The 288,358-nt window shown below is 47.1% G+C and overlaps 4 protein-coding genes across 4 annotated transcripts; 2 read left to right on the forward strand and 2 right to left on the reverse strand.

Moving 5' to 3' along the window:
• Positions 1-16,584: 16,584 nt before the first annotated feature.
• Positions 16,585-54,258, forward strand: WDR48 (WD repeat domain 48). Its single transcript, XM_056857290.1, has 19 exons — positions 16,585-16,691; positions 26,234-26,374; positions 27,590-27,668; positions 30,432-30,514; positions 30,658-30,787; positions 32,174-32,262; positions 33,546-33,647; positions 40,277-40,501; positions 41,660-41,734; positions 43,216-43,318; positions 43,955-44,052; positions 45,225-45,332; positions 46,473-46,569; positions 47,193-47,288; positions 48,174-48,279; positions 50,925-51,012; positions 52,481-52,557; positions 52,700-52,892; positions 54,132-54,258. Exons 1-19 carry the CDS (start codon positions 16,644-16,646, stop codon positions 54,225-54,227), a joined length of 2,034 nt encoding a protein of 677 aa, XP_056713268.1. The 5' UTR covers positions 16,585-16,643; the 3' UTR covers positions 54,228-54,258.
• Positions 54,259-59,331: 5,073 nt separating this feature from the next.
• On the reverse strand, positions 59,332-73,831 carry GORASP1 (golgi reassembly stacking protein 1). The gene is made up of 9 exons (XM_056857772.1): positions 73,769-73,831; positions 70,266-70,346; positions 67,195-67,398; positions 66,346-66,432; positions 65,187-65,317; positions 63,009-63,153; positions 61,086-61,221; positions 60,442-60,594; positions 59,332-59,570 (listed from the first exon to the last, which is right to left on the reverse strand). Exons 1-9 carry the CDS (start codon positions 73,829-73,831, stop codon positions 59,332-59,334), a joined length of 1,239 nt encoding a protein of 412 aa, XP_056713750.1.
• A 460-nt stretch (positions 73,832-74,291) lies between these two features.
• Positions 74,292-121,304, forward strand: TTC21A (tetratricopeptide repeat domain 21A). Its single transcript, XM_056857581.1, has 29 exons — positions 74,292-74,318; positions 82,989-83,118; positions 85,839-85,952; positions 87,781-87,947; positions 89,994-90,116; positions 90,975-91,132; positions 93,518-93,602; positions 94,448-94,546; positions 94,845-95,040; positions 97,153-97,250; positions 99,051-99,251; positions 100,282-100,411; positions 102,412-102,569; positions 103,802-104,014; positions 104,818-105,056; positions 105,451-105,523; positions 105,869-105,979; positions 106,391-106,529; positions 107,737-107,843; positions 111,392-111,580; positions 112,961-113,071; positions 113,509-113,590; positions 113,748-113,898; positions 115,553-115,714; positions 117,967-118,162; positions 118,607-118,831; positions 119,901-120,021; positions 120,724-120,791; positions 121,220-121,304. Exons 1-29 carry the CDS (start codon positions 74,292-74,294, stop codon positions 121,295-121,297), a joined length of 3,951 nt encoding a protein of 1,316 aa, XP_056713559.1. The 3' UTR covers positions 121,298-121,304.
• Positions 121,305-139,842: 18,538 nt separating this feature from the next.
• On the reverse strand, positions 139,843-151,554 carry CSRNP1 (cysteine and serine rich nuclear protein 1). Its single transcript, XM_056857619.1, has 4 exons — positions 151,380-151,554; positions 142,920-143,179; positions 141,655-141,951; positions 139,843-140,866 (listed from the first exon to the last, which is right to left on the reverse strand). Exons 1-4 carry the CDS (start codon positions 151,552-151,554, stop codon positions 139,850-139,852), a joined length of 1,749 nt encoding a protein of 582 aa, XP_056713597.1. The 3' UTR covers positions 139,843-139,849.
• Positions 151,555-288,358: the final 136,804 nt, after the last annotated feature.

The following is a 288,358-nucleotide window of genomic DNA, read 5'->3' on the forward strand; positions in this document are numbered from 1 at the left end:
TACCCTACCAGAAAATATTTGTGTTAGTCTTTAAGGTGCTACTGGACTCTTGCCCTTTTTGACTACTGCAAACAGACTAACACGGCTACCCACTGTGAACCCTTAGTCAGAACGGCTGGACACACAGACAGTATTCTGGTTCTGCAGATGTTCTTTGCCAACAGAAGCAAACCCACTGTCGCGGTTCGGGCCGTTAAGTGCCTACACTCTTAGAATGTACCATTTACTGAGAAATGGAGTTATCTTATACAGCGAGACACCACTAGACCGGAATCAACGGTTCCTAGAAACTTGTTATTGCTTCTAGGACATCTCTTGAACACGCCAATAAATTTATAATAATGGACAAGAGTAGAAGTATATATAAAAAACACATTTATTTACATTATACAATATATGCTTTTTGGTTGCAAAGCCTTAAAATATCATATAAGGATAGACATCATTAGTCTTAAACATGTTTATGTAGCAAGTAATCATTCACATTCTCTATGCCTCCATAAAGGAGTATCTTAGTCAGAATATACTCATAAAGTATCCTTAGTGCAATGCACCTTCATTCAGAATATAAGGTTACAGAAATCCTGTCAAAATATGGTTAATTCTTTGGAGAAAGATTTGGTTAGAAGCATCCTAACTTAAATCATTCAAAACATCATAATATTTCTGTACAGAAGACACACTATACCTTGCTGTGTCATCTGTGTCACCTGGAGTCCTTTAAAGACTTCTATTAATATTCTTAACTGATCATCATTAAGATCAGGCATTGTGTATGTACATGCTATGCATGCTCTTTCTAGTTTTAGACAGCAATGCTGAATATATAAATACTATGTGTTAGCTTAAAGCTGTTTACAGTCTCTTTGACTGTGCTAATCTGTGTATGTGCATTGTGCATATCCCACAGAGTCCAGAGAATCTCCTTTCCCTTCTCTGGTCTCTTGCTCTGAGGAGGTTCAGAAGTCCCTCTGTTAAGTAGAGGACGTTCTGACACAATCTCAGAGGTCTAGCTATTATCCCTGTATTCAGGATGCTTCTTAGCATTGGTAAGCCAAATAGGCTTAGTTTGTAAGAATCCATAAATCTGATGGACTCTCAGTGTTCCAATACATGGAAAGATCACTGCACTTAGATTCCTATTCAAAGAATAGGAATTCTAAGGGTCTCTATCCTCTTCTAGGAATAGAGCAGTCTCACAAGAAGACTGTAAGTAAGATATGTTGAAATATCCAGATCTTGATATTTCAAGATATCTGAGAACTTCTGTCCACGCAAGGATCAGAGTTTCAATGTTTTACATCTCAAGCCTTTTGAGATGGAGGTGCTATGCCAGACAGCTGCAGTCTGCCAGCCATAGAACTCTAAAATGCAAGCTGGACTGTGGCTGGTATTTATACTATTTCTAGACCCATTAAGAGTGAAGAATGTTCCTTTTCCTTCAGGAACGTCTCTTCCTTAGCCCTTGAAAGGATAATTTTATTTCCCTTTCGTATCCAGAATCAGGAGCTTTGGTGGTTTCTTTTCCTGTCTTCTGATATCTTATTGTCCAAATATGGACATCCTTCCCTTTCAGTCCTCTGTGCCTAAAGTATAAATCCTTATTTCTGAGTTACATGATCAAGTTACATATTTAATTTCTATACCATCCTCTTCGTTAGGACTATACGCATTAAATGAGACTACTTAGAAACCTGTAGCACAACGTTTAACTATATAACTCATGAAACATAATTATAGCTGACATTGTCACTTTACAAAGTGTTGTTTACATTTGTTTAGCAGGTTTGCATTCTGCTGCATTCTCTGCTGCATTTACAGTAGAGCAAGGAAGCATATTATTCTTATGTTGAGAGAACTACTTTTTAAGCACACTGCCAACTATTAATGCACTCTTAGTAGATTAAGATGACTTTTACGCTGCCCCTTCAAGGGCAAGCCAGAGTAACTTTAGTAGTTAGCTTAACTGATTAGAGCTAACCTTGAGTTGCCTCTCAGCATGACACAGAGTTGCCTGTCAGCATGACACAGACTTTCAGTATACATTACACAAACCTCTGTATGTGTATGTGTGTTTAAGCTCTATATGGAATTAATTCTGCACATGTTCATAAGATACTATGATCATGTCAGAGACTGCTACACCCTCTCCTATGAACATTTGCAGCATTCATTCCCGCAAAATATTCAACATGTCACAGAAATACAAAAACACAACTTAGAGTCTTTCAATTTTCTTGGAACTGTCACCCAAATTTTTTTTTTTTGAATCCTCCATTTTTATCCATTTGTTCATTAGGAAATAGTCCATAAGCAAATCTTCTTATCTGTTCTCACTCCGAGGCTTAAGGGAGAGAGAGACCCTTAGTTAAAGGGTCCAAGACAGTAAAAGAACTTAATTTTGTATAAAGCTTCTCTGCACATTTCAGAGAAGTACTGAAACCAAGTATTGAATACAGCAGTATTCTACCTCATTTTATACATTTAAGAATATGATATGGGAATCCATGAGCATAGCATGCCTCATGAATCCCCCCCATGCTTATGGAATACCATATAATCAATCACCAAAATTAAGTAGCAGTGAGAAACAGTATCACTATCATATAACAATACAAATCAAACTGTTATACAGCAGAGCCATTACATGTAGGCTATTACAAAATAACAATGAAGTACAATGAAGTACAATGAAGGAGATGCCTTTACATAAGTCTTCATGCCATAATATAATGTCTTCCTCAATCAGTTGTCTTCAAACATTTGCATCTGTAAATCCATAGGTCTTCCTACCTCAGTGGAGGAAAGTATTTAAAAACAATGTGTTAATCATAATTCCAAAGCATTTAACAGTAGCTTTACTTTTCAAACCAGTGTTAAAGCTTAACTAAGCTCATAATTGCAACTGCAATCATACAGTGTTATGTCTCTGAAAACACCAAGACCAGGGTCATATAGCCCATATAATTTTCAAGAACTTTGACCATGAAAATCCTTGACAATATATAGCAATAGTTATAATTGCATTGGAAACCTCAGTTTCATAAAAGCTCATCCAGTGAACGAGAGAGAGTAGAGAGTTACACATATCTTATCTGAAGCTGTTGGCTCTGAGCCCAGACACAGCTCACTTCATTTTTTCTAAAGTCAAGCCTCGGCACAGGAAAAAAGTGGTCGTTTTAAAATGTACTGTAAATGATAGAACGCTCGTTCGTTGTAAAAAAAAAAATAATCTCATGTAGATTGAGATGAGCCCTCAAATTATGTATGATTTCGTAGGGTTGCATTAAACCCATTCCAGAATTGGTCTTTTTGGCTTTTGGTTTAAAAGCATGGCCAAACGTTTGTCTCAAACAAATTGGAGTTGCGAGGTTAACATTGCAACATCTACAAAAATATGTTCTGGGTTCTTCCCTTCAGATTGACATCCAAAGTGCCAGAAACTATGTTTTCTGGTCATCTCAATGTGAGAACCCACAATTAAATTGGAGCAGAATGTTGGACTGCTATGTGGGCCCATATCTTTCAACATGAGTTTTAATGCAGAATTAGCTAATTCTAAGAGATCATTAAAATCATTTAACACAAACCCTTACATGTCACTGTCACTGTCACTGTGTGTCAGTGTCAGGCTGCTATCTCGGTTTCGTTATTGCCTCTGTCTCTGTGCTGTATTGTCTGCCCCCCAAGGTCGCATGCCTAAGCCTAAGCCTGGGAACTCAGCTCCTGGGAAACTGTATTCCTGCGTGTAATCTCCCGCCTTTCCTGCCTTATAATATCTCCCAGCTAGTGAGCCTTTCATAGCTGTCATTTTATTCGTTTGCACTGTATGCCTATTTGATCAGTAAAATCCACCTGTTTGGACTCTATACGACTTTGTGGTGATTTCTGGTTCTGTGGGCCAAGGGCTGACATTATGACAGCTATCTCACATCTTCACCGTTCTCCTAGCCAGGCTGGAGCCCAGGGGGGTTCGCCTGCCACTTGGATGGGAGCTGTGCAGCTCTCCAGGTGATCTACTACCCTGGAGCCCTTCTCAGAGGACCCTACTCTGTTACAGGACTTAATTGCTGAACTTTTCCGGACGAACCGAGAGGTTTGCCGCTTGAGGGGACTGGTACACGCGCAGTGGCAATCTCTTACAGGACGTCTCTGGATGTTAACATCGGAGGATACTGATGCTCGTTTAGATCTTCAGGACTTGGATCAATTACTGGACGATGCCCGATTGGCGACTGAGGATTTACAAATATTAACTGGACTTCTGGATAATCTTATTTCTCGACAAACTCTTTCTACCATGGCGGGAGCCCCACCGGAGGGTTTTTCCCTGATCCCGGATGCGGCCAGCTGCCAGGCTGAGGCCAAGCGAGTCGCTATTAGCACCGCTCTTCTCCTTGTGGAATGTACAAAGGACACCCCGGTAGCCACCTTGGCTCAAGTTTTGACCCCGACGTTTGGAGCCGAGGCATCCGCACTGGCGGTTCGAGTACAACCTCTGCTGGGCGGGGAACCTGACCCCATACTCTTGCTCCTCGAGACAGAACTTTTGCCGCGCATTACGGCAGAGGCTGCCCTAAGACTTGAGAACGCCAAAGTTCTTGCGGATCAGCAAGCCGCCGAAGCGGCTAGGGTCGCAAGAGAGAGAGAGGCGGCGGAAGCAGCCAGGGCGGCTGCAGCAAGGAATCAGGCGAACGTGGACACGCGCCCCAAGGACTATGTACTGGGACTATCAGGTCTCACCTTTTCCCCGGCGTTTGTCCCGTCGCGTACGACCCAACGCGCACGCCGTTTGGCTGACCGACGTCGAGACTCAGATGAGTCTGAAGACGAGGATTTATATGGGGATAGCTCTCAATGGGCCACGAGCTTCCGAACCAGTAAGCCTCATCTTACTGGGGGCCCAAGTGAGGAAGTTCATCTTTTACGAGCCCAGAATCGGGAGCTCTCCGACCGTGTGGATCAACTCCAAGAAGTAATGGAACTTATGCTTCACGAGAACAGGCAATTACAACAAACCCTGATAGCTCAGAGACAGCCCGTTCCGATACCGGGTCAGGCGGTACCCGTACAACCACCCGCTAATGTGCCTGCTCCACCCTTACCTCCTGGAGCTCCTGTTGCTCCTCCGCTCCGACCACCCGTGCAACCACCTGCTAATGTGCCTGCTCCACCCTTGCCTCCTGGAGCTCCTGTTGCTCCTCCGCCCGGACCACCCGTGCAACCGGGTCAGCCCGCGCCCGGCCCTTGGAAGCAACTCAAATTGAGGACTACGTATGACGGATCTCTTGAGACTTTGCCTTGTTTCTTGCATCAAGTGGACAGTTATATGCGAGAACAAGGTCAACTTTTCCCCACGGAAGATAGCCGGGTGCGGTACGTAGCTTCCCTCCTGACAGGCAAAGCGGCTGACTGGATGGTCCTCCAGTTTGACACCCGCTCTCGTGCGATTCGTTCCCTCAACAACTTCACGACTGCCCTGAGAAGGAGGTTTGAGGACCCCTTCCTGGGAGAAAGAGCCAAAACGGAACTTTTACAATTAAAACAAGGCTCTGCTACAGTTCGGGAATTTGCCGATGAATTTCAGCGACTGGCAAGTAAAATTGTAGGTTGGCCCGAGACCACCCTAATCCATCATTTCAGGGAAGCCTTGCATCCTGACATTCTGAACTGGTCTTACATGCGGGGCGATCCCGATACCCTCGAAGGCTGGATCCTATTAGCCGAGGAAGTGGAAAGCCGCCGCCGCTTTATTTCTCTCGTCCGTCAAAAGCACAAGGAGAAGGGCACCCAAAAGCCTCAACCCAAGGCACCACTGCTCGTCCCACGAAATCCCCCACGTCCGCTCCAGGAACGTGAAGTCCGATTTCAGAGGGGTGCCTGTCTTACATGCGGAGAAATGGGCCACTTTGCAGCCGTTTGCCCACGCCGCCAGGAATTATTTCGTCCCAGCACGACAACCCGCGCCCGAGGTCGTCCACCACGCAGAGGCACCGCGGCCACCCGCAGCGCAGCTCCGGGAAGGCCCACACCCTCTGCACTCCATGCCGGGGACCCAGCCTCCCTGCCTGCTTCCAACGACCCCGCCGGGTCTCGGATTACAAGTGCCCCATTGGGGGACAGCTTTCCCTCTTCGGATGAGGAAAACCCTTGGATTTCTCCAGCCTTAAACCTGGAATCTCCCCTCGACTTGTCAAAAAACGGCTCCGGTCTGTGGTGAATGGAGCATCTCCACAGACCTCTCAGGATCTTCCTATCAAACCGAATGCTCCTACCAAAATCAAAGAAGTGGACTCCACCGTCTACGTAGATGCAGTTTTACAACAACTTAACGGAGGTCCACAAATCCCCGTCAAAGCACTAATTGACTCCGGTTGCTGTCGCACTCTCATAAGCGAAGCCACGTTTGCTGCCCTCAGAGCCGACTCAGAGGCTTTACCCGCCCCCGTCCAATTTGCTCAAATGGACGGGAGCCAATTCCAGGGGGGTCCAGTTGATCATCGCACCATAGGGGTGGCAATGGGAATTGGTTCCCACTGGGAACAAATAGACTTCACTATAGCCCCTATCCGATTTGAAGTGGTCTTGGGAATTAACTGGATTAAAGGACATAGTCCCAGTATTGATTGGGAAACAGACACTATTTCTTTCGCTAGTCCCACCTGCGACCAGCATCGGCAAAACTTTGCTCTGCCATTTCCGCCCGTTCCAGCGTTAACCTCTACTGCCCCAGTACCACCGGCTCTACCCGCTGTATACCGGGACTTTGAAGATGTCTTCGACCTTAAGGAATGTGATGCCTTACCCCCCCACCGGGCCTCAGACTGTGCGATTGAAGTAGTAAAGGACTGCACATTAACCAAAAGTAAGATTTACCCTATGAGCGCTTCCGAGCGCACTGTCCTCCGGGACTTTTTGGACAAAAACCTCGCCAGAGGGTTCATTCGCCCTTCGAATGCCCCAAACTCGGCCCCCGCGTTTTTCGTCCGGAAAAAAGAGGGCGACCTTCGCCTGTGCATTGACTTCAGAAAGCTCAATGCGGTTACCCAGACCAACGCCTATCCTATCCCATTAATATCGGATATTTTGGGACAATTACAGGAAGGCCGTGTGTTCTCTAAATTAGACTTGGTGGAAGCCTACTACCGAGTCCGTATCCGCGAAGGAGATGAACACCTCACTGCCTTCTCTAGCTGTTTCGGAATGTATGAATTCCTTGTAATGCCGTTCGGATTAAAAGGGGCCCCGGGGGTCTTCATGCAACTCATCAATGAAATCCTACATGACCTTCTATATCGTGGGGTGGTGGTCTACTTAGATGACATTCTCATTTATTCGAAAACTATGGACGAGCATGTGACTCTGGTCAGAGAAGTTCTACAACGCCTGCGTAACCATCAACTGTTCGCTAAACTAGCTAAGTGTGAATTTCACCAAAGCAAACTCACGTTTTTGGGATACATCATCTCCCACCAAGGTCTTCGCATGGACCCCGCCAAAGTCCAAGCCGTCCTCGATTGGACTCCCCCCACCAACCGTAAGCAAGTACAGCAATTTCTGGGATTTGCAAACTTCTATCGGGGATTCATCCCTAACTTCGCCCAAGTGGCTCTACCCATTACGGACCTGCTGAAAACTAAAGGAAAAGTAAGCTCGGCTGCCTTGCCCTCCGCAAAGATCCTATGGACTGAGCAATGCCAAGCCGCCTTTCTGGCCCTCAAACGCCTCTTCACTTCGGAGCCGGTGCTACGGCACCCAGACCCAAATCAAATGTTCATTGTGCAAGTCGATGCTTCCGATGTAGCCATGGGAGGGGCTCTCCTCCAGCAAGGACCGGACGGTCTTCTTCACCCTTGCGCTTACTTTTCAAAAAAATTTGCGCATGCTCAATTAAACTGGCCCATCTGGGAGAAAGAGGCCTCTGCAGTTCATCATGCACTGACTTTATGGCGGCAATTCTTGGAAGGGTCTAAAATACCCTTTGAAGTTTGGACCGATCACAAAAATCTAGCTGCCCTCACGGGGTCCCATAAGCTATCGGCGAAACAACAACGGTGGGCGGAGTTCTTTGCTCAGTTCCGTTTCACCCTGAAGCACGTCCCTGGGAAGCAGAACGTTCTCGCGGATGCCCTCTCCCGTTTACCACAATATCCGGTAAAACTCGAAAGACCCACCAACTCTCTGTTCACCCCTATGCAACGTGGGGCCCTACCTATGCTGGCTGTGCAAACCCGATCCCAGCATCAACACACCTCGCAAGCTCCGCCAGCCCAACCGGCTGCCCAGCCGCCACCGCAACAGACCGGAGTTCCCGCCCCTCCTACCCCTCCGACCGCTCAGCCGCCTGCAGTCTGCGCGCCGCCACACGTAAGCACTAGCCCTATAACTATTTCTCAGATCTCCAGAACCGACGGGGGGGCTCCCTCCAAACTCCCCATCTCCGAATCCTTTTTAACTGTCCTTCGGGACCAGTGCCTTTTAGAACGTTCCGCTCATACCCTACCTCCTGGTGTTTTGGAACAAGGGGGGTCCTGGTACAAAGACTCAAAATTGTATGTACCCAAAGCTCTCCGGAAGGACGTTTTACATTTAGCTCATGGAGCCAAAACAGCTGGGCACTTTGGGTTTCTGAAGACCCTTCACTTATTGCGCAGACAGTTCTGGTGGGGGGGAATGCGTTCCGACATTGACTCCTTCATCCGCAGCTGTCCCGTTTGTGCCGCTGTGAAACGATCGCAGGGCAAACCCCCGGGACTGCTACAACCTCTTGAAACGCCCAGCAAACCTTGGGAAGTGATCGCTATGGACTTCATGACTGATCTCCCTCTCAGTGGGGGTAAAACTGTGTTGTGGGTTGTTACTGATTTGTTTTCTAAGCAAATACATTTGATTCCATGTGCAGGGATCCCCTCTGCTCAGAAACTAGCCCGCCTCTTCGTGACGCATATATTTCGTTTACATTCGTTTCCGCGTAAAATAATTTGTGACCGCGGAAGTGGTTTCGTTTCTAAGTTTTGGAAAGCTTTCCTCAAGTTGGTGGGGGTGGAACAGGGATTGTCTAGTGCATACCATCCTCAAACTGATGGTCAAACTGAACGTGTCAATGCTGTACTCGAATGTTATTTGCGTTGTTATGTTAACTACCACCAGGATAACTGGGTGGAACTGCTACCTTTAGCAGAATATGCCTACAATAATGCCATGCATCAATCCACAGGTTTTAGCCCGTTTTTTGCTGTGTATGGACAAGATTTCAGTCCCATCGTTCCTACAGATGATGTAGAGGGGGAGGGGAACCCCGACATTGCCTCCTGGGCACACGCCCTCCGTACCACTTGGCCCTGGCTCGTTAGCAACCTCGACCGGGCCAAACGTAAATACAAAGCGCAAGCTGACAAACATCGCTCCCCCGGGGGTGATCTGCAAGTGGGTGCTTTGGTTTACCTTTCCACCAAAAACCTCCGGTCCACCCAACCGTGCCATAAACTCAGCGCCAAATTCATTGGCCCTTTCCCCATTACTCGGGTCATAAACCCTGTCACAGTGGAACTGGCTCTCCCCAAATCTTTGAGGCGTGTGCATCCTGTTTTCCACATAAGCCTCCTCAAACCCCATGTTGCTTCTCCACGGTGGCATCCGGACCCACCGCCTGCGCAACCCATCATGGTGGGGGGGGAAGAACACTTCGAAGTCTCCAAGATCCTTGACTCCCGTATTCACCATGGTACTCTCCAGTATCTAGTTCGTTGGAAACATTTCCCCCCTGCCTATGACGAATGGGTGCGCGCACGGGATGTCTCCGCCCCCGACCTCATTGACGCCTTTCACATTGCTTACCCGAACAGGCCAGCCCCCTTGCGAACTGGGAGGGGGCCTTGAGGGGAGCAGAATGTCAGGCTGCTATCTCGGTTTCGTTATTGCCTCTGTCTCTGTGCTGTATTGTCTGCCCCCCAAGGTCGCATGCCTAAGCCTAAGCCTGGGAACTCAGCTCCTGGGAAACTGTATTCCTGCGTGTAATCTCCCGCCTTTCCTGCCTTATAATATCTCCCAGCTAGTGAGCCTTTCATAGCTGTCATTTTATTCGTTTGCACTGTATGCCTATTTGATCAGTAAAATCCACCTGTTTGGACTCTATACGACTTTGTGGTGATTTCTGGTTCTGTGGGCCAAGGGCTGACAGTCAGTTGTGTCATTATGTAATCTTGTATCCTATGACACAAGTAAACATGACATCCTTACAGTTATAGTTCAATTCTGTATAATACTAATACATTCTGAATTGTAACAAACATGAATAGTATATTTATAATATACTCACACACCCATAAATCTTAAGACCTGCTTACTGCAGAGACCAGGAACTTGTGTCTCCCTTAGTGGGCAGCACTCATTATGGGTGAACAATTTATGTTTGTAAAATGTAAGTGTGAGAAGCTTTCACATTCTTAATATACAAGTATAGGCAATACCTCACATTACATTGTATATTTATCACATCCAATTAGGCATATAATCAATTATGCCATACATTCCCTGTGGGAAACATATCATTTTTACCTCCAATTACCTGGTGCCATGAAATACTCTAGGAAATATCCTTGTTTACACCCTTGGCGTAATCTTTTTGTATTCAGCTTTCAAAACTCTAGACCATATTATTTCCATCTCTGGATACATATCTTCTTTGAAGCTCTTTACTTGCTTGTAGTCATATTTTGCTGAACTGTAAGCTTTTCTCAGCTATGTTAGCCAGCATATGAACATCAGTATATAGAAATCTATACAGTCTTGTTTGACTATTTCTTCTTATCACCAAAGCTTCTTTGGAGCATAAACCTACAACTTTGTTGTGGTTTTCTATGATCTTCCACTTTAAGTTTATCTTCAGGAAGAATAAGATTACAGTTTCTTTCTTTCTGTTTAATTTTGTAAAAAATATTATTTCTCATTCTGGTAATCACAATACAATTCTTCTTGTTGTGCCGTTTAGTCCTGGATAATCATCCGCAATGAACTCTTTTGTGGGCCATTCACGAAGTTTTTTCCAAGAGGAACAACACAAAAAAGAGTCTCAATGTCCCGATTACGTAGCTACATATCTTGGACTTCCTAAACTGAAGTCCCTCTCCTTAGGATAGAATGAGGTTAAAGCTTCCAGCTTCTCTTGTATATGGAGCTTCCATAATACAGACTCACTGATCTTTAATTCTTTTTCCAATGGCATTGGAATATACTGTAATATACTGAAGCATAATTATTTCTTGCTTCCTGATTTATGCTAGTCTTGCATTTTCTTCTTGGATGCAAAGTATATAAAAAAGTTCACTGTACCTTTATCGAGGCTGTCTTCAATCCTTTGTTGAATGACGAATATGGTTGATATGGTTGTTTCTTCCATATTTCTTCTGACATGAATATTGATTCATCACATTTATAGTATCATCAGTTCCTCCAGCCCATATAAGTTTGTATTTTAGACAGTCTCTGAGGAGTTTGCCTCAAACTCATAAAGGTCTATCATGAGAGTCCTTATCTCAAAAGGTCCTCTATGCAAAGGTTTTGGCTTGCTGCAATCCGATGTACACATACTGGGTGGTATCCCAAAACATCAATTGCTCACAAGCTTAGTAGTATACTTGCTTCTGAGTATATGAATGGGTTGGATGGATAAACAGTTGTTTTCACGAATAACATATATCACATCATTTTTCAGACATCAATACCTGCTTCTGATGGTTAGTATGGATAACCATTGTCGAGTCACCAAGCAGGGGTAGGTTCCAGATCAGAGTTAGTCACTTATTCTGGGGGGTGACTTTTTCTGCCAACTCAATCAGAGACTCATCAGGTTAGTCCCTGTATACTCTCTTCTTTAGCTGCACATCTTATGTAGCAGATGGATTCCAATACAGTTCAGATACAGTAGGCCTTAGACATCTGTCTGTTGTTTATAGCTGTGGAGTAAATACAGTTTTACTTACTTCTTTAACAATGATCCCTTTGGGCTGTGTTCCACCATATTATGTTCCACTATGTGGTTTTCATAACTCTTCAAAATATTCTCTTCAGATCATTGTTCAATTATTTTCTTCATACATATATGGTCTATTATTCTCAGATGACCTCAGTCTGGTGATGGCATTTTACCAAATTCTTCTTTCACATCTGCTGGAAAGTAAGATCTAGAACACTTGTACTTTCTGAAAAGTATAACATATACTTATATAAAATATCTTCATGTTTCTGAACATTATCATTGGTCTGAGTAACATCAGCTGAACCTTATCCAAATTCCTAGACACCAAGATTCCTTTTACTCTATTTGGAGATAAGAACGAAATATTTTTACAATGAATCATTGTATATTTTCTTTCAATCATATTTATAATGCATGATATTTACTTAGTAATTACACATTGGGGAACAAATAGGAGTTCAATCATACTACATGTCATTCTGTCCTTTTTTCGCTCCACTTACCCACTACTTAGGGTGTGACAAACGCTCCTGTATTTATGATCATAATTGCCCAGGTTTCAGTTTGTCTATCCAGCAGACAACTGTTTGTCCTTAGTACAATAATCTCATAATAGCATAATGAGGAACAGAAAAGTGAGTAGCAGACATCCCTTCAACCACCTGAACACTCGTGGGTTAAGAACCAAGTAAAGAAACATACATTCCATTTCATTAATATTCATTTGTATTCATCATGTTTTACATTCTCTTATATAAAGACATGTTTCAGAAATTCCAGATATTTTCTAATCTGGCATATAGCATTGTATGTGTACCTTAGTACTTCAATTCAACATATCAATACATTCAAAACCTTAAGTACTTTAGTACAATCATCAATACATCTTAATGTATCTTTATATATCTGACTGCATATCATACAGTTATCACATAGAGTTGCTTACTTGCTCAGCCACTTGTAGGCTGTTATTGAAAAGGCCAGTACAGTATAGTAGCCTTCATTTCTCTATAAGTACTTAGAGAAATGCCCATTGGTTTAGTTGTGCCCTGGCTCAATGTACAGTATACAAAGGGCAGTAGATTGCAAAGTAATGTTACCTTTACCTTCACCTTATGAAGTCAGTCAATTTCTGACTGTGGTATTGTCATTGTAGTCACTTCTACAAGCTTTGCAAATATATAGAGCCAAAATCTCCTAAGCCGTGCTTTAGGATCCTGCAGGAATAAATACCAATGGTTTAAATTGTGTGTTTGCAAAACACTCTGAATTCGAACCCACTTCTGGATTCAAACCCTTCGCTCTGTCCTGCCGCGGTCGCCAACTGTCGCGGTTCGGGCCGTTAAGTGCCTACACTCTTAGAATGTACCATTTACTGAGAAATGGAGTTATCTTATACAGCGAGACACCACTAGACCGGAATCAACGGTTCCTAGAAACTTGTTATTGCTTCTAGGACATCTCTTGAACACGCCAATAAATTTATAATAATGGACAAGAGTAGAAGTATATATAAAAAACACATTTATTTACATTATACAATATATGCTTTTTGGTTGCAAAGCCTTAAAATATCATATAAGGATAGACATCATTAGTCTTAAACATGTTTATGTAGCAAGTAATCATTCACATTCTCTATGCCTCCATAAAGGAGTATCTTAGTCAGAATATACTCATAAAGTATCCTTAGTGCAATGCACCTTCATTCAGAATATAAGGTTACAGAAATCCTGTCAAAATATGGTTAATTCTTTGGAGAAAGATTTGGTTAGAAGCATCCTAACTTAAATCATTCAAAACATCATAATATTTCTGTACAGAAGACACACTATACCTTGCTGTGTCATCTGTGTCACCTGGAGTCCTTTAAAGACTTCTATTAATATTCTTAACTGATCATCATTAAGATCAGGCATTGTGTATGTACATGCTATGCATGCTCTTTCTAGTTTTAGACAGCAATGCTGAATATATAAATACTATGTGTTAGCTTAAAGCTGTTTACAGTCTCTTTGACTGTGCTAATCTGTGTATGTGCATTGTGCATATCCCACAGAGTCCAGAGAATCTCCTTTCCCTTCTCTGGTCTCTTGCTCTGAGGAGGTTCAGAAGTCCCTCTGTTAAGTAGAGGACGTTCTGACACAATCTCAGAGGTCTAGCTATTATCCCTGTATTCAGGATGCTTCTTAGCATTGGTAAGCCAAATAGGCTTAGTTTGTAAGAATCCATAAATCTGATGGACTCTCAGTGTTCCAATACATGGAAAGATCACTGCACTTAGATTCCTATTCAAAGAATAGGAATTCTAAGGGTCTCTATCCTCTTCTAGGAATAGAGCAGTCTCACAAGAAGACTGTAAGTAAGATATGTTGAAATATCCAGATCTTGATATTTCAAGATATCTGAGAACTTCTGTCCACGCAAGGATCAGAGTTTCAATGTTTTACATCTCAAGCCTTTTGAGATGGAGGTGCTATGCCAGACAGCTGCAGTCTGCCAGCCACAGAACTCTAAAATGCAAGCTGGACTGTGGCTGGTATTTATACTATTTCTAGACCCATTAAGAGTGAAGAATGTTCCTTTTCCTTCAGGAACGTCTCTTCCTTAGCCCTTGAAAGGATAATTTTATTTCCCTTTCGTATCCAGAATCAGGAGCTTTGGTGGTTTCTTTTCCTGTCTTCTGATATCTTATTGTCCAAATATGGACATCCTTCCCTTTCAGTCCTCTGTGCCTAAAGTATAAATCCTTATTTCTGAGTTACATGATCAAGTTACATATTTAATTTCTATACCATCCTCTTCGTTAGGACTATACGCATTAAATGAGACTACTTAGAAACCTGTAGCACAACGTTTAACTATATAACTCATGAAACATAATTATAGCTGACATTGTCACTTTACAAAGTGTTGTTTACATTTGTTTAGCAGGTTTGCATTCTGCTGCATTCTCTGCTGCATTTACAGTAGAGCAAGGAAGCATATTATTCTTATGTTGAGAGAACTACTTTTTAAGCACACTGCCAACTATTAATGCACTCTTAGTAGATTAAGATGACTTTTACGCTGCCCCTTCAAGGGCAAGCCAGAGTAACTTTAGTAGTTAGCTTAACTGATTAGAGCTAACCTTGAGTTGCCTCTCAGCATGACACAGAGTTGCCTGTCAGCATGACACAGACTTTCAGTATACATTACACAAACCTCTGTATGTGTATGTGTGTTTAAGCTCTATATGGAATTAATTCTGCACATGTTCATAAGATACTATGATCATGTCAGAGACTGCTGTCAGAAACTGATGAGGCAGAATATTTGCTGTTCACAGAATGACAGAATCCCTAGCTCTGAAATCACTGTCGCCCCATTGATTTTACTATTACACTTATATCCCGCCCTTCCCCAACTGAAGTCAGGCTCGGGTTGGCTTACAACCAACATAAACAATCCCCTGCCTAGACAGTCAATAAAAATCATATTAATACATATGATTTACCATTAGTTTCCAATAAAAATCCGTAAATTACACAAATTATACCATGATAAAGGTATATAAACCTATCTACAAGTTCACAAGGTGTTTGATACACAGAGGAATTAACACAGAAAAAAATCCTGATAAATGCTTGGAGTGTAGGAGCTTTCGTTGGAAAGGAGACCTTTCTAGCCATCAACGTATCCATACAGGAGAGAAACCATATAAATGCTTGGAGTGTGGGAAAAGCTTTATTCTTTAAAAATAAATGAAGGAAACTCATAAAGCAGCACGTCAAGAACTAGAACGTGCTGGAGTGAGTCCCCAGGCTATCAGGCAGGGAAACACGGGCCATTTATGCTTGGTAATTAGCAGCACACTCCAGGCTGAAGTGCCCCACGCATATATATTTTTAGTTCTTCCCACTGAACTGTCATTCAGGAAGTGGCTGTGAAGCCAGCGCAGACCTGCTTTTCATTTCTTAAGAGCCTTTAATGAGACCTTTTGTATTTGCTCCGCCCCCGCCTCGAAGCATCCACTCAAGGAAGCATGCAAAATCACGGCCGCTGGGTCAGCTATGCAAACGGAGATGGCTAATAGCTATGCAAACGAAGGAAAAGGAGAGCGGGGGGTGGAATTCGTCCTTTTGGATCGGGACCGTGAATAGGCACTTTAAAGGTCGCATTTAAAAATAAGAGCTTTGAGCGAGCATCTAAATTGACCCTGCATCAATGGCCACGGAGTCTCCTCACACAGGCGAGCACCATCGCTTCAGTCCACTGACAAAGCGCCCCAAAGGCGGGAAAAATAACGAAGGTGATAAATCTTGGACGCGGCGCGCATGCGCGAGCCCCCCTTGTGTCGGTTGGAGAAGGGGTTACAGCTGTGCGCGCGCAGCGAACGCTCCAACCGTCGAAACGGTCACCTTCCCACTCTCGCTCCCTTCCCGCGCGCGAGCTCTCGCGAGGAAAACCGCCCCCCCCTTTTTCTCGCCTAACCGCCTCCGCCTCTCAGCAGCGCTGCCTCGCGCCATAGCCGTCGCCACGGCAACCGCGCCAAGCCACGCCCCCGCCTGGTATCACAACCCGCTTTCTGCCCTACAGCGCGTTTGGAAAGGGGGGCGGGAGGCGGGACTTCCGGGCCGGTCGAAGCCCTTTCCTCGGACATGACGACAGAGTGTCAACATGCAAGATGGCGGCGCATCACCGACAGAACACGGCGGGGCGGCGGAAAGTGCAGGTGAGGGGCGCGGGAGGGGGCCGTTGGGGGAGGACTGAGGAAAGGAGAGGGCGGGGAGGCGCCGACGCCGGGGTGGGCGCGGGAGGGAGAGGAAGGCCGAGGGTGGAGAGGAGAAGGTAGACGAGCGAATGGAGGCGGGGGCGCCGTGAGGAAGGAGGCGGGCTGGTCTCCGGTTCAGAGTGTTTCTCCCCCCAGACGATTCCTGGGATCCTGAAAACCCCTGTTTCAAGATCAAGAACGTTACAGTTGTCGGGCTTGATCAGCGCAGCAGTGCATCTAGTCCAGGAGCCTGTTTCACGCGTTGGGCAATGTTGAGGGAATGGCCTTTTGGGGGTTCGCTTAGCTGGAGGCCTTAAAACAAATGCAGAGATTAACCTTGAATGACCGAAAAGTTAAGTTTATTTTACCGGTAAAAGGAGTGATCAAGCCCCTAGCCATGGGGCTAGAAGATGACGTCTGGAAGGTACAATTGAAGGCCAATAGCTTATATAGTACAGAGAATGAAACGTGTCACTTAAGCATACGTGGACTGATAGTCATATGATGTTATTACGGTCATTTTTTGCATAAGATCCTTTTTGATGAGTTGGTGTGTTCTCAGTGTCCAAAGTTCTACTCTCTGTCTCTCGCTTCTATCTATTGATTAACTATGAATAAATATACAACAAGCAAGAGTAAGCTTTCTGTCATGCCAATTTAATCCTGTCATGTCATTTTGCTACTGTGATTTCTATTATGTAACCCCTAATTAGATCATTTCCACTTCAGCAAGCCAAATGGTTTTGCATGAGCAGGGCACAGAGGGTGAGCCCCCCCCTACACACATGTAGGGGCCGTGGCTCAGCTTGGCATGCAGAAGGTCCCAGGTTAATCTCCGGCATCTCCAGTTAAAGGGACTAGGCAAGTAGGTGATGTGAAAGACCTCAGTCCCTGGAGAGCCGCTGCCAGTCTGAGTAGACAATACTGAATTTGATGGACCCAGGGTCTGATTCAGTATAAGGCAGTGCCATGTGATCATATATTCATTGACCTTGTGGTTTTAGGGGAAGGCAGCTTCATGTGTTCGTGTGTTAAAATGGATTGGGGGGTTGTCATGGCTGCATTTGTGACATACTTGTGGTTGCAGTCGCTTTTGCTCTTTGCCTCAGGGTGGAGCAGGTGGGGTGACATCCTGGACAGCTTAAACTAAATAGTGGTGTTGGAGTAAGAGTGTCTGTCTAGGAATGGGCAAGACCTGTGTTCACATCCCCAACATTCCTTGAAGCTCATAAGATGACCTTGAGCCAGCCATATGTTAGCATGTGCTCATTTTTCTCTCTCACTTAGTCTGTCCTACTTCACAGGGTTGCTGTGAGGGCAAAAGGATACATATACAACCTAGAGCTCCTTGGAGGAAGGATGTGATAGTTGGGAAGGGTTGGTAGCAGTTCTTGAATGTTTCTCTTTTTTGTGGTAAATTTTAAAAAAAAGAAACTTGAGAATCTCTCCCTGGACAGTAAAATACTGTGGCTCATCACATAGAGAGAGTCGTTTATGTGGGGAAGTGTTGAAAAAATGTGGCTCTCTTCTCTCCCTTCCACTATGGAGCAGTACTGTCCAGCATTCGAGCCCTCCATACCTCCTCATTTTGTGAAATATATACATAGGTTTCAAGAACCCAGATATGTTTTACATTTACCATGTGAGAGTTTTTCCTGTAGGGACCCCCACCAACAGGTACGAAAAGCTTTCAGGAGAATAGAAATCCCATACAACTGTGAAAGAGGAGCCACTGTTGTCTTTCTGTATGTGTCTTGGCTCTCTATTAAGCGGTTACTTATAGAGAAACCAGCTATAAAGTGAAGAAGTAAAATAAGAGACAGATCAACTTTATTCTGTTCATTTAGCCAACATATTAAAGAGGCAAAATAGCCTAGGCAAAGTAGGTTGGAAACTTCAGTTTGACTTGATCAGGTGGGTGAAGGATTATCCAGTGTTTTAGCGCCCCTTATGCTATTTTCTTATCGTGCTGAGTGAGAGAGACTTTAGGATTAAGTGGGAAATGGGGAGCCCAATAACTCCTCAATTGCATGCATCTTTCTTTCCTTGTATCTACTATGCCTTGGGAAGAGCAGGGGAGAAGGGGTGATTTTGATAAGATTGGACCAGAACCAACAGGTTGAAATTAAATCAAAAGAGTTTCCGTCTAGACATTAGGAAGAAATTTCTAACAGTTAGAGTGGTTCCTCGGTGGAACAGGCTTCCTCGGAAGGTGATAAGTGCTCCTTCCCTGGAGGTTTTTAAGCAGAGGCCTGATGGCCATCTGTCAGCAATGCTGATTCTATGAACTTAGGCAGTTCATGAGAGGGAGGGCATCTTGGCCATCTTCTGGGCATTTAGGGGTCACTGGGTGTGTGTGGGGCAGATAGTTGTGAAATTCCTGCATTGGGCAGGGGGTTGGACTAGATGACCCTGGTGATCCCTTTCAATTCTATGATGAGAGGGAGGGCATCTTGGGCATCTTCTGGGCATGGAGTAGGGGACACTGGGGGTGGTGGGGAGGTAGTTGTGAATTTCCTGCATTGTGCAGGGGGTTGAATCCTGGTGGTCCCTTCCAACTCTATGGTTCTATATGGCAACCAAGGAAAGAGTTAAACAGCCTCCAGTTATCTCCTTGCCTTAGCCACCGCAATAATTTTTCATGATCGAGAGAAGGGGAGCTGCACAATAACAAAAAAGGTATACATAGTTCCCCTATAACATATAACTTATTCTCAGACATTCACATCACGAAAATTTCCAGTAATCATGAGTACCTTGTCGTAGAGTAAATGAGGACACAATATACATTGTGCGTCCCAATGAATTGTTGTGACTGTTGGGATTGTTAGTCATACAGCACAATGGGATATCTGGTGATGATAAAATATTTGTACCTAGAGCTTTTGTCACCAATCTTCAAGTGGCTTTTTGTACCTGCTCTCATCCAGTCTTTTCCATAGAGGAGGAGCTGTGGCTCAGTGGCAGAGCATCGGCTTTGCATGCAGAAGGTCCTGGGTTCAGTCCCTGGCAGCATTTCCAGTTATAAGGACTAGGTAGTGATGTAAATCATCTCTGCCTGAGACCTTAGAGAACAGCTGTCATTCTGATTCAGTACAAGGCACCTTGTTCATATCTTGCTTCCAGAAATGCAATTCCATTGCAGCCAATTCTTAGTCCTCCATTGTATCCACATTATATAACCCTATACTGTACGAGCAGCTTAATATGATGACTGTCTGGGTTTTTTTTAGCATTCTGTTCAAAGGCAACACTGTCCATTGATACAGGACTTCTGTTCATTTCATAATGCAGATGTGTTTTTTTTTAAATGTTCAGGTATACATAAGAAAAACCATGCTGGATCAGACCAAGGCCCATCAAGTCCAGCAGTCTGTTCACACAGTGGCCAGCCAGGTGCCTCTAGGGAGACCACAAACAAGATGACTGCAGCAGCATCCTGTCTGTGTCCCACAGCACCTAATATAATAGACATGCTCCTCTGATACTGGAGAGAATAGTTGTGCACAATGACTTTGACTAGTAGCCATGGATAGCTCTATCCATGAATGTGTCCACTCTCCTCTTAAAGCCTTCAAAGTTGGCAGCCATCACCACCTCCTGGGGCAGGGAGTCCCACAAATTACACACAGTTAGTAAATGCTGTACTTCTGTAGCCAACACACAGAACATTTGTAGATACTTTATACATAACAAAATGTGAGTCAGCAAGACAGTAGTTTGGTGTTGCAGGTTGTGAGTTCATCAGTTTGTTGTACGAATATTTCTTATCTGTATCTTTATTTTGCTTTCAGATGCAATTTTTTATGGTTATACAATACTAGTAGGATAGACACTGGTGATAACATTGTGCATGAGAAGCATTTTCTTGAACAGATAACCTAACTGGTTCTAATCAATGGCCAGGAGCAATTAATTTTGTGCTTACCCAGAGAGTGGAAGATTTCACCCCCCAGTTTTCATGGAATGCTGTTGGAAAGTGGAAAGAATTCCAATTCTCAAATTAACAAAACAACTGGAGAATCTCCAAAAGGTGCCAGAAGACTTTCATTTATTTGCAGTAGTGCTGCAAAGGAAGCGTTCTCTCAAAAGTGAAAGAAGCCCCTTATTTGCTGGACAACCAGTGGCCATTGATTGTGAATATGCGTAATCACAATCTGTTGGGCATAAAATAGTATGGAATTGCTATACTTGCACAAATAAATCTCTTTCTTTTCTACCTCCTTTTTTACCTCTGCCACTTTGGGAGGTGAAAAGTTACTGTGGATGTTTTCAGAACATCATGCGTAGTGTAGCACTTAGGATCCTGGCCAAAGATAATAAACGTTTTGTTTTTACAACGATGTTGGATATGTTTGGAATATAACTTCCTCTTTTTTCCACGGACATCTCAAGGGAGTCCGTTCTTGCACTTCTGCTTCATCCATGAAACATCCTGAAGGGAAAATGAACAGGGCGGTGCATAGCTTGTCTAAATATTACGAGTTCTAGCCAACACTGCTTATAATATTAGAGTTGTAAATGTAGGCAGCTTTGCTGTATCCTAATAGAATGGTTTCTGATGAATACTTATTTCACGTGACACATAGAATCTTTAGATCAATGATTTATGCTTTTTTCAGACCCAGATGTCTGACCCAGAAAGCCAGCATGGTGTAATGGTTAAGAGTGGTGGACTCTAATCTGGAGAACTGGGTTGGTTTCCCCACTCCTGCACATGAAACCTGCTGGGTGACCTTGGGCTAGTCACAGTTCCCACCGAACTCTCTCAGCCCCACCTACCTCACAAGGTGTTTGTTGAGGGGAAAGGAAAGGAGGGAGGTTGTAAGCCAGTTTGATTATCCTTTTTAAGAAAAGGTAGAGAAAATTGGCATATAAAAACCAACTCTTCTTATTTACCTATGCTCCAACAAAAGCCCTCCCCTTAAGAAAAATACACTATGCAGTTTTTTCTGCATCTCACATGCTACTCCTATTAACCCCTATTAACATCTTGCATGCATCTTTTCCTTCCTCTCCTATGTAAATGGAAATAATGATGTTTCACTGGACTCCACCTGAGCCAACAGTTAAGCCCAGTGGTTTAGTTCAAATCAAAAACCCTTTATTAGGCATTTCAGTGGTTTAACATAAAGATCAGCAGCGAGAGATCCCTGCGGCAAACCCCCTTTTGTGCAGTCCTTTTGTGCAATGCCTGGCCCTCATGTTGCTTATCCAGAGGTCAAAGAAGGGGAATGATAGCTGCAACAGGGGAACACTAGCCGCCCCGCCCCGCATTCTGAAATCAGGCCTTTCTAGCAGAAATAGTTGCTGACTAGTACTTAAAGCTAATGCAGGAATGCATTTCAAGCATTTGGTCAATGGCATTTATATAGTGGTTTGAGTCTTTACACGCACTATCTTGTAATCTTTCCGGGCAGGCCAGTATTGTTAAGCCAGTAACGCAGGTGGCAAAGTGAGGCTGAGAGAGAAACTTGCCTGACACTTACCTAGTGATTTTGTAGCATAGAGGAGATGTGCACCAGGGTCCTCCTGAATCATAGCTGATTCTCTTAGCCAGTGTGCCATACCCGCTATACTAATAATGCTTAAATGAGCATGTGACTTCGGGTCTCTTGGGTGTCCTTGGTAATAGCAAAATTGCAAATTGTGGTCATTAGCTGGCAATTTATTGCAATTCTCAGACATTTATGGTGGGGTAAATGGAACTAATGGCCTCTCTGCATATTATACAATGCCCTGTTCCATTTGGAATTTTATCTGTATAGTAAAATGACCAAACCCATCAGCATATTTAACAGGGTTTAGGAAATTATGTGAAGAGTCATTATCTGCACCAGCAATCTCCGACCTCTGGGTGCCCTGGTGCCTGCTCACTACTCTGCTGCCTGTCCCCTTCCATATCACCCATTCTTTGATCTTGTTTGCACTCTTTCCTTTGTCACTTTCCACGCCCCTCTCTTCCCCCTTCTCTGATCCTTTCTTGAATTTCTTTATCCTAAATCGTTAGCCAGCGAGGTGTAGTGCTTAGAGTGTTGGACTAGAATCACGCTGGGTGACCTTGGGCCAGTCACACACTCTTCGTGTAACCTACCTCAAAAGAGCTAAATTCTAGTCCAGTGGCACCTTGTCCAACAAGATTGTCAGAGTATAAGCTTTTGATCATCAAAGCTCCCCTCGTCAGATACAAGTAGGAATGGAGATCCCTGAGCCCTTAAATTCCCAGGAAGAAAGTGGGAGGGGTGTTGCAAAGAAGGGAATCAGGATGCAAAGGTACAATGCAAAATGTGATCAGCTTGATTAGAGCAGGGGCAGAAAATCAGCATCTGTAATGACATAATAATTATTATAAATGTTATTTGTATCCCGCCCTCCCCTGGCAGAACTGGGCTCAGGGCAGCTAACATCATGAAAATACATACAACTAATAATACAGTCAATAAAATACAATTAAAATAACGCTAAATTATACCTTTTTTGTGATGGCCCCATAACCCTACAACACTATAGGGAGAGATCGTTCTGCTGGTTTCCATGGCCTAGTTGCCTACAATTCAAGAGTTTAAGAGCTCGGGGGAGGGGGGAAGGAGGAGGGAGGCCAGTATAAGGCAGCTTCATGTGTTCAGGCTGGAGCCAGGGCCGAGGAGGCCCTGGCTCTGTTTGAGGGCAGCCGGACGATCCTAGGGCCAGGGATCACCAATAAGTTATTTCCCGCTGATCTTAACGCTCTCTGGGAGGTATATAAGGAGAGGCGGTCCCGAAGAGACAGTGGTCCCAGACTGTTTAGGGCTTTGAAGGTGAACACCAAAACCTTGAACCTGAGCCAGCATTCATTCTGGAGCCAGTGTTGCCAGCACAGCACAGGTTGGATGTGGGCTCTCCATGGGGTCCCTGTCAGGACCCACGCTGCTGCATTCTGGGCCAGTTGCAGTTTCGAGAACCATTTCAAGGGTAGCCCTGTGTAGAGCGAGTTACAAGAATCCTGTGTCCCTATTCAGCCCTGGTGGGGACCTTCGTTCTGAATTTGCGAATGAACTCACCTTCAGCTGTCTCACAGGGTTGTTGTGAGGGTAAAATGGAGAAGGGGAAATTCTGTAGCTCACTTTGTGTCCCTATTGGAGAGAAATGTAGGGTGTAAATGAAATAATTCTGTAATAGTAAAAGGATCTCTTTGTCTGTCCACCCATCTGTCTGCGGTAAGCTTTATTCAACAGAAAATAAAGCTAGGTATATCAAAGATGGCCACCAGCTTCGGGAAGATCATGAGAGTTGCAGATCATGAGAGTTACCAAACCTGAAGGGAATTGGACCATCTTGGGCTAATCAGAACTGGCTCTTTAAAGAAACCTCAGCTCAGAAGAAGCTGGTGGGGGAAAGGAGGGTTGGGGAGGCTGGTCAAAAGGCAGGGCTGCTAAAAAGTAGAATGCTATAGGCAGTAGCTTGAAAAGCAGGCTACTTGGCGAACAATGGATGGTGAAGAAATGGAGCTCGGAAGGCAAGGGGGAAAGGAGGGCTGGTGAGTTTAAAATTACATTCAGGCTATGTATATAAAGTATATATAAAACGTAAATGAATTTCATGTTTAGACTTGGGTGCCATCCCCAAGATATCTCATTATGTATATGCAAATATTCCGAAATATTCCAAAATACGGAAAGATCTAAAATATGGAACACTTCTGGTCCTGAACATTCGGTTTGGAGTGTAGTGGTTAAGAGCAGTGTTTTGGAGTGGTGGACTCTTATCTGGAGAACCGGGTTTGATTCTCCAATCCTCCACAAGAGCGGCGGAGGCTAATCTGGTGAACCAGGCTGATTTTCCCACTCCTCCACATGAAGCCAGCTGGGTGACCATGGGCCAGTCATGGTTTTCTCCGAGTTCTCTCAGCCCCACCTACCTCACAGGGTGTCTGTTGTGGGAAGGGGAAGGTGATTGTAAGTCGGTTTGATTCTTCCTTAAGTGGTAGAGAAAGTCGGCATATAAAAACCAACTCTTCTTCTAAGGGATACTCTACCTGTACTTTTATGCTTAGAAACATTTTATGCTTAGAAACATTGTTGATTGGTTGAGCTGAACGTATGTTCGAGATTTCCCCCCTCCCTTTATAATAGTTATCCAAAGAATAGAAGTTTAACTACTTAGTTCTGGGGGTCTGGAATATCACTAGCAAAGCCATGCTGATCCTGAGAATGCTTATATAGGTGTTCATGCTGTACCTTTATCAGAAGTAAAAGGAAGAACATACTGCCCCATGCTCTTACCCCAAGCATCTTTGCTTGGGTTTTATGTTGGTTTGCAGAGTCAAGCAGTAAATTAGGAAATGAGGGAGAATTGGATGTCCTCCCCACTTACACAGTCCTGCTTGTATATGTCCTTGCCTGTGATCCATACTATATTTCTCATAAAGGGAGAATTGGGTGGAGTTCACAGTTTGTAACCATCCAAGAGTAGCTTGAGACCAAACCAAAGGTCTTGATTTAATTCTCTTTAACAGTTCAATTCTGTGCAAAGTTACTGCAGACTACGCCCAGTGGAGTAACTATCGAGGATTACACTGTGAATCTGCTCATCCGCATAAATTGATCTGAAGTGAAATGGTTTAATCTGTAGATCAGCTATTGTAAGCAACCCCATACGCTCCCCTTGCATAAAGGGTAGTGGGTCATGCAGTAGCACACAATGCTTGTTCTCTCAAAGCAACATGCTGAGTTCACAAGTCAGTAGATACCAAAATGAGCACAGTTTTTGCTCCATTTTTGTCGTAAATAATAGGAATTCCTATATGTATTTAAAAAAAATCTGTCTGCATTTTATAGCACCTTTTTTTAATTTTTATTGAATTTTTACTGTACAGAGTTAAAAAAGGAGCAGGGAAGGGAAAAGCAGGGGGAAAGTTAAGTTTCTGTGTCCAAGTCTGGTCAATACATTCATTACATATCTTGGAACAATTTGTCATACTGTACTATTCCCCCTATCAATCTTCTAGTGTTAAAGTGTAGCATTAAAATATATAACAATTTGTCTGATAGTCATTACCTATACCAGTAGTAATGTTAACTCTCGCAATATAGGATATAAAATTTTCTAACATTAAAACTGCTCTCTAATATTTCCAGTACTTAGTTTATGATCTAGTTAGCCTATTAATAGAATTAGCTGTGTACAGTCATTGTGCATATTTATCATAAAAAGGTTGCCATTTGCATCCCTCCTTTTTTTGGAAAAAAATTAGACAGTATTCTGTTTGTATATGTTACAAATTAGGAAGTGAAAGACGCCGCTTCCTCTGCTAGAGGTATTTTTGTGATTTGATGCTGAGGTTTTACTCTCTTCTCAATTATTGTATTAATTGAATGTGACGCATATGTCTCTTACAAGTACTCATGACTCTTTTTTTAAAAGGACATGAAATGGAAGCATTGTTGATAACGAGCGGCTAGAGTGAAATGCTCTCATCTGTGGATTCTTAATGCTTTAACTGGAAATGTGTCAACACATTTTAGGTCTCCTATGTAATTAGAGATGAAGTGGAGAAGTACAATCGGAACGGCGTAAATGCACTGCAGCTTGATCCAGCACTAAACAGACTCTTCACAGCGGGCCGCGACTCCATCATCAGGATATGGAGTGTCAACCAGCACAAGGTAAAGCGGACGTGCAAGTTAATGTTCGTAAAGATGCACTTGGAAGGTTGGCGGCCACCCAACTAGCCGATGTAACTGCTGTGAATTTTGAAGATGATGTTCTTACTGCGTTTGTGGCCGCTGTAAAGGTTTCTGTCACTTCTGGCTACAGATCCACTAGCTGGGTACCCAAGGTTGGGGGGGGAATAAATAAAATATAAAAATAATAAAAATATAATTTATTTGGAGCGCTGTGTCTAGATAAAAATTATTTTAAAAAGGAAAAAAAGCACAGTGGCATTCCTTAAGGCTGACATCTATAACCACGTGTCAGATGCATTTCAGCCTATACAGACAGTTTAAATCCAACCAGGCATGTATATAGGTTGTCTAAAAAATAGAATAATAATAGGTTAGTCTCTATCTATTAAGAAGCCAACAAATATTTTCAAACATCTGTTTTAAGATTTATACAGTTGGCTTCTTAATAGATAGAGACTAACCTATTATTATTCTATTTTTTAGACAACCTATATACATGCCTGGTTGGATTTAAACTGTCTGTATATGTATCTGTAAATGTGTGTATGTTTTACATGGGTTTCAATTGACCACTGAGGAAGGCCAATTAGGCCCAAACGCATCTGGCACGTGGTTATAGATATCAACTTTAAGGAATGCCATTGTGCTGTTTTAACGTTTTTAAATAATTTTTATCTAGACATAGAGCTTCAAATAAATTATATTTTCATTATTTTTTATATTTTAATTAACCCCATCCAACCTTGGGTACTCAGTTTCTGTTTTCTAGGTTGGGTTTCATTCCCCCAACGCCGGTGTCCATACCAGTCTTGGTGGCGCAAGTGTAATGGGCGCTGGCGCGGCCCCTTCCACACCTAAGCGCTTTCGGCCACAAAGCTCAGGAATGGGCTGTGAGTCGTAAGCTGATGAAAATAAGCGGTAGGCTTACAGTAATAAACACTCTGTCATTTATATAACTGGGAGTGAAACTAAATGCAGCTTGTTCGTATAGCTTTTTAGTAATTATAATGGTGTAATAAGAGGTGGATTCTGGCTTTTTCTTTAAACTTGCTGAGGGTGATTAATTTAATCATTTTGGCTTTAAGAGTATATTTGCACTGAACCATGGCCGAGATTGTCAGAAATCACAAATGTCCTTAAGAGATTTCTCAATGAATCAGATGCAAGATCTCATAATACAATTTATAATTTCAGCAAGATCCTTATATAGCATCTATGGAACATCATACAGACTGGGTGAATGATATTGTACTCTGCTGCAATGGCAAAACTTGTAAGTACCTCTTTTTTCCTTTTTCCTCCTTTTTTTAATGGTATAAGGCTTACTAGGGTTGACAGTAGTCAAAAAGGGCAAGAGTCCAGTAGCACCTTAAAGACTAACAAAAATATTTTCTGGTAGGGTATGAGCTTTCGTGAGCCACAGCTCACTTCTTCAGATACAGCTAGAATGTGAATCCATCGGTCTTTAAGTAGAGGAACAGTATGTAAATGTGAATAGCAGGCTTGATTGGATTAGGTGTGATATGCAGAAGAGTCTGTGATGTCCAGGGGAGAGATGGGTGTGGAGAAATCAGCATTGGTAATGGGCCATGAATCCAAGGTCTTTATTCAGCCCAGGTAAATGCATTGACTTTAGTTTGAATATCAACTGTAATTCAGCAGTTTCTCTTTCCAATCTCCCTTTAAAATTCCTTTGTAAGAGAACTGCTACTCTTAAATCTGCAACAGAATGTCCTGGAAGGTTGAAATGTTCACCCACTGGTTTTTGAATATTGTGGTTTCTGATGTCAGACTTATGTCCATTTAATCTTTGTCTAAGAGACTGACCTGTTTGTCCAATGTAGATTGTGGAAGGGCATTGCGGGCGTGTGATGGCATAAATCACATTAGAAGATGAGCAGGAATATGAACCTGAGATAGTATGGCTGACATTGGTGGGTCCAGAGATGGTGTTCCTAGAATCTATATGAGGGCAAAGTTGGCACCTTGGTTTGTTGCAGGCCTTGGTGCCAGAGTCCATGTTCTTGTTAAGTAGTTTATCATCATGGGTGAGAATGCATTTACCTGGGCTGAATAAAGACCTTGGATTCATGGCCCATTACCAATGCTGATTTCTCCACACCCGTCTCTCCCCTGGACATCACAGACTCTTCTGCATATCACACCTAATCCAATCAAGCCTGCTATTCACATTTACATACTGTTCCTCTACTTAAAGACTGATGGATTCACATTCTAGCTGTATCTGAAGAAGTGAGCTGTGGCTCACGAAAGCTCATACCCTACCAGAAAATATTTTTGTTAGTCTTTAAGGTGCTACTGGACTCTTGCCCTTTTTGACTACTGCAAACAGACTAACACGGCTACCCATTAGGGTTGACAGTGTGCCAGTAATAAGTATGTAGTGACTTTCTTAGGTTCTTAAAGCACTTTACAAATCCTACAGTAATGCCATAAAGCAGGCTGCTGTCTTTCTCTGGAGACACGTAGACAGCTATTTCACATAAATGTGGGGAGCAGTTTGCAAAATAGTGTGGGTTGGATCCTACAAGTCCTTTCCACTAAGCTTGATCCGGTAACTTCTTTCCGTGAAGGTGACCTGGCGCGCTTCCATGGCACAAGTGGGAGTTCAGACCTGGGTCTTTCAGAAACTAGTCCGACACTCTTAACCACCGTGCCACACTGGCAACCTCTTCAAGGGGTTTTCTAAGCAAGAGACGTTCAGTGGTGGTTTGCCATGGCTTGCCTCTACGTAGCAATTTTGGCCTTGCTTAGCGGTCTCCCATTCAAGGCTGACTCTGATTAAAGGTAAAGGTAGTCCCTTGTGCAAGCACCGGGTCATTACTGACCCATGGGGTGATGTCACATCCCGACGTTTAATGGTTTGCCTTTGCCTTCCCCAGTCATCTACACTTTACCCCCAGCAAGCTGGGTACTCATTTTACTTACCTTGGAAGGATGGAAAGCTGAGTCAACCTTGAGCCGGCTACCTGAAACTGACTTCTGTCGGGATCGAACTCAGGTCGTGAGCAGAGCTTTTGACTGCAGTACTGTAGCTTACCACTCTGCGCCATGGGGCATTAGCTCCTGCGATTACTCAAGATTGGGCTAGCCTGGGTCATCCAGGTCAGGGCCGGACCCTTTAGATGTAGCTGAAGCCCTCTTTGCCTTTCCTAGACTGAACTTAATCCTGTCCCAGGAATGTGAGCAGGAATTGATCCCCGTACCCAAGATAACCATCGTCAGCTGCTTTGATGGAACTTAGTTCTTGTTATTGCTCATCCAGGCCATGAAAGCCAAGCAAGCTTAGAGCAGCTTGGCCTTTGACCAACTGAAGTGTGAATTTCCCACCTTCAGCCACATGCTGGTCACCACTACACCGCACTAGCTCAGTGAGCCTGAGTGTTGCCATTCACTGTTCAGAGGCAAGTTGGTTTGGGGGATGAATAAAGTTCTGGGATCTCAAAATTGAACAATGGGACTGGGATAGTTAAAGTGTGGAACTCCCTGCCCCAGGATGTGGTGATGACTGCCAACTCAGAAAGCTTTAAGAGGAGAGTGGACATGTTCATGGAGGAGAGGGATATCCATTGCCATTAGTAAAAATGGATACTAGTCATGATGCATACCTATTCTCTTCAGTGTCAGAAGAGCATGCCTATTATATTAGGTGCTTTGGAACATGGGAAGGATAATGCTGCTGCAGTGGTCTTGTTTGTGGGCTTCCTAGAGGCACCCGGTTGGCCACTGTGTGAACAGACTGCTGGACTTACTGGGACTTGGTCTGATCCAGCATGGCCTTTATGTTCTTATAACAACCACAGGAGGAACAGGCAATGGTAGAGTAGCTTAGGTGGCTAGCAGTCTCATTCCTCTAGCTCTTACATCTTTTTTGGCATGCTTTCCAGAGTAATACTTATCAGAAACCAATTATTTCCGATTAAACAGAATGCATAAAGATTTCTAATTTTGAAAAGAAACATTAACCATCTCTTGTACTATAGAGAAGTAACCTATTGCAACCTTTTCCTTATAGTAATATCTGCTTCTTCCGATACTACTGTTAAAGTATGGAATGCACACAAGGGATTTTGCATGTCCACACTAAGGACGCACAAGGTAACAACAAGAAATATTTAAAAAATGCTATTGTAAGTAAAAGCTGCAGTTGTTAAATCAGTTGTGCCAAGTGCCTGGCAAATCTGTAAGTTTCCTGCTCCTTAGTTCCCTGTTGTCACATTGGTTTGTGTGCTTTACTTTAGGATTATGTAAAAGCCTTGGCGTATGCAAAAGATAAAGAATTGGTTGCGTCTGCTGGGCTGGACAGACAGATATTCCTCTGGGATGTAAATACGCTAACAGCACTGACTGCCTCAAATAACACTGTCACAAGTAAGTATCTGAGGAGAGTGAAGTGCTTGACAATCTGTGCAAGGTATTTTTTTTTTTTGGCTGGGGCGGAAAGGCTTTTCAGCAGCGTCTTATCAGTTTTCCCGCCCTCCTTTCTGTCTGCTAATCAGCTGGGCGGCAGGCTGAGCAGCTGAGATAATGTGACCTCCACTCTTTGCTTAGCAGTTGTAGAGCACCCTGATAAAACAAAAGATATGACCGTAACAAGATTAATAAAGAGAGTGCAAGGGCAGTCCTGAAGTTGACAGCCAACGAAGTGCACTGTGGTACAATCTTCTGAGACTAGCAAAATGCCTGCTATGAAAGGGTTGCAGGTGAGGGTGGGTGGGGTACCTTTACTCAGAATTCGATCAGAGATGGGATGGGAGTTTCTGTATGCAAAGACGTGGTCCTCATGGGGCTCAGTAAGTGCTAAACCATTGGTTTTCTTCTTGTGTGAAGTCTTTCACTTAGGTAGGAAATAATGGTGAAAACCTTTTGGATTGTAGTGTAAGAACGCCACCCGACAGAAGCTGCACGTTTCCAGCCTTAACTTCCATTCATTACTGTAGTGCTACCTGAAGTTTTAATTTATTTAAACAGTTTATTCAACCTGGTAAATAAATGCTAGTGTTAGTGGATTGGATTTTCATTTAAAATTTAGCTGCGTTTACTGGACATCGCACACTAGGCTTCTGCAGTGTTCATTACGATGTCTAGTAATGGTATAGCCCAGGCTAGCCCAATCTCGTCATAGACTCATAGAGTTGGAAGGGACCTCCAGGGTCATCTAGTTCAACCCCCTGCACAATGCAGAAAATTCACAACTATCTCCCCCCCCCCACGCCCCCAGTAACCCCCTACATTGTTGCCCTCCTCTGGACACGTTCCAGCTTGTCTCTCTGTGTGTGTGTGTGTGTGTGTGTGTGTGTGTGTGTGTGTGTAAAGTGCCGTCAAGTCGCAGCCGACTTATGGCGACCCCTTTTGGGGTTTTCATGGCAAGAGACTAACAGAGGTGGTTTGCCAGTGCCTTCCTCTGCACAGCAACCCTGGTATTCCTTGGTGGTCTTCCATCCAAATACTAACCAGGGCTGACCCTGCTTAGCTTCTGAGATCTGACGAGATCAGGCTAGCCTGGGCCATCCAGGTCAGGGCTCCAGCTTGTCTACATCCTTCTTAAATTGCGGTTGAAACATACCATGATAACGAGAATGTAAACTCTCATGGCTTGAAGAGTCTTTTCTTTCTGCGTTCCCTGAACTCCCAGTTTACTGAAATCTCATTGAAGGCAGTTGATGTATGCTCTGTGTTCATCACAGAGTCCATCAAGCCCTTTGTTTCAAGCTGTTTGAAGTACTTGATGCAAAAATGTTGCATTTTTTTCAACAGCTTCTTCTCTCAGTGGGAACAAAGATTCTATCTACAGCCTTGCCATGAATCAGATGGGAACAGTAATTGTATCAGGGTCCACTGAAAAGGTAAGCAAGTGAGGCCCTTTTCCTCCACCTCAAGCCTTGCCAAAACAATTGCCAGTGTGAATTCATTTGGAAGATATTTACAGTGCATGTTTGTACAAATTGAAATATCGGCCTGAAAAATTCTCATCCAAGTTCTAACCATGGCAGAATCTGCTTAACTGCTGAACTCTGTTCAGGCTAGTCTGGGCTAAGCATTCCTATCATTTGGAGAGCTTTCATTTGTTCTGATCCAGAGAGGTTCTTACTGGAAATGCATTTGACTCCATATCTAGAACCTGACTATGGACTAAACTGCAGTCCACCACAATTGATGGGAGATTGTGGGTGGCTAATTAAAAAACGTTATACTGATTCTACAGCCTAAGTGCTGTGTAATAGGGAAGGTCATTTAACTGCTTCTTTTACCATTTTCTGGGGGTTAGACTGGGGTTCCTTTTAGTGCCATCCCTTTTTAATTTGTATCTGTCTGATTTGCCAGCCTTCTTTGTTGACCCTTCTTCCCATGCGCCTAAATTACTGAATACTTCAGTCCCTCTTTTACTTAATGCAGACGACTCAGTTTTACTTTCCCGAACCCTGGTTGGTCTTCTTTGGGCTCTGAAAAGGTTCCACACTTATTGTTTGCATGAGGAATTATCTATAAATTTTAATACAAACTAAAATTATTAAGTTGGCTCCTCGCTCTTCCACCAAAGAGAGACTGGAATTGCAGAGGTTCTGTAATGTAGTTACATCCTTCTGAGCTGCTGGAATGGGGTATCCCATATACCAATGCTGCTCTATCTGTAGTTGGTTCCCTTCTGTTGGAAAATTTACCACCAAGGTAGAAGCTGCTGAGGGACAGGAGTTTTCCTCCATTCATGTTCTTGCCTCACGTTGGCACCCTCAGTTTACAACCCCAGAAAAGTTCCTCCAGTGGTGAGTGGGGGGAGAGGGGGAACTACTTGTATATTATGTGGGTTGGCATTGCTTGGAAACAATTCATTGGCTCCTTTTGCTGGTATCTCTGCTGCATCTGAAGCAGGAGGTGTTCAGGAAGGACCTGAATTGTCTTAACCCTGAGTAAACCTTCTTTAGTGTGTTTGGGAGTGGGGAGAATGTTTTTTCAAAGATATATCCAGTCCTGCTTCTACATAAACAAATAGTGTGTTGTGTCAGCAAGGAGGTCTTAAATAAGAACAATTGTAGCATGAAGGGCTTCCGAACAGGTTTCTTCAAGGAAATAATCCTTGTTTCAAAGAGATTGATTTCAGGGTGTGTGTTTTTTTTTTTTGCCTCTACAGGTTTTAAGGGTTTGGGATCCCAGAACCTGTGCAAAGCTTATGAAACTTAAAGGGCACACAGACAACGTTAAAGCTTTGCTGTTGAACAGAGATGGCACACAGGTATTTATTGATTTTATTTATTTATATTGAATATGAATAGCCCGCCCCCCCCCCCCCTGCATAGCAGGGCTCAGGGTGGGTAACAACATACACTAAATGAAGCCCAACTAGTTGTACATCCTCTCTGGCCTGAGGAAATATTGTCCTCTGCATTTTTAAATCCAAAACATTTATTTCTTTAAAAAAAAACAAAAAACGACACACAGATCCTAAATTGGTGAAATTAGACTTCCAGTGTTAAAATAGAATCACAGAGTTGGAAGGGATCACCTGGGTCATCAATTCCAACCCCCTGCACAATGCAGGAAATTCACAACTGCCTCCCCCCCAGGGCCCCAGTGACCCCCTACTCCATGCCCAAAGGATGGCCAAGATGCCCTCCCTCTCATGATCTGCAACAAAGGTCACAGAATCAGCATTGCTGACAGATAGCCATCCAGCCTCTTCTTAAAAACCTCCAGGGAAGGCATGCTCACCACCTTCCGAGGAAGCCTGTTCCACTGAGGAACCGCTTTAACTGTTAGAAAATTCTTCCTCATGTCTAGACGGAAACTGTTTTCATTTAATTTCAACCCATTGGTTCTGGTCTGACCTTCTGGGGCAACAGAAAACAACTCGGCACCCTAATTACAGCTCTAGCTGCAAGTATTTTCTCCCCTGAGGCAAGGGCATCCTGAGCTGCGGGTTGTTTTCCCTCTCCATCCGGGTAGGCAGGACTAAAAGATTCTGACTTCCTGTGATACTTGGCGGGAAAACAGCCTGAGGAAGCCAGTTTCCGTCCTGCCTATCCGGGTGGAGCAGGCAACTCCGCATAGCTCTGTGCCTTTAGGCTTCATTTCTTTAGCTAGGAGTAGTTTCTTTCCCTTTCGTGTTACAGCTTACCTCTCAGTGTTCCGTGAGTCCTTAATCTTCGCCTTGATCCTTGTTTTTTTAGTGTTGGTCTGTCTTCTACCCCCCCCCTCCGTTTTTTCTTCCCTCCTTATTTCTTTAGCCAAGATGGCCGACGCCATTTTAGTTAGGGAAGACGACCTTCTCTCTGAGAAGGACTATCAAAGGGGGTTGGTGCAGAGCAACCCCAAGGGCTCCGGTTCTCCCAACGGCCGCCCAGGCGGACCATTAGGGAGCAAAGAGGAACCGGGAGAGACCCAGACGCCTGATCCGGAGGCGCCTTTAGAAAAGCCTAAAAAGGCGCGCAAAATAGCGCCGCAGCTACCGGGCGCCCGGAGAAAAAGGCGCGGCGTTAAAGTTGGAGCAGGGGCGAAAGCCGGGCGCAAGTCACCCGCCTCTTCCCCAAAACCGGCTAAACCGCTCAACAAGCATCAGGGACGTTCGGATCCGATGGCAGCTGCATCCTCTGGTAACCCTGCGCAAACGGGAACGTTCCCGCCGGGAGTTGGCAGCCCCCCCCCTCCCAGGAGGTGGCAGGCGCACAATTTATTTCATGGCAAAATGCTGATGACCTTATTAATTATGCCCTCCAGCGTCAGTGGATGGCCTTTCAATCCTTTCAAACTCGCCTCCCTCCCCCTATGGGATTGGACCCCTCCCTTCCCCCTCCCAATCTCCCGCCTAATCCTTCCTTTTCCAACTGCACTTCTGCTGTAAATGAGGCAAAATCAAAGGTCGATGCTCCCTCTGCTGGCAGGAGTGGGTCATGGCCTACAAAAGCAGCAATGAAGGCTAAGCCATGTGAAACCAGGGAGAATCAAATGGATCTCTCTAAGTCTCCCATTTCTTCTGTAGATTATGAGGAGGAGGAGGAGTTAGAGGAGGGGGAATTCGATTCCGACGAAGACCCACCTCAACAAGTAGAACAGCATAACAGACTTTTTTCTGGGGAGGATTATCAGGCCCTTTTGGCAAAGGCTATCCTCGCCCTTGATCTCAATGAGGAATCAGATCAATCTGAAGAGCCAAAGTCTAAGTTAAAAAAAGGGGTCAAGGAATGCTTTCCAAGACCTAAGACAACAACCAATTCAGTACCCTTCCCAGAATTTTTCATTAACGCGGTCAGAGACGAATGGGAGCACCCAACTCCCAATAAACAACTCCCCACTAGTATTAAAAAATTATACAATCTGGCTCCACATGCCATGGAAATGCTTAAGGTTCCCTTAGTAGACGCCCCTGTGTTGGACCTCCAATCACCAGGTTTGATCCCAGAAGACGGGGTGGGCTCCCTGAGGGACCAGTTAGACAGAAAGTCAGACTACCTGGCGAGGAAGGCGCACGAGGCCTCAGCCATGGCCATTCAGACCAGCGCTACCACTTCCATCTTTGCTAGGGCCGCTTATTTATGGGTCAAGAAAATTATACAACTTGTACCAGATGATAGCCTCAGAGTTCTTGGTGGTCTTGACAGAGTACAAACTGCGTTGACCGTGATGGCGGATGCCTCACTAGATACCATGTCCTCAGTAGCGAGGTCAATGGCATCAGTCACCTCCATTAGAAGGGGTCTATGGCTCAGGTCCTGGCCAGCTGATTTTAAGGCCAAAGCTACACTGATGGCCTACCCAGTCAAAGAGGGGAGGCTTTTCGGAGAAAAGCTGGACAGTATCCTTGTTGAAACAAAGGATAAAAAACAGGTCCTTCCCATGCAGATCAAAAAAGACCAACGTTCTCCTCTGTATCATTCCTTTCGTTCCCCCAAATTCACTCCCAGATTCAGAACAGACTTCAGGAGAGGCTCTTGGGTGTCAAACCGGGGATCATGGAACAATACCAGATCCTTTCGCAGAGGGGGGAGATTCTCTAGGCCCCAAAACTTCCAGGCCAGGTCAGATAAGGGCGACCGATTACCCAAACACCCCCCTCAGTGACGCCGATCACACCTACGTGGGGGGGAGGTTACAAATGTTCACAGCAAGGTGGGCCTTGTCCAACCCGGACAAATGGGTCTCTCAGATCCTATCAAATGGATACCTACTGGAATTCACCTCCCGACCCCGGGATCTCTTCCTAAATTCCCCTATATCACTCAAAACAGAGAAACATTCAAGGACAATAACAGCAATTCAACACCTGCTATTCATCAAAGCCATAGAGCCAGTCCCCAGCTCTCAGAAGGGCCAGGGAGTATATTCCATATTTTTTACGGTGCCAAAGAAAAACGGCGACTGGAGGGCCATCCTCGACTTGAAGTACATCAACAAGAGGATGGCTCGAAGACACTTCCGCATGGAAACAGTCAAGTCAATAGTGGAATCTCTACTCCCTGGCACCTTTATGACGGCTGTGGATCTGACGGAGGCCTACCTCCATATTCCTATACATCCACTACACAGACCATTCCTCAGGTTCGCCTATGGACCCAACCATTACCAATTCAGAGCCCTCCCCTTCGGGTTGACATCCGCCCCGAGGGTCTTCACGAAGGTACTGGTAACAGTCATTGCTACACTCAGACAGGAAGGAGTCCAGGTACACCCGTACCTGGACGATATTCTGATCTGTGCTCCAACACCAAATCTCTCCCGCACCCATACAGATCACGTTATCCAGGTCCTCCAGGAACATGGATATCTCATAAATTTCGGCAAGAGTTCCTTACAACCTTCCCAAGTTATGACACACCTGGGAACCAGAATCAACTCAAAGACCAACTCTTTATCTCTATCCCAGGAGAGAATAAGCAAACTGAAAACCTTTGCTACCAAACTGACCAAATCAAAGTCCGCTATGCTAATGTCCCTTGCGGCTCTACTGGGCCTGATGGTGTCGTGCATAGCGATTGTCCCATGGGCACGCTTTCACTCACGCCCCCTTCAGTGGCTTCTACGTCCCCACCAATTAGATATAGCAAGAAAAAAGGTCAAGTCAGTGACAATCCCACACAGCGTCAGACACAGTCTTCTGTGGTGGACTGTTCCGTCGAACCTGCACAAAGCCACACAGTACATTCACGAAGACCCTGTTCAAGTCTTCACAGACGCCAGCCTTTTCGGATGGGGGGCCATATTGGGAGATCAGGTAGCCCAGGGTCGCTGGACCCACCAGGAATCACTGCTCCATATCAACCTGTTGGAGCTGAGAGCTGTCAAATTAGCTCTCTGGAAGTTCGCAGACATAATCAGGAACCATCATGTACTTATCAGAACGGACAATGTCGCTACAAAAGCGCACATCAACAAACAGGGGGGGTCCAGGTCCTCTTCCCTTCACAGAGAAGCAGTAGCAATTCTCACTTGGGCTCAAGCCAATCTTCCCTCGATCAGAGCGGAACATATCAAGGGAGACCTCAATTGCCAGGCCGACTGGTTAAGCCGGCAAAATTTAGACGAAGGAGAATGGGAGTTAGATCCAGGAACATTTCTTCAGATCACAGAAATATTTGGCACCCCCTTAGTAGATCTGTTTGCCTCCGAATCAAACCGCAAGGTACTCAGATTCTACTCCAGGTATTTTCACCCAAAGGCAGAAGGCACAGACGCCCTTCTCAGCCCGTGGCCCAGGGGACTGCTGTATGCTTTCCCCCCAATACCCATTCTACCAAAAGTCCTCCGCAAGATCCATCAATACAAAGCCAATGTGATATTAATAGCCCCTTACTGGCCTCGGAGGCCATGGTTTGTAACTCTGAAGAGCATGTCCTGCCAAGATCCATGGCAAATTCCAACGGAATCCAACACTCTCAGACAGGGACCTATCCTTCACCCAGACCCTCATTGGTTCTGTTTGACCGCCTGGCACTTGAAAGGCGGTCACTGCTAGAGCTAGGCTATTCCGTCGAAGTGGTTAACACAATTTTGGAGGCCAGAAAGCCCTCCACTAGGCGCATTTACAACGCGTCGTGGAAGGCTTTCGTTCGCTGGGCCAGGAGAAAGCAAATGGACCCACTTCACCCTGACATTCCCGGCATCCTGGAATTTTTACAGGAAGGGGTTAGACAGAACCTGAAGGCTTCCACTTTAAGAAGACAATTGGCCGCCATTTCTACTGTTGTTCCTTTCACGGACGGACATCCCACGACACAGCATAGACACATCTCTGCCTTTCTAAAAGGGGTATCCCAAATTCAACCTCCTGCCTCTCACAGGTTCCCTACATGGAATCTTAATCTGGTTCTTAAGATTCTCATGGGTCCACCATTCGAACCTCTCAAAACGGTTCCGATGAGGTACCTTCGCATGAAGGTCCTCTTCCTTACAGCTATTACCTCAGCTAGGAGGGTATCGGAACTCAGAGCCCTTTCCATCAGAAAAGGCCTGTGTGTCTTCCATAAAGACAAGGTTGTCCTAACTCCAGACCCCACCTTCCGGCCTAAAATAAACTCCCATTTCCATAGATCTCAGGAAATAAACCTCCCATCGTTCTGCCCCAATCCATCAGGCACAACCGAAGCATTATGGCATACCTTAGACCTCAGGAGAGCCATCCGCACATTCATTAAGCGTACTGCAGAATTTAGAAAGTCAGACTTCCTATTTATAGGAATATCTAACCCCAGTAAAGGAAAAAAGATGTCAGCCGCTGCCATCAGTAACACAATCAAGGCATGCATAGCTGAAGCTTACAAGGTAGCTGGCAAGCCAGTGCCCGAGGGCATCACAGCTCATTCCCTTAGGAGTATGGCAACTACTGCCGCCTTTGACAAACAGGCCCCGCTGGAAGAAATTTGCCGGGCCGCAACCTGGTCCTCTGTTTCAACATTTATCAAGCATTATAAAATTCACACATGGTCCTCAGCGCAGGCGGCCTTCGGCCGCAGGGTCCTGCAGAATGTAGTCGAGTAAGTGTAGCTTATCCCACCCTTTTTTGGGGAGCTCTTATAAGTCCCGCAGCTCAGGATGCCCTTGCCTCAGGGGAGAATATAGCCTTGGATACTCACCGTGAGGGCTTATTCTCCTCTGAGGCGAAGGGCATCCTGCCCCTCCCTTATAACTTGTCTTACAATAAAAATTTTAACTGTTCAGTACTTGTCTCCTGCTTAGCACAGGAATGGCTCTATCTGTCTATCTGTTCATGTTGGGTTATATGCAATTGCAATTTACAGTTAGTTTATATAGCGAGTTCTTCCTACTGCTGTTAATGTAGCTAGTCTAGACGGTAACTGGCTTCCTCAGGCTGTTTTCCCGCCAAGTATCACAGGAAGTCAGAATCTTTTAGTCCTGCCTACCCGGATGGAGAGGGAAAACAACCCGCAGCTCAGGATGCCCTTCGCCTCAGAGGAGAATAAGCCCTCACGGTGAGTATCCAAGGCTATATTCTCAGCTTCCATACTGGGGCCATAAAACGTGCTAGTATCTTCGATGAATTGTCGTACAGTGTGAAAAGTGAATGCGTGGAGCTGCTTTATACTAAATCAGACCGTTGGTGCATCAGAGTCAGTACTGCCTGCTCAGTCTGGCATCTGCTTTCCGAGGTCTCCAATAAAAGGTCTTTCTCATCACCTACAACCTTATCCTTTTAACTGGAGATGCTGGAGATGGAATCCAGGATCTTCGCATGCCAAGCAGAAGCTCTCCCACTGAGCCTATGCCCCTCCCCAGTGACGTAAATTGAATAACTGAGAGAATATTGGTGAAAAGGAAACTGAACTTATACAATCACTTTGGCGCGGTGCAGTCACCGAGTTCTGATGTGTATGTTTGTCATGAGGTTAAGCAGATCTGTCGCTTCTGTTACAGTGTCTTTCCGGCAGTTCTGACGGGACCATCAGACTCTGGTCTCTCGGTCAGCAGAGGTGCATAGCTACCTACAGAGTCCACGACGAAGGAGTCTGGGCCCTGCAGGTCAACGAAGCCTTCACTCACGTTTATTCGGGCGGAAGAGACCGAAAGATATATTGTACGGATTTACGGAATCCTGATATCCGGGTGTTGATCTGTGAAGAAAAGGCGCCAGTTCTTAAGGTACCGTGGCTTGCTTTTGCTATATATCTTGATCAGATTTTCTTTTACTCTCCCTTGCTTCTGTCTGCTGTCCTGGATGACCATTCTAGAAGTACCATATACAGTTAGAGGCGTTGCTTTACTGCACATACTCTGCAAACGTGTCTGCCTCACTATTTGTTGAATTATTTCTATAAGGAAGTTAGTCTTACACACTTCAGGAATTGCATCTCTTTCTTGGTCAGTCCAGTAGACGGGGGACCAAGATGTCGACGGAGTAACAACTTCTGACTGAACATCTGCGGTTTTGTCTGTTTATGCCGTTTCTCAATATTTCTTCTCCCTTTATTTAAATTGGTTTAGAGGCTTAAGAGTGAAATTGCTTTGAAGCTGTCCAGAAGAGAGACTGTTATATGCGGGAGGTTTTCTATTTTGAGATAAGACATGTTTGCTAAACTGTTACGACCTGGCAACTGAGAGGAGTTGATAACTGAGTGGTTACAGCTGGAATGCTGCTTAAAGACACTGTCAAAACATCTAAATCAGGACTGCAAGTTAGTGCTTATAACCAGCTATTTGATAAGATCTGCTTTTTAGCACGGATAAGACTTTTATAGAGTGGTCAGTCCAATACTTTTGCTCGCTAACGCAGATAGAAACTTTATTGAAAAGTTGCCTTTCTCTTGACAGTCACCACACCACAAAAGCAAGGTTTTGTATCATATCACCTGGGGTATTCTTTTTCTGACAAATAGTTTTTAATTGTTGACTCTTGCAGCAGAGTAATACGGAATAATGGTAATTGGAATAGGTAGGACAATCCTTGTATCTGTTCCACAAGACTTTATGTATTTTTTTAAATAATCAAAATATTGTAAAAGGGACCAAAGATGTACATCAAAACCAGAAATACTTTATTCAAAGCCAATGAAATTCTCACTGAATATTGGTGGGGTGTCAGGTCTGAACAAGTGTGATTGGAAAGCTATACAATGGCGCAGTGTGCTCTGATAGTCCAGCATACAGTTTCACTTCAAGCACTTCTAATATTTACGACTTAGTCCTTTCTGAGTGGAGAACAAACTTTATGGGAATAGTCAGTTTTGCTGTAACCAGCACTCTCCACTGGTGTGTAACATAGTTCTGTGCCAGATAAACATTGTTCAATCTCTTAATCAGATGGAACTCGATCGCTCAGCAGATCCTCCTCCAGCTCTTTGGGTTGCCACGACTAAATCATCTGTGAACAAATGGGTAAGAGTGGCTTTAAACTTGAGTATCGCGTGGCCGTTGCGCCTTACAGCTGTTGGGCCAGACGCCAAAGGCCCCGCACTGTCCTGACGCGGGCCCTGATGCGTGCTTTCCTTTGCTTCCCCACAATGGAACTTAGTTGCCTGCATTCACCGGTGCAGGGTCCTAAGCCCTAGCAAGCCCCATCCTCTGCTTCCCTGGAAGCTTTGTCATGATTATGGTTCTGGCTGCCTGTACTGGCGTGCCTTGGGAAGGGAGGGAGCGGCCGTTGTGCATGGCTGCCTTGGAGGGAGAGGCGTGTGATGGACAGCTAACTGCAGATGCCTTATGCCGGTCTGAGAACTCTGATTGACAAGAGTGCTTTAAAAAAAAAGGAATTCTACTGTTGCCCTGGGAGAGTGGCAGTTGCAAGGTTGGCAGCCAGAGGGGAAGAAGGAGAGAAGCGAAGGATCGAGGAGGACCCTGAAAGAGGGAAGTGAGGCCAGGAAACCTTCCCTTAGGGAAGGAGCTCGAAGAAAAAGGGGGAGACCCCTATCCAAGTGTTAAAGAAGGAAAATTGGAACCTGTGTGTATGCTCCTGCCTCCATAGACTTTAGAAATTTTGTGTCAAGCTTATGCCTGTTTAACTGAGAAGTTAATTCACAGTGGGTAGCCGTGTTAGTCTGTTTGCAGTAGTCAAAAAGGGCAAGAGTCCAGTAGCACCTTAAAGACTAACAAAAATATTTTCTGGTAGGGTATGAGCTTTCGTGAGCTGTGGCTCACGAAAGCTCATACCCTACCAGAAAATATTTTTGTTAGTCTTTAAGGTGCTACTGGACTCTTGCCCTTTTTGATATCTGAGAAGTGACAGCCAAGTGATTTCTCTCAACAGTCACAAACTTGTCGGTAGAACAAAACTGATATATTCTTGTGACAAACTATCTGCAGTATATAGTTAACCCAGTTCACTCCGCCCCTACAGATGCCATGACCTCAAATACCCACTGGGGAGCCTGATCACGGATCCCCTACATTGTGGGCTTAGTTTGGCCCTGATCTATTAGGGATATTTGGTGAAAAGAAAGTCCTGTCTCCCTGGGGTCAGCTCACGGAGTGCGCACATGAAGTTGCCTTATCCTGAATCAGACCCTTGGTCCGTCAAAGTCAGTATTGTCTACTCAGACCAGCAGTAGCTCTCCAGGGTCTCAGGCAGAGGACTTTCACATCACCTACTTGCCTGGTCCCTTTAACTAGAGATGCTGGGAATTGAACCTTTGACCTTCTGCATGCCAAGCAGATGCTCTACCACTGAGCCACGGCCCCTCCCCAGCCAAACAACTCCTCTTGAACTGATGGCATTTTCTTGGATGGCCCTTTATAAGAAACTAAGATGCAATGTACTTTGCTCTGAGTTCTCAAGCACAAGGGGGAGGAAGAGACAAAAGAGAATTCGGTGGGTCCCTGTGGCCTCTAACCATGTTCACGTCACTTTTCTTTCCTCCCAGACTTTGAAGGGAATTCACAACTTCAGGGCTTCGGGGGACTACGACAACGATTGCACTAATCCTATTACACCTCTCTGCACACAGCCTGACCAAGTTATTAAAGGTAAAGAGTAATATTGGCGCATATTCCTTCAATACTGGCAGAGAGGTGGGGGGACAGAGAACTCCCCCCCCCATCTCCTCCGCTGTTATTATTTTTCCCTTTATCTGACCTATGGGATCCTATCCATTTACTCACCTGGCTGTAGCTATATGTTACACCAGTGGTTCCCAAAGTGGGCAATACCGCCCCCTGGGGGGTGGGATTACATAGAGGGCCATTAAGAGGCAAGGGGGCAGCAGGGGGGTACTAGAGATGGGCACCTTCAACTGTGTTGTTGGATAAGGTAGGGGGCGCTGGGGTTGAGTTTGTGGAATCAAGGGGGCCGTGGCCTGAGAAGTTTGGGAACCACTGTGTTACATCTTAGGGGCACCTTTAGATAATTTTGTTTGAATTATTGATTTTATAGGGCTTTTAAAAATGCTGTTAAGCGTTTGATTTTATTCAGTGTTATGTTACAATTTTTTGTAAGCCGCTCTGAGCCCGGCCTTGGGTAGGGAGAGCGGGGTAGAAATTTGAAGAACAAATAAATAATGCAAGAGCTCAGTTTAGTCTCTGTGTAGTCTTTGCTGGACGAGCGGTCTGTTACCTAAAACAGAGTCTCTAACTCTTTCTTTTTTCCTCCTCCCCTTTTACCAGGGGGTGCTAGTATTATTCAGTGCCACATTCTCAACGACAAGAGACACATATTAACCAAAGATACAAATAACAACGTGGCGTACTGGGATGTGTTAAAGGTGAGTGGGGTGATTGATGCACCGTTGGATCACTTCTATTCAGGCTGACTCCCTTCCACAGTAGCTGAATGTTGTGGCGGAAAGGGCCATCCCGCTGCAGCCAACTTGTGGTGACCCCGTAGGGCAGGAGCATTGAACTCATTTGTTAGAAGAGCCGGATATGACATAAATGTTGGTCAGGCCGGGCCATGCCTCGTCAGCCCAGATCGAGACTAAACATAAAAAGGCCATTCTGGATCAGATCAAGGTCCATCAAGTCCAGCAGTCTGTTCACACAGTGGCCAACCAGGTGCCTCTTGGATGCCCATGAAACAAGACAGCTGCAGCAGCATTGTCCAGGGGTGGATTTTAATACTGCATTGGCAGTTGCCAAGTTTTTATCTCGGACAATCAAGATAAACAATAAGAGAATTAGTATTTTTTATCTAGGTATCTGCTTATATATATATATAGTTCCTTTTTAATTTTGATCTTAATGTGACATTGTTCAGGGCGGAATTAGCCATATGAACAGAATCATTAAAGTAAAGCACCTTGAGAGAGATTAACAAGTAAAACAGGGTGCTTAAAACACATGCTGGCATCCTTCACTGGCATCTACCCTTTGTACTATTCATTAGCTACTTAACTACGAGAAAATGAAGCTCCTTTTTAGACGCCTTGTCCTGTGTTGGCAGTTTTTAAAGAAGGGCGCTTTCAGACTGAATAAGTTGCCTTGAAATGGTTAATCCTTGCTAAAAATGATGTTGCTGTATACTTGTTCATAGGCAGTTTTTTTTAAAAAAAAGGCATGTGCACTATCAAGTAGCTAATGAATAGTACAAAGGGTAGATGCCAGTGAAGGATGGAAGCGTGTGTTTTAAGCACCCTGTTTTACTTGTTAATCTCTCTCGGGGAGCTTTACTTTAATGATAGCTGTTCATATGGCCAATTGCGCCCTGAACAATGTCACATTAAGATCAAAATTAAAAAGGACCACCCATGATGGAATGGCATTTAGTCTAGCCAACATAAGTAATCGTCTGTATCGTGGGATTGTCTCTCTCGAGCTGCATCGGGGTATTCAGCTTGAGTGACAGCGAGCACAGGAGCATCCAGAACTAAGTGTGACCTGTGTTTGTGGCATTTTCTGTGCGGGGTAACAGCTGTATATTTGCGGTTCTCACATACAGGCGTGTAAAGTAGAAGACCTTGGGAAAATGGACCTTGAAGAAGAGATTAAAAAAAGGTTTAAAATGGTGTACGTGCCAAACTGGTTTTCCGTAGACCTAAAAACCGGGGTAAGGCACTCCTTTTAATTGTTTTCCGTAATGGACAGTTATGGGTAGTTAACTCTCTTGCAGTTGGGGAGAAGCACTTCACCAATTTAATACCAGTGATCAATTAAAATACAACCGCCGACAAAATCCGGCTCCTATGACAATGGTTCCAATGCCATATCTACAGAATTGAAAAGGATGTTATGGACGATCCCTAGCAGAGAAGTAAAATTTATTTCAGTGCATTTTATCCCTTCCTTCTTTCCAGGAGCTCAGGGCAGGGTCTGTGGTTCCTCCCATTATATCCTTGCCACAATCCTGTGAGGTAGGATGGGTTAGACTGAGAGAGGAATTGGCCCAAGATCATGGTTAAGAGCGGTGGTTTGGAGCGGTGGACTCTGATCTGGAGAACCAGGTTTGATTCCCCACTCCTCCACATGAGCAGTGGAGGCTAATCTGGTGAAATGGACTTGTTTCCCCACTCCTCCGCATGAAGCCAGCTGGGTGACCCTGGCCCAGTCACAGCTCTCTTAGAGCTCTTTCAGCCCCACCTACCTCTCATGGTGTCTGTTGTAGGGAGGGGAAGGGAAGGTGATTGTAAGCCGGTTTGATTCTCCCTTAAGTGGGAGAAAAAGTTGGCATATAAAAACTGACTCTTCTTAAGTTCCATGGCAAGTGGGGATTTGCATGTGAGTCTCCCCAGTCCTAGTTTCAGAGGGTAACCGTGTCAGTCTGCATAGAACAGCTAGATTCAAGTCCAGTAGCCCCTTTGAAACCAAGAAGAGTTTTGGGGGTATAACCCCCCCCAAAAAAAACGTTGCCGGTCTCAAAGGTGCTACTAAGATGTAGCAGTTCCCCAGGTTCTGGTGGTAACATAAGGCTTAAACTTAGGCACTTTTTCTTGTGGTTGAGAATCTTCTGAAGCAGTGAGCTGACAAATGCTTAAGTGTTCTGGAAATGGAACCAAGCTGTATGGTGATCCTACTGTACACCCATGAAAACTAATGCACAAATACTGAATTCAGGGACAAGATAATGGGCGATCTTCTAAGCCTTGTGCGCTTTGTCATAGCTTTGTGACACTGGATGCAGAGGGAAGTGTTGAGTTTCTGCTCTTAACATCTTCACGCTGCCTTCCTCCCAATGGTCTTCTTTTGACAGATGTTGACGATTACTTTAGATGAGAGTGACTGCTTTGCAGCTTGGGTCTCAGCAAAAGATGCCGGGTTCAGCAGTCCAGATGGATCAGATCCTAAATGTGAGTGTTAATTTACTTCATTAAACTGTAGAAATCCTCTTGCTTACATTAATATACTTCTGGAAGATGGAATCATAGATTTGGAAGGGACCACCAGGGTCATCTAGTCTAACCCCCTGCACAATGCAGGAAATTCCAAACTACATCCCCCCCCCACACCCCCAGTGACCTCTACTGCATACCCAGAAGATGGCCAAGATGCCCTCCCACTCATGATCTGCCTGAGGTCATAGAATCAGCATTGCTGACAGATGGCCATCTAGCCTCTGCTTAAAAACCTCCAGGCAAGGAGAGCTGACCATCTCCCGAGGAAGCCTATTCCACCAAGACACCGCTCTAACTGTTAGAAAATTCTTCTTAATGTCTAGCTGGAAACTCTTTTGATTTAATTTCAACCCGCTGGTTCTATTCTGACCTGGGGCAACAGAAAACAACTCTGCACCATCCTCACTGGGGGTGTTGGGGGGGGGGAGGTGTGAATGTCCTGCATTGTGCAGTGGGTTAAGCTAGATGACCCCGGTGGTCTCTTCCAACTCTATGATTCTATAATTATTTTAACGTGCTACATGAATGCAAGTATCATTTTTCCCCCACTATTTCCTTCTCTCTGTTACAAACTCCAGTGAACCTTGGCGGACTTTTGCTGCAGGCGCTCTTAGAATATTGGCCCAGAACACACATCAATCCGATGGATGAAGAAGAAAATGAAATGAACCATGGTGAGCTTTGTTCTGTACAGCACGGGAATGTTAGACCTCTGATATAGTTTTGGCCAATCCAGCACTGTGGCAAAATTTTCCCATGTATACATTAAGCTTTGGTATGTACCCACAGAGCATAATCTGCATCGATCAGTTCCTCCTCCTCCAAAGCATCAATGATTAGACGCTTGATAGGGAGATGGCTGGTTTTTATATGCCAACTTTCTTTACCACTTAAGAGCCAGAGTGGTGTAGTGGTTAAGAGCGGCAGACTCTGATCTGGAGAACCGGGATTGATTCCCCACTCCTCCACATGAGCGGTGGAGGCTAATCTGGTGAACTGGATTTCCTTCCCGACTCCTACACACAAAGCCAGCTGGGTGACCTTGGGCAAGTCACACTCTCAGCCCCACCTACCTCACAGAGTGTCTGTTGCTGGGAAGGGAAGGCGATTGTAAGCCGGTTTGATTCTGCATTATGTGATAAAGAAAATCGGCATATAAAAACCAACTTTTCTTCTTAAGGAAGTATCAAACTGGCTTACAACCACCTTCTCTTCCCCTCCCCACAACAGACACCCTGTGAGGAAGATTGGGCTGAAAGAGCTCTAAGAGAGCTGTGACTATTCCAAGGTCACCTGACAGGCTTCATGTGTCAGAGTGGGGAAACCAGATTAGCCTCCGCCGCTCATGTGGAGGAGTGGGGAATCAAACTCGGTTCTCCAGATCAGAGTCCACCGCTCCAAACCACTGCCCTTAACCACTACACCACGCTGGAATTAAAGTCACTTGCTGTGCTGAAAACAGGACAGACTTGTTAGACTACTTGATCCTCATAAGGCCTTAATATTGTGTTTTATTTCCCTCTTATCTTTTCCCCCCTCCAAAAAACAACCACCACCAGTGAATGGCGAGCAGGAGAATCGAGTGCAGAAAGGGAATGGCTACTTCCAGGTGCCACCACACACCCCTGTTATCTTTGGCGAAGCTGGAGGGCGCACTTTGTTCAGGTACAGCAGTCCCTAAAAGGGATTCCCGAGGGGGGCTTAGGGGTAAGCTGAGACCTTGTTAAGGAAGACAACTGCATTTGTAGATATTAAGCATCAGGTCATTTGTGCCTTTTGTAGCAGCTGCAAGACTGAATTGTCAATGGGGAGATTCTCGGTGCCAACCTTGTTTCTGTGATGAGCTCCCTCGGTGGCCTTAGTCTCCCAGCTTTGGCCCCCTCAGCTGCAGTGAAGGAATATAACAGGGCTCGTTCAAGGATTTCTGACAGAATAAACATGAAGGGCTTAGCGCACTCAAGCTGTTTCATAAAAGCCTTTAAACACACGAGTTGGACGGTGCACTGTTGCGCTTCAGTCACTGGTATATCCTTCGAAGGGGCGAAGCAGAATGATTTCATGAACTGCACAGCAGCTCACGTAAGAGGTTTCTTGAAGACTTCACTAAGACACTGTTGTGATAGAGGATGGTGTGGTTATTTTCTTCTGCCCCTGGACCAACAGGTTGTAATTAAAGAGTTTTTGGCTAAACGTTAGGAAGAACATTAGAACATAAAAAAGGCCATGCTGGGTCAGACCAAGGGCCACCAAGTCCAGGAGTCTGTCTACACAGTGGCCAACCAGGTGCCTCTAGGAAGCCCACAAACAAGATGACTGCAGCAGCATTATCCTGCCTGTGTTCCAAAGCACCTAATAGGCATGCTCCTCTGATCCAGGAGAGAATAGAGATGCATCATGACTAGCATGCATTTTTACTAGTAGCCATGAATACCCCTCTCCTCCATGAACATGTCCACTCCCTTCTTCAAACCTTCCAAGTTGATAAGAACATAAGAAAGGCCATGCTGGAGTTAGAGCAGTTCCTCAGTGGAACAGGTTTCCTCAGGAGGTGGTGGCCAGGGATCCTGGAGGGTTTTTTGTTTGTTTGTTTTTTTGCCATCTTTTGGGCATGGAGTAGGGGTCACTGAGGGTGGGGTGGGGGAGGTAGCTGTGAATTTCCTGCATTATGCAGGGGGTTGGACTAGATGACCCTGGTGGTCCCTTCCAACTCTACAATTCTATGTGACTGGCCTCTCAAAGTCACCCTTCTCATCCAATGAATAAAGGCAGTTTTTTTTTTTTTTTTGCCATCTTCTGGGCATGGAGTAGGGGTCACTGAGGGTGGGGTGGGGGATGTAGCTGTGAATTTCCTGCATTATGCAGGGGGTTGGACTAGATGACCCTGGTGGTCCCTTCCAACTCTATAATTCTATGTGACTGGCCTCTCAAAGTCACCCTTCTCATCCAATGAATAAAGGCAGTTACGGGCTCAGGAGTCGCTATGCTCCTATCAGGAGATCAGGTGTGGTTCCATCTCCACATAAACTAACACTTCCTGACAGGAAAGCAGGGCTTTTGCAGCCTTCAGGGGTAAAGGTTTTTGGGTTTTTTCTCCTTTACTAGGAACCGCTCTAATTGCTTCAACATTTATGGAAGAAAGGCACTGCAGCTTTCCCTCTCTGACTATATAGTGGGAAGAGCCTGAAGAATTCTCACCTCATAATAATGATAATAACCTTGTTAATGGGGGTTGTGAAATGCATACTGATATCTACATCCCCTGGGTTCTTTTGGTCTGTGAGGATGTGCTCCCCCCGCCAATATATGAAATTAACCTTAAATAGTGCCCTTATGGGCATGTTACCAGTGTCAAGTTCCATAAATACCAGGAAGCTGAAGTTATTGGGGGAGTTCTCCTAATACTAGATTTTAATTCATTCCTGCTTAAACTTCTACCCATGGGACATATGGGAAACCTGTGGCAAAGACCCATTTTGCTTTCCTTCTTTAACATGTTATCCACTCCATGTTGGTAGTAAAATGGTCAGTAGGCTTGGTCTAGCTTTTGACTGTGTGTATTTTAAAAGAGTGTGGACATGACGCTTAGAGGAGGGCAGGGAGCTGTTCCTGTTGGCAGCAGAGGATTGGATTCTCAATAATGGGTTTAAATTATAGGCAGAAAGGTACTGGCTAGTTATTAGAAAAAAATATTTACAATAAGAGGTTCAGCAGTGGAATGGGCTGCCTAGGGAGGTGGTGAGCTCCCCTTCACTGGCAGTCTTCAAGCTGTAGCTGGACAAACACTTGTCAGGGATGCTCTAGGCCAGGGATGTCAAACATAAGGCCCACTGGCCGGATCCACCCCCTTGAGAGCTCTTATCCGGCATGCAAACCAGCCAAGGCAGCCACCCCCTCCAGTCCTGATCTGGGCTGGGCAGGCCTGGCCTGGCCTGACTAAGGGACATTTATGACATATCCGGCCCTCATAACAATTGAGTTTGACACCCCTGCTCTAGGCTGATCCTACATTGAGCAGGGGGTTGGACTAGATGGCCTGCATGGCCCTTTCCACCTCTGTGATTCTGTTTTTGTTCCAGCTGTTCTCCAAAGTACTGCCAGACATTCAGTACAGATGGGAGTACAAAATACACTCTTAAGATGTCTTAAGTACATTAGCCTCCAAGGCTAGCAGAATGTGATGCCTCACTGTTTCCTGTCCTATCTTCTTGTTTGCGTACATTAATTCCTTGTGATTGTGAGTGCAGTAATGCACAGAAATTTCCTTCCATCTTTGGATGGGCCACTCACAGAAACAATTCCTTCCCACACAGGTTATTATGCCGGGATTCCGGTGGTGAAACAGAATCCATGCTCCTTAACGAAACTGTGCCACAATGGGTAATTGACATCACTGTGGATGTAAGTGCCTCACAATGCTTTAGAAAAGCAAGAAAGTCTAAAGAGCATTTCAGTTGTTGCTTTTTTAAAATAATCGCAACAGACCATAAATCTGCATGTGTGTGTGTTGGAGACCTTTAATATTAAAGGGGTATTTTAAATATGGTAAACTCAAGGCATGAAAGAATGCAACACCATTCTTTGTTGCCCATACTTGCTTACAGGAAAGCAAACTGTAAAAAATTGTTTTTTAGAGCCAACATGGTGTGGTTGTTAAGAGTGTCAGATTAGGAGCTGGGAGACCCCGGTTCGAATCCCCACTTGTGTCATGGAAGCTTGCTGGTTGACCTTGGGCCAGTCACACACTCTCAGCCTAACCTACCTCACAGGGTTGTTGTGAGGATAAAATGAAGAGAGAGAGAAGAGGTTTTTTTATACACTGACTTTCTGTACCACTTAAGGGAGAATCGAACCGGCTTACAATCACCTTCCCTTCCCCTCCCCACAACAGGCACCCTGGGAAGTAGGTGGGGCTGAGAGAGTTCAGAGAGAACTGTGACAAACCCAAGGTCACCCAGCTGGCTTCATGTGGAGGAGTGGGGGAACCAATCCGGTTCACCAGATTAGCCTCCACCGCTCATGTGGAGGAGTGGGGAATCAAACCCGGTTCTCCAGATTAGAGTTCACTGCTCCAAACCACTGCTCTTAACCACTTCACCACGCTGGAGAAAATTGGGGTATAAATAAAAAGTAAATAATAAAATAATGTTGGATTCTAATTGTGGCGTTACTGAAATCAATTCCCAGAGATGGGAATGAGCTTGGTTCCCTGGCGGTTTGGCCTCCCAGAGTAAGAACAATGTAGTACATAGTCCAGTACCAAGGCCTGTTCTGACCAGTTAACCTGCCTGAAAAATCTGAGGGGAACTTGGAACAGCCCTTATAGGTAGTATGAAGAGCAATGTGAGAAAGAAAAAATTGGGGAGGCCCCAGTATGTGGCCCTGGGGCTATTTGGATTGCAAGCCAGGATTATGTGGTTTCAGTTGCTTGTGCCTAAACAAATGCAGCGTTGCTAGGCTAAAACCAAGCAGGAAGAAATAATCTAGAAAGTGCATACTTCTCAAATTGCATATGCTTTAAATGAGAGATTGTGGTGTGTGCGTGTGCGAGCGCGCCATCAAGCCACAGGTGACTTATGATGACCCCGCAGGGTTTTCAAGGCAAGATACTTTGGAGGTGGTTTGCCATTGCCTCCCTCCAGGTGGGCAGAAAGAGTTCGGAGAGAACTGTGACTGGCCCAAGGTCACACAGCAGGTTTCATTTGGAGGAGTGTGGGAATTGAACCCAGTTCTCCAGATTAGAGTCCGCCACGCTTAACCACTACACCACACTGTCTCCTTTGTGCTGCTTAAGCAGAAATAAATGTACTTGTTGCATGATAGGAAGCAAAACATAAGTTTTAACTATCTCTTTGGCCTTTTTTTGCAGAAAAATATGCCAAAATTCAATAAGATTCCCTTCTACCTCCAACCTCATTCATCCTCTGGGGCAAAAACACTGAAGAAGTAAGTGTACGCCTATTTTTTACTCTGTCTGCTTGTTGGTTGTTTTTTTAAAACCCCTCTTGGCTTCCCAGCTCATGAAACTATTAGGCAAGATTGCCCGAGCCCCTCCGCCTCTCACCTTCCTGTTGCTTCGTTTCTGCAGGGATCGACTGTCAGCCAGTGACATGTTGCAAGTCCGTAAGGTGATGGAGCATGTCTATGAGAAAATAATAAACCTGGACAATGAATCGCAGACCACCAGCTCTTCCAACAACGAAAAAGCGGGAGAACAGGAGAAAGAAGAGGATATTGCAGTTTTAGCAGAAGAGAAAATTGAACTCTTATGTCAGGACCAGGTATACTCATCACCCAGTCCATGCACTTTCTCTCCATTTCCTCCCCTCCCTACATATTGGGTGAATTTCTCAAGACCTGTGCCCCTTGTCCAAGGGATGTGCTGTCTCCCATACTGTAGAGAGAAGAGAAACAATTTGTGTTACTTCGGATGATTGTTTTATATACACACCTCTACCTTCTGAGAGAGCAAGGATGTCTTGAGTGCTTTGCTGTAGCTGGGACACAGAAAGAAGAGCCTGAAGCCTTTTTCCTAGCCTGCAGAATGGGGGATGGCGCTCCCCATCGCTGGGGAAAAGGCAAAAGCTTTTGCCTCTGTCTGTCCTCTTCACCTGTAACCACACTGACCTCCATGAATCTGTCCAATCCCCTTTTATAGCTGTCTATGCCTGTAATGATCACTACACCCTCTGGCAATGAATTCCACATTTTAATCACTCTACGTGAAGAAGTATTTCCTTTTGGCCTTCCTTTGCCCATCTGCTTCATTGGGCTGTTTAGCTTGGAAAGAAGGTGGTTAAGGGGAGACCTGATAAAGGTCTATAAAATTATGTATGGTATGGAAAGAGTGGACAGGGAGAAGCCTTCTCCCTCGCTCATAATACTAGAAAGCAGGGTCATCTGCTGAAGCTGGAGGGTGACAGATTCAAAGCTGATAAAAGAAAGTATTTCTTCCCACAGTGCATAGTTAAATTGCGGAACTCCCTGCCCCAGGATATGGTGGCTGCCAACTTGGAAGGCTTTAAGAGGGGAGTGGACATGTTCATGGAGGAGAGGGGTATTCATAGCTACTGGTCAAAATGGCTACTAGTCATGATGCATACCTATTCTCTCCAGGATCAAGGAGCATGCCTATTATACTAGGTGCTGTGGAACACAGGCAGGATAATGCTGCTGCAGTCATTTTGTTTGTGGGCTTCCTGGAGGCCCCTGGTTGGCCACTGTGTGAACAGACTGCTGGACTTGATGGGCCTTGTTGTGATCCAGCATGGCTTTTCTTAAGTTCTTATGGAAACACATGAAAGAGGACACACATCCTTTGTCAGAGAAGATCCATGCTTAAAAGCTGGGGGGAAGCACATGGATGTTTTCTGGTTTGAATTTTGATTGTGGGAAGTGCACACAGGTTATCCTCAGGGTTGGAACCCCCTCCTTAGATATTGTGTCTATAGTGGGGGAAAGACAATCTGCTGGTGCGCTTCCTCCTGGTGATAAACCTGGTTTTTAATTTTCTGCTGCAGGTTTTGGATCCAAACATGGACCTTCGGACGGTCAAGCACTTCATATGGAAGAGCGGCGGCGACTTGACCCTCCACTACCGCCAGAAGTCGACGTGAGAGCCAAGCGGCGGGCCCAACTGGTGGCAAACCCCCCTGACCTTCTGGTTGCAGCTGTAGTGCTCTAGAAGCCCACTGAAACCCCTAAGGTAGATCTGACACTTCTAATCGCCTCCGTGCGGACAGAGTCTACGTTGAACTGAAGTGACTAATAAATCTGTAATATAAACGAATCTCTACGACCTAAAGTTCTGTCCTTCTCAAGGTTCAAGTGAGAGTGTCATGCGAAAGCCCATTAAGTGGTTCGTGTTATGAGGTGTGCAGAGACCAGGTGATCCAGTGCAGATGTTTTGCTTCCATCTTCCACCGGGCTTTTGACTTCTGTTTTTATTTCCGGGATCCATACCCTCGTCTGCTCAAGCTTGATATGAAAAACAAAAACACTGTTCATTTGTTCACAGTGTAAAACCACTGCATGTGCTGGACCTCATCCATACATTCCATGTATACTGAAAATCCTTCTCATCAAAGCAAATTTGGCCCCTTCTCTCTAGTCGCAAGATCTGTTGTACAGTGGAGCACAAACCGCCTTCCTCGTACAAGCTGAAGGTGACCGATGCCCTTTAGCCTTGTTGATACTGTGAGCTCGTAAGAAACCGTCTGGTATTCAAAGTTTAACAAAGTAGTTGGTGTGATTACAGGGTCAGTTACAGTGGTGCGGTGCATCATGATGGAATATTTCAACACCTTTAACTAGATTTTTAACAAGTGAAATGTAGCTTCGTTACTGTCCTTTTCTTTTTTCCTTTTCTCGAAGGTGACTCTGCTAGTCACAATTCCAAGTAATTGTGCTCTGTATTTCTGACAACTTGGCAACAATCTCTAGGATCTTTGCAGTAAATACCCATAGTTGTGATAGCAAAAAGGATTTGCAGTTTTTTTTCCTCCCATGGTTTTTTATATGCCTTTTTGGATATTTTTTGTTGTTGTAAGCTGTATACAGCTTAGCTTTTCTTTTCCACTGTTTCTAAGACATTTTACAGCTTTTTTTTTCATGCGCTCATTATATAGAATTTAACTGGTTTGGAGGAAGGGGAGGGAATGTTTTGATGTTTGGGCAAGAAACCATAAATTGCAATAAAAAAAAAGTTTGACTGGAACACAGATAATATTGCAACAACAAAATTTTATGAAACGGTCCTTATCTGAAACAGAAGCACAGGTGCCTTTCAGGGGCAAGAAAGGAAAGGTGTCCACCCCACCCCTGAAATTAGCATTCTTCCCTTTCTTGTATCATGGCACCCAGCATATAAGCAACAGCCTCGAGTACATCTTAATTCCTGTAGGCATGCGAGTGTTTGGAGGGTAATAAAGGCCCCGATTAAAATGTTACCTTTGTGGAACGGGAGCCACTCTGGTTATTTATGCAACTGGCTGCTGGGGTTGGCAGAACAGCGCAGTTACTCGCACGGACCTTTGCCCCGCCCTACAAGCTGGCAGCGCCAGCATGGGAGGTAGTCCAGAAATGAGAGCCACGCTAGACCCTGAGAAAGGCACATCCCGAAGTTTGTAGAAGGTTGGGGATCATTTCAAAAGTAACAGATGCCTTTAAGTCTTTCTGCTTTTATCCTTCAAGACATTTCACTCTTTTATGGGGGGGAAGAGTGGGTTCTTCCCATTCAGAGTAAACTACACCCCCTTCTGCCCTTGCCCAGAGAGTAACCACGTCACCTGCCCTCTTCATGCTTTTGTTTCTAGAGAATATTAAAGCAGCTGTCGTGCTGTGAAGACACAGCATGGATTTGCCCTCCATCATTAACAGCAATGTTCAAAGTCTGGGATCAGAAGGCTAGGATGCATCTTTTCCACCTTGAACCTAATTCCACTTGTAATTCCTATTTGTGTATACAAAAATCTCTCTTGCACTTTAACAAAGTGTTTTTTTATTGGCTTAACCCAGCTGTACACTGTTCTCAGTTGTCTTTATTAATAGAGGGGAGGGGAAGTTTGTGCTTTGTTCTTATAGATGCCAGTTCTGGATTTCTTGCTCTCCTTACATATTCATTGAAAGTAACTCTCCTGCTTTTCCTTCTACCCCCCCTTTGGTTTTAAAAATCAGCCAAGGTTCTAAACTTGTTTCTACAATCCCAGTTGTGTAGTTTCTGGAAAGATTGACAGAGGATCTGTAATGCCAAAAGGATGAATATGTATTTCACAATTGTATAGAATAAAGAAACTTTAGCTAACATTTCTAATTAGCTTCAGTGATTTCTCTGGTCTTGAATGTTGCCTCACTAGCAAATGTATTCCTGAGACCGCATATGTTGGCGTCTACTTGTTGAGTGGTACAAACGTGGTTTAGATGGAAGTAGATCTTTCTCTTTCGTCATTCAGAATGTGAAGTATTCCAGTCAGCCCTATGATTGATATGTGGAGCTGAAAACCCTAAGCAGGGGTAAAAAGTAGTGATTTCCTGCCACTTGCTTTAATGGTGCCATCTTCATATGCCTCTGCAACTATAAAAGGTCAGCTATATTATCTTGACATAAAAACTTATTCATGATATTCTCAAGTACCAATAGGCCTTAAGGTAGGTAATATAGGAACTACTGATAATACTGTTTTGTTACAGAACACATGGTCTTTTTAGGGTTGCCCTCCTAGATCACGATTGACTGCCCTGGAGAACAGACAGGGCATTGAGGCCAAAGCCTTCCCCGAATGTGCTAGCACCTTCCTGGTGCTAGGATTTGGAGGTTTACTTAGATTAATGGAGGACAAGTCCATTAGTAGCTAAGCTAGATTCTTAAGTGTAAGGATGTGTCACTGGGTCGCCATGAGTCAGAAGCGATTTAACAGCACTCACAGCAGCCATAACTATATTCACCATCAGCAACGTCCACAACTTAATTACTTGTATGAATTACTTTTGTCTGTCCTCAATCTGCTGTCCAACAATTTTAGTAGAGGCCACTGAATACTGTTATAGGAGAATATTGCATATATTATAATGGCTTCCTACATTAGCCTTCTCTCAAACCAGAGAAAGTTACGTAAACTTCTGTATGGCTTAACAGTTTAATTCACAGCTGTTGGCCTTTTCAACAATAGAAGAGTTAGTTTTTATATGCCAACTTTCTCTACCACTTAAGGAAGAATCAATCACCTTCCCTTCCCCTCCCCACAGCAAACACCCTGTGAGGTCGGTGGGGCTGAGAGAGCTCTAAGTGAGCTGTGACTAGCCCAATGTCACCCAGCTGGCTTATCACAGAATCAGAGTTGGAAGGGACCAGGGTTATCTAGCCAACCCGCTGCATAATGCAGGCAATTCACACCTTCCCCCACACACATCCCGTGACCCCTACTCCATGCCCAGAAGATGGCCATGCCATCCCTCTCATGATCTGCCGAAGATCACAGAATCAGCATTGCTGATAGATGGGCATCTAGCCTCTGCTTAAAAACCTCCAGGGAAGGTTTCATGTTTAGGAGTGGGGAAACTAATCCAGCTCACCAGATTAACTTTTGGCGCGCATGTGGAGGAGTGGGGAATCAAACCTGGCTCTCCAGAGTCCACTGCTCCAAACCACTGCTCTTAACCACGACACCAAACTGGCTAGTACATTAATCCATATCAATTTCTCTCCCCAATTTAGAATTTTTGTTGAAATTAACGGGGCAATTCTAGTATGTACTTAGAACTCCATCCTTGGGCTATATCCCAAAATACACTTACGCCATCCCCAAAGGTAAGATCCCTCCTGTGTCTCAAAAGAATGCTGAAGAAATAGCTACAGGTAAGTTTTACAGCCAGAGGTCAATTCCTGCCATATGGTTCAGCTTCATTTATACATATTCGTACGTGAAAAGGTGTTTAAATGAGGATGCAATGGTATCTCAGCTTAAAAACATTCTACAAAAGCATAACTTTTTAAAAAGGTTTATTTCCAGTGTTCAAGTACTAGAAGAATAAAACAATTCATAAAAATCCCTTCAAGAGATACCGCTTAGAACTAGCTAAAGTAGTTATCACAATCATTTCCGTTATTCACACTGAAGTCGTGTAGGGCTGAATTTTAAAAGTATTTGAGGGACTAAATCCCAGAGGCAGACTGCCTCAATTTACAGGTATAGTCCTAGATGTCAGTGGCTAACTTGCTCACAAATTTAGAGTCAAGACCAGCCTCTGTTTTCAAGCAAGAGAATTTTAACGTTACAGTGCATGTTATCTAGCCCCAACCTTAAATATTTGTAGAGATCTAGGAGTAGTTCATTTGCCAAAATCTAATCCCAATTAAAAAGACAGCCAGGTATAGAATACTACATTTTACCTCGGAACTGCACGTCCGAGAAAAGTTTCCCATTTCTGGTTGAAGGAGAATAGCCATTGAGATTTAAAAACGAGTCTATCTGAGGGCCTGGTCCAGTCTGCTTCAGCCATAACATCTATTGCCTTAAAACCATGTGTACAAGCATATACATAGTCAACACCTTGCCCACTGAAGATACACCTGTTTAACATGTGTCTTAGCCTTCCTTTTGCTGAGGTGCAAGTTGAGTAATTGGTGCCAAGTGGCCAAGGAAGCCTGTAGAGAGGTTACTGGGCCCTGTAGAAGTCACTCCATCCACAGGCACTCCACATGCTGTAGCAGACTGGATCTTAACACCAGAATCTGCAAATGTAATAAAAATAGTATATTAATGAATCATATTTCTGCCTTCCCACAGAAGATATTTGGACAGCCCTGGTTCTTCCAAGAATCGTTTTAAGTTATTTCTCATATCTTGAAAAGATTTTGATGTATCTGTGCTTCAGGCACTATTAATTCCTTTTTTGGGGGGAAAGGAAACGAGCAATTAAACTGGCAGCTGCAATAGATGGCGAGCAAGTTCTGCCCTCTGAAGTCAGGTTTCTGTGCTTGCTTGCTCTGTGTGCTGCTAACGGTGGGCTTCCCGAAAAGCTGGCAATGGAAAAAAACTTGTCAACGAGGCGCATTGTATTACCATGGAGAAGTAGCAGCGTGGATGCTCAAACTTTCTAGCCAACAGCTGACAGACCAATGAGTGGGAAAAGGTGCTTGAATTCCTGTGATGCTGCAACAGTGAGCATCAAAGCACAGTGCCAGCTATAAAGCAGTGGGAAGGAGGTATCCCTTCATGCAGTTTAGAGTTCCTCGGCCTTTTCATCATCTGCATGTGGCAATGTGGGGCCCTCCGTTTCATCTGAATGCAGAGCAGTTTCTTGAGCATCAGAATCCTCCCTGGATGTCGCATTAACAGAAATATCCATAGGAAGAGATGGCAAGGGAGAAAGTGAAGGCATTTGTTTATCCAACGCTGGCTGAGGACCCAAGCTCTCTGGAGAAAGGGTTGGATCTTCTGGGATTAGAAGAGAGGCTTGGTCTGAAACAAAAAGATCTGTTTGTATAGAGGGCCATGCCTGCTTCAGATATCAACTTCAGGATCATTTAATGAGGACGTTGAAGAAAGTTAACAAATAGAAGAATACGAAGGAGAGTTGGTTTTTAGTGGTAGACTTTCTCTACCACTTAAGGAAGAATCAAACCGGCTTATGATCGCCTTCCCCTCCCCACAACAGACACCCTGTGAGGTAGGTGGGGCTGAGAGAGCTCGAAGAGATCTGTGACTAGCCCAAGGTCTCCCAGCTGGCTTCATGTGGAAACAAATCCAGATTAGCCTCCGCCACTCATGTGGAGGAGTGGGGAATCAAACCTGGTTCTCCAGACTCCACCGCTCCAAACCACCACTCTTAACTACTACACCACGCAGAAACCCATAGCCCTGGTTAATTCATGAAGTGGCTGAAGGGGGTTAAAAGGGAAGGTAAAGGTCCCCTGTGCAAGCACTGGATCATTCCTGATCCATGGGGTGACATCACATCCCAACGTTTCCAAGGCAGACTTTTTTTCATGGGGTAGTTTGCCGGTGCCTTCCCCAGTCATCTTCCTTTTACCCCCAGCAAGCTGGGTACTCATTTTACCGACCTCGGAAGGATGGAAGGCTGGAGTCAACCTTGAGCCGGCTACCTGAAACCAACTTCCCTTGGGATCAAACTCAGGTCGTGAGCAGAGCTTGGACTGCAGTACTGTAGCTTACCACTAAGAAGGAGCCATCTTGCCTTCCTGCATGCCTGCTGTATTCTGTCAAGTACCTGGGTTGGCCAAGTGAGCAAGCTCTCCCCTCTGCCCCTCGCCTCTACCAGTCTGACTAGGGGACAGACCTCAAAGCACACCCTGGTTTTAAATTTTCTTACTGAGGGATGACTCCGCTGTACTGCTTGTTAGCAAGTCCTCTGTTGTTGCCGCAGAGTCAGCTGACGTATTGAAAGAAGCAGAGGGAGACACGTTGACTGTTTTCACCAAGTCAATTAATTCAGGAAAGGAAGCTCCAGACATATCTATAAAATCTGAAAGAGCAGGAGAGGGAGATGAGATGGCCAAGAACTTACAGCACCAATTACTCTTATTGATATAACAAAGCTGAAACTACCACTTTGTCCCCAAATCCTTCTAAAGTTACTAGTAACTTTAGTGAGCACTATCAAAAGGGTGAACATCTTGTCTTCAAGCATCTTGGTATCTGAAGTACCCTGCCAGAAATTTTGATCTTTAAGGTGCCACTGGCCTCTTGCTCTTTGTCTTCAAGTGTTTGTGGCACAAGAGACTCCTGGGGGAGTGAACGGCTTTGTCTTGAGGCCAGCTGAAATTACTGCAGAACAGGATTATTGGTTGTCAGGCTCTAGGGCTTCCCTGTTCCTTGCCCCTACCTGCTCGTGAGCAAAACACCAGCAAACTGTTCAGTCTGCAGAATCTATAACGGTTGCAGAATGCACCACCCCACAGCCTGCCTATAAACAGCCAACGTGATGCCCCACAGGACAACAGGCGAACACATTACCTGGGTCCATGACTCTTTGGACAGGAGGAGGAGGGTGAAGAGAATTTTCTACTGGATATGTCTGCCCGCTTTGATCTGTGCTGTAAGACAGACTTGCTGGGTCTTCACTTTGGGAGGTCGGTGCCAGGAGTGGTGTCTGAAATAAACACGACCAGTTTAGAAGGGGGGGAAGTTAGCACGGCTCATAAGAGTGCGTTTTTATATGCCAACTTTCTCTACCACTTAAGGAAGAATCAAACCAGCACCTTGCCTTCCCCTCCCCACAACAGACACCCTGTGAGGTAGCTGGGGCTGAGAGAGCTGTGACTAGCCCAAGGTCACCCAGCAGGCTTCATGTGTAGGAGTGGGGAAACAAATCCAGTTCACCAGATTGGCCTCCACTGCTCATGTGGAGGAGTGGGGAATCAAACCCGGTTCTCCAGATCAGAGTCCACCACTCCAAACCACTGCTCTTAACCACTACACCACGCTGGTTTGACTCTCGAAGGGTCCTTTGGCTCTCGAAAGATTACACCTCCTCCAATATTGTTTCTAAGGTTCTACTGGACTTGACTCTAGTTATGCTACATAAGGAGAAACATGTTTTCTATAAACTATGTAATGCTGTGCTGCTCCATGGCGGGCAGACATTCCCCTACTGAGCTGATTAACAGGCTTTTCCTGGTGAAGATGGTCAAAGGACCGGAGTCCTTAAAGGACTGCCTAACTGTTATGAACCTTCTTGAACATATTAATTTTCAGGCAAGGCCCCCCCTTTGGATGTCTTTTACAATCAGATGGGAGGGGGCTCCCCAAGTGTACATTTCCCTCCCCACAAAGGCTCTCCTGGCCTCTAGTTTTCAGCACCTGGTAAGATTAAGTTCTCTTTGGCTTTTTGCTAATTTTGTATAGCAGCTCCCTTCACACCTTGCTCCTGTGTGATATGTGTGAGTTTTAATGGATTATTTACTGGATGTTGGTTGTTCGTTTATTTCTCTCTCTCACACACACACACACCATTTGTCCTTATTATTTATTATTAAGGGCATTTTTACCTGCTTTTCTCCTTACATGAACTCAAAACACACAGAAGACAAATTTTACAGATGCACAAAATAAACCAGTTTCACAATTTCTACTTGCTATTAACAAACTAGTTCATAAGCCAGAGTAAGAGGAAACAGCTTTGCCCTCAATGGAACGTCCTCTCCCCCAGGCGCTCATCTAGTTTGAAGAAGAGCATCAAAATCACTACCATCCATCCAAAGATGCTCAAGGAATGCCACCGCTACCCAGGAGGTCCCAATACACAGGTGGGTCAGTGGGCCGTACCTCTGGACAAGAGAATGTGTGTGTGTTCAGTGCCGTCAAGTCGCTTCCGACTCATGGCGACCCTATGAATCCATGTCCTCCAAACCGTCCTATCCTTAACAGCCTTGCTTAGGTCTTGCAAACTGAGGGCCATGGCTTCCATTATAGAGTCAATGCATCTCTTGTTGGGGCTTCCTCTTTTCCTGCTGCCTTCAACTTTTTCCTAGCATGACTGTCTTTTCCAGTGACTCTTGTCTTCTTATAATGCGACCAAGGTACGACAGCCTCAGTTTAGTCCTTTTAGTTTCTAGGGTCAGTTCAGGCTTGCTTTGACCTACAACCCACTGATTTGTCTTTTTGGCAGTCCACAGTATCTGTAGCACTCTCCTGCAACACCACATTTCTAAGGAGGACAAGGGAATACAGACTAAAAATTGACAGCTCATATCCTACTGCTCTGCTCGATGACATCTGAAGCCTCCCTCCAGTACGAGGAGCCTGGCTGGACACGAATCTCACTCCTCACGTGTCCGTGGTAACTCAGGTTGTGATAAGGCAGCTTGGTTACTTACCAGTGCAGGTTAATCTGCACCATTCAAACCCAGGAAACATCTCTGGCTTTGAAATGCCTACCTCCGTATAGCCGTTAGTAGGTGGCTCAGGAGGAATATCTCCAGATGGCAAAGGAGGAGGGGGCCCAGCTTCAGATTTCTTCTTTGGTACAGCCGGCTGCGTCGGAATCCTGTGCAGATAGCCATATCCGATGCCACACCCTAAACTGTGCAAGAGGTAGGCAAATTTTAAGATGCCTTCAACAACAAGGAAGGCTTTCACAATTACCCTTGACTAAAAAATAATAAAGAAGTTGCTAAATTGAAGCCCTCTTTGACCTAAAGGAAGGCATCGACCACTGGAGTTGTGACTGAGTACTTTTCCCTAGATCTAACAGCCACCTGCTATCCATCAACCACTTCACACTTTAAAAAGGGGAAATGAAATTTAATTTTTCCTTGACGCTATAAAGAGAAAAATTGCCACATCTCTCACGCAATTGACTGATCTACTTGACAGCAGATAACACAGTATCCACTTCTCAGAAAGTATCCAAGGAGAGATATATTGATTTTGTGGACATGCTAAAACAATGTGGGCTAGGGAGTCTATTTGATCCGGACAAAATGGGCATTTTCGTACTTCGACAGTAATGTTATTGTATCACCCTTGTGTCTCGGCTGAGTCCAGGGCATTACATCTTGCCAGTAAGAAAGCTTGTCTGAACTTATGAATTTCTAGTGGAAGAAAAAAGAGGGGAATAAGACCCAACCTAAAAAACAGAAGCTGGGTACCCGAGATTGGCTAAAAGGAATCTCTCCCTCTCCCTCTCCCTCCCCCTCCCCCCCTCTCCCCCTCTCTCTCTCCCTCTCTCTCTCCCTCCCCCTCTCCCCCTCTCCCCCTCTCTCCCTCTCTCCCTCTCCCTCTCCCTCTCTCTATACTGTAAATATAATTTATTGGAAGCGCTATGTAAAGGTTAAAAATATTTTTAAAACATTAAAATAGCACAATGACATTTCCTAAGGTTGACATCTGTAACCACAACCAAACGCGTTTCGGCCTATTGGGCCTTCATTAGTGGTTAATTAAAACCCATGATTAGTTTATTTCTCTCATATACCATGTGTGCAGGTATCCTGCACGCATAGTATATTTCTCTCATATACTAACCAGTATTACAACTAAAACCAATCTGACCAGATGTTTGAGTAATTGGCAATAGATTTTACAACCTATACACATGGCTGGTTGGGTTTGAACTGTTTGTATGTGTATTTATTTATTTCTGCAAATGTATGCAGGCTTAACATGGGTTTTAATTAACCACTGATGAAGGCCCAATAGGCCGAAATGCGTTTGGTTGTGGTTACAGATGTCAACCTTAGGAAATGTCATTGTGCTATTTTAATGTTTTAAAAATGTTTTTAACCTTTACATAGCGCTTCCAATAAATTATATTTACAGTATTTTTATACAAATATATATATATATTCCTTTTACCCAACCTTATGAATTTCTAACCAGCGGAAATAGTCTGGCAAGGAGAAAGTTCTGTTGAGGGTATCTGGAAGAAGTGAGGTGAACATTTACGATTTGCGTCCTTAACCACTAAGGACCAATCCTCATTTAAGAACTTATTTTGTCATTGTTCACAGCTTGCTTTCCGAGTACTATTCCTTGCAGCTTGTGATTGAGTAAATACTAAGGCAGTCTGCTGTGAGCCGAGCCTCTATGACTATCTAGTTTTATGTTAGTCGACCAAGCACCTCCCAAGCTGAAGCCCAAACCAGAGAGGGGTGGTCAGGGATGGGGACAGTCTCCACCATCTGTACCAGAACATGCAAGGGATGTCAAAACTACCAGGTGTTTCCCTCCGGGTCCTGAAATCCAGCTCTGGCTGATGCCATAAGAACATGAAAGGCCATGCTGGATCAGACCAAAGTCCAGCAGTCTGTTCACACAGTGGCCAACCAGGTGCCTCTAGGAAGCCCACAAGCAAGACGAATGCAAGCAGCATTGTTCTGCCTGTTTTCCACAGCACCGCATATAATGGGCACGCTCCTCTGATCCTGGAGAATAGGTATGCATCATGACTAGTAGCCATGAATAGCCCTCTCCTCCATGAACATGTCCACTCCCCTTTTAAAGCCTACTCACATGGTATTATGCTCACCCAATAAGGGTAATAACCAAAATGTGGCAAGCTGAGAATAAGCCCAGCCTGCTTCAAAGCTCCTCCCGTTGCTCTCAGATCCATACCTTCCTTCTCCACCCCAGGCTCCGTTGGGGGTTACAAAAACCTCTCGGCAACAGTCCGTCTCTGTGTTATAAACCATCAGCTTCAAGGGCTTCCCCTCGTGGGATTCGATCAGCGAAAAGAAATCTTCCGACTAGGAAAGACATTTGTGTAAGTGACAGAACAGCGGAAGCCCCTCTTTTCCTATTACACCACAGACCTTGACTACTCAGAGAAGGACGCTTGTGCTTCTTGACCCTCCCAAGCAAGATGCCTACAGCCATGCCAGCCATTTAGGGGCCACTGTCTTGTCTCACCGTGCCTTGTGGCACACTGAGGAATATTTGACTTTTCAGCAGAAGGTAGCAAGAAACAGAGGGGAAGGGCTGTGGCTCAGTGGCAGAGCATCTGCCTGGCATGCAGAAGGTCCCAGGTTCAATCCCCAGCATCTCCAGTTAAAAGGACCAGGCAAGTAGGTGATGTGAAAGAGCTCTACCTAAGACCCTGGAGAGCCGCTGCCAGTCTAGACAATACTGACTTTGATGGGCCAAGGGTCTGATTCAGTATAAGGCAGCTTCATGTGTTTTGAAGGGTGGACTCTGTGGCCTTATATTCTAGGGGAGGGGCTCTGACTCAGTGGTGGAGCCTCTGCTTGGCATGCAGAAGGTCCCAGGTCCAATCCCCGGTCTCTCCAGTTAAAGGGACCAGGCAAACAGGTGATGTGAAAGAGCTCTACCTAAGACCCTGGAGGGCCGCTGCGGGTCTGAGTGGACAGTACTGACTTTGATGGACCAAGGGTCTGATTCAGTATAAGGCAGTTTCATGTGTTCAAGAGATAAAGAACTCCCCAGGGATGAAAATAAAGAAGAAGGGACAGAGCGCCATCCCCCACTGCTGGCTTTCAACCCACCCCCCACAAATCATGCTTATATGAAGGTGGTGTTCCAATGAAACCCTACAGAACCCTTGAGTTTTTAATGTTAAATTGGAAATATTCAGAAGACATCCCCAACCCTTGGAGACAAGGAAAAAACAGATTCTTAAAATAGAGCAATTTTTGGGGGGTACAGAAATTTGTAATCACTATCAAGGTAAGGATATTAGCAGGAGGAACAGAGCAGGTCAGACTAAACCCACAGAATTTTCGCTGGGCCATTTATGCCCCCCAGAGTTCATTCGTACCTCCTGGAGTATCTGGTCTGATCCAACAATGTAGTCTGTGTGTGGCTGCAGGCCGGCTAATGCCGCTGGGGAAGCCAGCTCCACATCCTAGAGAGACAATCGTCACGTTAGCACACAACAAATCAAGCAGCAAAAAGCTGAGCTTCCTCAGACATTTATCAGATTCCTCAATACAGTTAGTGGGGAGAAAAGCTTGCCCAAGAAAGAGAGAGCTTGCATGTTGCTAGATAGAAGCTTGGATGGCTGTTGGTTTATATGAGGACACTAGCATGACCCAACCAGTAGAGTGCTTGAACCAAGTGCATGTTAGAAGGGCTGGCAATGCCCGGAGGTTCCATCGTTAAATGGTGGAACTCCCTGCCCCAGTATGTGGTGATGGCTGCCAACTTGGAAGGCTTTAAGAGGGGAGTAGATGTGTTCATGGAGGAGAGGGGTATTCATGGCTACTAGTCAAAATGGACACTAGTCATGATGCATACGCATTCTCTTCAGGATCACAGGAGCATGTCTATTATATTAGGTGCTGTGGAACACAGGTAGGAGAATGCTGCTGCAGCCGTCTTGTTTGTGGGCTCCCTAGAAGCACCCGGTTGGCCTATGTGTGAACAGACTGCTGGACTTGATGGGCCTTGGTCTGATCCATCATGGCCTTTCTTAGGTTCTTATGAGGATAAGGCAACATGGAAGATATTTGAAGGCTACTGCCTTGATTCAAGGAAGGACTGCCAGGCAAAAGAAGAAAATCGGGGATCACTGCCCCAAGCATCCTTACGCAAGGAGGCAGCTGGCCAAACCTCGAGCCAAGACAATGTGACAGAGCCACAGCGTCCAAGCGTTTCTCTTGCTCACCAGAACGTGCCACACATGTTCGTTGGCTCCTTGGAAACTGCAGAACCTCACACTGGCTCCCAGCAGGCCCTGCCCACCCCACATGTTGCTGGGGATCACCTCCACCTCGCGCACTTTCATGGTCTTGATGTTGTAGACCTCCAACTTCACAACCTTCTCAACGTTGGCTTTCAGGAGATCTTTTAGCGTGTCACCTTCTTTATTCTAAAGAGGAGGAGAGGAAACTAGTAGCTCTTTTCTCAGGACACAACAGCCAGAAGACTGCTACAGATTCTCTAATGTGGTGTAATCTGTTCTCTCTGGCTTGAATTCTTTCTTTTATTCCTAGCTGGGCTTGATTGATACTAGTCAGCACCTGTAGGTCAGAGGAGCAGGTAGGTAAGGGGAAGGAGAGGGAGAGAAAGAAAGCTACAGCTGCAATGCAAAACATCATGAACCACAGGCTTTGTGAAACGAAAGAACAGAAATGCTAGGAATCAACAGAAGTTGGTGCATCTGCCACAACAGACCTCTTCCCACTCTATCCCTTTCCATGAACTTGTGGTACTCGCTGCCAGTAAAGGCAAGTGCAGCAAACAGTTAAGCTTGTTTCTTGAAAGGAATAGCCAAATTCATGAAGGATAGCTACTGACAGCACCTCCATATACAGAGGCAGGATACTTTGAACACCTGATATTAGCTATCAACAGCACCTCCATATACAGAAGCAGTATACCTCTGATATTCAGCACAAGCAACAGGGATTTGTTGCCTTCAAATTCTACTTAAGATCTTCCCAGAAGCACCCGATTCACTACTGTTGGAACCAGGATGCTAGACAAGATTAACCCATGACCTGATGCAAAAGGGCTCCTAGGTTCTTGAACCCATAAACCATAAGAACATAAGAAAGGCCCTGCTGGATCAGACCAAGGCCCATCAAGTCCAGCAGTCTGTTCACACAGTGGCCAACCAGGTGCCTTTAGGAAGCCACAAACAAGACGAGTGCAGCAGCACCATCCTGCTTATGAGTGAAGCTACGTCACTAACTCTGTCAGTGCTGTTCCACCCATCCACTCCCTTTGTCAGGAATGTTGTTCTTCTGACCTCTGCTGTCCAGGTTTGTTTTAGTTTTGCAGTGGTTGTTTTCTAGAAGCATTATCCATAATCCTGGAACTGTAAACTGGAAGGCTTTTATCTTAAACAGAAATACCGTGCCTCTTTGCTAAGTTCTGCCATGGCATCTTCACTCACTTGAGCAAAGCCTCCTGAAGGTGCTGCCCTACAAATGGGTAAGGACAATAGCCTTAAACAGAAATGTTCAGGAGGGCATACAAATACAGGAAATAAGGCTGCCGGGTAGCAGGATGGTTCAGGAAGGTGTCCTTATTAGTCGATTGCATGTTTTATCTTACATTGCATTGTCTGCACTATTTATGGTACAGCAAGTCTTAGAATGATTTGTATGCACAGTCCTCTAATTTTTTGTTTTGCTAGTCCTACTGCATTGTTCACTAGATGTTTTACAGTGCAATCCTAACGGGGGGGAAGGGCTTTGGAGGTGATGTGTCCCTGGCGCTGGCGTAGATGCCACTTGCGCCATTGAAATGGGCACGGACGCCAGCACAGAGCCGGCACCAGGGAGCAGCACGGAAGCAGCATATCTCCAGCGTAAGGGCTCGCACTGGCGCCAAAGGGGGTGGAGCTGACTTTAGTCAGCTCCCTGAGCCCTTTTGCCCCGGGAACACCCCCTTGTGCCAGCATGAACTTACACCAGAAAAAATGGTTGTGCAACCCCATGGAATTCAATGGGGCAGTTTCATGATGGTTGGGGGAGCGGTGAGCGGTGAGCTTTTCCTTGCTGCCACGGGGCAGCAAACTGAGGAGGCGGAGCGACTGTGATGGGGCTGCATCATCCCCAGCCACGCCACAACTATCCCTCCCTTAGGATCGTGGTGCCCTACTACCTCACTGAATTGTTTTCATATGTTGCTTTCTACCTTGAGTCTCAGGGAGAAAGGTGGACTATAAATAAAATAAATGTCTATGAAAATTTGACTACAGAAGTTCTAATAGCAGAGTGCATGCAAGGCCCAGAAACCTAGAGGGAGATTTACAAGATGTGTCAAGTTGATTTCAGTGTTTCTTTATTTCAATCCTTGCTTCAGGATTCTAGTTCTTGGGATTAGTCACATTTAGATTTAACTGATCAAGGAAGTGTGGAGAAGGAAGTGCAATTCGCTATTGCTTGACACCCCCCAAAATCCCCAGGGTTTTGTCAACAACAGATACACACAGTCAACATTTTGACTAAAATGAATCTGTGCTGGTTCATGCACTCAGAGCACCACACTGATTTTGAAGACTGGTGTTCCACTATTTCGACAGAGACGGATGATATGTCTTTCATATCTGCAATTCCTGTAAAAGAAACATGAACTGCTGGCCCTAATGTACATGAACCAATCTTCATTGCAGCTACCAAAACGTTAATTATTGACAGGTCCATATTTGAACTAGTTCATTGGAATCAGTATCATGGTGAACGCCCTCTCCTGCCTGCAGTTTCTCCAGAGTATGCCACAGGCACCTGGTGATGGCAGAAAATGCTGTCAAGTCACAGCTGACTTATGGCAACCCCATAGGGTTTTCAAGGCAAGATGTAAGATGTCTTTCCCAGCCCCAAATATAATATGTTCACAACCAACAAGGAAGGGACAAACCGGCAAGACTTCTGGGTGCTCCCCTAAGTGATCAAGAGGCTGTATAACAGTCTCAAGTCATAAGAGGGATTACCAACAGACAAAGCAAGCAAAGACTGCAAATCAGAACTTGTTGTATGTGTGGGGCTCTCACAGCCAGCGATCACAGACTGAGTCCACGGGATCCTTTTAGTCCCAAAGCCATCAATGGGAAGATGCTCTGGTGAGCTCAGGCCCTCCGAGTCAGCATCAGGTTTTCCTGGAGCACCACTTTGGACAGAGGCCAGATTTGGCCAAGAGAGTCCTGCTGGCTGATCCTGCCACCACCCAGGTGATAGCAGAGGCCAGCAACAACACATTAGAAAAAGAGTGGCATCTCCACCGACTTACCAGCCTAGTGTGTCCTATTGTGAGGATGAAATCAAAGAATGGCTCCAAACCAGCCTGATGAGCGGGAGAGTTTTCCTGAACCTGCAAAATGGCAGCATTTATACATATACAAAATAACTGAAAAGATCATATGTGTGTATGTGTTCTAAAACAAACTGAAAAGGATCCATACCATGCATGCTTATAGAAAAGAGAAAGAGTCCAGTAGCACCTTAAAGACCAACAAAATTTCTGGCAGGGTATGAGCTTTCTTGAAGCTACCTTATACTGAATTAGACCCTTGGTCCATCAAAGTCAGTATTGTCTACACAGACCAGCAGCGGCTCTCCAGGGTCTCAGGCAGAGATCTTTCACATCGCCTACTTTAACTGGAGATGCTGGGGACTGAACCTGGGACCTTCTGCATGCCAAGCAGATGCTCTACCACTGAGCCACAGCCCCTCCCCAGCCTTTCATAAAGGCTGCACAAAGTGACAGTGGTAGCTAGGATTCCTGCCTCTTGTCCCTATTTCTAGCATCCCGCTGTTCCCTGAGGAAGCCTGGGTCCCCTTCAACCAGGTCACACAGTTTCCCACCCAGGTACTGATCAGGCTAAGACCTAGGGGGTTACCACACTTGTATTCCCAGCAATGTATTAAGAGTTTGAAAACGTTATAAAAAATACTGTTCGCACTTTCTATGTATTCCCAGCGATGTATTAAGAGTTTGAAAATGTTATAAAAAATACTGTTTGCACTTTGTTTGGCCCCTTTAGCTTTGAAGACATCTTCCAACCATTTATAAGCCGTTGTATCCAAAAACCCTTTTAAAGCGATGTTTTTTATAACATTTTCAAACTTTTAATACATCGCTGGGAATACAAAGTGCGGTAACCCCCCTACTTAGCATTATTCATAACCCCTGAAACCATTCTCTGGGTACCTAAAGTCAGTATTTATCTGAAGATCTAGGTTACAAAAGGAACACACAACTGTACAGATGTTTGGTGCAAAGCACAGCATGTTCCACTCCACCCCAACCCAAATTCCACTAGGAGAATCATGCAAAACTAACATATATACATTCCAACAAATTTATTCTACTCCAAAGATTCCTATTATGAAAGAAACTGGATATTTGTTGGCAAGGACAGAAGGCAGGAATGGCGCAGAAATTGAGGTTAGGCAGACAACACGCTTAGTGGCATCATGAAGAGGAGGGAAAGGAAGTATGCAAGAAGTACTAGGAACTTGGCAGGGAAATTGCGCCCCATCTCATGACCAGTGGTAGGTCTTTCCTGTCCTCGACAAACATCTGGGCTCTTTAACACCAGTCCTGTATTTTCAAGGTTTTCTTCACAACCACAAGAGGACAGAAACGTTGTTCTTAAATGTCAAATGCTAGATTTTGTACCACTATCAGATTACAAATCAGTAGCATCCACACAGTCTTAGAAAGGCATTTCCTGCAGAGTTTATTTTAAAAGCAGGCACTTAACAGAAACCTGTGTCTGCCATCCTAGTCCATAGTTTCTGCACAACAGAAGAATCCAGAACAAAAATTAAGAAAAGCCGTAAGACCAATAAAAACAGAATTAAAACTTACTCGGGGGGAGATGGAAACCTGACTTCATGCATGAAACTAAGATGAACATACATGAAGCTGCCTTATACTGAATCAGACCACTGGCCTATCAAGGTCAGTATTGTCTACTCAGACCAGCAGCGGCTCTCCAGGGTCTCAGGCTGAGGTCTTTCATATCACCTATTGCCTGGTCTGGGGATTGAACCTGGAACCTTCTACATGCCAAGCAGATGCTCTACCACTGAGCCACGGCCATCCCCACCACATTCCAAGACATTGCTATTCTCACCCACAGATACATGCTGGACAACTGATAGAGGAGGAAAGTGAGAAATGCACCTCTTTTCATATCTGCATTCACACACAAGCAGGGCAAGCAGACCTTCCCCCCAGCAAAACATATTCCAGATTTTTAGGCCCAGTATCACTTTGGAATATTCAAATATTAACATATAACATGCTTGAATGTTCCAGAGAACAATACTGAATATTTAGGAGATTCCAATTTGTCTTTACAGCATGTCTTCCGGTTCACACCAAAAGCCCACCTTGTTTATTTGGTTATATTTACGCCACAAAGCCCACCTTGTTTATTTGTAGTCAAAAAGGGCAAGAGTCCAGTAGCACCTTAAAGACTAACAAAAATATTTTCTGGTAGGGTATGAGCTTTCGTGAGCCACAGCTCACTTCTTCAGAAAGCTCATACCCTACCAGAAAATATTTTTGTTAGTCTTTAAGGTGCTACTGGACTCTTGCCCTTTTTGACTACTGCAAACAGACTAACACGGCTACCCACTTTGGCTTGTTTATTTGGTTATATTTACGCCACGTTTCTTCCTTTCTTGAACTTACAAGGAACTCCCCTCCCACCAAACGCAACAGGCCCTCATACATGGGTAATGTCCATGAGGTTACTAAGGTGCTTTTCCACCATACCCTTCCAGGACCAAAAATGGTCAACCAGGCGCCTCTAGGAATTTCACACACCACCTAATGATGGCCAATCCTCCCCGGCAGCTCGTAGCCAAAAATATTACCCTCTTCCCCTCCCTCCACCTTTCTCAAAAACATTAAGACACCCACCCGCATGCTTCTCTGCCTAAGACACACCATCATTGGTGGGCTCAGCTGCTTTTTCCCAGGACCTAAGCAGAGAAGGTGCCATTTCCTGCTCTGTCTGAGACATTATTCCACTGACTGGTTAGGGGCAGACTGGTCCTGTCCATGGGGGCTCCACTTTTTTTTTTTTTGAATTTTTTAAAATTATTTTCTTCATTTAATATATCAACATATAAATCAACCTCTATTACTTTGATAACGGTAACAAAAGGTAATAAAAAACTATTGATAATAGTAATTTAAACTTAAAACGACTCTCCCCTCACTCTCTTCTATCTAAAAATAAATTGTATATACTTTTGCTAACATAATTAATCCCCATATTGTTTAATTATTGTATACGTATCTTATCTTGGTTCTAATTTGTTAATTTAGTACCTTAATATAACCATAGTACTAATATATATATATAGATAGATAGATAGATATAGTACTATGGTTATATATATATATATATATATATATATATATATATATATATATATATATATATATGGTTATATATATATATATATATATATATATATATATATAAAGGGATTAAATCAAAGAATATCCTTTAAACGGTCCCATTAAAAATTGATTTCCACAGTAAATTCTCCATGCCTCCCAATGGGGGCTCCACTCTGACAGCCACCGGGCAGCCTCCCACGACCGCGCCAGGTTCCTAAACAGCCAGCCTGGTTGTACTTGCCGAAGGAGGCCGCCCCGGTACTGAAGCGTTGCCCCGACGTCGGGCTCAGGGCCGCCACCTCGGCCAAGGGCCAGGCAGTGGGGCCGTCCCACCCCCTCGAGAGGGTGAATTCTTCCCCCGGCCTTACCCAGTGCACATGATAGCCCTCGGAGCCCCCATCGGGGACCTCGGAGCTGGAGCCCAGCCCCATGGCGGGGAGAAGGCGGCCGCCTCAGGAGCACCAAAGCGCCGCCGCCGCCATCCTCGGCATCCCCTTCAGCCGACTTCGCCTTCCCCCTGCCAAGCTCCAACGTTGCAGCGCGTACTGGGCATGCGCGCACGGCGAGGCTCCATTGGCCGGCGGAGGGCGAGGCGTCCCGTCGCCGAGCGGCGTCCGCGAGCGACGGGGCGGTTGCTAGGCAACGGAAGGGCACGCGACCGAGGTCGCTTCCGTGGGCCGGCACGGGAGGCGGGATCAAGCTGGCCTCTTAGCCAACAGGGTAGGGGAGAGGGCGTGACCTTAAGGACAGCGACCGACGATTGGCTGTCCGGTGTGTGGCTCGCGAGGCGAGGTTGCGTGTGCTTTGTCCGTTAGGCCGTTGGCCGTTGGGATACCGCCCTGTGCCCCCTCCCCCCCCAACACACCCAAAGCCCGTAGCTTTAGGAGCACCATGGCAGACGCCGACCCTCAGTTCTTGGTACTTAGAAAAAGGATTTTATTTCTTTTTAGTTACTTATTTTGTTAGACTTTTATCCCGCCCTCATCCCCGGCATTTCCTGGTAGATTTTTGTTTGTCTGGCAGAAATTACAGGTAGCTTGGGTAGGGTTGCCAACCTCCAGGTGGGCCCAGGAGATCTCCTGCTATTACAGCTGATTCTCCACACTACAGAGATCTATTCCCCTGTGGAAAATGTCCTCTTTGGAGGGTGAAAAGAATGGCAACGTACCATTCTGAAGTGCCAATTTTGCAGCTAAAGTAGATGATGAACTCTAATCTGTAATTTAACTCTAATCTGTAACTTAATCTGACTTTTACTTTCAGAAAAAAGTAACTCAAAGTTTAAAATATAATTTAGGATAAGAAAAATTGGTATAATCTGGGCTTCCGATTTTGTTAGTGTCCTGACCTGGATGGCCCAGGCTAGCCTGATCTCGTCAGATCTCAGAAGCTAAGCAGGGACTATCCTAGCTAGTACTTGGATGGGAGACCACCAAAGAATACCAGGGGTTGCTATACAGAGGAAGGCACTGGCAAACCACCTCTGTTAGTCTCTTGCCATGAAAACCCCAAAAGGGGTCGCCATAAGTCGGCTGCGACTTGACGACACTTTACACACACACCATTCTGAAGTCCCTCCCCCAGGCACTGCCACAAAATCCAGCCTGAAGTTGGCAATCCTAGCATAACCTCATTGGTTTAGGGATGCCAGCCTCCAGGTGGGACCTGGGGATCACACATGAAGCTGCCTTGTACTGAATGAGACCCGAGACCCTTGGCCCATCAAAGTCAGTATTGTCTACTCAGACTGGCAGCAGCCCTCCGGGGTCTCAGGTAGGGGTCTTTCACATCACCTCCTTGCCTGGTCCCTTTAACTGGAGATGCCAGGGATTGGACCTGGGACCTTCTGCATGCCAAGCAGAGGCTCCGCCACTGAGCCACAGCCCCTCCCCTAGAATATAAAGCCACAGAGTCCACCCTTCAAAGCACAGGAACACATGAAACTGCCTTATACTGAATCGGATCCTTGGTCCATCAAAGTCAGTATTGTCTACTCAGACCGGCAGCAGCTCTCCAGGGTTTCAGGCTGAGGTCTTTCCCATCACCTACCTGCCTGGTCCTTTTAACTGGAGTTGCCGAGTATTGAACCTGGGATCTTCTGAATGCAAACAGATGCTCTACCACTGAGCCACAGCCCCTCCCCTGGAATTACAGCTCATCTCCAGACTACAGAGATCAATTTCCCCTAGGGAAAATGGCTGCTTTGGAGGGTTGACTTGATGGTATTGTGCCCCACTCTCCTCCCCAGGCTCCATCCCCAAATCTCCAGGAGATTCCCAACCTGTATCTGTCAACTTGCCCCCCCCATCCCCCACCGGTAACCAGGGGGAACCTGGCAACCCTACATTGGTCCAAAGCAAACTCTCCAGCCAAAAACCATATGATGTCTTTTATTAAGGGCATCCGAAATGACACAAACTCTGTGCAGACTTCTGAGTCCCTCAGAAGTCTCAATCATGTCTGGGGAGGAGAAAGAAGAAAAGATTCTTCAGGCCCTGGTCTTAAGGCCTCTTGGCTGCACCCTCTGTTAGGCAGATTTGAATCAATGAAGTAGAGCTGGTATCAGGCAGCATCTTTGGCATTCTGGAAAGGGGAAAGAATGGCAGCCTCCAGTTGGTCACTGTGTGAACAGACTGCTGGACTTGATGGGCCTTGGTCTGATCCAGCATGAATTTTTGTGTTCTTATGAAAATATCCAAATCAGTAATGAATCCAAATCAGCAAGTCCCTAGCCTGATCCTTACTGGAAATGCCAGGAATTGAACCTGGGACCCTCTGTTTACCAAACAGATGCTCCACCTTTGAGCCATGACACCTCCCCTTGCTGACTTAAGTATTTACTTCCTTCTAGCACACTGCTCACAAGCTTTGTCCTTCTCCACATAAAGACACATTGTCACATGAAACTGCCTTATGCTGAATCAGGCCATCTGTGAGAGATCCCCCTCTCTGAGTTTGCTTCTCCAAATCAGTTGCTCAGACGTTGATACAGAAACAATAGATTTATTGAAGCCTTCAGGAGATGAGACAGGCACAGGTAGAAAGTTGCAAGTGAGGGGCTATACGGGTTTACAGAATATATTGACTCCAGGGCACTGGGGCACTGGGGTTCACACTTATTGTTATGGGAAGTTACAAGCTTGGCATAATACAAAACATCAGACGGATCCCAGGAAGTCTGGTGCGGCTATCACACTTCCAAGGCCGCACCGGCCTGAGGGAGTACTGGCAGGAAGAACAGCGGGGGGGAAGATACATGGGCCATCAGGCCTGGCGCCTGAGACCAGAAGGTGTGAACTGCTTTTACGAGTTCACTGATAACACCGCAGGTGATGGAAAGCAGAGACACAAAGACAGAGACCCTCACATTCTGCCCCCCTTAAGGCCCCCCTCCGAGAGGACGAGGCTTATCGGGATAAGCGAGGTGGAATTCTCGGACCAAGCGAGGAGCTGCCATGTGGGGTGCGGCCACCCATTCGTCATGAGCGGAGCCAAGGTTTTTCCAGCGAACAAAGTAAAACAGTTTCCCTTTCTTCCATTTGGAATCTAAAACCTTGGATATTTCCAAATGGGTATCCCCTCCTACTACGGTAGGAATCTCATGAGCGGGAGGGGGGTGGAACTGGGGAGCTGCTACATAAGGTTTGAGGAGGCTTATATGGAAGACTGGATGAACTCCCTTGAGAGTCTTAGGGAGACTCAGTTCCACGGTAACCTCGTTGATTACTCTGGTAATGGGGAAAGGTCCTACATAACGGTCGCTCAGTTTTTTGCAGGGGCGAAGAGAGCGGAGGTTTTTGGTGGACAGATAGACTTGCTCCCCCACCTTGAGTTCCCATCCCGGAGACCGGTGTTTGTCTGCTTGTTCCTTGTACTTGTTTTTTGCCCTTTCCAGATTTTTGAGCAACCATGGCCAGGTGGATTTAACCACCTGAATCCACTCCTGAAGATCAGGGGTAGACTGGAGCTCTGGCGAGACGGGGGCAGAACCGAAAGGGCCAAAATCCGTCCCGTATATAACTTGGAAGGGACTAAAGCCGGTAGAGGAATGAGGCGCATTGTTGTACGCATATTCGGCAAATGGCAGCAGGTCGACCCAGTCGTCCTGGTGGAAATTTACATAGCAACGCAAATAACATTCTACTACCGCATTTACTCGTTCCGTTTGACCATCCGTTTGGGGGTGATAGGCGGAAGAAAGGCCCTGTTCCTCCACTCCCATTAACTTTAGGAAAGCCCGCCAGAATTTGGCAACAAACTGGACCCCCCGGTCGGAGAGGACCTTCCTCGGGATCGAGTGTAGCCTGAGGACGTGCGTGATGAACAGTTTAGCTAAGCCCTGGGCTGAAGGAAGACCTGCACATGGAACGAAATGAACCTGTTTGGAAAAGAGGTCTGTGATAACCCAGAGAACCGTTTTCCCCCGACTTGGAGGTAGGTCGGTGATAAAATCCATGGCGATGACTTCCCAGGGACGGGAGGGGTTCTCAAGCGGTTTGAGAAGCCCCGGGGGTTTTCCCATCCGTTTCTTGGCTGTGGCGCAGGTGGGGCAGCTGCGCACATACAACTCTACATCAGATCTCATACCGGGCCACCAGAATTGCCTTCGAACCAGGTGAAGCGTTTTTACGAAACCAAAATGACCCGCTAGCCTGGCCCCATGTACAAGTCCCAATACTTCTTTGCGAAGGGAAGATGGGACATATAGTTTCCCCCCTTGCACCCACCAAGTGTTGGTTCGTTCCAAGCCAGTGGGGAGGAGATGGTGCTCCTCCTCCTGTAAGGAGGCGTCCCGGAGTCGCTGTTGGAATGCTTCCGGGATACCTTTGAGCGTAGGGGGGGTCTCCGGTTGGCGGGCTTGGGATCGGGTGGTGACGGCCAAGCCAGGGACTTCCCCTCGCTGTTCGGGAGTGAACAGGGAGTCGACGGGGCGATCGAAATCGTTGCGATACTGGGGAAGTCGTGACAAAGCATCAGCTAGGGCATTTTCTTTGCCAGGGACATGTTTGAGGGTGAACCGGAATTTTGCAAAAAATTGGGCCCACCGAATTTGTTTGGCATTGAGTTTTCTAGCTCCCTTGAGAGCCTCAAGATTCTTGTGATCTGTGCACACTTCGAACGGCAGCTCGGCCCCCTCTAAGAAGTGTCTCCATATGGTAAGGGCATGTTTGACCGCTGCTGCCTCCTTCTCCCAAATGGCCCAGTTGATTTCGGACTGGGAAAACTTCTTGGAGAAGTAGGCGCATGGCCTCAACCGTCCCCCCTCATCCCTCTGCAATAGGGCCCCGCCCATGGCTACATCCGAGGCATCCACCTGCACCACGAAAGGCTTGGTGCAATCCGGGTGAGCCAAAACGGGTTCGGATGAAAAAAGTAGCTTTAAACGTTCAAAAGCTTGCTGGCACTGGGGAGACCATTGCAGACGGGCTGAGGGGAGTGCGGCGCTAGCCCCCCTGTCCTTGGTACGCAACAGGGCAGTGAGGGGAAGCGCAACTTGGGCAAAGTTGGGAATGAAATTCCGGTAAAAGTTGGCAAACCCCAAAAACTGTTGAAGTTGGCGGCGGGTAGTGGGGGTTTCCCAGTCCCGCACCGCCTGGACCTTGGCGGGGTCCATTTCCAACCCTTGGTGGGAAATCACATACCCCAGAAATGTAATAGAAGGTTGGTGGAATTCACACTTGGACACCTTAGCATACAGTTTGTGCTCCCGCAGCCGCTGGAGCACTTCTCGCACTAGGCGCACATGTTCTTCCATGGTCTCAGAGTAAATAAGAATGTCATCGAGAAATACCACCACCCCCCGAAACAGTAAATCATGCAAAACTTCATTAATTAATTGCATAAAGACACTCGGAGCCCCCGAAAGTCCGAACGGCATGACCAGGTACTCAAACATCCCAAAACAACTGGAAAAGGCCGTTTTGGGTTCGTCTCCTTCTTTGATGCGAATGCGGTGGTAGGCTTCTACCAAGTCCAGTTTGGTGAAGATTCGGCCCTCCTTTAATTGTGCTAGAAGGTCAGGAATAAGAGGGAGGGGGTAAGCATTAGACTGGGTGACTGCGTTCAGTCTGCGAAAGTCAATACACAGTCTTAAATCTCCCGTCTTTTTCTTTACAAAGAAAGCTGGGGCTGAATAAGGAGCCTTGGAGGGGCGTATGAAACCCCTCGCCAGATTGACATCCAGATAGTCTCGCAATACAGTCTTTTCACTAGGGCTCATGGGGTAAACCTTTCCCTTAGACAGTTTGCCTTCCCCTACAATCTCGATGGCACAGTCCGTTTCTCTGTGGGGAGGCAGTTCGTCGCACTCTCTAACATCGAAAACATCAGTAAACTGCGAGTACTCAGAGGGTAATTGAGGAGAGACTGGGGCGGGGGACCCTACCAGTGCGGCGGCTGGAGTTCTGAGTACCCGTTCCTTGTCATGCAACCCACAGGGGTTTTCGGGGAAGGAAAGCACCCGTTTAACCCAATCAATGGAGGGATTGTGTCCCCTTAACCAGTTCATCCCTAACACCACAGGGGTTACAATAGGGGCGATGGTGAAATACAACCGTTCCCAATGTTCCCCCACGGACATAATCACGGCTGCAGTTCTGTGGGTCACAGGGCCCCGTTTAAAGTCACTCCCGTCCATTTGGGAAAAACGGAGGGGTCCCGGAAGCCGCTTGCGCCGGACACCCAACTTCTTGGCAGTTTCCTCATTTATCATGGTGCGGGCACACCCCGAGTCGACCAACGCGGGGACCTCTAACGGGGGACCCCCTTTGGGTAGGGACAGATGAACACGCACAAATACATTGTCCTCTTGGGCGCTTACCATCGGTGGAGCTCCTTGCACAACGATAGGGACGGTCTGCTGCGGAGCCCCCTCTACAGCAGACCGACGGCGTTTTTTGCCGGCTGTTCCCACTCTTCCTCCTCGCTGGAAGAGGGGGACGGGGTGGTGGCTTCCGGGGAGCCGTCCGAATCAAAGACGGTATTTGTAATCCGGGACCCCGATGGGACCGTAGAGTCGGATGCCCCATCCTGGGGTCGCGCGTGGAGAGCGGAGGGTGCGCCGGAGCGCCGGCTCAGTGGTCCACTTCTGCGGCGAGGCTGGCTGTCGGCGGCCGGTTTCGCCGGCTCGGCCTGGGTTTGGCGGGGGGGGGTCGGACGGCCTGAGCGAGAGGGGCATTGCGATGCAAAGTGACCCTTTCCCCCGCAGATCAGGCAGACGCCGGCCTCGAACCGCTTGCGGCGTTCCGCGGCCGAGAGACCCCCGCCACCCCCTTGCCGGAGTTCCCGGCCACGGTCACCTCGGGGCCTGGGGTCTCGCCCAAGCCGTTGCTTGGACAAGTTCAGGAGTTGTTTGCGATTCTCGATGTCAGCAGCATGGCGAACCCAACCTTCCACATCCGGGGGGTTCCCTTGCATGAAGGCCCAATGTTGGAGGTCTGGGTTGAGACCCTCCCTGAAACATTGTACCAAGGTAGCTTCACTCCAGTCCAGAATTCGGCTAGCCAGTGACTGGAACTCACTTGCATACTGCGCCACCGACTTAGTCCCTTGGCGCAGTTGCATCAGGGAGGCTTTAGCCCGCTCACCCAGAGTCGGGTCCTCAAAACGGTTTCGGAGTGCTACCATGAACTCGTCCAGGGTTCGCAGCACCGGCGAGCGGAGTTCATACTGCAACACCATCCAGGCCGCCGCCTCCCCTTGCAGTAAGGAAGCCACGTACTGCACCCGGGACTCCTCAGAAACGAAGGTTCGGCCTTGTTCCCGCATAAAAATGTCTACTTGGACCATAAAAAAGGTCAACTGGTCTCCCGACCCGTCATACGTGACTTTCAGGTCCCGACGGGCCGGGGGGGCAGGGGTTGCGGGCGGAACTACCGGCGCCCCGTCTGGGGGAGCACCGGCTGGAGGTTGCAACTTCAGCGCATCTAGGGTCGTGGCCATCTCACCCATTACGCGTTGCATGATCTCCATCTGCTCCTGCATAGCCCGGCGGTCTTCCTGCCACTGCTTTCGTTCTTCCTCCATGAGGGCCTCTTTGCGGGCCGGGTCCCCTTCGAGTCCCGTGCTGGGGAAGGCCAACCGGCGATCCTTCGCCGCAGTCCGCGAGAGCGACCAGCCCTTGGGAGAGTCCAGCCAATAAGTAAGCCCCCGGGGACGTTCGTCCCGATCTTGGTCGGGGGCGCGACCCTTCGGTTTCTTTGGCTTGGCTCCCTCCTCCTTCGGGTCCGGCTTCTCCGGCTCGTCCGGTTCCTTGGGGGCATCGGGGTTAGGGGTGGTGTCCTCGTCGGCTGACATTCTGTCCAAGGCGGTACAGCTGCAGTCCGAGAGGCAAGGACTTGCAACTTAATGTGAGAGATCCCCCTCTCTGAGTTTGCTTCTCCAAATCAGTTGCTCAGACGTTGATACAGAAACAATAGATTTATTGAAGCCTTCAGGAGATGAGACAGGCACAGGTAGAAAGTTGCAAGTGAGGGGCTATACGGGTTTACAGAATATATTGACTCCAGGGCACTGGGGCACTGGGGTTCACACTTATTGTTATGGGAAGTTACAAGCTTGGCATAATACAAAACATCAGACGGATCCCAGGAAGTCTGGTGCGGCTATCACACTTCCAAGGCCGCACCGGCCTGAGGGAGTACTGGCAGGAAGAACAGCGGGGGGGAAGATACATGGGCCATCAGGCCTGGCGCCTGAGACCAGAAGGTGTGAACTGCTTTTACGAGTTCACTGATAACACCGCAGGTGATGGAAAGCAGAGACACAAAGACAGAGACCCTCACACCATCGGTCCATCAGTACTGTATGCTCAAACTGGAAGTGGCTTTCCAGGGTCTTCGGCAGAGACCAGCATAGTGTAGTGGTTAAGAGCAGTGGTCTGGTGGACTCCAATCTGGAGAACCGGGTGTGATTCCCCACTCCTCAGGTGAACCGGGTTGGTTTCTCCACTCCTACACATGAAGCTAGCTGGGTGACCTTGGGCTAGTCATAGCTCTCTTAGAGCTCTATCAGCCCCACATCCCTCACAGGGGGTTTGTTGTGGGGAAGGGAAGATGACTGTAAACCAGTTCGATTCTTCCTTAAGTGGTAGAGAAACTCAGCATATAAAAACCAACTCTTCTTCTACAACTGTCATGGACAAGTATGGCCTCATCTTCAACAGATGAAGAGGCCAGAGACTCAAAAAAAGGAGGCAGCTAGGCCCCTAACACTGCAGCAGAAGGATAAAGTTATAACCAGTTGAAGATTTCAGGAAAGAATCCTAATACTGAGTTAAATGACATTTGGGTTCATCAGTGGCATCTTCCTTATTTGCAGAGTTGTCAAAAGACCAGCCTGAATATAAAAGCTAGGCTTGCTCTGATATCATTAACAAAATTTTAATCTATTCATGGCAGAGAAGCAGATACCCATTCGCCATTGTGTGGATATTAAGCTGCGACAGGGTCGGGTTGAAAAATTGGCAACCATTCTCTATACTAAAGCCTTCAACAATATTCTCTATACTGTTTTCCTAATTTACAGGAAGCTGTATGTCAATTAAATTGAACATAAATGAGCATTTTCTTCTTGTCTCACCCTGCCCAGGCTAAAATTGTCTTCTATGCTCAAGAAAAATACTTCAACCACATCATTCACTTGACAAATATAGAACTGTCAAAGCATGCTTATGATCCAGTGATGCTGTTCTTCAAGGCAATTGGAACCATATTTCTTGGTAAACAGCAGAAAGAAACAGCCTCTTCTAATACATGTTTTGGACATGAAGTGTAGAACACTGTCCTGTATAGATTGCCAACCCTATCTATAACTCAAAGAAATTCTAGTTAGTCGTAGATACATATTGTGAATAAACGTTTAAATTTGGCAAAGTTATGTAGAATTTGTGGTATTAACATGTAACAGAGTGGTGGCATCTGGAATGGGATGAGGAAATACAAGTGGGAAATGGGGCAGGGGAACCTTATTGTTACTTACATGGGTTGTTTGCCCTGTCTTGGATGCTACTGGAATCAGGATTTTCCCCACTGCATCAAGGAGCTTCTGTGTACCTCCCGGGTTTTCCCCATCTGTCCTTTGATTTTTCCCAAACCTGCTTTGCTTCGGTGTTTTGGGAATGGTTGCAGCCAAGCCTTGCTGGCTCCCATGCAGATAGGAAAGTCCAGGTTTTCCTAGTCCCGTCCACATCAGTGCTATTTTCCTTGCCCCAGTCTCTGCTGCTGCCATTTCCTGTCTGCCACTGGAGGGCAACTGACATATATTGTCATAGTGTTAGTCATTTTATCAAGTTCTCTGAATTTCTAGCTTTCATTTTACTAAAAGTAAGCTTGTAGCCCTTTTCCTTGTGGAGATATGCCTTTCCCCTTGTATACCTGCAGTGAAAAGGACTAGAGGCTTATTTTTTTGAAAAACGAAAGCTGGGAATTCAGAGAACCTGATAGATTGGTGTTATATTACAACAATATAATGTTATGTCAATGCTGATTTTAAAAAATGCCCTCCACTGGTGGATGGCCCCTCCAGGCAACTGGTCAGAGAAAATGCAAGGAAGCCTGCTATGTGGAAGCCCCATTGCCACTACATTTATTGGTGGCTGCAGCAGCAACAGAGGCCATTTCCACACAGGTTATTTGCCCCGCTTTTGATGGTGTTGCTTTCCCACAGCATCATGGCGTGTACTTACACCTCCCAGGGCTTCCCCAGCTTTTCTCCAGTCTTTCTCAAGCCTGCTTTCCAGCGAAGGTTTGGGAAAGTTCACAGTAAAACCTTGATGGCTGCCATGTAGGTGGACAAGTTCCGATTTCCCAGTCCTCACGGCTGTTTCCATTCCTTGCCACCAGGCTTTTTTTCTTAGATCTACAAATGAATATTGTTATATTGCTGTTATAACAAGTATGTATCAAGTTCTTCGAACTGCCAGCTTTCATTTAAAAAAAAATCAGTCTCTGGTTCTTGGCTTGTATCCACTGGAACGTTTCCGTGAATGGGAGGAAGATTATTCCCTCTCCCTTTGCAGGCCTCCAGCTCCCCTCTCCTGGTATTCCCAGGGATCCCGTCCTTCGGGAGCAGCATTTGAGAGGGTATTTTGGGCTGCGCAAGGAGGGGAAGGCGAGGAAGTCCTATTCTGCTGGCAAAAATAACTTTGCTTCCGTGGAAATTGCCTGTGGATCCATACCATTGTGCAGGGGTGACATGTGAAGGTTTGCAGGCAACCCAGTGGTATTTTTGGCAGCGACTTAGCATTTCCTGGAAAAGTGGTGTGTAACATGTTGAATAAATAAATGTAATGCTCTGTTGTGAGGCTAATGATGCAGGTTTAAGCCCCAGAGGGTCGTAACCACGGTGCCTGTCTCGAGTCTCTGCTTACTTGGAGTCTGGACAGGAACAGCCATAGGAGGCAGAGTGGAAGGAGGACCTAAAACTCAGTGCCACAGCAGCAACAGCTGTCCCGCATCATTTCTTTGACTGCATAATCTGAGACATGTTTAATCAGAGGTAGGCATTATTGAGCCTACAAGCCTGCGGCCTTGGCAGTGTGCCTGTACACACTTCCTTGGCACGAAGCCTCGGTGAACTCAGCCTAGCTTATTTCTGAGCAAACATGCGTAGGATCGCACTGCAGTTTTTCTGTAAGCACAAATGATTTGCAGCAACGTATAATTTTAACTTGGGTAAAGGTCTCGTTTGTTTTGCAAGCATAATTCTATATAGGGTTGCCGGCTCTGGGTTGGGAAATACCTGGAGGTTTGGGGGGCGGAACCTGAGGGTGGAGTTTGGAGAGGGGAGGAACTTCAATGCCATAGTCCCCAATTGCTAAAGCAGCCATTTTCTCCAGGGGAGCTGATTTCTATCAGCTGGAGATCAGTTGTAATCGTGGGAGATTTCCAGCCACCACCTGGAGGTTGGCAACGCTAGTACTGTAGCCAGTGAGTGCCCCTGAGTCTCTAACAGCACAATCCTGGGGGGGAGGTAGTTGGGTCCGGGTTGGGTTCAGCGCAATTGCACCACCTCCTGACCGGCTTGCTGGCCTGAAAATCCAACTTTAAAATTTAATTTTAACAAACCCAGTGAAACTCGTCCATAGAGTTTCACAGGGCTATGCCTGCCTTTTTGCTGGTGCAAGTTTGCACCATCTAAAGAGGGGGTTCCCGGGGTGAAAGGGCTTTGACACGGTCGGGGAAACACTGCCATAGTATCAATGACGGTGCCTGAGCATGCCGCTGCTGCGTGGCCCTGCACGGACATCCGTGCCAGTTTGGCCAGCACAAGTGGCACTTTCGCGGTGCAAGGGTCACGCCAGCTCCCAGGCTGGCTCGCCCCCCCCTTTAGGATTGCTCTGTAATAGAAAATAAATGAAGCCAGTAAGCAGTGTGGACCGCAGCTGACTGGCGATTGCAAAAGCGAATCAATTAATTGTGTGATGTTGCATCTGTACAGGCCGGATCCAAGAAGGCATCTTTCTACTAGAGAATGCCCAGAAACGTCATGTCGATGTCTCATTATGCTGCATCCTGGGCCTCATTCATGCACACAAAAAATGTGAAATTGTTGGTGAGTTATTCAGACTTATTAGTAGAGATGTAAACTTTTCAAAAAAATTAAAGTTGCAGAGAAAAAAAGTCTGGGTTTTTTCTCTAGGGGAAAAAAATGGACATTTTGGGAAAAATGGAAATACATACCACACTTAACGTTCCTATTAGACCTAAATCTGTTTTGTTGCTTTAAGAACATAAAATGCATCATTTATAATGTAGTTAGCATATAATTATGTATTACTTAATATTTCTTAATTGTATTAATATTTATTGCATTTAACAATATAGATACCTTCGTTCTCTCTCTGAGGAGGAGGGCATCTTCAGATTGGGTTATTTCCTTCTCTTGCTCAGGGAGGCGGGAACAAAAAACTGAACACTTCCTGTCTCCTGAGGGAAATGACTCCTCCTTCCTCCTCAGCTCCAGTTTGTTTCCTGTCTTGTGCAGCCCTCTGCTTCTATTAGGTATCTTTAGGAAACTACGAGTAAAACTGCAAAATACACCCAGCGCTAAGCCAAGAGAGCTGCAACCTGTTGCTCCCAATGCTATCACAGCATGTCTCGTTAATCCCAGATTTCCCAATTTTTCTAATGTACAAATCAGAAACAAGTCCTCAGACTTTTTTTCACACTGTACAGTGAGAAGAGTTTTATTCCAAGCGCCAGCAAACTGCAAAAATGGAAAGTTATACATTCTGAGCGAGCGAAATGTTGTCTTTTTCCCGTGGCCCTCAAGCTGCTTAACAGTTCCTTGGGAGCGTCAGCCCACTGGACGGTGGCATTGGCCAAGAGGCAGTTACTGCCAGAAAAATTGCTAAGCGACTCAAGAGCCAGGTGCCCTTAAAAAGAGGGACAGAGGGCCACACCAGGGTTGCCATGGGTGACCTTGGGCAGTTCCTCTTTGGCTTGCCACCGAGGAGCCAGCGTTCAACACATCCCTTAAAAGTGGTTGGAGACCCAAAGGTGACCTTCAAGGCGAAAAATTGGCCCTCTTAAGAACATAAGGAAGGCCATGCTGGATCAGACCAAGGCCCAACAAGTCCTGCAGTCTGTTCACACAGTGGCCAACCAGGTGCCTCTAGGAAGCCCACAAATAAGACGACTGCAGCAGCATTATCCTGCCTGTGTTCCACAGCACCTCATAGAATAGGCATGCTCCTCAGATACTGGAGAGAATAGGCATGCATCATGACTAGTATCCATTTTGACTAGTAGCCTAGTATCCATTTTGACTCCTCTCCTCCATGAACTTGATGGATACTAGTCATGATGCATACTAGTCATGATGTATAACTCTTCTCTCCAGGATCAGATAAGCATGCCTGTTATGTTAGGTGCTGTGGAACACAGGCAGGATAATGCTGCTGCAGTCGTCTTGTTTGTGAGCTTCCTAGAGGCACCTGGTTGGCCACTGTGAACAGACTGCTGGACTTGATGGGCCTTGGTCTGACCAGCAGGGCTTTTCTTATGTTCTTATGACATTGGCTCTACTGAGGAGTTACCCCAGCCATTGTGTTACAATTTCCTGATGCGTTTAGACAGTTCTATCTTACCAAATCCATACATAGTTCTGTATTACGAACATCATAACATCTCCCAGATATTCAGAGGGTGAATTCTGCATCAGGAGTTTATTTTGAAGGAATACATTTTATGGATACATAAAGCAAACAAAGTTTGGTGGAAAAGGTGGTACAAAAGTTGGTGGGTCCTTCTAGCTGCTCTTTGCAGCGCTCAAAAACAGCCCTGGGTACTTCCTTGTTCGATTGACTTACGAGATGTGTAAATAAGGCCAACGAGAAAGAAATGTCATCTATATTACCGTCTCCCCTCTTTGCTTTCAGATTCCACTGAAATTTTGGAGTGGGAGAACAAGTTAAAGGAACTATGGAGAACTGCTGGAAGCAGTGCCTTGTATTATGCTGGGGTGTTTCTGTGGCTAGTAAATCAGAATGACAAAGCCAGAGAGTATATTGACAAAATGCTGCAAATATCGAATGGCGCAAGAGAGGTAGAGTCAATCCAGCTGTTCACATTGGCAACCCATTCCTGAGGTGGGGGGCTGAAAGTGGTCTGGAGCTGGCGTGACCCCGCTGCCAGCATAAGTGGCCCCTTATTACAGAATAAGAGGCACTTACGCTGGTGGGGGGGGCAATTATGTCAGCGCATGGGCGCCTCCATTCCTCCGACACTGCAGTTTCCGCTCCTCCAACGGTGCAGTCTCTCCGGGACCTAAATCCCAGAAGAGAAATGCGCCACCACTGTGGGGGAGGGGTGTTCCCGGGGGCGGAGCCAATGGTAGTTAGCTTCCAAAGCCCCTCCAGCCCGAGAACGCCCCCTTGAACAACAGTGTTGCCGTGCCAGGTTTTTCAAGGCGCTGCATCGCTGTTTTCTATGTGGGGGGAAGCCCCATTTTCTTTTTAAAACTTTTTAAAAGGCTTTTTAAAGCCCTGCAGCAGCCAGAAACCCATTTGCTGTCCCCGGCTGTCACAAGGCTCAGGAATGAGCTGCAAGAAACTTTTTCCTGAACTTTGAAGAAATGTAATTTAAATGTATTCTTTGTCTCTGTAAGTAACAATGGCATGTAGTACAACAGAGCAGAGTCACTGTGTGTGTGTTAGCACTTAAGGGTGTGTATGCCATGATCATGGAATGTATACACCTTTCCCAAACATGGTCAGCACTGTCAATTCTGGGCAGTATACATCACCTGTTTTTGGAAGGGGGCTGATCCCAGGCAGATCTTTGGACCCCTGCTGCTGCAACAGCTGCTCGCTGCTGGCAAAACTGAGAATGCCAATTGAAAACATTCAATTGAGGAAGTACCCAGCTCGCTGGGGATAAACTGTAGACAATTGGCATGTGTGGGCACAGCCTTCTAAAGTGACACCCGTGCATTGTTCTCCATAATCTTGGTGTGGTCCCTTCCCTGCACAGCGTGGCATGAGACCACTTGCTTCATATTCTCACGAGGGGTAGCAGTAGAAAAGAGCAAGAGTCCAGTAATGCCTTAAAGACTAACAAAATTTCTGGCAGGGGATGAGCTTCCGTGGGTCACAGCTGAAGAAGTGGGCTGTGACTGACGAAAGCGCCTACCCTGCCAGAAATTTTGTTAGTCTTTAAAATGTCACTGGACTCTTGCTCTTTTCTACTTCAAATCCTCAGTGTTTCTTCATGTCTTACTCTCCTGCTCAAAATTCAGTCCCTAAGGCAGTCCTCTTAAGCATATTTACTGTGGAGTAAGTACCATTTGCCTTAGTAGGATTTACTTCTGAGTACTTACACTTAGATAAAAGGTAAAGGTCTTCTGTGCAAGCATCAGGTCATTACTTGGGTGATGTCACATCACGACGATTACTAGGCAGACTGTGTTAATGGGGAGGTTTGCCATTGCCTTCCCAATTGTCTACAGTTTATCCCCAGCAAGCTGGGTACTTAATTTACCGAACTCAGAAGGATGGGGGCGGGGGGGGGGGCTGAGTCAACCTTGAGCCGGCTACCTGAAACTGATTTCCGTTGGGATAGAACTCAGGTAGTGGACAGAGCTTGGACTGCACTGTACAGCAGTTTACCACTCAGCAGTTTACCACAGTACAGCAGTTTACCACTCTGTGCCACAGGGTTTAGGATTACACTATAAATCTTATTTTGTAACTTTAGCAATTTTCAGTTGGAGGTAAGTCCCTGTGAATTCACTGGGACTTCCTTCCAAGTGACTGTGTGTAAGATTAATTTTCTTTTGATGAATTAGACATTTGTGAGGCTAACATGGCACCACACAGTAGGGTTGCCAACCTGCAGGTGGCACCTGGAGATTTCCTGCTATTACAGTTGATCTCTAGATGACCAAGATCAGTTCCCCTGGAGAAAATGGCTGCTTTGGAGGGTGACTGTATGGCATTGTGCTCTGCTGAGGTCCCTCCCTTCCCCAAACCCTGCCCCCCCAGACTCTACCCCCCAAAATCTTCAGGTGTTTCACAACCCTAAGCTGGCAACCCTACCACACACTCATGCTGTCCTTACAATTTCACTGTGTTTTTTTTTTCCATCACTGCAGGGCCTTATTTTGAAAGGATGGATATATGTTACATCGGACAAACCGCACTATGTTAAGAAGTCTATCAAATACTTGGACGAAGGGATTCAAGACAATGGAGATATATTTGGGATGATGGGAAAGGTAGATGGATGACTTTCCTTCCGGTTTCCTTAAAAAAGTGTGGTGCTCTTTTTATTTGTTCTATAAACACGATGATACCCAGTTTTTAGGACCAAAAGCAGAGGCGTAGGGCTTTTGCAAGTCACAGCCCGGGCATCCTATGGCCTGATTCTCTAAGAACATAAGAAAAGCCCTACTGGATCAGACCAAGGCCCATCAAGTCCAGCAGTCTGTTCACACAGACTAGCCCTCTCCTCTATTAACATGTCCACTCACCTCTTAAAGCCTTCCAAGTTGGCAGCCATCACCACATCCTGGGGCAGGGAGTTCCACCATTGAACTATGCGTTGTGTGAAGAAATACTTCCTTTTATCTGTTTTGAATCTCTCACCCTCCAGCGTCAGCAGATGACCCTATGTTTTATAGATCTCTATTTATTTATTTATTTGCTCCTTCTTTCTAAGCTAAACAGCACTAAGCGTTTTAGATGTATATGTACCTCTAACTCTATAAGATTTTGCTGCCTACATCCAAAACATCTAAATTCAGGCACAACAAATGTTTTGAGACACTCGATTATTTACTCAAAGAATAAAATTGGGTTATTTGGAAATATTAGAAGGGATAACACCCCCTCTGGGACTTTGTATACTCTACACGAAAATAAAAATGACATTTCTCTTCCCAGGCAAGCCGTATTCTGTGCCCAGAAAATCCTGCAGCCACCCCGTTAAGCAAATTTACGTAAAATCTATTTTATTGTAGAATTTACCCTGCTGGGGAAAGGCATAGCACTATGAAGGACAATCTTGCTTGGCTGTCTTCAAACTACAAAACTTTCTTCCCTTACCCTCTTCCCTCTCCCCTCTTTCTCCATAGGCAACGTATTTCACAGTGCAAAAAAATTATCCAGGTGCTCTGGAAATAATTAGTCAACTCGTGGTCACTTTTCCTTTCTTTACACCTGTCCTTGTCACCAAGATGAGGCTACATTTAGCGTTACAAGACTGGGAGCAAAGTATGGAAGAAAGTAAAAGGTAGGGAAGGATTTTAAATTATAGAAGAAATAGGAAATGTCATATCCCTAAGAAGTGGTTACTTAAGATATAACAGTACAGCAATCTGGAAATCCCTCCCTTCTTAAATCAAAAGATTTTCCGTTTAGACATTAGGAAGAATTTTCTAACAGTTAGAGTGGTTCCTCAGTGGAACGGGCTTCCTCGGGAGGTGGTGAGCTCTCCTTCCCTGGAGGTTTTTAAGCAGAGGCTAGATGCCCATCTGTCAGCAATGCTGATTCTATGACCTTTGGCAGATCATGAGAGGGAGGGCACCTTGGCCATCTTCTGGGCACGGAGTAGGGGTCACTGGGGGTGTGGTGGGTGGAGGTGGGAATTCCCTGCATTGTGCAGGGGGTGGGACTAGATGACCCTGGTGGTCCCTTCCAACTCTATGATTCTATACTCCAAATGCTCTCCCTCTAGAACTTTATATGCTAAGGTTGCCAGGCCCAGCCTGGCAACCAACAGGAGACTGGTGGGGGCATAGGGAGCAGTTGTCAATGACAGTGTGACATCACTTCTGAGGAAAACCTGGAAGTGATGGCACACCTCTCTAGGAATGGCCAGAAACTCTCTAGTAGTACCCCAGAGTTTCCACTGATTCCTAGTGAGGACTGGTGTCACTTCCAGGGGAAAACTGATGCCACGTCCAGATTTTACCATAAAATGTCCAGAGATTCCTAGACAGCCGTAATGCTATATCTGAGTTTTTCCTAGATATGATGTCGTGTTGACTGCCTTCCCCCGCCCCCCTGCCACTGCTCAGAGAAGCAGTGCGAAAGAGGAGCCAGGGAGAGGGGATCCCCCACCCCCAACCCTATTCTAATACAGGCCATCAACACATGGCTGTTTTGTCTTGCAGTTCTCTCTCTGTTGCCTAAATGCACAATCCTCCCCCTCCTGCGGCATCAACCCACTTCTGTTGCGAAACTTCCCCTGGTTTTCCAATCCCAGTTTTATCCCAATTAAAAACAAAGAAGCGCAGCAATTGCGAGAGACTGCCTCTGCGTTTCAGCGCTCGGGTTGACTCCTCTTCCTTCCGACACTCCTCCATTCCACTTTCCCCTCCCACTCCTCCTCCCACCTCCCTCTCGGTGGAACTCCAGAAAATGTCCGCTATCACCCGTAATGGCCATACATCTCTGGAGTAGTCTGTATACTGGTATACCAGCATCTTGGTAAAACAGGGACGGGCGTCCTTCATGTTTCCCCCCTTTTCCCGTCTGTCTTGTGAGAAAAGTATTTGGTTTCAATCCCGACCTTCCTCAGGCAGCTGTTCTGTCAGTCAATTGGAAACTTTATTTTTTTGTGTGTGTGGGGGGGGTCTTTTTCACTTTTGATCTTCCTTGCTGTTTGCCAGCAGCCCTGGTGTTTGGCTCCCAGAGGGAGAGGAGAGGGAGAAAGAAGCAGCAGTTACAAGAATCATTCGCGGCTGGGAGCTGTGCCATTGCTCCCCTATATGCACACACCCACACATAACCCTCTGCCGCAGCAGAGGCTGGGGCATAGAGAAGGGACGCGCACTGAGGAAATGAGAGAAGGCTTACCCCACCAAGAACAAAGAGGTAGCCATTCTCCAAGCCTCCCCTTTGGAGCCATTGGAGCTTATTCACCGGCTGGAGTCATCAGTGCCCGCCCGCTCTCTCGCCTTGCGGCACCCTAAAAGTCATGGCACCAGGCTGTTTTTATTTTGCAAAGGGGTGGGGAGTCTACAACAATGCTTGCGATGCAATGTGTGTATGTGTGTGCTAAGTGCCATCAAGTCTCTTCTGGCTCATGGCAACCCTATGAATCAAAGTCCTCCAAAATGTTCTATCTTTGACAGCCTTGCTCAGGTCTTGCAAACTGAGGGCCGTGGCTTTCTTTATAGAGTCAATCCATCTCTTGTTGGGTCTTCCTCATTTTCTGCTACCTTCAACTTTTCCCAGCATTACTGTCTTTTCCAGTGTTTCTTGTCTTCTCATAAGTTGACCAATTTGCAAGACCTGAGCAAGGCTGTTAAAGATAGGACGTTTTGGAGGACGTTGATTCATAGGGTCGCCATGAGTCGGCACTTGACGGCACTTAACACACATATCCGTCAGAGGTCTCCTCGCTCTCCCCGCACGTGTTGCCCGCATTTTCCAGCTTCTGGCTAAAACAGCATCCGTAAAAGACGTGCAAAACGCGTGGGGGGAGCGGGGCGACCTCTGATAGGCGGAAAAGGCATGCATAATCAAAAGGAAGCCTCGAAGCAGTCAGCAGGGATGACCGCGGGGAAATGTCCCTGCAAAAAAGGCCCTAGGCTGCTATAGCAGAGGTTAACTTCTTGTGCTGCAGTTGATTTTGCTCTGTAATATTTTTTGTACAATATTATTGTTTAAGAATCCTAGCCAAAGACGCCAATGATATTGATGCACTCCAGCACACGGTAATGTATCATCTCGCTATGACTGGGAATATGGAGTTGGTGAGTATTAATATGCGTGCTAACATTCTTGCAGGCCTTCGGATCTCTAGAAATGCTTGCTCCGTCCATCAGAGTATTCCAGGCTGGATCCGACCATTTTTTTCTGCTGGAGAAAGAGGGTGGATTGGCCCCTTTTGACCACCAAAGAGCCACGTGAGACACAGGCGGCAGTGTGAGGGGAGGGGGACCAGATGAGATTAAGCAGAAAAGCTGGTCGGAACCAACCCTCAATGGGTCATGAAGAAGTTGCAGTCCGGTTCAGAATTAGTCATTTTGTATGTCAGATTTCATTAGCAAAATTTAGAACCCTCATGGCTAGGAAAGAAAGTTTTAAATAAGCCTTGCTCAGATAACAAGTGAACTTGGTGGAGCAGTTATCAGATAGACTCCAAAGTAAGTAAGCAGAGGTGGCATTAACTATGCCAATAGCCTCCTGGGGCCGGGGGTGGGGGGAGAGCCCCAATCCTTTATTAAGTATTTCCCTTTGCCAGTAAGGAATAGAACAGCATGGACCTCATGGAGAATTGAAGAAAATAAAATGTCAGGTTCTCCCACCTTTCAGTGGGTTTGGGGTAAAAATGATCCCCACGCCCTCTGGGTATACACTTCAATGTATCACAAATTATAGGTGAGGCAGGCATGAAACACCACAGGGCAATTGACTTAGGTTGAGGAATGCAGTTACAGAAGATTGCAAACAAAGGTTATCAGTCCGCCATTGCCCACCTTCCTTGGGTTGAGTTGAAACGACTAACGAAACCATGTTGTGAAATGCCATACAAAGGAATTAGATCTACGAAACAAGTCTTTCTGAGCTGGAAATAATATTTGTGCTTTTAATGCAGGCATTACAACAACTGAAAGAATTCATCAATGCTTTGGAGGTGAAAGAACCTCAAAGATCAGAACTTCACCTTAAAAAAATCCTTGTGGTCAGTAGGCTGGTAAGGGCACGTTAATCTTAGTAGTTATTACTGCTCATCTTTCTAAATTGCCACTCATTCTTCTTTAAATCCTTGATGCCTTCTCCATGTGAAATGTGCTTCCCACACCCAAAAGAAATTTGTTAGTTTGGATAAGTGTGTTTGATTTTCAAGCTAATCCCATGCATGTTATTTTTAGTTTGCTTTTGTTGATTTTTAAACAAAATGTGTTTGAGATTTATACCCTGCTCTGTAGCTCAAATGTGTGTCTCAAACACATGCCTTATCAGTGCCTTTCTTTAAACTGTGTTTCATTCAGTCTGGGAATAATCAAGAAATCCTGCAGGAAGTGTATGAATTTGTTAAAAACTCCTATAACAGACTCACCAACGTGGATGCCCAGTTTATGAATGAACTAGGATATCAATTGAGCCTTCAAGGAAAATGGAAGGAAGCTTCTGTGTGGTACAGAAAAGCTGCAGAGTTAGATGAAAACACTGCAGAATCACTGACAGGTAGGATTTGAAGAATCTCTTCATTTATACCAGTTCTTCTCTTTGGCCGTTTAACCATCCTGGAGAGCCAGCGTGGTGTAGTGGTTAAGAGCAGTGGTTTGGAGCGGTGGACTCTGATCTGGAGAAACGGGTTTGATTCCCCTCTCTTACACATGAGCGGCGGAGGCTAATCTGGTGAACTGGATTTGTTTCCCCACTCCTCCACATGAAGCCATCTGGGTGACCTTGGGCTAGTCACAGCTCTCTCAGCCCCACCTACCTCACAGGGTGTCTGTTGTGGGGAGGAGAAGGGCAGGTGATTGTAAGCCAGTTTGATTCTTCATTAAGTGGTAGAGAAAGTCAACATATAAAAACCAACTCTTCTTCGTTCTCAAGTCAGTTTCAAGCTAGGTTCCTGCTGGGTATGGATCATCTTAGTATGCTGGAGTTGGGTATGCACTTTCATAGAATCATAGAGTTAGAAGGGGCCATACAGGCCATCTAGTCCAACCCCCTTCTCAATGCAGGATCAGCCTAGAGCATCCCTGACAAGTGTTCATCCAGCCTTTGCTTGAAGACTGGCAGACAGGGGAGCTCCCCACCTCCCTAGGCAGCCGATTCCACTGCTGAACTATTCCTGCTGTTAAAAAAAATGTTTCCTAATGTCCAACCGGTACCTTTCCACCTGTAAACCCAACATGAACCTTAAACATATGCTTTGGGCATGTCCAGTCATTCAGTTTTGCTGGGAAGAAGTTCCTTATACCTTGCATAACATCTGGAGGGTTTCATGCACACAACTATCTGCACAACTTAGTATTATTCATTATTTCTGTAGAAAATTAATGCGCTCCCCTCCAAGGACCTGCTTGAGGTGCCCGACAAAGTTGAACGTTAGCGATAAAATCAGAACAGGGACAGCCGTAAAAATGATAAAAATTTAAAGAAGCTGTAAAAACAACCCAAGAGTCTGCCATGAAGCATAACTATAGCACAGAAACAACATTCAGCAGCCTCAAGTAATAGCCATAAAACAGCTCTCAGGCTAGGAGCAGATCATAAAAACAGCTTTAAAAGATGGAACTCTTCACTTAAAAGCCTTGGTAAACAGAAATGTTTTGGACAGTAAACAGGACCTCAAGGCTGCTTTGGCCTCAGTGGCCTGATTTGTGTGGTTGTTTCCTTTTATAAAATGGGGAAAAACTGCACCTGCCAGCTCTTTCTTGTCCATATGGCACTCCAGGGGGAGAGCTCATATCAGACATTACACTATAAGCATTCTAAGGGGGGAGGTGAAGGATCATTTTTACCCACAATGCAAAGAAGAGCTTAGGGCTGTTTAGCTTAGAAAGAAGGCAGAGACTATAGTGTGTGTGTGTGTGTAAAGTGCCTTCAAGTCGCAGCCGACTTATGGCGACCCCTTATGGGGTTTTCATGGCAAGAGACTGACAGAGGTGGTTTGCCAGTGCCTTCCTCTGCACAGCAAACTATAGAAGGCTATAAAATTATGCATGGTATGGAGAGAGTGGACAGGGAGAAGCTTTTCTCCCTCTCTCATAATCCCAGAACGCGGCGGCATCTGCTGAAGCTGGAGGGTGAGCAATGCAAAACAGATAAAAGGAAGTATTTCTTCACACAATGCATAGTTAAATGGTGGAACTCCCTGCTCCAGGATGTGGTGATGGCTGCCAACTTGGAAGGCTTTAAGAAGAGAGTGGACATGTTCATGGTGGATAGACTATCCATGGCTGTTAGTCAAAATTAATATGATGCATCCCTGTTCATGATCAGATGAGCATGCCTGTTATATTAGGTGCATTGGAACACAGGCAGGAGAATGCTGCTGCAGTTGACTTGTTTGTGGGCTTCCTAGAGGCACCTGGTCGGCCGCTGTGTGAACAGGCTGCTGGACTTGCTGGGCCTTGGTCTGATCCAGCATGCCCTTTCTTATGTTCTTATGTAACCCTGTTGCAAGCCATTACAGTTAAAGCTTGTTTATATCTAGGCAACAGGGGCTACTCTGTGTGCTCCTCTAATCCGTGATACTGTTCATTGCCGAGCTCTCAAAATAGGTGGTTCTCCTGCAAAATACATTATACCATATTTATGAAAGTGTTACGTATCGCTTCACAGGCGTTATTTGGTGCCTGGTGCTGGAAGGGAAGCTAGAAGAAGCAGAGCAGCAGTTAGAGTTCCTGAAGGAAGTTCAGCAATCCACCGGAAAAACTGCAGTGAGATTTCTTTGATTTTCTCTGTCTACTAGGAACTGGCAACCAGCAATGCAGGGGAACGCCCCTCACCCCACAATCCAGGTCACTGCTTGTTTCTTCAGGTCACCTGTCACTTTCATGTCTTCCACCAGTAGATTCCAAACCAACAAGGCTTCCTGGGCTCTGAAAACTTTAGGAAGGGCAGCAGAGGACAGACTCAGCAGTGTATCCGGCCAAGGAAAGCCTCCAGGCTCGATAATCCCTAGCCACTTCAGGTCAATAACTGTCTTATGCAGGTTCCATGCTGTTGATGGAAGCGGCAGTGGGGGGGGCATGCTGGGACAGCGTCCGCATGACCAGTCGCCACACCTCTGGCTGCTGTCTCCCACCCTGCCCCTCAGCCGCGTGAGCGCAAAAGCACCAGTGCCAAATCGTGGCAGCCCAACCCTCGCAGCCTGGCAACCCCCCTTCCCTGTTTTACGGCTCCGTCCATAGCCCCCCGCCCCCCAGTTACCCTTTCAGCCTCATTTTTGGAGTCACGTTAGGCACACAAGAGATCTGATGCGCTCGTTCAATTTGCAGCTGAAAATCAGACGGAAGCTGCAGAAGCTCATGAAAAAAACTTTCCCATACATTACACCAGCTTCTGCTGGCCCACCTTATCAGGCTCTTCTGAAACACAAAGGACAAGATTTCCCCTCTATTGTGCATATTTCTGGTCACCCGTTACCATCTCCACCTGAGGCTCTGGAGAGCTGCTGCCAACCAGCTTGATGGACCAGTAGCTTCATGAGAGCTAGCATGGTGTAGTGGTTAAGAGCGATGGTTTGGAATGGTGGACTCTGATCTGAAGAACCGTGTTCGATTCCCCACTCCTCCACATGAGCGGTGGACGCTAATCTGGTGAACCAGATTTGTTTTGGTGAACCAGATTTGTTTCCCCGCTACTTCACATGAATCCAGCTGGGTCACCTTGGGCTCTCTCAGCCCCACCTACCTCCCAGGGTGTCTGTTGTGGGGAGGGGAAGGTGATTGTAAGCCAGTTTGATTCTCCCTTAAGTGGGAGAGAAAGTCGGCATATAAAAACCAACTCTTCTTTTTCTTCATGTGTTCTCATGATAGCATATCAGTAAGTATTCATCCCCACTGTATAGCACTTTAGTGTGAATACATCTTATCTGATTGTGCAGACAAAATAAACAAGGACGTGAGGAGTGGCCTTCCTAAAAGCTTGTTTTTCCCCTCTCCCTGCCCTTCCATAGGGAACATCTTAAGGGTTATGTGCATCCAGTACTAGCCTTGGTTGAAATGAAGCCAGGGAACTCATTTGCTGGATCCCCCTTAACACTGAGGTGCTGCTGGACTCGAATCTAGCCATTAAAACTGGTTTCTCAAAGTACGTTTAGATGTTCACTTCTTTGTGATCTCTGTGCATCACATTCATGGGCACTGCATGTGTACAGAACGATGGTTCAGAAACGTCTAGAGCTAGTTTTTTGACGGGAAATTCCCTCTCAGAAAACGCAGCCGTGGATTGCACAGTGCCCCAAGGGGAGGAATCCTGACTTTCCCATTCCTTTTTTCCTGCTGCGTCATCAACTGCGTTTGGAATCCTGAATTCCCACACTCAAAATCCTGGTCTATTACTGCAGTGGGCTGCAGTAATCTCACTCCAAAGGGCAAATATTTTGAACCGTTTATTCAAATGCATTTTAAAAAAATATTTATGCCACACCACTCCCTGTTGTACAGAGTCTGGGCTCGAGCTGATCCCAAAAGACGTCTCCCGTGGCGTCAAAGGCAGCGTCCTCTGTCTTCCAGGTCCTGGCTTACCTTCAGGCTGTGATCGCTTCGAGGCAAAGCAAGGACGAGCAGGCGGCCACCACCCTGCTCAATGAAGCCGCCGACCTCCATTTCGCCACTTTGCAGGGTGTTCCTCTGGGCGCCGAACACTACGAAAAGCTCAGTCCCCTGTTTGTGACTGAAATTGTGAAAGAGTATTTGGCCTTTTGCCCCAAGCAGGTGAGAAATACCATTTCGCTCTCCTTGGCTCCCAAGTTCCATAGGACACTGGAGGGCAGCAGCTATTCACAGGGTCGTTTTGCTTTCATGAGGAGAACCCTGGGCTGCTTCCACACAGAGGGGATTCTTTGGGTAGCTCTCACTGTTGCTGTGAGTGCCTAGGCATTTGCAGTAGCAATGGAGCATCCACAGGCCATTTTTGCATGGTCAATTTTGATGCTCGCTCAAAGCTCTTTTTTAAAATGTGACTTTAAAAATGCCTATTCACGGTCCCTACGCAAAAGGAGAAATTCCACCCCCCCACTCGCCTGCTCCTTTGTTCCTGTTTGCCTAGCCATTAGCATGTGCCTAGCTAACGCACCTCTGTTGTTTTGCATGGTTCCTTCAGGGGGGTTCTTTGTGGCAAACACCAAAGGTCACGTTAAATGGGCTCTTTAGTAGTGCGAAGCAGGTATGCGCCGGCTTCGCAGTCAGTTCTGGAATGACGGAAGTGTTATACAATTAAAATATTTGGCAGATATTTTTGCTCATATAGCTTTGGACAGCATAAACTCAACCTATGCACCTGTCTCTTCAGATAAAGTTAGCTCTGTGTGACTACTTTGAATTGGAACAGAAATATATTAATGACTAAGCATTCCATAAGTGTATAAATTATTCACTGGCCATTAACTGATAAAACAGGTATCTCCCCTTCCCTCTTTGACTGAATGTCATCCTCGTTGACACTCAGTCGCTTTGATTTCTTAGTTTCCCAATTAAAATAGTTCTTATATCTCTTTTAACATATTCCAGATTTCTCCTCATTATCTCCTGGCCACACTGACCTGAGGCCATGTTTATTCTTTATAGAGGATCTCCAGCTATTAACTTGAGCAGGCCATTCCTTGGTTGCAGGCGGCAGAAGCACTTTCAAATATGTCGCCAACCACTGTCAACAGTGTTTCCTAATTTTTTTAAATTAAACCCATGACACATGGATTTAATATTCTGAAAGATTTGTAATACATGTATCTTTCCCCACCCATAGCCTAGATTACCTGGTCAGGTTTTATCGTCTGTCCTTAAACAATCAACTATAGTTTTGAATCCAGTCGTGAAGGCAGTTCCCGGGATGATAGAGCCACTTTATCTAATGGCACAGGTGAAATATTTATCAGGTAAGTTGATCATCTATCCCTGGGAGAGCCAGCATGGTGTAGTGGTTAAGAGTGGCAGACTCTAACTTGGAGAATAGGGTTTGATTCCCCAGTCCTCCACATGAAGCCTGCTGGTGACTTTGGGCTAGTCACAGTTCTCTCAGAACTCCCTCAGCCCCACGTATCTCACAAGGTGCCTGTTTTGTGTGTGTGTGTGTGGGGGGGAGGTGATTATAAGCCACTTTGAGACTCCTTAAAGGTAGAGAAAAGTGGGTTATAAAAACCAACTCTCCTTCTGGAGAGCCAGTGTGGTATAGTCATTAAAAGCAGCGGATTCTAATCTGGAGAACTGGGTTCAATTCCCCACTCCTCCACATGAGCAGCAAATCTGGTGTACTGGGTTCGATTCCCCACTCCTCCACATGAAGCCAGCTGGATGACCTTGGGCTAGTCACAGTTCTCTCTAAACTCTCTCAGCCCCACCTACCTCACAAGGTATCTGTTATGGGGAGAGGAAGGGAAGGCAGTTGTAAGCCGCTTTGAGACTCCTTAAAGGTCGAGAAAAAGCGGGGTATAAAAACCAACTCTTCTTCTTCAAAGGCAAAATAATAATAATACTTGTGGACTTTCACATACTCATATTGTGTGGGGCTGAAGAATATCCAGGCTCCACCCCTCTGCTAGCTGACCCACAAGGCCTCAGAAGGGAGGGGGTTGCAGCCACCTGTTTCTTCCACCTGTCCATGGTCCTCTCCCTCCCATGCCCTGGAGCAGGGCTGCCCACCTCCAGCTCGACCTGCTCCCTGGTCCCCTTACAAGGTAAGTTGGGCAAGCCAGGCATGCCTGGTAGCATCCCCCAGCCTCTCCCAAGGACAGAAAGCCCGGTGGCATCAGCTTTGCCCCCTCCCCAGTTGAGCAGGGATGTTGCTGGTTGTGGTTTTGGGCCATGGGGTTGTATCAGGGTGCCCTGCGCCTCACTACAGAGGTTGGACCAGGGTCTCCAGGGTTTATTCCTGGTCTTCGTGGGGCTTACTGGGAAGTCCAGGCAGGTCTCTAACTCCAAACGCATCCTCACGAAGGGAGCTTTGACTCTTGAAAGCTCAGACCGTGGAAATCTTGTCGGTCTCTAAGGTAAATTTTAAACTAAATGTATTGATAAGGTCAACTGACCAATCACTTGCCAACATATCAAAATGTCCAGACTCAATAGTTTTGCACTGCAGAATCACAGACGGCCCATACAAATAAAGGTGTAAGATCAATAAAAATTCCTGATTAAAATTATCACTTTAAAAATTTAAAATTGTAAAATGTTTTAACAATAATTCTCTAATAAAGTTCTGTGTATTTTAATAGCAACTGCGCAGAACTTGGTGGTCTCTAAGGTAGAAGAAGAAGAGTTGATTTTTATATGCCGACTTTCTCTATCACTTAAGGCAGAATCAAACCGGCTTACAATCACCTTCCCCTCCCCACAACAGACACCCTGTGAGGTAGGTGGGGCTGAGGGAATTTGGAGTGAACTGTGACTAGCCCAAAGTCACCCAGCTGGCTTCTCGTGGAGGAGCAGGGAAACCAACCCAATTCTCCAGATCAGAGTCCACTTCTCCAAACTACCGATCTTAACCTCTACACCACGCTGGTGTAGAGGAAAAGGTATGTCAGAAATGAATACCATGAGGAAGTTTCTGCAGTTCTAATTAATTGCTGTTTTAATTGATGGAAAGTAATTTTATTTCATATTTAATTGTACTATTTATTGTGTGCTATTTTTGTTGCGAGCCGCTCAGAGCCTGACCTAGTCAGGAATGGGTGGCATGCAAATCGAACAAACAAATAAATAAAATGCCACATCTGTCTTCACTTTAAGAAAACAGGCACAGTTGTGGAGCAGAACACCATTCCATTAGCAAACTCCTGTGCTTAGGGAGGGAGACCAGATAGTTCAACTTCTGCTTGAGATTCCTATAAGGATGTAGAATATTAAGAAGATACGTTTAACATGCCGGGCTGTTTTGCAGGAGAAGTCGAAACTGCCCAGGGCACCCTGCAGCGTTGCTTGGAGTTGGACCCTGCATCAACAGACGCCAATCTTCTGATGGCCCAGATCCACCTCTCTCAGAGAAACATTAAAGAATGTGCCCATTCGCTGGAAACGGGGGTCAGCCATAATTTCCAGGTGAGGCCAAGCCCTGAGTACATATTTTTAAAGTCGTATAAAAGAGTCGCTGGCCCTTTCCTTCTGTTCACCGGCAGATGCACTTGAGAGTGAACATGTGAAGGGCTTACAAGAACATAACATAAGAACATAAGAAAGGCCCTGCTGGATCAGACCAAGGCCCATCAAGTCCAGCAGTTTGTTCACACAGGAGCCAACCAGGTGCCTCTAGGAAGCCCACAAACAAGACGACTGCAGCAGCATTTTCCTGCCTGTGTTCCACAGCACCTCATATAATAGGCATGTTCCTCTGATCCTGGAGAGAATAGGGATGCATCATGACTGATATCCATTTTGACTAGTAGCCATGGATAGCCCTCTCCTCCATGAACATGTCCACTCAAAGCCTTCCAAGTTGGCTGCCACCACCACATCCTGGGGCAGGGAGTTCCCTTGCAGTTCTTTGTGATATAACTTGCACATGATTTAGATTTTATTGTATCTATTTTTATGGAATTTTGTAGTGTGCCGCCCTGAGCCCAGCAGGGTATAAAACAAAATAATTAATTAATTAAAAGTGCAAAAAGCAGGACAAGGAAAAGTAACCTTGAGAGAGTACGTCACTCCTGCTAAGAACTGGGCTCTTGTGTACACACCCGAGGACTGAACTATAAACCTCCTCAAAGCCTTTACAGACTTGCTGTTTGTTAGATTCTGTAACTCAGTTAATCTGCTACCATTCAGAGTGATGGATCTTGCTTTTTGGCTTATTGAAAATAAAGGTCAGTCACACATAAAATACCACAGAGTCGTTTTCTTAATCAAATCAATTCTTTACTAACTAATCTCAAGGGTAGGGTACATGGGTTAAACAATAAACAATAAACTTCCTACATATCTAAGTTCCCTAGGCTTGCTAGACTCCTCTAGCAGTTACTACGCTTACTCACGAGTAGCCATTCTCACAGGGAGAAATGTGCTCTTCCATCCTTTCAGGTTGGTAACTAACAACAACTAGTCAGTGGTTTCTCTTTCAAACAAAAGATATACTAAGGCAGTAAAATGTAGATTACTTTGCCTACGTGACCATATGACATGAATGCAATGGCGATCTGCTCTTCCTGACCATTTGACTAATTAACCCTTGACTGTCTGACATGTAACGAATCTCGCTATCTAAGACCCAACACTGTTTTCTGAAGGAGCCTGTAATTGGTTTGCCTTAATGGCATCCTCTTCAATATCTTTGCCAGCTTCGCGATCATCCAATGTACCACTTCATCAGGGCCCAAGCGCTGAACAAAGCCGAGGACTATCCCGAAGCCATTAAAGTCTTGAAAATGCTTCTCAGCTTACGTCAATTGAAAGGGGAAGCTAAAAAGGGCATGGGACCCCTTATAACGACTAGTGAACAAGTTTCCATATACCTGGAACTGGTTGAAGCTCTTCGACTCAACGGGGAATTGGTAAGAAGTTGTGAATATACTCTCTATCTGTATATAATCTTTATAGACTCATGGAGTTGGAAGGAGCCATACAGGCCATTTAGTCCAACCCCCTTCTCAATGCAGGATCAGCCTAGAGATCTCTGCAAGTGTTTGTCCAGCCAGGGCTTGAAGGCTGCCAGTGATGAGGAGCTCACCTCCTCCCTAGGCAGCTGAATCTACTGCTGAACTACTCTTACTGTTAAAAAAAAATCCCATTATCCAGCTGGTTCCTTTCCACATGTAATTTAATGCTGGGGATTGAACCTGGGACCTAGAATCATAGAGTTGGAAGGGGCCATACAGGCCATCTAGTCCAACTCCCTGCTCAAAGCAGGATCAGCCTAGAGCATCCCTGATAAGTGATTGTCTAGCCTCTGCTTAAAGACTGCCAGTGAGGGGGAGCTTACCACCTCCCTAGGCAGCCGGTTCCACTGCTGAAATACTCTTACTGTAAAAAATATTTTCCTAATATCCACTGGGTCCTTTCCACCCATAATTTAAACCCATTATTGCAAGTCCTGCCCTCTGCTGCCAAGAGGAAAGTTCCCTGCCCTCCTCTAAGTGATAGACCTTCAAATACTTCAAGACAGCAACCATGTCCCCCTCAACCTCCTCATCTCCAGATGAAACATTCCCAAGACCCTCAGCCTTTCCTTTTAGGGCCTGGTCTCCATGCTCCTGATCATTTCAAAATAACATGTCAATGTTTTAGAAAAGTCTCAAGACACTTGTGGTTGGTGCTGATGAAGAATGTGCCATATTTTTCGTTCTTTACATCCTAGCATGAAGCAACTAAGGTTATGCAGGATACCATCAATGAATTCAGTGGGACACCAGAGAAAATCCGTATCACTGTTGCTAATGCAGATTTGGCTCTCAGTAAAGGGGAAGTGGATTTAGCATTAACAATGCTGAGGAATATCACACCAAACCAGCCATTTTACATTGAGGTGAAGGAAAAGATGGCTCAGATTTACCTTCACATCCGAAAGGATAAGAGACTGTACATTGGATGCTATTGGTAATGCTTTTTGCAAAGACTCTTTATTCATATATTGTTTTAGGGTAGGGAGGGATCAAAAAAATTAGAGGAAGGATAATTTGAGAGCCTATCAGAAATATATTCTAGGCGCTAAAATATATTACTAAATATATTTGAAAATATATTAAAATATCCAGTTAGACCACGCTGATCTGCCCTTGCTGATGTTCTTGCTTGCTTGGAAGTGCTCCAGGGTGTCTTTTTTCTTCACTATTATATTGTAATTGTAGGAACCATAGTCATGAAGACACTAATTTAAAACAGTTGCCTTTCTTTGTTTTTGAATAATTTGTGAAGTTGTAAACATGTACGATTTATGCTGGGCTTTGTTTCTTGTTATATTTTTTTCAATGACATTCCTCTTTTGGTGCAGTGAGCTGTGTGAAAATGTGCCAAGCCCGCATACAAGCCTTCTCTTAGGTGACGCTTACATGAATATTCAAGAGGTTGGTGTAAAAAATATCCTTTTTTAAAAAATGAGACGGGAGTAATTTTAGATCAAATTCAAAGGAGGTTTTTTAAAAAAATAAAACATGAGATTGAAAGCCAGTTGTTATATGAACTAAAGCACTCTGAATACTTGGAAGCGTGAGAGCCAGCGTGGTGTAGTGGTTAAGAGCAGTGGTTTGGAGAGGTGGACTCTAATCTGGAGAATCGGGTTTGATTCCCCACTTCTCCACATGAGTGCCGGACGCTAATCTGGTAAACTGAGTTGTTTTCCCCACTCCTGCACATGAAGTCATATGATATTATATAGAAAAATAACACCCATGTTTCTGTCACTTTTTTAGCCTGAGAAAGCTTTGGAAGTTTATGAAGCAGCTCAGAAGAAAAACCCCTTGGACGCAGCTGTAGCACGGAAGATTGGACAGGCCTATGTGAACACCCATCAGTACAACAAGGTTGAGAAACAGACCCCACCCCCCGCATTCTCATTTTCCTCGCTTGTAAGTTCCTGTTTCTTTGGGGGGGTTCAGTTCTGCATGCATTTTGCTCCCTTTAGTGGTCAATTCACTATTACAGTGGTTTATGTCCACCGTATCTCCCTGCAGATTTAAACTGCAGGTTTCTCTGCTGGGCATAAACCGGTGTAATATGGAATCAACCACTAGAGGGAGCAAAACATATGCGGAACAGACATCCCCGTCCCAAAACAACAACAACAGGAACTTACAATCAGGAGAGCATTAAAATCTGCCATAAAGTGGCGCATAACTACATGATCCTGCTTATGTATCTCTTCTTTATGGATGTCTCAAAAGCACATGTTTCCTTGGTTAATGAATCTGTTGAAACATATCCATGTGTTACAGGCGATCAATTACTACGACGTTGCTCTCAAAATGAGTGAGCAGGATTTCTTGTGCCACGATCTTGCGACTCTCCTCTTAAAGCTGAACAAGTTTGGCAAGGCTGAGAAGGTCCTAAACCAAGCACTGGATCATGACCCTGGTAATGTTTCTGGTTTCTTGGATTCTTTCTGGAGAACGTTCATTTCGTCCTCAGGCAATGGAATGAACTTGCAGGGTAGGCCTTGACCTAAAAATGCTGCACAGGGCCATTCATTCAGGCTGCTTTTTAATGACTAGATGCTTAATAACTCCTCTCCTTACAAATAGGGTTTCCAGCTCTGGGTTAGGAAATATCTGGAGATTTGAGGGGTGGAGCCTGGGCTGGGGCAGGGTTTGGGGAAAGGAAGGACATCGGTAGGGTATAATGCCATAAAGTCCACCTTCAAAAGCGGCCTTTTTCTCCAGGTGAACTAATCTTGGTTATCTGGAGATCAAATTTAATAGCAGGAGAGCTCCTGGTGCCACCTGGAGATTGGCAGCCCTACCTTACAAAGCATTTTATAGAAGAAGAAGAGTTGGTTTTTATATGCCAACTTTCTCCACCACTTAAGGAAGACTACAACCGGCTTACACTCACCTTCCCTTCCCCTCCCCACAACAGACACCCTGGGAGGTAGGTGGGGCTGAGAGAGCTCTAAGAGCTGTGACTGGCCCAAGGGCACCCAGCCAGCTTCATGTGTAGGAGTGGGGAAACAAATCCAGTTCACCAGATTAGCCTCCGCCACTCATGTGGAGGAGTGGGGGAATCAAACCCAGTTCTCCAGATCAGAGTCCGCCGCTCCAAACCACCACTCTTAAACACTACACCACGCTGGCTTGTAAGAAGCTGGATTGATTTGTGCTTTTTAAAAGCAGTACAGTACCTGTTATTAGGATCAACCCTAATATCACAAAAGACCGAGCAAGCAGCTTAGAGTTCTCTAGATTTCTCAATCAGGCTAGATGTTCTGTTTAAAAAATGAAAGGGAGGGTAGTTATTTGTCACAATACAAAGGCTCTAGGTCTGCATTTTATTATTTTATTTATTGAATTTATACCCCACTCTCTTTCCTGACAGAAGCCAGGCTCAAAGTAGTGTCTAAACCAGGAGTCCCCAATCTTGAGCCTGCTGGCACTTTTTGGAATTCTGACACAGCGTGGTGGGTGCAGCCACAAAATGGCTGCCGCGGCTTACCATCTGTCACACAGTGAAGATCCTTGTGCTGTGGTGGCTGCTGAATGGTGTTGGAGGTCACCATGACACCCACTGGTGCCTTGTTGACCTACACCCATTGTTTTGTATCATGACGTGAGTTTTGATCTTCCAGTTGATGACGTGCCCTCTATGATGAAGGACGTCAAGAACCTAATGTTATTAGCAAAGGTTTATATGGCATCGAAGAAAGGAGAAAGCGTTCTGGAAACTTTGAACAAGGTAAACATCTTGAACTTTATACAAGTCTCATGTCCTGCTGGAGGTGGTTCCAAGTCTGTTACCAACATATGTACCAATATACTTCATGTTTTTCAAGGCAGCAGAACTGTAAGCAGCCAGAACCCTCCTGCTAAAGAGTATCATGAAAGGCACGGGAACCAAAGGCTGACAAAGAGCAAAACACTACTCCACTCAAAATGGATGCCACTCAGAGAAGTCTGGGATACATCTTTTGTGTCTGACTTGGGTAGGAAGGTGGTTGGCAGCTGTGCATTTCCCCTGGCCCAAGGTGTGCCTGGCTGGAAAACAGGGCTAGCTAATCTCCTCCATTGCCTCTCCTTAAGGTGATTTAATCAGCTCTCCGAGCCAACGATTACTTATCCTAGCTGCACACATCCTGAGTAATCAATCAGTGTTCAGGAGGATCTCCTGCATCCTGATGACTCATCAAACCTCTCCAGTCTTTTTATTCAGACCCCGGAAAAACAATCAATTCTTTGTCTCTGGCTTTCCTGCCAGCCTACCTCATACCACCTCAGGACTCATTTTGGAGCATAAACATTAGTCCTTTGGCCATTCCGTGTGTGTGTGTGTGTGTTGGATCCGTGCATACTCCCCCGCTTGCTTGGGGACTCCTCTTTTGCTCCCAGAAACGCTGGCCGTTTCCCCTCTCAGCATTGCCTTCACTAGATGCCTCTTCAGGAATGGTAAATATTGCCCATCCCTGAACTATTGCAATTTTCCACCCTTGTTTCCATCCCTCTTGTATGATTCGTGTGTGTTTGATTACTGCTTGAAAGTGAATTCATTATTTGTTATTTTCAATAAAACCTCTTTTTGATTTGTACAACTGCCTGCTTATTTGACATTTCCCCCCAGGATTAATCCTGGTATACATAGGTTACAGATCCCTGTTACCCAACTCTCCCTCTGTCTCTGTAGCTAATTCCCCCAATTAAAGTGGAAACTGCCTAATTTGGGTAACAGAACAGACAAACTAGATGTGCTCATTTTTAAAGAGCATCTCCCGTTCCCTGCAGCCACACAGCAGCGGTGGGAAATGGCTCTTAGAAAGAAAGCAGAGAGCCCATTTGTCAACAGAATGCCATTGCAGGGAGAGGGAAGGCTCTGTCTCCCCCCAGACATTATCCTACACCAAAACAGCGCTGGGCAGGGAGTGATTTTCCCATTTTTGCCTTTCCATGTGCAGGAAGAATTTTCTAACAGTTCGAGCAGTTCCTCAGTGGAACAGGATTCCTCGGGAGGTGGCAAGGGTGTGGGGGTGGGGGAGATAGCTGTGAATTTCCTGCATTGTGCTGGGGTTTGGAATAGATGACCCTGGTGGTCCCTTCCAACTCTGATTCTATGAGAACAGTCCATGTGGAGCAGCAAAAATGGGAAAATCACTCCCCAGCACTGTTTCAGCATGGAAAAATGGCTGGGGCAATAGCCTCCCCCCCCCCCGCCCCGGTGGCATTTCAAACCTAAACAGGCTTCTTTGGCCTTGGTTTGAACACTGCCTCAACACACAAATGTAGCTTGGGAAGCCGCCTAATTTAGAGATGACAGTTAACCTAAAGTGTTGAATCCAGGAGAATGTTTCTATGCTATCTCCTGGGAATACAACCCTCCAATTGGCAGAATGTTTTCCCTCAGTAGTCATGATTCTTAGAGAAACCAATGGGAAAATTACATGGGAGAGCAAGGGATGCATCATGATAAACAGTTCTCTCGGAACTTATAAATGGGAGAACAAGCAGCAGTCTCTATCTGGGACTTGATTTATACAGTCATGCATAACTGTCTCATGCCCATGAGGTATTGCATGCCAAAATCAACAAATGCAACCATGTGCCAAATGTAGGTTTGGCAGATAATGACTGCTACATCCCCACCAGAATAGATTATCTTAATGGAACTGGGATTTCTTTTGGAATATCCAATAAGGCTGAAATATGCACTCACCAGGGTTTTTGATGCCAGATTTATGTCCATTCATTAGTTTCTTTCTGCATGGTTCTGTCTGGCCATGATAGACATTGTAGAGACAAAGTAATGGAGATGTTTATTAAAAAAAATTAGTTGCAGCTCATTCAAAGGGTCTTGCAGCGACTTACAACATAAAAGCAGATAACAAATATAAAATACTAACATTAAAGTGTCAAACTATTAAAATATGTGCCTGGCACCATACCACTAACAAAACAACCCAAACATCTGGATTACATTGTCAAAGGCCAAGCTAAACAATTTAGCCTGGCGTGCCCTGCAGAAACTAAACAAGTCTGGCGGGGTATGGCTGTCATCATAGATTGCATTCCCTAGGGTAGGGGCTACAACTGAGAAGGCTCTTCCCCTGGTGACAGGTAAATGAGCCATCCTGGGATGGGCATCTACAAGAGGCCCCCAGAGGATGACTGAAGGGAGTGCAGGGGTTGAAAAGCAGTAGTAAGATCCCCGGATGTAAGAGGTGATGGTTTTTCACCTCGTGCTGATCGGGATGATCCAGGCTAGCCCAATCTCATCAGATCTCGGAAGCTAAGCAAGGTCAACCCTGTTTAGCGCATGGACAAGAGACCACTGAGGAAGTCCAGGGTTGCCATACAGAGGCAGGCAATGGCAAACCACCTCCTAAGGTCTTTTGCCTTGAAAACCCTACAGGGTGGGCATACGTTGGCTGTGACTTGACAAGTCTTTCTACCACCACCAACTAAGCTAGAGGATGGTGCCGAATTGTTTTCTGTTGCCCCAGAAAGTCAGACCAGAACCAGCGGGTTGAAATTAAATCAAAAGAGTTTCACTCCAGACATTAGGAAGAATGTTCTAACAGTTAGAGGGGTTCCTCAGTGGAACAGGCTTCCTCGGGAGGTGGTGGACTCTCCTTCCCTGTAGGTTTTTAAGCAGAGGCTAGATGGCCATCTGTCAGTAATGCTGATTCTATGACCTTAGGGAGATCATGAGAGGGAGAAGAAGAAGAGTTGTTTTTTTATATGCCAACTTTCTCTACCACTTAAGGCAGAATCAAACTGACTTACAATCACCTTTCCCTTTCCCTCCCCACAACAGACACCCTGTGAGGTAGGTGAGGCTGAGAGAGCATGACTTGCCCAAGGTCACCCAGCTGGCTTCGTGTGTAGGAGTGGGGAAATGAATCCAGTTCACCAGATTAGCCTCCGCCGCTCATGTGGAGGAGTGGGGAATCAAACCAGATCAGACTCCACCGCTCCAAACCACCGCTCTTAACCACTACACCACCCTGGAGGGCACCTTGGCCATCTTCTGGGCATGGAGTAGGGGTCACTGGTGTGTGTGTGGGGGGGGGAGGCAGTTGTGAATGTCCTGCACTGTTCAGGGGGTTGGACTAGATGACCCTTGTGGTCCAATTCTATGATTCTATGAAGCTACCGGTGTTGGACGTCTTGTAGGGTCTGGTGGTTTGATTTGGCAGGGTTGTATTGTGCTTTGTTTCGCCAGTGAGTAACTGTCACACGTTCATAGTCTTGGCATGGGTGTACTTAACGCCACCCTGTCTTTGTCCATTTTTTAAGGCATCTGACACCCAGCAAAGAATACTGAAGCGAATCCGGGTAGAGCAGCCTGAACTGATTCCTCCTCAGAAACAAGTGGCTTTGGCAATCGCCATACAGTATGCTGAATTCCACCGAGCCGCAAAGAACTATGCAGAAGCCGTGAAGTACTATGTTGATGCCCTGTCCTTTGTTCCCACGGACAGTAAGGTCAGCATAATCTCAAACTTCTGTGCCCGAATACATGCTAAGGGGGCCAATACCAGGCTTAGGCAGAAGGTAGGCTGCAGTCCAAGAGCCGGCGTGGTGTAGTGGTTAAGAGCGGCAGACTTTAATCTGGAGTAACTGGGTTCGATTCCCCACTCCTCCACATGAAGCCTGCCGGATGACCTTGGTCCAGTCACAGTTCTCTGGGAACTCTCTCAGCCCACTCAGAGGCAGGCAGTGGCAAACTACCTCTGAACATCTCCTGCCTTGAAAACCCTATGGGGTCGCCATAAATCAGCTGTGACTTGACAGCACTTTCCACCGCCACCAAATTGCAGTCCACTGATGGACCACTGACCATTTTCTAGTTGGATCCCTAGAGCCTGTGGTTTGCTGGGATTCTTGGGTTGATCCTGCAAAGCATTTCTTACATTCTTAAGCAAGAATGCAGACTCTGACTCACTCAACTAGGGTTGCCAGCTCTGGGTTGGGAAATACCTGGAGATTTTGGGGGCGGAGCCTGAGGAGGGTGGGGTTTGGAGAGGGGAGGGACTTCAGTGCCATAGAGTCCAATTGCCAAAGCGGCCATTTTCTCCAGGAAACTGATCTCTGTCACCTGGAGATCAGTTGTAATAGCCGGAGATCTACAGCCACCATCTGGAGGTTGGCAACCCTACACTCAACACAGATTCAAATATGCTTTAAACGGTACGAGATCTTGAATATATATTTTGGTTTTGTAAATTTCAAAGACATCAGTGGACCACAAGGCTTCTAATCCAAAAAAAGGCGGAGACAAGAATTAAGGAAGAAGAAGAGTTGGTTTTTATATGCCTACTTTCTCTACCACTTAAGGGAGAATCAAACCGGCTTACAATCACCTTCCCTTCCCCTCCCCCCAACAGTCACCCTGTGAGGTAGGTGGGGCTGAGAGAGTGTGACTGGCCCAGGGTCACCCAGCTGGCTTCATGTGGAGGAGTGGGGAATCAAACCCGGTTCTCCAAATCAGACTCCACCGCTCCAAACCACTGTTTGACGGTGGAATGCGCTGCCTCGGAGGGTGGTGGAGTCCCCGTCTTGGAGGTCTTTAAGCAGAGCTGGATGGCCATCTGTCGGGAGTGCTTTGATTGTGGGATCCTGCATGGCAGGGGGGTTGGACTGGATGGTCCTTGTGGTCTCTTTCAACCTTGCGAACTTGTGAACTACACCACACTGGCTTAGCCCAGTTTGTGAAATAAACCTGCACCAGGTTGACTTGTAGTTAGAAACATGGCAACCAGGGTTCTGTGTGGAGGGGGCTAAGCAGAATTCTCTGCACCTGCCCAAAATTATGATCACTGGTATTCCACTGCTAATTAAATTGTGCTTCCATTGTATTTCCAGGTAGTGCTCGAATTAGCTCGCCTGCATTTGATGCAAGGAGAGACGGAGCAGTGTGAGCATTATTGTTCTCTCCTGCTTCAAGATGACAACAACAGTGAAATTGGAACAATGGTATACTGTGTTGTTGTTTTTTGTCAGCACCTAAAAGTAGAGTTAATTGTGTTGCAGATCACTGTTTTTGTGTATGGGGGCCTTTCTGAAATCTCATTTTCCTTGCTTCGACATTTCTGTTTCTTGGGGGTGGGGGGGTTTCAGTTCTGCATGTGTTTTGCTCCCTCCAGTGGTCGATTCGATATCACACATGTGAAATTGATAACATAATTTGTGCATGTCTTTTAATACCCCACGGCTGTCCCGATTAACAAATTGCTGTCCTTTGCAAAGCATTGAGCCCCGTTGCACTGAAAGTGAAACATTTGTTCATCTTTGTAGCTTCTGTGCAATCCCACATGGGACTGTGCATGCGCAGGCCAATGTGTGCTTGCACAGAAGACCACTTGATGTACGGCAGTTACCAGGTAAGTGCAACTCTGTTTTTCTTTCGCTAGATGATGGCAGATCTTCTGTTTAGAAAAGAGAAGTATGACCAAGCCATACATCTGTACCGAAATATTCTGGAGAAAACATCAGGTATTTATGATTACAGGACAGGTGCATGTACACATGGATCAGTGCCAAAAGACAGGTTTTTGGAGCCAACAGCACCCCATCAGTAATACTGCAGTCATATCTTTAAGGTCTGTTTGCATGTCGTTTCCAAAGATCTGAACATATTAAAATGTTTTAGATAATTTCTTAGTCATGGAGAGCTTGATCGATTTGCTAAGAAGAAGTGGCAAACTTGACGAAGCTATACCATTTTTTGAAATGGCGGAGAACAAATCAACCCGAACACCTTTGGAGCCCGGCTATAATTACTGCAAAGGACTGTATTGCTGGTAAGTTGTAGCTAGCAGCATGGACAAAAGTTACATCCTCTGTGAAATAGCAGTGGGAAAGCCGATCGAGGAAACGCAGAGCGGCCTTGATCAATGTATCATTTTCGCCTGCTCTGTTTCATGTGCTTTAATAAAATAATTAAAGTGCTATCAAGTTGCAACCGACTCCTGGTAGACCCCTCATGGGGTTTTTAAGGCAAGAGATGAGCAGAGGTGGTTGTCATCGACTTCCTTTGCATAGGAACCCCCTGACTTCCTTGGTGGTCTCCCATCCAAGTACTAAACCTGGCCAGTGCTGCTAAGCTTCCAAGCTCTGCCAAGCTCAGGTTAGTCTGGGCTATTCTGGCTGCTTTACATGCCTTTATTGGTGGCTTTAATTTCCTTTTTTAATGACTTTATTTTATTGATGTATTTTATTGATATGAATGATTTTTATTGTTGTCTGCTTTGTTGTATTGCGGTGAGCTGCCTCAAGAGGGTCTGGAGAGGTGGCATATTAATTTTCTATATAAATAAATACCCATTATTTTTCTTTTAAAATAAATTAGATTCTTTGCTCTCCTATTAGTGTGTTTGGGACTGTGATTTCTCTCATTTCAAAAACCTTTTTCGGGCTCCAGACTAAGGACAGTTCTGCATTTTTATTGTGTTCCTGTTGCTTCAGGCAAAGGTCTGTTCTGCATGTGTTTTGCTCCCTCTAGTGGTCAATTCGATATTACATTACTCTGTCCGGCATAAAAACCTGCAGTTTAAATCTTCAGGGAGATATGTCGGACATAAACCAAGGTAATATCAAATGAACCACTAGAGGGAGCAAAACACATGCAGAACAGGAAAAACAACAACCCAAAGCCACAGGAACATGCAAGCGAGGAAAATGAAAATGCAGCAAAAGCCTAAATTGACAGTTTCCATGGGTTTTTCTGCATTCTCTTTTTCCTGGTCTTGAAGTTCCTGTTTCTTTGGTGGTTTTTTTAAAGTTCCACAAGTGTTTTACTCCCTCTAGTAGTCGATTCGATATAGGTAAAAGGTAAAGGTCCCCTGTGCAAGCACCAGGTCATTCCTGACCCATGGGGTGACGTCACATCCCGAGGTTTACTAAGAAGACTTTATTTATGGGGTGGTTTGCCAGTGCCTTCCCCAGTCATCTTCCCTTTACCCCCAGCAAGCTGGGTACTCATTCGATATAGCAGGAGATTAAATCTAGTTTCTTTCCCTGCTGATTTAAGTGGCTGCTTTTTACTCTTCATTTTAAAAGTGTGATATCAAATGGACCACTAGAGGGAGTAAAACATGTGCAGAACTTTTATAAAAACACAGAAGAAACAAGAACTTCAAGACCAGGAAAAGGAGAATGCAGAAAAGCCCAATTACTTTGGAGGTGCAAGGGCTCACACTACTCCGTGTGCAGTTACAAAGTTATGTGAATAGCTTCCCACAGGGGCTTATTTAGGCTCAGGAAAAACTCTAGGGGAGGGAGCAGGAGGCCCCTCCTCCACACATACCTCTTGTCATCAGCAAAATCAGCTCCTGGTGATTTTAAACAACATTCTTGGAGCCAACTGTGACTCTGATCAAAGCACTGAGCCCAGAGACAAGTTGTAAACAAATGTGTATTTTAGCCTCAAGTCTTTCTCTTTCTCCCCACAAACAGGCACATGGGGCAGCCAAATGAGGCCCTGAAGTTCTTCAACAAAGCTCGTAAGGATAACGACTGGGGCCAGAAAGCCCTTAACAAAATGATTCAGATCTGCCTAAATCCTGACAATGAGATAATCGGTGGAGAAGCTTTTGAGAACCAAAATGGGGACGCGAGGTAAACAAGCTGGCCAGTGCTTCTGGGATGGAACATCAAGTTCATATTTCTAAATACAGGTTGAAGCCAGCATGGTGTAGTGGTTAAGAATAGTGGTTTGGAGCGGTGGACTCTGATCTGGAGAAATGGATTTGATTCCCCCACTCCTCCACATGAGTGGTGGACCCCAATCTGGTGAACTGGGTTTGTTTCCTCACTCCTACACATGAAGCCAGCTGGGTGACCTTGGGCTAGTCACAACTCTCTTAGAGCTCTCTCAGCCCCACCTACCTCACAGTGTGTCTGTTGTGGGGAAGGGAAGGTAATTGTAAGCCAGTTTGATTCTTCCTTAAGTGGAAGAGAAAGTTGGCATATAAAAACCGACTCCTCTTCTTCTTCCCACCTTTCCATGAGTACAGGGAGAATGGTGTTGGGCCGTTTTTTAGACTGCACCATTATTTTGAAAAACAAAACAAAACACAAACACCCTATGATCTACAGTACCATGTGGTTCACTCTGACGTTTTTTAATACTGTTGTTTAGGGCTGTGCATATCGGGTTTATCAACCCAAAAATTGGACCCCCTGGCCCAAACCTTACTAAAATTCGGAGTTCATGCAATGAGCATGCCTTGCAGCTACCCTGAAAATTTGGAAACTCTACCTCTAAAAATGCCCCCAGGAGCTTCGAAAAAAAATTCCCATAGGCTAAAATGGATTTGGTTTTTTTTTTTTTCAGAAAAACCTTTAAAAAGCCGGAATACCAATTTACTGGTATGGGTATTCAGCTTATTTTGGGTATCCCAAAAAAACGGGTCCAATAAAGCCAAACCCAAAATTTACCCAAAAAGATTTTTTTGCACAGCCCTTCTATTGTTCCAGGTTTGCTTTCTGATCCAAACATTTACTCATCACATTGGGCTGCCATTGGTGTAGTTAACTCCTGTTGTCCAATGGTAGCTGTTATCACTAACATATCAGTGGCTGTAAAACATAGGGTTTACATGGCCAGATAGCACCAGCCATCCTCAATTTCACAAGCGTTGTTTGGTATTTTACACGAGGCAGGCTTACTATGGGCTTAAAATTGCTGTCACACTTTACCAAGCAGCCGAATGAAACCACCACCACTCCAAGTTTCCAGCTCTGTGCTTAGGTCTTCAGCTCTTGCAGAAAGCGTTCGAGGCTCAGAGTTTTCAGAATTTAACCTAAATATTCTTTACGACCTTGATTATTCAGCAGCTGCCGCCTCTGAATAATAGATGCAATTATAGCAGTTAGTTGCGGCAACAGATTTCCGTACGGGTAGGAGGCACTGCTGGGTGTGTGTGTGTCAGCCCTGGAACTCAGCATTGGCAGGGCAGCTGAGGAACCTCAGGCATTCCCTGATTCTGATCTCCTTTCATCAGGAGCCTATTCTGAATTGTGGTCGGCCAGAATATCAGCTTGCATTCAGCCTTCTACTGAACCCAGAGTTCACTGGGCGAGTGTTTGTTAGGCTTGCTAGGTCCCTCTTCACCACCAGCGGGAGGTTTTTGGGGCGGAGCCTGAGGAGGGTGGGGTTTGGGGAGGGGAGGGACTTCATTGCCATAGAGTCCAATTGCCAAACCAGCCATTTTCTCCAGGTGAGCTGATCTCTATCAGCTGGACATCGGTTGTAATAGCAGGAAATCTCCAGCTACTACCTGGAGGTTGAACAGAAAAGTAGCGCTAATGACGGAAACTGTTCAAACAATGCTTATAACAATAAATGTATAACCAAACCACAATTGTGTATATTGATTTTATCACAACATACAATAAATATGCTCTTAGAGAATCACATTGTTATGCAAGGTCATTACAAATAACACACAAGTATACAAAAATTACACCGACAACAACATATCAAACAACTTTGCAAACTGCAGTTGACATTGACAAAGTCCCAAAGTATACAGATGGTAACCCAATAGGTTCCAGTGCTATACAAGCATCCTCAATTGGAAGTAGAAGCATGTAGAAAAAATTGTGGTGAGACCAACTAACGAAGAGAAGGGGTTCTGGTAGAAGTCCCTTTTCACCGAGGTTTCCTCGGCCCTGGTGCTTGGTCTTTCACTCAAAACCATAAACTAGCGTGAAATGCACACCAATGAAGTAGAGAATCCAGTGTCAGTCACTCTGTACGGACGGCATAGTAGCCTGGCTACATAGTATGGTTGCCATGAAGCCCAGGGGCGCCATGTCAGGGATCCCCGGGCTAGAAAAATATCAAAACTTTTTCTTCTCAACAGTATCCTAAAGGAAAAAAGGGAATCCGAGCAGCATGGGATCCGCACGGCAGAGAAGCTGCTCAAGGAGTTTTACGCCCACTCCCAAGAAGGTCACAACCAAGAGGAGATGCTGCGGAACTACTGTTTAATGGCCACCAAAGAGAAACATAATGTGGACAAGGCCTTGGCCGCATTTACAGTTATGGCCCAGAACCAGGTAAGATCATCAGAAAAGAAAGTGAGCAGGGGACCGTCAAGGATGAAGCACCAGCACAATTTTAGCAATGGCAAAGGAACACCACCGTCATCTTTAAATGTTCATCACAGTGCTCAAAAAATAAGATTGCAGTCAAATTCAGGATTCCCCCCTTTTTAAATCCTGCTTACCCTGGCCTCCCTACTCCCCTTCCTATGTGCATACAGGATCGACTGGAAGGGTTGCCTGCCTGTTTGCTTGCTTGGCCAATACGATTGGATGGTTGGACCATATTAGGATTCTGTTTTTTTAATTGGGTTTTTATTCTTACAAGTTTTAATATCGCTGGTATAAATTCTAAATGATGTAACCTGCCCCGAGCTGGCTTTGACCAGGGAGGGCGGTCTACGAATTGCAAAAACAAACAAACAAATAATAATAATTTTTTAAAACCCTGTTTCCTAGATGGAAAATATCTCAGCGATCCTGGCCCTGGCTCAAGCAAACCTGATTCTCAAACAGACCGCCAAAGCCAGGACCCAGCTGAAGCGGCTGAGCAAAGCACCTTGGTCTCTGACAGACGCCGAAGAGTTGGAGAAGGGCTGGATCTTGATGGCTGACATCCACTGCACCAATGGAAAATACGACCATGCCGCGGAACTATTAAACCGCTGCTTACGGTACAATAAGGTGAGAGAACACGTGCCGCTGTTGCTTTGACTAGAGAACTTCTTGATGCGTCGATTCCTAAGTCTGGGACCCTTATATTTGCAGAATCGCCTGGTATACACTTAGAGGGTGTTACACTTAGGGTTGCCAACCTCTATGTGGTGGCTGGAGATCTCCTGCTATTACAACTGATCTCCAGCCAATAGAGATCAGTTCACCTGGAGAAAACGGCCGCTTTGGCAATTGCACTCTATGCCATTGAAGTCCCTCCAAATCTCACCCTCTTCAGCTCCACCCCCAAAATCTCCAGGTATTTCCCAACCCGGAGCTGGCAACCCTAGTTATGCTCCAAGGTAAACAACCTTCTGGTAGTCCCTGGACCCAGGGTTATCCAGCTGTCCTCAATTAGGGCCAGGGCTTTTTTGACACTGGTCCCAGCCTGGTGGAGCTCTCTGTCTCATGAGACCCAGGCCCCGCAGGACTTAGCTCAATAGTGCAGGGCCTGTAAGACAGAGATGTTTCATCAGGCCTACGGTTGAGTACAGCGGCAGTCTACACATAAGCTGGCCTCTCATTCCTATCCCCCAAAACCCACATTTAACACAACATTTGGAGTGCTGTAAAGAAATGCAGGAATTTTAATTGAAGTGATTTTATAAATTAGCCAAAATCGATTTTACTGTTGTGGAGGAAATGTATTCCTTGTGGCTGATTGTTTATATGTGTTGGAAGCCGCCATGCTGTTTCTGTGAATTTAGCAGATCACAAGAGGGAGGGCAGGAAGGGGTGAGTTGGTGCTCGGCTCTTGTGGCCCTTTCTTACATGCCCAGGGTAATGCCGATTAATTGCCACTTTGTGGTCAGGAAAGAATTTCCCTCCAGACCAGACTGCTCGGGGATCCTGGAGGTTTCTTGCCTTCCTTTGGGCATAGAGCAGGGGTCACTGTGTGTGGGGGGGAGGCAGTTGTGAATTTCCTGCGTTGTGCAGGGGGTTGGACTAGATGACCCTTGAGGTCCCTTTACAGCTCTGTGTTTCTATGTTACTAAAAGGTTTTTTGGGGGGGGGGCTGTATTGTCTTCTTTCTCTGCAGTCGTGCTCTAAAGCATATGAATGTCTGGGATTTATCGCAGAAAAGGAAAAGGCCTACAGAAATGCGGCTGCTAACTATGAGTTTGCTTGGAAATACAGCAACCAATCAAATCCCGCTGTCGGCAAGTAGAGGAATTACTATTATGGTCCAGTTTGCTGCACACTCTGTGCTTCCAAGGTTTCCTTTGCAGCAAAGAGTCGTAAATGTGTGTTCACAAAAATATGAATATCTGCTTGGTAGAAAAGTAAATCCGTCAAGTGATGGTGGCGAAGTAGCTGCCCGCTATACTGGCCCAGGCACAGAGGCCAAAGGAGAGTCCCAGGGTCCAGCAACTCAGGGCATATCAAGGCGCTTCTGCCAAGCTTAGAATCATAGAATCGTAGAGTTGGAAGGGACCACCATGGTCATCTAGTCCAACCCCCTGAGGGCCTCTGAGTAATGCCTGCATGCCGGCTCAAAAAGTCTGGTTTTCGGCTCAATCCAGATATCGGATGTCCAGATAAGGGATACTCAACCTGTACAACGTTACAACAATACCTCTGTCAGGTTCTCTGAATTCCCATCTTTCTTTTAAAGATGTCTCTAGCCCCTTTTCTTGAGGAGATACACCTTTTCCCTTATACCTCCGCAGGGATAGAGAACGTTGCTTTAGGTTGATAAAGGCCTGTTTCTCTGCCTTGTAGCCCCCAAATAGCCCTGCCTTGTCTGTGGGTGGCCCAGCTTGGCCGCTTTCATTACCCACACAGGAGCCAGTGATGATTCTAGTTTATGTTGTATACTAAGCAGAACACTAACCTTCCCTTTTTTGCTCTCCCCACCCTAGGATTCAAACTTGCTTTCAATTATCTAAAAGACAAGAGATATGTGGAAGCGATAGATGTATGCCATGTTGTAAGTTCTCCAAACCATAATTTTTTCCCCCAAGGGAACTGTCGTCTGGAGATCAGTTGTAATTCTTGGGGATCTCCAGGTACCACCCAGAGGTTGGCAATCCTATGTCCCCCTTATACATTTCTGAAGAATCCTAGGCTTCTGGATGACCCAGGCTAGCCCAATTTCATCAGATCTCAGAAGCTAAGCAGGGTGGGCCCTGGTGAGTACTTGGATGGGAGACCACCAAGGAAGTCCAGGGTTGCTACACAGAGGCAGGCATTAGCAAACTGCCTGTGAATATCTCTTGCCTTGAAAACCCTACGGGGTCACTATTGTTCAGCTGTGACCTGACGACACTTTCCACCACCCCTATAGCACTGTTTGAAAATGATTGCTGTAGACTGTGGTTGCTTTATAGCTAATCCTTAATTTCTTCTTTGTACTAGGTGCTGAAGTTATGCCCAGGTTATCCGAAAATTCGAGAAGAAATTTTGGAAAAGGCCCAGACAGCTCTCAGACCTTAGAATTTGTAATTGTATCTTATCCCACACAGTCTAAAAACCTGTCATTGGCATTTGGAAATAAAAATAATTTTAACTAAACAAAGCCTGTGCATTTGTGAAACGGGATGTGATGTCATCACGTAGTTGAGGTGGATGTCTCCCCCTCCCTTCCCCCGCCTGCTTCCACCCGTCGAACAGCTGACAGTCGGCGGGCAAGGGAAGCAATGGGCAGTAGATTGCCTGCCCAAACCAGGCAGTTGGGTACCCTATGCATCAGGATACATCTCCTCTTCCTTTGAGCCCTTGTGGCTTGCCCAAAAGAATCCTGGGAGTTGTAGTCGGGTTGCAGTGCTGAGAATTATCCTCCTGTAGAGCTACGGTTGCCTAGAGAATGAAAGTGACTTTAGCACTCGATTTTGATCACAGACTACTGTGTATTTCCCTGCTTTGGCCACTAGAGGCCACTGAATTCTCATTTCTGGGTTTTATTCCTCCTGGGTGTTTAACCTGCTGCCCGCCAGGCCAGCCAAAGTCTTCCTTATTTCTGTGCCCTCCTCGGGCTGCTTCCACACCATGAGGATTGCCTGTGCTGCTGCCATGGTGCTGGTGATGCAGAGAGATGCCCCTTGCCGATGGAGCTTCCACACGGAGTTTTCTGCACATTTTTCTCCACTATTTAAAACTTTTCCTTTCCTTGTGTGTGATCCCCAGCAAGTCTGCATGCCTCTCAGGGCTGTGGTCATCATGGCTGATGTGGCGATTTTCCATTCGTTTCTTTGCTTTGCTCCACACAAGCACTATATACTACAATATTGGCATGCAAGTAGTGGTGTGAATAAGGCTATCCCGGCCAAGGGCGAGGGGGGAAACAGTATCACATGGCATTAGGGTTGCCAACCTCCAGATACGAGCTGGAGATCTCCTGCTATTACAACTGATCTGCAGCCGATAGAGATCAGTTCCCCTGGAGAAAATGGCCGCTTTGGCAATTGGACTCTATGGCATTGAAGTCCCTCCCCTCCCCAAATCCTGTCCTCCTCAGGTTCCCCCTGAAAACCTCCTGCCAGTGGTGAGAAGGACCTGGCAACCCTACATGGCATACTGCTGCTACAACTAACAAGCACCTATTCTTAAAGGTACACTAAGCATCTATGTCAAATCAACTAACAACAGCCCTACCAGGCAACACAGCCCTCATATGGGAGAAGCCCACCTGCATGAATATGCCAAAGCACCTTGAGGCCTTTTTGTGTGCAGCCTTCCAGTTAGGGCTGTTGAAAAAAAAATTCGGTAAAATTCGGATTCGGCAAAATTTGGCCCGTTTTGATTCAAGAAATGCCGAAGTCCAAACTCCTCCGATTCGGATCCGTGCAATTCAGCACTAAGTTCGGAGTTCTGGAAAAAATTCGGCCAAATAAAGCTATTAAAAACACATTCGTGCCTTTCTCCGGCTCTGGGGGGGCATTTTTGGAGGTAGAGGTCCCAAAATGTCAGCGTAGCTTGAGGGAACCCTTCTTGCAAGAACCCCCAAGTTTTGTGAAGATTGGGTCAGGGACCCCCGAGATATGGGGCCCGGAAGGGGTCCCCCCATGATCAGCCCATTGGAATGAATAGAAATAGCTTGGACTCTGAGTTTGCAAAACCATGCAAAGCAACACGTGATGCGACCTTGGGAGTTTGCAAACCATGGAAAGGGACAGAGGCGCGCTAGCTATGCATAAGGAGCAGGTGGAGTGGAATTTCTCCTTTTGCATCGGACTCGGGAGTCAGGAGTCTCAGGACCGGGCAAATGCATTGTTTAAGTCACAATTTGAAAACCAGTTTTGAGCAAGCATCAAAATAGACCTAACCGATCTTATGAATGAGGGAAAACCTGAGGACACACAACTGAAGCCCCCCACTCAAACCAGGGAGAGAGAGACGCGAGCGGGCACACACACACACCCAGGCAGAACGGGCGGAAAAAAACCCCTCTCAAGCCAGTACTGCTCGGCCCCAAACGGGGAAAAAACTAAGGAGGAGGAGGCGCGGCCTGGGTGCCGAGCGGAGAGAGACTCGCTAGCCGCTGCACAGACTCAACTTTACACTTTACAACTTTAAAAGCAGAACACATACTCCCACAGAGGCGAGCGGGCACACACCCCTCGGCAGAACGGGCAAAAGCCCCCTTTGGCTTCCCCACCCACCCACAGAAACTGCTCCCTCCCACACACACAGACTCTGCTTCCCCCCCACACACACACATACACAGGAGAAAAGGTATAGAGAAAAAAACCCAAAATCAAACTGTGTGAATGTCTTCCAGCAGGAGCACAGAGGAGAAGTAAATCTTTAGGCACACACCCCTCGGCAGAACGGGTGAAAGCTCCCTTTGGCTCCCCCCCATACACACACAGACTCTGCTTTTCCCCACACACACAGGAAAAAAATTATAGAGAAAAGCCCCAAAATGGGTCTTACTGTGGATGTCTTCTGACTCTTCTGTTCCATCAGGAACAGGGACTGGGAGTCAGGAGGACTCAGGAGTAATCCAATACGATTCCATTTATGCACAGGCGGTTTTGCCTTGGATTTGCCGCTCTCTAGATGCACAGGATTGCAGTGGGTGGATGGGGGGGAACCGCATAACTCGGGACCCCTGCCCCAATCGTCACCAAACTTGGAGGTTCTTGCAAGAAGGGTCCCCTGAAGGTACACTGAAATTTTGGGATATCTACCTCCAAAAATGCTCCCCCGGAGCCGTAGAAAGGAGCGAATGTGTTCTTATTTGCTTTATTCCAATGGGCAATTTTGGGGGGGGACCCCTTCTGGGCCCCATCTCTCGTGACCCCCTGACCCAATCTTCACAACACTTGGGGGTTCTTGCAAGAAGGGTCCCCTGAAGGTACACTGAATTTTTGGGATCTCTACCTTCAAAAATGCCCCCCTCAGAGCCATGGAAAGTCGCGAATGTGCACACGCACCCCCCCACGGGGATCTCTCTTACACACAAACAGACACTTTCTCTTTCTCTCCCCGGGCCGCGCAGCAGCTGGGCTCACACACTCAACAGCTACTGATTGGCCAGAAGAAGACCCAGCTTGGCCACCGATTGGCCGCGGGAGGATTCTTACTAACTTACTAAGAATGCTTACTAACTGATGGTTATGCTGCTGATTCGGAGCCCCTGAATTTGCCGAATTTATTCGGCGATCGCCCCGAACTCGCCAAATTCGGCTCATCATTTTCCCGCCTTTTTTAAAAATTCAGTTCCATCTGAATTGAAAACTGCTGAATCGGGGGAAATTCGGCTGTTTTTTGGTTCAGGATGAACCGAATCAACAGCCTTACTTCCAGTTTGCTAGACAATAACCTGCGGCAGAAGAAGAAGAGGAGGAGATCTCCAGCTACTACCTAGAGGTTGGCAACCCTACAGCTAAGTCATCTGCCTCGGCAGAGCATACTCAGAACACCTTGATGACCAACAGTCACAGGTAAGTACAACTCTGTTTTTTCTGCCATTTCCGTGTCCACCGAGATGTGCACCCTCTGTCCTTCACAGCATTACCAACCCCAGGTTAGGAAATACCTGGAGATCTCAGGGGCAGTGCCTGTGGAGGGCTGTGTTAGGGGGAGGGGAGAGACTTCAATGGGGCCCAATGCCATAGAGTCCACCCTCCGAAGCAGCCATTTTTCCCAGGTGAACTGATCTCTGTCCTCTGGAGATGGTTTGTAATTCTGGGAGATCTCCAGCCACCACCTGGAGGTTGGGAACCCTCTTCCAAACCCATAAACAGACCGTCTTGAAGCCCTCCAATTTTGAAGTTGGTTCTGTGCCTGAGTCTCCTTCCCCTATTTGCAGTTGGATTATTTCCTGAACCTTTTGCCATCCTCCTAGCTGAATCACAATCCCCCCACTCGGATCTCCAGCCTCAGAGTTGGCTTCAGTTTTGGATTCTCCTGGGAATTCACGGGCCCGGGTCAGCTTTTCCTCCTCCAACCTGGACCTCAGCTCCACTGGCTCTTCTCTGCAAGATATGACAACATACCTTTTTCCGTTCTAACTTATTTCCCCTTCATCCCCATTTAAGCACCAACCAAGGGCAGCATCTCTAGAATTACATTACTGTCTGGCAACATTATTTATGTTTTTGCTCTCCCTGGCATTTCATCTTTTTGAGCCTCGTATCTTGTTAGGGGAATCAAGGTTATTTCCTTTGAGATTCTGTCTTGTTTTTCCTTCCTAATTGGAGCGCAGTAGCAGACCGGGAGAGACCGTGGTGTAGTGATTAAGAGCGGCGGGACTCCAATCTGGAGAACCGGGTTTGATTCCCCACTCCTCCACATGAAACCTGCTGGGTGACCTTGGGCTAGTCGCAGTTCTCTCTGAACTCTCTCAGCCCACACAGAGGCAGGCAATGGCAAACCCCCTCTGAACGTCTCTTGCCTTGGAAACCCCTACTGGGTCGCCAGAAATCTGTGACTTGACAGCACTTTACACAAATATACATCAGACTGGGACCCAGGTATACACTAGACTGTTCAGTCCCAAAATAATTGTCCTGGTGACATGGTGTGACCCTACACATGTAGAGGACACTTGGCACATTACGATCCTGCCACATGTACCAATTTGAGTAATAATATTGAACACATGAACCTGCCTTCTACTGAATCCCCTTGGTCCATCAAAGTCAGCATTGTCTACTCAGACCGGCAGCAGCTCTCCAGGGTCTCAGGCAGAGGTCTTTCACATCACCTACCTGCCTAGTCCCTTTCACTGGAGACGCCAGGGATTGAACCTGGGACCTTCTGCATGCCAAGCAGATGCTCTACCACTGAACTACAGCCCCTCCCCGTATTATCCTTGCAGCTTCCCCTCCCCATTCCTGCCTGTCCCTTTCCCCTTATATATCCACAACAGAAAGGGCTGGAGACTTTCAAATGAAAACCAGAAGAGCTAAAATTTGAAATGGAAACAGAAACATGACAAAAGTCCTGCAGTGGTGTGGCATGAAAACATTGTTGGGAAAATGACTCGGACCTTTGTACACCATTTCTTTGTTTGCTTCATTTATACCCCACTTTTCTCCCCAATGGGTACCCAAAGTGGCTTACCGTATTCTCCCCTTCTCCACTTTATCCTCACAACAACCACCTTGTGAGGTAGGATAGACTAGGGTTGCCAACCTCCAGGTACCAGCTGGAGATCTCCTGCTATTACAACTGATCTCCAGCTGATAGAGGTCCATTTCCCTGGAGAAAATGGCCACTTTGGCAATTGGTCTCTATGGCATTGAAGTCCCTCCCCTCCCCAAGCCCCGCCCTCCTTAGGCTCCATCCCAAAAATCTCCAGGTATTTCCCAACCCTGACCTGGCAACCCTAGGTTAGGCCGAGAGTGCGTGACTGGCCCAAGGTCACCCAGCAAGCTTCCATGGCAGAGTGGAGATTTGAACCTCGGTCTCCCAGATTGGAGTCCCACGCTTTCACCAGTATGCCATGCTGGCTCTCACTTCCGCACAATGTGCTAATGTGCTTGGACTACATCTTTTTCCAGAAGATCAGCATAAAATAGATTTGGAAAAGAGCATATCGAGGATGGGGAGAATCATAGAGTTGGAAGAGACTACCAGGGTCATCAAGTCCAACCCCCTGCACAATGCAGGAAATTCACAACTTCATCCAAATAATTTATAAAGATGTTGAACAACACAGGGCCCAGCACGGATCCCTGAGGAACTCCACTAGTCACTTATCTCCAAGTGGATGAAGAACCATTAACTAGCACTCTTTGGGTGCGATCTGTCAATCAGTTGCAGATCCACCTAACAATAATAGGATCTAAACCCCATTTTCCCAGTTTGTCAACTAGAATACTATGTGGAACCTTATCAAAAGCCTTACTGAAATCTAGATAAACTATGTCTACAGCATTCCCCTGATCCAGCAAGGTAGTAATTTTCTCAAAAAAGGAGATCAGATTAGTCTGACATGACTTTTTTAAGCACTTTTTAAATCTAGTCCAACCCTCTGCACAATGCAGGAAATTCACAACTACCTCCCCCACACACACCCAGTGCCTAGAAGATGTCCAAGATGCCCTCCCTCTCATGAACAGCCTAAGTTCATAGAATCAGCATTGCTGACAGATGGCCACCTAGCCTCTGCTTAAAAACCTCCAGGGAAGGAGAGCCCACCACCTCCCGAGGAAGCCTGTTCCACTGAGGAACAGCTCTGTTAAAAATTTTTTCCTAATGTCTAGACGGAAACTCTTCTGATTTAATTTCAACCCATTGGTTCTGGTCCGACCTTCTGGGGCAACAGAAAACAACTCGGCACCCTCTTCTATATGACAGCCCTTCAAGTACTTGAAGATGGTTCTCATATCCCCTCTCCATCTTCTCCTCTTCAGGCTAAACATACCCACTCCTTCAACCTTTCCTCATAAGACTTGGTCTCCAGACCCCTCACCATCTTTGTTGCCCTCCTCTGGACATGTTCCAGAACCTAGAGAAAGAAAAACGACATCACAACATTGTGCGGCGGCTTTAAAAAAGCAAGTGCTCTGGTTTGGAACTTGGAAGCCAAGGCGGAGAAAAACCTTGGTGCGGAAGTAGCCCTTGAGAGAAAGGGGGGGCGGGAGGCGAAAGTCAGACATCTGCAATTGATCAATGGATTTCTTGACAGAGGAATAAAACTCTTAAAACAATTCCTGCACCAGAAGGCTGGGCGTGGCTCCAGTTCAGCTGGGAGTTGCCCTGGCGTATTACCAGGGTAACGATGCCAGCAAATATAACTTGTTCCTATGGTTACTAAAGCAAAGAAACACTTATCTCGATGATGTGAGAAAGGGTTAAGGCTTTGCCTACGAAGATACCTAGAATGCTTTAAGGGAAAGAGGGTGGCTGCCTTTGGAGGAACACCTGTGCTTTTTACAACAGGCAGAAGTTTACCCCTTGTGCTGAGTCTCCAAACCCAGGGAAGCTACACCTGTGACTGTTTTTTTTTTTTAAAAAGCAATTTTGCTAGGGAAAAAAGAGTTTGCAACGAAGTGAAGAGCAGACAAAACAATTCAGATCCCAAAGAAAAATATGAGAGATTTAACCCACTTTTTAATTGTATTTTTAGGAGAAAAAAATATTATTTCACAAAACAATCTAACCAATTAAAATAATGGTCACCCTGGTACAATAACAGATACAATAACAATAAGTGACTCAGCCTGGCCCACCTTACAAGGTTGTTATGAGAACAAAAAGGGGTAACCTGAGCTCATTTCAGGGACTGTATACAAAAGTTTAAAAAGGAAAGCTCTCCACACTGTGTCACGAGCGTATATTATATGTTGTATTAATCGTTTCCTATTTTGCCATCTCTGCATAGACCTGGCTGAAATTTTCTGCTCTCAAGGGCCATTTCTACGGGGTCGATTCTGCTCCTCGCTCCATGCTGATTTTTTAAACCCGACCTTTAAAATGACTATTCACGGTCATGATGTAAGAGGAGAAAGTCAAACAAATTCAACCCCCACACACACACTCGCAAAGCTGTGGCTGGGATTCTGCATGCTTCCTTCAGTGAATGCTTCAATGCAAGGGCGGAGCAAATACAAAAGGTCGCATTAGTCATGGTGCAATTATACATATCTCTGATCTGTAGCTCAATGTTTTTCTTTGGGCGAAAATGCATGGTAGCTTTAGCCTCTTTTATTCCGTGTTTCAGCCAGGATTCAGCCAGGATCGAACGCATGCGTTTCCCCGAACGTGCGTTCAATCCTGGCTGAATCCTGGCTGAAACAGGTAATAAAGGAGGCTAAAGCAACCATGTGTCACAGGATATAGCCACTTGGGTATTCCTAACCTTTCCTCATAGAGGGCAATAGGAACCTCGAGGTTTTTTTTTTAAGCAAGTTAAGGAACGGGGAAAGAATTAAACAGGCTGCCCCCTTCTGCCGCTGTCCTCTTTACCATTGGAGTTCTTTGGGGGAGAAAAAAAAAGAGAAATAATGAAAAGCAATAATGGCATTACAAAAAAAACAAACACATGCCATTCTGCCTTCAGCCAGGCTGGAAATTCTGGTTCAGATTTTGGCTTCTGTTTTCAGGCAATCGTTTTACGCCTTTCCTTGGGGGGTGGCCTCTTCTGCCTCCATTTGCTGCTGTCTCTTGCTGGACAGATTGTGCTGGAATGAATTCAGATCCATTGGATGGGAATGTTGCTGTATCTCCTCAGATCCCCTCCAGGACCCCGTTTTGCACTGAAGCCAGTTCACACATCCATCTGCCAGGCTAGTTCACGCCTCCTTGCTGGCAACGTGATCCATACCACGAGAAGAGCCCTGCTGGATCAGACCAGTGGTCCGTCTAGTCCAGCATCCTGTCTAGGGTTGCCAACCTCCAGGTACTAAGCCAAAATAGACACCTCTGTGTATAAATGTAGTTACTCCAAATCTAACACAGATCAACCATACAAAGTATAGCTAAACAATAGACTGTATTATACAATAACATTGACAAACACATAAAAAGTCCTATTTCTTAAGCATAAAGACACAAGGTCACAATATTCCAAGGTTTCCAAAACTCACTATCCTAAAGACAGACAAAAAGTCCAACGGGTACCAGTTCAAGGTTTCTTTCTTCTTTCAGGTGTGGATCCCAGGTAAGTATTACTCAGTCCCAAAAGCAGGGGGTGAAAAGTGAAGAGGAAGACGGCCGTTTCAGTTCTTCATCAGTTCCACTTCACCAACCTTATATATCCCATCGCTTATTTCATATTAAAGAATCCATATCCAAGAATCCTTCATAAGGTTCCTTCCCAGGATACCAACAATTTTATTTCTTAACAGTCTTCCAACAGGTTCCTTCTCAGGAGATCAGTTCACCTGGAGAAAATGGCCGCTTTGGCAATTGGACTCTATGGCACTGAAGTCCCTTCCCTCCCCAAACCCCCGCCCTCCTCAGGCTCGGCCCCTAAAATCTCCACGTATTTCTCAACCTGGAGCTGGCAACCCTAGCTGGCGGGCCCAAGAGCTGCTGAATGATGTCCGCCCCCGATACCATCCCTAATTCAGTTGGAGAGAAATGGGTTGACAAAGAAGGCCGCCACACTGCTGACATTACCAAAACAGGAAACGTTTTTCACTGGGGATAAAAACGTGGACCCTTTTTGGCTCGGTCCTAAAAATCTTGAGCCGGGCCTGAGTGAGCAGGACCCTCGAGTCTCTCCTCTTTTTCTTGCGGTTCTCCTCCGACCACTCTTATGGTATAAAACCCCCTCTAAGGGGTTGTCATGTTGCTTTGCCTGAGAAACCCCCACAAACACACCCTGGGGCGATGGCATACAACGAAGGCACCGCGAGATCTAGAATCGAGCACCTCAGGTAACCAGTGTCCTAGAAATGCCTCCGAATCTAGCAATGAGACGGGGTGGGTGGGATTGCCACTAGCGATATTGTCCGGAAAGATAAAGCGTGTCTCTGTCAAATCCTATCAGAAAAACCAAGCAAATTTGTCAGCTCCTTTGCACCGACTTCTGTAGGGGAAAAATGGGGCTGAATGCATTGCCTGGACTCAAAATATCATCCTTCTCTAGAGAGAAGTCTGCCTCCTGGAAGAGACATAGGCAGGCAGTTTGGGGGCCATGCTAATGCCTTCTCTGGTACTTACCCCAGATTTAAGCATAGCCTGATTGTGCGGATCTTAACTGCCCACGAAAAAGCACATTATCGGGTGAGGGGACCATGTGATCACATGGAAGGCGGCGATTACCCTCTTCCGGGCTGACGTATCCCGTGAAGAATGGACTTGCATTTGTTTATGTCATCGTTCGTTTTTTGCATTGGTATAACTCATTCCCCGCACTTGCACAAATATGATGTCGGCAGTCCTCGCAACCGTCTTGTAAGACAGGCCATTATTAGTTGCATGTTGCGCTTTGCACACGGAGAGCAACTGTCAGCTAAAAAACCTGCATAAAATCTAGCTGCCAAATCCTAAAAACACAGAGGTGGCAACACGGCGCATGAAAGAGTCACTGTCAAGTGACGCACACACTAAAAAATGTAATTCTCCATAAGCATTTGAAAAGCAATATTTTCCCTCAGAATTTTTAGATATCTTTTACGCTGCAGGAACCCAACACATACACTGCCAGAAGGAAGTGGAACGTGTGGTATACATGTAATCCTAATTATTAAAAAAGTCTAAAAGGAAGATCTGGGAGTTTACACAGACCTTGAGTTTGAGAGAAAGATCTGTTCATCTGCTTGTCTTCTGTGCAGTCCCGCATGGGACTGCGCAGGAGCAGGCCGGCGGCGGAGACGTTCTGAAAAGCTTCTAGCAGGCTTGGATTTGATCAGTGCTGGCTAGAAGAACCAGGGGTGCCAACCTCCAGGTGGGGCCTGGAGATCTTCTGGAATGATAGCTGATTTCTAGATGACAGAGATCGATTCCCCTGGAGAAAACAGCTGTTTTGGAGGGTGGACTGTATGACATCATGCCCCGCTGAGGAAGGGTTGCCAACTCCCCAGATGTGTATGCTCAAAGAAGGCCATGCCATCCTTTTTGTACATGTGCCATGCACAGCAGCTACATTAGGGTTGCCAACCTCTAGGTACTAGCTGGAAATCGCCCGCTATTATAACTGATTTCCAGCCGATAGAGATCAGCTCACCTGGAGAAAATGGCCACTTTGGCAATTGGCCTCTATGGCATTGAAGTCCCTCCCCTCCCCAAACCCCTCCTCCCTTGGCTCCACCTCCAACTTTCCAAGAATTTCCCAACCCAGAGTTGGCCACCCTACCCCTGCATAACCCCCAGGGCCCAAATCAGTTTCCAAACAGAACATTTTGACATCCAGCACTCAAAAGGAGGGCCTTATTCGATCACTCTGGCCAGATCTCCAGCAGGGGGCAAGCAAAACCACACATTGCAAAAGGTGGCGGGCTTCGCCTTTCCCACACTTGAATCAGCCTCCGGGCAATTCCCCAGAGCCCGGCCAGGAATGCATGTCTATCTTGCATAACGCCAGATTCGTTTAGCTAGGACATCTAGTAAATGCCACCCGTACGTCGGGGTCTGGGCTCAAGCAGGTCAAACACCGCAACCCCCCTTGAAGATAGAACTAACTAGGCACATTAAGCAAAAATAAAATAAAAATGCTAGTTTGCAAAATATATATTACGTGCCCTGGATTGTGGGCTCCTTCATGTGGAATTTAGATTGAAGGGGTGGGTGGGGGGTGAACAAATCAAAACATGCATGTAGCTTAGGGTTGTCAGGTCCCTCTTTGCCACAGATGGAGGTTTTTGGGGCGGAGCCTGAGGAGGGGAGGGACTTCAATGCCATAGAGTCCAATCGCCAAAGCAACCATTTTCTCCAGGTGAACTGATCACTATTGGCTGGAGGTCAGTTGTAATAGCAGACGATGTCCAGCTAGTACCTGGAGGATGGCAACCCTAATGTAGCTGCTGCGCATGGCACATGTACAAAAAGGATGGCATGGCCTTCTTTGAGCATACACATCTGGGGAGTCTGTTTCAAGTCATGCTAGCGCAAGTTTCATTACAGGGGAGGGTTGCCAAATCTCCAGGTGGGGCCTGGAGTTCCCCCCAGAAACACAACCAATTTCCAGACGACAGAGATCGGATATCCTGGAGAAAATGGCTGCTTTGGACGTAGGCTTGCCAGCTCTGGGTTGGGAAATACCAGGAGATTTGGGGGGCGGGGCCTGAGGAGGGCAGGGTTTGAAGAGGGGCGGGCCTTCAATGCCATAGAGTCCAATTGCCAAAGCTGCCATTTTCTCCAGGAGAACTGATCTCTTATCAGCTGGATATCAGTTATAATAGTGGGAGAACTCCAGCCATCACCAGGAGGTTAAAAACCTTATTTGGAAGTTGGGCTTTATAGTAGTAGTAGTAGTAGTAGTAGAAGAAGAACAAGAAGGACATGAAGAACAAGAACAAGAAGAGGAGTTGGTTTTTATATGCCGACTTTCTCTACCACTTAGGAGAGACGCAAGCCAGCTTACAATCGCCTTCCCCTCCCCACAACAGACGCTCTGTGAAGTAGGTGGGGTTGAGTGAGCTCTAGGAGGTGTGACTAGCCCAAGGTCACTCAGCTGGCTTCATGTGGAGAAGTGGGGAATCAAACCCAGCTCTCCAGATCAGAGTCTGCCCACACAGGAATTTCCCAACCCAGAGCTGGCAACCCTACTGGGGAGGGTCCTCTCCCCCCCCTTTTTTTGTGGCAAGCTGCAGGAGTGAACTTTCCTTCACACCGTCTTCCACCCGCCACCCACTGCTAACTTTACGCTATCAATCTACAGAGACCTGAATGCCGCTTTCTGTGAATTGTCAAGGGGCGCCAGGAAGCTCTGTACTTTTTAAAAAAATAAAATGCTTTGTTAACAGTAATGCTGGTTCGCCGAGAACCGGCCACCCACAAACAGTTCCAGCTACTGGCGCCCTCCTTGTCAGAGTGGGACGCTGAGGCCAGATCAGATCTCCAGCTAGTACCAGGAGGTTGGTAACGTAGGCTTCCCAGATCTGGCCCCTGGGCCATATGTTTGACATCCCTGCTCTAACCCCTTCACCACCCTGCCTCTCTGCCCTGTTTTGCATGAACTACCAAGCTAGTACCAAAGACCGTCATGATAGGAAAAGTTGAGGGCAGCAGGAAAAGAGGCAGACCCAACAAGAGATGGATGGACTCAATAAAGGAAGCCACGGCCTTCAATTTGCAAGATCTGAGCAAGGCTGTCAAAGATAGGACATTTTGGAGGACTTTCATTCATAGGGTCGCCATGAGTCGGAAGCGACTTGACGGCACTTAACACACACACACACACACCAAGCTATCAGCACCCGTCCCCTAGTGCTATCTACTTTTTATTCATTGTGTGAGGAAGGCAGGGAACCCTTTTAAGATTTGCCACTGCATAGGAGGAGATCTTCGTGCCTCCCCCCTCCCGTTTTCCTCTCCCACCTTTTCCTTTCCCCTCGCTTCCCACCCCCCTCCTTATTTCATTTGCAGAAAATACCTTTGCCTGAAAGCTGTTGAAAAACAAAGATTTACGTGATGGTGGAGGGCATCACGAATTCAGTGTCGGGGCACAGGATTATTTGCAAGCCAACGCACGTCTCCTGGGATTAATCGCTACCATCAATTTAACCGCTGTATTCTCCTGCCGCTTCTCAGCATTCAGAAAAATTAACATTTTTTTCGTATATCAGATTTTCGCCTTTACCTCTTCCCACGAGCGCGAAGAGGCATTGCTCTCCCCTCCTTGGTTTTGTCTTCACAAACCCCCAGGTGAATGCAGGGGGACCAGCCCAAGGTCACCCTGTGATAGGATTGCCAACCTCCCAAGTGGGGCGTGGAGAGTTCCCGGAATTACAACTGACTTCCCAAATGCAGAGATCAGTTCCCCTGGAGAAGAGGGCTGCTTTGGAGGGACGACTGCACGGCATTATGTTTGGGGAGGGGCTGTGGCTCAGTGGTAGAGCGTCTGTTTGATATGCAGGAGGACCCAGGTTCAATCTCCGGCATCTACAGTTAAGGAACCAGGCTGCTTTCTGGATTTTCAGCACACGCTTTCAAGACAGTGAAAGCATCTTCCCCTTACACAAAGTAAACCCTTCCAGGCTTGCCGGGAGCCACAATAGTTAGGAAGCCCAAACCTGAAATTTGTGTGTCCAGCCATACAGTAAAGGCCAACCCAAGTGACTGGTGGATTGAAGTACTGCATCTTCCTGATAATTTGTGACTTTGAGGTTTTGTTCTTGAAATGACAACCGAGGGAAGGGGAAACTTCAGCTTGGTACAGAGAAAATTGAGGGTGAACTTTTCTAATTACCAGAATGCAGTCAGCCATGGTGTAGTGGTTAAGAGCGGTGGTTTGGAAGCAGAGGATGCAAATCTGGAGAACCGGGTTCGATTCCCCACTCCTCCACATGAGCGGCGGACACTAATCTGGTGGACCGGGTTGGTTTCCCCACTCCTCCACATGAAGCCAGCTGGGTGACCTTGGGCCAGTCACAGTTCTCTCTGAACTCTCTCACCCCCACCTACCTCACAGGTAGGGAAAGGGGAAGGTGAGCCGGTTTGATTCTTCCTTAAGAGGTAGAGAAAGTCGGCATATAAAAACCAACTCTTCTTCCAAAGAGGATCTGCCTTTGATAGCCCAGGCCGCCTTTTGAAACGGGAAGAGACCGCCGACGGGATGCTCGGCCTGGTTTTTAATTGGATGTCTGAATTTTTCAACTGCAGCTTGCCCGGTGGCCCAAGAATGAACCTTCCTTCCCCAGCCAAGATTCACTCCACTTGCAGATGCTGGAAGGCACAAATCAGAAGTTGGCAATCCCAGGTGGCAAGTTGTGAATAGCCAAAAGGATATTTTGCTCACCTGACCCTTCTCCATAGCAACTCTTACTGAGTCTTGGGGGGGGGGAAATGTCTGCATTAGCATAAGTTAGGGTCTTATTAACACCCCCTCTCCATGCATTCCTGAGAAGGAACAAAGACCGGGACGTCTTCCAAACAAAGTTGTTTTTATTGAAAGTGTAATGAAATTTTCTTCATATTGCTTGGATGAAATGCGAGACAGCAGCTTGTAGACATTTTTTTTTGCTTTTTTTTACTACAAATGAAAAATGGAAAAAGGTAAAAATAAAAAGCATTTTTTAAACGTGTACCTTGAAGCAACGTAAGCACAATATATACAAAGAGGAAGCTAAAATAAAGCTGTCGAAACCAAAGTTTCAATCAATACATTAGATAATTACAGGTTGTGTCAATAAATACCCAGTTTTTTCCTTTAAAAAAAAAACTGTTTAGACAGGCAACATTTTACACAAGATACAGAGGGGTATATATTTACAAATCAGTGCACCCTTGGGTGTGAGGGAGGAGGGGAATTGGCACCAACACAAAATAAAAGGAATAAGTTAGCAAGGGGAAATTGTGAATGGCAGGGCGGTTTCTCCTGGCCAATCTCCCAACATTCGTTTTAAAAGGACATGTATAACATATGCAGAGAAACCTAGGAATGTTCTGGAGAAAACCATTACTTTAGTGCCAAAGAATACTAAACAGTACCAAAAAGTGACATTATTTGACAAAAGCTGAATAAGAAGCTCTCCCGATTAAATAAAAAAGTGGAATTTTACCCAAAAAAGTTAAATGCACAATTTTTCCTTGGCCCATGACAACGGCCACACGGCCTGACTCACCGGTAGGAGAATCACCCTTTCGTGCCGGATTCCACGTCGTACTGTAGAACTGTTCGATAACTACCGAGTTTTGTTTTGCTTTAAAAGAAAAGACTTTGCATAGACAGGAGGGTAGGACACGTTCCCCTAAGGGTTCCAGCGCGGAAGGAATTCTGGGCATCTTGTCAATCCCCGGAGATCAAAGGACAGGCCTTCTGATCTCCAAAAGGCAAAAACGCCAGCTTGTTACATTAATGAAGCAACCCCTGTCCACCTCCCCGGGGGTCCCGAACAATCCCCAAGCCACAGATGCAACCAGCAACCGCATCACGGGGCTTTGCTGATCCGTCAAAGTAGCGCAATATTCGCTCTCCTCAACTAGGAGACGGCCATGTACCGACAACAGAGGCGTTTGGGCCAAATTAATATTTGTGCAAAAACCTAATGGGTTTCTGACTCAACTGACAGAGACTTCGGAGAATGGTATGTTACAGGAGGGGACAGGGAGAAGGAAAATGCATTTTTGGCTGTGTTCGGGAACTGTATTTTATTGGGCAAATATGTTGATGTTTTATCTGCACAAGCCCTCCCTCCCCGCAAATGAAGGCAGAGTTGAGCAAAGCTTTGGAATGCAGCTCTTGGGATTCCAGTTGTTCCGTCAGGAAGCATTTCTAATGACTTCTAGATGCCTTTCAGAACTACCCCTCTCCAAGCGAACCGTCAATGGGGTTCGGAGGGCAGTCAGTCACATGCCACCGGATTACCAAAAGGGACAATTTATCCTGCACATTTGGACATGAACCCACCAATCCGCATGCACACCAACGCCATGCACGGCATTCTGATCAAAAGGTTTATAGCCAAGTTGTACTTTCGGATCCTGTTGGGTCGTTGCTCAGTTATAGCCTCACACAAAAGAAGTTTCCTTTTTAAGTGTTTTTTTTTTTAAGATGCTCAATTCCCCTAGTGATCTCTGAAACAAACTAAGCAGACTGATGCGTATTGGCATTGCTGGTATAGGCACTTCTGTACTATTAAAAACCAGACTGCGTCGCCAATGCAGTAGATTATATAGAAATGGCTATATAGTGTCATGCATTCAGTCCGACTGAAGTACACATCTAGCTGTCCTAAGAGGTCCCTGGATGAAGAATGGGCCCCATCCAGTTGGTGCTGTGCCCCCAGCCACAGATTACACTGCCCATCCGGCCTGTTTCCCCCTAACACGCCTTGGCTGATATTCAGTGGCCAGCCATGTCCAATTCAAAGGATGCTATCATCAGTGTATGCAGAGTAATCCCACTCTGGGTGGGGTCGCCGCTGCGAGCGATGCCACACGTTGGGCGGAGCCTGTAAGAAAGTGGCAGCCAGCAGTAGAGGGAGTAAAAAAACACAACTCTGGCCATCACCACCGAATCTGCTCACCCCGTCTTCTCCCCTCTGTTAAGAGTTTTGTTCTAAACAAGCCGAATTATTTGTGTGCAAATTGCTCCCTTTCACCCAGTGGTTTGCACAGAAGTCAGCTTTGCCAGCTGGATCTCGTTCGCGGGAAAAGCGAGGGGCATAGAAATGTGCGGGACTGCGGGGTACGATACTTATACAGACACTCGGGGTTTTTCCGCCCCCCCATTAGCACTGCATGTGGTGTTACACAGTCCAGCTGGCTGGCTTCACAATGGATTATAGTGGTTCCACGAGGAGCCAACTCTACCCCCCCCCCCAAGCCTACGAGCACAGTGTACGAAGGATAGAAAGTTTGGGTGGCTTGGCCCACTCCAAAAGGCAGCCTTAGGTACAAAGCAAAGTTCCTCTGCACACTCAGGCACCATAACAGATCAGCTCGGTAAAGATCTCATGGCCAAATCCTTAACGAAATTAAATAAATTAGAAAATAATTTACGAACACAATTGACTTTTCCTCCACTTCCTTTAAATAGTTTCATATTATCCCACCCCCCTTTAATAGATTAGGGTATATTATTTGCTTGTAGCAGAATTACGGGGGTCCCATATTTCAACAATTCCATCTGTTAAAAGTCTTGTACCTATCACGACAACTTTTTTTTACTTCTTTAAATAATAGCGACAGCCTCCCTTGTCTCTTTCCACAGAAGATGCACGGGCCACTTCCTTTCTGCTTCGCCTCGTCCGATCGTCCTGCACTCGCTAACCTTTGGAGGCGTGTGCCCAAATGCTTGAAGACCCCGCTGTGATCCAGAGCCCCCTTCCGGTGCGCGCAGTAGGCTTGCTTTCATGCCCTTGCCCTGCACGCTCACTGTATGGCCCCGATGTGCACAAGCAAATCCTTCCGTGGGCTGGCGCACAGCGCTGTTGCTACAAGAAACTGAATCACAGCAAACCGGAAAACTAAACTGGTTTTAAAGCAATTTAGCTGCTTCTCTTTAAGGACTCCCCAAGAGGAGGAGGGCAGGGGAATCTCCCAAGCAGACTCCTTACCACCACCCCCCCATCTTAAAGTTACAACTCTTCCCGTGAAGAAGCTACTATGGCAAAACAAGATTAAGGGTGTAGTGCAGATCGTGACCTTGGAAAGGTTATTCAAAGACAGAAGATGCTTTCTGACTACCTTCCTGCCATTTTACCCCAAAGAAAAGCCACCCATGACAAATACATCTTTGGGGGTCCATGCTACTAAAGACCTTATTTTGCACCTTCCAGCCCTTGAGAAACCCTTGCTTGAAAGTGTTAACAAATAAATAAATACAGATATATTATGCAAAAAAAAATGATTGTACACATAATACATCTGAGGTATTACCAACTTAAATAAAGGTTTCATGCTCAGTTCAAGCTTCCGTGGCTATTAAAAATTGTGGGAAATTTGCAATAAATAGGAAAGAATGGCTATGAATATAATAGCGTATGGGTGGGTTTTTTTTCCTGTAAACGTTTTCCCATTGAAGTGAGAGCTAGCTCTCAAACAAATCATTTTCACAATAAATATATAGATATAGATATATAAATCCCAAAGAAATATGAGAAATTGCCTGCCAACATAGTACAATGTTGTCAGAAGGTGCTCGGTGGATGACCCACAATGTTAAACATAAGGAATACTTCTCTAAAGGCCTCCCCTGTCCCCATATACAAAATGCAGGTAAATTCTGATAGTTTCGCAAAGCTTCTCTTCCTGTCCGCCCGTCCCCAACCAATGCCCTGAAAAGGCAGAGAGGTTTTGCACAAACAGTAAGAAAACCGATTGTAACTGCAGAAATTCAAAGTGTTAGAAAAAAAGGGAACAAACTCAAAATTTGCTCACTTCGAAAGCTCTCGGTAGCATGTCCTTCTCTTGCGGGAAGGCCTGCTTATTTAATCAAGCACTTGAATGTTTCCAAAGGAGGCAGTTTCCCCACAGTCCAGTTTAAACCTTCACAGTCTCCATGAGTGATGACTTCATGGCATCTTCTAAAAGCTGATTGTCTGTAAAAGGCGCTGGGGTTTCCGGGACAGATTCAGACAGGCCAATCAAGGACTCTAAAAAGCAGGTGCCCTGGTCCCCCACCTGGGGCATGCTGGGGAAATTCGGCAGCTGGAGCTGCAACGCCGAAAAGTTGTCCAGGTTCTCGTACTCCTTCAAGGAGTTGTAAAGAGGTCCCAAGTTGTAGTCCGAGAATGACTGGAAGAAATCCAGCGAGTCCGAGGAGAGGCTCAGGTCCATGTAGTTCCGGGAACACGGCTCTGCCGAGGACGGCGGGCAGCCCAGGGGGCCCCCGCACAGCGCTCCGGTGGAGGTCTCCTCTAAAAAGCAGCTGGCGCCCTGGTTGGCGTTTTCATCCAAACATTCCGTGATGTTGGACAAGTGGCTCAAAGCGCTCCCGGTGCCAAGCTTCATGGCAGCGTCCGCGACACAGTGGCCTTCGACGTCCGCGCTGAAGAAGTCAGTCGGGTGGAACGAGCTCAAGTTATCCTGGCAGCCGCTGCTGGCCCCACTCTCCTCTTCCGCGTCGGAATCATTGAAGTGGAGTATCCGCGCCAGGCCGTCATCGTCGACGTCCGACTGCGACTTCTCCGAGGGGGCGGCCTCGTACGGCTCCTCCAGGTCCTCGCTCTGGCCGGACAACACCGACGAGTCGGTCATGTCGCTGCTGCAGCTGTTCTCGCCGATCGCCTCCAAGTCCATGTTGAACTGGAAGGCGGGCGCCAGGGGAGGAGTCCGCTCCTCGAACGCCGCCTTGCCCGCCGGACACCCGAAGGGGTGAAGCCTCTCCGGGAACGGCGGCTCGGGCTCCACGCTTCTCTGCTGGTTCTTCTCCAGCTCCAGCTTCATGATGGTGTGAATGAAGTGCGTCTGCACCCGGGCCTGGTTGAACTCGATGCGCCCTTCCGTGTTCCCACAGCCATCTTTCGTGCAGCCGCAAGGAAACGATGTGTGATCCATCTGTTGCCAAAAAAAAAGACACGGAACATTAGCCAAGCATAGGAGGAAAAACCTGGATGTTGTTGACTCATTAAAGCTTCGAGTCTCTTGGGACCAGTTCACACATGCATGTTACCCAGCTACCCTCACCACCTGAGGCTCTAACAGGGGGAGGGTATCTGAGGTGACACCAGGCAGTGTGAAAGCCCTTTTTGGTCGTCAAGCCATGGCTGACTTATGGGTACCCTGCCGGGTTTTCAAGGTAAGAGATGTTCAGAGGTGGTTTGCCGTTGCCAGCCTCTGCGAAGCCATCCTGGACTTCCTTGGTGGTCTCCCATCCAAATACTGGCCAGGGCTGACCCTGCTTAGCTTCTGAGATCGGAGGACATCAGGCTAGCCCTACCCAAGTTTGATAGCTCAGACACATGCAAGATACTGCATCATGATAAAGAAGGAACATGCACGTATTAACCAGCTATTAACAGGGGAAAAGTTTTATGTCAAGCTTGTTGTTCTAAAAACAATTCTCACCCTCAACAAAGTCATGGGACATATATTTTTTTATATACGTGTCCCTTCGCAAAGCGGCGCTTCCAGAAGTGACATAATTGCGACGTGCGCAGCCGCATGTGATCGCTGTTCCAAGCAACTTGGTGGATTGGCAGGCAATTGCCTGCCGGAAACACCAACTGGCATCCCTAACTGCTCATCTCAACACCTTCGGCCTCTCCTTAAACCCCCTCCTGACCACATCCTGCTGTCCTGCTTCATGTCCCGCCACAAGACGTGCCCACGAGGGTCGCACCCACCTGGCACTTGATACCCGCCAAGCTGCAGCTACACGTCTCCGGGTCGCAGAACTCCTGGCAATCGCAGCCACAGTCTTCCCTGGAGAGGCGGATGCCGTGGAGCTCCCGCTTCTCCTCCTTGTCGATCTTCTTGACCCCCAGGGCCTTGAGCAGGGCCCGCCGCTTCTTAGCCGGGTAGGGCTGGAGGAAGAAGCCGTCCTCCGGCTCCACACCACCGAGGTCGATATCGTCATCGGAGATGTCTTCCGTCGTCAGCTGGTTGGCCTCCTCAGACTCTTTCGTGCCGTTCATAGTTAGCTGTTTAGGAAAGGCAGAAGACAACGTTGGTGTTAAAAAATGAGGCGAACACATGATACATTTTTGCATTAGTATAGCTCATTCCATGTGCTCACACGTATATGATCTTGGCAGTCCTCACAACAGTCTTGTAAGGTAGGGCATTATTAGTTGCATGTTGCTCTTTGCACACTTAGAGCAACTGTCAAGTAAAAAAACTCATAAAATCCAGCTGCCAAATCCTAAAAACACAGAGGTGGCAACGTGGCACATGAAAGAGTCACAGTCAAGTGACGCACCCATTGAAAAATTTAATTCTCCATAAGCATTTGAAATGCAATAATTACTTTCTCTGGCTCCATGCTGTTTAGGTAGTATAAGTAATCTAAATAGTATAAGTAAGCTTAGGTAGTAGAAGAAATCTAAATAGGGGCCTTAAGGAGGAACAATACTTCATTCCAGCTTACGCTTCAGTGGACTCGAACATTATCAGATGCAAGAAAACTAACAGAAAACTAAATACCCCTTTCCTTTCTGCAAAACCTCCGGCTCCATGCTGTTTAGGTAAAATAAGTAATCTAAATAGTATAAGTAAGCTTGGGTAGTATAAGTAATCTAAATAGGGGCCTTACGGCACCTTACAGAAGAACAATATTTCATTCCAGCTTCAGTGGACTTGAACGTTATCAGCTGCATGAAAACTAACAGAAAACTAAATACCCCTTTCCTTTCAGCAAAACCTCCGGCTCCACGCAGTTTAGATAGTGTAAGTAATCTAAATAGTATAAGTAAGCTTATGTAGTAGAAGAAATCTAAACAAGGGCCTTACAGCACTTTACGGAGGAACCATATTTCATTCCAGCATCAGCTTCGGTGGACTCAAACGTTATCCGATGCTTGAAAACTAACAGAAATCGAAACACCCCTTTGCTTCCTGCAACATCCCCAGTTCCTCCGGCTCTAAGCTGCGCTCGAGCAAACCCACTTACTTTCCACCTCAGGGCTTCCAGCTTCTCCTCTTTCAACCGCTCCTTCAGCTTCTCCCGCCGAACGGCCTCCTGTTCGGTGGAAAACTCGGCCAGCGTGAACTCCCTGGAGAAGCTGTGCCGGCTGACCATGCCCAGGGTACAGCCGCCGCGGCTCGGCACGCTGGTAAAGCCCTGGCAGCGCGGGAAGTAGAAGACAGTGACGCGGTCAAACTCCACGGTGGTCCGCTTGAGGCGCTTGCTCTTCTTCAGGATGGACGTTGCTAGGGAAAGGAAAGGGAAGCCGGGTAAGCATCAACGCCACTCCATCGTTTGCAAGATGGTGCTAACTAGACTCGAATCTAGCGCAGACTACGTTTTTGTGGTTTCAGCTTCATTCCACTCTGCACTTTCCCCATTATTTTCACACTCTGGACATCCCACCCCTTCGCAGAGCCTTCTCTCGCTAGGGTTAATGCCTTTCCTTCAAGGATGTTATATGGAAGGTATCAACAAATACCAATCCAGGAAAGGACTTGTCCCTGTGATACCCATTCCCTGGACTCAATTGATCATATTCTGTTGGTCTGCCCTCTATATGAAACACCCCGTGGGAAATGGTTAAAAAATTGGCTTCTTTCAAAATATCTCCTATCTACCCAAGCAAAACGTCAATTTTTATTAAATGATTCCAATCCGGAGGTTACTGTAGATGTTGCCAACTTTCTAGTGGATGTGATGAAAGTTCAAAAAGCCCAACGTTTGTAATTTCTATTTTTGGAACTTTCTGGCCTATGTTTTTATCTTAATGACTGCATATTTTATGTACTTTCTGTGACAATTGTAATATTACTTATGCCATTAAAGGTTTCATTCATTCACTCTGCACCCTTGAGGCCTAGAAACTTGCTTTAAACACACACACACACACACACACACACACACACACACAAAATTAGGATTTTCAGCACTAACGAACTTCTACAAGCTGGGGAGGGGGAAAATCTGCTAGAGGGGAAGCCGATTCCTACACATGGCACGCCGTCCTGCCGCCTGTCATTATTGCTGCACGAAAATGCGCCGCCGCAAACACAAAGGCTGCAAGGTGCACGTGGACATCCCAGTGAGCCTTTTTTTTTGCACTGCCCAAACTGCACTGAGCAGGCCCGCGTCAAAAATAAGCAAGCGGCAAGCCCAAATCACGTGCCCGGGGAAACCCTGCTCCGCCATCAGAACGTTATACAATCAGGCATGCGGGAAAGTTTTGCAGCCTGTCAGGATTCTGATTTTGAAGAGAGTTGAAACGTTCTGGGCAAAGGAATGGAAAAAGAGGAAGAGCCCCCCAAAAGGGCATAACAATCATACTTGGCCTTCCTTGACTATATCCACTCCTAGTACTCTTCTATTAAATTTTTATCTCTCCTCCAAACAGCTTAAGGAGGAGGAGGAAGAAGAGGATGAGTTGGTTTTTATATGCCGACTTTCTCTACCAGTTAAGGAAGAATCAAACCAGCTTACAATCACCTTCCCTTCCCCACAACAGACACCCTGGGAGGTAGGTGGGGCTGAGAGAGCTCTAAGAGAGCTGTGACTAGCCCAAGGTCACCCAGCTGGCTTCATGTGTAGGAGTGGGGAAACCAACCCCGGTTCACCAGATTAGAGTCCTCCACTCCAAACCACTGCTCTTAACCATTACACCACACTGGCTAGCCCACTCTGCCCTCACAACAACCTTGTGAAGTAGACTAGGTTGAGAGTGGGTGACGGGCTCAAAGATGCCCAGTGAGCCGCATGGATGAATAGGATTTGAACCCAGGCCTCCCAATCCTGGTCACTATCCATAACATCAGTGTGGTATAGTGGTTAAGAGCGGAGGTTTGGAGCGGTGGAGTCTGATCTGGAGAACTGGGTTTGATTCCCCACTCCTACTCACGAAGCCAGCTGGGTGACCTTGGGCTAGTCACAGCTCTCTCAGCCCCACCTATCTCACAGGGTGTCTGTTGTGGGGAGGGGAAGGGAAGGTGATTGTAAGCCAGTTTGAGTCTTCCTTAACTGGTAGAGAAAGTCGGCATATAAAAACCAACTCTTCTTCTTCTTCATACCCATTCTGAGGTGCTAGAGCCCCGGGAGGACTGTACCACGTGTCTTTCATTGGCTCCGATTTCGGCCTTGGGGACAGGGTCAGGAGAGACCCGGGACTCCGCTGGCGGTTCATTCCGTGAGCAGGCTGCCGCTGCACGCCCTACGATTTCCTCCAAAAAATGACAGCAATCGGCAGCACGAAATACTCCTTGTCAGATTCAAGTCCAGCAGGCACCTTAAAGATCAACGGGATTTACAGGGTGTGAGCTGTCAAGACTCAAAGCTCCCTTCATATCTGATGTATCGGAGGAAGGGAGATTTGGCTCTCCACACCTGGAAATCTCGCCGGCCTTTAAGGTGCTTTTGGTCTTGATTCTCATTCTTCTGCTGCAGACCAACACCGTAATCCCTGGGAAATTATATTAGTTGCAAGTGACTTTAAACCAGTGAATAGGGTTGCCAGCTCCGGGCTGGGAAATACCGGGTGATTTTAGGGGTGGAACCCTAGGAGGGCGGGGTTTGGACAGGGGAGGGACTTCAATGCCATAGAGTCCAATTGCCAAAGCAGCCAATTTCTCCGGGCGAACTGATCTCTATCGGCTGGCGCTCAGTTGTAATACCAGATCTCCAGCCACCACCTGGAGGTTGGCAACCCTATCTATTGGCTGGAGCTCAGTCGTAATAGCATGAGATCTCCAGCTAGTACTTGGAGGTTGGCAACCCTACTGGCAACCCTACCAGCGAAGTGTGCTCATCTGCACGGTGTCAGCCTGGCAACTTGGAGGAGGAGAGGGACTTGGGGGGGCAGAACATTTAGTTTAAAAAAGGGAATGCAGACAGAAAGCCAAACAGGGCCTGTGGGAGGGGGGGCTGGGGGGCTGAAGCTTACAGGAGAAGGAGGAAAACACCAGATCATCAAAACAGCTGCTCTGAGGACATTTCCTCCACTGCCCTCTGGAAGAAACTGCAAATCTACGGCCGATTCCCAGGGGGCTAATTTGAGAGCAGCTGCAAAGCAGTTAATCTTCAGGCAGGTGATCCCAGTGCAAACACGCCCTCGGCTCAAGTGTGCCTGGCTGATCGGAAAGCGGCCGCCGCACGTTTGGCGCATGCTGGAAACTTTAAAGTTTAACCCAGCCGGGCTCACTTCCCCCCCCTTTCTGCTAACAGGAATTTCAATGTAAGCCAGAAGAGTGTTTAAAAATAAAAAGGGGCCGTTTGGGGAACGACAGCGATTCAAGGAGATCGTCTCGGGGGACACCCAACCTCCAAAGGTAGTTCCTGCAAGAAAGGGTAAGGAGGATGGAGATGAAGAAAACCTTACGCGCACCAGAAAGCCTTACAAACATGGCTCTTTGAGAGGTCCCGCGCTAGCAAAACCTGTGCGACGTATTCCAGGTTATCCCGAGTTCAAATGTCATAAGCACATAAGAAAAGCCATGCCGGATCAGACCAAGGCCCATCAAGTCCAGCAGTCTGATCACACAGTGGCCAACTATCTACCTCTGGGAAACCCACATACAAGACCACTGCAGCAGCATTGTCCTGCCTCGGTTCCACAGCACCTAATGTAATAGGCATGCTCATCTGATCCTGGAGAGAATAGGTAGGCATCATGACCAGTATCCGTTTTGACTAGTAGCCATGAATACCCCTCTCCTCCATGAACACGTCCACTCCCCTCTTAAAGCCTTCCAAGTTGGCAGCCATCACTACATCCTGGGGCAGGGAGTTCCACAATTTAACTATGCGTTGGGTGAAGAAATACTTTCTTTTATCGGTTTTGAATCTCTCACTCGCCAGCTTCAGCAGAAGACCCCGTATTCTGAGAGCGGGAGAAAAGCTTCTCCCTGTCCACTCTCTCCACACCATGCATAATTTTATAGACCTCTATCACGTCTCCCCTTAACCGCCTTCTTTCCAAGCTAAACAGCCCTAAGTGTTTCAACCGCTCCTCACAGGGCCGTTGCTTTAGCCCCCAAGTCGGGGAATCGCTCCCTGTCTTGCCCGCGTCGCAGCTCTCCGCATTGGGGCCCTTGAATTCCAAAGCAACCGTCACATAACAAACCCAGCATGTCCACCAGCTGGGGTTTGACACCTGCTGTGGTTATGCAAATGGCATGCAAATGAACCCAGCCGCACGGAGCCAAAATATGCAGATTGCCCGCGGACGCTACCACTTACGAGTCGTTTTTTACAGAGGCCTCAGTTTGGAAACATGCAAGAACCAACCCCCCCCCCCCAAAGACACAAAACCGTATGCTGGTGCTAAGATTAAGGATGTGTTACTACAGCATGGGGGGGGGAATAATTTTTTGCTGCCAGAGGATGATCACTCTCTTTTGCTCTGCTCCGCACACACACACACACACATTCCAGATAATGGTGTCTACTTAGCTTACAGCCATTTAGCTTAAGTTGGCAATTTACGGAATTCAATTAAACAGAGACACACAAGGGTCAAACCAATCTAAGTGCATCTGTGACACATGTTTTGTGCCGGCTTCGCCAGATCGATCGGGAATCCATTTACTTAAAATTGGCACAACTCGTCCTCATATTAAATAATGAGGCCCATGTCTCCCTGGGGATGGTGGAGGAACTCAACAGCTGCTAAGGAGCCCGGGAGCAGAGGATTAGAAATGCAGTATCTATAGTGACCAGTTTCCACTGCCTACCAGCCTCCCCAAATCTTTTGCACAAAGGGAGTTTGCCAAGGCAGGATGTGAAGCCTCATCGTTTTAAGGTACCGTAACCCTGAACCTGCAAAAAGAAGCCATCAGCAATACCAACGATAAAAAACCAAGCTTATATGCAACGCTCGCACAATTTCTTTTGCAATGTTAACTTAATCCAAATAAGTCGTTTTGCAACTTCTATCTAATGGAAGATTAAAAAAAACAGGGTTCTTTCAAAGACACCCATGAAAGCTGCAGCAAGTTACCCAAATTTCCAAGAAAAGGGCTTTGGAATGAAGAAGCTGGTTTTTATATGCCGACTTTCTCTACCACTTAAGGAAGAATCAAACCAGCTTACAATCACCTTCCCTTCCCCTCCCCACAACAGACACCCTGGGAGGTAGGTGGGGCTGAGAAAGCTCTAAGAGAGCTGTGACTTGCCCAAGGTCACCCAGCTGGCTTCATGTGGAAGAGTGGGGAAACAAATCCAGTTCACCAGATTAGCCTCCACCGCTCATGTGGAGGAGTGGGGAATCGAACCCGGTTCTCCAGATCACAGTCCACCACTCCAAACCACCACTCTTCACCACGACACCACGCTGACCTGACAGGTAGCTGTTGCTGAGGTCCAAGGACTTAAGAAGGATTGTGTGTGTGTGTGTGTTTACGCCTTTGCATTTAAGCTTCTCATGCACTGCATACTGTCCTAAAGTGTGGGGCAAGGCTCAGGCGGGAGGGGAGCTCTTCCCCACAGATGCCTATAGTGGCTCTCAACACCAATGACCACTACAGGCATCCTCAGCCTTCTGTCCTCATGCGAACCTGCCCTAGAATCAAGACAACCCTGATTTCTGCCATCCAGTCAAAAGGGGTGTTACCGTATCACTCAATCATGTCCAAACGAATATTTCACGCTGAGCCAGGGGGAAAAAAAGAATATAACAGGACAGTTATTCACCAGGGCTTTAATATTCTGCTTTAGCTTTTACAGTCTCCGCTCAAATTGTTTGCAACCCTTCTCCCCCCTCCCCATCAAATGAGCCAGGGAAGACAGAAAGTTCATTGTTGCCACACAAAAGCCAGAAAACAAAAAGAAAGCCTCTTTTGTTGCTGCGAAGATTTCCAAGGCATTCAGAGACCGGAGCACATTTGCTGATGGCTGCCAAGTGGACCGTAGGAGCAAAATATTCTCAGAGGTCCAGCACAAGATTGCATGATTAAAATCACTGTTCTTTGTGGAAACGGTGGCCAAAGAGCGCGTCCACACGGTGTCCAGGTGTCGTTTGAGTTGGACTCTCGGGAGAAGTCCAAGACGGCGAAACGCTAGGAAAACAGGAGGCTCTCCGCTTGGGCCGAGAGCAGCGCAAAAACGTCAAGTTAATTTATTGGCATATTGCTCAGGAAAGTGTTCGATTCCGTAACTAGATCCCCACTTGGTATCTGATGAAGAAAGCTTGGACTCTCAAAAGCGTACACCCTGACAATAAGAGGCTACTGGACTCGAATCCAAATCCTTGCTTGTATTCAACCAACCGGTCAGCTTCCGTGTGTGGACGTACGGTTACTGTGCCGACTGAACACACACAACGTGCTGATTTCCTAAGCTCAGTCTTATCTACTCTGACTGGCAGCGGCTCTCCAGGGTTTCAGGCCAAGGTCTTTTATTTATCTGCTTCATTTATGTATGTGTAAAGTGCCATCAAGTCAAGCTGGCTTTTGGCAACCCAGTAGGGGTTTTCAAGGCAAGAGGCTCACCGAGGTGGTTTACCATTGCCTTCCTCTGTGTAGCGACCCTGGTATTCCTTGGTGGTCTTCCATCCAAGTACACATGAACACATGAAGCTGCCTTCTACTGAGCCAGACCCTTGGCCCATCCAAGTCAGTATTGTCTACTCTGACCGGCAGCGGTTCTCCAGGGTCTCAAGCAGAGATCTTTCACATCACCTACTTGCCTAGTCCCTTTAACGGGAGATGCCGGGGATTGAACCTGGGGCCTTCTGCATGCCAAGCACAGGCTCTGCCACTGAGCCACGGCCCCTCCCCAAAGTACTAACCAACCCTGCTTATCTTCTGAGAGCTGACAAGATCAGGCTAGCCTGGGCCATCCACATCAGGGCTGCTTCGCTTATATCCCCCTTTATCCCCACAACACTCTCCTCTCCTCCATTTTACCCTCACAACAGCCCTGCGAGGCGCCTTGAGGCTAAGAGTGTGTGACTGGCCCAAAGTCACCCAGCAAAGCTCCCATGGAAGAGTGAGGATTCGGACCTCAGACTCCCAGGTCCTAGTCTGACACCCGAATCACGACACCACACTGGTCTTCCGCATCACCTACTAACCGGATCCTTTTTGCTGGAGATGCCGGGGATTCTTCTGTGTGCCGAGCAGATGCTCTGCCACTAAACCAGCGTGGTGTAGTGGTTAAGAGCGGTGGTTTGGAGCGGTGGAGCCTAATCTGGTGAACTGGATTTGTTTCCCCACTCCTCCACATGAAGCCAGCTGGGTGACCTTGGGCTAGTCGCAGCTCTCTCAGAGCTACCTACCTCACAGGGTGTCTGTTATGGGGAGGGGAAGGGAAGGCAATTGTAAGCCGGTTTGACTCTGCCTTAAGTGGTAGAGAAAGTTGGCATACAAAAACCAACTCTTCTTCTTCTGCTGCTGCTGCTCAAACCATGGCCCCATGGCTCATTTTTCAATGGTAAATCAGGTAATTTGGATACCGTTTGGCATTTTTTTAAATCGATTGTAAAAAGTATGATCTTGCCAGAGATAAATGGATTACAGTATACCTTCAGAAGTGGGGACCTGCTCTAAAGCAAGAGATAGTTAGCAAAGTTATGGGCTATATTGATCCAAATGTAACCCTCGCTGTGGCAAAATGTTTATCTATGGCTTTTAATGATCTTCTAACTGTATATTTTAGATTTTGTATTTCCATGTTTGATTATCTCTGTGTTACCGAGCTTACTGAATTTGTTTTGCTCATGACCTGTCGGTCCGTGAGCATAAAGAAAAGAAATAAAGGAAATAAAGGCCCCTCAGCTCCTAAGTGTTCACTCCAGAAACATTTTAAAGATCTCAGACTAACCAGCTATGCGAGAGTGTTACGGATACCATGGACTGCCAAAAAAATAAATTAAAAAAATCAGTGGGTTGTAGATCAAATCAAGCCTGAACTGACCCTAGAAGCTAAAATGACTAAACTGAGGATGTCGTATTTTGGTCACATTGCGAGAAGACATGAGTCACTAGAAAAGACAGTCATGCTAGGAAAACGTGAGGGCAGCAGGAAAAGAGGAAGACCCAACAAGAGATGGATGGACTCAATAAAGGAAGAGTCAATTTGCAAGACCTGGCTGTTAAAGACAGGACGCTTTGGAGGACGTTGATTTATAGGGTCGCCGTGAGTTGGAAGTGACTTGACAGCACTTTAACAAACACACACACAGCCAGCTATGTACTCCAGCCAACAAACTAAAGCAGTATCCGACCGAATCACTTCTCAAACCCGCAAACGTTCCGGTTTCTTGACTTCTAAAGGACCCCTTGGCTTTACTGCGCCCGTTTCTCTGTCGACGACCAGCCCTGCTCCAGTTAAACTGAACGCGGGTTTCCCAAGGTTTCCAGCCTCCTTTACATTTTGCAAACTACTTCACGCCGCAGGCGTCTGTACTGCTGCGCAGGCCAGCGTGAAATGCTCCACCACGCCGGGCGCCATACTTACGAGTGAAGCTGGCGTTCGAGGCCGGGCCGGGCTTGGCGACTCCTTGGGAGTTGTCCTCGTCCGATTCCCAGCCCGAAGAAGCCGACGAGGAGGAGAAAGGGGAGGAGGAGGAAGAGGAGGAATAGGTGGCGTCGTCTTCCAACTCGTCATATTTCCGTTTCAGTACTCCGGTCATGGTGAGTAACTGAAAAAAAAGGGAAGAAAAAGGACTTGTTACTCAAAGCCGGCCTCCAGCAGCATCCAGACCTGAAGATATCTCCCAGTTATTTTGTTTTTATATATTTTTCTTCATTTCTACCCTGCCTTTCTCCCCAAGGGGGAGCCAAAGCAGCTTATGTCATGCTCTTCTCCTCCATTTTTCCCCTCACAACAACCCTGTGAGGTTAGGCTGAGAGTATGCGAATGGCTCAAGATCATCCACCGAGCCTCCGCGGTGGAGCGGGGAACTGAACCTGGTCCTAGTCCAACACCTCAACCACTACACTGCGCTTAGGGTTGCCAGGTCCCCCTTCACCACTGGCAAGAGGTTTTTGGGGAGGAGCCTGAGGAGGGTGGGTTTTGGAGAGGGGAGGGACTTCAATGCCATAGAGTCCAATTGCCAAAGCGGCCGTTTTCTCCAAGTGAACTGATCTCTATTGGCCGGAGAGCAGCTGTAATGGCAGGAGATCTCCAGCTAGTCCCTGGAGGTTGGCAACCCTAACCACGCTGGCTCTATCGCTGGTCATCAAGCTCATGTCCAGAAAATATTGCATTTCCTCAATTAGACCTGCAATTGGGGTGGGAAGACAAGCTTCCAGGCGGCTATGGATCTTCTCCTGAATCACCCAGCCTTCAGGGACCCTCATGCACATTCTGTATCCATGGCAAGGAAATAGCTAGGCAGAAACCAAACATGCTTCAGAGTCGACAATGCCCAGGGGTTCTCTGGCGTGCATGTTCGGCATGGAAGGGGTTCCTCTAGAGCAGGAGTCGCCAACTTTTTTTGTGCCTACGGGCACCTTTGGAATTCCGACACAGGACGGTGGGCACAAGCCACAAAATCACAGGGAGCAAGGTTTTTTATCTGACTTTAATGGCACCTCTTCAACATTTCAGGCAGAAGCTCTCTTTAACACACTGGTTCCCAACCTGGGGTCCGTGGACCCCCAGGGGTCCGCAAGAACTAAATTAAGGTCCGCGAAACAAAGTTATAAACCCATAATAAATTAATATTTTCAATTAAAAGTTCTCTATTATAATATATATATATATTCAAATATTATTCTAAGTTTAATGTTTAACTAACAGTTATGATTAAAGTTTATTTTCAAATTCTCCGAATTTTTATTTTGAACCTTGGGGTCCCTGCACCGAACAAAAAAGTCCTAGTGGTCCCTGGTTAAAAAAAGGTTGGGAACCACTGCTTTAACAGGATGCCTTTTAATCTGAACAGCCAATCAGAAGCCCCGCCGGGCAAAGGCCCCACCTAGGCCCGCCCACTTTATAAAAGAACTTGGCGGGGACCGGGAAAGGGGACAGGGGGTGCCCATGGGCACTACATTGGGACCCCTGCTCTAGAGGCACACACGAACACATGAAGCTGCCTTCTACTGAATCAGACCCTTGGTCCGTCAAAGTCAGTATTGTCTACTCGGACCGGCAGCGGCTCTCCAAGGTCTCTGCTGGAGACCTTGTAGGTCTCAACCTGGAGACTTTGTAGGTTCAAATCACCTACTACCCTGATCTTTTTAGTGGGAGATGCTGGGGATTGAACCTGGGACCTTCTGCATGCCAAGCAGAGGCTCTGCCACTGAGCCACGGCCCTTCTACGTGGCAGCGACTTAAGTACAGTAACAAAGACTCCCACCCTGCCTAAATATTAAGAACTCCGCAGTATCGCCTTGCAGGCGTAAAATGGATCAAATGAAACTTCTTGATTTACAGCTATGAAAAGACACCTTCTTAGTGCCTTTGGGATTGTTGTGGAAGTCACAGCAACGGGCAGCCGGCGGCTGCGGCAAAACCCACAGACGGACCAAAAGAAGGCAAACCAGTTCTGGTCCCACCTTCCCATCGTCCCGAATTATTGCATAAGCACTTGAGTGCAGGCAAAGCACTTCGCAACTAGTTCCCCATCGTGTCTCGCAAGCGCTTTGAATGAGTTAGGTCATTGCTATACCCATTTCACAGATGAAGATAACTGAGGCTGAGAAACAGCGACGAATTCCTGGGTGTAGAAGAAGAGTTGGTTTTTATATGCCGACTTTCTCTACCACTTAAGGAAGAATCAAACCGGCTTACAATCGCCTTCCCTTCCCCACAACAGACACCCTGTGAAGTAGGTGGGGCTGAGAGAGCTCTAAGAGAGCTGTGACTGGCCCAAGGTCACCCTGCTGGCTTCATGTGGAGGAGTGGGGATACCCAGTTCACCAGATCAACCTCCGCCGCTCATGTGGAGGAGTGGGGAATCATACCCGGTTCTCCAGATCAAACTCCACCGCTCCAAACCACTGCTCTTAACCACTACACCACGCTGTCAACAGGGTTGACAACTAGTCTGCATGCCTGGGGAACACAGAAGAGGCACCTTGGAAGGGCTGTGCTCCAGAGACAGACCTTCGCCATATGGAAACACAGGACTCCCTTACTGCGACTGGCAGCCATTCTCCAGGGTCTCATCCCAAAAAAGGCCTCTGTCAGCCCCGCTGTCAAATACCCTTTTCAAAAAGGAGGCTTCCTTATTAAAGACCCTTTTATCTGGAGATGCCAGAGATAAAACCCGAAATCTTCTGCGTGCAACACCAGTGCTCTGCCCCCCAAGCTACTGCAGTCCACCAGCAACCTGGGCAGTGCTGAGAACACTTTCCTTGGGGAGGGACTGTGGCTCAGTGGAAGAGCTTCTGTTCGGCATGCAGAAGGTCCCAGGTTCAATCCCCGGCATCTCCAGTTAAAGGGACTAGGCGAGTTCCTGATCTCGGCTGGGTGCCACGCCTCCAGCCCCTGCACGTGCTCGAGGAGCATCTTTCCTCCTTCGCTTTGGATTGCTGGGCCTGAGACTGTACCCCAAACCGATCTGGAGCCTCCTTGCAACTTGCAGCAGGGAGGGATGGTGTTTGAGAAGCGCAAGACCCCTCAAGGTGCGTGGCGGCGCATGGCACTCCTTGGCCTAGATCTCTTCTTCCCGCTTGTTCCATAGGGTGGATTTTTGCATCTCCTGATGTTACCCTTGCACAAGCCAGGAGGAGGAGAGGAGAACAGTACAACCCGTTCCGGCGTAACAAAACATTACCCTTGGCTGGCGGTCGCCTCAATCCCTTTCTACACGGCAGCAGGGTTGGGTAATTAACGAAGCAGCTCTGCAGATGACAGCACCACGCATGCCCCCGTGGGGAAACGTGGCCTCTTGCGCCCACGAACAGAAAACAGAGCATGGGGACAAAGCCAAAAACACACGCAAACCTGCCTCCCGCCTACTCGTCTTTCACCCGTCGGTCTGCACCGTAGATCGCCAGCGTGGCGTAGTGGTTAAGAGCGGCGGACTCTAATCTGGAGAACTGGGTTTGATTCCCCACTCCTACACATGCAGCCTGCTGGATGACCTTGGGCTAGTCACTGTTCTCTCTGACCTCTCTCAGCCCCACCTGCCTCACAAGGTGTCTGTTGTGGACAGAGGAAGGGAAGGAGATTGTAAGCTGGTTTGAGACTCCTTAGAGAAAATCGGGGTATAAAAACCAACTCTCCTTCTTCGTCGCTACCTGCTGGAGGAACCATGCTAAGGACACCGCTACCCACCGTTACCTTGAAGAGATTGCTGCATTCTCTTCATTCTTTCTCAGTCGCCCAAACACACCCACAAGCACCAAAAGCCCTGCAGCCCTTCTAAACGCATCGCTTCCAGGGAGTCAAGCTCGGGAACAGAAGACAGTGCGTTCCCATGTAAATATGGGAACGTGGCCTAGGAGTGGAATGCAGCCGAAGCATTGCCAATACCCAACATCTGTAACTGGTACATCCATTCTCCGCCCCCCTCCCCAGCCCTGTTCTCAGCCCCACCTACCTCCCAGGGTGTCTGTTGTGGGGAGGGGAAGTGAAGGTGATTGTAAGCCAGTTTGAGTCTCCCTTAAGTGGTAGGGAAAGTCAGCATATAAAAACCTCTTCTTCTTCTACCCCAAAATCACAGATTTGTGACACCAAGGCCACTCAGTGGCGGAACAAAGGCACTTTGCACATGGTCAGAAAAGCTGCTAGTTCTTCTATATGCACCAGGACTAAAGCTCACTTTCAAACAACATATCAGGGGGTTGGTTCTGGATCACATTAAGGGAGCGGCTGTGGCTCAGGGGTAGAGCATCTGGTTGGCATACAGCAGGTCCCAGGTTCGATCCCCGGCATCTCCAGTTAAAGGGACTAGGCAGGTAGGTGATGTGAAAGACTTCTGCCTGAGACCCTGGAGAGCTGCTGCCAGTCTGAGTAGACAATACTGACTTGGATGGACCAAGCTTCCTCTTCCTCCTCCTCCTTTGATGCATCCAGGCGATCCACCCTTCCATTCAAAACCCAGACCCCCGAGGATAGATTTGCCACCACATATCTGCAACTCCCAGTTCCAAGGAGGCTCAAAAGATTAGCTTCTTTCCAGTCGGCTCAAACTGGGCTTCCGACTCAGGCTCCTCTTTGGATTTAGTAAGATCTGCTCTCTCACGTTGCCTCCAACATTATCAACCATCTCGAACACATGTCCCTCAGGGTCCATTCCTCCGGAAGATACCCAAAGAGCTCAAAAAGCCAAGCGGCCCCAAACCGCCAGTTTCCCAACCTCTTTGTTGAACCCTACTTTTAAGACCTTTGCTGTGATGTTGCATAACTAGATGCCTTCCGTCTAGACATTAGGAAGAATTTTCTAACAGTCAGAGCGGTTCCTCAGTGGAGCAGGCTTCCTCGGGAGGTGGTGGGCTCTCCTTCCCTGGAGGTTTTTAAGCAGAGGCTAGATAGCCGTCTGTCAGCAATGCTGATTCTATGATCTTAGGCAGTTCATGAGAGGGAGGCCATCTGGGCATGGAGTAGGGGTCACTGGGGGTGTAGGGAGGAGGTAGTTGTGAGTTTCCTGCATTGTGCAGGGGGTTGGACTAGATGACCCTGGTGGTCCCTTCCAACTCTATGATTCTATGAACAACTTGACAGAGAGCTGCCCCTTCGACAGGGGTATTGCTGCAGGAAAAGTTAAACATTCACTAGAGGCCGGCTTTGTAATTTGCTGATCACGGAAGACAGTTCATCGAATTGCTCTTTGGAAAATAAAGAGGTGGGGGGGGGGGGAGAGAATGGTGGGAGTTCTATATGAAGGCTGCATTTCTTAATGTATCTTCCCCCACTTCTAAATTGACTCAACATACCCCCTCCCCTTAGCTAGAATTAGCTGTTCTCCAAGCAAAACAGGGCAGAATCCCATCACCCGGCTGTGCAAATAGAAGCTTCCCACTACTGCGTCTGTGCCAGAGTCTGCGGACCAGGGCAACAAACCTTAAGGGATGATGGAAAGAGACCACCTCCTCCCAGCTCTGTCCTAAAACCACCCTTGTGGAGACCCCGTCAGAACACATCAGCAGCTTCTGTCGAGCTCCCCTTCCCCTCCAAATTAGGGGGAAATAGAGTCACCAACACCGGACAGAGAATTTCCTGGAGATTTGCGGGTGAAGCCTGTGGAGAGGGATTTCACTTGGAAATCTATGGTATACCACAGTCTGCCCTCTGAAACCACCATTTTCTCCAGGGGAACTGATAATTATAGTTTGCAGCAATTCCAGGAGAACTCCAGACCCCACCTGGAGGCTGGCAACCCTAAGTGGAGAGGATGAACACATGAAGCTGCCTTCTACTGAATCAGACCCTCGGTCCATCCAAATCAGTATTGTCTACTCAGACCGGCAGCGGCTCTCCAGGGTCTCAGGCAAGGGGCTTTCACATCACCTACCTGCCTAGTCCCTTTAACTGGCGATGCCGGGGATTGAACCTGGGACCTTCTGTATGCCAAGCAGATGCTGTATCACTGAGCCACGGCCCCTCCCCATGAGATCTGTGAGGCTTCTCTGCCGGGAGACATTTACCCCCCCCCCAGATCTCAGCATAGGAGATGCAAGGGGGAAGCGCCACGACCGTAAAATGTATACCTGCGCTGGGCCTTCGTGCCCGGTTCCCCATATATCAGGCCACTGCAGGGCTGTCCAACTCTGTTTGTGCAGGTAGGATGGATCTCCTCAGACTGGAGGAAATGCATGGTGGCAGAAAGGGAGATGAAGCTCCAGGGTAGGAACAGATTCTCTCCCCCGCCCGCCAGCTTCAACTAAGCTTTCCCTGGCTTATATCATTGATTCTGTGTTGATATAACCATCTTATGCCAAGGGGAGGGAGCCAAGGCCAGAGGTGGGCCGACCGAGGCTGGCTTTTTGGCCGCCGTCCAGAACAGAGGGAAGCCGTGGCCACCCCACTCAGACACCTTCCGCCGGTTCTCGGCATACGTCCTCCCCACACCCAGCTTAATGCCTCGGAAGCATTCCATTTGGTCTTGGAGATGCGCCAGCAAGAACTCAGCTTCCGGCAGGGACTGTGCAGGGCATCCCCCGCACAAGCGGAGTTGGAGCAGAGGACAGAAGGGGAAAGAGCACGACAGCAGCTCCCATGCTGACCTTCAAAACTCCACTTCCCTCTCAGCACCATTATTCTCCAGTGGGTAAACACGTTTGCCCGTGGCGCGGGCAATGCAAACATCTGATTCGGGCCGTAATCCAGAGACACGCACGAGTCCCTTGCCTGCCCAGGAGGACTTTGGACTTCCCTCCCAAACCACCGGACGCCTCCGCTGGAGCCAGCAGCCTTCCAAACATGCTAAGCCGACCACCAGATGCTCAATCCCCAGATTTTCTGCTGGCTGCTTCCAACGGCAAAACTGTCCCTGCCAGGGAAAAAAAACCTGGCATTTGTTGGTAAGGAGGGGTGGCTCCATACCGACAACTCTGCAGGGCCCCAAAAAGCTCTGTATGCAAGAGCCAAACTGGGAAGGAGTCGCAAAGCTCCAAGTATGACCTGCCGTGGGGCAAGGCCATGCAGCAAACCTTGGCTTGATGTAGTCCATCTATAAAATTATGCATGGTTTGGCGAGAGCAGACAGGGAGAAGCTTTTCTCCCTCTCTCATCATACCAGAACGCAGGGTCATCTGCTGAAGCTGGCAGGTGAGAGATTCAAAACGGATAAAAGGAAGGATTTCTTCACACATGGTTAAATTGTGGAACTCCCTGCCCCAGGATGTGGTGATGGCTGCCAACTTGGAAGGCTTGAAGAGGGGAGTGGACATGTTCATGGAGTAGAGGGCTATCCATGGCTACTAGTCAAAATGGATTCTAGTCATGATGCAATACCTATTCTGTCCAGGATCAGAGGAGCAGGCCTATTATCTTAGGTGCTGTGGAACACAGGCAGGATGGTGCTGCTGCAGTGGTCTTGTTTGTAGGCTTCCTAGAGGCACCTGGTTGGCCACTATGTGAACAGACTGATGGACTTGATGGGCCTGGGTCTGATCCAGCATGGCCTTTCTTATGTTCTTATGCCTTTGAAGCACAGCTGGGCCAAACTGTTTTGCGCAACCTAGCATCTTTGGCGGCAACATGAGAAATCCCAGGTGCACCGTCCCCCAAGAACGCTTGAAGAACCCGAGCTGTTATGACGCCTCTGCAGTTTAAGCCCGCCTGCTTAATTAGCTTCTAATTTAAGATGAGGTCCCTCTGGGGTAGGCAGAAAAAAAACAACCGCTTTACTAACCTAGAATTTAAACAACGTAAAAAAATTATAACGAGGAGAGAGAACTTGAGTTCTCTATGTATCGATACAATTTGTAGAACCCGTTTTCACAATATAATCCAGGGGCCCCCAATGAGAGTTCGAAGAGAACTGTGACTAGCCCAAGGTCACCCAGCAGGCTTCATGTGGAGGAGTGGGGAAGTCAACCTGTTTCTCCAGATTAGAGTCCGTCGCTCTTAACCAATACACCCTGCTGGCCAACGGCAAGACCAAAATAACCCTGCCAGCCACAGCCACATCCCTAGGATGTCCTGGGGATGGTATGACTCATTGGTAGAGCATCAGCCTGGCATGCAGAAGGTCCCAGGTTCAATTCCCAGCATCTCCAGATAAAAGCATTAAGTACTAATGGTGATGTAAAAGACCTCTTCTTGAGACCTTGGAGAGCTGCTGCCAGTCAGAGTTGCCAATACTGACCTTGATAGACTGATGGTCTGATGAGGCAAATTCATGTTCTCATGTACCCAAAACTCACAGATCTGTGACACCGAGGCCACTCAGTGGTGGAACAAAGGCACTTTGCACATGGTCAGAAATGCTGTTAGTTCTTCTATATGCACCATGACTAAAGCTCGCTTTCAAACAATATATCAGGGGGTTGGTTCTGGATAGCATTAAGGGAGGGGCCGTGGTTCAGGGGTAGAGTATCTGCTTGACATGCAGAAGGTCCCAGGTTCAATCCCTGGCATCTCCAGTTAAAGGGACTAGGCAGGTAGGTGATGTGAAAGACCTCCGCCTGAGTGCTTGGAGAGCCACTGCCGGTCTGATTAGACAATACTGATTTGGGTGGACCAGGGGTCTGACTCAGTATAAGGCAGCTTCGTGTGTTCATGAGAGGAGGAGGAAACAGTGTGAATTATTTCTCTCTATAAGGGACACAGAAATGCAGAAAGGTGGCACTTAAGAAGGGCAAGAAGGATTTCCATTATTTTATTGCATTATCAATAGGCTACAGCCCAGAATCAAGCAATACTTTATCCTTAATTAATGCGAGAAAGCTTTTAGTGCGATTTCTCCCCGACTCACCCCAAAGACATCAATCCCGTTGTCTTTTCCAGCCCCTGGTTTTAATTGTTTGAAAACTGGAACGTCGTCCAGTTTAGATTTCCAAAGGCAGATTCAGGAGAACCTTGGTAAGAAATTCAGCCACTATTCTCTGCCCACTCTTCTGAACTGGGGTGCAAAAGGGACCTAGTCAAGCACAACATCTACCGCCTCTGGGCCAATCCAAGTATTTTCTAGGTGGCCTTAAGAAAGCCGTGCTTTTCTTAGCCACATTTGGTATACAAATAACACTTCTGGACTACCTCACAGGGCTGTTATGAAGAATACAGGGACAACCTCCCCTAAGATACAGGACTGGATCTTAAAAATAAAAGTGGTGTATATTTTAGTGAAGTTAACCCCTTAAGGAAAAAAATGATTATATTAATATTGTAGATCTGTTATGGAAAAGAACAATTCAAAGAATGGAAATACTCATCTTACAATAAGATATAGTTTTGGTTAAGAAGAAGAGTTGGTTTTTATATGCCGACTTTCTCTACCAGTTAAGGAAGAATCAAACCGGCTTACAATAGCCTTCCCCTCCCCACAACAGACAACCCGGGAGGTAGCTGGGGCTGATAGAGTGTGACTAGCCCAAGATCACCCAACTGGCTTCGTGTGTAGGAGTGGGGAAACAAATCCAGTTCACCAGATTAGCCTCCGCCGCTCATGTGGAGGAGTCGGGAATCAAACCCAGTTCTCCAGATCAGAGTCCACCGCTCCAAACCACCGCTCTTAACCACGACACCACGCTGGCTCCCTTAAGCGAGAAAGGGTTACGGATGCAGGGTTGTAAAGTGTTTTAGGTGACTTTATGTTATCATGTGACTATTTGTTTTTAGTTTATGTATACATTTATTGTTGACTATCCATTTTTATGAATCAACTGTTTTTTAAAAAAGAATACAGGGACAACATATGAAAAAAGTATGACAAACGTGCTGGAAAAGCACTAAGAAGGATAACACCATTGCAAAGACAAGAGCCAGAGGACCCAGCTTTCAGAGGGAGGCCCAGGACAGCAACTCAGGAAGAGACCCACATACTCCAGAAGGGCTGCCCGGGCCTTTATGAGCCTGGCAGCACCTTTGGAGTTCTGACACCGTCCGGTGGACGCAGGGAGGCCGCCCCAAAACAGCTGCTGTGGTTTATCTCGGTCGAACAGTGAAGATCCTTGTGCTGGGCTGGCAGCTGCGGCCAAAATAACATTTTTAAGCCATCTGCACAGCCAATCAAAGCTCCAACGGCCAATCAGAAGCCTTGCTGGGCAAAAGCCCCAGCTGGCCCCGCCTCCTTTCTAAATACCCTTGGTGGGCAGCGGGGAAGGGGTGCCAACGTGGGCACCATTGCAAGGGACCCCTGTAATACAGCACGTGCGCCTTCAAATGCAATCTTAAAAGCACACGCCAGGGCTGTTAAAATCCTGGAAAACCCTTGCCTAAGCAAAAGGGAGCAGGGAAGAGAGATTATCTTTAAAGAGGCTAATCTCATCTCCTTTCGTGAACTGCCAACAGAGACATTTTGTTCTGGGCTGGGACTTCTTCCTCATCTGTTTGACCGAGAACAGCTTTTTTTGGGGGGGGGGAACGAAAGTACATCACAGAGCGGATCAAACCAGCAGGAATTCCTCTCTGGCATGGCCGACTCCAGCTATCCTGGGAATACTTCCTAACAAATATTTAGCCCAGATGTGCATTCTACTCTTATTTGAACAGCCAGCCCTTCGGAAGAGGGGCGGGGGCTGAGGCACAGAGGGAAGACGGGGTGTGTGTGTGGATGGTTTGAGGGCAGACCCCGAGCAAGAAGAAGAAAAGTTGGTTTTTTATACGCAGACTTTCTCTACCTTGTAAGGAGAATCAAACCAGCTCGCAGTCGCCGTCCCTTCCTCTCCCCACAAGACACCTTGTGAGGTAGGGGGGGCTGAGAGAACTGTGACTAGCCCACGTTCGCCCAGCGGGCTTCGTGTGGAGGAGTGGTGAATCGAACCCTCTCCCATAATACTAGAACATGGGGTCATCTGCTGAAGCTGGAGGGTGAGAGATTCAAAACACATAAAAGGAAGTATTTTTTCACACAACGCATAGTGTAATTGCGGAACTCCCTGCCCCAGGATGTGGTGATGGCTGCCAACTTGGAGGGCTTTAAGAGGGGAGTGGACATGTTCATGGAGGAGAGGGCTATCCATGGCTATTAGTTAGAATGGATACTAGTCGGGCTGCATACCTATTCTCTCTAGTATCAGAGGAGCATGCCTATTATTTTGGGTGCGGTGGAGCACAGGCAGGATGGTGCTGCTGCAGTTGTCTTGTTTGGGGGCTTCCTAGAGGCACCCGGTTGGCCACTGTGTGAACAGACTGCTGGACTTGGTCTGATCCAGCAGGGCTTCTCTTATGTTCTTGTGTAACCCGGTTCTCCAGATCAGAGTCCACCGCTCCAAAACACAGCTCTTAACCACGACACCATGCTGGTTCTGAATGGTATAGTGGTTAAAAGTGGTGGTTTGGAGAGGTGGACTCTGACGTGGAGAACCAGGTTCGATTCCCCACTCCTCCACATGAGCGGTGGATGCTAATTTGGTGAACTGGATTTGTTTCCCCACTCCTACACATGAAGCCAGCTGGGTGACCTTGGGCTAGTCACAGCTCTCTTAGAGCTCTCTCACCTACCTCACAGGGTGTTTGTTGTGGGGAGGGGAGGGGAAGGTGATTGTAAGCTGGGTTGATTCTCCCTTAAGTGGTAGAGAAAGTCGGCCTATAAAAACCAACTCTTCTTCTTCACAGATCTGCTTCGACATCACGCTGTGCTTCCGGGCGTGCGCAGAGCGCCTTTCCACCTTGCCAAGGAGATACCACAGCCCCTGACCTCAAGATTAGCGGGTAAGGCGACACACTTCACAGGGTGGTGGTTTCAGGCAGGCTTCTTTTTAATAATCATTTTTTAAAAAACAAAAAGGGCCACCGCCTGGCTGCCTAAATGTGTAAGAAGCCACTGTTCTCAAAAGTGAAATTAAGGACATTTGGCCACAGGGTTCTTGGCCTTCTAATGCCAAGCCTAAGCATTTTGTAAACAGAACGCTACAAACCAGCCTTTGCCACATGAATACGGCGCCGGCAGCAACCTGTGCCAAGCGCTGGCTTTACGTCTGCATGCCGTTTGGTGCCAAGCGTGTGGGCACTCGAATTGGGCAAGAGATGATTTACAGCAGAGAAAACAAGCCGTCCTCATCTAGGGCACCATAGTACATGCCCGCGCCTTACCAGTGTTCAGGCTGTTAACACCCACCCACGCTGCAGTTATTTTCAGATCCCACGGCTGTAAATAACAGCTACTCGGTTTCCTGGAGAAACGCAACAGATGCGAAGAAAAACGTTCAGAATAAGAAGAACGACCCCCCACCACCACCGCTTCTGGATGGGCTTGTCGTAAGTTCACACACACACAAAATCAAGAATGCCACTAGATTTGAGACCTTGGCAGAATTTTCTCTGTGGCAGATGGGCTGTGGCAATATATTATGATAGGCCCTTAGCCCAAATCCAGCACACGAAGGCCCAGCAAAGGTGCCCACCGCCATTATTTGCCAAATGGATCGGAGTGAGCGGGCAAGAGGGTTTCCAGCGTGGTGTAGTGGTTAAGAGCGGTGGATTCTGATCTGGAGAACCGGGTTTGACTCCCCACTTCTCCACATGAGTGGCAGACTCCAGCCTGGAGAACCGGGTTGGTTTCCCCACTCCTACACATGAAGCCAGCTGGGTAACCTTGGGCTAGACACAGCTCTCTTAGAGCTCTCTCAGCCCCACCTACCTCACAGGGTAGGGAAGGAAAGGGAAGGTGATTATAAGCCGGTTTGAGTCTCCCACCCTTAAGCGGTAGAGAAAGTCGGCATATAAAAACCAGCTCTTCTTCTTCTATTTGCAAGTAGGGCCCTTTAGGAGTCGGTCCTCAGTTGCCTCTCAGAGTAGCCCTCCCCCCAAAAAACGAGTTGTCGAACTCGATACCGCAAAACTGCCTGAAAACTATTTTCACCAACTCTGCGTCAAGTCCACAAGTCGCTAGCACACAGGGCGGAAAAGTTGTAGTTGCTTGCCCGCTAGTCGCCAACCTCCAGGTACTAGCTGGAGATCTCCTACTATTACAACTGATCTCCAGCCGATAGAGATCAGTTCACCTGGAGAAAATGGCCGCTTTGGCAATTGGACTCTACAGCATTGAAGTCCCTCCCCAAACCCCACCCTCCCCAGGCTCCACCCCAAAACCCTCCTGCCAGTGGCGAAGAGGGACCTGGCAACCCTATTGCCAGCTCACACCAATCCATTTGGCAAAACAGCATTTCCTTTCCTGGTTGCCTGGAGACAATTCCCACTCGCCACAGCCGATCAAGGGAAGGCTACTGAACAAGCCTGAGCCGTTCCTGTCCAGGAAAGCTTGGCACCTTCGTACAACAATAATTTCTGTTCATTTTAAAAAAAATTATTAGACCTTGTGTGCATTTTTCCAGGCCAGCATACTATTACCTTGCATTTCCCATGAAAAAATGCACCCCTTCTTGGTTCATGTGTTTGCATCTTTAGTTATTGCAGTATCAAATAACAGTCGATATTGCCGTGCATCCGACCCCACAGAAAGAACTGCCCTAATTCCTTGCAAGACCTAAAAGCCAACCTCTCTCAACAAAGGCAATTCACGCATTCTGTTGCCAGTCCCTAAATGCACACTGGATTGAGAGAAATCCAGTGATGTGCACATAAGAACATAAGAAGAGTTGTGCTGGATCAGACCAAGGCCCGGTTTGATTCTCCATTAAGTAGTAGAGAAAGTTGGCATATAAAAACCAACTCTTCTTCTTCAAGTCCAGCAGTCTGTTCACACAGTGGTCAACCAGGTGCCTCTAGGAAGCCCACAAGCAAGACGACTGCAGCAGCACCATCCTGCCTGTGTTCCCCAGCACCTCATATAATAGGCATGCTCCTCTGATCCTGGAGAGAGTAGGTATGCATCATGCCTAGAATTTATTTTGACTAGTAGCCATGGATAGCCCCATCCTCCATGAACATGTCCACTCCCCTCTGAAAGCCTCCCAAGTTGGCAGCCATCACCCTATCCTGGGGCAGGGAGTTGCACAATTTAACAATGCGTTGCATGACGAACATGCATGACCCAAGCCTCCAGTTTGGAATTTGGGCTTCTTCCCTTCAAATATTGAAAGCTTCTTTAAAAGCAGCCCCATCATGTTTACCCCCCACCTCGTTGCTAAACCTGGTCACAGCCTCTGCAGACCTCCCCTTTAAACTAAAGGGCTAATGTAGAAAGATTCCCTTACCCCAAAGGAAGGGTTTTGCAAGGGCTCTTGCTAAACCAGATCCTGCAGCCGTGTTTCAAGGAACAGGGCCTGCGCTTCCCGTTCCTTTGAGCTGATGTTTTTCTAAAAAAACAAAACCTGGCTGCTTCTAAGGTTTCATAACCCAGCTGAGGCTAAAAATAGATCCTGGGCTAGCCTGCTACGGGACAGCGATTCAAAAAAGAAAGAAAAAAACCATTCCAGGTCCCAGAGTAAAAGAATGAACCCGTTGCAAACCGATTTTTCTCTCCCCGCACCAGATATCGATGAGGCAATTACAGCCCTCCGTTCCCCCTTCCCCCAAGAGCTAAAAGTGTACTGTCTAACATAATGCGTGGAGCGCACTGGAAACCTCGCACATCAAAAGGGAAGCGGCGGACCGGGTCTTGCCGCCGCATGTCGCCAATGCTGTGCGAAAGCCACGGAGATTCTCCCGTGTGAAGGTCGCCGTCCGGACGAAGCAGGAGCTTGAGTGGACCACGGAGGGCGGAAGGTGGCGGAACGGCGGTCATCGGGAGGGCGCGAGGATGCGCAAACGCAGCCGAGGTCTGGCTCTTGCTCAACGGGCGCACCCCACTCTTTTTGTGCCAAAGGTTTAGGGACTGCTAATCCAGGTTTGCAAACAGCTGCCCGCCTGGTAACTCAGGATACTGCCCCAACCTCTTTCAGGCATGTCACAGACCCTCAAACAGCTAATATGGGCAAGCAGGAGAGCCAGCGTGGTGTAGTGGTTAAGAGCGGTGGTTTGGAGTGGTGGACCCTGATCTGGAGAACTGGGCTTGATTCCCCACCCCTCCACATGAGTGGCGGAGGCTAACCTGGTGAACTGAATTTGTTTCCCCGCTCCTACACACGAAGCCAGCTGGGTGACCTTGGGCTAGTCACAGCTCTCTCAGCTCAGACCCACAGGGTGTCTGTTGTGGGGTCAATCCTGCCGCTACGCCGCACGGCAGTTAGAGCGGCAACCCCGGCGCAAATCTCCTGCCGATCGTGAAACTCACCGGGTAACCCTGGGCCGGTCACTTTCTCTCTCCGCCTAACTCGCCTCGTAGGGTTGTTGCGAGGATAAAACGGAGGAGAGGAAAGAGAGCCCTGTAGGCCGCGGTAAGCTCCTTGGAGGAAGGGAAGGCTAAAAGTGTACTAAATAAATAAATACTGCTGGGCTCCTTGCCTGCAGGGGAGCTTTCCAGGCCAACCTATAGCAACCATCGGGGCCGACAGCTGCTACAGGCAGCTGCAGGCTTTCGCGAGCGTAAGCGCCGAAGAAGATCACGGCGAAAGGTGAACAATGAAAACCGGCGCGTTGCCAGCTGGGTAAGTACCTTGGCTGTTTTTATTCAACGTTTCCTCTGATGGGAATCCTCGCCTGGTACATGTGAACAGGAAAAGTACCCTTGATCTCTACGCAAATCGCCTACTCCCGGCGAATAAATCACAACGGTGCTCCCCCCCACCCAATGTTCTTCTTCTTGGCGGGGACGCACCGTATGTTTTCCCTTTATATATAGGCACGTGCGCCTCCCTTTTCGCTAAATAATGTAAGAGGCCAGCAAGCAACCAGAGGGAAGGTATCAGAGCAAGGAGCGCGCTGCGTGCCAGAATTAAAGCACAGCCAGGACGGGTGGTTTTCACTTACAATTACTTAGTTTCCACAAAAGAACAAAGGAGGGGGAGAGGGAGAAAGAACAGGAGGAGGAGCTATAGCATAAATCCATGCAATTAATCACCACATGCCTTCGGTTTCACAATGCGTCGGCTCGCGCCGAAGCACATATTGCAACAGATAAGAGCAACCGGACAGGAACAAACACGCAGCGCAGCGGCTAACAGCTCGGCTGCTGTGAACTCTCGGTGGCCAGCGTGGTGTAGTGGTTAAGAGCAGTGGACTCTGATCTGGAGAAGCGGGTTTGATTCCCCGCTCCTCCCCATGAGCGGCAGAGGCTAATCTGGTGAACTGGATTTGTTTCCCCGCTCCTACATGTAAAGCCAGCTGGGTGACCTTGGGCTAGTCACAGATCTCTTAGTCTGATGTGGGGAAGGGAAGGTGATTGTAAGCCGGGTTGATTCTTCCTTAAGTGGTAGAGAAAGTTGGCATATAAAAACCAGCTCTTCTTCAGGTAAGCTGTTCTTTCAGCCACCCCGCAACGAGTGGTGATTACACTGGCGTACCTTACAGGGCTGGCGCAAGAGTCGCCAAGATTATTTGAAGGACTTCTTATGCATTCTCTAAATCGCTGCTATTTTAACAGCGACCTTTTACTGCTCGGAGACCACATATGCCACTCAAAGCCTCTCGGGAAAGGAAAAGTGGAATAAATGGGACAATAAAGATTTCTTTGAAAAATAGGTTTGGGGAGAGAGGGCCGCTACGGCACGAACAGCCTGCGGCTGCAGTAAACACCGCATTTCCTCCTAACAGCAAAACTACTTTAGAACAGCACATCTGGTCCCATAGGACACCCAGATGGGTGGCATCATATAAACAGTGCACAAGACAGCAAATCCTAAGAATGCTTTCCTAGAAGGAAGCCCCTGGGGACTTGCTTAGGATATCTCCCTAAATCTCGGCAAGTTCTATAAAACAGGAGCCAAGCTTTCTCTTCCTAAGTATTCAAAGTGCCTAAAGAAGCTTTCAACACAAGAGCCATTAACCAGCCTTTCCTTCAGCTTATTATGTCCTTCCACCGGGAAGGAAAAGTCGGCATATAAAAACGGGAGGGGCCTTGGCTCAGTGGTAGAGCATCTGCTCGACATGCAGAAGGTCCCAGGTTCAATCCCCGCATCTCCAGTTAAAGGAACCAGACAAGTAGGTGATGTGAAACACCTCTGCCTGAGACCCTGGAGAGCCGCTGCCGGTCTGCGTAGACAATACTGACTTGGATGGACTAAGGGTCTGATTCAGTATAAGTCGGCTTCAAGTGACCATGTCAACTTTGGTCCAAATGTATTCGTGCCTGCAGCCCTCGGGAGAATTTTTCATGCAGAGAAATCTCTTTAAAGTATCCTTGTTTCTCTACCACTTAAGGAAGAATCAAACTGGCTTGCAATCACCTTCCCTTCCCCTCCCCACAACAGACATCCAATGAGGCAGGTGGGGCTGAGAGAGTTTGGAGAGAACTGTGACTAGCCCAAGTTCGCCCAGCTGGCCTCCTGTGGAGGATTGGGAATCAAACATGGTTCTCCAGATTAAGTTAGAGTCCACCGCTCCTAACCACTACACCATGCTGGCTCCTCCTGGAAGGGCCAGCGGCCTCCTGGAAGGCCCACAAGCAAAAAGCCAATTGTTAAAAGTATTCAGACATACTGCCCCTGAACATGGAGGTTCTATTTAGACAAGACCTATTCATTGCTACTATTCATTGTAGGCTTCCTAGAGGCACCTGGTTGGCCACTGTGTGAACAGACTGCTGGATTTGATGGGCCTTGGTCTAATCCAGCAGGGCTTTTCTTATGTTCTCAAGTTCTTAAAAAGCATCATTACCCCTGAAATTACAGCCATGGTTTTCTTTTCCTTCAAGTAATAAGAACCACGAGCAACCGACAGCGGCCGAGCACGATCAATCGAATGCCTTTTAAACCTGAATTTCCCACAATGCTGATGAGCCTTGAACTTGTTTGTTTGTAAAGCCCTGTTGGCTTTAGTGTGTTGCCGCAATTGGGGATATTCTGTATTGCAGACTCCTAAATTTGATTAAAAACAGAACAACTAACAGCAGTCCAGGCGGTCACTGTTGTCTGTATTCATACTTACAGGAATGGCCCCTCCTTTCTTCCCTAATTAAAAAGAAACCGCCTCTGAGGTCTTGCAACTTGCAAGGAAATTAGCATTTGGTGTATAATGTGTGTGTTAAGTGTGTGACTCTATGCAGAGAGAATCTCACAGGCTTCAATGGGTGTAGGTGTGCCTAACTCTGCATCCATATGCCTTTGGAATGTGGTGTTGGAAGACCCTGGACCGCCAAAAAAACAAATCAGTGCGTTCTAGATCAAACCAAGCCAGAAATGACCCTAGAAGCTAAAATGACTAAACTGAAGCTGTCGTACTTTGGACACATTACGAGAAGACAAGAGTCACTGGAAAAGACAATCGCACTAGGGAAAAGTTGAAGGCAGGAGGAAAAGAGGAAGACCCAACAAGAGATGGACTGACTCCGTCAAGAAAGCCACAGCCCTCAGTTTGCAAGACCTGAGCAAGGCTGTTAAAGATAGGACATTTTGGAGGACACTGATTCATAGGGTCACCATGAGTTGGAAGTGACTTGACAGCACTTAACACGTACACACAACTCTGCATAAGGGATTTAGCGGGGGGGGGGGGGAGAACCCTAATAAACCTTCAATTGATCTAAAGTCCCAATTTCATTAAAAAAGAATGAGATAAGAGCTGTTCTCGATCACAGCAGGATTCTGCATGGCATCCCATTCACTTTTTAAATACAGACTTCCCTAAGGCTTATTACAAATGCCTCTGCTTTTAAGAGGGGGAGTAAAGAAAAACAGGATCCCGCCCCTCTCCCCTGTCTTAGAGTGCCGGGCCTGTCACACGCGCAGCCGGTTCTGCAGACAAAGGTGTCGCAAGCCAATCTCCCTTTGTGCCAGTAGGTGTTGCTGTAGCTACGACGGAAAGGGGGGGGAAAAGAGACAGCCGGCATTGTAAGTTCTGACAATGCCAGTTGGAACGAGAGAGCTTTCTTGCTTTGTTGGGCTCGGAGAATAAGAAACACAAAACCGGAAGAGGGGGATTCTCATGCACTATTTGTACGGGAGGACACAAACTTCCAGGTTACACAGAGTTCTATGGCAGGCGGCCTACCCAGCATATCCTGAAATCGGCAGAAGAGTTGGGGCCGATGTAAACAAGTAGATCTTTTAGCATATCTGAGAGATAAGAGCTTTTTGTTGTAAACAGGCTACTGAAGGGGGGGGCGCTAGCTTTTTCCTTCCCTGCATCTGACCACAGGCTACTTTTATACTGTACCTGATGAACAGTTCTGCAGAGCTCAAAAGCCCCAGGCATACAGGAACTCTCCAATAGGAATTATTCCAACCCAAAAATGAAGGTGTCAAGCTGTTATCTTGCACCCATGATCTAACCTTCACAGCACACTTCTAACCTGGCTTACTCTCAGGTAAGCCCCATGAAATTCAACGGCACTTGTGCTTTTCTTTCACATGACCCACCAAAATGGATAAAATCCTAGTCTCTCACAGTTACGATCAGACTTAACACTGCTTTTGAATCTTTAACCATGACCTAGTAATTCCCAAACAATCCTGTGGTGCTTTAAGAGAAATTTCACATGAACACACGAAGCTGCCTTCTACTGAGCCAGACCCTCGGTCCATCAAAGTCAGTATTGTCTAGTCAGACCGGCAGCGGCTCTCCAGGGTCTCAGGCAGAAAAAGGTCTTTCCCATCACCTACTCGCCTTGTCCCTTTAACGGGAGATGCCAGGGATTGAACCTGGGACCTTCTGCATGCCAAGAAGATGCCCTACCGCTGAGCCACAGCCCCTCCCCAATTTGGTGCTATGAGAAATAAAGGAAAGGTTCCTATGCATTCAAAGCACCGACCCAGAGAGGAGGCTGCCCGTCGCATCTCTGCATGATTTAGAATCGTAGCCTCACCTGCCTCAAATCAGGCCACGGGAGGGAGAGACACAATGATGCCCGTCTCTCCGTCGTGCATCATTCAATCGCTCGCAATACAGAGGCACGACGGATTACACACCCTCAGAGGAAGCTGCCTACCACGTCTCTGCGTGAGTCACCCAGTTTCCCTCTTTCTAATCAGGAGGTTCCTTCAGGACGGTGACTCGAGCAGAAAGACAGGATGAGCAAGTCTCACTGTGTCATAGTTGGGGGGGGATCTCATTTCAGAACGTGACTCCAGCTTCGACTGGGGGGGGGCATCTCATGTGTCAGTCATTCGGGACCAACCGAAGTGACATCAGGGGTTGCAAATTCCACTACCCTGATTCAGCCCTGTCTACCGGCAAGCTCCGTTGACGCAACACCAGCAGCTTCGAGGTTTCAAAGAAAACTTGACAAACCTCTGTTGATTTCCCCGTGACTCACGTCCCTGGCATCAGACTCCAGCGGAGCACAATATTTTCCCCAACGTAACTATGTTACAGGAGGGGGGGGGGAGATACACATTAAAAGTGAAGAAAGACAATCCCTAGGGGGAGAAGAAAATTCCAGGAATGGGGGGGGGGGGAGATCTTCAGATCCAGTTCTGTTCCTGGCCCACACTGGTTGGAAACAATGCCCCAGCATATCTCCCGTTGGGTCCAAGCAAGAGAACAAGCACTTAAAAAACAACAAGCAGAACATCTCCAAGATGTTCTCTTCTCGAGAGAAATGCCCTGACGGTGCAAATCCTAAAGAGAGTCACTCCGGTTTCAACGGCCTTAGACCGGAGTAAATCTCTTTAGGATTGCCCTGTGAGTGGCGGATCATAATCAGCCAGGGGCTGGAGAGAACTTTGGGGACTTAATTCACGCTTTCCCAACTGTTTTATTGCCCCTGGCTCCAGGACTGGGGGGTGGGGTGGGGGGCCCAGTCGGATATCCCCCTTGCCGACAACGATCAAGAAACCCGCTGGCCGCTCCGACGGCTGAAGGCAGAGCGGGGCGCCGTCGGCTCTGCGCTCCTCTCCAAAGCAGGGCCTCGCTCCGGGCGGCCCCCCTGCAGCCAGGGCCGGCGCCAGTCTTTTTTTTTTTGCGCCCTAGGCAAGGCTAGCGACTCCCATCGCTAACCAATTGTCAAAAACAGACATCTTGTCGGGGGGGGGGGGGAATAAAAGCCTGATAGCAAAACTTTTCACAAGACGTTTTAATTAATTCTCTGCCATAGCACTGGGGTGGTGCTTATCTTAAAATAAATATATATATATAAATTGTCAGTTGCATCCCCCCCCCCACCCAAGAAACTCCGATCCCGAGGGAAGGCCAGAAGGGTCAAGTGGGACCACCGCCTGCAGGGCAGGGGCCCCGATCCGCCCCGCGCTCCAGCCGTCTATCCCCAAGGCACTGCAAAGCACGGCCCCTCCAACAAGGGGAGTCCCGAAGCTCTCCTTTTAAGTCTACTCGGATGTAAACCCCCCCACACACACACACACACTCTCCAAACAGCCAGATCCTGCTCACCGCCACTCTCGGGAAAACCACCCCGGATTGAATCCCCACGGGAGTCTCCGCTCTCCCCACCGACTCGCCTCCTTTTCAGACGTACCTGGGCACGACACCTCCCCAAACCTACGGAACCGAGCTCGCCTTTCCCGTCACCCCGTAGGAACAACTTCCCCATAGAACAGCCGCAGGACTTCTCGGACACCCCACGGCGTGACTCACCCCTCGAAGGATCTGCCCCCCCTTTCCCCCCATTCTCTAGGGCGCCCCCTTCCGGACGTAGGCACCCACGCACATTTTAGCCCCGGTCTAGCTCCGCTTATTCCCGTCGCAACCCCCCTTCCCCTCCCCCCTCTTTTTTTTTAAAAAATATAATTTTTTATTAATTTTAACCAAAAACAGAAAACATAACACATTATAAATCACATAAACAAATAACTAAAAAAACCCAAAAAACAAAAATGCAAAGATTACAAAAAATGCAAAAATTACAAAAAATACAAAAATTACAAAAAATACAAAAATTACAAAAAATTACAAAAAATACAAAAATTACAAAAAGAGCACTTAAACTACAGTTTTTCATCTTCTACTATAATATTGTAAGATAAACAGTGTCCATATACCCACCACCCACCTTACATGTGAATCCCACCACCACTGGACTTCCGGAGACTGTATTTAAAATTTCCTTATACTACTTCTATATAAACTACATACTTTATCTATAATTCATTAACTATACTTGTAAAATCCCCTCCCCCCTCTTTACCGCTACCCTCCCCCTCTTCCAAAATAGGGAGTCAGAGGGAGGGGACCCCCCCAGATCACCTCTGTCCCATTCCGGAGACACTGCCTCGGGGTCCCTTACCCCTGACCGCCCCCGGATCGCCCCCGGACCCCCCTCTCCCCGGAGTCACCACCCCGGGGTCCCTCGCCCCCCAACCGAAGCGTTCCCCGGACCCCCCAATCCCGGAACCATTACCCCGGGGTTTCCCACCCCCCAACCGAAGCGTTCCCCGGACCGCCCCCGGACCCCCCAATCCCGGAACCATTACCCCGGGGTCCCTTACCCCCCAACCGAAGCGTTCCCCCGGACCGCCCCCGGACCCAATCCCGGAACCATTACCCCGGGGTCCCTTACCCCCCAACCGAAGCGTTCCCCGGACCGCCCCCGGCTCCCCCAATCCCGGAACCATCACCCCGGGGTCCCTTACCCCCGGACCGCCCCCTCCCCCCCGGAGTCACGACCCCGAGGTCCCTTACCCCGGGGTCCCCGGCGGCGGACCTTACCTGCGGGGCTCCTGGCGGGGCAGCCGCGGGAGGGGGGAAGCGGGGCCGGCGGGAGGGGGGTCTCAGGCGCGCATCGCCCTGCAGACAGGCGGCGGCGGCGGATCTCCTGCTGCTGCGTCGGAGGCTGCGGAGGGACTGGCCGGCCGGCTGGCTGGCTGGCCCGCCCGTGCCTGGCTCGGCTGCGCCGGGCTCCGCCCACTCCCCTCCTCCTGCTGCTGCTGCGCTCCCCTCCTCCTCCGTCAGTGGAAAACTCCGCGGCTGCTGACGCAGGCGGCGGCCGGGCAGCCGCGGCCCCAGACGGCGCGTCCGGCCCGCCCTCGCCCAGCTGGGAGGAGGAGGAGGAGGAGGAGGCGGCGGCGGAGAGCGGCCGCCTCCCTCCCCGGCCCCGGCCAAGCCGGCGATTGGCCCAGGCGCGGGAGGAGGCGAGAGGGGCGCGTTCGCACGTGAACGAGGGGGGGAGGGTTGCGTGCACGCGTGCATGCCGGGGAGGGGGTTGCGTGTCTTCCGCAGGACTTCCCGGCCTGGGGTTTCGAAGACTCATAGGGCGTAAAGGGCGAAAGCGCACGGTCGCTGGAGCCTCCTTTCTTCCCTGTTCCAGCCAGGATCCGGCCAGGATCGAACGCACGGACGTTCTTCGAACGTTCGAAGAACGTTCGAAGAACGTTCGTGCGTTCGATCCTGGCTGGAACGTTCGAAGAACGTCCGTGCGTTCGATCCTGGCTGCATCCTGGCTGGATCAGGGAAGAAAGGAGGCTCCAGCGACCGTGCGCCTTCGCCCAAAGCCTTCGACAACAATCAGACGGCGCTTGCGAGCTCGCCAGACGACGCGCTTTCGATCCGCTTTCAGCGCGCGTGGCGGCTGGGCTTGACTGTGTACAGTCCATTTATTCATGGAAGGTTTTGCATTGGATTTGCCGCTCTTTAGATGCCCTTTTTCCCTATCCGTATTCTCAAAACTCAACCATCAGCCGCCATGCAGAGTTTTGAGAATTCGGATGGGGAAAATGGGCATCTATAGAGTGACAAATCCAAGGCAAAACCTTCCATGAATAAATGCAAAGGATCGTTAAAGTGCGCTGAACGTGGCTCGGAAGCGCGTCGTTTGGCATGTTTGGAAGCGTCCGTAGAAGGGAATCCAAACTGCCTCCCCCACACACACACCCCAGTGACCCCTACTCCATGCCCAGAAGATGGCCGAGATGCCCTCCCTCTCATGATCTGCCTGTGTGTGTGTGTGTGTAAAGTGCCGTCAAGTCGCAGCCGACTTAGGGCGACCCCTTTATGGGGTTTTCAAGGCAAAAGGCTAACAGAGGTGGTTTGCCAGCGCCTTCCTCTGCACAGCAACCCTGGACTTCCTTGGGGGTCTCCCATCCAAATACACGATCTGCCTAAGGTCATAGAATCAGCATTGCAGACAGATGGCCATATAGCCTCTGCTTAAAAACCTCCAGGGATGGAGAGCTTACCTAGAGAGGGTTTGCCCCTCTCTAGGTGCACGTTTTCCCCATCCAGATTCTCAAAACTCACAAATATTTCGGATGGGGGTGGGAATGTACATCTAGAGAGGGGCAAATCCAAGGCGAAACCTCCTGTGCGGATGGTTGCCAACCTCCAGGTGGTGGCTGGAGAGCTCCTGCTATTACAACTGATCTCCAGCCCATAGAGATCAGTTCACCTGGAGAAAAGGGCCACTTTGGCAATTGGACTCTATGGCATTGAAGCCCCTCCCCAAACCCCACCCTCCTCAGGTTCAATCCCACTGGTGTTAAAGAGGGACCTGGCAACCCTACCTGCGTAAATAGCCACTCGGAGGAGGCTGCCCCAGTCCGGATCGCCTCTTGGAAGTGGCGTGGCTGGATTTCCAGTAAACAGGGGCAGACTGTTACTGCTAGGGAACTACATATGCGCCCTGAGGGGGGATTTCTTCCTAAGGAGCCTTCGTTAATATTTTTGTAATTACTGTAATTTTAAAAAAATTAAAAATGCAGTACTAAAAATAGAAACAAACGGCACGTATTTATTTCAGCGCTTTTTAAAAAAAAACACCCTTCCCCCAGGGCAGCAAAGATGGCTTGTCTGCACTGAATCATCACAACAACCCCGCGAGGTAGGTCAGACTGAGAGAAGATGGTTCGGCAAAGGGTGGCCAGTAAGTTTTGCAGCAAGCTGAGACTCGAACCCAGGGCTAGCCCAACACTTTCCACTACTACCCTTGGCAAATAATAAATAGAAGTTCTGTAATGCTTTTAAGCGCCTTTTGAAAATAAACCTCAGATTCCAGACAGTTTTCTTGGAATATGGTAGCCCCTAGCCTGGGCCTGCTTACGCAGAAGTAACTCTTACATTGTTCAATGAGGGCTGCAGTCCCACACCAGACACCAGTTCCAATTCATACGTTAAACAGTTTTAGGCCAACAGCCAATAGCCATGTTCATCTGCAATAGAAGAGCAAGATTCGAATCCATTCCCACCAGGATTCCCAGGGTCTAAACTTTTGAGAGTCAAAGCTCCCCTATCTGATAATGACGAAGAAGAGTGGGGTTTTTTATGCTGACTTTCTCTTCCACTTAAGGAAGAATCAAACTAGCTTGCAATCACCTTCCCCTCCCCACAACAGACACCCTGTGAGGTAGGTGAGGCTGAGAGATTGTGACTAGCCCAAGGCCACCCAGCTGGCTTCATGGGTAGGAGTGGGGAAACCAACCCGGTTCACCAGATTAGCATCCGCTGCTCACATGGAGGAGTGAAGAATCAAACCCGGTTCTCCAGATTAGAGTCCACAGCTCCAAACCACCGCTCTTAACCACTACCCTATACCACGCTGGCTGAAAGGAGCTTTGTCTTTCAAAATCTTACCTCCTGAGAATATTCTCGATCTTTATGGTGCTACTGGACTTGATTCTTGCTCATGTGTTCATTGGATCAGGAATAGAGCGGTTTACACCACTTCTTTACCTGGGCTAGCCTGATTTGGCTGTCTTAGGCAGTAAGAAAGGTCCTCCCCCTGTATATTCTGTGCCTCTCCGAAGCGTGGCCAGGTTTTCTGTAGCCTGAATAAGTAATTATGACCATTTGCATTTCTTGGTTTGTTCCGCATAATTCCTTCTGCGGCCGGGAAACACTTTATCAGCTGTGGACTTTGCACCCCTTGGCACCTTGGGAGCATTCTTCAACACCCGCTGCCTCGGGGCTTCTAAGATTCCACGCATTTTCAGGGTTGCCCCCAGCGTAAGGGATTGCCCAGGAGCTGAAAACCCTGGCGCATGTGCTGGATGGGGGCATGCCAGACCATGTTGCTCTGTACAGATGGCTGCACCCAAGCAACCAGAATGCTGGCATGCCACTGGTAGTATGGGACGAGGATATGGGAAAGGCTTATGCCTATCATTCACTCCCTGAATTACATCGCTGCCAGCCGGCTCCCAGGCAAACCCATGGTGCCTCGCATGTTTCTGGCCTAAACACATGAATACATGAAGCTGCCTTATACTGAATCAGACCCTTGGTCCACCAGAGTCGGTATTGTCTACTCAGACCGGCAGCAGCTCTCCAGGGTCTCAGGCGGGGGTCTTTCACATCACCTACTTGCCCGGTCCCTTTAACTGGAGATGCCAGGGATTGAACCTGGGACCTTCTGCATGCCAAGCAGATGCTCTACCACTGAGCCACGGCCCCTCCCCTAATCCGTCTCCACCCTCTTTGATGGCCAGCACACCCGACATCTTCACGGGGAGACTGCTGCATTTTTTGCAGCGTTCGGGCCAAAACTGATGTCTACCCTGGGTTAGAAACATGGGGTGTTTTTTTCAAATTTCCTTCAAATGAACGGTGAAATTCTTGGGAGGCTGGATCCCAGTGACGGACTGGCCAGGGTCCCAGCTTGCCTGATGGCAAGTGGGCCCCTTTAAACATTAGACAACATGTTTAAAATGTTAATGACCTTTATTATTGAAAATATAATAATTTATTTAAAATTAGTTATTTAATTTTTTTTAAAATAAAAATTCAATAATAACAATTTGTATTTACATTTAGTATCTACTGTTTACTGCCAGTAATATGTACAATATATGTACAATGTAATTACTAAAAATATACATCTATTTCACACAAAAAATAATTGTACCCTTTTCCCACTTATATATTTTTTTTAAATTGTATTTATTTCTTATAAAAATTAAATGATAGCCTTATAGTTGTGGGTGGGCCCCCTTTGTCTCCTGGCCACCAATATTTTTAGACCAGTCCGCCACTGCTGGATCCTGCATCTGATATTGGTTTCTAGGCTTGACAGAATAAAAACAGAGGTGAAAAATTTGCACAACTCTGACCTGGGTTAGGGAAATGATATTTTCTTATTGATTTACTTATTTTACTTGCACGTGAACCTTGGGGAAGTCAGGTGCTATTAAGTACATTACAGATAGAGAACCCAGTAGAAGATTTACTTTCTTTATAGGGATGGCCTCAAGGGCAGGGAGTTACTCAGTGGCAGAGGTGGGAGATGAAGTTTCCCAGGGCCTCTGCATCCATTAGACTATCTTACTTGGTTGCCAACTGTCTGTTCCATGCTCACTGGGGTCCAAAGCACCCATGTTTGGAAGAAGGCCATGCTTAACCCAACAGGACTTGCTTTCAAGGAAACATGCCTAGGGTCAGTCCATACTTGATCTCGTCAGATCTCCGAAGCTAAGCAGGGTTGGCCCTGGCTAGCATTTGGATGGGAGACCTCCAAGGAATACCAGAGTTGTGGTGCGGACGCGGGCAATGGCAAACCACCTCTGAACATCTCTTGCCTTGAAAACCCTTACAGGGTTGCCATAAGACAGCTGTAACTTGACAGCTTTTTCCGCTGCCATCACCAATCCTTTGACGAGCAAACTTAACATTATACCAAGAATATATTATACACGCTGGACTATTTCGTTTGGGTTGCAACCTTTGTGTTTAAAATGGTTATTTAATGTTCAGTCATTCAGGATTTGGAATGAATACAGGGGAAGAATACTGTTATGGAGATTATTTTTCGGGGGGGGGGAGACTGAAGGCAATGGGTCGTGAGATTAATAGGAGGGATTTTTAAGTACATGGATTTCCCCTTGGCCACTGGAAATCCTTGCACTACCTGGATAGATACAGGGTAGTTTCAAAGACAGACCAGAGGAAGTTCTTTTCCAGGCCGATGTATAATTAGCCATTGGAATTTATTGCCACAGGATGTTGTGATGGACGTGTCTTTTTAAAAGGATTAAAATGAATTCAAGAAGGTGAGCATGGCCATCATGCCTCAGGAGGAAGATGCGTCATCAGAGATGACAGGAACGGAGACAGTAGCTTTCCAGGTGGGGTGTGGCTCTTCTAGAAGCTCGTATTGTTTTTTATACTCCTTTAACTGTCATGTCTTGTCCAAAGAAACCTGGGAGTTATAGTCTGGCCAGGGGCTCATGGCTCTGTTCTGGAGATCCTCCACTCCCTTTGCCAGTTGCCAAGTTTTATTACTTAGAATCAGAGTTGGAAGGGACCACCAGGGTCATCTAGTCCCACCCCCTGCGCAATGCAGGAAATTCACAACTACCTCCCCAACACACACCCTCAGTGACCCCTACTGCATGCCCAGAAGATGCCCAAGATGCCCTCCCTCTCATCACCTGCCTAAGGTCATAGAATCAGCATTGCTGACAGATGGCCAACTAGCCTCTGCTTAAAAACCTCCAGGGAAGGAGAGCTCACCACCTCCCGAGGAAGCCTGCTCCACTGAGGAACCGCTCTAACTTAGAAAATTCTTCCTAATGTAGACGGAAACTCTTTTGATTTAATTTCAACCTGTTGGTTCTGGTCCGACCTTCTGGGGCAACAGAAAACAACTCGGCACCCTACTCTATATGACAGCCCTTCAAGTACTTGAAGATGGTTATCCTATCCCCTCTCAGTCTTCTCCTCTCCAGGCTAAACATACCCAGCTCCTTCAACCTTTCCTCATGGGACTTGGTCTCCAGACCCCTCACCATCTTCGTTGCCCTCCTCTGGACACGTTCCAGTTTGTCTACATCCTTCTTAAATTGTGGTGCCCAAGACTGAACATAATACTCTAGGTGAGGTCTAACCACAGCAAAGTAAAGCGATACCATCACTTCGTGTGCTTGCTGTGCTCCTATGCCTTGTAGCAGCAATGGAGCCCACCAGGCAAACCTTTTCCCCAACCCTCCATTCCAAGAAAAGCTTTCTCCTAGGGTCATTCAGGAAGTCTCCGCAAGGTGTCTTTAAAGTGCCATCCTAAGTAGGGGTTTGCACCCTTCTAAGCCAATTGACTTCAATGGACACAGAAGGGTGCATATCTTGGCATAGGAGTGCATGGTTAGTCTCTTCCCACTCATAGAACTACAAGTCCCAGCATTCTCTGGGACAATGGAATGCCTGGTTAAACCTGATTTAAGTCGGTGGTGTGGATATGCCCAGGATATTGGGAAGTGCTACAATTAAGAGGCAATGTTGTCTGTTGGATTTGCTTTGTTTCTGGCAGGGCTCCTGTGCCACCAAGTCCGAGTGACAGGCAGAAATTCAACAGGTTTGGTTTTTTCGCAGCAAGGGGGGGAAAGCAAAGCATGTTTCTGCAGGTTTTGTGGCCAGGAAAGGCACAAACGCCTTGGAAAGAACAAAACATTAACCCTTATGCTAAACCATGGCTCCCATCTACGAGGAGGGGCTGTGGCTCAGTGGTGGAGCATCTGCTTGGCATGCAGAAGGTCCCAAGTTCAATCCCCAGCATCTCCAGTTAAAGGGACTAGGCAAGTAGGTGATGTGAATAGACCCCTGCCGGAGACCCTGGAGAGCCGCTGCCGGTCTGAGTAGACAATACTGACTTTGATGGAGCAAGGGTCTGATTCAGTATAAGGCAATTTCATGTGTTCATGTGAGATCCTCGGGCACGCTTACAACCCAAAAACATACACTGACCCTATACATCCTTTTCAGAGTTCTCTTCAGTGAGGTGCTGCCAGAAAACAACCTGGTGGAGCGTGCCCGTCTAGTAGGGCGGGGCATGCAGTTTTGATTTCCTGCCCCAGGCCCTGAATTAGCCTCTTGAGTCAGCACTGCCTTTCATTCTGCAACTGAGGTCCAAACTATATGTGATGTTGAAGTTGCATGATTCGAACTCCAGATATGCCATTTGTCCCTAGAAAACACACACACACACACACACACACACACACACACACACACACACACGGTGTAGGGGGGGTCATAAAGTTCAAGCCATAGTGTCAGGGAAGGGACGGGTGCTTTCCCACCCAGTACCATTTTCCCAATCAGAAATGTATTTTAGAATATTTTGCATTGCTCCCGTCTAGTGTGTTTTTTTAAGCACTCAAGGCAAATTACAAAAGGAATTAAATAATAACATTCAGTCAATCAAAAATTAACATGCTTAAAGGAAATAGTGGAAAAAAGCGAAGGGCGAAAACGCACGGTCGCTTTAGCCTCCTTTATTCCCTGTTTCAGCCAGGATTCAGCCAGGATCGAACGCATGCATTTTGCTGAACATGTGTTTGATCCTGGCTGAATCCTGGCTGAAACGGAATAAAGGAGGCTAAAGCGACCGTGCGTTTTCGCCCTTTAAAGAGTCCAGTAGAACCTTAAAGATTAACAAAATTTCTGGTAGGTTATGAGCTTTCGTGAGCCACAGCTCACTTCTTCAGATACCGCTAGAATGTGAGTCCATCTACCCTTATATATTGAAGAGTGAATTCAGACATCCAATATCAATAACAGGTAAATGTCAATAGCAGGTAAATGACATTAGCAGGCATGGTTGGATCAGGTGTGATTATCCGACCTTCTGGGGCAACAGAAAACAACTTGGCACCATCCTCCTCTGTCTGACAGCCATTCAAGTACTTGAAAATTACCCGGATGGGAGACCACCAAGAAATGCCAGGGTTACTATGCGGAGGAAGGCAAAGGCTTCTGTTAGTCAATCTTTATTCAAAACCTCTGTTAGTCAATCTTTATTCAAAACAGTCATAGACCAGCACAGCACAATTTACCATTAAAACCCAGAGTGTTACGCTCTACCCACAGGTTAATACAAATAGTAAAAAAGTTGTTTGGACTCTTTGCAAACTATATAAACTACCCATTAAAATTATTGACACACCTCTGTTAGTCTCTTCCCTTGAAAACCCTACTGGATTGCCATAAGTCGGCTGCGACTTGACAGCACTTTACACAGACAACGTGCCGGACTGCTGCTTGCAGGTTTGCTGGACTCCTGCCAAGGAAGGGCCTCTCCTCCCTCCTGTACACACGCTCAACCCGCGCGGGAAAACAAGAGCCTCCATGTTGCAGCTTCCTTGGAAAACATCAGGTAAGGTGATTCATCCAGAAGCCATCCGGAGGTACATGGCATTCTGGCACAGCCTGGGCTGAGACACGCCTTTAATTCAAGCTGAGTAGGGGCTCAGGTGGGACAGGTGTGGGGCTTTCAAAGCCCTTGGGGCTGTTGGAGCTCAGGCTCCTTTTTGGAACTTTCCCAGCTGGCTTTCTTCTTTAAAACAACTCGAGTTCTATCCAAGACATTTTTGCGTTACAGGAAAGAAAAGGGCAATGGTGTAAACATCATGAAAAAAGCAGTATAGAAAACCATCGTCATAGGAAAGCTACAGAGAAGAAGGGTTGAACATAGGGTTAGAACATAAGAAAGGCCACACTGGATCAGACCATGGTCCATCAAGTCCAGCAGTTTGTTCACGCGGTGGCCAACCAGGTGCCTCTAGGAAGCCCACAAACAAGACGACTGCAGCAGCACCATCCTGCCTGTGTTCCACAGCACCTAATATAATAGGCTTGCTCCTCTGATCCTCAAGAGAATAGGTATGCATCATGACTAGTATCCATTTGTACTAGCAGCCATGAATAGCCCTCTCCTTCACTCCCCCTTAAAGACTTCCAAGTTGGCAGCCATCACCACATCCTGGGGTAGGGATTTCCACAATTTAACGATGTGTTGTGTGAAGAAATTCTTCCTTTTATCTGTTTTGAATCTCTCACCCTCCAGCTTCAGCAGATGACCCCGCGTTCTGGTATTATGGGAGAGGGAGAAACGCTTAATAGTATAACAGTCTAACATCAAGAATGCTTTTCTTGGATCAAAAGAACAAAGTTCAATAAATGTATACAAATTTACACAGGATCCAAAAAGTACTTCTTCATGAAGCTGAACAGTTGTGTAAGGTAGTCCAGAAACTGAATTGCTTAACCAAATATCACAAGCTCCAAAAAGTCCTTCAGGAGAGCAGGATGATAGCTTCTCCATTAAGCACAGCACATATGGTAATCTAGATAATCCACCATTTGTACAACTAATTTAGGTATAGAGGTGTTAATTTATATATCAAGCTCCAGGTACTAGCTGGAGATCTCCTGCTATTACAACTGATCTCCAGCCGATAGGGATGTCCACCTGGAGAAAATGGCCGCTTTGGCCATTGGACTGTATGGCATTGAAGTCCTCCCCTCGCCAAACCCCGCCCTCCTCAGGCTCTGCCTCACAAACCTCCCACCAGTTGGCGAAGAGGGGCCTGGCAACCCTATGAACTGATCTCTATCGGTTGGAGATCAGTTGTAATGGGAGATCTCCAGCTAGTACCTGGAATTTTAGGAAATTAGCATAGACACGCAAAATGTAACAAAGTGCAAAAGGTATATTAATATACTACATAATATACAATGAAAAGGATTCTAACTTACTAATATAACAACTACATCTATCCTAAACTAAAGTGCAATGATTCATCACAATGGTCATGAAAGTCTCAATAGAACAAAGTTTAAATCTCCATACAGGTAAGTTGGTAGAATATTCATAGTAATGAGATATCGTGCTGATATAACAATGTATTCTTCTTATTTTCTAGAATCATTTACCAAGGTATCTGAACAGGAGAAATTTCATCCAGAAGGGGATACTCCCGTTTCGGAGTCTTCAACAGTCCCGCTTCTGATCCTATGTATACATAAATATGTCTAGCTAGCTTATAAATAAATATCAAATCTATGTTAAACTATGATGTTTCAGTTATTACTTACAATGCAGATTTTCACAATTCATTCTCATCTTCAAATGTCAAAGTCTCAGCATCACATAAGGTTATGTTCCATCTTCCTACTTTAGGATAGCTTTCTGAGTTCCCAGCAGGGATACTACAAGGTGTGGTCAGAATCTCCTACTAAATTACTGTCTGCCCAACACTATGCAGCTGTATAGCCAGCAGATCGCTGTTTGGCGAACAAGTCGCTGTTCTTAAAGGACTAGCTGCCAATTTTCAAATGAAACAAGATAGATCATTTTCTAAATTCAAACCTTTAGGGGTTATTGTATTAAAGAGGTGTATAAAAAAAGCCTCTTTTTGGCGTAGAATTCTTTCAGTGTCACACCTGTCAAACCGTTTGCCTTTTAGATGCCATATAACGAAGAACCGTAAGTCACTTTCTGAATGGTGCTGGGTGAGAAAATGTTGTACAACTGGAGTGTCTGTAATTTTTGCACGGATCCTGGACCTATGCTCTAATATTCTGTTCTTAACGGGTCTGGTACTGCAGCCGATGTACAATTTACTGCAGGGGCATAAGAGACAATAAACAATATTTTTTTCTTCACAATTGATAAAACTGCGAGTCTGTGCATTTGAATTCTTTAACTTCCAAGCACAAATTGCAGGCTAAACATTTGTGACATCTGAAATGTCCAATTGCTCTATTATCAGATTGATTTTCTAACATATCTGAGTGTACAAGTTTATCATGCAACGATATAGTTCTTCGATATCCTATGCGGGGTGGTATCTCACATCTGGGAATGTCATCTATCAAATGTCAATGTTTCTTAATAATTTGGCTAATTCTACTAGATAGATGGGTGTACTGGAAGGCATTGATAGTGGTTCTTGAGGTCTACTGATACTGGGATCCCTGTATAATAAACTGCGTCTATCTCAAGTTTGCGCCCGCTCCCGGGCTGAATTAATAATACTCAATTGATATCCCCTTTTGGTCAGATTGCAAGACAATGCAGAGGCTGCTTCTTGATAATCTCTGTCTAACGGGTGTCTGTTTTTCCAGCAGTACCTGGAGGTTGGCAACCGTAATGGTGGCCCAGGTAAGGGAGGCCATGCAAAGAAGGTTGGGCAGAGAGTAGGCCAGAGAGAGAGAGAGAGAGAGAGAGAGAGAGAGAGAGAGAGAGAGAGAGAGAGAGAGAGAGAGAGAGAGAGAGAGAGAGTCATTTGTTAATCAGAGTTGAAAGTAGTCTAAAGTGTGGCTTCCCTCCCCAGGGTTTACACGCTTCGTGCCTTTGTCCTACACCTAGCCAAACAGGTTTTTCAGGAGCACATCTCTCCAGGCCAGCAAGAGACTAGTCTGATGGCCCCTGGGGTGTAATTCCATCTCTGAGTAAGTTTCTAGACCTCGTGGTTGTGGGGGAGGGGGGAGAAACAATCTTTGGAATGGGAAGCATGCGCCGCTCTTAAAGGACAGGACAGTTGCTGGGTCCCCTGGCCACATCCTTTGTGTGTGGCTGGCCACACCCTGGGATACGAGCTCTTGCATAATTCGAATCACAATTAATCACCATCGTCCTTAGCTAACCTTGCAGTTTTCAGCCTCCACAAACGCACACGTGAAGCTGCCTTTATACTGAACCAGACCCTTGGTCCATCAGGGTCAGTATTGTCTACTCAGACTGGCAGCGGTTCTCCAGGGTCTCAAGCAGAGATCTTTCACATCACCTACTTGTCTAGTCCCTTTAATTGGAGATGCCGATGATTGATACTTGGACCTTCTGCATGCCAGGGAGATGCTCTACCACTGAGCCACGGCCCGACCCATCAATTCACAAAGAAACAAAAAGGAGTCATGCAAACATCTCGACACGCAACATGGAACGAAGTTTGCCCATCCTGCGGATTTCTTTTCTTTCTTTTTTATTTTTTGCAAAATCCAGGATTATTATTTCTTCTAAGAGTGTCACTCCCCAACTGCATCCATTTTTAAAGGCGTTGTTATAGCTGGGTTAAGAAATACCTGGAGATTTGGGGCGGGGCATGGAGCACGGAGAGGACAGAGTTTGCAGAGAGAAGGAACCTCAGCAGGGTATAATGCCATACAGTCCACCCTCCAAAGCAGCCATTTTCTCCAGGCGAACTGATCTCTGTCGTCTGGAGACCAGTTATAATTCCAGGAGATCTCCAGACCCCACCTGGATGTTGGCAACCCTTGTCACCGGAGCTGAAGGACTGGCACATTAAATGCCCGGCCTTGTCAAAGCTAGGTCTGATAATTTTATTTAGCGCCTCTCCTGCTGGTGTCTGTCTCTGGGGTGGGCGCTGTAGAGAAAGAGGGGAGTGGACAAGTACATGGAGGAGAGGGCTATCTATGGCTACTAGTCAAGATGCATGCCTATTCTCTCCAGGATCAGAGGAGCATGCCTGTTATATTAGGTGCTGTGGAACACAGGCAGGACAATGCTGCTGCAGTCGTCTTGTTTGTGGGCTTCCTGGAGGCACCTGGTTGTCCACTGTGTGAACAGACTGCTGGACTTGGGTCTTGGTCCGATCCAGCAGGGCCTTTCTTATGTTTCTTTTGTTAAAGCTTTAAGAGAGGAGTGGGCATGTTCATGGAGGAGAGGGCTATCCATGGCTACTAGTCAAAATGGGTACTAGTCATGATGCATACCTATTCTGTCCAGGATCAGAGGAGCATTCCTATTCTATTAGGTGCGGTGGAACAGAGGCAGGATGCCGCTGCAGTCGTCTTGTTTGGGGGCTTCCTGGAGGCACCTGGTTGGCCACTGTGTGAACAGACTTCTTGACTTGATGGGTTTTGGTCTGATCCAGCAGGGCTTTTCTTATGTTCTTATGTTAATGAAGCCGGAGGAGGTGGGAAGGGTGTAGGGGGGGTGTCCCAGAAATATGGTAATTTTTTCAGTGCTAAACCCTGTCCCGTGACTTCTTCCCCCCACCCCACCCCACCCCGACTCCAGTTCTAGGTTTGTAATTGATGTTCCTGGCAAAGAGCCAGTCCCGGCGAGGGGTCCGTCTTGAAAGGACAAACCCCTCATTACTCTGTGCGCTCAGACTTCTCCGAAGGTGCGCCGGGGTCTCTCCGTCCCGTCGCCATGAGGTAATAGTAATTGCCAGACCTATTTGTCTGAAAGCCTTCCTTGTAAAAAATATAAAACGGAAAGAAAAAAAAACCAGCTCACTAGAATGGCAATCTACCCAAATGCAGCAGAAGGGGATTTTTAATTAAAACGAAAATCAAAATTCAACAATGGGGTGTTTGATCGGAAGATGCGGGAAGGAGCTTTTTTCTCCGTTCTGTTGTGTGTTTTCTTTTGCACAAAGGCCTGGGGAGAAGCGTGGCTTAAGAAGTCTGGGGTCCAGTTTGAAACAGGGAGGCTGTTTTAGCTGGAATTAGCAGCACCGAAAAGGAATGGGGTTAGTTGCGAAAATATCATTACGATTCAGTCTTCTTCACTCTGCAAGGACACAGCGTCAGAGGTTTGGTGCTTGGAACCGGCTTCAGCAGGGGGTCAGTCTTGACCAGGGCAGCAGAACTGGGGAAATGGGGAGGAACCTCTTCATCGGTACCATTTCCCTGATCGAAAATGTCTCCCTAAGGGTTGCTGTACTCTGGGGTTGCCAGGTCCCTCTTCGCCACTGGCACGAGGTTTTGGGAGCGGAGCCTGAGGAGGGTGGGGTTTGGGTAGGGGAGGGACTTCAGTGCCATAGAGTCCAATTGCCAAAGCGGCTATTTTCTCCAGGTGAACTGATCTCTGTCGGCTGGAGATCAGTTGTAATAACAGGAGATCTCCAGCTAGTACCTGGAGGTTGGCAACCCTAAGGGGACCTGATCTCTGTCATCTGGAGATCAAATGTAAAAGTGGGAGGTCTCCAGGCCCCACCAGGAGGTTGGCAACCCTATCTTACGCACCCCTTGACAAACTCAAAGCGTTATCCACAGCACCACATTAGGTCACAAGTCTTTCCCCCCAAAATTACTGCTTATCCCCCACCCCCACCCCCGGGTACTTCTATACAGCCCATTTCTATGGATTTTGACTTGGAAGGAAGTCCTGCCGTGTTCAACGGAATTAAATCCCAAGTAAAATATGCCTCAGATTACTGTCCTAGACTTCCTGGCAGGCGTAAGCCCCTGTGGGTCTCGTTTGAGGAACGAAGCAATGCCTAAAACCTAGAAACAGAAAGGCTGGGACAGGAAGAACACTAATTCGCTCACAATAAAAGTCCAGCCTTGCGGAGCGGTATCAGATGACCTCCACACAAGGAGGCAGAGGGCTTTTTTTATTTACACAACTGCTTATTTCAAGATAACAAGTGCATGATTTGCTACAGCTTGGGATACTTTTACAGGACAGAAGGAGGGCATACCTTGGGTTGCCAACCTCCAGGTACTGGGGGAGAAACAGGCACCTTTATACTAATACCAAAGGTTAGGAAAATAGTATAGGAGCGTGCATGATGTGCTGCATGATGTGAAGTACCTTTTGGACGCCTTATAGTAACCTGATTTATACTTACCCTGTGTGGGATATGAAAATGATTGTGTATGACTATACACTCTTTAGAAGCAATTCTCTGAACGACTGAAGAAGGATTCTACATTATTGTGAATTTGAAACAGCCGTATCCTATTGAAGATTGTGGCTTCTCATTCATCTTGAATATTGAACTTGAACTCATATTACTACTTGGTACTCTGCTGAGACTTTTGAAAGACTTTTTGCCCTTTGATTGTATATTTTGTACATACTGTGTGTTGGTTATAGTGTGGTCACTTGTGTTTGTACATTGTATGTATATAGGTATCTCAGTAGCTTATATAAATTGCACCTTGTTTGTAAATGTTCTTCGCTCCTATACTATTTTCCTAACCTCCAGGTACTAGCTGGAGATCTCCTGCTATTACAACTGATCTCCAGCCGATAGAAATCAGTTCACATGGAGAAAGTGGCCGCTTTGGCAATTGGACTCTATGGTTTTGAAGTCCCTCCCCTCCCCAAACTCCACCCTCCTCAGGCTCCACCCCAAAAACCTCCTGCCGGTGGTGAAGAGGGACCTGGTAACCCTACCAGTCCCTATCTCCATCATTTTACACATCAAAACAGTGAACTTGCAACCCAGCTGTTATCACACCATAGAACATTTCCTGAGTAACCCTACCCCGCCCTGAAGTTTCTTCTCCCGAAGTTCAGCTCTCTTCCTTTTATTTTGCAATAGCCTGCCTTGCATTTGCTCAAAACAAAGAGGGTGTTTAGTCTTGTGGGTTTAGAGGACAACTCCCCTGGGTTGCAGGGGCAAGGGCCTTGGGCAAAGGAAACTCAGACATGCTGGCAGAGTCAACCAGAGACGTCTGTGTCCCTAGTGGAGAGGAAACACTAGACTGGAGTCCAGCTGCACCAGGGAGGCTAACAAGATTTTCAGGATGGATAGCCGTGTTAGTCTGTCTGTAGCAGTAGAAAAGAACAAGAGTCCAGTAGCACCTTAAAGACTAACAGAATTTCTAGCAGGGTTTGAACTTTCGTGAGTACCAGCTCATGTCTTCAGATTTTCAGGGTATGAGCTTTCAAGATTCATAAGAACATAAGAAGAGCCATGTTGGATCGGACCAAGGCCCACCAAGTCCAGCAGTCTGTTCACACAGTGGCCAACCAGGGGCCTCTAGGAAGCCCACAAGCAAGACGACTGCAGCAGTATTGTCCTGCCTGTGTTCCACAGCACTTAATGTAATAGGCATGCTCCTTTGATCCTGGAGAGAATAGGGGATACATCATGACCAGTACCCATAAGAACATAAGAAATGCCCTGTTGGATCAGACCAAGACCCATCATGTCCAGCAATCTGTTCACACAGTGGCCAACCATGTTCCTCTAGGAAGCCCCCAATGTCTCCCTTCCCACCACCCCACCTACCTGTGCATCCTCAAGCCCTTCCTTTGCCCGGTGTGTGGGTGAGGACCGGTGCCCCAGTAAGGTTGCCAGCTCCAGGTTGGGAAATACCTGGAGATTTTGGGGGTGGAGCTTAAGGAGGGTGGGATTTGGATAGGAGAGGAACTTCAATGCCACAGAGACCAATTGCCAAAGTGGCCATTTTCTCCAGAACTGATCTCTGTGCCCTGGAAGTCAGTTGTAATAGCAGATCTCTAGCCACCACCTGGAGGTTGGCAACCCTCTGCCCCAGTGACCCAATATCTGATATTTTATCCCCTTTCCACCATGGCCTAGTTGGCAGCCTGGTAGTCAGTGTGCTGTAGTTAGTGTGTTGGGTTTACACTAGGGAAACCCAGGTTCCAATTTCCATTTACTCACAAACTCATGAAATGGCCCTGGGTCCATCACCATCTTTTGTCCTAACCTAGGGTTACCAACTCCAGGTTGGGAAATTTTGGGAGATTTAGGGGTACGCCTGGAGAGGGTGGAGTTTGGGGAGGAGAGGGACTCCCTCTGGGTATAATGCCATAAAGGACACCCTCCAAAATAGCCATTTTTTTGCAGGGGAAGTGAACTTTGTAGCCTCTGGAGGTCAGTTGTAATTCTGGGTGATCCCCAGCCTCCACCTGTAGGCTGGCAAACCTTGGTCTAACCTGTCTCATAAGACTGTTGTTTGGGTAAAAACGTGCTATCTACACTGCCTAGGGTTGCCAGGTCCCTCTTCGCCATCGGCGGGAGGTTTTGGGGCAGAGCCTGAGGAGGGCAGGGTTTGGGGACGGCCATAGAGTCCAATTGACAAAGCGGCCTTTTTCTCCAGGCGAACTGATCTCTATCTGCTGGAGATCAGTTGTAATAGCAGGAGATCTCCAGCTAGGACCTGGAGGTTGGCAACTCTAATAGTGCCCCAAACCCCATCGAGAAAGGACAGGACCCAAATTGAAAAGAATCACAATAGTGTGCGCCAGAGAACTGAACAGAAGGCAAAGTAGGCCGATTTCTTAATCTGTATAGCTCTGTCCTGGATTTTGTGCTGTGGTCGTGCTGGAACATGACAAGATTTTCAGAAAGTATATCTTTGAAAGAAGAAGGTGTGATCCAGAAGGGATGTCAACAAAGAATCTCGTAATTTATACCTCTTAACTTTCAAATCCATCTGCACCCTGTGACAGAGTGACAAACTTTTTGTGTGTGTTAGGGATGAATTTTTTTTAAAAAAAGAAAGCCAGTTCTGGACTGGCTGGACCACACAGGCCAAAAACAGAGCATCCCTTGTTAGTAGGGTTGCCAGCCTCCAGGTACTAGCTGGAGATCTGCTATTACAACTGATCTCCAGCCAATAGAGATCAGTTCCCCTGGAGAAAAACTCCAGGTATTTCCCAACCCGGACCTGGCAACCCTACTTGTTAGCCTGTTGGGTTGCCAGGTCCCTCTTCGCCAACGGCAGGAGGTTTTTGGGGTGGAGCCTGAGGAGGGCAGGGTTTAGGGAGGGGAGGTACTTCAATGCCATAGAGTTCAATTGCCTAAGTGGCCATTTTCTCCAGGTGAACTGATTGGTTGGAGATCAGTTGTAATAGCAGGAGATCTCCAGCTAGTAGCAGGAGGTTGGCAACCCTATAGCCTTTATATAGGCAACCGTTTCTGGAAGTTGAAATCCTGCTGATTGCCACCACCCCCCCACCAACACTCTTCCAAGAAACCCAACAACTGGCTTCTTACAAAACATGCAAAGTTTTCGACAGAACTATGCCGGAAGCACACAGGACAACCTAACTATGATTCAGGTGCTGCGTAAAAAGGAAGCTGGAGGGGCTCAAGGGGAGGGAAAGGAAACAAACCTCAAAGATTTTGCCTGAGAAAAGATTCGACCTTGGGTCAAAGTGACTGCATGTGAGCGTGCGTGAGCAACAAGTGGAGACTACGTTGGCATCCGGGAGAGAGGCTCCCAAGGAAATGACTGGCCACAAGATAAACATTCCATGCAGCCAGCTTAAGACCAGGCAGATAAAGGAAAAGGGACTGAAAACGGGTGTTTCTCAAAGAGGGGCTCTGGGTCGGGGAACAAGGCAGATGGAACTGCTGAGTAAGGCCGGAGAGGTCTCTAGCATGACTTGGCATAACAAAATCATGGCACATTTTGCAGCTGTGTAGAAATTTGGCATCATAAGCAGGGTTGCCAGCCTCCAGGTACTGATGGCTACACTTGTGAATGTTACCCTTAGTGGGAATTGAACTATATCCAGCACCTTGTAATTTATTATCAAGATGTGCAATATAAGAGGAAAATGCTTGAAGGACTGATGAAGAATTCAAATTTGAAACGGCCGTATCCTCCATGAAGTTATTCCTCCTGAATTAATATTTATTACCTCTACTTACCTGCATGGGATGAATACAGAAGACTGTTGAGCATATCTTGAGAGAAACTGCACCTTTTATTGAACTTTTTCCATTCACCACCATCCTAGAGATGATTTTGTGTATGTGTGTTACAACTGTATGAATGGTTCTTTTTGTATATTTATGAAGTGCGTATTGTATTAGACACGGTAGCATATAAATATTTGTTTGCACTTATAAGTATTTTTCGCTCCTGTACTGAATTTCTTATCCTTTGATACTAGTACAGTGGTGTCTATTTTCTCCTCCTAGCCTCCAGGTACTAGCTGGAGATCTCCTGCTACTACAACGGATCTCCAGCCAATAGAGATCTGTTTACCTGGAGAAAATAGCCCCTTTGGCAATTGGATTCTTGGAGGTTTTGGGGGCAGATCCTGAGGAGGGCACGGTTTGGGGAGGGGAGGGACTTCAATGCCACAGAGTCCAATTGCCAAAGTAGCCATTTTCTCCAGGTGAACTGATCTCTATCAGCTGGGGATCAGTTGTAATAGCAGATCTCCAGCTGGTACCTGGAGGTTGGCAACCCTATTGGCAATTTACCCTTGGGCTGTGTAGCAAGAGAAGAAACTAGGGTGGTTCCGGGTCCCTAGGGAGGCCATGGTTTACATATTTGCTGGCTCTTGATTTGCACCGGGTGAAATTGTGGTCATCAGATTGAGAACGCAACAGTTATGAAACTGAGCCCAATCTCTACTATAAAAAGAATTGCCAAAGCCCTTCAAGGGTTCTTCAGTCCTACAGTTCCAACACTAGCAGGGTAAGCATCAACAAATTCTGTAGCTCAGCGGTAAAGCTTCTGCTTTGCATGCAGAAGGTCCCCGGTGCGATCCCTGACCTCTCCAGTTAAAAGGATCAGGGAGCGGATGATATAAAACGTGGGACTCTGGGGAGTTGCTGCCTATCAGAGTCGACAAGACCAATGGTGGGACCCGGTGTGCAGTTTGGTGTTGTAGCTACACCCCTTGGCCAATTATCTCCACTTGCTCAGTGCCATCCTGTGAGCCCTCTTTCAAGTAACAGATACAAAAGGTATATCTTGAAGTCCCTATGGGCATATAGAGAGCACCCTTCCCTTCCCACCAAGCAATTGTGGACGGAGGAATGAGGCCTTCTTCTAGCCAAACAAGATGTCCCTCGGAGCTGTGCTCTATCTCCTCTCTTGAAAAAAATTAAACATAGTCCAGTATTTTTTTTAATTGTATGGCGGGGCTGATACATTTCCCAGCAATGGGTACTATTTAGGGTTGCCAACCTCCAGGTGGTGGCTGGAGATCTCCTGGTATTACAACTGATCCCCGAGTGACAGAGGTCAGTCCCCTTGGAGAAAATGGCTGCTTTGGAAGGTGGACTCTGTGGCATTATATCCCCATGAAGTCCCTTCCCTCCCCAAACATTGCCCTCCTCAGGCTCAGCCCCAAAAATCTCCTGGTATTTCCCAACCTGGACCCGGCAACTCTATTTGATAGCCAAGAGGCAAAGGCAAAGAGGAACAGCCTCTGTTTTGACTCCCTGTGCAATAGGGTTGCCAACTCTGGGTTGGGAAATACCTGGAGATTTTGGGGGGTGGGGCCTGAGGAGGGCGGGGTTTGGGGAGGGGAGGAGACATCCATGGGTTATAATACCACAGAGTCCACCTTCCAAAGCAGCCATTTCTCCAGGTGAACTGATCTCTGTCACCTGCATATCAGTTGTAACCCCAGGAGATCTCCAGCTGGAGTAGGGATTACAACTGATCTCCAGGTGAAGGAGATCAGTTGACCTGGATAAAACAGCCATGTTAGTTGGTAGACTCTATGGCTTTATACCCCATTGAAGTCCCTCCCTCCCACAAACTCCACCCACCTCAGGCTCCACCCCCAAAATCTCCAGGTATTTCCCAACCCAGCGCTGGCAGCCCTCACCTGGAGGTTGGCAACCCCACCCATGCAAACAGTCCAGAAACTGCTGAAGCTCAATGAGAGAAGAAACTCTCTCTGCAGGGCGGCTCGCAACCCACCCCTTGCGGCTTCCAGGCCTCCTTGAACAATTAGGTCATGTTCAAACCCCGCTGCAAAGTATCCGGGGTTGTGAAGATTCCAGAGGAGACGGCGGCAGGGAACATCGGTCGGTGGCGTTCGAACTCGTCGTAATTGCCTAACAGGTTTATCCAAATCTTATTAAAAGCGAATATATTGTACTAGTTGTTGCTTTTTTGGCACACGGTCAGCGGCAGGGCTCCATCTGTGAGTCATCCACACCTCTTTTATAATTACACCCTTCCCTCTTCGTCGACATCTGACGGTGTGCTTTTTTTCGCCTGCTACTGCCCAGGGATGGCTGCCTTCATCCACTCTCCCAACGGCAGGACTTCTTTTGCACCAAGTGCTCAATTACAGAAAATTACACAGAAATTAAAGAGCAGTAGGTCTTACAAAGTTTCGTGTTTACGAACGACCTGCTCCCTGAAACCGGGAGCGCGGCAGAGGGTGGGTGCGCGCTAGGGTTGCCAGGTCCCTCTTCGCCACCGATGGGAGGTTTTTGGGGCGGAGCCTGAGGAAAGCAGGGTTTGGGGAGGGGAGGGACTTCAATGCCATAGCGTCCAATTGCCAAATCGGCCCTTTTCTCCAGGGGAACTGATCTCTATCAGCTTGAGATCAGTTGTAGTAGCAGGAGATCTCCAGCTAGTACCTGGAGGTCGGCAACCCTAGAGGGGAAGGACTTCAATGCCATAGAGTTCAATTGCTAAAATGGCCATTTTCTCCCGGTGAACTGATCTCAATTGGCTGGAGAGCAGTTGTAATAGCAGAAGATCTCCAGCTAGTACCTGGAGGTTGGAACTCAAAATATGGCACGAGACAATTATTTCCAAAATGAGGAAAATAAACAATTGCAATTCTTGCTATTAAAGACGTATATTAGAAACAATTTCAAAAATCACAATTCTTGAGCAAAGAAATGTATATAACAATTGGTCTAAATAAGACCCCAACTCCTAGCATAAGGCTTTACAGTACAAAATATATAAGCCCAAATGCTCAGTTCTTATTCAATCCGTATCTATAATTCCATGAAAGTGCATCAGTAAGCAACGGAAACAAGATGTGAAACAATGGAGATCCGGTATAATTCCATTTCGTGTAAACTTTTTCAAGCCTTCAGTCTTTCCATGCACTGTTCAATCAATGCATGAAGGAGTGTACCTTTCCTATGTATTTGGATGGCAAAGTAAGACCACCAGGGTCATCTAATCCAACCCCCTGCACAATGCAGTAAATTCTGAACTACCTCCCCCCCAAACCGGGGGGAGGTAAGAGTGGCCAATCAATCCCTGTAAGCCATGATAATTCAATGGAACCTCCATGCTCAGGGGCTGCCTACCTTAGATGGGGAGGAAAAGAGAGGAAGGTTATACCACTTTCATGCTCTGTTTTGTTTGCAAACAGCCAGAGGACAATGGCAGTGTACCCTTATGAACAGAAGACTGAAGTTTGGGCCTGATCCAGCAGGGTGGTGGGGCTCAACCGATAAAATTCTTCAGCACAAACGGGAGTTGCTTTAAAGTTATGCATTCCTCCAGCCTTATCCTTACTACAACACCATTAAATTGATTTATTTAGATTCCACTCTTACCTGATCCTGAAGTCTAAACAGTTGCACTCTGACATTTAGCATTAATCACAATTTTCTGTTACAGGCAAACAAGTCTAACTGCAAACAGACTAACACAGCTACCCTCTGTGAATTAACATCCCAAGGGTCTTTAAAAAAAATAAAAAATAAAAGCCATTTCAGGAGGGTGCAATTTGCACTGGGAAGTATCAGAGTATGTGCGTGTTCAACGGCTCTCTGTTTTCCTTTTCCAAATATCCTGCTGAAATTGCTGATCCCCTTCTCTGGTTCCTGAAGTATGTGCTCATCTGGTGATGGAAAGTGCCGTCAATAGGGTTGCCAGCTCCAGGTTGGGAAATACCTGGAGATTTTGGGAGTGGAGCCTGAGGAAGGCGGGATTTGAGGAGGGGAGGGACTTCAAATGGGGTATAATGCCATGGAGTTCACCTTCCAAAGCTGCCATTTTCTCCAGGTGAACTAGTCTCTGTCCCCTGGAGATCAGTTGTAATAGCAAGAGATCTTAAGGTTGCTATTGCAACTGATCTCAAGGTGATAGAAATCAGTTCCCCTGGAGAAATTGGCTGCTTTGGCAATTGGACTCCATGGCATCGAAGTCCTTTCCTTCTCCAAACCCTGCCCTCCTCAGGCTCCACCCCCCAAAATGCCAGGTATTTCCTAACCCATAGCTGGCAACCCTAGGAGACCTCCAGCTACCACCTGGAGGTCGCTATAAATCTCCACCCGTGCTGTAAACTGTGGTAAGAAGGCAAAAAAAAAAAAAAAAAAACCCACAGCACTGGCACGCCAAGTGAAAAACGTTCTTAGAGTTTATATATGTAAATATTTCTAAACACCTTATGAAAAATGTGAGGTCATACACCAAACAATGTGAGATATCACTTGGAGCTCCAGTGCTTTATTTATTTATTTTTTGCCTTCTTACCACCACCACCTGGAGGTTGGCAACCCTACGTGGAGATCAGTTGTGCTAGCAGGAGATCTCCAGCTACCACCTGGAGGTTGGCAACCCTAGCTGTCAAGCCCTCCCCCCTCCAACTCATGACAGCCCTGAAGGGTTAACAAGGCAAGAAATGATGAGCACAGGTGGTTTGCCATTGCCTGCCTCTGCATAGCAACCCTAGACTTCCTTAGTGGTCTCTCATCCAAGTACTGACCAGGGTCGACCTCTCTCAGCTTCCAAGATCCAAAGAGATCTGGCAAGCTTTGGCCATCCAGTTCAGGGTATGTGCCCATCTACAACTAGGGTTGCCAACCTCCAGGTACTAACTGGAGATCTCCTGCTATTACAACTGATCTCCAGCCAACAGAGGTCAGTTCACCTGGAGAAAATGGCCACTTTGTCAATTGGACTCTATGGCATTGAAGTCCCTCCCCTCCCCAAACCCCGCCCTCCTCAGGCTCCACCCCAAAAATCTCCAGGTATTTCCCAACCCAGAGCTGGCAACCCTATCTACAACCCTGCAAGTAGCAATCAAAATAACAGGTGGAGAGATTTTTAAAAGTAGGCAGGGAACGGGTTAATCCTCCACCCACCCTTCCCATCTTCTTTGATTCAAAGCTCTGCAGCCCCTCCCTGCTTTTCTTCACCAGAGAAGTCTACTGAGGCATCGTTACATGCATCTGTGCAAAACGCTTGGCTTTCCCCTAAAGGACTGGCAAAGAGGCAGGGAACACCTGATGCCGGCACGCTGTGGGACGTCAGCAGGTTTGGAACTGTTCAGATTCTTGATGGCAGACCCCGTGGGAATACTGTGCAAACTACTCTGAATGTTTTCAAGAGACAGCAGGACAGAACACATGGAAGGCTTATGGTGTAATGCCCAGATATAAGGGCTGGTATAAAATACTATGAACTCATATGCACACACATGGAAGCTTTGGGGAAGTTGGCATCCAGAAGCCTTTGAGCCAAGAAATCATACACTGTGCTTGGTACTGCCAGTCACCAGTAGATAAAGCTGTCTCTGAATTACCTCTATCCTTAGGAATGTGTTTTCTACTTCCTAACTCACGAGATCAAGCATTCGCTCAGTGAATGCCTTTGGGCAATATCTATAGGCTATGCGAATTAGAGTGGAGTAGACACCTAACGTGTATTGGTGCTTTTATGTATCAATCTGCTTGTCAGCAGCTATGGGCCTGCCCCATTCGAATGCATAAATGATGCTGAGTTTCCTTTGTTCTCTGGTGAGTAACCCTGCATCTTATCTGTGGTTATTTCACCCCAGCTCTGTGTTTAGCTGAATAAAGAACTGTTGCTTTTAACTTAACCTCCTCCTTGTTGTCTATCATTGGACTCTATAAGACAACCAGGCACTTCAATGAAGCCATGTGCGAAAAGTGTGCATGACCTAGACGACACGTCCGGGCACCTCTTCTGGCACCTCCTCGCTGTGGTCCTCATATTTGACATTTTGTGTCCAGCTACCGAGAAGTACAGGAAAGTCTTTCATGGACAGCTATATTGTTTTTATGTGATCCATTGGACAATTTCTTTTGTCATATTGCATATCTTGCTGGACTATTTATGCTAATTGTTTAAAAAAATACCCTGATTGTGTTTCCCTTAATTTTTGTACATATGTTCACTCCTTGCACTTACCTGCACCTTTATAAATTTATCTTGCGTTTATATTATCTTGTAGTGCTGTTTGGATCTTTTCCATCATCTATACAGCACTGAGCCTTCATTCTCTCCAACCTCCAGGTACTAGCTGGAGATCTCCTGCTATGACAACTGATCTCCAGCCTATAGAGATCAGTTCACCTGGAGAAAATGGCCGCTTTGGCCATTGGGCTCTATGGCATTGAAGCCCCTCCCCTCCCCAAATGCCGCCCTTCTCAGGCTCCGCCCCCAAAACCTCCCGCCAGTGGTGAAGAGGGACCTGGCAACCTTAGTGGTAGAGCATCTGCTTGGCATGCAGAAGGTGGTCCCACCCGGAGTTTGGCTACCCTATCCCTCTTGCTGAAAACTGATCTCCCATGCACAGACACCACACCCTCCAGCTGTTGGGATCTGCATTCCTGCCTCTTTATAGTACATTTGTATCCCACTTTTGCTCAGAAGGGCTTACCTGCTTCTCTTTTCCTCGTTTTACTCTCCCAACAACCCTGTGACGTAGATCATATAGAGAGAGTGTGTGTGTGAATGGCACAAGGTCACCCTGTGAGACTCGGGGAAGAATCTGACTTTGGGTTGCCAATTCATTAGTTTTTAGGTGCCAAGCTGCCAACCAAGGCAATTCTGTTCACCCCCTGATTCAAGATTCACTGCTGGATTGTCAACTCAAGGCCTTTGTCGGAAGTCCCCTGATCTTTTCCAGCCACCATCCCATGATTTTTAGCAACTCTACCCATTTGTTCTGAAATGTACAGGACACTTTCTGACCTAAGACTGACCTGTCCATACAGAATAACCGACATCCCTGTTTCAAATAATATTCAAGCAAAGGGTTAAAATTGCGGGCAGAAAGGTACCAGCTGGATATTAGGAATTTGTTTTTTTTACAGTAAGAGTTGTTCAGCAGTGGCTAGAGAGGTGGGGAGCTCCCCATCACTGGCAGCATTCAAGCTCCGGCTGGACAAACACTTGTCAGGGTTGCTTTAGGCTGATCCTGCATTGAGCAGGGGGTTGGGCTAGATGGCCTTTATGGCACCTTCCAACTCTATGATTCTATGGAATGAGCAAGCCAATCGCTGAAAGAAAAAAACTCTTCAGCTTTCTTTCATGACGTTTGTAGGGTAGGGGTTTTGTTCGGTGTTTTTTTTTTTTTTTTAATGCAAGTGCCACATAGTAAACCTCTCATTATGAGTAATATCCATATTTGAACATCTGGGATTCATAACCTGTTGCTGACAGTTAAATCCCATAAAAAGTTGTGGTGAATGGTGCGGATGCAAGAAATCTCATTTAATGGGCTGCACAACAAAGGAAAGCAACTCTCCCCGCCCCCTTCGCCATATGGACTGAAATATGGAAGAAGTTTCTTGCCATGGGATTTCGGTGAGAGCTTCACCTTTCTTCCAGGTTCCTCAGCCAACTCTGTTTTGCTTTCGCAAAGCTGTAGCATTATGTTATGAGTGGTGCAGGTTACTGGATGTGCATGCAGAAAACCGACTGCTGTATCTTTCCAGCTGCATACCTTTCCATTGCAAGGTCTTTCTGATAGCCCCAAGGCACGTCTGCAGGTCATGAGACCCTGACCTTACTGTCTTCTACTCCCTCCCTTTCAGGAATTAACTCCTGAACTATTGACTTCTGCTCTGCTCAGGACTGCCAGCGGAGTCCGGCTGCATCTGGCAGGCAGTCCAAGGGTCCTGGCAGTTTTTCGGCTGCTGAGAACTCCCAAGGATGGGTAAATAGTTCAGGCTCACCCATAAAATTGACCCCTTGTAAAAGAGAGAGAGAGAGAGGAGAGAGAGAGAGCACCATAAGAACATAAGAAAGGCCATGCTGGATCAGACCAAGGTCCATCAAGTCCAGCGGTCTGTTGACACATTGGCCAACCAGATGCTTCTAGGAAGCCCACAAACAAGACAACTGTAGCAGCATTGTCCTGCCTGGGTTCCAATGCACCTAATAAAGTAGGCATGCTCCTCGAATACTAGAGAGAATAAATAAGCATCATGACTAGCATCCATTTTTACTAATAGTCATGAATAGCCCTCTCCTCCATGAACATGTCCACTCCCTTTTAAAGCCTTCCAAGTTGGCAGCCATCATCACATCCCGGGGCAGGGAGTTCCACAATTTAACTATGTGTTGCGTGAAGAAATATTTCCTTTTCTCTGTTTTGACTCTCTCACCCTCCAGCTTCAGCAGATGACCCCACGTTCTGGTATTATGACAGAGGGTGTAGACCAGCATACACCAGTGTCGTGTAGTTGTTAAGAGTGGTGGACTCTAATCTGGAGAGCCGGGTTCGTTTCCCCACTCTTCCACATGAAGCCTGCTGGGTGACCTTGAACTCTCTCAGCCCACGTGGAGGCAGTCAATGGCAAACCACCTCCGAACGCCTCTTGCCTTGAAAACCCCATGGGGTGGTCAAAAAACAGCTGTGACTTGATGGCACACACAGACACACACGTTAAATTTTTTAAAAAGTTTTTATTGTTGGACTGTATTAAACTATATATATATCTACATTAAAAAAAATCAAATTTCCTTCTTATAAAAGAACAAGGCAAGACTGGAAAAACAGCTTGAATTGGTTTTGTGTGGTTTAAGATGATGATGATGATGAAGAAGAAGAGTTGTTTTTTATATGCCGACTTTCTCTACCACTTAAGGGAGACTCAAACCGGTTTACAATCACCTTCCCTTCCCCTCCCCACAACAGACACCCTAAGAGGTAGGTGAGGCTGAGAGAGCTGTGACTAGCCCAAGGTCACCCAGTTGGCTTCATGCGGAGGAGTGGGGAAACCAATCCAGTTCACCAGATTAGCCTCCGCCGCTCGTGTGGAGGAGTGGGGAATCGAACCCGGTTCTCCAGATCAGAATCCACCTTCAGACCACCGCTCTTAACCACTACACCATGATGGGTGTAGATGCCTAAAATCCTAGCCCTAGAGGAGACCCAGGTAGGACTGAGCTGAATTATCTCCTTCAGTTGATGACTATCTCCGTCGGCCGTTTTCAAACTGTGTTTTGTTAGAAACCTGAAATTCTTTAAGGACATATTTATGGGGGAAAGGTCAGCCCATAGCTATTAGCCAGGATGACTACATGGCAACTCCATGAGCAGAGGAAGTGAACTTTTGAAAACCAGTTTTGGGGAAGGGGAAGCTTTGGCTTCTGTGCTCTGCTTGCAGGCTTTTTTTTTGGGGGGGGGGTGCCTTGCTGGTAGGGTTGCCAACCCACAGATGGTGGCTGATTTCCCGCTATTAAGACTATTCTTAATAGCGGGAAATCAGCCCGCAACAGAGATCAGTTCCACTGGAGAAAATGGCCACTTTTGAAGGTACAGTCTATGGCATTATACTTCACTGAAGTCCTGCACCTCCCCAAACTCTGCCCTCCTCAGCCTCCACCCCCAAATCTCCATATTTTTCCCAACCTGGCAATGCAACCCCACTTGTTGACAATTGTGTGAAAAAGGATGCTGGACTTAGGGTTGCCAGGTCCCTCTTTGCTACAGGTGGGAGGTTTTGGGGGGCAGAGCCTGAGGAGGGCGTGGTTTGGGGAAGAGAGGGACTTCAATGCCATAGAGTCCAATTGCCAAAGCGGACATTTTCTCCAGATGAACTGATCTCTATTGGCTGGAGATCAGTTGTAATACCAGGAGATCTCCAGCTAGGGTTGACAAGTGCCCGGTGGTGGCGGGTAAAATCCCGCCAATCCACCGAGCTTCCCGAGCTTCCCGCCGACCAGCTGAGGGCCAGTGGGCACCGTGTGCACACGCGCACACACAACGAGTCTACGTCGCTTCAGGGTTTACCCAGAAGCGACGTGGACGCTCTAGTAACTTCGGCTGAAATGCTATGGTTTTTATAGAGTTTTGGCCAAGATTGATAGAGCGTCCTCATCACTTCCAAGTAAACCAGAAGTGACATAGACGTGCGGGCACGCGGGTGCATCATGCCAGGCGCGCGCGTGCACCGCCCACTCCAAGAAACCTCCCACCTAGGGACCAACAGGACCTGGCAACCCTAGCTGGACTAGATGGAACTCTGGTCAGATCCTGCAGGGCTCTTCTGGGGGGGAGTGATCTCCTGTGATTGCAATAGATCTCTAGGCGACCAAGATCAGTTCCCCTGGAGAAAATGGCTGCTTTGGAGGGTGGACTCTACGGCATCGTACCCTGTGGAGCTCCCTCCCCCTCCTAAACTCTGCCCTCCCCAGGCTCCACCCCCAAAATCTCCAGGTATTTCCCAACCCAGAGCTGGCAACCCTATTCACAGGTGGTCCAGGCCATCAAGTCTGTGAGCACAAATCACCCGTTTGCAGGGGGGAAGAACGTGGATTCTGGCCATCCGTTCCGTTGAAGCAGAGTGTGTTGGTTAATCATTAGAGAATCTGTACGTACTTCCAGCCCAGCCCAGATTACTATCCAAGCAGTCTTTGGTACTTGACATGCGGGTTCCCCCCACCCCTCTACGTGGCAGCTTTTTGCATGGCTGGGAAGGTGACACATGGAAATCTCCTGCCGCATTCATGCCACGGCAATACTGGGCACGGGAACATTTCTCCCCCTTACCTTGAGAATAGGGTTGCCAGGTCCCTCTCTGCCAGGGCAGGAGGTTTTTGGGGTGGAGCCTGAGGAGGGCGGGGTTTGGGAGAGGGGCTTCAATGCCATAGAGTCCAATGGGCATAGCGGCCATTTCCTCCAGGTGAACATATCCCCATCGGCCGGAGATCAGCTGAAATAGCAGGAGATCTCCAGCTAGTACCTGGAAGTTGGCCACCCTACTTGAGAACCAAGGAGTGCGCAAGTGACGGTGATAGCCTTTTAAAATGGTTACACTGATGGGATGGCTTTCATTGAAACGCAGGAGCCTGAATTACAAGTCGGGCTTTCATTACTTTTCGGGCGATTCCAAAGGCCCCCTCCCCATAAAAACATCTGCTTTGGGGGCCTGTTCAGGATCCGGGCTGACCCTGCCAGATCAAAAGGGCCGATGGTCCCCCCCCCCTTTCCCAGACACACATCTGTTGTAGCCCAGGTTGTTCTACCAGCATTCCTCTACGGTGAAGATTTATTTTCAGTTTCTTCTTTGCGATCAGCACGGTGCTTCTGGGAATTGTACCACGGGGCCTCCTCTTGTTAGTCTTGGAAGAAGTGCAATTGCTTCCTGGAAGGCGAGGACAAGAAAGCAGAGTATTAACCAGTGCCCCCAAGTACCAGTAGTAGATCAGGAGGCAAAAGAGCCCCCACCTCTTTGTCAACCTTCCTAATAAAAGCCGGGGCTCGGAGCTTTTCTCCGTTCAGAGTTCTGGGGCAGCAGAGCAACGTTTTCACAGAGGCTGTTTTGACGTAAAAAGCCAAGTACATAATTCGTGTCGCATCTTTTATTAGGACCGACTAGGGATGCTGGCCTGCAGGTGGGAACTAGGGTTGCCAACCTCCAGGGACTGGGGCAACCGTCATGTACAAAAGGTGCAATTTATATACGCTACTGAAGTGAAAACATGTACAATATTGCACTCAACAAGGAAACCACACAACAAACTAACAATCAATACGTACAATATATACAGCAAGGAGCCGCAATAATTTTCAGGAGTCTCGACAGAGTAACAGTAGCAATCCAGTTTCTGTGTACAAAATTTCATAAGAAGCCACAATCTTCCATAGGAGTTTCTGTGTACAAAATTTCATAAGAAGCCACAATCTTCCATAGGATACGGCCGTTTCAGATTCACAATAATATGGGAATCCTTCTTCAGTCCTGCAAATGCTGCATTATGTGATGTACTTTGCTGACATCTTTTTGTAACCTGATTTATGCTTACCCTACGTGGGATGGTATCAAGTTTGTGTATGACAGCACACTTTTTGGAAGCAATGTTTGAAGGACTGAAGAAGGAGTCCATATTATTGTGAATCTGAAACGGCCATATCCTATGGAAGATTGTGGCTTCTTATGAAATTTTGTACACAGAAACTGGATTGCTACTGTTACTCTGTTGAGACTCCTGAAAATTATTGCGGCTCCTTACTGTATATATTGTACATATTGATTGTTAGTTGGTTGTGTGGTTACCTTGTTGAGTACAATATTGTACATGTTTTCACTTCAGTAGCTTATATAAATTGCACCTTTTGTACATGACTGTTGCCCCTGTACTGTTTTCCTAACCTATTTGGTATTAGTATAGAGGTGCCTTTTTCTTCTCCTCAACCTCCAGGTACTAGCTGGAGATCTCCTGCTATTACAACTGATCTCCAGCCAATAGAGATCAGTTCACCGGGAGAAAACGGCCGCTTTGCCAATTGGACTCTATGGCATTGAAGCCCCTCCCAAACCCCGCCCTCCTCAGGCTCCGCCTCAAAAACCTCCCATCAGTGGCGAAGAGGGACCTGGCAATCCTAATGGGAACGGGGGATCCCCCAGAATTACATCTCATCTACAGACTACAGAGATCAGTTCCCAAGGAGAAAATGGATGCTTTGGAGGGTGGACTGGGGTTGCCAACCTCCAGGCGGTGGCTGGACATCTCCTGGGATTACAACTGATCGCCAGGGGACAGAAATCAGTTCCCCTGGAGAAAATGGCCACTTTGGCCATTGGACTCTATGGCACTGAAGTCCCTCCTTTCCCCAAACCCCAGCCTCCTCAGGCTCCACCCCAAAAACCTCCCATCGGTGGTAAAGAGGGACCTGGCAACCCTAGGGAGGGTACTATTTCAGCAGTTCTCTTTTATGTGGCAGAATCTCTGTGCCTAGAACACAGATGTTCAACAGGGGAAGCAATCTCTTTTATTTTGCCATCATCCCAAGCAAAGCTTCATCTGGAGTTTCTGGCTGTCGTGTCCGTAAAAAGTACATGAGGTTTGCCAACAGGCCTAGTGAAAAAAATGTCCTGCCTCTTTAATAGAGGCTTAACATGTGGAAGCGAGCAGGTGAAGCTTTTCCTGGCATGGAGGTAAATAGCATCACCTGGTCAAGAGCATCCAATTAACCACCATAATTTTGCCAGAAAATAAGACACCCACCCTGCTTCCAAAATGTGATAAATAAAACTCCACTTTATTCCAGCTAAGGAACAACTCTGGGGGAGAAAACTGGATTTCTTAGTTTTCTTAATGCTTCCAGCTCTATAAATCTGGGGCCAGGTCTTCTTTATGGACTCCGAGTCAAAGGTTGCATACCAGTCATTATTTGTTTATTCAGGGGCCATTTTTAGACCATTGGTAAAAAATATATAACCCACAATTGTCTAGCGGTCTGATTTTTATGCATCGCTTTCTCCAAGGAGCTTAGGGTAACTTACATGGGTATACTTTTGGTCTTCACAACAACCCTGTGATGTAGGCCAGGCTGAGAGTGTGGCTGGCCTGAGGCGACGCAGTAACCTGCTTTGAACCACGAGGAAAGGCAGGAGATTAATGTTTTAATTAATTAACTGCACAGCTGAGTGAGGATTTAAACTCTGAATTGCCAGCTCCTGCTTGGGAAATACGTAGAGATTTGGGGGTGGAGCGTGTGGGAAGTGTGGTTTGGGGACCAGACAGAGCTCAGCAGGGTATAATGCCATACAGGCCATCCTCCAAGGGAACTGGTCTTTATCACCTGGAGTTCAGTTATAATCCTGGGAGATCTCCGGCCACCACCTGGAGGTTGCCAGCCTTAATGGCGTGGTGTATCCGTTTTACAGAGATTTAACTGTCATGGCTTTCCTTCAGGACTCTTGGGAAATGTACTTTGACAAATGGGTTGAAGCTTCTGTGTCCAAGATTTTGGGAAAGTTCCCCAGATAGATTCCCTATGCAGCAGGGATGCCCAGTGGCTAGTGTTTCACTGCCACGGCCAGGTTTTCCTTCTTCTAGCAGGCTGCTAAAGGAGCAATTCTGATCATGGTAAAACTGTAGAAAGGCCTTAAAAAAAACTTTATTTATTTATTTATTGTTTCCCTGAAATGACTTGGAGAACTTTGAGTAACTTTGAGTAACATCGTCTGAAGTTCTTCCAGTCGTGAGAAGGTAGGCTTTTAAAAACCTTCAGCTCCGTCTGTTCAGCTTTTCCTGTTCCCTTCCCTCGCCTCCCTTCCAGTTTTACAAGTACCACGGGTGGGCCCTGCCTCTTCTCCTGCTCAGATTTGTACTTTCTAAGAGTTCGACATGCGCCGATGGAATGTCTATCGAACCAGCTTATGTCTGCAGGGTGAATATTCTCAAATATTTGCTGAGGAGGAGCAGTCGCGAGACAGAAACGGCTCAGAATGGCAGCCGGTCAAACCCATCACATCTGAGCTGGACCCGGGAGTGTGTGTGGTTTTCTCAAAGGCCGGTGACTCAGCAACGGCATTCATCTTAGGGCTGTTTAGCTTGGAAAGAAGATGGTTAAGGGGAGGCATGATAGAGGTCTATAAAATTATGCACGGTGTGGAGAGAGTGGACAGGGAGAAGCTTTCCTCCCTCTCTCATAATACTAGGACGCGGGGTCATCTGCTGAAGCTGGAGGGTGAGAGATTCAAAACAGAGAAAAGGAAGTATTTCATCACACAACACATTGTTAAATGGTGGAACTCCCTGCCCCAGGATGTGGAGATGGCTGCCAACTTGGAAGGCTTGAAGAGGAGAGTGGACATGTTCATGGAGGAAAGGGGTATTCATGGCTACTAGTTAAAATGGATACTAGTCATGATGAATACCTATTCTCTCCAGGATCAGATGAGCATGCCTATTATCTTGGGTGATGTGGAGCACAGGCAGGATAATGCTGTGGCAGTCGTGTGGTTTGTGGGCTTCCTAGAGGCCCCTGGTTGGCCACTGTGCGAACAGACTGCTGGACTGCATGGGCCTGGGTCTGATCCAGCAGGGCCTTTCTTATGTTCTTGTCTTCTCGGGGATCAATGGTATGTTTAAGAAGGGAGGCAGCCTAAGAAGCAAAAGAGCTTGTGGTCAGCAGACGTCTGTCAGTCAGGAGATCAGTCATAGTGGACCAGCATCCCCAAAAGCTAAAATGACAACCAAAGGACGGCAGGCAGTCAAACTGGGACAGTGTCGTAACAAATTTCGGTTTGTTGCAGACCGGGAGGTCTTTGGTCTGTGTGCGGAAAGGAGTCCATGAGTCCCAAGACTTCCGAAAGGTATCTGTTCAGCTATTTGGTACCTTTTTATCCCTCCCTCCCGCCAAAGATCTCAACATCATACTCCCCTCTTCCATTTTATCCTCACAACAACCCTGTGAGGTAGAGTAGACTGAGAGTGTGTGACCAGCCCAGATCACATCAGAGTGAGGATTTCCACACTGATCTCCCAGATCCTAACCTGACACTCTAATCACTACACTCTAATTAGTACATAGAGTTTGCGCTGAATCCTAGAGTGGCGTGACATCACTTCTGGGTTGGCCCCAGACACGAAATCATACCGCTGACGTAATGGCACCCTCCTCATGCCCCTGCCCCCCCCCCAGCCTCCTGCGGGCTGACATCTCTAGTTGGGAACGAATAACCAGTCTGTTCAAGCTCCCGAGGGCTCAGAAAATCCTGGAAAGAGAGGTTTTGTGGGAATGGGATTTCCAAACTGTCCCCTCCCCTTAGTGATTCTCATACGCTCCCCGGCCTGTCACTGTATCCAATAGTAAAATGACAGTGATAATAAAATCCTCAGAAACTAAGCTACCCACAACCAGGATAGGTAGGCTTGCCAACTTCCAGGTGGTATATTCAATGACACAGCTACTATAGCTATCCAATATATTAACAAAAAATGTACGTATTTATATAAAAATTAATAAACAAAAATATTACAGAGCGCAGTAGTTCTTCAACTGGTATGTATTTCTTCACATACTATATACAAATGAAATGCAAAGTGCACCACATAAGATTGGCAAATGCTGCCAGCTGGGTGACCTTGGGCTAGTCACATTCTCTCAGCCCCACCTACCTCCCAGGGTGTCTGTTGTGGGGAGGGGAAGGGAAGGCGATTGTATGCCGGTTTGATTCTCCCTTAAGGGGTAGAGAAAGTTGGCGTATAAAAACCAACTCTTCTTCATTGACGTCTCTCCCCTCCCCAAACCCCATCCTCCTCAGACGCCACCCCCAAAATCTCCAGGTAGTTCCCAACTCGGAGCTGGCAACCTTAGTTGTCTTTCTAGGAGATCTCCAGTCCCCAACTGGAGGCTGGCAACCCTAGGACCCTGCTTTGCCCACTAGAGACCCTGCTGGCAGGCCCTTGCGCAGCTTGGATGCAAAAAATGCATCAACTCCGTTCTGTTCAGCAGAAAACCTGAAATCGCATTTTCACATTTCTCTCCCGCAGTCCTTCCTCCTCTGTTAGAGCTGAGTTTCCCTCTGTCCCGCTGAGTGCAGACACCGGGAGGCAGGTGAGCACATCGCTTCAGCCTCCCTCTCTATAAATAGGTTGGGCCACCTGCTGTCAGATCACAGCTAAAAAAAAATCTTACTATCAATTCAGTTCATCCAGGGGAGAAAGAGAAAGTTGTACTCAAAGCAATGCACATTCCTGCACGTCTCCTTCTGGCATCTCCCCCCGGCCTGGATTGGGAAGGGTGTGACTGTGTTAGGGTGGCCAGCCTCCAGTAGGTTTGCCAGGTCCCTCTTCACCACCGGCGGGAGGTTTTTGGGGTGGAGCCTGAGAAGGGCGGGGTTTGGGGAGGGGAGGGGCTTCAATGCCATAGAGTCCAGTTGCCAAAGCGGTTGTTTTCTGCAGCTGAATTGATCTCCATCGGCTGGATATCAGTTGTAATAGGAGGAGATCGCCAGCTAGTACCTGGAGGTTGGCAATTCTTACCTCCAGGTATGGCCTGAAGTTCTTCCAGAATTACAGCTGATCATCAGACTACACAGAATCAAAGTCAGTATTGTCTACTCAGACCAGCAGCGGCTCTCTGGGGTCTCAGGCTGACGTCTTTCACATCACCTATTTGCCTGGTCCTTTTAACTGGAGATGCCGGGGATTGAACTGGGGTCCTTCTGCGTGCCAAGCAGATACTCTACCCCTGAGCCAGAGCCCCTCCCTATCCTATCCCCACTGAGTTCTTAGTGGCTGTGTGTGGAATCTGAACACAGCTCTCCTTTGCCCAAGCGGACTGGCCATTTAACTTACCTAGGGAATTTTCCACTGTCCCAGAGGGACGCTTAGGATTGGGAAGTACCTGGGATTTGGGGGTGGAGCCTGCAAGGATACGATACCATAGAGTTCACCCTGCAAAGAACTATTTTATTCAGGGGAAGTGATAAGTTGTAATACCAGGAAATCAGTTGTAATACCAGGAGATCTCCATGCCCCACCTGGAGATTGGCAACCATAGCACTACTTGTTGTCAGGATCAAGCAGAGCCAAGCTGCAGAAACCCTGCCCACGCCTCTGGGGCTGCTTGGCCCCACAGGTAGGGTTGGCTGCTCCGGGTTCGGAAATACCTAGAGATTTTGGGGGTGGAGCCTGTGGAGGATGGGGTTTGGGGAGGGACTTCAGTGCCATAGAGTCCAATTGCCAAAGCAGCCATTTTCTCCAGGTATACTGATCTCTATCACCTGGGGATCAGTTGTAATAACAGGAGATCTCCAGCCACCACCTGGAGGTTGGCTACCCTGCCCCCAGTGCTAGCTTGGAACTTGGGTTTCCAACTTCCAGGTGGCACCTGAATATCTCCCGTTTATACAATTGATCTCCAGACAACCGAGATCAGTTCCCCTGGAGAAAATGACTGCTTTGGCGGGTTGACACCACCGCATTATGCCCTGTGGAGGTCCCTCCCTTCCCAAACCCTCCCTTACCCAGGCTCCAACCTCAAAATCTCCAGGATTTTCACAACCCCTAGCTGGCAACTCTATTCAGAACACAGCCAGGGCCGCTCAGTTTGACTTGCTCCAGGGTTGTCTTTCCCTTCCCGGTCTGCTATTGCAGACTGCATGCAGAGCAAGAGCAAAATTGCACGTCTCTTATGCTGGAAAAAAGGAGAAAAGAAACCTACAAGAAAGTCCCTTAGCCTTCTTGAAAGACACACTGTTTCTTGGTGAAATATCCTATATGTGGGTGTGAAGGGACTTCTTGTAAAGAGTCATGCGCGTGATCTTGGGTGCACATATAAAAGCAAGTTGTAATTTTTTTCCTGCTGGTCTTGACTTCCTTCTCTCTGATGCCTCCCTTCCCCCCTCACTAGGCTCAGGCAATGAAGACCTTAGTATAAGTTTCACTTTCGTCTTCCCATGCGCCACACTTACGCATGTTTCCACTAACAGCGAATTTCTGTTTCCGGAACTCGGACAGCATGTTGATAATGCACGTCAACAATCTTTTCTCCGCTACTAGACGGCCAAGGGGTTCACAACAGTCAAATAAAAGAGGACCTTTTTCATTAGGCTGCAGTTTTAACTCACATAATTCACTATCACAAAGATGATTTTAAGATTAAATGATGGAAGGAAGGAGTAGGTAAACATCGATTTCTATCAATCAGCAATTAGCCCTGGTCGCTAAATGGTGCCTCCATGAATAGGCACAGGCTATCTTAGAATGCCAGATGCTAGGAACAAGGCTAGTGTTCCCAGATTGCAAGCTTTCCTGCTGTAATGGGGAACTGACCGGATTTTGACCTGGATCACATCATTAAAAATAATAGCAATAAGCTATACTACTGCTGTATCATGAGGTCTAGGATCTTGACTAAGACCACAACTGGTGGCGAAGAGGGACCTGGCAACCCGTAAAGAGAGCCCACCACCTCCCAAGGAAGCCTTTTCCACTGAGGAACCTCTTGGTCAGAAAGTTCTTCCCGATATTAAGTACTAACAGCAGCGAAAACTAACCCTGCAGCTCTTGTAGGTTATCCGGGCTGTGTGACCGTGGTCTTGGTATTTTCTTTCACACAGCCCGGATAACCTACAAGAACCAATGAACTCTGACCGTGAAAGCCTTCGACAATATTTTGAACCCTGCAGCTGTTATTTGAACACATGAAGCTGCCTTATACTGAATCAGACCCTTGGTCCATCAAAGTCAGTATTGTCTACTCAGAGTGGCAGTGGTTCTCCAGGGTCTCAGGCAGGGGTCTTTCACATCACCTACTTGCCTAGTTCCTTTAACTGGGGATGCCGGGGATTGAACCCAGGACCTTCTGCATGCCAATCAAATGCTCTACCACTGAACCACAGTCTCTCCCCCCCCCCCCCCGCATGCCGCCTGTGCATTGGTGATGGCATTGTCTGGAGCAATCCCCGGCCGGTCGTGCGAATCAGCAGCCCTTCGTCGCCATCGCCATAATGAAGTGCCTGGTTGTCTTATAGTGTCCAATGATAGACAACAAGGAGGAGGTTAAGTTAATAGCAACAGTTCTTTATTTAGCTAAACACAGACCTGGGGTGAAATAACCAAAGATAAGATGCACCAGAGAACAAAAAAAGCTCAATATCATTTATGCATTTGGATGGGGCAGGCCCATAGCTGCTGACAAGCAGATTGATACACAAAAGCACCAATACATATTAGGTCTCTACTTCATGTTAATTAGCATAGCCTATAGAATTGCCCGAAGGCGTCACTGAGCGAGTGCTTGATCTTGTGAGCTAGGAAGTAGAAAACAAATCCCTAAGGTTTGAAGTAATTCAGAGCTTTTTCTCTACTGGTGTGAAGCCGTACCAGGCCCAGAGAGCATGATTTGTTGGTTCATGGCTCCCGGATGCCAACTTCCCCAAAGCTTCCATGTGTGTGCATATGAGTACATAATCACTACATGCCTTTATATAACCAGGCATTACAATAAGAGTGTATGCACTCAGCAGTACGCATGATGCTCTATGCGCTCCTAAACTGAGCAGATATTGTCGGTCGGGAGTCATTGCCCTGGCCCCACTAATAGATTCCAGCTCTGGCTGTTCTCTTGGCTTCTTAGACGCCCCCCCTTAAAACAAACAGTTCTAAAATATAATTTACTGTTCCTTCCCTCTCACCCCATCATATTTCTAAATCAGTTCAATATGCTTCAAACCACTAAAGTGTTTGACTCACTTCAACCTGAAGTGTTAGATTTGGGGGGGGGGGGGAATGAGAAAGGAAAAGGGGAAGGAAAAGGCACTGATAGTTTTAAACCAGCCATCCTTGCAGAAAGATTTAGAGCTTGGAGCTTCTGTACACACTGCGATTTGGAAATGAAGTTGAGGTGGAGGACCAGCAGCTTTTCAGATAATTTACCACTATCAGAAGCATTTGAACAGGCCCCCAGTCTTCGGAGTTCATCCTTCTTCCTTCCATACTTGCATACCATTAATATAGGGTTGCCAGGTCCCTCTTTGCCACCTGTGGGAAGGTTTTTGGGGCGGAGCCTGAGGAGGGCGGGGTTTGGGGAGGGGAGGGACTTCAATGCCATAGAGTCTAATTGCCAAAGCAGCCGTTTTCTCCAGGGAACTGATCTCTATTGCCTGGAGATCAGTTGTAATAGCGGGAGATCTCAGCTAGTACCTGGAGGTTGTCTAAAAAGAATCAGTACCACGTTCTACTACAATTCTTATCAAAAATGTATGGCGTTATATACATGACATATATGACTTGGAAGAATATTGTATATAACTGTGAGTGCGGTGTTATGTTGTATGTTTAGAATATACAGATTTTGACTTGGGTAATAATTTTTTGTTCCACATTGTTGCATTGTATGTGTAGGGTTATAAGTTTTTGTGATAAAGAATTGTAAGTATAACGTGGTACTGATTCTTTTTTGACAGTTAACTATACAGTACTGGTGAATTGTTGTTTCCAGTACCTGAGGTTGGCAACGCTAGTGGCTGGGTGGCTTTGAGGTCATAGAAGCTTTCGTTTATTTCCGTTCAAATGAATCAATATATAATTATTTTTAGGAAATAAATGCAAACAATAATTCCCAGGGCCCTCTGCAGTCACCTGGCCAGGAAAATGACAAGCAATAGCTTGTTTTCTTCCTAAAGGATGTGACTGCACATTTACCCTTTGTATTTCCACAGTCATGAGGAATGGGAACTTTTCAGTGCCATCCTGCAGAGAGGCACTCCAGTTTAAGCACATTTTGATTCTGAAGGAGTAACGCTTCCTCGAATCGCACTCCTACGTTCCTTTTTGTTTTTAAGTGAAAATAATTTAGAGAAGAGTGGAATTGCCCAGAACGCACCACTCCCCACACTCATGTGCTGTGACTTTGCTGGGGTTGGTGGTAAAGTATACAAGACAATCTGCACTCCCTCGGAGAGACTCATAGAATTATAGAATTGGAAGGGACCACCAGGGTCATCTAGTCCAACCCCCCTGCACAGTGCAGGACATTCACAACTACCTCCTCCCCCCCCCACACACACACAGTGACCCCTACTACTCCATGCCCAGAGATGGCCAAGATGCCCTCCCTCTCATGATCTGACTAAGTCATAGAATCAGCGTTGCTGACAGATGGCCATCTGGCCTCTGCTTAAAAACCTCCAGGGAAGGACAGTTCACCACCTCCCGAGGAAGCCTGCTCCAATGAGGAACCTTTTTAAACTGTTAGAAAATTCTTCCTATGTCTAGACAGAAACTCTTTCGATGGTTCTGGTCCGACCTTCTGGGGCAACAGAAAACAAACTTGGCACCATCCTCTGTATGGCAGCCCTTCAAGTACTTCAAGGACATAAAATGCTCTGCATTTTTTAAAAAAGTTCTGGGGCTGTCATAGCCCAAATTAATCTCGCCTTGAACTAGACAGACTCAAAAGGTGACGGATGACAGGAACTCGAACTTTGAGGTCCCTCCGTGTGGAAAATGAGAACAATATGCTGGCAGAGAGGTCAAGTTGGAGCCAGGAGAAAGACAATCTCTTCCGTTTTCCTTCCTTCCTCCCCGCCAGGGAAGCCGGCACGCCAACCCCTGTCCGGCTCCACTGCGCTCAGCAAAACCGTGCTGTTGCGGGCAACCTCTCAATGTCTAGAAAAAGTGGACGCAACCGGCCCCTCCAGACAGGGAAATGCGCAGCACGGCGTGTCTCTGGGAATGGTGTGTCACTGAGGCAATGGAGCTGAAAACACACCGCAGGGCACACAGCAGCCGCCCAGAGGACCGCTGACCCGTCCTGAGAACACAGAGTCCCAGCTGCTGCGGCTGCCCTTCAGGATGTCCGCGGGGCCAGGGAAGGCACGGGAGCTGGGAAGCCGCGGAGACTGGCCCAGATCCTTGCTGGCATGCTTTTCCACGACAGCCTGACGGGCAGACCTGCAGGCAGCAAAATTCCCAGCTCTAGGCCAGAGGGAAAAAAGTCTCCGGTGAATCGCCGTGTGTCACACATGTGTAGGGTTGCCAACCTCCAGGTACTCGTACAGGAGCGCTCCTGTACTGATTTCCTAATCTGCTTGATACTAGTGCAGTGGTGCCTACCTTCTATCCAACCTCCAGGTACTAGCTGGAGATCTCCTGCTGTTACAACTGATCTCCAGCAGACAGAGATCAGTTTCACCTGGAGAAAATGACCGCTTTGGCCATTGGACTCTATGGCATTGAAATTCCTCCCCTCCCCAAACCCCGCCCTCCTCAGGCTCCACCCCAAAAACCTCCCACAGGTGGCAAAGAGGGACCTGGCAACCCTAGATTCATGGAACATTACCGCATACCCGTAAATACAAACAAATATTCCTATATTTAAGTAATTTGCCACAAAAGCTAGGGTTGCCAGACTGTGTTTCAGCTCTGGATAAGTTTACGACCTGCTCTCTAGGACTGAATGTCCTGACCAGGGGAGCAGCAGGCCATTCAGTCCTTGGGGGAACACAAAGGAGATCCAGTTCTCCAGGTGCGGCCAAAGGGTATGTCGCAGGGATCTCTGGGACTGGACTTCCTCGATTGGATCTCCTAATAGTTTTAAAAAAACCTGAAATGCAACAACCCCTGGAAGCTTATTGTTAGCCATGGAGGTGGTAGTGGTGACGGTCGTTGTTTAACCCTTCCTTCCTCATGCCATCTAAAACACACTCCCTTGCTGATTTCCCTTCGGAAGAAAAATAGTGGAGTTTTTGCAAGTAACTCAACCAGTCCCAGGCTGCATTACAGTTTTTTTAAAAGTCCCGGGACCTAATCACCAACGGCAATTTGACCCCGAGGCCTGCTTCACAAGAGTTTTGCAGAATGGAGTCCTGATAAGGTTACCTTCAGCTGCAGAGGGAGAACAAAGCTTTGTTTACAAAGCCTGGTGGGATTGCAGCAACTGATTCAGGTGATGGGCAGGTGACGCAGGGCGATTTGCTCAGAATGCCAGAAGTACGAACTTTTGGTCTGTCACCTTTGAAATAGTCAGGAGCCTCCTGGCCTCTTCGTGGAGTTGCCAGCACCAGGTTGGGAAATACCTGGAGAATTGGGGGTGGAGACTGGGGAGAGGAGGGACTGGGGAAGGGAGGGACCTCAGCGGGGTATAATGCCGTACAGCCCAACCCCCAAAGCAGCCATTTCCCCCAGGGGAGCGGATCTCTGTCATCTGGAGATCAGTGTCATTTAGAGGAGGGTGCCGAGTTGTTTTCTGTTGCCCAGAAGGTGGGACCAGAACCAACGGGTTGAAATTAAATCAAAAGAATTTCCATCTAGACATTAGGAAGAATTTTCTAACAGATAGAGTGGTTCCTCAGCAGAACAGGCTTCCTCGGGAGGTGGTAAGCGCTCCTTCCCTGGAGGTTTTTAAGCAGAGGCTAGATGGCCATCTGTCAGCAATGCTGATTCTATGACCTTAGGCAGATGATGAGAGGGAGGGCATCTTGGCCATCTTCTGGGCATGGAGTAGGGGTTACTGGGTGTGTGTGGAGGAGGTGGTTGTGAATTTCCGGCATTGTGCAGGGGGCGGGACTAGATGACCCTAATGGTCCCTTCCAACTCTATGATTCTATTCTATGAGTTGTAATTCCAGGAGATCTCCAGCCCCCCACCTGGAGGTTGGCAGTCCTATAACACTAACAATATTGCTTTCAACAATGGGGTCTTGGGGTCTTGCCAGAAAAGCATCTCTGATGGAAAGATGATCTAGCTGAGGAAACTATTTATTCTGCTCCATCAGTGGATGGCTTTGATGCTTTCAGAGTAGAGAATGCTTCTGAGTAATTTGAGGCCAAATGCAGAGAATGAATAACGGTTGAAGCATTTGAGAGCCAGGCAGAAAGTGCTCCTCAAAGGTGAGGTTCAAACTTTTGGATCCAGTAAGCATGTAGGGTTGCCAACCTCCAGATGGGGCCTGGAGATCTCCTGGAATCACAACTGATCTCCAGAATCTATATATCAGTCCCCTTGGAGGACAGGGCAGCTCCAGAGGTTAGAATCTATGGAATGACAGACCCGCTGTGCTCCACCCCCTCTCCAAACTCCGCCTGCCCCAGGCTCCACCCACAAACCACCAGGAATTTTGCAAGCCAGAGTTTCCAGCTCCAGGTTGGGAAATACCTGGAGATTTTGGGGGTGGAGCCTGAGGAGGGCGGAGTTTGGAGAAGGGAGGGAATTCAATGCCATAGAGTCCAATTGCTGAAGCGGCCATTTTCTCCAGGGCAACTGATCTCTGTCATCTGGAGATCAGTTATAATCCTGGCGAAGGGCCGTGGCTGAGTGATAGAGCATCCGCTTGACATGCAGAAGGTCCCAGGTTCAATCCCCGGCATCTCCAGTTAAAGGGACCAGGCAGGTAGGTGATGTGAAAGATCACCAGAGACCCTGGAGACCCTGAAGAGCTGCTGCCAGTCTGAGACAATACTGACTCTGATGGACCAAGGGTCTGATTCAGTGTAAGGCAGCTTCATGTGTTCATGTATACAATAGCAAGGGATCTCCAGCTACCACCTGGAGGTTGGCAACCCTACCAACCCTAGTTGCCAGTGACCCACCAATGAAGTGGCCCTGCAGGAACCTTGGCAAGGTAAAGGGTCTGAATAGCACAGCTAAAGGTGTTTTTTTGGGGGTGGGGGGGTCTGCTTTTGCCTTAAAAATGACATCCTCTTTTCCCTATGCTGCCCACAGTCACCTTTCATCTGGGTCTTTATCTGTCCTGTTGTACAAATTGCTACGTTGTTTGATTGAAAACCCATTTTCGGGCGGTGGGTTTGGTCAGGAAAACACAATTTCAAATCTCCCTGCTGATGAGTCACCTTTCATTGCCTGACAGTCAGGGTTTGATTCCTCACAGCCTGTCTCTGTGCATTTGCAAGGAGGCGCTTTTTAAACATGCAAATTGTCAGCTCCCAGGAAAAAAAAGATGTTATCTCTGTTGCTCCTTTTTCTTTAAGGCGGCTCAGCCATTAGTTTAAGACACGCACCCTCCAGAGGAGAGCAAAATGTGCCCTGACGGGGGAAACAGAGAAAGCAGATTCTGTATTTAGGATTATTGCAGGGGAGGGGGGTGGAGAACAAACTCCCCGTATTATCATGCCTTTGTATAATTCTGCGGTAAATTGCATTTGGAAATCTGTGTATGGTTCTAGTTGCTCCATCTCAATGCGGATATTCACCTGGAAAAGGTGCAGAAAAGGGAAACAGAGGTCCGTTTATGCATGGGTACTTTCACTCACGTTCAACCCCTCCCCCCAGTCTGTCTCGGTTGTTCCTTGGAGTTATGCATGAGTTTTCCCTCCATTAGAGATTACCTAGTCCCAAATCTTCAGGAATGTCCTATCCTGCAGTTGGCAACCCATGATAAACTCTTTTACGGAAGGACAGGATATTTCAAAATGTGATGAATCAAACTGTCATTTTACTGACCACGAAAAAGAATTACGCAATTTCCACTGTATTGTTTATTGCATTATTACATTGTTTTTATGACATTGTTTCCCAGTTTTGTAATCCTGTTCTATTTACATTATTTGTTGTTTGTATTACGCTTTTGTTTTGCACTGCTCTCTAATTTGCATTCTGGTTTTCACACATTGTTCATTGTATATATTATACCATTTTTATTGCATCGTTTGTATGCATTGAAGAGTTTTATTCCATTGCTTCCCACCCCGTTATGTAATCCACCCTGAGTCTCAATTGAGAAAGGCAAGGTATAAGTGAAGAAAGATTAAATAAAATTATAGGGCGCTTTCTAGGAGGAGGAGGAAGAAGAAGAAGAAGAAGAGGAGGAGGGGGAGAAGAAGAGGAGGAGGAGGAGGAGAAGAGAAGGAGGAGGAGAAGAAGAGGAGGAGGAGAGAGTTGGTTTTTATATGCCGACTTTCTCTACCATTAAGGAAGAATCTAACCCACTTACAATCACCTTCCCTTTCCCTCCCCACAACAGATACCCTGTGAGGTAGGGCAGGACTGAGAGAGTTCGGAGAGAGCTGTGACTAGCCCAAGGTCACCCAACTGGCTTCATGTGTAGGAGTGGGTATCGATTTAAACCGATGTAGATGGGTATAACTCTATTTAGGATTGCACTGCACTTTAAGGCCATTTATGCAGAGCTGTTTCCCTGCACTCACCCCTGCGAACTGCTTTGGGGCTTCCTTTTGATTATGCATGGCTTTCCCGACCATCAGTGGTCACCTTGTGCTCCCCGTGCATTTTGCCCACGTTTTCCGGATTCTGGCCAAAACAGCATCCAGCAAAACACGGGCAAAACTTGCAGAGACGTGCAGGGAGAGTGAGGCGACCCCTGACGGTAGGGAAAGGCAAGCATACTCAAAAGGAAGCCCCGAAGCCGTCGACAGGGGTGACCGCGAGGAAAACAGCCCCGCATAAACAGCCTTAGTAAGTACACAACAGAAGTTGACTCTGTTAAAAGTAATTCCGCATCCGCTGGCATCAGTTAGAATTAGGTCTGTGATCACCGTGCATCTTCTTTGCACCACTCCTGTGCATTCACACATGCCTGCGCATCATTTCTCTCCTCTTGATTGTCAGCCGACTGTGTGAATTGGCTCAACGAAAGCACCGCAGGTGATACTGAAGTCCTTTCTGTCCTGAAGAAGAAGAGTTGGGCTTTATATGCTGACTTTCTCTACCACTTAAGGGAGAATCAAACTGACTTAAAATCACCTTCCCTTCCCCCACCCACTAACAGACACCCTGTGAGGTAGGTGGGGCTGAGAGAGCTGTGACTAGCCCAAGGCCACCCAGCTGGCTTCACGGGTAGGAGCGGGAAAACAAATCCAATTCACCAGACTGCCGCTCGCGTGGAGGAGTGGGGAATCAAACCCGGTTCTCCAGATCCGAGTCCACCTCTCCAAACCACCACTCTTAACCACTGTACCACGCTGGCTCTCCTGCTGAATCTCCAGGGGGCCATTCAGACACAAGAGCCTCAGATGTGAAAACATCAGGCTGTTCGGGGAACCTAGAAGAATGTGCTGGAGGGTTCGCTCGGCTCCAGAAAGGAAAAGTCCCCCGGAGCCGTCGTTCCTTCCACTCCTGAACAAAAAAAAGCATCGCCAGACCCAGAGACGGCTTCGAAAAAATGTTGACATCATGCCTCGGACATTCCCAACATCTCCGCGCCGCTCTTCCTGGGAAGAGTCTGGAGAAATCGGGCAACCCAGAACAAACTGTTTGCCGAAGATTCATCCTTCAAGCATCCACCAGGGAGGACATGATTTCCACTCGGCATGCCAGCAGCTTTGGAACTGTGGCGTCTCCCTTTTTTGAGGCCGTACGTCTGAGAAAAACCAGATTACTCACGTTAGGGAGAAACCAGAGTCGGGGAAGTTTTTCTTTCTTTCTTTCTTTTTGTAAAGGCAAGATGTTTGAAAAGTACGTCTTGCCGGGGGGGGGGGGGAGCTAGACCAACAAATGTGGAATGTGTTGTTCTTGCGAGAAACGCTGCGCCTTCCAAAAAGGAAACCCAAACCCCCCAGTGAACGAGACTTGGTTTTCTGTTTGCCACAGCTGCTTCCAGGCAATGCGCAACATGTGCTGCTTCTGGGTTCCAGCGTAGCACCTACGTTGCTCTCCAGAGCAGTTGTGGAAGTTGTAACGAAACAGAAGACGTTGGCCAACTTGGCCAGCTGCGGAAAGGAAAATAAAACTAGGGAAATACCGCGTCATGGCTGGTGGGTGGGGAGAATACAAAATAGCCCAGCGTTTCTCACTAGGATTGGGGTTTTTGTCCTCTCACTGAAGAATTTTCGGCCAGTTCTCTCATCTCTTTACTCATAAGTCATACACCCCTCTAACTTTACATAAACAAAAAACAGAGACAGTGCAGTATAGTGGTTATAGTGCTAGTCTAGGGTGTAGGAGACCTTGGTTGAACTTCTCACTTACCGTGCTTACCTTGGGCCAGTCACTCTCTTTGAGCCAAGCCTACCTTTCAGGGTTGTTGTGAAATGAAGGAGGAGGTGAAATGCGTATGTCATTTTGAGCTCGTTGGAGAAAGGGTAGTGTAAAAATTAAATTGGTAATTAAAAACGGGGATATTATTAGGCACATATAAGTTATAGGGTCCCAAAGGAGGCAAGCATCAAACATTAAACCATTTCAACATTAAAAAATATTTAAAATAAAGTATATATATACAAAGCCTTGACTTGGATGGCTCAGGCTAGCCCAATCTCAACAGATCTTGGAAGCTGAGAAGAGGCTGAAGTAGGTTCCCAGTTCGTTCCCAGTATGCACCCCCTTGAAGGGCACAGTCCCCTGAACGTGGGGGTGTATGATATGTGGTGGTCCAAACTTTATTTTGGGGTGCAGAAGGTACACAACTGTTCCAGTTCCTTATTAAAATCTTCTTTACAATACAGGTTTCTAGGGGGCAACCCAAATAGAAGCCAGTGGTGCCAGAACCGGTGTTTGGACCGGGCACCGCTGTACACATTCTTGAAGGGGAAAGTCTCTGGAGTGCCCATTTTCTACAGGTGAACTGATCTCTATCGGCTGGAGATCTGTTGTAATAGCAGGAGATCTCCAGCTAGTACCTGGAGGTTGAGCAGCCAAAATGAACACCACTGCACTAATACCGCAGGTAAGGAAGGAAGTGCAGGAAGAACTAATTGTAGACGGACCACATAGTGGTGTCACAAAGTGTATAATAGTGCTCAAATAAACATATAACAAACGAGGAATAATATACAAAACTCTTTCAAAGTCCAAAGTACAGAGCTCTGAAACTAGCATTTTGTACTTTGGACTTTGAAAGAGTTTTGTATATTATTCCTCGTTTGTTATATGTTTATTTGAGCACTATTATACACTTTGTTACACCACTATGTGGTCCGTCTACAATTAGTTCTTCCTGCACTTCCTTCAGTACCTGGAGGTTGGCAGCCCTACTGTCAGATTCGGTGGCCAAACTAAAAAGCCCACCCGGGTCAGAAAGGGGCTGCCCCACCCTAGCCTCCTCCTCCAGCTGGTGCCCCATGTTATGTAAGCAAGAAACACGAGAGATGTCATAACTCTGGGACCGGCCGCCTCTCTCCAGCGATGGCAGGTTGCCCAGCTAATCTGGTGCTCAGCGAGGAAAAGGAGCTGAGCCCCTGACTTCCCCTGCGGCGGAGGAGCCAAGATCCGGAGAGCGTGTGCTGGCACCGGCACACAGGAGCAGGAAGCAAGAATTCTAGCAGCAGAAGGAGTGGCGGGGAGATGTCAGCTTTACCGGTAACCGCCTGGGCTTCCTGAAGGCTCCGGGCGTGTCTGGCTTTGACTTATGGGGGGAGTAGGAAGATCCCTGGCTTCACAAGCTCATGCTTTTCTGCAATGGTAAACACATGAAGCTGCCTTATACTGAATCAGACCCTCGGCCCATCAAAGTCCATATTGGCTACTCAGACTGGCCAGCGGCTCTCCAGGGTCTCAGGCAGAGGTCTTTCTTTCTTTTCTTTAATTGAAATTTATTGGATAATAGCAACAACAATAAACAATAACAGCAACTGAAAGAAGCAGAAAAGAAAGACAATCTTCATGATTTAAAATACAGTATAGCTATATACACGATAAGATAACAACAGGATTCCTACGTTACAGCTTATTTCTTTGTCTTCACATTCATCGTTCCGTCCTGACTGCGCAAAATGCATCCCCCTTTCTCGCCCTTATTTATAAAATTCTCTATTTTATTTATAGTTTATGACCATAACTCATCTAAACTTGTTGTATCTCCATTTTTCTGATATGCTGTTAGCTTAATTAGGCAGGGGTCTTTCACATCACCTATTTGCCTAGTCTGGAGATGCTGAGGATTGAACCTGGGACCTTCTTGCATGCCAAGCAGATGCTCTACCACTGAGCCACAGCCCCTCCCCTGAACACATGAAGCTGCCTTATACTGAATCAGACCCTCAGTCCATCCAAGTCAGCATTGTCTACTCAGACCGGCAGCAGCTCTCCAGGGTCTCAGGCAGAGGTCCTTCACATCCCCTCCTTGCCTAGTCTCTGGAAATGGAGATGCCGGGAATGGAACCTGGCAACTTCTGCATGTTGAGCAGATGCTCTGCCAATGAGCCACAGGGGTAGCAGTGAGCAGGACTGTCTTAACAGCATTATAGGCCCCGGGCAAAGCAGTGCACTGGGACCCCCTACCTGCACAATCGCTCCCAGGAATAAAAATGTAAATGGTCAATAAAATTAAATATATATTTATTGGTGCTTCCATAACAAACAAGTCTTTTCTTACATTATACGTCAGTATTTATTCTTGATCCAAACCCAAATTAACATTAATATTGTCGAAGGCTTTCACGTTCAGAGTTCATTGGTTCTTACAGGTTATCCGGGCTGTGTGACTGTGTTTTTCTTTCCTGACGTTTCGCCAGCAGCTGTGGCAGGCATCTTCAGAGGAGTAACACTGAAGGACAATGTCTCTCAATATTAACATTAATATTGTTCATTATCTTTAGTAAAACACAAGCTAAATATGCATTTTCCAATAACAAATATTTAGTGTTTTGTATAGTATTTATTTATTCATTGACTGTAAGTAGGGTTGCCAGGTCCCTGTTCACCACCGGCAGGAGTTTTTTTGGGTGGAGCCTGAGGAGAGCAGGGTCTGGGGAGGGGAAGGACTTCAATGCCATAGAGTCCAATTGCCCAAGCGGCCACTTTCTCCAAAAGCTTCCTGCCGGTGGCCTGGCTACCCTACACCCCACCCTCTCCAGGCTCCACCACCAAATCTCCAGAAATTTGCCAACCTGGAGTGGGCAACCCTACCTCACATGCCTGCCCACTCATCCTGGAGAAGTCTCCAGGGAAAACATGTTGCGTCATTAAGCCCTTAGGGAGGTGGCGCTGCTTAGTATTTCACTGTCATCGAGTGAAGAAGGGAATCGTTCTGCGAAGTGAGCGATGTGAAGCAACATCGGGTTTGCAGCGCCAAGGGGAGCTGCTGGGAATTTTAAGCACACAATGGCTGGGGCGGAAGCCAAGCGCAGAGGAAGTCTGGCGATGCTGGAGGCTGACGGCCTTGGATCCAGTTCCTTTAGGTAATAGATCCCAGCAACAAACAGCTCGGGAGATTAGCAGAGTTTGTTGGATTGCTGCAAAAACTTTCCCCAGGTCTTCTGGAAGGGTTTTCCCCGCCCCCCCCCCAAGACTGAGTAATTGAGCTCTTTCTTGTAGGTAGGGTTGCCAACCTCCAGGTACTAGCTGGAGATCTCCTGCTATTTCAACTGTTCTCCAGCCAATAGAGATCAGTTCACCTGGAGGAAATGGCCGCTTTAGCATTTGGACTCCATCGCATTGAAGTCCCTCCCCTCTCCAAACCCCGCCCTCCTTCGGCTCCACCCCAAAAACCTCCTACCGGCAGCGAAGAGGGACCTGGCAACCCTACTTGTAAGTTTCAAAGGCAGAACAGAGTGTATTCCACTGGAAGAAAAAAAAAATCCCACAGCAGAAAAGCTGCATTCAGGACACAGAAAACACTTCTTCTGAGAGGGGCTGTGGTTCAGTGGCAGAGCATCTGCTTGGCATGCAGAAGGTCGCAGGTTCAATCCCCGGCATCTCCAGTTAAAGGGACCAGGCAAGTAGGTGATGTAAAAGACCCTGCCCGAGACCCTGGAGAGCCAGTGCTGGCCTCAGTAAATACTGACTTTGATGGACTGACGGTCTGATTCAGTAGAAGACAGCTTCATGTGCCCGTGTGTTTCTCCACTGCAGTTTTCCTCTGGAAAGGTGAGAACATTGGAAAAGGGGGGGGGGAATGGAAAACAGGGAGGTTGGAAGGTTGGTTTTAATAAGAGGAAATGTGTACGTAGGAAGACTAATATTATGCGCAGACAGTGCCAGCGTAGCAGGCTGGACCAAATTGCACCCCGCCAGTCTGGATAAGGCTCGGGGCTACCCTGGAGGCCCACCAAAGGTTCCAGAAACCCCCTTCTTTTGCTTTTCCCTGAAAAACCGGCAGGGATTGTGAAGGAGCTTTCAGGCCAGAATCCGTGGCTGGCGGGCTGGCATGGTAGTAGGGTTGCCAACTCTCTCTGTGTGTTAAGTGCTGTCAAGTCGCTTCCGACTCATGGCGATCCTATGAATCAAAGTCCTCCAAAATGTCCTATCTTTGACAGCCTGGCTCAGGTCTTGCAAATTGAGGGCTGTGGCTTCCTTTATTGAGTCCATCCATCTCTTGTTGGGTCTTCCTCTTTTCCTGCTGCCCTCAACTTTTCCTAGCACGATTGTCTTCTCCAGTGACTCTTGCCAACTCTAGGCTGGGAAATTCCCGGAGATTTGAGGGTGGAGCCTGGAAAGGGTGGGGTTTGGGGAAGGGAGGGACTTCAGCAGGTTATAATGCCATAGAGCAGGGGTGTCAAACATAAGACCCAGGGGTCCGATCTGGCCCCTCAAGGGCGCTTATCCAGCCCTCAATACAGTAATTCATCAAAAATTGCAAAATACTGCACAGATCACGATCTTGTTTTTTTTTAACATTAATTCAACATCAGTTCCATGCCAATTCAACGTAAACTGTTTTAATCTGTTTTTAACCAATCATTGTTAATGGATTCTATTAATATCAATTAGTAATTGATTATTCAATTAATTATAGATTAATTATTATTATTCTATATCTACATCCCACTCAATTATCAAAGACTGTTAAATAAATGGGAAGACCGTAAGAGTGTCATTGTTTTGAGCATGTTTGTATTTTAAGTAAAAAATAAAGTAAAAAATAATATCATTAATTGGCTTTGCCTGTGTCTTCTGTAGAGTGTGTAGCTCTGGTACCTGGCATTAAATTTTAAGTGGCTCATGGCCCAGCCCGACCAAGTGATCGCTATGTCATATCCAGCCCTCATAACAAATGAGTTCGACACCCCTGCCGTAGAGTCTATCCTCCAAAGCAGCTAGGGAAACTGATCTCTGCAGTCTGGAGATCCACTGGAGGTTGGTAACCCTGCTTAAGATGTTAACTTTGGCTGGTTGAGTCGAGGTCTGAAATCAGGTAAAAGGCCTCCGTTTGGCGGATTTGACATTCTGCCTCGTAACTATTTACACCTCTGAAATGTGATCAGTGATTCATGGACAGGAAGGTTGCTATATCTATCTATCTATCTATCTATCTATCTATCTATCTATCTATCTATCTATCTATCTATCTATCTATCTACATAAAAAGCTTATTATACATGTATGATTCTCTTTGTGCGCTGCCAGAGACATAATAAAAGACAGAGCACGTTATTAACCCAGGACGGCCCAGTCTCCTGCAAGTAGGATTGCCAACCTCCAGGTAGGATCTGGAGATCTCCCAGAATTACAACTGATCTCCAGATTACAGGGAATCAATTTCCCTGGAGAAAATGACTGCATTGGAAGGTGGATTACATGGCATTATACTCCACTGAGGTCCCCAAACCCTGCCCTCCCCAGCCTCTACCACTGAAAGCCAGTGTGGTGTAGTGGTTAAGAGCGGTGGTTTGGAGCAGTAGACTCTGATCTGGAGAACCGGGTTTGATTCCCCACTCCTCCACATGAGTGGCAGATGCTAATCTGGTGAACAGGGTTGGTTTCCCCACTCCTCCACACAAAGCCAGCTGGGTGACCTTGGGCAAGTCACAGCTCTCCTAGAGCTCTCTCAGCCCCACCTACCTCACAGGGTGTCTGTTGTGGGGAGGGGAATGGAGGATGATTGTAAGCTAGTTTGATTCTTCCTTAACTGGTAGAGAAAGTCGGCATATAAAAACCAACTCTTCTTCTTCTTCTGCCCTCCCCAGCCTCTACCACTAAATCTGCCAACCAGGGAGTTGCCAACTCTCCCTGGAAGTGCCATGTCGAAACCAAATGCTTTGCTTGAATTGCAGTGGGTGGAACCTGTGATGCTTCACCCCAAGCAAGGCACACCTGTCCCTGCCTGGCTTTGCACTGTCCACGTCCAATCCAAGGTTTGGTCTCGGCCAGCCGTGGCACAAAAGCAGTAGGAGGTAACATGCTGTGCTGCTCGGCCAGGGAACCAAGGCCTGTGTAGGCTTAATATATGCTTTGGACCCGCCCACGGGTTTCAGCGTTTAGCCGATACAAATGCTTAACATTCCTACCACGCTGCAGAATGTTTAGAGAAGAGGAAGAGTTGGTTTTTATATGCCGACTTTCTCTACCACTTAAGGAAGAACCAAACCGGCTTATAATCACCTTCCCTTCCCCACAACAGACACCCTGTGAGGTAGGTGGGGCTGAGAGAATGTGACTAGCCCAAAGTCACCCAGCTGGCTTTGTGTGTAGGAGCGGGGAAACAAATTCAGTTCACCAGATTAGCCTCCGCCGCTCATGTGGAGGAGTGGGGAATCAAACCCGGTTCTCCAGATCAGAATCCACCGCTTCAAACCACCGTTCTTAACCACTACACCACTACAGGGCCCTTCACATACAGCAGTGGTTCCCAAAGTGGGCAGTACCACCCCCTGGGGGGGCGATGGGGTTACTTGGGGGGACACTAAGAGGCAAGGGGCAGCAGGGGGGCGCTAGAGGTGGGCCCCTTCAACTGTGTTGTTGGATAGGGTAGGGGGCGCTGGGGTTGAGATTGTGGAACCAAGAGGGCGGTGGCCCGAAAAGTTTGGGAACCACTGACATACAGCAAGGCAGTCATTATTACAGCAACCCTGCAAGGTAGGACCACAGGATGGGAAAGCGAAGATTGCTGGTCCTGATTGTTATCAGCAATGAAAGGGAGAGAAGAGGCAGAAGAAAGAGGGAGGTTGGCTGGGAACTTAGGAGAATCTGGTGAGGTCTGTGATCTGCCTCTTGGAGAACAGGGACCTTGGAAAGATGACTTTCCTCCTAACTGCGGCATAATGAAGGCTGAGTTTTGACCGGGTAGATGTGGGTTCAAATTCCCATGTCCCCATGAAGCCCATTGAGTGCCTGGGTTCTGGTCACTTTTCTGGCCTACCTGACAATGTTGTTGTGAGGATGGACAGAGGGAAAAGGGAAGAGGATGAAAAGGTGAAGGATTCAGAAGCGTTACGAGCATCAGATCGGAAGCAGTGCCGGAAGCTCTGGAAGCGAATGTCATTTGGCAGCAGACGGAAACACGGCGGGAGGCCTGGGTCTTCAGAGACCCTCCCCAAGTGAGGTCTCCGCTCCATATTCAGATAGATGAACCCCCAAAAGAAATGCTGATGCTAAGAACAGGATGGGGGGGATAGTTCTACCACAACCAGTACCTCACAGTTCACCTTTCCTTTTTAAAAATTGCTTCCTGTCATCCTCTGCCTTCTGCCAACTGCTTCAATGAAGTCTGCTCAGGAGAAGGCAAAGCTCTTTTTTTGCCGCCTCAGCCAAAAGGAAGGGAAATGGAAACCATTTATCTGGGAGGTTTTCTTTACAATGAAAAGCCCTGGGATTGCCAAAGGGCAAATCGGCTCTCCACCCATCAGGGAGGAAGTTAGGAGGCTGAAGTTGGTTCCTTATTCCCAGTTCGTTCCCTATTCCGAGTCCCTTATTCACATTTCCTAGTTCCTAAATGATTTTGAGGATAATTCACAACTCTGCACCCCAAAATATGGATTGGACCACGATATATCATACACCCCCACATTCAGGGGACTGTGCTCTTCGAGATGGTGCATGCTGGGTCCCGGTCCAAAGTCAGTTTCTTGTGCCAAGTTGTGTGTGTGTGTGTGTGTGTGTGTGTGTGTGTGTGTGTGTGTGAAAAGCTTCTCTTTTCACCTGCTCCCCTCACCCTCATTACCACAGGGGGTCTGAACCCAGGCCCAAGGCCCACATTCTAACCACTACACTTCACTGCCTTCCTGCCACTCTCCTTCCCCTGCTACTGCACCCCCACCCACCCCATTTCTCCTTTCACAGGGGTTTGCCCTCTCCTTTCAGGCCTTACATGCACAGTTAGATCAGAGCGCAATCAAAGCACGCAAGGTTCAATTTTGCATGAGATTTGGACAGGCGCACAGTTCCCAGGGCCCACCCCCTCTGGTAGGGTTGCCAGCCTCCAGGTACTAGCTGGAGATCTCCTGCTATTACGACTGATCTTCAGCCGAAAGAGATCAGTTCCTCTGGAGAAAACGGCCACTTTGGCCATTAGGCTCTATGGCATTGAAGTCCCTCCCCTCCCCAAACCCCACCCTCCTCAGGCTCCGCCCCCAAAACCTCCCGCCGGTAATGAAGAGGGACCTGGCAACCCTGTCCTCTCTGGGCTAGCCTGGCCCACAAAGGCAAAGACCCTGTGTAGGGACTCCAGACTTCCTTGGTAGTCTCCCATCCAAGTACTCACCAGGGCTGATCCTGGTTAGCTTCCAAGATCCAACAAGATCTGGCTAGCCTGGACCATCCATGCTTGGTCATCTAGTCCAACCCCCTGCACAATGCAGGAAATTCCAAACTACCTCCCCCCCCACACACACACAGCGACCCCCATTCCATGCCCAGAAGATGGCCAAGATGCCCTCCCTCTCATGATTTGCCTAAGGTCATAGAATCAGCATTGCTGACAGATGGCCATCTAGCCTCTGCTTAAAAACCTCCAAGGAAGGAGCGCTCACCTCCTCCCGAGGAAGCTTGTTCCACTGAGGAACCGCTCTAACTGTTAGAAAGTTCTTCCTAATGTCTAGATGGAAACTCTTTTGATTTAATTTCAACCCGTTGGTTCTGGTCCGACCTTCTGGGGCAACAGAAAACTACTTGGCACCATCCTCTATATGTCAGCCCTTAAAGTACTTGAAGATGGTTATCATATATCCCCTCTCAGTCTTCTCCTCTTCAGGCTAAACATACCCATCTCCTTCAACCTTTCCTCATAGTACTTGGTCTCCAGACCCCTCGCTATCCTTTTTGCCCTCCTCTGGACACGTTCCAGCTTGTCTACATCCTTCTTAAATTGTGGACTCCAAGTCCTGCCTGGTCTTTTTGGATGCTAGCACTGGCTGTGCCCAGCCAGGATAGTAGCAATCCAGTTAGCGCCAGGAAAAAAAGAATACTTTTGCTGAGCTTATGTTACGTTCTTTTCCACCCTGCGCCTGCTTCCCTATACTAGATTATCCCTGCACAGGATGTAAATTTGTGGATTTGCATTGGGAGCAGTTTGGCAGGTTTCTCCCAAGGCAAAGCAAGGTGGAACCGGGACAGGAGTCACCCTTGGCGACTGACCGGTATGCCAAGAGCTGGCGATCCACTGAGTCAACCCTTCCTAAGGAGTCAAGCCCTTTGGGTGAAGTGAGGGAGCTGCGTTCTCATCCACGGAGCCTGGGCAAAAGGAATTTAGGAACTGGTTTGCTCTTCGCCCCAAAAAATGCGAGAGAGAAGCAATTATAAGCTGAGCTACGTGAGCAACCTGTGCAGACTGAGCTGGTCACATGTTGCCTGGAGACCAAGGGAAAATTGGAAGGAGCCAAAGCCTGCCCTTGGAAACTGAGAGAAAAAACCTGAAGGGTTTGGGATTTTTTGGTTTAAAGATGACTAAGGCGAGAGCCTGTGTGGTGTAGTGGTTAGGGTTCTGGTTCTTCTTCCTCTTCCTCCTCCTCCTCCTCCCTGAAATGTAGGCTGGGCAGAGAGAGGTTGGAGATCTGCCCCATCCCTTGTTCTGGGACGTTGCTGCTTTCCAGTTGAGGGATATGTGGTGTCAGGCATGCGCTGATTCCATGACGGGATCTGCAGTGAACCCTGAGAGCCGGTGTCTCAAGGGTAATGGTCTGCCACAGGCTCCAAGCCTGCAAAGGATCAACCTCTCAACCGGAGTGGGTGGGGATCTACCCCTCCCCATCAAAGCTTCCAAGCCGACATGCCTTTGTGCTGGCCGCATCGACTATTCCTTCACTCTCTTCGCAAAAAAGACGGCGTTTGATATCAGAAGATGCCAGAACGGTGTCCAAACAGCTACCATTCATCCAGGGAAGAGACAGGCCGTGTGGGAAGCCAGGCCCTTTCTCCAAGCTGCTTCAGCCTTGACAGTGACTCCCTAATGATTTATGAGCCTGGTTAAGCGGAGTGTCTCCCCCGCCCACCCGAACTTGCACATGATTCACGGCAGCAGGGAAGAATCGTTCCTTGTCGTCCCTAGACGAAGTAAGGATGTTGATTGCCCACACAACTGCGTCTGCCCTGCCAGCCTGCCAGCTAGCAACGCCCTCAAGGTGGACGAGAGGAGAGTCCATCGCAAGGCAAGCAGCTCCATTGTCAAGGAACATTCAAGGTTCAAGGAACATTCTGTCACTGCCTGGCATGTTCTGTCACTTAGAGGAGGGCAGGGAGCTGTTCCTGTTGGCAGCAGAGGGCAGGACTCGCAATAATGGGTTTAAATTGCAGGCTGAAAGGTACCCGCTGGATGTTAGGAAATTTTTTTTTTTACAGTAAGAGTTGTTCGACAGTGGAATCAGCTACCTAGAGAGAAGAAGAAGAAGAGTTGGTTTTTATATGTTGACTTTCTCTACCACTTAAAGGGCAAGAGTCCAGTAGCACCTTAAAGACTTTAAGGTGCTACTGGACTCTTGCCCTTTTTGACTACTGCAAACAGACTAACACGGCTACCCACTGTGAATTATCTACCACTTAAGGCAGAATCAAACCGGCTTACAATCACCTTCCCTGCCCCTCGCCACAATAGACACCCTGTGAGGTAGGTGGGGCTGAGAGAGCATGACTGGCCCAAGGTCACCCAGCTGGCTTCATGTGGAGGAGTGGGGAAACAAATCCAGTTCACCAGATTAGCCTCCGCCTCTCATGTGGAGGAGTGGGGGATCGAACCCGGTTCTCCAGATCAGACTCCACCGCTCCAACCGGAGGTGGTGAGCTCCCCCTCACTGGCAGTCTTTAAGCAAAAGCTAGACAAACAGTCGTCAGGGATGGTCTAAGCTGATCCTGGGGGTTGGACTAGATGGCCTCTATGGAACCATCCAACTCTATGATTCTTTGATTCTAACAAAGCAGACAGCGATGTGTTGGCGCTCACATCAAGGAGGCCAGCACTCGGGAAGAAGGGGCAAGTTTCCAGACTGCTTTGTAAAAGTTTGATGTGGTTTTCTAGCAAGTCATGAAAACGTCCCTCGGAAAAATCCATGACAAACCCAGAGGATGTGGTCTTATCAAAGGACTGGGGAACACTACACTGAAGCATAGCTTAGGCCTGGTAAACACCAGAACAGATCAGGTGGTAAAATTGTTCTGAGACCATACCAATTCAAACTGCAGATGGGAATAAACAGTTGAAGACTTCAATTCTGGGCACTTGCAGAATTAGCATTTCATGGAGACTTCTAAGCTGGAACCTCTCCCTGACTACTAGTTTTTTTATGCAGGGAAGCTTCGGGGGGGGGGGGGGCGTAGATAGAAAGACAGACAGACAGATAGATAAATGTAGGACCATACAATCTTCAGTGTGAAGTGGTACATTCCAGGAACAGGTTTACCGTTTCATATACTATTTGTGCAAAATAGGCCCTAGCCAAGTCTGAGCGTGTTCTGTGCTTGCAGGGTGCAAACGCTGAAATTGGTCTTGGGTGAGAATTCAGCAACCTGAGAATCTCAACTTTCATTTGGCTACCAGTATGAGTTCTCAAACCTGCAGTGAAACTGACCAGATTCTCTCCTATCTGCCACCAACACAACAGGAAATCCTGGCAAAGCTGATAGGGAAACTGACCAGATTTGTTAATTTCATGTCTTCAGATTGGCTGCAGGGGGTGGGAGGAAATGCTTGCCCATCTCCCCAGTGCATAAAAAAACACCCTTTTTGGTGCCAATGCTTGATCAGCACAGTGCGCTGGCATCGAGAAGACTTTCCCTTCCCCCTCGGCAGGAAGTCTGGAGACGTGTCCGTGGAACCAGGAGGACTTTATAACAGGTTGGTGGGAAAGGGACTGTCTTGCAAAAAAGAGAAAAGATTATGGCATCAGGGAATGGGGTGGGTGCCGCTGAGTCTGGTAGGATAGGTCGAACGTTCACAGATTCAACATCCAGCCCCACCAACCACTCTTCCAGCCCAGGTGAGACAAGAGTGTTACCTGTGGTTCACACAGCTGACCCCTGCTGAGCTGTGGAATGGCCTTCTGGCTGTCTCTCCTGCGGGTGCCTCTGGCAGAGATCCTGCCAGCTGCCTCCTGACTTTTGCAAACTGCTACAGTGTTGCAGCTCTGATCTCGAGGGCCAAGGCTAGCCTGGTCTTGTCAGACCTTGGAAACTAAGCAAGGTTGGCCCTGAGAGCCACCCTGGTGTAGTGGTTAAGAGCGGTGGAGTCTAATCTGGAGAACCGGGTTTGATTCCCCACTCCTCCACATGAGTGGCGGCCTCTAATCTGGAGATCTGGGTTGGTTCCCCCACACATGAGCAGCGGACTCTAATCTGGAGAACCGGGTTTGATTCCCCATTCCTCCACATGACCTTGGGCTAGTCATACTTCTCTCAGAACTCTCTCAGCCCCACAAGGTGTCTGTTGTGGGAGAGGAAGGGAAGGTGATTGTCAGCCACTTTGAGACTCCTTAAAGGCAGAGAAAAGCGGGGTATAAAAGACCAAATCTTCTTCTTCTTCTTCTTCTTCTTCTTCTTCTTCGGAGACCACCAAAGGAAGTCCAGGGTTGCTATGCAGAGGCAGGCAACGGCAAACCACTGGAACGTCTCATGCCTTGAAAACCCTACGGTGGCTGCCACTTGATGGCAAAAACAACAACAACAACAACTGGTTCAGAGGGGGTCCAGCTCCAGGAGTCTCAAGACTCCTCACACCCTTCCTGTATGGCAACTGGTCATCCTTGATCTCAAACATAATTCCTTTCTAAGAGGGGTGGGGTGGGAGAAGTTTATGGAGGCATTATCCTTTCCGTTCCCACTTCCAGCCACAGGTTTGTACCTGCGGTTTGGAGCATTTTCGTCACGTGTCTTTTCACAAGGGATTAAAAGCTCAAAAAGCCATGAGTCAACAACTTCCTCTGCTGTGCTCTCTCTGCAATTATACTCTATTAATAAACACACACGCACATAATTTTGTTTATTTAAGAGATTAGGAGACTAGCCCTAACATGGATGTCTCAGGCTAGACTGATCTCATCAGATCTCAGAAGCTAAGCAGGATTGAACACACTGCCTTCTACTGAATCAGACCCTTGGTCCAGCAAAGTCACTATTATCTACTCAGACTGGCAACAGCTCTCCAGGGTCTCAGGCAGGGGTCTTTCACATCACCTACCTGCCTGGTCCCTTTAACTGGAGATGCCGGGGATTGAACCTGGGACCTTCTGCATGCCAAGCAGATGCTCTACCACTGAGCCACGGCCCCTCCCCAGGGTTGGCCCTGGTTAGTACTTGGATCGGAGACCACCAAGGAAGTTCAGGGTCGTTATGCAGGGGCAGGCAATGGCGAAACCACCTCTGTTTGTCTCTTGCCTGCCTTGCAAACCTTATGAGACCACCATATATTCGCTGTGACTTGACGGTGATTTCCACCACCACAGGAGGCTAAATTTGCAAATGATGAGGAGCTTGGCCTTACAAAGGTAGTAAGCCTCTCCATGGCAGTCAACCTCTGAATCCCAGTGCCAGGAGGAAACATCAGAGGAAGGCCTCGGCCCCTATGTCCTATTGTCAGACCTCCAGAGGAACTGGTTGACCACCATGTGAGACAGGATGCTGGACTAGATAGACCACTGGACTGGTCCAGCAGGGCTCTTCTTAGGTTCTTATGACACCAAGTCAGCCCTGATAGAAATCTGCTGAGCAGACAAACCTCGCTCTGGCTGGCACCAATGAGGCAAGGGGGAAAGGCCATTCTACAGAGTTTACCTTCCACAGAAGCAAGCTCTCTTGCACAGTGTCTCTGGCTCTGGGGAAAGGCCGTGGCTCAGTGACAGAGCATCTGCTTGGCATGCAGAAGGTCCTGGGTTCGACCCCTGCCATCTTCAGTCAAAAGGACCGGGCAGCCGGTGATGTGAAAGACCTCTGCATGAGACCCTGGGGAGCCGCTGCCGGTCTGAGTAGACAATACTGACCTTGATGGACTGGCGATCTGATTCGGCAGAAGGCAGCTTCAAGTGAGGGGCTGTGGCTCAGTTGTAGCGCATCCACTTGGCATGCAGAAGGTCCCACGTTCAAACTCCAGCATTTCCAAGTTAAAGGATCTGGCAGTAAGTAATGTGAAAGACCTCAGCCCGCCTCTGACTGGGGGCATCTGTCCAAGGTCTCCAGTAGAGAGTCTTTTAACTAGAGGTGCTAAGGATTGGACCTTTAAGGCTTGAAGAAGGGAGTGGACATGTTCACGGAGGAGAGGGCTATCCATGGCTATTAATCAAAATGGACACTAGTCATGATGCATACCTGTTCTCTCCAAGATCAGAGGAGCATGCCTATTATATGAGGTGCTGTGGAACACAGGCAGGATAATGCTGCTGCAGTCATCTTGTTTTATGGGCTTCCTAGAGACACCTGGTCACCCACTATGTGAACAGACTGCTTGACTTGGTGGACCTTGGTCTGATCCAGCATGGCCTTTCTTATGTTCTTATGACTTGGGACCTCCTGCATGCAAAGCAAGTACTCTACCACTTAGCCACACCCAGGACAGGATTCTGAAGTCCTGACAAATGACAAGCACTTTGATGGCACTATATAGATAATGGTTAACAATAATTGTTCTGCCACACTTGGATTTAGTAGTGGATCTCCAGGACAGGGCCAGCCCTACCATTAGACAAGGAGAAGTGATCCACCGCAGGCAGTAGATTTCGGAGTCCTGTTTCATAAAGAACATCAGATTGTAATCGATTGGGGTGAATCTACTTTCTTTATCACTACGGGTGGGGCACCATTTAGATTTTATCTGCCTAAGACACTCAAACGTTCTGGGCTGGAACTGCATGGGCGGGGCAAGGCATGCAGTTCCTTCCATGCATGGAAAGTGAAGGAAAGTGAGTAGGGACAGGCAGGTAGGCCCAAGGAAAAATTGGAAGGAAGCTGGGAGAGAAGAAGCAATTTACCTGTTTCCCCGGGGTATTTGGTACTTGCCTCTGGTAAGTACCAAACAAAAAAGGTGGGCTTCACTGCCCCCTCATCTCCAGTATAGAAAACCAGGAATTCCATTGCAGTGAAGTAGAGACCTTCCAGGATTCCTCCCCCCCCCCAACACGATTTATGGTTCAAGAGGTGGAGCTTTTAAAAGGAACAAATACGGTTCTCTTCCCACATTCAAGTCCAGCCAGCGCTGCTTCGGGTTTCCTTTAACAAATCCTCCAAAATGAAATTGGAATCCCAAAACCTTTGAAGCTGATGCCCTCTCCTCCCCCCAAGGAAAGCAAAACTGGCAATAAGGGAGGAGTCATGAAAAACGGTCCTTGGGGGTGGGCTCAATTGGATTGCTCTTTCAAGAAGTGTTCGGGCGCAAGGTGCTCCCTTCTTCTGCCCAGAGGGGATCGATGAGCTGCTAAATTCACACTTTAGGGGTGAAAGCTGGACAGTGAAGAAAGCTTATAGGAAGGAAGTAGATTCCTTTGAAATGTGGTGTTGGAGGAGAGTGTTAAAGATACCGTGGATCTTCAAAGAAACAAATCAGTGGGATCAATATCAAATCAAGCCTGAACTGACCCTAGAAGGTAAAATGATGAAACTACCATACTTAGGTCACATTATGAGAAGACAAGAGTCACTGGGAAAGACAATCATGCTAGGAAAAGTCGAAGGCAGCAGGAAAAGAGGAAGAGCCAACAAGAGATGGATCCACTCTATGAAGGAAGCCACAGGCCTCAGCTTGCAAGACCTGAGCAAGGCTGTTAAAGATAGGGCGTTTTGGAGGACACTGATTCATAGGGTCACCATGAGTCGGAAGCGACTTGACAACACTTAGCACCAACACACAGGGAACTGCATTCAGAGAAGGTGCTTGTCACAAGACACGGCTCTTCCCTGGACATGAGTTGGAAAACAAGTCCCCATAAGCATCTGTTTAGGCCCATCATATCTCCTTAGGGGGACCTTGCAGCTTCGTTAGGGCTATCTCATGACTGCTTCCCTTGGTTCCACTGGCTGATGAGACTGGAAAGTTTGTAGCTAGGGTTGCCAATGTCCAGGTGGTGGAATTCAATATATAGCACTTAAACAAGAAATATCCAAGTCAGGAAAATCACAATGCAAAACTTGCAGTTAGAATAATGTATTGGAACATAGGAAACAAAGCCACTTCTAACGCAACAATTATACCATTAGAACAAATTTCCAAAACAAATACAAATTGTAAGGCTAAGCCGGCAGTGCTCAGCTAAATTCAGTTCGTAGTCTGTAGTGTGCTTCACAGTCACATCATAAAGCACCAGGAACCAAGAGTAGAGTAGCAATGGAAATCCGGTAAAGTTCCATTTCGTATAGACTTTCTCAAGCCTTCTGATTGTTCCGTGCAATATTCATTCAAAGTTTGAAGGAGTGTACCTTTCCTTTTTCTTTGGACGACAGAAGTAAGAAGGGGAGGGACGTGAATGCCGTGGAGTCCAATTGCCAAAGTGGCCATTTTCTCCAGGTGAACTGATTTCTATCGGCTGGAGATCAGCTGTAATAACAGGAGATCTCCAGCTAGTTCCAGGAGGATGGCAATTGTCAGGTTCTCCAGCCAACCTGGCCAATTCCCACAAAGCCACTAGCTTAGACTGTCAGGTCAGAAGCAGGTAAACTTTATTGTAGAAGCAACAGGTACAGCTAAGGCAACTTGCAGGTTCAAAGCTGCTAATGACGAGCCCAACTACAATGCCTAACTTAAAGCATGATTACATCACAGGTGCAGTTTCAAACAGGCCTGGGAAAGGAATAGATAACGGTGCCTGGCAGGAAAGGAGGGAGAAGCAACCTAAACACAGTATGGCTCGTTAGCCGCTCAAGGCCAAGGCAAAAGGCAGGGGGAATAAGGAGTGGGAACAGCAAAGCAAATATGCAAACACTGGCCGAACTCATGTCAAGAGCCTGACCGCTTGTACTGGCCAGCCCAAGCATGGCTAGTAAAGGAATCAGGAAACCTTCAGTGAAGAATCAAAAGACAACCTCTGACAGCAATCCTATCTGGAGGTCTCCCGCTATTACAACTGATCTCCAGGTGACAGAGATCAGTTTCCCTGGATAAAATGGCCGCTTTGGACATTGGACTCTATGGCAATTGGACCTTAGGGTTGCCAGCCTCCAGGTGGCGGATGGGGATCTTCTGCTATTACAACTGATCTCCAGCCGATGGAGATCAGTTCCTCTGGAGAAAATGACTGCTTTGGCAATTGAACTCTATGGCATTGAAGCCCCTCCCCACCCCAAACCCCGCCCTCCTCAGGCTCCGCCCCAAAACCTCCTGTTAATGGCGAAGAGGGACCTGTCAATCCTACTCTACCTGGAAGTGCCGTGATAGCATCGTGCGTGGCCCTGCTCTGGAGCAGCCTGGTGGATTGGCGGGCAACTGCCCACTGAAACCACTTACAACCCTATCCAGAAGGTCAGCCATTGTGGCCAATAGCCAGGTCTGGTTCTCTGGGCTGGGGAGGGGGAGCCAACGGCTTTCGAGTTCAGCTGGCCAATTGCCAGCACCATAGCCAAGCCATCCCTTCGATGGCGTATGAATCTGACGTGCTCCGGGCCTACAGGAACAAAGGGAAGTATTGTGCGAATCCCGGGCTGATGAACACATTTATCATTCTCGATGTACCCTCCACCAGGCTGCAGGCTCCAAACGCTTCCGTGACGTTCTGCTCCTGCGAAATTGGAAAGGGAACAAAATCAATTGTGCTCTCTTCTCCCGCCCCCCACCTCCCAGCTATGAAGTCCCGGAGAGATGCCCTTCCTCTAGCGAGGTTGACTATCCTTCCCAGATCTATGGCTCATCAACATCCCTCCCATTTAGCAGGCCTTTGACTCACCGGGGCAGCGTGACCGCCAGACCTGTGGATTTAACGAGGAACTGTCAAACACGCTGTCAAAACCACTCGGCTCTTTAAACATTTGAATGTTTTAAAAAAAGGCCTCTCGCTTGATCAGAAAAACATCCAGCAGTATGTTTCTAAAAAGAAGCAGCCGGATGTTTCGGGGAGATCACAAGGGAAGCATGAAGGTGTTTGCCCCCAGGCATCTCGGAGATCATCGGTCTCTGTACATGAAGGTTTCAGTTAGCTCCCATGGCAGGCGGCTACTGGGAATGCCCATTCCACAGAATAACACATTGCACAGAGAGGACATCACGGGATGGGTTGCCAGGTCCAGGTTGAACACATGAACACATGAAGCTGCCATATACTGAATCAGACCCTTGGTCCATCAAAGTCAGTATTGTCAACTCAGACCAGCAGCGGCTCTCCAGGGTCTCAGGCAGAGGTCTTTCCCATCACCTACTTGCCTAGTCCCTTTAACTGGAGATGCCAGGGATTGAACCTGGGACCTTCTGCATGCTAAGAGGATGCTCTACCACTGAGCCACAGCCACTGTCCATGGCTCTCCAGGGTCTCAGGCTGAGGTCTTTCACATCACCTTACTTGCTTAGCCCCTTTACCTGGAGATGCCGGGGATTGAATCTGGGACCTTCTGCATGACAAGCAGATGCTCTACCACTGAGCCACGACCCCTCCCACTCCAGCTGCTTCCCTTTACAAACATTGAGAAATACCTGGAGATTTTGGGAGTGGAACCTGAGGAAGGTGGGGCTGGGTGAGGGAAGGGACGTCAATGGGGCCAAGGTGGCCATTTTCTCCAAGTGAACTGATCTCTGTCACCTGCAGATCAGTCATGATCCCAGGAGGTCTCCAGCTACCACCTGGAGGTTGGCAGCCCTAAATTCACAGGAGAGAACTTTTGCAATAGCCCAGTTGAGGGGAAAAATATTTGGCTGTTGTGGGCGAGTGGCCATTTGGTGACTTGCTCCAAGGTGGACCTTCGTCCATCAAGAAGTGTTCTGGATTTGGGCATACTTGTGACCACAGATCAGGTGGTTATAGCCAGGGTGGCCTGTATCTCATATATCTTTGATAACACTGGTGCAAGCATGGATTATGATGAGGGTGACCATTCAATGTTTTTGGAATCTCAGCTTTCTCCACACACCAACAGGAAGAAATTCCCATGGAACAAAGTAGGTGTCAGTGGTTGTTTATGCAAGGGTACTTTCTCACACGTTCACCCCCGCTGTGTCTTGGTTGTTCCTTGGAGTTCTGCATGTGTTTCCCCTCCATTAGAGATTACCTCGCTGCGGGCCCTCACAATGTCCGGGTCCTCCCATTCATCTGTTAATCCAACTTTTCCCTCTCCCCTGAGCTCAGCCTGGATGAAATCCCTGTACATAAGGCAAAGTGCGGGACACGCAAGCTTGGTTTTGCTCACAGCCAATTACAAAGCAGCACGTAAAGAGGCAGGGATTGAAATACTTCCTGCTTCCTGGGAGCTTATTCTGAGCAAAAGAAAAAAGGCTTTTTAAAACCAAAGCTTGGATTTCTCCACCCCCTTTCAGATTGCTCCATTTTTGTTGTTGTTGTTTTTAAAATGCTTTTTTATGTGGCAATCAGGTTGGGGGGATTTTCTCTCACAGTAAGCATTGCGAGCAAGCCAATTACAAAGCAGCATTTAAAGGGGCAGGGCCTGATTTGAGCTTGGAGACTGCTGGTGCAGAGACTCCTAACAGGAAAGTGTGGGTCCAGCAAGCAACAAACCTCAGGTAAAACACCCATGAATAAATGACTAGTGTCCTGTACAGTAGCAGATCTGAGGACCAAAAGACATGAAGCATAGTTAGGAGTGGTCCAAGTCAAATGCCAGGATGTCTCAAGGTTCAGGTTCCAAGCAACAGTACCAAAAGCATAATCCAAGCAAGGGGTCAGGGTCTGGTCTGGTCCAGGGTCAGAGTCACACAGGTCTCAGAGATAAATCAGAATCTGCCATCAACACCAAGTGGTTGCAACAAATTCTCCCCCACAATGAGTCAGACCCCGTCGCCTGCTTAAATAAACCTGAAGTGGATCAGCTGTTGCCCATTACCCTGTCTCAGCATTCCCTGCCTGGTGGAGCTCGTTAGTCTCATTACAGTTGTCTGGCAGTGTCCTTAGCTGTGCTTGTAATCTGGCACTCCTTCTTCTATTATGTAGTTGTGCCCTGATTCTTTTGCACCTCTGCTTCAGTGGCTCTGGAGGGCTTTCTGGCGACACCATCTGCGAATGAGCTTCTCGCTCAGGTAAGTCCCCTGCACTGGGCGGCTGTAGACACAGAGAGGCCCCTTCTGCCTGTGGTTGCTCAGCCTGCTACGGCTGTTCTTTTCCACTGCCTTCCTCTGCTTCAGGGGGCTCTTTGTCTGAGGAAGCCTCAGCAGGCTGACTTATGACAGTAGGACTGGTTTCTGAATGCATATGCATAGGATCACCCTAGTGAGCTAATATGACTTTTTGGCATGGAAAGCATGTGACGGGTCCAGCATACGACTCATCGCCACCTGTGTCTGTAAACCCAAGCAGCAAAGTCAGGTTCTGACGGAGACTGCCTGCAGCAGGGTTGCCAATCTCCAGGTACTAGCTGGAGATCTCCTTCTATAACAACTGATCTCCAGCCGATAGAGATCAGTGCACCTGGAGAAAATGGCCACTTCAGCAATTGGACCCTATGGCATTGAAGTCCCTCCCTGAACCCTGCACTCCTCAGGCTCCGCCCCAAAAACCTCCTGCCAGTGGGGAAGAGGGACCTGGCAACCCTAGTTGCCAACTTCCAGGTACTAGTTGGAGATCTCCTGCTATTACAACTGATATCCAGCCAATAGAGACCAATTCACCTGAAGAAAATGGCCACTTTGGCAATTGAACTCGATGGCATTGAAGTCCCTCCCCTCCCCAAATCCCGCACTCCTCAGGCTCTGCCCAAAAAATATCCCACCAGTGGTGAAGAGGGACCTTGCAACCCTAGCCTGCAGGCTGTTTCCACAAGGTCCGTCATATGCCTCTCCACTTTCGCCCAACGACGAGCGGTTGAATGCTAAACGTGGAATCGCAGGGCTACCAGGGTTGTCGACAGCAGGCATGTATGCCGGGCTAGAAGAGAGCAGCCGCCCCAGATTACCGAGGCTGCAAAGAAGTTCTCGCCCGGTTGCTTGCTTCCAAACATGTATAATTAAGAGATAATGCCAATGAGCTCGAACATTATCGCAGCGTAATGGTCTCCCGCTGCTCCATAAATACCAAGGCAAGGGAGAGGCATTTATTTCCAAAGTGGGAAACATAACATTGACCCCTGACAATGCACTCTCACAATTACTTTAATTGTGTTAGGCCGGGGAGTGATGGGCCGGAGCCGCGGATCATTTTGTCTGATGGATGCCGGGAGTGGGTCGAACAGCAGGCATGCATTATTGAAGAGAGCCTTCCCAGCCGGCTTGGGGAATAACTCCAAGCTCGGAACGGGTCAGAGCGTCAGCTACGATCCGTTAAAAAAGCCGCGCAGGAAAGCCCAGCAGGTGAAAGGAAGCTGGAGAGTCCAGGCCAGGGAAAGCCAGCGCAGAAAGCAGGCAATGAATAGAAGACAAGTTGGTTTTTATACCCGGCTTTTCTCTACCTTTAAGGAGTCTCAAACCGGTTTACAGTAACCTTCCCTTCCCCTCCCCACAACAGACACCCTGTGATGTAGGTGGAGCTGAGAGAGTTTGGTGAGAACTGTAATTAGCACTAGGTCACCCAGCAGGCATCATGTGGAGGAGTGGGGAAGCCAACCTGGTTCTCCAGATTAGAGTCCGCTGCTCTTAACCACCACACCACCCTGGTTCACTTCTTAGGCCTTCTTAAAGCGATTCGTGCTCAACAACTGAACACATGAAGCTCCCTTATAGGGTTGTGCATATTGATTAACCCCAAACTGAAAATAAACCCGAAATTAGCCATTTTGGTAGTTTTCGGGTTTTGGGTTTACTGAATGCCGGAACCTGGGGATCTCGCCGAAGCCAAATAGGCAATTCCCGAAAAAGCTGAATAATTATTTGGCTTTTTTGGGTTTGTCTATTCACCTTTGCTCAGAGGCATGGCCCTCCTCAGGCTCTGCACCAAAAACCTCCAGCAAGTGGCGAAGAGCGACCTGGCAACCCTGCTTGGGGAGGCAGATGTAATGAACACACAGCATTTGCAATAGGGTTGCCAGGTCCCTCTTCACCTTTGGCGGGAGGTTTTGGGGGCAGAGCCTGAGGAGGGCGTGGTTTGGGGAGGGGAGGGACTTCAATGCCATAGAGTCCAGTTGCCAAAGCAGCCATTTTCTCCAGGTGAACTGATCTCTATCGGCTGGAGATCAGTTGTAATAGCAGGAGATCTCCAGCTAGTACCTGGAGGTTGGCAACCCTAGTTTGCAACCAGAAAGAGATGGAGCTGGTGCCATGGGAGCCTAAATGAATTTTTTTTAAGTATCCATCTTCTGTATGTGGTTAAGAGTAGGGATGCTTGAACGCGCTCACTGGCTCACCTCACATCCTGTTTGCCAGTCGTGAACAGGAAGCCAGTTTTTCAATGGACTATTTGTCAACTCATTAGTGACTGGTTTGGCTTCACTGTATTCTTTCCTAAAAGTACAGATGGAAAAATATGCTTTTTGCACATGGGGTTTCTCACAAGCCTCAGTTGAGTTCTACTCCAGCCCTTGCTGCCTCTCTGCTCACCCAGTCCTTGCTGCCTCTCTGCCCAGCAGGCAATTGTTTAAATAGTTCCATCAACCACCAATCAAATACACGAGTCATAAATAAATGCTGATATTTTTTTTAAAAAAACACAACCCTACCTTTCCTGTGTTCATCTAAGCAGACCTTGGCAGCTTTAATGGTTGCTGATCTGATTGGATTGTAAGCCAAAAAATATATACCTCTGTGTATAAATGTAGTTATTCCAAATCTAACACAGATCAACCATACAAAGTATAGCTAAACAACCAACGATATTATACAATAACATTGACAAGCACATACAAAAAGTCTTATTTCTTAAGCATAAAGACACTAAGTCACAATATTTTAAGGTTTCCAAAACTCACTATCCTAAAGACAGACAAAAAGTCCAACAGGTACCAATTCAAGGTTTTTTTCTTCTTTCAGGTGTCGATTCTAGGTAAGTATTACTCAGTCCCAAAGCAGGGGGTGAAAAGTGAAGAGGAAGACGGCCATTTCAGTTCTTCATCAGTTCCACTTCACCAATGTTATATATCCCGTCTCTTATTTCATATTAAAGAATCCATATCCAAGAATCCTTCATAAGTGTCAGGATCAGGTGTGTGTCCCTAGCATCCCATAAGCAAACTCATCCAGGCAGATATTCCTGAAGCAGTAATACTTTATTAGGAGCAAAAAGACAGATGAAAGAACTGACTGCTTATACGCAGGTGAGGCTGGTAATGGGGAATCATAGGTTACAAGTTTAAATGCAATACAGGCTGAGAAAGTAAACATGGGCAAGCAGCCCCGAGATGAGCGGTTCCCAGGAAAGAGAGACTAAACATCAGCACAGCTGTGGGGCAAACAGGACGAATGAAACTGTACACAATAAAAACCAACCTCCTCCTTCTTCTGCATAATTATTGCATCTTTTTGTCACAAGAGGGGAAGCAGCTCCCGGCTTTCTGCTAGTGAATGAACTTGTCTCCAGAAAAACCCACAGACTCAGCACAGGAAAAAGCCAGGACTCGGCCCAAAGGTCATATAATTCAAGGAGGAGCTGAGGCACAGTCAAAGTTAAGTGCCCAACATCCTTCCTCTAATTACTGGAGCCAAGTGGCTTCCTGGAGGCAGATCGAGCCCACCGGGGAATTCAGACTGTCTGAAGACAATTAACGTTTCGATGGATGCCCTTTTGTTTTGATATGACGGAAGGCGATTCCATGCCCAGGGACAGCAGGGCTATGGCTTATCTCTGGAACTCCAGGGGAACAAACATTTCACTGGAAAGAAGAAGAAGAGTTGGTTTTTTATATGCCGACTTTCTCTACCACTTAAGGCAGAAGCAAACCGGCTCACAGTCACCTTCCCTTCCCCTCCCCACAACAGACACCTTGTGAGGTGGGCAGGGCTGAGAGAGTGTGACTAGCCCAGGGTCTCCCAGCTGGCTTCGAGTGTAGGAGCAGGGAAACAAATTCAGTTCACCAGATTAGCCTCCGCCGCTCGTGTGGAGGAGTGGGGAATCAAACCCGGTTCTCCAGATCAGCATCCACCACTCCAAACCACCGCTCTTAACCACTACACCACGCAGGCAATAGGGGATGTTGACATGAGCTTAACCCCCCCCACCAGCCCCCACCCACGCACAAATTTGACAGTAGGGTTGCCAATCCCACATGAACGGCAGACTCTAATCTGGTGAACTGGGTTGGTTTCCCCACTCCTACCCATGAAGCCAGCTGGGTGACCTTGGGCTAGTCACACTCTCCCAGCCCCACCTACCTCCCAGGGTGTCTGTTGTAGGTAGGGGAAAGGAAGGTGATAGTAAGCCGGTTTGTGTCTCCCTTAAGTGGTAGAGAAAGTTGGCATATAAAAACCAACTCTTCTTCTTCAAGGAGAGGCATAGGCTTCACATGAACTTGTGTGCCAATCAGAATTAAACAGAGATCTGTGTTTTCACATTAGCCAGATGGGTATCTGGATGGGAACAGGCTTCCTTGGGACGTGGTAAGTGCTCGTTCCCTGGAGGTTTTAAAGAAGAGGTTAGATGGCCATCTGTCAGCAACGCTGATTCTATGACCTTAGGCAGATGATGAGAGGGAGCGCGTCCAGGTACTATCTGAAGATCTCCTGCTATTGCAACTGATCTCCAGCCGATAGAGATCAGTTCAGCTGCAGAAAATGGCCACTTTGGCAATTGGACTCTACGGCATTGAAGTCCCTCCCCTCCCCAAACCCTCCCCTCCTCAGGCTCCGCCCCCAAAATCTCCAGGTATTTCCCAACCCGAAGCTGGCAACCCTAATAATATCACAGATCTGATGTCTCTTTCTGATCTCCATCCATCAGATTGTGTAAGAAACCCGGTGTGGTTGAATTCTTTGACACCAAGTTCTGGGTGTCTCTGGAGTTTGCTGTGTCCTGGCTTGCAAGTGATAAATCCTTCGTTTCTCCTGCCAACAACAATAACAACTTGGCATGCTGTCTCTGGCATCTGTATGTGTACCTAGGAAAGTGGCAGGCTGAAACTCCTACTGCTGAGTAGTCTCATCCCGTTCTGTGCAGTTGTGCAAACAGCAGTATCTGTGCAGTACACATACGGTTGCCAACCTCCAGGTGGTGGTTGCCAACCTCCAGGTGGTGAGATCTCCTGCTATTATCTGGACACTAGGAAGAATTTTCTAACAGTTAGAGTGGTTCCTCATTGGAACAGGCTTGCTGGGGAGGTGGTAAACTCTCCTTCCCTGGAGGTTTTTCAGCAGAGGCTAGATGGTCATCTGTCAGTAAGGCTGATTCTATGATCTTAGGGAGGGCATGAGAGGGAGGGCATCTTGGCCATCTTCTGGGCATGGAGTGGGGGTCACTGGGTGTGTGGGTGGGGAGGTAGTTGTGAGTTCCCTGTGTTGTGCAGGGGTTTGGACTAGATGACCCTGGTGGTCCCTTCCAACTCTATGGGCGAAAACGCACGGTCGCTTTAGCCTCCTGAATTCCCTGTTTCAGCCAGGATTTAGCCAGGATTGAACGCTTGTTCGGTGAAAGGCATGCGTTCGATCCTGGCTGAATCCTGGCTGAAACAAGGAATAAAGGAGTCTAAAGCGACCGTGCGTTTTCGCCCTATGATTCTATTACAACTGATCTCCAGGCGACAGACATCAGTTCCCCTGGAGAAAATGGCCGCTTTGCAAGGTGGAGTGCATGGCATTTTAGCTCATTGAAGTCCCTTCCTCCCCAAACCCCACCTTCCCCATCCTCCACCCCCAAAATCTCCAGGTATTTCCCAACCTGGAGCTGGCAACCCTCCTTGGCAGCCCTGCTCCACCTCTTCTCTGTGACAATGGGTTGCCAGCCTCCAGGTAGTGCTTAATTTTATAAGTGAATAAAGTGCAAATGCTGGATTGAGATATATTACTTACCTGTATCTTGTTGTATTATATTGTATATATTTATTGTCACCTTTGCACTTTATTCACTTATAAAATTAAGCATTGCATATATTGTTTCTGTGCTGTTTTGGTTCTCCAATACTTCTACAGCACTGAGCCTTTGTTTTCTCCACAGCCTCCAGGTAGTAGCTGGAGATCTCCTGGTATTACAACTGATCTCCAGCCGATCAGTTCACATGGAGAAAATGGCCACTTTGGCAATTGGACTCTATGGCATTGAAGTCCCTCCCCTCCCCAAACCCCACCTTCTTCGGGCTCCACCCCCAAAACCTCCCGGCGGTGGCGAAGAGGGACCTGGAAACCCTACTGTGACAACAGCATTACCTTGGAGCTAAGTGACTTCCCCAGCGTTGTTCAGGAAAGGAAGCGGCACACTGAGGGAGGAACCCGGGGCTCGATATCACATGAGAATCTTGTGATCCATTTTGGAAGCTGGGCTGAAGTCTCCTGACTCGGTGTCCCGTGCTTTCGGTTAACCGGCAGCCCGCGGCCTTCTTCTGGCTCCTTTTGGCTAGAAGATATTTCCTTGGCTTTCCTTTCCCCAGAGGAGAGCAGGACAAGGTCAGCGAGGACATGGCGGACCCACAAGGGTTGAAACCCTGCGCTTCCCCCCCCCCCCCCCGCAGGCATCACTTTGGATCCAGGACCTCCCTCTGGAAACCAGCTGGGTGCGAGACTTGTGGGAAAACCAAACTCAGACCACCTCTTCTGACTTCACGCCTACCACAGTGCCTGATTCTCAGGGTTGCCAGGTCCGGGTTGGGAAATAACTGGAGATTTTGGGGGTGGAGCCTGAGGAGGGTGGGGTTTGGGGAGGGGAGGGGCTTCAATGCCATAGAGTTCACCTTCCAAAGCGGCCATGATCTCTGTCTCCTGGAGATCAGTTGCAATAGTGGGAGATCTCCAGCCACCACCTGGAGGCTGGCAACCCTACCGATTCTATCTCAGGAACTGATCAGGATTCAGACACTGCTACGAATGTGCAGGTTCTATGTAAGGGGACCATCAGTTAATGCTTGTCCCCTGATTAGGGTCGCCAACCTCCAGGTGGTGGCTGGAGATCAGTTCACCTGGAGAAAATAGCCGCTTTGGCCATTGGACTCTACGGGTGCTTTCACACATCCTGAATCATGCACTTTCAATCCACTTTCAATGTACTTCAACAGTCGTTTGCAAGTGGAGTCTGTCGTTTCACACAGTAAAATCCAGCTGCACAGTGCATTGGAAGTGGATTGAAAGTTCATTACTCGGCATGCGTGAAAGCGCCCTCTGGCATTGAAGCCCCTCCCCTCCCCAACCCTCCTCAGGCTCTGCCCCCAAAATATCCAGGTATTTCCCAACCCGAAGCTGGCAACCCTAATTGTGAGACTCTGTTGAGATCCTCTGGCCTTAAACGACCAAAGTGGATAGCCAGTGCAAAGGCTAACACCTCTGAGATGACTGACGGAGATAGGGCCATCACGTTCCAACAAGCCCATAATATGCTCCAAGGGGAAAGTGTGCTTTTCCCCAATTAATTGTCCTTTCCTTCACTGCACTGTTAATGGAGTTCAGCGCCTCCTTTCCTAGCCTGAATGTACCTCCTGGTTCTCCCTCCCCCCTTTCCTCCTAAGCCTGGGGACAGGTCTGTTTATAATTGCTTCAATACAAGTAAGCGTTGGGTTTCACTTAAGGTTGCCAGCTCCGGGATGGGAAACACCTGGAGATTTTTGGGGCGGAGCCTGAGGAGGGTGGGGTTTGGGCAGGGGAGGGACTTCAATGCCATAGAGTCCAATGGCCAAAGCGGCTACTTTCTCCAGAGGAACTGATCTGTATCGGCTGGAGATCAGTTGTAATAGCGGGAGATCTCCAGCCACCACCTAGAGGTTGGCAACCCTATCACCAAACGATAATTCCAACGATACCAAGGGAGAAACTGTGGCCATTAAATAGTCCAAAGGGATGCATCTTTGTACTGTTAGCTCTGCCCTGCAGAAAGTTCACATGGAAAATTCATTTTGGCATTTTTTCTGTGATGGGAACAGGGGGGGAAAACTTCACCTGCCTTCCTTTTGCTCCTTCCTTTTGAATAGGGTTGCCAGGTCCCTCTTCACCATCAGCAGGAGATTTTGGGGGTGGAGCCTGAGGAGGGCGGGGTTTGGGGAGGGATTTCAATGCCATAGAGTCCAATGGCCAAAGCAGCCATTTTCTCCAGGTGAACTGATCTCTATCGGCTGGAGATCAGTTATAATAGCAGGAGATCTTCTGCTAGTACCTGGAGGTTGGAAGGAAAAAAAGCACCACTGTACTGATATCAAAGGATAAGGAACTTAGCACAGGAGCGAAACGTACAACATTGTGCAAAAGTACAAATTTATATGGTATAATAAATATCACAAATTACAGGGTGTCTATACATACATTACACCAACAATAAAAACGAGCTCTGGTTCCAACAGAAGTTATGGTTTGAGACCTTGTAACAAAACCAATTTTTATTGGTACTTATTTAAGAATTATTTAGTACAAATATAGAATATAACTTTGTATAATATACAGGAAGGACTGAAGAAGAGTTGCCCCTTGGAACTCGAAACGATCGTCTCCTCATTGTCAAGTCTTTCTCTGGATTCCTCACCCTTGGAGGCTCATTATTTATCAAGAAAGATATACTATAAAAAAAAGTGATTCCATAATATGGGACTTTGTACCTGATATTTTTGTATATAGCCACCTGTTTGTTTTTATTGTTGGTGTAATGTATGTATAAACACCCTGTAATTTGTGATATTCATTGTAGCATATAAATTTGTACTTTCGCACAATGTTGTACGCTTCGCTCCTGTACTAAGTACCTGGAGGTTGGCAACCATAATTTTGAAGCTGAAGGCACAAGAGCGGGGTTTGTAAAAAAAAAAGGATGGCAACCGTACACTTTCTTCCCATGGCTCCTTTAAGCTCTTTCCCGTTCCCTTTTGTCTATGAAACTGGGCTGCAGCTACCCGTGAAACCAGTTTGTGCTGATTTCATACAGGCTGTCAAATGGAAGCTGTGGTTGCTTTCGTTTATTATCTCACGCAGCCGGCGTTGCTGAGGGATTGGCCCCGGCTTCTGCAGAAGCCGTTTCATTTTCCCTGAACTGCAACGAAGCGCTTGGGGATCAAAGATTACAACGTTCTCTGCTTGAGGCTTTAATTCAAGCTAGGATTTAGCGCCAGAATTGGTTGCAAAGTTCAAATGTTGTTCCTGGGTCAGAAATATTGACAACAATAACAACAACAAGAATAATAGGGTTGCCAGGTCCCTCTTCGCAACCCTATTATTCTTGTTGTTGGGGGTGGAGCCTGAGGAGGGCAGGGTTTGTTGAGGGGAGGGACTTCAATGCCATAGAGACCAATTGCCAAAGTGGCCATTTTCTCCAGGTAAACTGATCTCTTTTGGCTGGAGGTAGGGTTGCCAACCTCCAGGTTTCAGATTGCTCTGGTTTTTGTTGTTGTTCTTAAAATGATTTTTTACGTGGCAATTGGGATTTGGGGGGGATTTTCGCTCACAGTAAGCTTTATGAAGTAATCCAATTATAAAGCAGCATTTCAAGGGGCGGGGACTTGATTTGAGCTTGGAGACTGCTGGTGCAGAGATTCCCAACGGGAAAGTGTGGGTCCAGCGAAAGTGTGGGTCCAGCAATGAACCTCAGGTAAAACTCCCATGCATAAATGACCAATGGCTTCCCGGGGCTTCATGGAGGGGATGGCTGAAGGCTGGCTGGAGGAGCAGTGGGATGAAGAAACATGAGAACAGGGGCATGTGGGGGCATGGGTAGAGAGACCCGCGCTTTGGCTTATGCACAATAATGGTGACAATTTGACCCAGGTTGATCTCGGAGAAGATCAAAGATTTGTGTTAAAAGAGCATCAGGAAAACCTGGAGAGAGAGCGGGGTGAGCACGAAGTCATCTCTGAGGGACAGAAAACTCATGCACTACTCCAAGGAACAACCGAGTCAGTCTAGGGTAGCGTTGCCAACCTCCAGGTACTAGCTGGAGATCTCCTGCTATTACAGCTGATCTCCAGTTGGTAGAGATCAGTTTACCTGGAGAAAATGGCTGCTTTGGCAATTAGACTCTATGGCATTGAAGTCCCTCCCCTCCCCAAACTCCGCCCTCCTCAGGCTCCAACCCCCAAACTTCCCACCGGTAGCAAAGAGGGGCCTGGCAACCCTAGTCTTTCAGGATGAAGTTGTACAAGAACAATGCATTTTGTGTGGCTGTTTCTTTGTATTCCGTAGTAGCTTCTGCAAGATTATTCAAAGGATAAACAGCCACTCCTTAAAAAAATACACACACAAAGCTACAATCAAGGGGATTTGTGTCTTTGGCATGCATGGCTATTTCATAGGTCCATGCTTCGAGTGCGCAGAATCAGTGAGTTGGCCAGAGGTCAAGGTGTCCCCTTCTTCCCTTCAGCAACACCTCCACGTGCCCTTTGTGAAATGTCCTACCCCGATCATGCTGGCCGGGAAGCACGGTGCTCGCCAGAAAGGATGAGCCATAGCGTATGCAACTGACATTCCATTTCTCTGCGAAGGGGTGGGGAAACTGCTCCGTCTGGCACTGGAGAAGGATATCGCTGAGTTGAATTACAAACAGTCGGCTGCTTAGCCCTAGAATACAAACAAGTTGGAGGACGTGCGGCGGTCGGAAGGGGCTCGTGTAGAAGGGTGGATGGAATTTCAGAGTTCGGCGGCATGAGTTCGGGGGTTTGAGTTCCCAGGCGACCCGGAGGTCTGCGCACTTAGAATTGTCAGCGCAAGCATCTGAGACATCAAACACTTAATTAAAAAATGGAGAGCGGCAAAGCTTCCAAAAGAGCTGTAGGGACATCTTGAGCTAAAACAATTCACCAGCTTTCCAATTAGTGTTTCAACACACACATGAAGTGGCCTTCTATTGAACCAGACCCTTGGCCCATCAAGGTCAGTATTGTCTACTCAGATCGGCAGCAGCTCTCCAGGGTCTCAGGCAGAGGTCTTTCACATCACCTACTTGCCTGGTCCCTTTAACTGGAGATGCCGGGTGGGGATTGAACCTGGGACCTTCTGCATGCAAAACAGAGGCTCTTCCCCTAAGCCACAGCCCCTCCCCATTTGCCATCTGTGAAAACCTGCAGGGTATAGTTCCATACAGTCCACCTGCCAAAGCAGCCATCTTCTCCAGGAAGTGTTGCCAACCTCCAGGTACTAGCTGGCGATCTCCTGCTATTACAACTGATCTCCAGCCGATAGAGATCAGTTCACCTAGAGAAAATGGCCGCTTTGGCAATTGGACTCTATGGCATTGAAGTCCCTCCCCAAACCCCAACCTCCTCAGGCTCCACCCCAAAAATCTCCAGGTATTTCCCAACCGAGAGCTGGCAACCCGATCCCCAGGCGAACTGATCTCTATTGTCTGGAGGTAAGTTGTAATTTTGGGAGATCTCCAGACACCACCTGGAGGTTGACAACCTCATGCATTGCATTCCTTCCAACATTCCTTCCAACCTCATTCCTTTCAACATTCCTTCTGATTCAGGAAATACCTGGAGATTTTTGGGGTGGAGCCTGAGGAAGTTGGGGTTTGGGGAGGGACTTCAATGCCATAGAGTTCAGCTCAGAAATGTTTCTAGGGGGTAGCACGGGGGCTGAAAATATTTTCTGCTCCTGTCTTTGCTCTCAACCAGTTCCCTTCCTCAGCATATTGCGGTCTGACAACATGGATTTAAAATCTTTCATCCCCTTTGGGTCGCCAACTTCCAGGTACTAGCTGGACGTATCCTGGGATTACAGCCGATCTCCAGCCAATAGAAATCAGTTTCCCTGGAGAAAATGGCGACATTGGAAGGTGGATTCTATGGCATTATACCCCAATGAAGCCCCTTCCCTTCCCAAACCGTGCCCTCCTCATGCTCCGCCCCCAAAATCTCCTAGTATTTCCCAATTTGGAGCTGGCAACCCTTCTCTATGAAGTATACGTTTAATGTGTATAGCAAAATACTTTCCCCCTCCCCAAACTCTGTGCACCTCAGACACTGCCCCAAATCTCCAGGAATTTCCCAGCAGAATTGGCAACCCTAATTGTGAACCTTTCTGATGTTACTTAGGAAAGCGCTGAATTATAGTCCATACATTTTTTAAAAAAACGTCTTCAGCGATCGGACCCATTTGTACCTGTTTAACAGCTCTGCAGAGCTCAGCTTCACTGAGAAAGAAATACAAATAATTAGAACCTACCTTCCTTTTACCTCCCCGGAGAATACGCAGGTGAAATGTTGCAAAAACATGAAAGGGTTTTTGTTTGGGAAGCGATGGAAAGATATCATTATGGTTCACCGAGCCGTAAGTGTTTGAGTCAATCAAAGAATGAGGCGTAGATCCAAGGAAGCGTTGAAAACTCCGCTACGGATACACGTAAAATATCAGCAGCGAATGTTGATTTTATGATCTCGGGTGGATTTTTTTGGGAGCAGACATGAACGCTATGATTTATTACCCTTCCACTCACTTGCTTTTGGCCAAAACAAGTACCAGCTTAGGTGGGCTTTGGGGAAAAAAACCCAAGCCATAACATTAAAATGATTTATATTATAGAAACATGGGGTTGGCCATATAAGTCAAGCCCAGTTTGCATCAAGGGGACAGGAACGAGAAACAGGAAGACCGGGATCTCCTAGTCACTCAGGCCAAAAAGCAAAGCTGACCTAGAACTGGAAACCTGATTAGGAGTCTGTGAGTATCACCAGATCCGTCCCGGCTATGGCTGCCAGGTAGGGTTGCCAATCTCCAGGTACTAGCTGGAGATCTGCTATTACAACTGATCACCAGCTGATAGAGCTCAGTTCAACTGGAGAAAATGGCTACTTTGGCAATTGGACTCTATGGCTAGGCTTGCCAGGCCCTGTAGCTCCAATGGCGGGAGCTTTCTGGGGCCGTGGCTGTAGCGCGCGGTTTACCTGGAAGCGATCTCGGGCAAAACTTTATGGTTTCCATAGAGTTTTCTCTGAGATTCCCAGAGCGTCTGCGCACATGTGCCTGCAGTGCCCGCAGGCCATCAGCTGGCTGGCGGGCAGCCTGGAGGATTGGCAGGATTTCCCCCGCCACCACCAGGCACTTGGCAATCCTATCAATGATATTGAAGTCCCTCCCCAAACCCTGCCCTCCTCAGGCCCCACCCCAAAAACCTCCCACCAGTTGCGAAGAGGGACATGGCAACCCTACTCTGGGATCTGGCAATCTTAAACCTGATGGATGCTGCAACTTTGAAGCACATCATGTACCTATTGCCTTTCTGGATCAGCGGTCGCAAGCACAGCGCCCATGCGGATTTGCATCCAGATACAAATCTGCTTGGCGACCCGCCTCGATGTGTTAAAATGCCCTCTGCAGCGTTCTCTCGCTTCCTTTGCGGACAATTTCCCTTATCGCTTGTCTGCTATAATGTCGTTCAGGAAAACACGAGGCCCGCCTGCCCTCCTTCGAGAGTTGTAATCCTTCCCTGTGTTGTAGGACGGGTTAAGTGTTGAGCCGTTCTGGCTGGTGGCTTGCGAGACAGAAAGCCCCAAACCAGGTTAAACCCACAAAGTGACACAGACTTTGAACGTGATTAAGAAAAGGAGGTCAGATGAACTCAGCAGTATCTCTTTGTTTAATGCTGTGTTGGTACACCTCGTACTTGCGAGGGAGAGCTTAGGTGTTGATGCTCAGTTGTGGCGACCGATGATGTAACATCTACTAGAGAGGAAAACAGGTCAACTCTATATTGTGTGACCGCGTCTTTCTTGCCTGTGTTTAAAAGCACCCCCATGAGAAAACTGCCACCAGATGAACAAATGACCACATGAGTTACACTGGGCAATTTCAAGCAAATGGCACTCATGGTTGAGGTGGTACAGTCCCTGCGTGAGGACTGTACCATCTCATTAAGATCATTGGCAGTCTGGTCTACCAGACGGCAGGTATTGGGGGGGGGGGGGCAATTCATAGACTACACCACTGCAGACGGTGGATGGGGAGAATTGCATGATTGCATACTTTCCCCATAGAGAACAAAAATGCCCTTATGTGAACGTCGGGGAGAAAGGATTTAACACTGGCCTTTTATGCAGGGACATTTCCCCGCGGTCACCCCCACCGACTACTTTGGGGCTTCCTTTTGGTCATGCGTGCCTTTTCAGCTGGTCAGAAGAAGAAGAGTTGGTTTTTATATGCCGGCTTTCTCTACCACTTAAGGAAGAACCAAACCAGCTTACAATCACCTTCCCTTCCCCTCCCCACAACAGACACCCTGTGAGGAAGGTGTGGCTGAGAGAGCTCTAAGAGAACTGTGACTAGCCCAAGGTCACCCAGCTGGCTTCATGTGTAAGAGTGGGGACATCAGCCCAATTCACCAGATTAGCGTCCGCCGCTCATGTGGAGCAGTGGGGAATCAAACACCAGTTCTTCAGATTGGAGTCCACTGCTCCAAACCCCCACTCTTAGCCACTACACCACGGTGGCTTATGAGAAACATCTTATCTGTACCACCTTCCTCTTCCTCTGTGTGTGTGTGTGTGTGTGTTAAGTGTCGTCAAGTCATTTCTGACTTATGGCAACCCTATGAATTAATAATCTCCAAAACGTCCTATCCTTAACAGCCTTGCTCAGGTCTTGCAAACTGAGGGCCGTGGCTTCTTTTATAGCGTCAATCTATCTCTTGTTGGGTCTTCCTCTTTTCCTTCTGCTGTCAACCTTTCCCAGCGTTACTGTCTTTTCCAGTGAACCTTGACTTCTCATAATGTGACATGCTTTGTACATTCTAAACTCCCCAATCCAACTTTGGGAAGTGCTCATTTTGTGAGGCCGACTCACATGGCAGGGGGGTGACGTTGTGGGGAGGGAAGGGAGAGGCATTCTTCCCATGACTCAGGAGAAAATGTCCTGAAGGGGAAAGTCTGTTCAGTTCTGGAATGTGCACAATAGCCCTGGCATCCTTCTGCCATACACACAATGGGCACCGCGGGATCCCCGTTGACGGCTGGCCCGGTGGGACAAGGGTGGTCCTCTAACAAAGAACCTCAGAATAATCCAGTGTGGTTGCATCTGATGATTGATTGTCCATCTGACTCGACGCCAGGCTTCTTTCCGATAACAATTTGGGCCTCTGTTGGCTCACCTCTGTTCCTTTTCCCACTGGAAACGCTAACGTTTCTGGTCGCGGCCATGAGAAATCTTCCCAGCGTGGTGTAGTGGTTAAGAGCGGTGGTTTGGAGCAGTGGACTCTGATCTGGAGAACCGGGTTTGATTCCCCACTCCTCCGCATGAGCGGCGGAGGCTAATCTGGTGAACTGGATTTGTTTCCCCACTCCTTCACGCAAAGCCAGCTGGGTGACCTTGGGCTAGTCACAGTTCTCTCAGCCCCACCCACCTCACAGGGTGTCTGTTGTGGGGAGGAGAAGAGAAGGTGATTGTAAGCCAGTTTGAGTCTCCCTTAAGTGGTAGAGAAAGTTGGCATATGAATACCAACTCTTCTTCTTCCCTGTCAATCTCCTCACAACATTCAAACATTTAAGCGAGGGGAAACAGTTAACCTTGATTTCAATTAAGAAGGGGTTTTTAGTAACGTTGTCGGGTCCCAGGCCCTATCTGCCATGCACCAGGGTACAGTCGGGGTGAGGTGCCTTCCCTTGGCCTTAGACAGAGAAGGACGGGTTCCACATGGTCCTATTCCACCTCCTCTCCCCTAGGTCTGAGCAGCTAATAGGGCTGCACTGTACGAAATGGTTCACAACATACTTGGATAAATTAATGGGACTGTTGTCTCTACTGCTGTGTATAGCTTATTGTAGGTAGAATCCTACTATGTGATTTCTGTCCCCAAATTTCTCTTTGTTTCCCCACTCCTCCCCATGAGTGGCGGACTCTAATCTGCTGTACCGGGTTTGTTTCCCCACTCCTACACAGGAAGCCAGCTGGGTGACCTTGGGCTAGTCACAGTTCTATTCTGAACTCTCTCAGCCCCACCTACCTCACAAGGTGTCTGTTGTGGGGAGGGGAAGGGAAGGTGATTGTAAGCCGCTTTGAAACTCCTTAAAGGTAGAGAAAAAGCAGGGTATAAAAACCAAGGTAGTTTATGCTTGGTAATTAGCAGCGCGTTCCAGGCTGAAGTGCCCCACATATTTTTTTTTTAGTTCTTCACACTGAACCATCATTCCAGAAGTCACTGCGAAGCCGGCGCATACCTGCTTCACATTTCTTAAGAGCCCCTTTAATGCGACCTTTTTTATTTGCTCTGTCCCCGCCTCGAAGCATCCATTCAAGGAAGCATCAAGAATCACAGCCGCGGGTTAGCTATGCAAACAACGATTGCTAATGGCTATGGCAAACGAAGGAGCAGGCAAGTGGGGGTGGAATTTGTTTGACATCCTCCTCTTGCATCAGGACTGTGAATAGGCATTTTAAAGGTCGGATTTAAAAAAGGAGCTTTGAACGAGCATCAAAATCGACCCTGCATAAACGGCCCAACTCTTCTTCTTCTCATTATACTTCCTGGAGGGCTCGGAATATCTAGGGTACATTGCATTCACCTGCTTTCCAGTTCCCTTACACCTCCATGAGAGCTAGAAACACTTTTTAAAATTAGATTGAAACCGATTGCTCTGAAATGGACCAAGCACTCTAACTCTTAAGTAAATGAAAAGCGCCACGGGGCTTGCATTTTGACCCAACGCCCCAATCAAACATAATACCCAGCCCAGTGGCGACAAGTTAGTTCCCTTTCATAGGGAAACTTCCCACTAGTGCCTGATCCTCGCAATGTTTTGCTACTACAAGGTTTGCTAGAAGTTCATTGTTGCTGGCTGATCTCTCTCTGCATTGTGCTGAAGCTATTCCTTCCCCCCCTCCCATGAAACCTTTAATAACCCTCCGACTCAGCACTTGGAGGATGCAGTATATTGTCAACCTGTGTCAGGCAAACATTAATCAAATCCATTCTCCCAGTAGCTTTGGGAGATACGTTGAATAATATTGCCAGCCCTCGATTAAAGGAGAAAACGAGCGTCGTTGGCTATGGAAAAAGGCCCCGCAGTTTTCCAGCAGTGGCTGACCTACGTTTTTGGGACCCTGAAGCTTGAACTGTTATGGGCCCCCCTTTGCAACCAGCAACAATAGGGCAACATCCAACAAGGTCCAAAGGGCCTTGCTGCCCTTGCAAGGACCTCGAGGCCCAAATGGGGTGGAGTCCTTGAAAATGGGCCATACAATGAGCCCCTTCCCACCAGCAACGAGGTCTGGGTAACTGCTGTTATCTTCTTCAATGGGGTTGTTCTATGGCAGATATATCGGTTCATTCTCGAATAGAGTAGAAGGTCATCAGAGGGGGCTAGTTAGGATAAAGGGGCGAAAATCTGATTTTTGATGTTAAAACCCACAAATGAGACGAGTGCAGCCTGAATTGAGAATTCAGATGTCTTTTTATGGTTCCGATTGGCTCTACCCTAAGGGCTGAGCTATAGACTTATTGAGCCCTGCACCAACAAAGGATTCGAGGATCCAGCTGCCCAAATGTAGGTTATGAATAGATTCTGGCAAGCACAGTGAGCCCATATTGCTGGGGGTTCAGGCGCTGCAAGCCCCCCAAAAAATGTTGAAATTTGACCAATTACAGGGACATTTTGAGGCCATACGAAATGGGTATTAGAGCATATTCTAAGGTCAATATTAAACATTTCAACCCATTGGCATATGATTCTATCACTAAAATAGCCTTATTTACCTTAATAGGTCCATTTCCATTTATTTACTAGCTCCTTTGACCAATGGTCTTGAGCTTAACCATAACAATAATACAACACCAAATAATCAATTTAGAATACCCAACATATTTAAAGATAAAACACAGTAGAACATAATTACTAAACATGGCATCACTAATACCATAACAATCAATATATTCCCCCTGAACCAGCCTCATTGAACTGAAATCATTCAAATCACAAAATTTGATCCAACATTCAACTTGCAGCCAAGTGCTTATTTTATTTTGACGTTTAAGCGACATCACCTCTGCCAAAAATCTTGCAACAGACCTAGTGATATCAGGGTGAATATCTCCCATTATATGAGATATCACCCAGGACTCCAAAGGAAGTTTGTATTTAGACAATATTGGAGTGATCCAACGCAGTCTAGGAGCTGACCTGTGCTGACAAAACAATAAGAGATGGTGCAGAGTCCCAATATCTCCAGATTTACATTCACAAACTCGGTCTGAGTAGGGAATTTTCGCAAAACAACCTGCCATCTCTGCAGTTTCCCACTCTGCGCCACTGGGCTCTTTAGTTTAATAACATACACTTAAAAAAAAAACCTCCATCAATTTTGTTGAAAAACTCACTCATTAAAAAAAAAAGTTGCTTCAGGGCCCCTCTGTGTTTCAGGGCCCTGAAGCTTAAGCTTCCTTAGTTTCATAGGAGACCTGCCACTGTCTTCCAGTCTGTGCAACAAGAAGCCAAGAATTTCTGTGTGTGCCCAAATTGTGTGTGATTTCTGTGTCAGCAATGCCCGAGCACAAGAACTGCCCATCCCTTCTCTCTAGGGGTGCCAACTTTTCAACTAGCCTCTGCGGCTGTTCCTTTAATACTATGCAGGTGTTAGCCGGGGAGAATCGCTGTACCCTTGTCTGAAAGGACCACTCACAGTTTCCACATTGCCGTCAAAGGCACAGTTACAGAGGAGAGATGAAAAGTTGGCAACCTTTCCTGTTTCCGGAGGTTTGCCAGCTCTGTGGGCCAGGTTCATGCCCAGCTGACTTACAAAGAAGTCTTTGTTTTGTGTGTTTTATTCCATTGTGTCTGGAAGGTTGGCACTGGGAATGCTTTTGGGAGGGTCACTGGCATAGGGCTTTGGTTGTGCCAGGGCAGGAGGTTGTCCTTTGATTTGAGAGCCAGCATGGTGTAGTGGTTAAGAGCAGTTGTTTGGAGTGATGGACCTTGAGAACCGAGTTTGATTCCCCGCTCTTCTACATGAGTGGCAGACGCTAATCTGGAGAACCAGGTTGGTTTCCCCACTCTTACACATAAGGCCAGCTGAGTGACCTTGGGACAGTCACAGCTCTCTTAGCCTCACCTACCTCAAAGGATGTCTGTTCTGGGGAGGGGAAGGGAAGGGAAGGTGATTGTAAGTTGGTTTGATTCTCCCATAAGTGGTAGAGAAAGTTGGCATATAAAAACCAACTTTCTTCTTCTTCTTCATTGATGGATTGATTGATTGACTGATTGACTTTAAGCATTTTGATCCCATTTCGACCTTCACAGCACAAATCAGCTAACAGAACTAAAAGACCTGCGACAAAGCATCTCCCCACCTGCCCCAAAAGTTCCAAAATGATGCAAACCAGAAAAACAACGTATGTGTGTTATGTGCCCTTAAGTCGCTTCTGACTTATTGTGGCCCTATGAATTAATGACCGCCAAAACATCATATCTTTAACAGCGTTGCTCAGGTCTTGCAAACTGAAACGGAGTACCTTTGGACCTGGGGGTCATGCCTTCCAGCACTATATCTTGTTTCATTTTGGGTTATCTCATAATAGGGTTATCAAGGTATGAGAAGGCCTTCTGCGCAGTACTAACCGGGGTTAGCTGAAGTGTCACTGCCGTTGTCTATGAAAAATCCTCAAGAAATAAAGATCTAATTAAATCCTTGAACCGAATAATTGTAGAAGAGTTTGTTTTTATATGCTTTCTCTACCACTTAAGGAAGAATCAAACTGACTTACAACCACCTTCCCTTCCCCTCCCCACAACAGGCACCCTGTGAGGTAGGTGGGGCTGAGAGAGTGTGACTAGCCCAAGGTCACCCAGCTGGCTTCACGTGGAGGAGTGGGGGAACAAATCCGGTTCACCCGATCAGCGTCTGCCGCTCATGTGGAGGAGTGGGGAATCAAACCCGGTTCTCCAGATCAGAGTCCCCAGCTCCAAACCACTGCTCTTAACCACTACATGACGCTGGCTCAAATTGACCCAAATTTACCCTAAAGGTTGATGCCCATCAGCTTCCTAAAAGTCTCGGGGACAGCAAAGCTCCTCCTTAGAGAATCAGTAGAGCATAATTTTTACCAGTTGTCCACAGTGCCCAGAAATTAAGCAGGTGGCGTTTTTTCCTGTCATGGAGATAAATGCCAGCGGGCAAAGCTGTGCGTGTCCTTCAACTCCAGGCCCACTCTCTGGAAGGACAAACGCTGACTTTTGAGTATGTGTGTGTGTGGGGGGATTGGGGCCAGCACCTTGACAATCTCCACACTTTTATATCAAGGAAGCAAGTTTCTATCTAGCTTGGTTTTTTGGGATGGAGATCTGGGAGATCTGGGAAGGTGGGTCCAAACTCGTGATTTATCCTGAGATGCTGGGAGAAAAGTGGGTAGATAAATATTCTAGATAAATAACAGAGGAACAGCTGTAAGGGAAGGGGTTTGCAATGAAGAAAAAGAAGAAGAGGAGGAGGAGGAGGAGTTGGTTTTTATATGCCCACTTTCTCTACCACTTAAGGAAGACTCAAACCGGCTTACAATCACCTTCCCTTCCCTCAACACACACCCTGTGAGGTAGGTGGGGCTGAGAGTGCTCTAAGAGAGCTGTGACTAGCCCAAGGTCACCCAGCTGGCTTCATGTGTAGGAGTGGGGAAACAAATCCAGTTAACCAGATTAGCCTCCGCCGCTCATGTGGAGGAGTGGGGAATCAAACCCAGATCTCCAGGTCAGAGTCCACAGCTCCAAACCACCACTCTTAACCACTACACCACCCTGGATCGCCTAGTGGTTAAGAATGGTGGTTTGGAGCAGTGGACTCTGATCTGGAGAACCAGGTTTGATTCCCCACTCCTACACATGAGCAGCGGAGGCTGATCTGGTTAACTGGATTTGTTTCCCCACTCCTACACATGAAGCCAGCTGGGTGACCTTGGGCTAGTCACACTCTCTCAGCTCCACCTACCTCCCAGGGTGGAGGGGAAGGGAAGGTTTATTGTAAGCCGGTTTGATTCTTCCTCAAGTGGTAGAGAAAGTCGGCATATAAAAACCAGCTCTTCTTCTTCCTTCCAAGGTTAGGGTTGCCAAGCTCCAGATGGCAGTTGGAGATCTCCTGGAGAGCCCAAAGACAGCTGTGACTAGCCCAAGGTCACCCAGCTGGCTTCATGTGCAGGAGTGGGGAATCAAACCTGGTTCTCCAGATTAGAGTCTGCCTTTTTAACCACTGCTCTTAACCACTACACCATGCTGGCTTTGGGGCTCAGTTGCATGCATTTGGGTATAATGTTGGGCATAACTCGCACTCTGGATCATTGAAGCATGTAAACCCTGGGACTTGCTACATAAAGTTTTCTGAGAAGTGCACTGGGTGAACATATGAACCTTCATGCTTTTTGTCCCATATAAAATCTCCACACTGTCGGTAACAATCCAGTACCCTTCCTGCCCTCCCACCTAAGAAATTCCACCCTCTAGCCTGTTTTATGAACTATTATTACTGCATATTATTTATTTATAGAGAGCTGTGGATAGAAGCCGGTGCTTTACAGGCATATAAAAAGCCTTCCCCAAGAAATGGAACGTCTGATTTAAGGCTGCAGCAAATGGGTGTGTGTGTGTGTGCGTGTGCGTGTGTGTGTATGTGTAGATTTGGAAGCGTCTTATGAATCCCCACATATCAAAATCCAATTTCAGCATTTAAAAAATTGTGTTTAAACTAGTGGGGGAGGGGGAACTCCCAGGGTTTACAGTTCTGAGTCATTTATCAGTTCCTAAGATCTCTTTCATTTGCCTACGTATTTACTAGAATGCTTAAAAAACCTCTTTACAGGAGACATTTTAAACATTTCCTATTCTGCCTCCTTTGATGAGGAAAGGCTGAAGATGCTGGGATTTTTAGGTTTGGGGGAAAAAGAGAAGTAAGGGAGGGCATGACGGAGATTTTTTTAAAAATACCTGTACAGTGGACGTAGGGTTGCTGACTCCAGGTTGGGAAATTCCTGGAGATTTAGGGAAGGAGCCTGGGGAGGTAGGGTCACCAACCTCCAGGTGGTAGCTGGAGATCTCCTACTATTGCAACTGATCTCCAGGAGATTTTGGAGGTGGAGCCTAAGGAAGGCGGGGTTTGGGGAGGGAAGGGACTTCAATGGGGTATAATTCCATAGATTCCACCTTCCAAAGCAGCCGTTTTCTCCGAGTGAACTGATCCCTGTCGCCTGGAGATCAGTTGTGATAGCGGGAGGTCTCCAGCTACCACCTGGAGGTTGGCAACCCTAAGAAAGGGAGACAGCAGTCTGACAGTGGCTAGGGTTGCCAACTCCAGTTTGCAAAATTCCTGGAGATCTGGGATGGCGGGGTTTGGGGATGGGAAGGACTTCATAGAGTCCACCGTCCAAAGCAGCCATTTTTCTCCAAGAGAACTGATCTCTGTAGCCAGGAGGTCAACTGTAATTCCGAGAGATCTTGGAAGTTGGCAACCCCACCTGACAGCCTCATCCTTCCCCCCAGCGTCTAAGTACCATCCAAGCGTCTTATTTTCTGGCTGGTGAATTCTTAGGTTTGCCAACCTCCGGGTGGTAAACCCAAAACAAGAAAAGGTAAAGTGCTGCAGAATGGGGAATTCGAAACAACAGCGTTTTGACATTGTTAATACATTTTGTTATTAAGTGCAGTCAGTAGCATTTTTCTGTACTTTCTTTCTAACCTTAGGTATAGGTACAGAGGTGTTGTTTTGGGTTGCTCAACCTCCAGGTACTAGCTGGAGATCTCCTGCTATTACAACTGATCTCCAGCCGATAGAGGTCAGTTCACCTGGAGAAAATGGCCACTTTGACAATTGAACTCTACGGCATTAAAGTCCCTCCCCTCCCCGAACCCCGCCCTCCTCAGGCTCCACCCCAAAAACCTCCCGACAGTAGCAAAGAGGGACCTGGCAACCCTATTAAGAGCGGTGGACTCTAATCTGGAGAACCGGGTTTGATTCCTGAATCATGGTAGGCGTGGGACAGTAGACACAGCGGTGTCATGGTTTGGTCCCTTGGCAGCTCTTAAATCTGGAGCCGGAGGGAAGATAGGCAGAGATTCACCATGCAGTCCCAAACAGAGTTGACTTCAGTGGATTTAAAGGAGTGTAACCCTTCTTAGGACTGCACTGTCAGCCACCACACTCTGACGAATGGACAGAACTTGGACTGCGCCCCCACAATCACTGCCTTTCTGGAGTCAGATCATTAGAGAGCCAGCATGGTGTAGTGGTTAAAAGCAGTGGTTTGGAGCAGTGGACTGATCTGGAGAACCGGGTTTGATTCCCCACTCATCCACATGAGCGGCCGAGGCTAATCTGATGAACTGGGTTTGTTTCCCCACTTTACACACGAAGCCAGCTGGGTGACCTTGGGCAAGTCACAGTTCTCTCAGCCTCACTCATCTCACAGGGTGTCTGTTGTGGGGAGGGGAAAAGAAAGTGATTGTAAGCCGATTTATTGGTCCCTTAAGTGGTAGAGAAAGTCGGCATATAAATACCAACTCTTCTTCCTCCTCCTCCTCCTCTTCTTCTTCTTCTTCTTGTGTTTAAACTCGTGGGTGAACGTCACCACATAGCTGCTTTAGTGGTTCTTAGAATTCAGGCAGGAGCGGAAGATCTCTTGACATTCCTTTGTGGGTGGTGTCCTGGCCCCAAACATTTTCTCTCTCCTCAATCTCCGGAGGGGGGAAAAAAATGCCGGACGCTCTGCCAAAGGAAATACTGGAAGGGTTCTTCCCACCCCTGACAGCTGGTTGTGGTTTGGGTCACAGCTTGAGTTCCTGAAAGGGTCAGCCCGCTTAGATGGAGAGCTGTTTCTCCTCGTCAGCTCAGAGAAAAGGGTGGGTGGAGGAAGTTGTAATGCTGGCGTTCAGACAGAGCTCCGGCTTCCACCGAGCGGGGGCTGGGGATTATAGTACTTCCGAGTGGGCATTTCCACCAAAAAAATCCATCTTGATCGAGTAAGGGCGGCAGATAGACAGCTGATGTTTCCAAGCACAGAGGGGAAGTTTAGCAGCGCTCAGCTCCCAAATATTTTGGAATCGATGCAAAGAAAAATTAGCCCTGGATCTTAGGAGGTGGTGGTGGTGGAAAGTGCCATAAAATCACAGCTGACTTATGGTGGATCTTAGGAGGTGGTGGTGGTGGAAAGTGCCATAAAATCACAGCTGACTTATGGTGACCCTGTAGCGTTTCCAAGGCAAGAGACCTTCGGGGTGAACATAAACCTAAGAACATAAGAAAGGCCCTGCTGGATCAGACCAAGGCCCATCAAGTCCAGCAGTCTGTTCACACAGCGGCCAACCAGGTGCCTCTAGGAAGCCCCCAAACAAGACAACTGCAGCAGCATTTTCCTGCCTGTGTTCCACAGCACCTAATATAACAGGCATGCTCCTCTGATACGGTAGAGATCAGTTCACCTGGAGAAAATGGCCACTTTGGCAATTGAACTCTATGGCATTGAAGTCCCTCCCCTCCCCAAACCCCACCCTCCTCAGGCTCCACCCCAAAAATGTCCAGGTATTTCCCAACCCAGACCTGGCAACCCTAATGATGAGATGAAGTTACATCACCTGCTGTTATGGGGAACTGACAGGGTTTTGACCTGGATCACATCATTAAAAGTAATAATAATAAGCCATACTACTGCTGTATCATGAGGTCTAGAATCTTGACTAAGACCACAACTGGATCCTAAGCCCTGGTTTGCCCAGGCGGGCTTAGAGCAACCTGGGATAACTACTGGAGGACAACGGGACTTCAAAACTAGACTCACTCACAAAAAGGAACACAACTTGGTTGCAGAACTGGAAAGGGGAACAAGAACACGGATTAATAGTACATTAAGATCCTTTCTGTGGGGCGGAGGAATCAGCCGAAGTCGCCAGCTCTTGGGAGACCAGTCAAAAAGCCAGTTGTGACAAAGAGTTCAAGCGGGAACCTCTTTTTCTCAACAGCAGGGAGCGTGACTTGACACATATCGATCTAGCGATGTGGCAACACAGTTGTCCAGTATGTAGGTCACTCGGACAAGAGTGTTTCGAAACTAGGGCTTAGCCTCTTTTGTCTGAGCGAAAGGCTCAGTCTGTACATTTCGTCTAACGAGCTGCGCGGGGTATCGAGTGATTCATTCATGGACAGGAGCACGGATTCTTCTCGGCGAACACCACCCTGTTCGCGCCAAGGGACAACTGCTCTGCAAGACGGCAAGTTTGGTTACATCACGCGCTGCTATAGTTGCAATTAGCCAAAGGCCAGAAGCCGACACAGGGTCACAAGCACGGGCATTTGGGTGGGCAGAGGACCTAGGTTCAAATCTCATGGGCACCGTGGAGCCCGCCAACGTCTTTTCTGGGATCCACCAAGTGTTTTTAGAAATTGGGCAAATGGAAGATCCACCTGCTTAGCCTCGGATAAATCCAGATTCATCGTTGCCCCGGCTGCATATCTTTTCGCTCTGGAAATAAATAGTCATAGAAGGGCCTTCTCGCAAGCTAGATGCTGTCCCTTCCCCTCAGCACTCCTAGAGGGTAGATATTAAAAAATCCTCATTTCAGAGAGATTATGCCAGTGTGGTATAGGGGACATAGAACCATGGAGCATATTCTCATCCGCTGCCCTTACTATGAAGAGATTCATGGCAAATTTATTCAGCCTTGGAATAGCAGGCTCTCAGATAACTCAGGAGTCGGGGAGGGCAAGGAAGTTGTTCTCAGATGAAAATCCAAGGGTTTCTGCTAACACTGCTAAATTTTGTGCTGCCACGTCCAAAATTAGGCGCAAATTGTTGGGATGACCTGTGTTATTATCTATGCATATGGTAGTGTCCTCTTAGGATTTTATGTAGTCTCCAGTGTATTTTATACTTGGAATTCCTGGTTTTAACATTTAATCATAGAATCATAGAGTTGGAAGGGACCACCAGGGTCATCAAGTCCAACCCCCTGCACAATGCAGGAAATTCACAACTACCTCCCCACCACACCTAGTGACTAGAAGATGGCCAAGATGTTTTAATGTCCCTTGGTGCCATCTGACCCGCAGGAGAAAGTAACATTTGAAAACAGAAAACACAATTTTTCTTAAAAACAAAAGGATGTATTATTTAATCAGAAAGGATCCCTCATCTCCCACCCACCAGCAGTATGATTTTAGTTATAAATCGTTGTGAATTTTTTTTCCATTTTACATACATCTGAAGAAGTGAGGTCTGACTCACAAAAGTTTATGATGGAATAAAGGTGATTAGTTTTAAAGGCGCCATCGGATTTCTGCTTTACAATCTCATATAGTCAAAATAGGACTAGCTGTATATCTGGCCATTAACTTTATAACACTGAAAACACTCTGCTTCTAATACTGTATTATCATCATATACATTATCGCCAATTAACTGTGGACAAAATTAGTCATATTTAAACAATGGACACCTCTCTGAAAACATGTTTGATAGGTCTACAGTATAGCCAGGAATTATTCTGTAATGCAGGGGTGGGGAACCTTTTTTCCGCCAAGGGCCATTTGGATATTTATAACATCATTTGCCGGCCATACAAAATTATCAACTTAAAAATTAGCTGACCAAGCCCCAAGCAGGCAGCTGCCCCAGATGACCCCCCCCATGCGGGCAAGCAGGCAGGAATCCAACCGGTGGCGTATTTGCCCACCTGGTGGCACAGGATGGTCTGTTGCACCAGCTGGGCATAGCCATCCAGCCACATGCCGGAGTTGCTCCTGCTCCGCATGGTCGAGGCCAGATTCTACAGCCGGCTCCTGCTACCTCCGCCTGCAGGGGTGAAATGAGGACACACTGGCTAAGAACTCGCCTCCCACCCCCCACACATTCTGATCCTGCCCCCTTTAACCCCTCCATTGTCGCCCCTTCCGTCCCCAGCCCTCTTGTAGTACAGAGGGAATACGTTTCTCCATGGCCTGGGTGGGAAAGGGTTAACACAGTTTCTTGGGCGGTCCTAGCAGCTCCATAGCTAATGACTCTTCTGCAAGGGGGGGGAAAGGTTCCTTTTCTTGGCAAAACAAATCACATCCGCCTTGAATAGATGCTATTTTTGTCTGCGGGAGGGGGCGGATCACCAGTCTTAGATCCTTCTAAGCTAGAGATCTGCCAGGACCCACGAAGGGCCAGACCAAATGATTTTGCGGGCCTTAAACGGCCCCCAGGCCAACATTCCCCACCCCTGCTGTAATGCTATATAGACTATCTTACCTAAAAATCTGCATACTGCACATTTTTTAAAATTTTATTAACAGATATAAATACAACCACAATCACCAACACAAGAACACAGAAAAAAACAAAGAGGAAAAAAACCTTCATAATCAAAACAATAATTACAACAAAAAGAGAAGGAAAACACAAAAAAGGAAAAATAAAAATAACAATTACAGTGCTATTGGTCGAGGGCTTAATATTTGTTGCAAGTTCGTGTGTGTGTGTATAATATATATGGTTAGTATTTGGATGGGAGACCACCAAGGAATACCAGGGTTGCTGTGCAGAGGAAGGCACCGGCAAACCACCTCTGTTAGTCTCTTGCCATGAAAACCCCAAAATGGGTCACCATAAGTCGGCTGCAACTTGAAGGCACTTTGCACACACACACATCTTTTAATTACAAGTATAAAAGGAATACAATAATAGCATAGGTGATTGACACAATTAGAAATGAAAAGAATAGGAAGGGTCATTATAACTTTAATTCATCTTCCATAATCTTTGAAATGGCTTGCATGCATGTTGCATTTCTTTCTGGTTTGTGTATGAGATGAAATCACGCCACCTTTAATCAAAATCCGATATCTTAGTTTTGCCTTTGATAACTCTAAGCTGATGTGCCAATGTTTCTGCCATAGCTATCTGCCACAATTCAGAATACCAAAAACGTAATGTTAAAAATTCTGCCGTTTTCCAATACCTTGCTATAACCCTCCGGGTGGCCCATAACGTAAACACTATTAATCCTTTTAGATGTTACTTTTAGATGCACGTTTTTGAATGAGAAAAAAGTTTTTTGTTTTTTTTAAAAGCAGTGCATTCATTCCAAAATAGACAACATTTCATTTGAGGTTTTTTTTTCTAGGGTTGCCAGATCCCTATTTGCCACCAGTGGGAGATTTCATCGTGGTCCCACTCTTGCACGGTGGTCTTTGGCAACCTACTGTCTCTTGGCCCCTTATCTGCAGCGTTAGGGGAATATGTGTTCAGCTACATATTCCAGTTTCTTGCATGTTTGTTTTAACAACATTTTTTTTGCTCTTGTCAACTTAGCTGCTGGGATTGTTGTATCAAGGAGGCGGAGGGAGAGGGAAGGAAACTTTAACCCTTTCCTCCCCTGCTGTTTTCTTGCTGGCACTGCTGCTGAGGAAAACATTCAAGTACCCATATTTTTCTCCCCAGTGGATGTTTGGGGGTGGGTTTTTCCAGGGAGTAAGTGGCAGGGGAGAAAAGCATTAAAAGTACCCTCGCTCTCCCTGTCCTGTTGTCGTTCTTGATAAAGTAATCTTTGTAGCTAAATATATTTTTTAAAAATAGGGTTGCCAGCTCCCTCTTCACAATTAGCGGGAGGTTTTGGGGGCAGAGCCTAAGAAGGGTGGGGTTTGGAGAGGGGAAGGACTTCAATGCCATAGTGTCCAATTGGCAAAGCAGCCATTTTTTCCAGGGGAACTGCTCTATCGGCTGGAGATCAGTGGTAATAGCAGGAGATCTCCAGCTAGTACCTTGAAGTTGGCAACCCTGTTTAAAAAGTTGTTTAAAATGAACACAGAAAATAACATGATTGAGTTCTACCTTAAGGGTAGCAACCAGGGTTGTAAGGGTTGCAACAAAGATGCCGGCCACAGCTGCTGGCCAAATGTCAGAAAGAAAATACCAAGGTCACGGTCACACAGCCCGGATAACCTATGAGAACTATTGATAAGGAAGCTCTCTGCACACCGAAAATGCCAAACAAAATCCAGTTATGGTGACAATGGTAGGCTTATTGGTTTAGTTTTGCTCCTGCCAGGAAATTATCCAGAGAGAGAGAGAGAGAGAGAGAGAGAGACAGGGAGAGAAAGTAAGAATAAGAGTGTTTCGCTGTACAGCTGGGGAATTACGGTATTTTAAGCTCCATAAGATGCACGTTTTTCCTCCTCAAAAGTGAGGGGAAATGTCAGTGCGTCTTATGGAGCGAATGCCAGCTGGGCGCATGCACGTCGGGACGGCGTGAGCCAGCGTTCCCCGCCCCGACGGCCAGCTGGGAGGCGGGTGGGGCGCACAGAGCCGGCTAGGCGCGTGTGCGTCGGCGTTTCCCGCCCCGACAGCCAGCTGGGAGGTGGGCGGGGCCGCACAGAGCCGGCTGGGAGCGTGCGCTGGCTCGCTCTGTGCGGCCCCGCCCGCCTCCCAGCTGGCTGTCGGGACGGGGAATGCCGGCTCGCGCTGTCCCACTGTGCACGTGCCCAGCCAGCATTCGCTCCATAAGACAAGTTTTCAGAGGAGGAAAACAAGATTTTTTCTTGTTTTCCTCCTCTAAAAACTAGGTGCGTCTTATGGAAAGGTGCATCCTATGGAGCGAAAAATACGGTAAGGCAAAGAGAAAATGAATTAACGAAGGCGCTGTTGGGAAAGGAAACTGAACTCAGGTCCCCATCCAAACAGCATTGTGGCTTCCATTAGGAGATGGTTGTTACGCAGAAACCTTGTTGGTTTCTATACAGCTGGTTCCTGGAAGGAAACAGTTGTTTTAAGACCTAGCGGTTTCTGTGCTATGGGGAGTTAGGGGGCAGAAAAGGAGGGGAAAACCCTCACTGCCGGTGAAGCTGGGTGCCTTAGAAGTTACAGCTGCATCCGGGGAGGGTTCTGTTTGAATCTCCGGTTCGCCATCTGAGAGTGAAACCCGTGTTGGCCTCCAAGCGCACACACCGACATTTTGAAAGTGGAAAGGAAACCACACGCTGCTTGTAAGGAGGGAGAGAGAGAGAGAGAGAGAGAGTGCAGCTCTGTTCAAAAGGATCTTGCAGGTGGTCAAATGAATCTCATTTTATCAAATGAGTCCCTTTCGTTTCAGAGAGGAACTTGTGAAGGTCATACTTAAGGTTACTAAATCCCTCTTCACAACCGGCGGGAGGTTTTTAGGGCGGAGCCTGAGGGTGGGGTTTGGGGCGGGGAGGGACTTCAATTAGGGTTGCCAACCTCCAGGTAATATCAGAAGATCTCCTGCTATTACAACTGATCTCCAGCCGAAAGAGATCAGTTCACCTGGAGAAAATGGCAGCTTTGGCCATTGGACTCTATGGCATTTAAGTCCCTCCCCAAACCACGCCCTCCTCAGGCTCCACTCCTAAAATCTCCTGCCAAAGGCAAAGAGGGACCTGGCAACCTTAACTTCAATGCCATACAGTCCAATTGACCAAGCGGCCATTCTCTGCAGGGAAACTGATCTCTATCGGCTGGAGTTCAGTTGTAATAGTGGGAGATCTCCAGCTAGAACCTGGAGGTTGGCAACCCTAGTCATACTGGAACAGCATCTCAGAGTAAGGATCACTTAGTAGGGTTGCCAGGTCCTCTCTGGCCACCGACAGGGTTGCCAGTAGGGTTGCCAGCTCCAGGTTGGGAAATACCTGGAGATTTTGGAGGCGGAGCCTGAGGAGGGCAGGGTTTGGAGAGGGGAGGGACTTCAATGCCATAGAGTCCAATTGCCAAAGCAGCCATTTTCTCCAGGGAAACTGATTTCTTATTGGTTGGAGGTCAGTTGTAATAGCGGGAGATCTCCAGCCACCACCTGGAGGTTGACGATCCTATGCATGGGGGGGGGGGCTATGTTCTAGACTCTTTAAAAACACAAACCCTCCAACATACCCCCTGCCTGCCATAAGGTTTCCAGCCTCTAGGTCAGGGGTGTGGAACTAATTTGTTATGAGGGCCGGATATGGCATAGATGTCATTTAGTCGGGCTGGGCCAGGCCTCGCCAGCCCAGATTGTGGGGGGGGGGGTGAGGCTGCCTCGGCTGGCTTGTGGGCCAGATAAGACCACTCAAGGCACCAGATCTGGCCCGTGGGCCTTATGTTTGACACCCCTGCTCTCAGTGGTGCCTGGAAATCTCCCTGAATTACAACTGATCTCCAGATGGCAGAGATCAGAGATCAGAGATTCAGTCTACATGGCTGAAGGCAGTCAGAGGCAAGTTGGTCAAAATGGGCTCCTCCCCTCAATCGGCCCTGGAAATGGGATATGATCAGGCGAGGCAAACTATAAAACAAAGGATACTGGATATGGAGCGCCAAAAAAGGTCTAGAGAAGGCACCGACTTCTCAGCAGAACAGTCCAGATATGTAGCCTCTCCAGCTGCCTACCTCTCCCAATTAGAGATCTTTAGATATAGGAGAGCATTCTCCCTTGCAAGATGCCAAGCTCTTCCCTCGGCCGTTGTGGATGGGAGACACAGAAAGGTTCCCCTGGAGGATAGGATATGTCCCTGTGCTTTAAAGGAAATTGAAACAACAGAGCATGTCCTACTGCGCTGTCCATTATACCAAGAGGTTCGTTCTAAGTTTATTTCCCCCTGGCTTAGTCGGTATTCCAGCCATTCAGGTCAGGAGCAAACTACAATGTTGCTTGTAGATGAAAATCCACAGGTTACAGTAGGAACGGCTAAGTTTTGTGCAGCGGCCTATAGAATCCACCAAACACTGCTGAGAACACCGGTGTGTCAATAATTTTAATGGGTAGTTCATAGTTTGCAAAGAGTCCAAACAACTTTTTTACTATTTGTATTAACCTGTAGGTAGAGCGTAACATTAAGGGTTTTAATGGTAAATTGTGCTCTGCTGGTCTATGACTGGTTTTAATAAAGACTGGTTGATTGGCTGCTTTGGAGGGTGGACTCTGTGGCATTATACCTGGTCGAACTCCCTCCCCAGGTTCTACACACAAAATCTCCAGCAATTTCCCAACCTGGAGTTGGCAACCCTAGCCCTGATCTTATGGCGGACGTGTTGCTCATTTCCTAATAAACAGCAATCCAGATGCGCCGCCTCTGATTATGCAGTGTTTTCCCTCTGTACAGCGTTGGATCTCCCACCCCTATTATACGTTTGTTTTCCTCCCAGCTTCTGTGTCTGACCTTCCCCCTACCCCCTGGCTGGTTCTTAGTTGCCAATGCTTGTCGAGAACAGGCCCCAGATGATGTTTCCTGGGTCAGCATCACTCTGCTCTGCCAACAACAGAACACAGGGTTTGCACCGCGGCACTGTGTCAAAAAGGAGAAGCGTCATCGGTGGGGTTATTCCGATTGACTTTGCAGAGCGCGGCTGGCCTCTTGCAGCCTGACACCCTCACAGCTGAATTCGCAGGACGCTCTGGTGGTGACAGTTGCTGACTGAAGCCTTACGGGTGCCTTGACCCACTTCTCCCTTCCAAAAACCAATTCCTGAAAGGAACGGGAGAGGGGCTGTGGCTCAGTGGTAGAGCATCTGCTTGGCATGCAGAAGGTCCCAGGTTCAGCAATCAGAAAAATTGTGATACAATGAGTCTAGATGAGCTATGGTTATGAGCTGCAAATAAAATGGAAAATCTTATAATTAAGGGTGAGAAAGGACAATGTGCAGCGATGATAGTCTAGGTATTTTACAGAGGACTAAACTGCGTATTCGGTGTGGTAGTAAGAATGAGGATATTGGAATAAGTTGCAAAATAGAAATTCTGTTAAATTTTTAAGTTTACCCATATTTTAAATTATGAAGATTGTTGTATGTTTTTTGTTGTTGTTTATTTTATTGAATAAATGTTTTTTTTTAAAAAAGAAGAAGAAGGTCCCAGGTTCAGTCCCCAGCATCTCCACTTAAAGGGACTAGGCAAGTAGGTGATGCGACAGATCTTTCTCTGCCTGAGACCCTGGAGAGCCGCTGCCAGTCTGAGCAGACAATACTGACTTCAATGGACCAAGGGTCTGATTCAGTATAAGGCAGCGTCATGTGTTCATCTATTGACTGACCTTGTGATTTTAAGGGAGGGGCTGTGGCTCAGTGGTAGAGCATCTGCTTGACATGCAGAAGGTCCCAGGTTCAATACCCGGCATCTCCAGTTAAAGGGACTAGGCAAGTAGGTGATGTGAAAGACCTCTGCCAGAGACCCCTGAGAGCCGCTGCCGGTCTAAGTAGACAGTACTGACTTCGATGGACCAAGGATCTGATTCAGCTTAAAGCCGCTTCATGTGTTCAGGAATCAGAATTGCAGACTCTCTTTCCCTGCTAGCCTTGCCAACCTCCAGGCTGGACTTGGAGTCTCCCAGTCTTATGACTTATCTCCAGACAACAGAGATTAGTTCCCTAGGGGAGATCTCCAGCTAGTACCTGGAGGTTGGTTGAAGGAGAAAAGAACCTATGCTGAAAGTAGTAGCAACTGTATGAAGAGACAGCACGTGACTCAATAAAAATTAAATTATATTGAAAAATCAGAACCGAGGCTCTAATTTTAGTAACAATGGTGTAATAAACAATAATAGTGCAACCAAAATCAACAAAAAATAAGCAAAGTGTTAATATCACACTGGAAGCCTCGCAGGGCTTAAGGCAAAATAAATGTAGCCAAAACAGACTTATACAAGTGAAATAATAATAATTTCAAATTCAATATCGCCAACAATGGCTTAATATTCACAATATTCACAGGAATTCACAATATTCATAGGAAAATCAACTGTACACAATCACGAAGAACAAGCAAATGAAAAAAGGTCCGTGGCTGGGTCCCTTTGAAATATTAGCAGCCCAACTCTTTTGTGGCAGCTTAAAACAATAAAGACTAAAAATATTAAAATTTGCAAAAAATTACATTTAAAAACGTTAAAAATATTAAATTTTTATAATTTAAGAATCATTTTCCTACTTTGTTGGGATATGGATAACCAACAAGATTATAAACCTCCCAAATACGTGAGTTCTTTTGGAACTGAGGCTGAGGAAGCTATGCTTTGGTGAAAGCGCTACAGAATATCCGGAATAGTGTTTCCTTCCTTACAGTTCACCTTGGATTATTTTGCTACCTACTCTGGAGCAACCGTCTACTTTTGGATAAGAAGATTGTGTTCTTCTTCCTTTGTACATTGGACTGACGTTTGGTTCTTTGGAGACTGCTATTATGCTTGTACTAGATTGTTTGCAGTTCACTGCTTATTGACTCACTTGTATATACTGTGTCTATGTGTCTATTGTTGTAACTTTGTGGTTTTTGAATAGTTGTTCATGTTTGCACTTAGTATTTAATAGACTTTGTACTAAATTGAGTGGTACTGGTTCTTTGTTTTATAACCTCCAGGTGGTGGCTGGAGATCTGCTATTACAAGTGATCTCCAGCCAACAGAGATCAGTTCCCCTGGAGAAAATGGCCTCTTTGGCAATTGGGCTCTGTGGCATTGAAGGCGGGTCCTTCCTGTTTCCTTTTTATTCCAGACCTGTCGGGAGTGGCATTCTCCTTATGGGTCCTAACCTTGTTTGGAGTGGCGTTCTCCTGTTTGCAAAAGTTTTTCCTTAGTTGGGAGTGGCGTTCTCCTTCCTAATTTGTGGGTCTAGTTGGGAGTGGCGTTCTCCTTCCTAGCTTTGACCTAGTCGGGAGTGGCATTCCCCTTCCTAGTTCTGATCTAGTCCAGAGTGACGTTCTCCTTCCTAGTTCTATGGGTCTTGGGGGTCTCCCTGGCCCTTTGCAGACGCTTCTACTCGCCTGAACTCCGATCCTCGTCAGGACCTAATGAAACAGTTATGGCTGAGCTTGGCTTGGCCAGAAATGCGAGTGCCAGATCCTCTGGATTTTTTAGTTATTGCTCCCCTTCTGGTGTGAAGGGCCAGTGACCCCACTGGATTACTGAGCTTTGACTCCACTCATTAAAGAGGTTTGAAAAGGCATATCATAAAATCCTTTTCAAAAAAAAATTCTGGTTGAAAAGAACACAACAGGGTTAAATAGTAGGGATCCTCATTTACAATTCACTGCACTACATAGTCCCTTAATGGTGAACTTTTTGGATGTTTCTGTTTTTTCCAACAGGAAACCCAGACTTTAGCAGTAAGACCTTTTAAGAAAAGTACTGATCGGGGTGCATTGTTACATTACTCTTCATTTCACCCTCCCCATCTCAAAAAGAATTTGCCATATGGCCAGTTTTTACGTTTAAAACGGAATGCTTCAGATGCCAATGACTACGAAATAGCCTCTCTCTCTCTTACCGATACTTTGGTAGATCGAGGTTTCCCTCCTGATGTCATCTGTACTTCTAAATCTAGGCAGCTAGAAAAAAGAACACCACTTCTGCCATTACTTCTGCATTACAATTTAACTGCAAAACTAGAGAAATACAAAATATAATAAAACGACATTGGCACTTAGCAGCTGACATTCCTGGCTGTAATGAGCCACCCAGATTTGGTTTAAGAAGAACAGCTTCCCTTAGAGATAGACTAGTTAAATCTGATTGTCTTCCCCCCGCTCCACAGCACACACAGCCCGTCGGCCATTTTAAATGTGGCAACTGCAGCGCTTGTGCGCAGGCGCTACCAGTAAAGGAATTCAGGGATATCAGGACAGGCTTTACTTTTACATTAAGACATTTTAGTAATTGCAATAGTAAGTGTGTTATTTATTTGATCCGTTGCCCATGTGGTCTTTTGTACGTGGGGAAAACGAAGAGGGCTATTAAACTCCGTATTGGGGAGCATAGGTCTAGAATTAGAAATTTAAATTTGGAGGCTCCGCTCAAGGAGCACTATAGGGATCTCAAACATTCTGACTCAGAAATGCAGTTTTTTGTGATATGGCAGTACCATGGTAGACCTTTTCAGAACCAGGATATGGATAGAATATTGTCACAACAAGAGTCCCGCTTTATCTTTTTATTTGATACTATTTTTCCAAATGGTTTAAACTCCTTTATGGACCTCTCTAGCTTTCTGTAAAATGTTATGGCGCTTATTTTTCTGTATATACGGTAACCTCCAGCTTGACTGCAAACTGATGACACCTGTGGAATTAAGAGAATGTTATATAATATGAATTGATATGTTAATTAATTGACTGTAACAGTAATTTTAGTATATATTATTGGTGGTTTTGCATTTTCCCTTTTGGCTTTTAGGTTATTGGCACACGGAAACATTTGAAGCTTGAAAAAAGAATATGAAATGGGGACTTTACCGGAAGCCCATTGCGGTTTATAACTACTCCGTTGCCTGTGCATACTTACCAGTTGGATGTTTGGACATTTTGCCTATTATACCTCTACTTACCTTTTAGAGAAATTGTATACTTACACTTACCTTTGGGATACTGTAACTGTGAATTTTGATTGGTTTTTGTCCTTTGCTCCTTGAGCACGTATTTATTCTTAAAATTGAGGTTGTTCCTTTGAATAGACCTATTTGCATTTCAGTTTGAGCTTTTATTGTTAGCAGTACAAGTGCATTTTTTTGATTCCTCACCACCTGGAGGTTGGCAATCCTACTGAAACGGCCTATGCTCAGATGCCCGAATCCAGTGTGCACTGTGGGGGCACATCCAAGCATTTATCCCTGTTATGTAGTTCACTAAGGGAAGGCATTATCCCCCCCCCCCCCAGAGAAATATTCAGACCCAAGATACCCATCCTGCAGTTACGATTGTTTATCTTGGAAAATTTCTGGAGATTTGGGGACAGTGCCTGAGGAGGGTGGAATTTGGGGAGGGGAGAGCTTTGAGCAGGGATGTGATGTCACAGAAGCCGCCCTTTGATCAAGGGAACTGATGTCTGTAGTGTGGAAAACAGCTGTAATTCTTGGAGATCTCCAGGCCCACCTGGAGGTTAGGAAGCGTAACCTGCAGTATATATATGAAGCTACTTTGTACTGAGTCAGAGCTTTGATCAGATTATCCCATTACGGTCTTCTCTGCTGGGGACTGGCTGTCCAAGAGAGCTCTTTCCCAGCCCTGTGAAGAAGTATAGTCCAAGAACATTTTTCTACCCTAAGCGTAGGGATATATTTAGTTTTTCCCCAGGCATTTTGTTGATTTTTGTTTTATCAGGACTGGGTTTTCTTCGGCTTGCCTTTCTTTATATCTTTGGCTCCTCTGCAATTGACCTGTTTAATTACTCTGACACGGCCGGTTTTATTGCTGATAGTTTTAATTATCTATTGATTATATGCTGCAGCTGATTGTATGGATTGTTTTAAGGGCCCCCTCCCCCCCCCCCCTTGCAGGTTGTCTTATTCTTGTCAAGTATCATGCGGAACAGCATTGTAAGCCACCCTAGAAACCAAACAATGGTGAGAGTGCAGGATCCAAGTATTTTAGATTAATCGATTAAATGAATCACGTGTCATGCAAGACCTCTGCTACCAATGACCTTCCCCTGATGCAAGAGACTGTCCCTCTTGCATTGGGAGAAGGTTCGTCGTGCTAGAAGAAAGCAGTAGGGCTGCTCGAACATTCACTAACTCAGCTCTTGTCTCATTCGCTTTTTCATCTGTTCATTGACCCACTTGGGACTATTTACCAAGTTGCTTCACGTGTTTGTCCCTAACGTTGGGGCTCAATTTGGCTTTTCATGCCTACACATTAAACACATGAAGTTGCCTTACACTGAATCAAACCATCAAAGTCCATCAAAGTCAGTATTGTCTGCTCAGACCGGCAGCGGCTCTCCAGGGTCTCAGGCAGAGATCTTCCACCTCACCTACTTGCCTAGTTCCTTTAATTGGAGATGCAGGGGATTGAACCTGGGACCTTCTGCATGCCAAGTAGATGCTCTACAAACTGAGCCACAGCCTCTCAGTCTTACTCAGCCTGATGGTAATCAACACCATTGATGATATGTAGAATATAAATGACCAATACTGGACCATACTCATTTCGGCCTCTTGGGCCTTTCTTAGTGGTCAAATTATACCTAACATGATTGTTCAAAAACACATCCAGAAATGCACTTTACATGGTATTTAATCTGCAGTTTGTAAACCTCAGATCCTGTGTGGCTAGGTGTGAATTAATAATACCAATCTTAGGTCTTTCCACGTGGTATTTTGCTCACACAAGTATCTGGCGCAAAAAAAAAAGTCTCTGGATGTGTTGTAACATCAACAAATGACAAAATCTACTTGGCCAAGGAGCAATCGAGCGATATGCGTGGATGTACAAAGTGTCTGGACATTGGTGTGACACCTTTTCAGAGCAATCATCATAGAGTTAGAAGGGACCACCAGGGTCATCTAGTCCTACCGCCCTGCACAATGCAGGAAATTCCCAACTATCTCCCCCCCACACCCCCAGTGACCCCTACTCCATGCCCAAAAGATGGCCAAGATGCCCTCTCTCTCATGATCTGCCGAAGGTCATAGAATCAGCATTGCTGACAGATGGCTATCTAGCCTCTTCTTAAAAACCGTCAGGGAAGGAGAGCTTACCACCTCCCAAGGAAGCCTGTTCCACTGAAGAACTGCCTAACTGTTAGAAAGTTCTTCCTAATGTCTAGAAGGAAACTCTTTTGATTTAATTTCAACCCTGTTGGTTCTGGTCCGACCTTCTGAAGCAACAGAAAACACCATCCTCTATATGACAGCCCTTCAAGTACTTGAAGATGTTTATCATATCCCCTCTCAGTCTTCTCCTCTTCAGGCTAAACATACCCAACTCCTTCAACCTTTCCTCACAGGACTTGGTCTCCAGACCCTTCACCATCTTTGTTGCCCTCCTCTGGACACGTTCCAGCTTGTCTACATGTTTCTTAAATTGCAGTGCCCAAAAAAAACACAATTCTCTAGGTGAGGTCTAACCAGAGCAGAGTAGAGCGATACCATCATTTTGAGTGATCTGGACAGTATACTCTCGGAAGCTCTTGGAAGCATCAATGTGGGAAGAGCAGCAAAGATAAATGACAGGCGACATGCCTCTTGGCTGGAGAGGCTGAACTTCATGGCAGAGCTGCTGATTGATATGGAAGTGGTCCAAGATGTCATCCCAGACAGCCCCTGCTGGACACCCCTTAAGCTCTGTGCTCTCCAGTCTGCTCCTCCTTGACTCTGATAGTGTAACGCTTGGGACATTTCAAGGATGGCACATGTTTGAAAACACTTCAGACACGTCAAATGACATATGAATCCTAGAATCCAAGAGTTGGATGTGGACTCGAGGGTCATCTAGTCCAACCCTCTGCACAATGCAGGAAACTCAAAACTACCTCCACCCCCACATCCCCAGTGACCCCCTGCTTAGGGTTGCCAACCTCCAGGTATGAGCAACAGGGAACCTCAGAGGTTGAACTGAAGATACTAGCCTAATCAGGCAGAAGGATCAGTTCTCTACCCATGGGGAGATGTAAAATGGAATTTGTAAGACTTTAATGAATATGTATCAACTGAAGAGACTAAGGTTGAGGTACTGATGAAGAACGAAACCGCCGTCTTCCTTGCCTGTCTGACATCTGATGAGAGAATATAAAGAAAGAAATATTATACAGATACCAATACTGAAGTTTATACTTGCCTGTATTTATTTATATATATTTTGGTGAAATCTTACCTTGTAACTGGAATGTTGTGAAACTATATTAGGATACCAGGAGTTGGATTTTGTTTGGATCACTACTGGAATATATTGAGATTGCCTGAACTTATTGTTTCTGTGTGAATTTGGAAGAAGAACCTCCAGGTACTAGCTGGAGATCTCCTGCTATTACAACTGATCTCCAGCCGATAGAGATCAGTTCGCCAGGGCTAGGGCTGAAAAAGCCAGACTCTGCTTGGGCCAGGGACAGCCAGTAAGTTGGCGTTAGACGAGTGCAGTGCTCTCTGGGGGGCGGGCATACCCAGAGAGATGGTCCAGCAGATACAAAGGTCCCAGACCATGTAAGACTTCAAAGGTTAAAACGCTGTTCTCATCAAGTGATGGGCATGCATGTGTGAACCAGCCCCAAGGCATCCTGCTCAGCAAGGAATACAAGAATTTGGGCCTTAGCAGCTGCATGAAATAAGGGGTCGCCATAAGTCGGCCGTGACTTGACGGCACTTCACACACACACACACACACACACACACACACACACACACACACACACACACACACAGCTGCATGAAGGGGAAGATGAATTGCTTGGCATTTCTTTCCTCCATGCCCTCAAGCGAAAGATGTGTAAATGATAGCAGGCGGTAAATGCGGGGGACATGTATTGGCAAATAAAAGCCATGCTCATGCCTGGATCTAGGGTCGCCAACCTCCAGGCAGTAGCTGGCGATCTCCTGCTATTACAACTGATCTCCAGCCGATAGAGATCAGTTCCCCTGGAGAAAATGGCCGCTTTGGCAATTGGACTCTATGGCATTGAAGTCTCTCCCCTCCCCAAACCCTGCCCTCCTCAGGCTCCACCCCAAAAGCCTCCCGCTGGTGGCGAAGAGGGAGCTGGCAACCCTACTATTGCAGGAGTTGTGATGGTCACACAGAATAGGATAGCTGCTGTAGAAGTTTGGGGACCAAAAAAGAGAAAGATTTGGGTTGCGGGTTACAGGTTCTCCTCCACCAAAGTTGTGGCTGCCATTCCAGAATTTGGCATTCGTTGCATTATCTGCGCAAATGTCCGGGACCAGAGTGTTCGCTGTTGTTGCGCTCACATTGAGCATTCTTGTGACATTAGCATTTCATCAAACCGTTGCCTGTAGTCTCAGCCAATGGCATGCAACCAGGAAGAACAAAACATGTATGGTGCGAGATGTTTACACCGCAGCAAGACCAAGGGAGCACAGGCTTGGTTTTTATGGAGTTCTAAGACTACAAATCGCATGGTGCATTGACCCTGCGAGTGGAAATGAATGTGTTGAAAATATCTGGTGCCTCTAATTGAAAGGGGCAGTTGATGTTCTTGGGGGAAAGGGGCATGGTATAGACTAGGGTTGCCATGGTATAGACTAAGGTTGCCAAGTAACTTGTGGGACTCACTGCCCCAGGATGTAGGGATGGTGACTAAAGTCAGTGGCTTTAAAATAGACAATACTGACCTTGATGGACCAAGGGTCGGATTCAGTTAGGGTTGCCAGGTCCCTCTTTGCCACTGGCGGGAGGTTTTTGGGGTGGAGCCTGAGAAGGGTGGGGTTTGGGGAGGGAGGGACTTCAATGGCATAGAGTCCAATTGCCAACGAGGCCATTTTCTCCAGGTGAACTGATCTCTATCGGCTGGAGGTCAGTTGTCATAGCAGGAGATCTCCAGCTAGTACCTGGAGGTTGGCAACCCTAGTATAGACAGATTTCATCAGATCTCGGAAGCTAAGCAAGGTTAGCACTTGGATGGAGGACCACTAATTAAGGGTCTGTGGCTCAGTTTGTAGAGCCTCTGCTTGGCATGCAGAAGGTCCCAGGTTCAATCCCCGGCATCTCCAGTTAAAGGGACAAGGCGAGTAGGTGATGATGAAAGACCTCTGCCTGAGCCCCTGGAGAAGCTGCTGCCAGTCTGAGTAGACAATACTGACTTTGATGGACGGAGGGTCTGATTCAGTATAAGGCAGCTTCATGTGTTCATGTGGGGTCTGCAGAAGAAGGCAATGGCAAACCACCTCTTCTTTTCACTTGCCTTGAAAGCCCTTCTTTGGGGTCGCCATAAATCAGTTGCGACTTGACAGCACGTACCTACATCCATAATTAAACTTCTTGCAGGGGTAGCAATGAAAGAACCAGAGATACTTTTGGTGTAAATGGAACCCGCTGTACATCACGTACATTTGCTCTGTAGCCAGTTCACTTTGAATACAGATGTGGCTTACAAGGCTGCAGGATCAGTCAAGAGAAGCTGGGTCGGCCAAGCCAGACTGGTTCGCTTCTGGCTGTGTCGAGCCCGCACCGTGTCAGCCAACATTAACTCGTCCTTTGGTGCAGCATAGATTTTCTTGACGCAAATTGCTGCCTTGGCGGAGAGGAGCATTTGTTTCAAAGTTCAACCCTGTTATGCACACAGTGGTAGCAGTTGAGTAACTGGAAAAATCAACTGAGCATTGCCTCGCTGGGGAGATACAGCCTGTTTGCTTAAGGTTTCAAATGAGATGAAGCAAACTCTGGGGCAATTGATCAAAAGATCGGGAGGGGCGACTTGATCATTGGGGAGATGGCCGATGCACGGAGAACTGATGCCTTCTTCACCCAGCCCCACCAGCATCCAAAACCACGCAGTAGAATTCGGTGGACTGGGACACATCCTGTGTAAGAGGTAGGGCCTGGCTTGGTTTCACTTTAAATCGTGCATTTCCCAGACTAAAAATGAACCAGGCCATTATATCCCCCAGCCCCCCAAATAGAAACTGGTGAATATTCGGTACAACCCTACTAATAAAAGTCACGCTTTTCTACACTGTCTAGGGCTATTGTTTTCATGGCTGGAACCAGGGCTACCCCCCCCACACAAGCGTGAAAGAAATGTCTCTGTCATATAGAGGATGGTGCCAAGTTGTTTTCTGTTGCCCCAGAAGGTTGGACCAGAACCAACGGGTTGAAATTAAATCAAATGAGTTTCCATCTAGACATTAGGAAGAATTTTCTAACAGTTAGAGCGGTTCCTCAGTGGGGAACCGGCTTCCTCGGGAGGTGGTAAGCGCTCCTTCCCTGGAGGTTTTTAAGCAGAGGCTAGATGGCCATCTGTCAGCAATGCTGATTCTGTGAACCTAGGCAGTTCATGAGAGGGAGGGCACCTCGGCCATCTTCTGGGCATGGAGTAGGGGTCACTGGGTGTGTGTGGAGGAGGTGGATGTGAAATTCCGTCATTGTGCAGGGGGTTGGACTAGATGACCCTGGTGGTCCCTTCCAACTCTATGATTCTGTGTGTAGAACTAAGGGAGATCCCAGCTAATTTGGCAACACAAGACCATGGCCATTTATGCATGGCTATTTCCTTGTTTCTGCTGATTACTTCAGGGCTTTGCTTTGATTACGCTTCCATTTTCTGACCGTCAGAGGTCGCCACAGTCTCCTGCGCATTTCTGCCTGTGTTTTCTGGATTCGTGTTTAGCCAACATCCAGAAAACATGGGCAAAACTAGGCGACCTCCGATGGTCAGAAAATGCAAGCATAATCAAATCAATGCCCCAAAGTAGTTGGCGTGGCGACTGTTAGGAAACAGCCCTGCATAAATGGCCCATGATAATGTGTAGCCAATCAGATCTGATGCTTCAATGTCACTGAGGGCAGAAATCCTGAATCCTGTTTTAATGTTTTTATTTTTCGCTGTCTTGGGAACCCAAAGCTGGGTGGAAAGACGGCTTCAAAATATTTTCAATAAGCAAATGAATGAATGAAGGAAGAAAGTTAACTGAGAGAAAGCGCACCAAGGTCGGACCAGAACCAACGGGTTGAAATTAAATCAAAAGAGTTTCCGTCTAAACATTAGGAAGAACTTCCTGACAGTCAGAACAGTTCCTCAGTGGAACAAGCTTTCTTGGGAGGTGGTGGGCTCTCCTTCCCTGGAGGTTTATAAGCAGAGGCTAGATGGCCATCTGTCAGCAATGCTGATTCTATGACCTTAGGCAGATGATGAGAGGGAGGGCATCTTGGCAATCTTCTGAGCTTGGAGTATGGGCCACTGGGAGTGTGGGGGGGGAGGTAGTTGTGAATTTCCTGCATTGTGCAGGGGGTTGGACTAGATGACCCTGGCGGTCCCTTCCAACTCTATGATTCTAAGGTCAGCAATGGGGGCAGCATTTTTTCGCAAGTGTTGTCGGAAAAGGTGTGCTGTTTGCTTTATTATTTTTTTTAAAGCAAGTACGTTCACCCTTGTTCCATTTGTCATGCATTTCTTAGGGCGAATCCCAAGGTCTCACTTTCAGACTTTTTCCCGGGGATTTCCCTGGTGCTAGGTGAGGTGGGAAAAATGGAGGAAGTGAAAAAGAAACGGGGGAACTTGGAATGATAGGGGCTTCTCGTAATGATTCATCATCTACAGCTCTCGGCACGATATAGCTTCCTCTTCTGTCTCCCAGGTTTTGTGTTAATTATAACACATGAGCAAGTCCCCGCCATGTGAGTTTTACCCACTATTATTGTATGATTGGAAGTTACTTCTAATGACACCCCCAGCTGGCGAGAGCTGCAATTGCCCTAGTATTGGGAAATTTTTAATTTTGGTAGATAGGCAGGATACGGTAAATTTTTCAACTTGTCACTGTGGTGTGGCACCTTTTGAGGAAACCCTTCTTGTTTTAAAACAAGATGCAAAGTTGTGTTGTGGGGAATTGTCCATATTAGAACTGACTGTGTGCATATCACATGAAGGTGCCTCATACTGAATCTCAGGTTGCCAACCTCCAGGTACTAGCTGGAGATCTCCTGCTATGACAACTGATCTCCAGCCGATAGAGATCAGTTCACCTGGAGAAAATGGCCTCGTTGGCAATTGGACTCTATGCCATTGAAGTCCCTCCTTCCCCAAACCCCACCCTTCTCAGGCTCTACCCCAAAAACCTCCCGCCGGTGGCAAAGAGGGACCTGGCAACCCTAACTGAATCAGACCCTTGGTCCATCAAGGTCAGTATTGTCTGTTTTAAAGCCATTGACTTTAGTCACCATCCCTACATCCTGGGGCAGTGAGTGCCACATGTTACTTGTATTTGATGATCAGGTAGGGTTACTAGGTCCCTCTTCACCACTGGCGGAAGGTTTTTGGGGCGGAGTCTGAGGAGGGCAGGGTTTGGGGAGGGGAGGGACTTCAATGCCATAGAGTCCAATTGCCAAAGCTGCCATTTTCTCCAGGTGACTAATCTCAATTGGCTGGAGATCAGTTGTAATAGCAGGAGATCTCCAGCTAGTACCTGGAGGTTGTAGTACAAAATCATACACAGAAACCAATATGCACAAGGGGTATTACATGCCTTTTGTTATACTCCTTGTGCATATTGGTTCCTGTGTATGATTTTGTACTACGCACTGATACACACGGAAGTGTCACTTTGTATAGTACCTGGAGGTTGGCAACCCTATGATCAGGTGATTACGAGCATCTGTGAAACCTTCCCTCCCCCATATGTATGTATCTAAGTGTCCTCAAGCTGAAACTGACTTATGGCCACCCCAGCAAAGGGCTTTCAAGGCAAGTGAGCGGCTGAGGTGGTTTGCCGTTGCCTTCCTCTGCAGAGCCTTCCTTGGTGGTCTCCTATCCAAGTGCCGACCTTGCTTAGCTTCCGAGATCTGACGATATCAGGCTTATACTATGCCGCCTTCCTTCCCCTTTCCTCACACAGAAGTCCTAGATATTGAATAACGATATACTAACTGTGCAACCTTAGGGAACTTTCACACACACTGAATAATGGACTTTCTGTTCACCTTCAGTGCACGTGAGCAATTGGCTGCAAGTGGTTTTTGCTGTTTCGCACAGTTGCAAAGGTCACTTACGGGGTGTTTGCCCTAACAGGAATGCTATTGGGAAATGAGTTTTTTTCCCTCCTTCCCCACATCACTGTGCTGCTTCTGTGCCCCTCCTGTCTCTCCCATGATCTAAACTTTCTTGAGCAAATCTGCCTAGGATTGTACTGAAGCTGATGACCATGTGGGAACCACCTTTCTTTTTTTGTGCATGATGCAGGCAGTCCCTTTAAAACGAGGACCGCTTTTGCAAAGATATCACATTTTATCAGTACGAAAACCCCAGCATTTTAGGAAAGCGCGATTCTTCCTCCACATTGCTCCAGTCACACAATCATCTCTTGCTTTCTGTACCCTTCCACGAAGCAGGTTTATTTCTTCTTCAGCTGGCTTTCTCGGTTATAGCCCTGATTTTATAGTCTAGTTTGCACAAGAAGGTTACGGACGCCCCACCCCCTGCCAGATTTTAGGAAAACTCGCGAAGTGGGCCTTTTCCCTGTGAGCCTTCAGTTGAATCTGTTGCAGGGGTCATAGTTGCCCCAGACTGCACGCTAGGGTTGCCAGCTCTGTGTTGGGAAACACCTAGGGTTGCCCGCCTCCAGGTATTATCTGGCAATCTCCTGCCATTACAACTGATCTCCAGCCGATAGAGATCAGTTCACCTGGAGAAAAGGACTTCCTTGGCAATTGGACTCTATGGTGTTGAAGTCCCTCCCCTCCCCAGGCTCCACCCCAAAAACCTCCCACCAGTGGCAAAGAGAGACCTGGCAACCCTAGAAATACCAGGAGATTTTGGGGGTGCAGCCTAAGGAGGGTGGGGTTTGGGGAGGGGAGTATAATGCCATAGAGTCCGCCTTCCAAAGTGGCCATTTTCTCCAGGTGAACTGATCTCTGTTGCCTGGAGATCAGTTGTAATCCCAGGAGATCTCCAGCTACCACCTGGAGGTTGGCAACCCTACCCTATGCCGATGAGGGTCTGAGCCCCCCGCTGTTCCATGAAGCAGGAGAAGACGGAGGAGGAGAGCAGGCAACTGCTGCCAACAGGAGGAGCCATAGCTCAGTGGTTGAGCACCTGCTTGGCATGCAGAAGGTCTCCGGTTCAATCCCCGGCATCTCCACTTAAAAGGACTGAGCAGGAGATGATGGGAAAGACCTCTGCCTGGGTACTTGGGGGAGTTTCTGCCTGTCTGAGTAGATCTTGATAGATCAAGGGTCTGATTCAGAATGAGGCAGAATTTTATTCTGCGTTTACTTGTTGAAGTTTAATTGTATGATAATAAAAACGGTGATTTTTGAGTTTGTTAGTGCTCTTCTGATGATTTAGTGTTCAGGGCTGCAGAAAAATGTTGCGGTGGTTGACCGGCTTCCTCTGCGGAGAAAAATAGAAGAAATGTGTGCTACCACAAAAGCTCTGTGATATTGCCATTTGCGTCCGGATCCTTACAGGAACTATTCAAGCCAGGGGCTCGTGTGGATGTTTTCCCTGATTTTCTGTTTGAATGCGCTTTATTGGCAGGCTCAGTGGAGACACTGCACAAGCCTGTCCCCTTGTGGAAAACACCCAAGATATACTGCTCCTGCACATGGAAGTTGCATTTGGCTATTCCCCCAGCTTATAGATAGTTATGGTGAAGAAGCCGCAGGCTGGAAATACATGTCACCCTTATCCTGGTGTCTCAGCTACCTTTTCCTCACAACTCACTAACGTTTACAGCTGACAACCAGCGTGGTGTAGTGGTCAAGAGCGGTGTTTTGGAGCAGTGGACTCTGATCTGGAGAACCGGGTTTGATTCCCCACTCCTCCACATGAGCAGCAGAGGCTAATCTGGTGAACTGGATTTGTTTCCCCACTCGTACACACGAAGCCAGCTGGGTAACCTTGAGCCAGTCACAGCTCTCTCAGCCCCACCTACCTCACAGGGTGTCTGTTGTGGGGAGGGGATGGTGACTGTAAGCCGGGTTGTGTCTCCCTT

This window comes from Euleptes europaea, chromosome 11, assembly GCF_029931775.1.
Source record: "Euleptes europaea isolate rEulEur1 chromosome 11, rEulEur1.hap1, whole genome shotgun sequence".
In the NCBI taxonomy this organism is placed as follows: Eukaryota; Metazoa; Chordata; class Lepidosauria; order Squamata; family Sphaerodactylidae; genus Euleptes; species Euleptes europaea.

What these genes read in the sequence shown, in the direction of transcription:
- GORASP1 (XM_056857772.1), bottom strand. Translation starts at nt 73,831, where the DNA reads ATGGGGCTGGGCTCCAGCTCCGAGGTCCCCGATGGGGGCTCCGAGGGC. An exon ending in CAGACCAGATACTCCAGGAG is followed by an intron (nt 65,318 to 66,345) that starts GTACGAATGAAC and finishes TGTCTTTCCTAG; the next exon opens with TCGGAAGATTTCTTTTCGCT. An exon ending in CTACTAACGGCTATACGGAG is followed by an intron (nt 61,222 to 63,008) that starts GTAGGCATTTCA and finishes TGTTTATTTCAG; the next exon opens with ACACCACTCCTGGCACCGAC.
- CSRNP1 (XM_056857619.1), bottom strand. Translation starts at nt 151,554, where the DNA reads ATGACCGGAGTACTGAAACGGAAATATGACGAGTTGGAAGACGACGCC. An exon ending in CTCGAACGCCAGCTTCACTC is followed by an intron (nt 143,180 to 151,379) that starts GTAAGTATGGCG and finishes TCCTTTCCCTAG; the next exon opens with CAACGTCCATCCTGAAGAAG. An exon ending in TGGCGGGTATCAAGTGCCAG is followed by an intron (nt 140,867 to 141,654) that starts GTGGGTGCGACC and finishes TTTTGGCAACAG; the next exon opens with ATGGATCACACATCGTTTCC.
- TTC21A (XM_056857581.1), top strand. Translation starts at nt 74,292, where the DNA reads ATGGCAGACGCCGACCCTCAGTTCTTG. An exon ending in CTGTACATTGGATGCTATTG is followed by an intron (nt 105,057 to 105,450) that starts GTAATGCTTTTT and finishes CTTTTGGTGCAG; the next exon opens with TGAGCTGTGTGAAAATGTGC. An exon ending in CGATAGATGTATGCCATGTT is followed by an intron (nt 120,792 to 121,219) that starts GTAAGTTCTCCA and finishes TCTTTGTACTAG; the next exon opens with GTGCTGAAGTTATGCCCAGG.
- WDR48 (XM_056857290.1), top strand. Translation starts at nt 16,644, where the DNA reads ATGGCGGCGCATCACCGACAGAACACGGCGGGGCGGCGGAAAGTGCAG. An exon ending in CGTACTGGGATGTGTTAAAG is followed by an intron (nt 44,053 to 45,224) that starts GTGAGTGGGGTG and finishes TCTCACATACAG; the next exon opens with GCGTGTAAAGTAGAAGACCT. An exon ending in GGGGCAAAAACACTGAAGAA is followed by an intron (nt 52,558 to 52,699) that starts GTAAGTGTACGC and finishes TCGTTTCTGCAG; the next exon opens with GGATCGACTGTCAGCCAGTG.